At 45.8% G+C, this 233137-nt stretch overlaps 15 protein-coding genes, 1 long non-coding RNA gene and 11 other non-coding genes across 35 annotated transcripts; 14 read left to right on the top strand and 13 right to left on the bottom strand.

The window, feature by feature from the left end:
- Positions 1-2904: 2904 nt before the first annotated feature.
- Positions 2905-2975, bottom strand: TRNAG-GCC (transfer RNA glycine (anticodon GCC)). Its single transcript has one exon. It is a non-coding gene; the product is annotated as a tRNA-Gly (tRNA).
- Positions 2976-4080: 1105 nt separating this feature from the next.
- TRNAL-CAG (transfer RNA leucine (anticodon CAG)) lies at positions 4081-4163 on the bottom strand. Its single transcript has one exon. It is a non-coding gene; the product is annotated as a tRNA-Leu (tRNA).
- A 572-nt stretch (positions 4164-4735) lies between these two features.
- On the top strand, positions 4736-4807 carry TRNAD-GUC (transfer RNA aspartic acid (anticodon GUC)). The gene has a single exon. It is a non-coding gene; the product is annotated as a tRNA-Asp (tRNA).
- An 847-nt stretch (positions 4808-5654) lies between these two features.
- On the top strand, positions 5655-5726 carry TRNAG-UCC (transfer RNA glycine (anticodon UCC)). The gene has a single exon. It is a non-coding gene; the product is annotated as a tRNA-Gly (tRNA).
- A 278-nt stretch (positions 5727-6004) lies between these two features.
- Positions 6005-6076, top strand: TRNAE-CUC (transfer RNA glutamic acid (anticodon CUC)). The gene has a single exon. It is a non-coding gene; the product is annotated as a tRNA-Glu (tRNA).
- Positions 6077-10124: 4048 nt separating this feature from the next.
- On the bottom strand, positions 10125-10195 carry TRNAG-GCC (transfer RNA glycine (anticodon GCC)). The gene has a single exon. It is a non-coding gene; the product is annotated as a tRNA-Gly (tRNA).
- A 1105-nt stretch (positions 10196-11300) lies between these two features.
- On the bottom strand, positions 11301-11383 carry TRNAL-CAG (transfer RNA leucine (anticodon CAG)). The gene has a single exon. It is a non-coding gene; the product is annotated as a tRNA-Leu (tRNA).
- A 572-nt stretch (positions 11384-11955) lies between these two features.
- TRNAD-GUC (transfer RNA aspartic acid (anticodon GUC)) lies at positions 11956-12027 on the top strand. Its single transcript has one exon. It is a non-coding gene; the product is annotated as a tRNA-Asp (tRNA).
- An 846-nt stretch (positions 12028-12873) lies between these two features.
- Positions 12874-12945, top strand: TRNAG-UCC (transfer RNA glycine (anticodon UCC)). The gene has a single exon. It is a non-coding gene; the product is annotated as a tRNA-Gly (tRNA).
- Positions 12946-13223: 278 nt separating this feature from the next.
- Positions 13224-13295, top strand: TRNAE-CUC (transfer RNA glutamic acid (anticodon CUC)). Its single transcript has one exon. It is a non-coding gene; the product is annotated as a tRNA-Glu (tRNA).
- A 26197-nt stretch (positions 13296-39492) lies between these two features.
- Positions 39493-39565, top strand: TRNAV-CAC (transfer RNA valine (anticodon CAC)). The gene has a single exon. It is a non-coding gene; the product is annotated as a tRNA-Val (tRNA).
- Positions 39566-46545: 6980 nt separating this feature from the next.
- CFAP126 (cilia and flagella associated protein 126) lies at positions 46546-75589 on the top strand (the record flags this gene model as incomplete). The annotated part of the gene is made up of 5 exons (XM_060014163.1): positions 46546-46687; positions 72328-72395; positions 72601-72681; positions 73190-73366; positions 73756-75589. Coding segments are annotated over 5 exons (744 nt in total), but the record flags the coding sequence as incomplete, so codon positions are not given.
- Positions 75590-75710: 121 nt separating this feature from the next.
- SDHC (succinate dehydrogenase complex subunit C) lies at positions 75711-103809 on the bottom strand. Its single transcript, XM_060033070.2, has 6 exons — positions 103676-103809; positions 98377-98433; positions 96048-96149; positions 85965-86026; positions 79476-79639; positions 75711-76574 (listed from the first exon to the last, which is right to left on the bottom strand). Exons 1-6 carry the CDS (start codon positions 103693-103695, stop codon positions 76470-76472), a joined length of 510 nt encoding a protein of 169 aa, XP_059889053.1. The 5' UTR covers positions 103696-103809; the 3' UTR covers positions 75711-76469.
- MPZ (myelin protein zero) lies at positions 103787-111908 on the top strand. Its single transcript, XM_060033059.1, is given in 7 exon segments — positions 103787-103901; positions 106952-107047; positions 109377-109543; positions 109752-109965; positions 110208-110343; positions 110502-110562; positions 110664-111908. Coding segments are annotated over 6 exon segments (939 nt in total). The 5' UTR covers positions 103787-103901; positions 106952-106980; the 3' UTR covers positions 110958-111908.
- Positions 111909-121058: 9150 nt separating this feature from the next.
- On the bottom strand, positions 121059-143681 carry PCP4L1 (Purkinje cell protein 4 like 1). Its single transcript, XM_060008939.1, has 3 exons — positions 143460-143681; positions 123234-123288; positions 121059-122616 (listed from the first exon to the last, which is right to left on the bottom strand). The coding sequence occupies exons 1-3, from the start codon at positions 143466-143468 to the stop codon at positions 122474-122476; spliced, it is 207 nt and encodes a 68-aa protein (XP_059864922.1). The 5' UTR covers positions 143469-143681; the 3' UTR covers positions 121059-122473.
- A 9418-nt stretch (positions 143682-153099) lies between these two features.
- On the bottom strand, positions 153100-160950 carry LOC132438777 (uncharacterized). Its single transcript, XR_009522223.1, has 3 exons — positions 160931-160950; positions 160251-160393; positions 153100-153620 (listed from the first exon to the last, which is right to left on the bottom strand). It is a non-coding gene; the product is annotated as an uncharacterized lncRNA (long non-coding RNA).
- On the top strand, positions 155534-157457 carry LOC132438743 (casein kinase II subunit alpha). Its single transcript, XM_060033017.1, has one exon. It carries the CDS (start codon positions 156177-156179, stop codon positions 157350-157352), a length of 1176 nt encoding a protein of 391 aa, XP_059889000.1. The 5' UTR covers positions 155534-156176; the 3' UTR covers positions 157353-157457.
- Positions 158677-164143, top strand: NR1I3 (nuclear receptor subfamily 1 group I member 3). Its single transcript, XM_060033046.1, is given in 16 exon segments — positions 158677-158779; positions 158782-158854; positions 160297-160358; positions 160361-160411; positions 161583-161663; positions 161666-161750; positions 161974-162002; positions 162005-162115; positions 162331-162388; positions 162390-162474; positions 162715-162760; positions 162763-162812; positions 162814-162853; positions 163033-163153; positions 164013-164097; positions 164099-164143. Coding segments are annotated over 16 exon segments (1053 nt in total). The 5' UTR covers positions 158677-158748.
- A 55-nt stretch (positions 164144-164198) lies between these two features.
- TOMM40L (translocase of outer mitochondrial membrane 40 like) lies at positions 164199-168028 on the bottom strand. Of its 2 annotated transcripts, XM_060033027.1 has the most exons (10): positions 167842-168028; positions 167372-167621; positions 167013-167080; positions 166619-166711; positions 166247-166348; positions 165994-166099; positions 165682-165804; positions 165442-165518; positions 165147-165249; positions 164199-165007 (listed from the first exon to the last, which is right to left on the bottom strand). In XM_060033027.1, exons 2-10 carry the CDS (start codon positions 167484-167486, stop codon positions 164868-164870), a joined length of 927 nt encoding a protein of 308 aa, XP_059889010.1. In that variant the 5' UTR covers positions 167487-167621; positions 167842-168028; the 3' UTR covers positions 164199-164867. The 2 variants fall into 2 exon arrangements, with proteins under 2 accessions (XP_059889010.1, XP_059889019.1); XM_060033036.1 differs by lacking the exon at positions 165682-165804.
- A 1731-nt stretch (positions 168029-169759) lies between these two features.
- APOA2 (apolipoprotein A2) lies at positions 169760-171081 on the top strand. The gene is made up of 4 exons (XM_060032994.1): positions 169760-169837; positions 169993-170068; positions 170334-170466; positions 170851-171081. The coding sequence occupies exons 2-4, from the start codon at positions 170017-170019 to the stop codon at positions 170975-170977; spliced, it is 312 nt and encodes a 103-aa protein (XP_059888977.1). The 5' UTR covers positions 169760-169837; positions 169993-170016; the 3' UTR covers positions 170978-171081.
- Positions 171082-173294: 2213 nt separating this feature from the next.
- On the bottom strand, positions 173295-176559 carry FCER1G (Fc epsilon receptor Ig). Its single transcript, XM_060033006.1, has 5 exons — positions 176431-176559; positions 174483-174574; positions 174287-174322; positions 173833-173853; positions 173295-173678 (listed from the first exon to the last, which is right to left on the bottom strand). Exons 1-5 carry the CDS (start codon positions 176477-176479, stop codon positions 173616-173618), a joined length of 261 nt encoding a protein of 86 aa, XP_059888989.1. The 5' UTR covers positions 176480-176559; the 3' UTR covers positions 173295-173615.
- Positions 176560-177133: 574 nt separating this feature from the next.
- NDUFS2 (NADH:ubiquinone oxidoreductase core subunit S2) lies at positions 177134-186639 on the bottom strand. Its single transcript, XM_060032983.1, has 14 exons — positions 186524-186639; positions 185614-185720; positions 182290-182480; positions 180642-180762; positions 180351-180463; positions 180022-180096; positions 179774-179851; positions 179549-179634; positions 179225-179344; positions 178382-178511; positions 178007-178102; positions 177744-177827; positions 177543-177600; positions 177134-177351 (listed from the first exon to the last, which is right to left on the bottom strand). The coding sequence occupies exons 1-14, from the start codon at positions 186616-186618 to the stop codon at positions 177314-177316; spliced, it is 1392 nt and encodes a 463-aa protein (XP_059888966.1). The 5' UTR covers positions 186619-186639; the 3' UTR covers positions 177134-177313.
- Positions 186640-189195: 2556 nt separating this feature from the next.
- ADAMTS4 (ADAM metallopeptidase with thrombospondin type 1 motif 4) lies at positions 189196-198084 on the top strand. Its single transcript, XM_060032975.1, has 9 exons — positions 189196-191026; positions 192134-192457; positions 192709-192841; positions 193393-193563; positions 194274-194560; positions 194668-194854; positions 195108-195283; positions 196209-196384; positions 196879-198084. Exons 1-9 carry the CDS (start codon positions 190403-190405, stop codon positions 197303-197305), a joined length of 2505 nt encoding a protein of 834 aa, XP_059888958.1. The 5' UTR covers positions 189196-190402; the 3' UTR covers positions 197306-198084.
- Positions 198085-205671: 7587 nt separating this feature from the next.
- B4GALT3 (beta-1,4-galactosyltransferase 3) lies at positions 205672-211698 on the top strand. Of its 2 annotated transcripts, XM_060032956.1 has the most exons (9): positions 205680-205762; positions 206187-206330; positions 206588-206733; positions 207081-207355; positions 207887-208122; positions 209089-209279; positions 209388-209510; positions 210695-210799; positions 210933-211698. In XM_060032956.1, the coding sequence occupies exons 4-9, from the start codon at positions 207094-207096 to the stop codon at positions 211204-211206; spliced, it is 1191 nt and encodes a 396-aa protein (XP_059888939.1). In that variant the 5' UTR covers positions 205680-205762; positions 206187-206330; positions 206588-206733; positions 207081-207093; the 3' UTR covers positions 211207-211698. The 2 variants fall into 2 exon arrangements, with proteins under 2 accessions (XP_059888948.1, XP_059888939.1); XM_060032965.1 differs by lacking the exon at positions 206187-206330 and having other exon boundaries at positions 205672-205762.
- Positions 211699-211792: 94 nt separating this feature from the next.
- PPOX (protoporphyrinogen oxidase) lies at positions 211793-215784 on the bottom strand. Of its 7 annotated transcripts, XM_060032909.1 has the most exons (13): positions 215558-215779; positions 215291-215385; positions 214997-215131; positions 214748-214863; positions 214436-214568; positions 213991-214135; positions 213691-213881; positions 212971-213031; positions 212669-212787; positions 212481-212591; positions 212232-212381; positions 212095-212137; positions 211793-212011 (listed from the first exon to the last, which is right to left on the bottom strand). In XM_060032909.1, exons 2-13 carry the CDS (start codon positions 215375-215377, stop codon positions 211869-211871), a joined length of 1434 nt encoding a protein of 477 aa, XP_059888892.1. In that variant the 5' UTR covers positions 215378-215385; positions 215558-215779; the 3' UTR covers positions 211793-211868. The 7 variants fall into 7 exon arrangements, with proteins under 7 accessions (XP_059888892.1, XP_059888879.1, XP_059888900.1 ...); XM_060032896.1 differs by having other exon boundaries at positions 213991-214568; positions 215558-215784; XM_060032917.1 differs by lacking the exon at positions 214748-214863 and having other exon boundaries at positions 214997-215385; positions 215558-215773.
- An 851-nt stretch (positions 215785-216635) lies between these two features.
- USP21 (ubiquitin specific peptidase 21) lies at positions 216636-222912 on the bottom strand. The gene is made up of 13 exons (XM_060008928.1): positions 222580-222912; positions 221147-221767; positions 220297-220356; positions 220018-220138; positions 219684-219795; positions 219361-219516; positions 218790-218854; positions 218430-218533; positions 218161-218247; positions 217797-217875; positions 217459-217566; positions 217238-217352; positions 216636-216998 (listed from the first exon to the last, which is right to left on the bottom strand). The coding sequence occupies exons 2-13, from the start codon at positions 221744-221746 to the stop codon at positions 216908-216910; spliced, it is 1698 nt and encodes a 565-aa protein (XP_059864911.1). The 5' UTR covers positions 221747-221767; positions 222580-222912; the 3' UTR covers positions 216636-216907.
- Positions 222913-223395: 483 nt separating this feature from the next.
- UFC1 (ubiquitin-fold modifier conjugating enzyme 1) lies at positions 223396-227127 on the bottom strand. Its single transcript, XM_060032877.1, has 6 exons — positions 226756-227127; positions 225057-225124; positions 224756-224819; positions 224386-224462; positions 224043-224133; positions 223396-223840 (listed from the first exon to the last, which is right to left on the bottom strand). The coding sequence occupies exons 1-6, from the start codon at positions 226876-226878 to the stop codon at positions 223760-223762; spliced, it is 504 nt and encodes a 167-aa protein (XP_059888860.1). The 5' UTR covers positions 226879-227127; the 3' UTR covers positions 223396-223759.
- Positions 227128-233137: the final 6010 nt, after the last annotated feature.

The raw sequence follows: 233137 nt of genomic DNA, 5'->3' as shown, positions 1-233137 counted from the left end.
GGGTGGGGGCATTCTACTGCCCCAGAGACACACATCACCTCTCATCGGGAGAAACCATCCAGCCTCAGGTGTGTGTGGTGGCGGGGGTCGGGGGAGGAGGGGTTGCGGTTGAAAGAGGCCAAGGGAGAGGTCCCGTCTGATCCAGCAATCCGACTCCTGGGTACGTACCCGGAAATGGCGAAACAAGAGTTCAGAAAGGCCCAGGCACCTCCATGTTCACAGCGGCACTATTTGCACTAGCCAAGACGTGGAAAAAACCCAAGTGCCCGTCAACGGGTGGCCAGTACAAGAAGAGGTCGTATCTATGTAGTACGAGCTATCACTCAGCCATCAATAAAAAAGAATGAACTATTGCCATTTGCTGCCACAAGACTGCTCCCCAAGAATATTACGCTTCGTGAAGTATGTCCGACAGAGAAACACAAAGATACGTGGAATCTCAAAAGTACTACCGCTGAATCTGTGTGCGAAACAGAAACAGGCTCACAGACCTGGAAAACACAGTGATGGTTACCTGAGGGAAAAAGGAGGGGTGGAGGGATAAATTAGGAGCTCGAGGAACCGATACACCGTACTTCATATAAAGGAGATAAGCAGCAAGGATTTACAGAATAACACAGGGAATGATATTCAATATCCTGCAATAACCTATACTGGAAATCAATCTGACACAACATTAGACATGGAAAACAGTATCCCCTTTGCTGTACACCTGAAACTAACTCAATGTGGTTAATCAACTCTTCTTCCTAAACCACAAGTACTAGTCCTTAAAAGTAAGTAAGTAAATAAATAAATATATAAATAAATAAATAGGAGGAACTGAGCCATCAGATGATCCAGCAATCCCCGTCGTGGGTACACAGCCGCCAAAGAGAAAAACTGTTGTTTGGAGAGATCCCCGCACCCCCGTGTTTGTAGCTGCGCTACGTGCCACAGCCAAGACACAGAAAAAACCCATGTGCCCATCAGCAGTCGGCTGAGAGAAAAGGATGTGGTATATATGTACTGGGGAGTATTACTCAGCCATTTCAGAAAATGAAATATTGCCATTTGCCACAATAAGGATGGTCCTAGAGATTATTACACTTGGTGAAGTAAGTCTGACAGAGAAGCACAAAGATACGTGGAATCTAAAACGTAATAGAAAAGAATGTATGTGCAAAAGAGAAACAGACTCCCAGACAGAGAAAACACACTGATGGTTACCCGAGGAGAAAGGCAGGGGTGGAGACATAAATTAGGAGCTGCGATGAACAGATACACCGTACTTCATATAAAAGACATAAGCAGGGGGCTTCCCTGGTGGCGCAGTGGTTGAGAGTCCGCCTGCCGATGCAGGGGACACGGGTTCGTGCCCCGGTCCGGGAAGATCCCACATGCCGCGGAGCGGCTGGGCCCGTGAGCCATGGCCGCTGAGCCTGCGCGTCCGGAGCCTGTGCTCCGCAACGGGAGAGGCCACAGCAGTGAGAGGCCCGCGTACTGCAAAAAAAAAAAAAAAAAAAAAAGACATAAGCAACAAGGATTTCCAGTATAACACAGGGAATGATATTCAATATCGTGTAGTAAGCTATCATGGAAAGCAATCTGAAACGTTATTAGACATGGGAAACAGTATCTGCTTTGCTGTGCAATATTACTTTGCTGTGGAATATTACTCAGCCATACAAAAGAGTGAGATACTGCCATTTGCACCAAGAAGGAGGGACCTAGAGTATATTACACTTAGCGACGTAAGTCAGGCAGAGAAGCACAAAGATACGGGGACTCTAAAGCGTACTACAAACGAACGTATGTGCCAAAGAGAGACAGACACACAGACATAGAAAACACACTGTTCGTTACCCAAGGGGAAAGTGTAGGGCAGGGGAAATTCCGGAGCTGTGATTAACAGAGAGGAAATACTATACATAAAGCACACAAGCAACAAGGATTTACCGTACAGCACAGGGAACTGTATTCATGTGTCGTGATAACGTATAACGGAAAATAACCTGGAAAAGGACATATAACTGAATCACTTTGCTGTACACCAGAAAGTAACACAATGTTTAAACCAACCATACTGCTACGAAAAGGAGAAGACGACGAAGGGGAAAACAAGAGGGCAACGGGACAGAGGCAAGGGCAGGATCCTTGACAACGTAGGATTTGGAAAGGATCGGGGGGAAAAGTGGCGACATAGGAGGGGGGAGGGGCGTGTTTGTGGGAATAGGCAGGAGGCTGAGGTGGTGGTGCTGGGGGTGCTGTCCCGAGGGCTGATGCTGTTGGTGGGAGCCGAGGTTCAGGGGAGGGGTTGGTGTTTGTCGTGCTGATGGCGCTGGTGGCAGTAGCGGTGGAGGAGCGGGCCGGTGTTGGAAACGTGTTTCTGTTGAGGGTCAAAACGTGAATCTAGAGTGTGGTCTGCGATGATAGTGTGGACTTCTTTGGAACTCCTCGTGCAAGTGAGCGCTTTTGGGACTCTCTAGGAAACTGGGATGTATCGCTCCCAGAGGTGGCGACTTGCTTGCTGCTGGTTGTGCAAAGATAGTATAATTTTCGGAGTGGGGGCAGAGTGAGGCAGAGAGCTTGGACACGTGGCGAAAGGTGAAGAGGTTGGGCTGTGCGGGTGCCAGTGTGGGGTGTTCCTTACGGTGACAAGCGGGACACAAGCGGGGTCGGGGTCAGGAAGAGAACAAGGACAAGGAAGGGGTCTGGGCGAAAGAGTGGCTGAGCCCGCGAGGTGTCAGGTCCTGGAGGCCTGGCTCCCGGGTGTGTGTGGGGTGGGGGCGTCTGCGTGGGAAGGACAGGGGCCGGGAAGGTACGGTGGTGAGCGAGCTGTTGCAGGACCGGTGCCTTGAGTGTGGCAGCTGGGAAACCCAGCTCCGCTTTGGGGCTGCGGGCACCAAAAGGGGACGCTGCGTCTGCATGGGCCGGGAATCGAACCCGGGCCTCCCGCGTGGCAGGCGAGAATTCTACCACTGAACCACCCATGCACCGATGGCCGCCGGCGCCCGCCGCTGCCCCAGCGGCGCCCAACGCTGCCCCAGCGGCGCTCGCCGCCAACCGCCGGACCCTGGTCACTGCTCGCCGCGTGGGCATGGGCTCCATTTGAGCAGGAGGCCGACGGGCCACCTGAATGAGAGGCTCCGGGCACTCTGGCGACCCCAGGGCGCGAGGCGGTCGGAAGCACCGATGGATGGAGGGACGCAGGCGGGCTCGGCCTGTCCTGCGCTTTCTCTGCCGTCCACGGAGCCGCGAGACTGCCGGTGTCGCCAGAGGAAGCCAGGAGGCGAACCGGCCTGGCCCGCGCCCGAATCCCAGTCAGGGCAGGCGAGGCGTGGCCGCTGCGGCTGAGCAGCGACGTTCCTCTCAGCCCCCGCCCGGCTCCGACGCAGGCAGGCAGGCAGGCAGGCAGGTGTGGTCCGGCCAGGGTCCCAAGGCGAAAAAGCACCGAGGGCACGCACCACAAGGCAGTCAGGACGCTGTCGGCGGCCACCTCGCTGTGGCTGTGGAGGGAATGGAATGGGCAGGCAGGCCGTTGGGTCTGGCGGGAAGGACAGGATGTTGGAAAGAGGGAGAGCTGCTGCTGGCGGAAGTGGAAGGAAGGCTGTGAGAACGAGTCCGCTGTTCACCGGGCAGAAGTCGGAGGGCGGGCGAGGCGTGGAGGGCTTTCCACACGCGGCCGTTCTGCGTGTGGCGGTGGGGGCGGGGTGGGGCGGGGGAGAGGCCGTGGGGGGGAGGGGCGAAGGCAGGCAGGCAGGCAGGCAGGCAGGAAGACCAGCAGCAGCAGCCGCCAGCAGGTGAGGAAAGATGTGCTGCGAAGGACTGAAGGGCTTCCTGGTGTGGGTGCAGGTAGGAGGGGGCGTAGGAGCTGGCGGGGAGGGCGTTTTTCCGGAAAGCCCGTGGCCGGAGGGTTCGTAGCGGGCCGTTTCTGCCAGGCCCGCGGCCGTGGCTGAGAAGGTCCCGCGTCTGAGAGGCGTGGATGTCCGGGCCGCAGTTTGGAGAGGCGGCAAGAGTGCAAGGCGCGAACGGACTGGAAGGCAGTAAAGCGCTGCCCTAGGGCCGGGTGCGTTTGTCGGGCGGGCCAAAAGGCTGGCTTGTCAGGAGTGGGATTCGAACCCACGCCTCCAGGGGAGACTGCGACCTGAACGCAGCGCCTTAGACCGCTCGGCCATCCTGACGGCGGGCCTGGGCGTGCGCGTGGCCGCTCGGCTGGCTGGGACCCGACGCGACGCGCAGCCCGGTGCCCTTGGCAGGACGCGGTGCTCCGCGCCAGGCGCGCGGCCGAGTGGGTGAGCGATGGAGCGGGCGCGCGGCGGCCGACGGGGAGCAAGGCCAGACGACGCGCCTGGCTCCGCCGCGCTGGCGCCCTCGCCCAGCCCTGGCCCCGGACGGAGCCGGGCCGCGTCTTGCCAGCCCCTGCCGCCGGCCCCCACCCGCGCCTCTCCTCGCCGGCCACGGCCAGGCGCGCGCCCACCCCCTCCTCGCAGCCTTGCTTTCGGTCTCAGGCCCCCTCGTCCCGGCGCGATCCCCGCGTCGGAGGCAATAAGCAGCGCGCACTGGGAGCTTTCAGCGCCACTCGGGTCCGGGTCCCTGTCGGGTCGGCGGCCGCTGCTTTGGAGGACGCGGTTGGTGTGGCGTTGGGTCGGGTCGGGCACGTGCCGGGCGCCCGTGGTGGGCAGGGGTCCGGAGGACAGGGGGAGGCGTCGGCCGGCAGCCCGAGAGCGTCCGGGCGCGGGGGCGGTGGCCGCCGTCCTCGTTAGTATAGTGGTGAGTATCCCCGCCTGTCACGCGGGAGACCGGGGTTCGATTCCCCGACGGGGAGGCAACACGCCCCCTTTTGGTGGCTGGCGCCGCTCTCTGTCCCGCCGCCTATCTCCCAAGGACCCTGCTTCTCCGCCCTGTGTTCTCCGTCCTCCAGCGAGGCGCAGGGCCCCAGCGCGTGCCCAGCCTGCCCACCCTCGACCCCCTCCAGCCCTCCAGCCCTCCAGCCCTTCCTCGTCGCCGGGCACTCGGTCGCCACGGCCGAGCGACGGCCTCCTCTGGACACCACAAGCTCTCGATGACGTTGCGGCCCGCCCAAAGTGGCTGTCTCCGTGGGCTCTTGCGTCGCGACGCAAGGCTGCGCAGCTATGCACAGCTGCATAGGTGCCCAGCTGCCGGGACGGGTGGGAGGCGGATGAGTGCCGTCCCCTGTCGGTGCGGGAAGTGGCCTGGCCAGGCGCCGGGTGGAGAAGGGCTTTGGCGAGCCGGGTGCTGGAAGATGCGTGCGCCGTGGGCGGGGGCGCGCCGCGGCGTGGAGCCGAGGGACCTGGAGCGGCAAGGCAGCGAGAGCGCCACCCTGAGGCGATCGGGCGGGTGGTCTAGGGCAGCTTCGTGGGGCTGGCGCGGGTGGGGCGCCGGGGGGCCTTGGTGGCGTCTGTGACGTCACAGAGCTGCCGGCCGGCGTGGCGTCGGGGCAGGGCTGCTCCAAGCGGCGGCGGCGGCGGCTGAGGAGGAGGAGGAGGACGAGGAAGAGAAAGGGGAGCAGGAGGAGGAAGAGAAGGAGGAGGAGTCGGAAGAGAAGGAGTCGGAGGAGGAGGAGGAGGAGGAGGAGGGGGAGGAGGAAGCGGCGACGAGAGTGCGCTCGGGCGAGCCCGGTGCCGGCGTCTCGGGGCGGCCCGGGCTGTGCAGCGTTGGTGGTATAGTGGTGAGCATAGCTGCCTTCCAAGCAGTTGACCCGGGTTCGATTCCCGGCCAACGCAGCGGGCTGACCTTTTGCCGCGCTGCGCGGGCGGCCGGCCGGCCGGGGACCCGTGAGGGAGAGCTGGGAGCAGGGAGCTCGGTGGCCCTAGCGGCTCTTCTTGTGTGTGCGAGAAGCAGGCGCGCAGTGTTCTGAGGGTGCTGCGAGCAGGAAGGACGGGAGGACACGTGGATTGCCAGGGGCGGCGTGTGGCTGCACTTGGAAAGGCCGGGTCTTGGCGCCAAGGTGGCGCCGAGCGGCTGCTATGGGTCGAGCAGGAGCCGTGGTAGAGCCCGACGCTCCCTGGTGGTCTAGTGGTTAGGATTCGGCGCTCTCACCGCCGCGGCCCGGGTTCGATTCCCGGTCAGGGAAGCCTTTCTTCTTCCTCTCTACCTCACACCGTCCACATCCCACTTTTAGGCCACGCTTGCTCCGCGGCCTCGGCGTCGCGCCCTGCCCGACAACAACCGCCCGGTGCCCTGCACCTGCAGCCCAAGCCCTGCCAGGCAACCTCCACCCTCCCTGCCCGGCCAGACCTTTTGGCCGCACTGGCGCGCGCCCACTCGAGGCCTTCGACGTCCCGTGTCTTCGTTTTCACACGCTTGCCTCAGCCCCAAACACGAATGGCCGGGGCGGCGCCTCTCCCCGCCGAGGCTGTGTCCACGAGCAAACGCCCCCGCCTGTGTTTGGACTCTCCAGCAGCACTGCTTCTCCCCCACGGCGACAGCGGCGGCGGCACCGACGGCGCTGTCACACGCGGTGCCTTCTGACAGCGCCGGATCCCCTGTGGAAAGGAGCACCGGTGGGCAGACGGGTGCTTCGCAACACCGCAGCAGGTTTCCTGAACGCCCTTGCCGGTGCCTTGGGGGTGGCTGACAGTGTGGGATGAAGGTGTCTGTGGCCGTGGTCGGTGGCCACCCCACGCGGGCTAGGGAACGGAGCAGAACGAGCCCATGGAGAGAGGGCGGCGGTGGGCCGCGTGCTGGGAGGTGCGAGGAAGGACCTGGGGTGTCTGGCTGGAGCGCGGGCAGGAGCGGGAGGTGTTGGGCTGGCAGGGACCTGGCCCGGGAGAGCGGCTGGCCGCTCAGGCAGGGGCTCAGCAGAAGCTTGGTGTGGTGGGGGCACCTGGCCCGGCACGTGTGTGCGGGTGGGTCAGATCAGGGGGCGGGGTGGGCCTGGAGTAGGAGTGAGTCTGAGGAGCGCTGGCAGAAGTGAGACTTCCGGGCAGGACATTTGACAGTCGGGCCTGGGATACAAGGGGCAGGTGGCCGGGAGAGGGGTCCGAGCCTCCAGGCTGGGGGGAAGGGCGGGGTGTGTGAACGGGCTGTGGGGCGTGGAAGATGGTGGGAGAGGACCCCTTCGCGGTGGGGTGGCGGGTGAGCGCCCCAGACTGGTGTGCTGTGCGGCAAGGTGGTCAGGCCAAGCAATGGGTTGTTACTGGGGGCGGTGGGTAGGAGGCGGGCAAGAGAACAACAGAAACGGAGAGCGCCACAGGGGCTAGGCGGGGTCCGAATCGGGTGGGGGCATTCTACTGCCCCAGAGACACACATCACCTCTCATCGGGAGAAACCATCCAGCCTCAGGTGTGTGTGGTGGCGGGGGTCGGGGGAGGAGGGGTTGAGGTTGAAAGAGGCCAAGGGAGAGGTCCCGTCTGATCCAGCAATCCCACTCCTGGGTGCGTAGCCAGAAATGACTAAACAAGAGTTCAGAAAGGCCCAAGCACCTCCATGTTCACAGCGGCACTATTTGCACTAGCCAAGACGTGGAAAAAACCCAAGTGCCCGTCAACGGGTGGCCAGTACAAGAAGAGGTCGTATCTATGTAGTACGAGCTATCACTCAGCCATCAATAAAAAAGAATGAACTATTGCCATTTGCTGCCACAAGACTGCTCCCCGAGAATATTACGCTTCGTGAAGTATGTCCGACAGAGAAACACAAAGATACGTGGAATCTCAAAGGTACTACCGCTGAATCTATGTGCGAAACAGAAACAGGCTCACAGACCTGGAAAACACAGTGATGGTTACCCGAGGGAAAAAGGAGGGGTGGAGGGATAAATTAGGAGCTCGATGAACCGATACACCGTACTTCATATAAAGGAGATAAGCAGCAAGGATTTACAGAATAACACAGGGAATGATATTCAATATCCTGCAATAACCTATACTGGAAATCAATCTGACACAACATTAGACATGGAAAACAGTATCCCCTTTGCTGTACACCTGAAACTAACTCAATGTGGTTAATCAACTCTTCTTCCTAAACCACAAGTACTAGTCCTTAAAAGTAAGTAAGTAAATAAATAAATATATAAATAAATAAATAGGAGGAACTGAGCCATCAGATGATCCAGCAATCCCCGTCGTGGGTACACAGCCGCCAAAGAGAAAAACTGTTGTTTGGAGAGATCCCCGCACCCCCGTGTTTGTAGCTGCGCTACGTGCCACAGCCAAGACACAGAAAAAACCCATGTGCCCATCAGCAGTCGGCTGAGAGAAAAAGATGTGGTATATATGTACTGTGGAGTATTACTCAGCCATTTCAGAAAATGAAATATTGCCATTTGCCACAATAAGGGTGGTCCTAGAGATTATTACACTTGGTGAAGTAAGTCTGACAGAGAAGCACAAAGATACGTGGAATCTAAAACGTAATAGAAAAGAATGTATGTGCAAAAGAGAAACAGACTCCCAGACAGACAAAACACACTGATGGTTACCCGAGGAGAAAGGGAGGGGTGGAGACATAAATTAGGAGCTGCGATGAACAGATACACCGTACTTCATATAAAAGACATAAGCAGGGGGCTTCCCTGGTGGCGCAGTGGTTGAGAGTCCGCCTGCCGATGCAGGGGACACGGGTTCGTGCCCCGGTCCGGGAAGATCCCACATGCCGCGGAGCGGCTGGGCCCGTGAGCCATGGCCGCTGAGCCTGCGCGTCCGGAGCCTGTGCTCCGCAACGGGAGAGGCCACAGCGGTGAGAGGCCCGCGTACTGCAAAAAAAAAAAAAAAAAAAAAAGACATAAGCAACAAGGATTTCCAGTATAACACAGGGAATGATATTCAATATCGTGTAGTAAGCTATCATGGAAAGCAATCTGAAACGTTATTAGACATGGGAAACAGTATCTGCTTTGCTGTGCAATATTACTTTGCTGTGGAATATTACTCAGCCATACAAAAGAGTGAGATACTGCCATTTGCACCAAGAAGGAGGGACCTAGAGTATATTACACTTAGCGACGTAAGTCAGGCAGAGAAGCACAAAGATACGGGGACTCTAAAGCGTACTACAAACGAACGTATGTGCCAAAGAGAGACAGACACACAGACATAGAAAACACACTGTTCGTTACCCAAGGGGAAAGTGTAGGGCAGGGGAAATTCCGGAGCTGTGATTAACAGAGAGGAAATACTATACATAAAGCACACAAGCAACAAGGATTTACCGTACAGCACAGGGAACTGTATTCATGTGTCGTGATAACGTATAACGGAAAATAACCTGGAAAAGGACATATAACTGAATCACTTTGCTGTACACCAGAAAGTAACACAATGTTTAAACCAACCATACTGCTACGAAAAGGAGAAGACGACGAAGGGGAAAACAAGAGGGCAACGGGACAGAGGCAAGGGCAGGATCCTTGACAACGTAGGATTTGGAAAGGATCGGGGGGGAAAAGTGGCGACATAGGAGGGGGGAGGGGCGTGTTTGTGGGAATAGGCAGGAGGCTGAGGTGGTGGTGCTGGGGGTGCTGTCCCGAGGGCTGATGCTGTTGGTGGGAGCAGAGGTTCAGGGGAGGGGTTGGTGTTTGTCGTGCTGATGGCGCTGGTGGCAGTAGCGGTGGAGGAGCGGGCCGGTGTTGGAAACGTGTTTCTGTTGAGGGTCAAAACGTGAATCTAGAGTGTGGTCTGCGATGATAGTGTGGACTTCTTTGGAACTCCTCGTGCAAGTGAGCGCTTTTGGGACTCTCTAGGAAACTGGGATGTATCGCTCCCAGAGGTGGCGACTTGCTTGCTGCTGGTTGTGCAAAGATAGTATAATTTTCGGAGTGGGGGCAGAGTGAGGCAGAGAGCTTGGACACGTGGCGAAAGGTGAAGAGGTTGGGCTGTGCGGGTGCCAGTGTGGGGTGTTCCTTACGGTGACAAGCGGGACACAAGCGGGGTCGGGGTCAGGAAGAGAACAAGGACAAGGAAGGGGTCTGGGCGAAAGAGTGGCTGAGCCCGCGAGGTGTCAGGTCCTGGAGGCCTGGCTCCCGGGTGTGTGTGGGGTGGGGGCGTCTGCGTGGGAAGGACAGGGGCCGGGAAGGTACGGTGGTGAGCGAGCTGTTGCAGGACCGGTGCCTTGAGTGTGGCAGCTGGGAAACCCAGCTCCGCTTTGGGGCTGCGGGCACCAAAAGGGGACGCTGCGTCTGCATGGGCCGGGAATCGAACCCGGGCCTCCCGCGTGGCAGGCGAGAATTCTACCACTGAACCACCCATGCACCGATGGCCGCCGGCGCCCGCCGCTGCCCCAGCGGCGCCCAACGCTGCCCCAGCGGCGCTCGCCGCCAACCGCCGGACCCTGGTCACTGCTCGCCGCGTGGGCATGGGCTCCATTTGAGCAGGAGGCCGACGGGCCACCTGAATGAGAGGCTCCGGGCACTCTGGCGACCCCAGGGCGCGAGGCGGTCGGAAGCACCGATGGATGGAGGGACGCAGGCGGGCTCGGCCTGTCCTGCGCTTTCTCTGCCGTCCACGGAGCCGCGAGACTGCCGGTGTCGCCAGAGGAAGCCAGGAGGCGAACCGGCCTGGCCCGCGCCCGAATCCCAGTCAGGGCAGGCGAGGCGTGGCCGCTGCGGCTGAGCAGCGACGTTCCTCTCAGCCCCCGCCCGGCTCCGACGCAGGCAGGCAGGCAGGCAGGCAGGTGTGGTCCGGCCAGGGTCCCAAGGCGAAAAAGCACCGAGGGCACGCACCACAAGGCAGTCAGGACGCTGTCGGCGGCCACCTCGCTGTGGCTGTGGAGGGAATGGAATGGGCAGGCAGGCCGTTGGGTCTGGCGGGAAGGACAGGATGTTGGAAAGAGGGAGAGCTGCTGCTGGCGGAAGTGGAAGGAAGGCTGTGAGAACGAGTCCGCTGTTCACCGGGCAGAAGTCGGAGGGCGGGCGAGGCGTGGAGGGCTTTCCACACGCGGCCGTTCTGCGTGTGGCGGTGGGGGCGGGGTGGGGCGGGGGAGAGGCCGTGGCGGGGAGGGGCGAAGGCAGGCAGGCAGGCAGGCAGGCAGGAAGACCAGCAGCAGCAGCCGCCAGCAGGTGAGGAAAGATGTGCTGCGAAGGACTGAAGGGCTTCCTGGTGTGGGTGCAGGTAGGAGGGGGCGTAGGAGCTGGCGGGGAGGGCGTTTTTCCGGAAAGCCCGTGGCCGGAGGGTTCGTAGCGGGCCGTTTCTGCCAGGCCCGCGGCCGTGGCTGAGAAGGTCCCGCGTCTGAGAGGCGTGGATGTCCGGGCCGCAGTTTGGAGAGGCGGCAAGAGTGCAAGGCGCGAACGGACTGGAAGGCAGTAAAGCGCTGCCCTAGGGCCGGGTGCGTTTGTCGGGCGGGCCAAAAGGCTGGCTTGTCAGGAGTGGGATTCGAACCCACGCCTCCAGGGGAGACTGCGACCTGAACGCAGCGCCTTAGACCGCTCGGCCATCCTGACGGCGGGCCTGGGCGTGCGCGTGGCCGCTCGGCTGGCTGGGACCCGACGCGACGCGCAGCCCGGTGCCCTTGGCGGGACGCGGTGCTCCGCGCCAGGCGCGCGGCCGAGTGGGTGAGCGATGGAGCGGGCGCGCGGCGGCCGACGGGGAGCAAGGCCAGACGACGCGCCTGGCTCCGCCGCGCTGGCGCCCTCGCCCAGCCCTGGCCCCGGACGGAGCCGGGCCGCGTCTTGCCAGCCCCTGCCGCCGGCCCCCACCCGCGCCTCTCCTCGCCGGCCACGGCCAGGCGCGCGCCCACCCCCTCCTCGCAGCCTTGCTTTCGGTCTCAGGCCCCCTCGTCCCGGCGCGATCCCCGCGTCGGAGGCAATAAGCAGCGCGCACTGGGAGCTTTCAGCGCCACTCGGGTCCGGGTCCCTGTCGGGTCGGCGGCCGCTGCTTTGGAGGACGCGGTTGGTGTGGCGTTGGGTCGGGTCGGGCACGTGCCGGGCGCCCGTGGTGGGCAGGGGTCCGGAGGACAGGGGGAGGCGTCGGCCGGCAGCCCGAGAGCGTCCGGGCGCGGGGGCGGTGGCCGCCGTCCTCGTTAGTATAGTGGTGAGTATCCCCGCCTGTCACGCGGGAGACCGGGGTTCGATTCCCCGACGGGGAGGCAACACGCCCTCTTTTGGTGGCTGGCGCCGCTCTCTGTCCAGTCGCCTATCTCCCAAGGGCCCTGCTTCTCCGCCCTCTGTCCTCCGTCCTCCATGGAGGCCCAGGGCGCCAGCGCATGCCCAGTCTGCCCACCCTCGACCCCCTCCAGCCCTCCAGCCCTTCCTCGTCGCCGGGCACTCAGTCGCCACGGCCGAGCGACGGCCTCCTCTGGACACCACAAGCTCTCGATGACGTTGCGGCCCGCCCAAAGTGGCTGTCTCCGTGGGCTCCTTGCGTCGCGACGCAGGGCTGCGCAGCTATGCACAGCTGCATAGGTGCCCAGCTGCCGGGACGGGTGGGAGGCGGATGAGTGCCGTCCCCTGTCGGTGCGGGAAGTGGTCTGCCAGGCACCCGGTGGAGAAGGGCTTTGGCGAGCCGGGGTGCTGGAAGATGCGTGCGCCGGGGGCGGGGGCGGGCCGCGGCGTGGAGCCGAGGGACCTGGAGCAGCAAGGCAGCGAGAGCACCACCCTGAGGCGGTCGGGCGGGTGGCCGAGGGCAGCTTCGTAGGGCTGGCGCGGGTGGGGCGCCGGGGGGCCTTGGTGGCGCCTGTGACATCACTGAGCTGCCGGCCGGCGTGGCGTCGGGGCAGGGCTGCTCCAAGCGGCGGCTGTGGCGGCGGCGGCGGCGGCTGAGGAGGTGGACGACGACGAGGAAGAGAAAGGGGAGCAGGAGGAGGAAGAGAAGGAGGAGGAGTCGGAAGAGAAGGAGTCGGAGGAGGAGGAGGAGGAGGGGGAGGAGGAAGCGGCGACGAGAGTGCGCTCGGGCGAGCCCGGTGCCGGCGTCTCGGGGCGGCTCGGGCTGTGCAGTGTTGGTGGTATAGTGGTGAGCATAGCTGCCTTCCAAGCAGTTGACCCGGGTTCGATTCCCGGCCAACGCAGCAGGCTGACCTTTTGCCGCGCTCCGCGGGCGGCCGGCCGGCCGGGGGCCTGTGAGGGAGAGCTGGGAACAGGGAGCTCGGTGGCCCTAGCGGCTCTTCTTGTGTGTGCGAGAAGCAGGCGCGCAGTGTTCTGAGGGTGCTGCGAGCAGGAAGGACGGGAGGACACGTGGATTGCCAGGGGCGGCGCGTGGCTGCACTTGGAAAGGCCGGGTCTTGGCGCCAAGGTGGCGCCGAGCGGCTGCTATGGGTCGAGCAGGAGCCGTGATAGAGCCCGACGCTCCCTGGTGGTCTAGTGGTTAGGATTCGGCGCTCTCACCGCCGCGGCCCGGGTTCGATTCCCGGTCAGGGAAGCCTTTCTTCTTCCTCTCTACCTCACACCGTCCACATCCCACTTTTAGGCCACGCTTGTTCCGCGGCCTCGGCGCCTCGCCCTGCACCTGCAGCCCAAGCCGTGCCAGGCAACCTCCACCCTCCCTCCGCTGCCAAACCTTTTGGCCGTCCTGACGCGCGCCCACTCGAGGCCTTCGACGTCCCGTGTCTTCGTTTTCGGACGCTTGCCTCAGCCCCAAACACGAGTGGCCGGGGCGGCGCCTCTCCCCGCCGAGACTGTGGCCACGAGCAAACGCCCCCGCCTGTGTTTGGACTCTCTAGCACCACTGCCTCCCCCACGACGCCCCTCACGTCTGACCACCCACCCCTTCTTTCCTCGTGAGGTGCTGGTGCTGTTGGTGCTGTCTGTGGTAAAGGTGGGGGTGGTGGGCCGGGGGTGGCCGTGTTGAGTGCCCGCAGCGGCGGCGCCCGCGAGCGGGAGAAGGATCTATCTACATCTCCAAGTCGGCCCAGTTGCAGGGACTCGCCTCCCTTATCTGTCTCTTACGCCAGTAACCGCTCCGGGCAGCTTCCCCGTTGCGTGCCAGCTCCTGGGCTGCCTGTGAGTCCCGTTTGCCGGTGGTGTGCTCCTAGGGCGTCCTGGTCTTGTGCGGGGCCCGGGAGCAGAGAGGCGGACTAATCACCCGGGGAGCAGAGATGTGAAAATGAATCTGGACACGTGCCAGTAGTTACACCACCGGGCAGCGGAAGTGAGAGAGCAGGCAGGTACCGCAGGCCAAACTTAGCCAAGCAGGTGGGAGGCTGTGGAGGCAGATGCCTGACAGGGTGGACTACCAGCCATCATCTTGTTCCAGTTGCATGACTGGAATAAGTCATGCTTATTCCTATTCAATGCTCTCAATCCTATCACAGGGAGGCAGAATATTACCGAGAATACCTCCCTCCCCCACCCCCCAACCAAACACACATATGCCTCTCACGTAGATATGACTTATAATAATTTCCCATTCCGCCTTACCATCTGTGTACCCAGAATGCACCATCCTTCTCTCCACCCCTGCACCTGTCTTCTGATGATGCTCTCATAGTAAATCGCAGACCTCATTTTTTTTAGGCCAGATGGCTGCACCATTGCAGTAATTTCATTTGTTAAGGATACGTTCGCATAACCTCCTTTTACACTCTGGCCTTGACTTTTGTTCTCCTCTTTTCCACCCGGCCTCTCTTTCCAGCACAGCTCCCCACCTTTTTCACACCACTCTGTCTTTTCTTTGTCACCATCCTTCCTTACCAGGAAATGGCATTCTCCTTGGTGCTGAGATTTATCTATTTATCAGTTTCCAGCTCCTGTCATTTCTGTTTAATATTTTCCTTGACAGTTACCTTTCTATGCAGGTGGAAGTTTCTGCGTTCAGTTCTCCTTCTAGACTCTTCTAGCTGCTATTTTTTTTTCCTTTTTTTTTAAAATAGGACTTTGATCATCTGACTCTTCTTAAAAATTTTTAAGAAAAAAAAAAAGGAAGCCTCTCCACTCTGTGGACCCAGACTTTCTCTATGCCTCTTGCACTTCTAGCAAATCTTGTCTATGGAATTTTTACAAAAGCCTTTTGAATCAAATCAACTTTTTCCCTGGAGGAAGTGACGTCTTCCATTTGTATCTGCTTTACCTCCTAGCTAGGAAATGACATCGTATTATTTTTCATTTTATGAATATCATTTCTGATCTGGTTTTACACATAGCAGAATCAACATGTTTTTCTAGAAAAACTGACCATATGATTATATAGGTAAATTAACACCCAATTAATAATTAATTGATATTAATATAAATTAATTACATTAATAGTAATATATTAAGTGCTTTTTTCGTTATGTAATTAATTATGATAAATGTGATAATACTAATACGTTAATATTATAACACTAACGATTATTAAGTAATTAATAATCAATAAGTAGGCTTTTTCAGACCTTAAGTAAGTGTAATTGACACTCTGGTTTTCTCAACTGAGGAACTTCTGGATGGCAGGAGCCACCAGTAGAAATGCCAGAGCGTCTGGTAAAATTGCCCAGTCTGCGCAGAACTCTGAATGGTTAACTGCTTTTAGAATTCCAAAGAATCCGGGGTAACTACGTTCATTACTAAAACTGATTTTCTTGATTCAACGTAACTTGCAGGTGGGTTTCATGTTTCAGAATAAAAAATTATAGTGATACTCATTAAAAACTAGTGATTCTCTATGGCGAGCCATGGCCCATCAGCAATATTTTTGTATCACTACGTGTTAATAGGAGTAGCATTGGCGGGGAGTATTCAACCTACAGTCTCTCAGGTCCCCAGATGTTGCTCTGCCTCCAGTTGGTGTATTTGGTACTCCTTGAGAATCATTCAGGGAGAGCTTTGGAGCTCACTGCCATATTGAACTTATGTCTTTGAATAAACCCAGCATCTGGGTTTAAAATTCAGAATGAGGCAATGAAACTGGGCTTCAAAGACGTTTACTGAAATTCGGACATCAGGCTGACTTCCCAAGCAGGGATCATTAGTTCAAATTAGCAGCGAACTATTTGCCCAAAACCCACCCCCGCTCCATTCTCCGTTCCCTCAAGCCATTCTCACTTCCATCAAGTAGTGAATTGTTTTACTCGTGTCTCTGTCTCAACTTTGGGAGAAAAAGGCAGTCGCTTCCTGCTGGAATTGGGAAGAAAGGAAGTAAGGATCCTAGTGTCACATGCAGGGATGATTTCTTGTTTTAGTTTTTAGAATCACACAAGTCAGACCTACTTGCAATGTGAAAGTGAAGAAGTGGAAATCTTAGCAGAGGGACGTGGTGTTTGGTTAAAGATCTGTGAATATAACCTGCAAGGATGAATATGCTGCCTTGGCTTCTGCGGTGCAAGTGGTTAGTGTGTTAGGCTATTAGGTGTAAAGGTCATCGGTTCTAATCCCACTCCTGGACGTTTGTAACTTTTTAAATTTTTTGAGGTAACGTTGGTTTCTGGGAGGAGAGAGTATTAGGGAATAATTGCTTAACGGATATGGCGTTTTATTTTGGATGATGAAAATGTTTTGGACTAGATAGGGGTGGTGGTTGTGTAACCTTGAGAATGTATTGAATGCCACTGAATTGTTCACTTTAAAATGGTTAATTTTATGTTATGTGAATTTCACTTAAAAAAAATTCAATGTGGTCCCTGATGTCCAATGCTCAGCAGGTTTAACTGTAAATCAATATATTGTTGGTTCAAGCGCTCCCAGGGAAGTGTGTTTTAGCCTACTGTTGCCCAGCCCTGCTGTTTCTCTGCCAGAAGGGACTTTTTCTTTCTTAATTCATCCCTCTTATGCAACCAGATGAAAGCATCTTTGCACTATATCCAGGTAGGGCAGAAGCAAAAATGCTCTGAAAAAGCAGTTATCCTAAACTAAAGCCCAACCAAAGCAATTCTCTCTGTGTGTGCTCAGTATAATTGTGTCACCATCTGATGGTTACTTTTATGTGTCAACTTGACTGAGCCATGGGTTGCCCAGATATTTGGTCAAATGTTATTTCAAGTGTTTCTGTGACGATGCTTTTGCATGGGATTAACGTTTCAATCAGAAGACTGAGTAAAGCAGACTGCTCTCCCTAATGTGGGTGGGCCTCATCCAATCTGCTGGATGACCGAATAGAACAAAAAGACTGTCCTCCCCCTAGTAAGAAAGAACTCATCCTGCCTAACTGCGTTCAAACTGGGAATTGGGGTTTTCCTGCCTTCAGACTTGGACTGGAACATCAGCTCTTCCTTGGTCTGGAGCCTGCTGGCCTTGAATCAGCTCTCCTGGTTCTCAGGCCTTCAGACTCCACCTAGAACCAAACCATCAGCTTTCCTGGGTGTCTAGCTTGCCAACTCACACTGCAGATCCATAACCACATGAGCTAATTCTTTATAATCTCTCTCTCTAGATATAGATAGATAGAGATAGAGATATAAATATAGATGTTATAGATATAGATAGATACAGATCCCCTAATGGTTCTGTTTCTAGGAGATCCTGAATAACACACCATCCATCCAGTCTAACATCCAAGAAACTTTACAGGCCCCCTTTTCTCCCTCCTAACTTCTAGTAGGCAATCTGAGTGTTCCTCAAGTTAAAGGAATCTTTTTTAAAAATTGGAAACATGATACTGAATACAATTTTGTGTGTGTGTGTGTGTGTGTGTGTGTGTGTGTGTGACATGCGGGCCTCTCACTGTTGTGGCCTCTCCCGTTGCGGAGCACAGGTCCCGGACGCGCAGGCTCAGCAGCCATGGCTCACAGGCCCAGCCACTCCGCAGCATGTGGGATCTTCCCGGACCGGGGCACGAACCCGTGTCCCCTGCATCGGCAGGCAGACTCTCAACCACTGCGCCACCAGGGAAGCCCTGAATACAATTTTAAGAGGGAAATGCACACCCATTAGCCCTGTACCTTCAAACTACCTGGCAACTGCTTGAGCTACTGAGGTGAAAACACTCCCCAAAGAACTTGACATTGTCCTCACTGGAGGGGAAGCCACAGAGGATGAAACAGAAAGGACTTGATGCTTAATGGATACAGTGGGTAGGAAAGGTTCTGAGCTTATTTCCAAGGGTGCTGTGATTCACTAGGGGTGGGACCCGGGAAAAGGTTCCTGGTGGGGGGAGTGGAGAAAGATGACTCAATTTAGGAAAGAAGGACCTTAGATCCAAGTGGTCAGGGCAAGGAGCTGATAGCTTGTTACATGGGTGGGCCTGGAGAGCCACAGAAGTCAGTGTGCCCTAATATCTGCAGCTGTGGGAATGAGTACAAATGGAGGCCCACATACCACATGTTTAAATATTTTAAACTTATAAATTAAGTTAATAAAGAGTAAAATAAAATAAGATCTTTCTTCCTACCTTGACAAAAATACCTTCTGAAGGATCTGTGAGGCCAGTTTTACATTTAGAATTATGGGACTCCCCACACTTCTGTGCCTAAGCATGGTGGCACAGGGAGGACCCTCTAGCAACTCTAGCTCCTTTCTGCACTGAAAGGGCACCTCACCTCCCTTGTCCAAGTTCTGTTCAAACCCCTGCAAACAGCCTTCCTTTGGCCACCTGTGGATCCTTGCCTGTATGCACTGGAGGCCTAATCCACCTCAGCAGTACTGATGGGAGAAGAAGCCTAATCAGAATTCAGGCATTTGTGCAGGTCATTCCCAGGTCACAAATAACAGCACAGCCAAGAAGAAGGGTGCAGCTCCAGGTGGGCATTTCCCATTGACCCTGAATGTTTCTCCCTCTGCACTGGGGAGAGGTAAATCTGGAGAAGATCGGGAATATTGTCCTTTTAGGGGAAGGGAGGGCAAAAAGGGACATGTTTTCCTCAGTCAAACATAGGGAAACTACAGAAGGGAGAGAGGCACACAAATTTTAGGAATGGAAGGAAGGAAGGTAGTATGGGAGGGAGGGATGGAAGAAGGAAGAAAGAAAGTAGGAAGGAAAGAAGAGAAACCCTTGTGGTCAGAGAGTCAGTGACAAAAATGCTGTAGGAAAAATTATCCTCTTCCTGCCTGGCTTGACTTGTCACAATCTTTCTTCCAACTTTTCTGCCACTAAAGTCCCCTTCCACCCTTTGACCCAGGTGGCAATCACTGCACCACCACCACACACACCACTTCAAAACATTCTTCAGACATCCCTGAAAGTTTTCTCATACATATCTGAATCATTCCTAAGATATTTTCCCACAAGGTGCTGACTGCAGCCTCCTGACCCTGTTTCCTGGTAGTCTAGTTGCTAGGATTTGACCGCCGCAGCCCAAGTTCGATTTCCAGCCAGGGAACGGCTGTTTTTTCTTTCTGGTCACCTATAGTCTATTGCTGTTGAGACTCCCACCGCCTCTGCCACAGCAAAGCCTTGCTTGCGTGCAATCTTTGAGATACGCAAGTGACCGCGTGGCTCCTGATTTTTGCCCACCAGTGCAAACTTGGAGATCCTCAGATTAAGGGGCGGCACACGAAGTCTTCATGCCTCTCAAACGTCTCCAGGTTATCCTGAAGTCAACTTTGAGAATTGCGGGACGACGTCTCTTGAGAGCCAAGGAAGGACTGTCGTCATGTAACTTGCCATTTTAATAATATCATCCTTGATCTTTTTTTTTTAAATTTATTTTTGGCTGCGTTGGGTCTTGGTTGCTGCGTGCGGGCTTTCTCTAGTTGCGGTGAGCGGGGGCTACTCCTTATTGCGGTGTGCGGGCTTCTCACTGCGGTGGCTTCTCTTGTTGCGGAGCACGGGCTCTAGGCGCGTGGGCTTCAGTAGTTGTGGCTCAGTAGTTGTGGCTTGCGGGCTCTAGAGCACAGGCTCAGTAGTTGTGGCGCACGGGCTTAGTTGCTCTGCGGCATGTGGGATCTTCCCGGACCAGGGCTTGAACCCGTGTCCCCTGCATTGGCAGGCGGATTCTTCCGCTGCGCTACCAGGGAAGCCCATCCTTGATCTTTTTATTACAGTTCCTGCCTTACAGGTAAAGTTAACTAACCGATTATTATGTAGAAATGTGTTCTTATTGTTACAAAATATCAAATGGATGAAGTGTGGTTTTCTATGACTAAAACACGTAAAGAAGCATAATAGATGTTTTCAACTAACTAATGGGGCAACTGGGAATATCCGGCTGCAGCCACCAGCAGAAACAGCAGTGGATCTGGTAAAATTACCTGGGCTGTCTACATTTCTGAATGTAACTGCTCTTAGGGTTTCAATGAACTGGCTGCGGGGGGGGTGCGGGGGGATTACATCCATTACTAAAACTGTGCCTATGCCAATCAAGCCTTAATAGATTTATAAACCATTTGCAATAACTCATTTCAAGTAGAAATTACTTATATTGCACGGTTAGGGTGGGTGACGACAAGCCACAGAAATCAGTAAGTCCTAGTGTGGTGAGGCACATGTAAGCAAGTTCGAATCTGCACAGAGGAATTTTTCATTTTTCACAGTCACCTTGTTCCCTTCGTAAATATAAACCTCAAGACCGGATGACTTGGGGTGCAGGCAAGCAAGCCTTGGTAAAGGCTCAGGCATTGAAGCCGCAGCAGCCATAGCAACAATAGAATGTGGGTGATCAGAAACAGAACTAGCTTTCCTGACCGGGAATCGAGTCCGGGCTGTGGCGGTAAAAGTGCCAAGTCCTAACCACTAGACCACCAGGGAAGGGCACTAAAAAGGACAGACAGCACCTTCTAGAAAAAGATCTTGGGAATGATTCAAACAACCGTTAGAAACTTTTGGGGAGGCCTGAAACATGTCCCTGAAATTTTAAATAATTTTATCTTTGACCGAGCGTTTTGTAACTGGAGAGTCCGATGGAACAATGGAGCCTACTGGATAAGCAGATACCGGCAACATTCTTACCTGCCTTCCTTGTCACCCATTGGTATATAGCACTTGCTATGCTTGATGAACACAGAATTCCGGATGGACCCACTATGCAGTGGGTCCTAAGATGAGTAGTATAAGGTAAGTACATCGCCTCTTACTAAGAGGTTACTCATCCTAAGATGAGTAAACCTAAGATGAGTAGAATAAGGTAAGTACATCGCCTCTATGACTGAATAGGCTGACCTGCTTGCCTCAGAGGCCGCACTTTCCCTTCAAAGCAGAACTTGCTTCAGACGCAAAAAGGGAGTGACATTCTAAGAAAAACAAACGATCAGGGAATCCTATCATATCACTTCCCTGAATTAGCCAACCACTTATGCTGAAAACGATGACATAGAAGGAAAGAGAAAGACAGAACAACCCATAGTTCCTTCTCCTTTCAGTCCTTACTTATCAGCAAGCCCAAGATAGAAAATGTTGGTAGTATGTGTGTATCAAGAAGTAAAGTAAAAGCAGCTGAGTTAGTCCTGTGCAGCATTTCCACTGTTCTGGTAGGGACAAAAATTCATGTGCCCATAGGAGCTATGAAATACGGATTGTGTCGTTTCAGTGATTCAGCATATGAATTAAATGCTTTTATATTTTCATTGTCAAATAAAAACAAATCTAGACTTAGATAATGAAAGACTTTTCAAAAAAACCATTGCGATAAGGAGAATGTTCCAATCTCAGAAATCTGCAAGCATCTCAAAATCAAACAGAAAAAGGTGTTTCTTTCAGAGGGAGGGGTAAGCAGAGCTTCCCAGAAACTTTTAAGGGGAAGTTGAGGAATCAATGGAGAGTGAATAGATGGCATGATCAGAGCAGTTTCCCGGGAAATGTGTCTCCCTTTGGCCAGCTGATTCTCAGGATAAGCTGCTGAAAGGGACATATTCTGCATGTTAGTGCTTGTTCAATCTCAGGGGCAATCCAAAGTTTAAGGGCCTGTGGGGAGTAGAGAAGCCTGACTAAAGTTAGGTCAAGATAAAGCAGAGGATAAGAAATGGGCAATAGTGAGAACTTGGTCAACATTTAAAACTGGCATTGCACAATACAAAGATAACAAGTAAAATTCATGCTATTTAAATTCTTAACTTTTCTTTACATAGAATGACATTAAATAGCAAATAAAAAACACCAGAACAAGTCAAGAGAGAGACCACAGAAAAAAAAGGAAAAAGTGTTATATTTCACTACCTTGAACAGCACTTTTCTTGCTGTTTTCTGAACAGGGGACTCACATTTTCATTTTACACTGGGCCCCATAATTTTGATCCTGGTACCAGAAGGTAAGATGGGTTTCCTGGTATACATTTGTATTTTAGTTATTAAGACTTTATTCCTCAAACTTCCCAGCTGGAGTTTGTCTTGCTTTTGTTATCCATTTTGTTTCCTCCTTAATACTAAGCTTCTGATACTGTGACATCAACATTTCCATTGTTCTGGGCCTCGATCAAAGCAGCCAAAGAACGCCCACGCTGCGCCTCCCGTTCAAGCATCCAGCTGGCCCCTGTGCCCAATGGATTGCTTTTTGATTTTCTTTGCATTTCGGGTAGAAGTCCACGGCTTCTTCCTAGTCCGTTCTTTGCGATCACCTCATTCCCCTTTGCTCAGGCAGGAGCTGAACAGGGCGTGCATCTCGCCAGAGCACGTGGTTGGATTTTCCCTGACCCGTTGCTTCCACTAGGCCACACCTAGCCTCTGCTCCTCCCAGACCACAGCAGTGCAGCCTCCTCATTCTATGACCACCTACCACAACCCTGCGGGGAGCAAATGGGTTTGGGTGGGGGAGGGGTGGAGAGCCGACAGTGTTTCTGGCATTTCCACCATGTGCCACTTCTATGTTGGTCTCTCACTCTCTCCTTTCTGGAGGGGACTGGATGCTGCTGGTAGCCTGGGAGCTAACTGGACCAGAGCAATCAATGTCTGTAGCTAGCTGGACCCAGGGTAGACCCAGGCAGTTGAAGGAGATAACCAACTTTGATGAAACGCCCCATATCCTTCCTCATTAGTATAGTAGTGATTATTATCATCTGTCATGGAGATTAGGATTTGATTTCCCAAATATTTAATTAATTTTGTGACCACATCACATTTGTTTATTCATTTTATTTCCTGGCCTACAAGTAAAATTAACCAGTTAGTTACTATACAGAAATACATTCTTATTTTACAAGAAATACAAATGGATGACATCCCTGATTTTGCAAGCTCAGGAAGTGTATTGAGTGGCTCTGGATTTCCCTATGAGGCACCTGGTGACAGCCACCAGTGGAAAGACCAAAAAGGTAAAATTACTGGGCTTCCTAGAACTCTAATTTTAACTATTTTTAGTATTTCAAAGTGGGAGAAAGTGTCATCATTATTAATGTTGTGCCTATGCTAATATAACCTTTCAAGATTTAGAAGATATCTGAAATATTGTGCATGTTTCAGTGTGAAAATTAATTTTTTAAAGTATAAATCAGGGAATTCCCTGGTGGTCCAGTGGTTAGGACTCAGCGCTTTCACTGCTGGGGCTGGATTCCATCCCTGGTCTGGGAACTAAGATCCTGCAAGCTGCGAGGCAATAAATAAATAAATACGTGATTCTCAATGGGGGTGGGCATTTTGGAATTACCTGAAGGACATCTTCAACCTTCACAGCCTCCACTCAGGTGCTGATCAGCCTAGCAACTGGGTGTTCGACACTGCCCTTTGTTTCTCTTGAGAATTATGGCTGTGTGGGCCTGTTCTCCTCCCTTCCTCCAAAAGTGGGAGAAGGGGCTGGTGTCTGTCTGGCTTAATAATTAGTGCCAGGACTCGTAAAATAATGATGCCCAGTGTTGTTATGCCACGTGTCTGAGAGACCCCCATATAGGTACTGTGATATTTTGTTATAATAAGAAATATATATATAAGAAATATATATAATATAAATAAATATATATTTATTAATATATAATATAAATAAATAAATATAATTATATACGTAATATAAATAAATATATATGTATATAAATAAATATATAAATATATTCATATATATATTATATATATTTTATATATATAATATATATATTATATATATATATATATTATATATATATATGTCTTTATTCCAGGCTCCTGGCCAGAGCTCCTAAAACCTTTGTAAGTTCCTGAGAGATAAAAGTACTAGGAGCATCTTTTGTTCTAATTTGGTCTTTGACCTGGTTCTTGTCACAGAGCTCCCAAATCCCTTGGAATTTCCTGGATGATAGGAGCATCTTATGTTCTATTGAGGGAAATTTTGGCGGGCTCCTGGATAGCTTCAGAATGGGGCCTGGTCACCAGAAAGAACGTTATGATTAGAAGCTTGAAAATTTCAGCCCCCCCAACTACTCCCCTACTTTCATCCTTTGGAGAAGTGCTGGAGATTGAGTTAATAACCAAGCATGCCTAACTATTTACAATAGCCAATACATGGAAGCAACCTAAACATCCATCAACGGATGAATGAATAAAGAAGATGCGGTGTATATACACAATGGAACACTTCTCAGCCATTAGAAAGAGTGAAACAATGCCATATGCAGCAACATGGATGAACCTAGAGATTATCGTACTAAGTGAAGTAAGTCAGAAAGAGGTGAGTACCATATGATATCACTTATATATGGAATCTAAAATATGACACAAATGAACTTATTTATGGAACAGAAACAGACTCACAGACACAGAGGACAAACTTTTGGCTACCAAAGGGGAAATGGGGTGGAGGAGGGATAAATTAGGAGTTTGGGATTAGCAGATACAAACTACTATATATAAAATAAACAACAAGCTCCTACTGTATAGCACAGGGAACTATATTCAATATCCTGTAATAAATCTTAATGGAAAAGAGTATGAAAAAGAATATGTACATATATGTATAAATGAATTACTTTGCTATACACCAGAAACCAACACAACAGAAACTATAGTAAATCAACTATACTTCAATTAAAAAAAATAACCAAGCATGCCTATTAGATGAGGCCTCCATAAAAATCCCTTAACTAGGGGGTTCAGAGAGCTTTCAAGCTGGTGAACACATGGAGGTGCTAGGAAGGTGGTCCACCTGGAGAGGACATCAAAGCTCTGAGCTCCTCCCCACATACCTTGCCCTATGCATCTCTTCCATCTGGCTGTTTCTGAGTTGCATCCTTTTATAATAAACTGATAATCTAGTAAGTAACCTGTTTTCCTGAATTCAGGGAGTCATTCTAGCAAATTATCAAACCTGAGAAGGGAGTTATGGGAGCCTCCAATTTATAACTGGTTGATCAGACGCACAAGTGACAACCTGAACTTGCAATAGGTATCTGAAATGGGGGGGTGGCAGTCTTGTGGGACTGAGCCCTTAACCTGTGGAGTCTGTGCTAACCACAGGTAGATAGTATCAGAATTCAATTGAATTTAGGACACCCAGCTGGTATCAGAGAACTGGTCAGTGGGGAAAAACCCACACATCTCTGTGTAGAGGAATAGAGGTTGTTGTGTTCAAATACTTTTATCCCAGCAGCTCAGAAACCATCCTTGCACATTTTAAAAATTGATTACCAACTTGAATAACATATTGCCTTTTGTTCTAGGGTATTTCAATGTCCCATCCTGTAGACTTGCCATCCTGGATTAATTGATTATATAGTGCCAGACAAGATATTTCATTTCAGTTACAGTCAAACTAAAGTAATCTACAAACAGGTGTAGTTCCCATTTTATTCAGCCCTTTGGGTCTGTGAAAGATATGAGTTATCAAAACAAACAAATTAAAAAGACAAACGTTGCATTGTATTAGGGCTTTAGAGAAAACAAACTATTATGAATCATTCTATTTCTATTGTAGATGAAAGATAAATCTTAAATCATTCATATACATACTAAGGTTAACCAGCCTTTTAAATGGGTTGAGTAAAGTCTGCCTGTTAAAAGCTTACAGGAGATCCTTTACCATTATGTGATACAATTGTTTCAAACATCCCACTCTTGCAGAGGGACTGCTACCTGTTCAGACTTCCCCAGACAGTGGCTTAAAAGATCATGGTTGCACACCCTGCAGATTTTGTGGCTTCACACAAAAGGAGTCAGGGGCCATGATAAGAAGTGAGGGATAATGAGAACCAACTAGGAATAGGAAAAGCCTAAAAACCCCTATTCACCTAATGTCTATACTCCTCCTTTTATACAAATGATATTATACTATATATATTTTTCTATACCTGCCTTATTCATTTAAATGACCTTCCTCATTCCTTTTTGTGGCTGTATAGTATTCCACTGTGTAGCTGTTCATAATTTATTTCACCAATCCTCTATTGATGGACATTTAGGTTGTTTCCAATCTTTTACTATTACAAAGAATGCTGCTTGAATAACCTGTATATGTATCATTTTGAAAATGTGCAGCTATGTCTGGAGAATAAATTCATAGAATTGCTAAGTGAAAAGAAATTGCATTTGTAATTTTTTTTTTTTTTTTTTTTTTACGTGGGCCTCTCACTGTTGTGGCCTCTCCTGTTGCGGAGCACAGGCTCCAGACGCACAGGCTCAGTGGCCATGGCTCACGGGCCCAGCCACTCCGCAGCATGTGGGATCTTCCCGGATCGGGGCACAAACCCGTGTCCTCTGCATCAGCAGGCGGACTGTCAACCACTGCGCCACCAGGGAAGCCCTGTAATTTTTTTTTTAATTTATTTATTTTTGCTGCGCCGGGTCTTAGTTGTGGCATGCGGACTCTTAGTTGCGGCATGTGGACTCTTAGTTGCGGCATGCATGTGGGATCTAATTCCCTGACCAGGGATTGAACTCAGGCCCCCTGCATTGGGAGCATGGAGTCTTACCCACTGGACCAGCAGGGAAGTCCCACATTTGTAATTTTTAAGGAATTGTATTTTGTTCATTTTTCCTTTTTACTGAGATTTAAAGTGCACTAACATTAAACTTACAGTTTGATGAGTTTTTACATATGTATACACCCGTGCAATCACCACTCAAGTTAAGGTATAGTACATTTCCAGCATCCTAGGTGCTTCTCTCCTACTCCTTCTCAATCTGTTCTCCCCACCAGAGGGAGCCACTATTCTGACATTTATCACAATTCTTGAAATTTCATATACATGAAAACACAGGGTAAGTTCTCTTTTGGATATAGTTTCTTTCACTCACATAATGATTATTAAATACATTCATATTGTTGAAGATATCTGTATATAGTTATTTTGCTGCTGTGAGTATTCCATTATATAAATATATCACAATTTATTTACCCAGTCTCCCAATAATGGACATTTGGGTATTTTTCCCAGTTTTAGATGATATTGGCACACCAGCCTTCTTTTGGTTAATGTCTGCATGGTATATTATTTTCTGTCCTTTTGCTTTCAACCAATCTGTGTTTTAATATTTAAAGTGTATTTTGTGTATTGTAAACAGCACACAGTTGCATTGTAGGTTTGTTTATTTATCCAGTCTAACAATCTTTGTTTTCTAACTGGACTATATAGTCTATTTACATTTAACGTGATTACTCATATAGTTAAGTTTATCTTACTTTTTGCTTTCTCCATATGTTCTTTATTTCCTTATTATTCTCTCCTGTCTTCTCTTGTGTTAATTGTATGTTTTGTTATTCAACTTTATTTCCTCTATTAACTTTGTAATTATATCTTTTTGTATTATTCTTTTAGTGGTTATCCTAGAGATTACAAGAGGCACCCTTGATTTCTCTTAGCCTAACTTAAATTAGTATATTTACAACTTCATGAGCAATGCAGGAGCCTTTCAACAGTTCAATTCTATTTACCTTCCTGCCATTTCTGTTATTGTTGTCATATATTTCACTTCCTCATAGGTTATAACCCCCATAAAACATGGTTATCATTGTTACTTAAAACAGGCAATATTATTTCATATTTACATGCATTAGTTTGCCAGTGCTCTTCATTTTTTCTTATATATACATGTTTCTATGTGGAGACATTTTCCTTCATCCTGAAAAACTCCCCTCAGTCAGCTGGAAATATATTGTTCAGCTTTTGTTTGTCTGAAAATGTCTTTATTTTGCTTTCATATTCAGGATATTTTCACTGTTTATATAATTCTAGTATGGTAGGTGTTTCTTCTATTTTTCAGCATTTTAAACATGCTATTACATGCCTTCCACGGTTTCTGTTGGAAAAATCAGACATCATTGATATGGTATCCTTTTAAAAATAATATCTTTTTTTTCCCTATCTACTTTTATGATTTTTAACTTTTATTTTTAGTAATTTAACTTTGATTTTTTTAGAAATTTAGTAATTTAACTAAAGAAAAAACCAAGATGTGGTTTTCTTTGTATTTGTCCTGCTTGGGATTCGCTGAATTCCCTGAATCTGGAGATCAGGTCATTCATCAGTTTTGGAAAGTTCTCAGTCTCTATCTCTACAAATATCACTTCTGTCCATTATCTTTCTTCTCTCCTTCTGGAACCAATTAAATGTTTCTGGTATAGTCTCTTCTTTCCCATGTTTTGCATGGTGTGTGCTTCAGTTTGGATATTTTCTACTGACCCGTCTTTGAGTTCAATAATCTCATCTTCTGTTGTGTTGTGTCCAATTTGATGTTAAAGCCATCCAGAGAGTTCAGTTCTAGAAATCCATTTGCATCTCTGTATGGATTCTTACATCTCTATTGAAATTCTCCATCTTTTCATCTAATTTTTCATCTTTCCCTCTATTTTCTTTAAATAATAACCATAATTATTTTAAAGTTCTTATCTATAACCTTAAGCAATTGGCTTATCTTTTTTTTTTTTTTTTTTTTTTTGCGGTACGTGGGCCTCTCACTGTTGCGGCCTCTCCCGTTGTGGAGCACAGGTTTTTCCAAATTATAGTTGGTGTCAGTGAAGTGGGATTTGCTAGAACCACCCTGACTCGTGGAAACATGTGGTTTGGGAAGAGAAAGGATGAGAGGGTGGTGTATGAGGAACCTTTGATCCCTGGATGGCTACCTAGTCACCCATGGTATTAAACTGCAGCCGCACTTCAATCATTTACTAAAGGTAAAAGTTGCCAATGGAATTTAGAGATGGGGATGATCTGACTCCTGAAGAGCTGACTCATTGAGTAAGCAAGGAAATGCATAATACTAAGAAGCACAGTAAACATACAATCCCTTGGTCACTGTTATCTGTAAAAGCTAAAATAAAGAAAGTGCTGGGTCAAAACTTGCTGCTTATCCAAACTCGGAGTTGGGTTGGTCTGAACTTCAGCCACTAACCTCAAAGCTGCCCACAACGGGAAAAATTATGCCAGGACAACATAAAGTACCTCCAAAGCCTCTGGTTAACAAGAAGGTAGTCAATGTTGGGGGAGGGCAAAACAAGAAATTACTGAAACCAGAGGGTATAGTGTGAATGGGGCTGTCTCTTATCAGTATCATCAGCTTCCTGAGGAAGCTTTATTAAAATGGGTGGTGAGAAGGGTTAATTTAGGGGCTGTGTCTTTGGTTTTGAATGCTGCAGAGTGGAAGAGCATGTTTACATTGATACAGGACCCACAGTTCACTACTGAACAATCACAGATGGCGTTACATGAGCCAGACACACAGGAGATTATTCCTGAGGGAACAGCAAGCCTAATGGACTGGATAAAAGCCACTGTAAAGTGTGTTTGTCCTGAGAAGGGAGACTGCCCAATTCCCCCTGTAAATGCCAAATGGAGCACCCCAGATGAAGCAGTTGATATGCTTTGCATGTAAGCCATATGCGATTGGTTTTATGTTTACGGGATATTCACCTGCTGAATATGCCTGTTTATGCAAGTTACGGTAAGTGCTGTAACTAAGGGTGCCCCTGTTGCATGGACACCCCATGTGACATTACTCTTACAAAACTTAATAAGAATCCAAGAAGCCTTATCAGATTTGCTGTCTCAGCTTCCTCGTGTGGGTCTTACTGAAACCAAGGGCATTAAAATAATTAAAAAGAAAATGGAGAAAGACAGTGAGGAGAGTCAAAGAACTCTCCAGCTCTCTCCAACAGGGTGGAAATCTTTAGACGGCTATTAAGAAATGGGATGAATATGGTAGACATTGATGGTGTTGAAACAGAAGTGCTGATGCAGCACTATAGAAGGTTGGGTGGATCAAGGGAACCCCTTGCTGGTTCCCCAACATCAAAAGGCCCCAAACAACTCTGCTCCATTTACCCCAGTTTAGAGGAATTATTAAAGCCAGAAGGCAAAGATTTTGATGAGAAACCCCACTCAGAATCGCCTGGGTCTGTGATCAAGCAGAATAATCAAGTTAAAAACTGACAAAAAGGGCCAGGGTCCCTTGGCTCAACCCTTCACTGGGGACCCAAAGCCTTTTGCACAAGAGTGGGTAAAATGGTCAAGGGGTGGAAAAGAGACGTTTCCAGGACCCCTTGATATAGGATCCCCACACACTATGGTACCAAAATCTATTAGTGAAACCCTGATATGGTCTACAGTTAGACTGAGAGAACATAAAAACGTGAGTGCTGATAAGATTATAAAAGTGGAAATGTTTAAATAAGATTCATGTAAAGTTGTGTCTCCTTTACGTGACTGTTTCCTGGAAATGGATATTATGTCTGGCTGGGGAACACTTCCTCTACCTAGTATTGTAAGACCAAAACCTGTTGATGAACTCCTCCTGGAGGCTACAGTTAGGAGTGTAGGGGTTAATGGAATTGCAGGAAAAGTTTGTAGGAGAATTGGTATGTTTGAACAGGTTTTATGTGAAGCGGTTGTGTGTCTTCTACCTGATTGTACTATGGGCGTGGACACTGTATCTGACTGGGAAACATTTTCCCTACCTAATATTATAAAACAGAAGGCATGTAAATCTGGGCTTCAAGCAATGTTAATTAGACACACTAACTGGGAGTCGGAGTGTGCTTACACTCAAAATGAGAGGCACTAAAGGAGTGTCCCCACTAGATAGATTTCTCTGTTTTACTGGTGGATCTGGGGGATGGGGGTGGGGAAGGATGGAGTATTCTTTCTTTCCCACATCATCTCAACTTTTTTGTCCCCCCTACCTGATGCAGTGGTCACAGGACCAGGGCTACAACTAGGGCTGAAAATAGGGATGATTCCTAAGCAAAAAGTGCAACTGTGTTTCTGATCTTTATGTCATAATTCCTAAGGGCCTGATGGGGCAGAATGTGCCTTCATACCATATGATAAAATTGGGGCTAACAGTGAATGCAGCTATATTGCCTGGTGGTTAAGATAGCCCACTAGCTCTGCACCTATGTAACCTTACCTTATCTGAATAGAAGTGGACTGATGGGGAGGCACATGCTAGACTATTATTACTGCCTGCAATATAGACCAGCACAGTGGCTGAACCTAATCCCTTCCAAAGGTAAAAGAATTTGGGTATAAATGGAGAGAAGGAGGAATAGTAGTAGTAACAGTAAAGTTATGAGTAAATGAATTATGTAATGAGGCAAAAATCCAATATTATGTTAACACCTTGAAAGAGGCTCAGAGCAAGAAATGATATCACCTCAGCTCAATTATATCAGATGCCTGAAAGGGTGAAGCCACATGTTTGCTGAGACCACGCCTGTTTTTGGAACTTGACAAGATGGAATGAAAGCCTGCAAACTGAGTGGGCTTGTCCCAGCAGACATTCTCCTACAATATGATGATGGACAGGAATGATTATTAATGACTGCTGGGGATTCTAGTAATGTGTCAGTACCTTTGAACTTGTGTTTCATTTTGCTGGGAGGGGTCTGTGGCCAGAGACCAGGAGTGGTGGGCTGTGAGAGAAGAGAAAATAGAAAAAAAAAAAAAATATATATATATATATATATTGGTCTCTGCCCCGACTCCTGACACAGAATTCCTAAAACCCTTGTAATTTCCTAAGTGATAAGGGCAGTAGGAGAACCTTTTGTTCTAAGGAGGCAATTCTGGGTGGGCTCCTGCATGACTACTAAATGGGGGCTGGTCACAAGAAAGACTAGCCATGATTAAAATCTTGGAATTTTCAGCCCCATCCATCAGAGGGAACAGAACTGAAATGGAGTTAATGATTGATCATGCCTATGTGATGAACCCTCCATAACATTCCAAACGCATGGGAGTCTGGAGAGCTTCCAGGTTGGTGAATATATCCACACCGAGAGGTTGATGCACCCCAACTCTACAGAGACAGAAGCTCCTGCACTAGGTGAACCTCCCAGACCTTGCCTATGTATTTCTTTATCTGGCTGTCCATCTGTATCCTTTATCATATCCTTTAATAAATTGATGCAACTGATGCAAGTAAGTGTTTCCTGAGTTCTGTGAGCTACTCTAGCAAATTAATCCAACCTGATGAGGGGATCATTGGAACCCCCAATCTATAACTCGTGGGTCAGAAGACATGACACCACAAAACTCCTAGAAAGAACATAGCAAAATATTCTCTGACATAAATCGTAGCAATATTTTCTTAGGTCAGAATCCCAAAACAATAGAAATAAATGCAAAAATAAACAAATTGGACCTAATCAAACTTATAAACATTTGCACAGCAAAGGAAACCATAAACAAAATGAAAGAACCTATGGGCTGGGAGAAAATATTTGCAAACAGTGCGAACGACAAGGGCTTAATTTCCAAAATATACTAACAACTCATACAACTCAATAACAGCAACAAGAAAAAGTAAAAAAAATGGGCAGAAGACCTAAATAGACATTTTTCCAAAGAAAACATACAGATGGCCAATAGGTACATGAAAAGATGCTCATCATCACTAATTATTAGAGAAATGCAAATCAAAACTACAATGAGGTATCACCTCACACCGGTCAGAATGGCCATCATCAAAAAGTCTATAAATAATAAATGCTGGGGAGGGTGTGGAGAAAAGGGAACCCTCCTACACTGTTGGTGGGAATGTAAATTGGTGCAGCCACTATGAAAACAGTATGGAGGTTCCTTAAAAAATGAAAAATAGAGTTACCATATGATCCAGCAATCTCATTCCTGGGCATATACTGGGAAAAGATGAAAGCTCTAATTCAAAAAGATACATGCACCTCCATGTTCATAGCAGCACTATTTGCAATAGCCAAGATGTGGAAAAAACCCAAGTGTCCCTTGACAGAGGATTGACTTAAGATGTGGTATGTATGTACCATAGAATATTACTCAGCCATACAGAATGAAATAATGCTATTTGCAGCAACATGGATAGACCTAGAGATTATCATAGTAAGTCAGAGAAAGACAAATATTATATGATATCACTTATATGTGAAATTTTAAAAATAGTACAAATGAACTTATTTACAAAACAGAAACAAACTCACAGACATTGAAAACAAACTTATGGTTACCAAAGGGGAAGGGGGTGGATATATTAGGAGTATGGGATTAACAGATGCACACTACCATATATAAAATAGATAAACAACTAGGATTTACCGTATAGCATAAGGACTATATTCAATATCTTGTAATGGAAAAGACTCAGAAAAAAAAAGAATATAGGTATATACATATATATGTAGAATCATATGTAGAATAGCTTTGCTGTACACCTGAAATTAACACAATATTGTAAATCGACTATAATTTAAAGAGAGAGAGAGAGAGAGGGCAGACAGCAGAAGCAAGAAGAACTACAATCCTGTGGCCTGTGGAACAAAAACCACATTCACAGAAAGATAGACAAAATGAAAGGCAGAGGACTATGTACCAGAAGAAGGAAAACGATAAAACCCCAGAAAAACAACTAAATGAAGTGGAGATAGGCAACCTTCCAGAAAAAGAATTCAGAATAATGACAGTGAAGATGATCCAAGACCTCAGAAAAAGAAGGGAGGCAAAGATCGAGAAGATACAAGAAATGTTTAACAAAAACCTAGAAGAATTAAAGAACAAACACCTAGAAGAGTTAAAGAACAAACAAACAGACGAACAATACAATAACTGAAATAAAAAATACACTAGAAGGAGTCAGTAGCAGAATAACTGAGGCAGAAGAACAGATAAGTGACCTGGAAGACAGAATGGTGGAATTCACTGCCATGGAACAGAGTAAAGAAGAAAGAATGAGGGCTTCCCTGGTGGCACAGTGGTTAAGAATACTCCTGCCAATGCAGGGGACATGAGTTTGAGCCCTGGTCAGGGAAGATCCCACATGCCGCAGAGCAAGTAAGCCCATGCGCCACAACTGCAGAGCCTGCACTCTAGAGCCTGTGAGCCACAACTACTGGGCCTGCGTTCTAGAGCCCCCGAGCCACAACTACTGAAGCCCGCGTGCCTAGAGCCTGTGCTCCGCAACAAGAGAAGCCACTGAGGTGAGAAGCCCATAAACCACAATGAAGAGTAGCCTCTGCTCGACGCAACTGAAGAAAGCCCACGTGCAGCAACAAAGACCCAACGCAACCAAAGTAAATAAATAAATAAATAAATTTATTTATTTAAAGAATGAAAAGAAGTGGAGACAGCCTAAGAGATCTCTGGGACAACATTAAACACACCAACATTCTCATTATAGGGGTCCCAGAAGGAGAGGAGAGAGAGAAAGGACCAGAGAAAATATTTGAAGAGATTATAGTTGAAAACTTCCCTAACATGGGAAAGGAAATAGCCACCCAAGTCCAGGAAGCGCAGAGAGTCCCAGGCAGGATAAACCCAAGGAGAAACATGCTGAGACACATAGTAATCAAGTTGACAAAAATTAAAGACAAAGAAAAATTATTAAAAGCAACAAGGAAAAAACGACAAATAACATACAAGGGAACTTCCGTAAGGTTAACAGCTGATTTCTCAGTAGAAACTCTGCAAGCCAGAAAGGAGTGGCACGATATATTTAAAGTGATGAAAGGAAAGAACCTACAACCAAGATTACTCTAGCCGGCAAGGATCTCATTCCGAGTCGATAGAGAAATCAAAAGCTTTACAAACAAGCAAAAGCTCAGAGAATTCAGCACCACCAAACCAGCTCTACAAAAAATGCTAAAGGAACTTCCCTAAGAGGGAAAAACGAGAAGAAAAGGACCTACAAAAACAAATGCAAAACAATTAAGAAAATGGTAATAGGAACATACATATTGATAATACCTTAAATGTGAATGGATTAAATGCTCCAGCCAAAAGACACAGGCTCACTGAATGTATACAAAAACAAGACCCATATATATGCTGTCTACAAGAGACCCACTTCAGACCTAGGGACACATACAGACTGAAAGTGAGGGGATGGAAAAAGATATTCCATGCAAATGGAAATCAAAAGAAAGCTGGAGTAGCAATACTCATAGCAGATAAAATGGACTTTAAAATAAAGAATGTTACAAGAGACAAGGAAGGACACTACATAATGATCAAAGGATCAATCCAAGAAGAAGATATAACAATTATAAATATATATGCACCCAACATAAGAACACCTCAATACATAAGGCAAATGCTAACAGCTATAAAAGAGGAAATCAACAGTAACACAATAATAGTGCGAGACTTTAACACCTCACTTACACCAATGGACAGATCATCCAGAAAGAAAATTAATAAGGGAACACAAGCTTTAAATGACACAACAGACCAGATAGATTTAATTGATATTTATAGGACATTTCATCTGAAAACTGCAGATTACACTTTCTTCTCAAGTGCACACGGAACACTCTCCTGGATAGATCAAATCTTGGGTCACAGATTAAGCCTTGGTAAATTTAAGAAAATTGAAATCATATCAAGCATCTTTTCCGACTCAATGCCATGACATTAGAAATAAATTACAGGGGAAAAAAACGTAAAAAACACAAACACATGGAGGCTAAAGAATATGTTACTAACTAACCAAGAGATCATTGAAGAAATCAAAGATGAAATCAAAAAATACCTAGAGATAAATGACAATGAAAACATGACGATCCAAAACCTATGGGAAGCAGCAAAAGCAGTTCTAAGAGGGACGTTTATAGCAGTATGAGCCTACATCAAGACACATCTCAAATAAACAATCTAACCTTAAACCTAAAGGAACTAGAGAAAGAAGAGCAAATAAAACCATAATTAGTAGAAGGAAAGATATCATAAAGATCAGTGCAGAAATAAATGAAACAGGAACAAAGAAAACAATAGCAAAGATCAATAAAACTAAAAGCTGGTTCTTTGAGAAGATAAACAAAATTGATAAACCTTTAGCCAGACTCATCAGGAAAAAGGGAGAGGACTCAAATCAATAAAATTAGAAATGAAAAAGGAGAAGTTACAATGGACACTGCAGAAATACAAAGCATCCTAAGAGACTACTACCATCAAATCTATGCCAATAAAATGGACAACCTGGAAGAAATGGACAATTCTTACAAAGGTATAATCTTCCAAGACTGAACCAGGAAGAAATAGAAAATATGAACAGACCAATCACAAGTAATGAAGTTGAAACTGTGATAAAAAATCTTCCAACAAACAAAAATCCAGAACCAGATGGCTTCACAGGTGAATTCTATCAAACATTTAGAGAAGAGCTAACACCCATCCTTCTCAAACTCTTCCAAAAAATTGCAGAGGAAGGAACACTCCCAAACTCATTCTACAAGGCTATCACCCTGATACCAAAACCAGACAAAGACACAAAAAAAAGAAAATTACAGACCCATATCACTGATGAATATAGATGCAAAAATCCTCAACAAAATACTAGCAAACAGAATCCAGCAACACGTTAAAAGGATCACACACCACGATCAAGTGGGATTTATCCCAGGGATGCAAGGATTCTTCAATATACACAAATCAATCAATGTGATACACCATATTAACAAATTGAAGGAAAAAAACCATATGATCATCTCAATAGATGCAGAAAAAGCTTTTGACAAAATTCAATACCCATTTATGATAAAAACTCTCCAGAAAGTGGGCATAGAGGAAACCTACCTCAACATAATAAAGGCCATATATGACAAACCCACAGCAAACATCACTATCAAGGGTGAAAACTGAAAGCATTTCCTCTAAGATCAGGAACAAGACAAGGATGTCCACTCTCACCACTATTATTCAACGTAGTTTTGCAAGTCCTAGCCACGGCAGTCAGAGAAGAAAAAGAAATAAAAGGAATCCAAATTGTAAAAGAAGAAGTAAAACTGTCACTCTTTGCAGGTGACATGATACTACATATAGATAATCCTAAAGATGCCACCAGAAAACTACTAGAGCTAATTAATGAATCTGGTAAAGTTGCAGGATACAAGATTAATGCACAGAAATCTCTTGCATTCCTATACACTAACAACAAAAGATCAGAAAGAGAAATCAAGGAAACAATCCCATTCACCACTGTAAAAAAAAAAAAAGAATAAAATACCTAGGAATAAACCTACCTAAGGAGGTAAAAGACCTGTACTCAGAAAACTATGACACTAATGAAAGAAATCAAAGATGACACAAACTGATGGAAAGATATACCACGTTCTTGGATTAGAAGAATCAATATTGTGAAAATGACTATTCTACCCAAAGCAATCTACAGATTCAATGCAATCCCTATCAAATTACCAATGGCATTTTTTACAGAGCTAGAACAAAAAGTCTTAAAATTTGTACGGAGACAAAAAAGACCCCGAATAACCAAAGCAATCTTGAGGGGAAAAAAAATGGAGCTGGAGAAATCAGACTCCCTGACTTCAGACTATACTACAAAGTTACAGTAATCAAGACAGTATGGTACTGGCACAAAAACAGAAATATAGATCAATGGAACAGGATAGAAAGCCCAGAGATAAACCCACGCACTTATGGTCAACTACGCTATGACAAAGGAGGCAAGGATATACAATCGAGAAAAGACAGGCTCTTCAATAAGTGGTGCTGGGAACACTGGACAGCTACATGTAAAAAATGAAATTGGAACATTCCCCAACACCATACACAAAAATAAACTCAAAATGGATTAAAGACCTAAATGTAAGACTGGACACTATTAAACTCTTAGAGGAAAACATAGGAAGAACACTCTTTGACATAAATCACAGCAAGATCTTTTTTGACCAGTCTCCTAGAGTAAAAACAAAAATAAACAAATGAAAAAATAAACAAGTGGGACCTAATGAAACTTAAAAGCTTTTGCACAGCAAAGGAAACTATAAACAAGATGAAAAGACAACCCTCAGAATGGGAGAAAATCTCCAAAATATATAAACAGCTCATGCAGCTCAATATTAAAAAACAAACAACCCAATCAAAAAATGGGCAGAAGACCTAAATAGACATTTGTCCAAAGAAGACATACAGATGGCCAAGAGGCACATGAAAAGCTGCTCAATTATTAGAGAAATGCAAATCAAATTACAATGAGGTATCACCTCACACCAGTTAGAATGGGCATCATCAGAAAATCTACAAATAACAAATGCTGGAGAGGGTGTGGAGAAAAGGGAACCCTCTTGCACTGTTGGTGGGAATGTAAATTGATACAGCCACTATGGAGAACAGTATGGAGGTTCCTTACAAAACTAGAAATAGAATTACCATATGACCCAGCAAACCCACTACTGGGCATATACCCAGAGAAAACCGTAATTCAAAAAGACACATGCACCCCAATGTTCATTGCAGCACTATTTACAATAGCCAGATCATGGAAGCAACCTAAATGCCCATTGACAGACGAATGGATAAAGAAGATGTGGTACATATATAGAATGGAATATTACTCAGCAATAAAAAGGAATGGAATTGAGTCATTTGTAGAGACGTGGATGGACCTACAGACTGTTATACAGAGTGAAGTAAGTCAGAAAGAGAAAAACAAATATCGTATATTAACGCATATGTGTGGAATCTAGAAATATGGTACAGATGAACCAGTTTGCAAGGCAGAAATAAAGACACATGTAGAGAACAAATGTATGGACACCGAGCCGGGGGGGGGGGGAGCGGTGTGTGTGTGATGAATTGGGAGATTGGCATTGACATATATACTAATATGTATAAAATAGATAATAAGAACCTGCTGTAAATAAAATAAAATTCAAAAAAAAAAGTTCAGGTGATAACTTGGGCTTGAGACTGGCATATGAAGAGGGTGAGGGCACTCTTGTACGACTGAGCCTTTAATCTAATCTCCAAGTAGATAGTGTCAGAATTCAGTTAAACTGTGGAACACCTAGGTGGTGTCAGAGACAGAGAATTGCTTGGTGTGGGGCAAAAACCTCCACACACTTGGTGACCAGAAGTGAAGTGCTGGTGTGAGTAGTAAAGGGAAGAAAGACGTAGGAAGGAGAAAACAGTTTTTCCATCACAATTTCTTTCTAAAGTACGTACTGGGCAAACTTAAGGTGTATATTTGTTTCACATATGAGCTGGTTTTCCTTATCTTGGCCGAGTCTGTCACCTAAGTCTCTTCCTACCTGTAGTTACCGCACCATTTTTCTCCAGTCTCGGAACAGGGGACACGCACTAAGTGCCAGAGGGTGACCTTACCCCAGGGTGCTCCGGCTCCCCGCCAAGCGTTCCTCCGGGACCTACAGGATCCGGAAAACTGCACGACGAGCCTTTGAGGAAGTCTGGAGCTTTGGCCCACAGACTCAGGCTTTCAACAGCAACGACACTGGCTGGAGCTCCACTTGTGCTGGAAGCTTCCTGATGAGGCACCATCGAGCTCACCTGGTGCTGTAACCATGATACCGGGCGCGCCTCCGGGCCTTGCCTGCCACTTTCCAGGCCTCTGGGTGAGCCTAAGCTGTGGTCGACCCGCCCCAGCGCTTTTCTCACCGGCGGGGACACAGTGACGAGCTGCTACATTTCAAGACTAGTTTTTGAAGGAGCAGCTATCGGTTGTTTCCGTAGTGTAGTGGTTATCACGTTCGCCTCACACGCGAAAGGTCCCCGGTTCGAAACCGGGCGGAAACAAGGCATGTACTCTTTTTTTTTTTTTTTTTTCGCTGGTTGAGCACTGACCCCCGCGGCGGTCCTCCAGTTTTTCTCTTATCTTTTCTGACACCAGAAACGTAAAGCACGTTTGGTCACTCGAATGAAGTCATCGGCTCCGATCCGGATCCCCAGAACCAAGTTCTGGTTCAGGGCGGTGCCCTGAAACTCAGGCTGGTCCCTTATTCAAACTCTGCTCAGGCTCCTTCTTCTTCAGCTGGGTCTGCAGGGGGCTGTCTCCTCCAGAGAATTTGCAAACCTGTTATCAAGACCCAGCTGTGTGCCTAGCATTATCTCGCTTTAAGCTGAAGGGCGGGTATCTTTACCCTGCAGTCCAGAGGAATGAATGGAACAGTTCCAGAGCCAGTATTACAAGTCGCTCTGCTCTCCAGCCCCAACAAACCTGCCTATTTCTTTTTTCGATTTAAGCTGTCCCCATGCTTTCAGTTCTAAGTTCCCAGTCATGGAGATTCTTTCTCCCTCCCTCCTCTGAGTCTTTCCCCACAGGGAATCCTAAGGCCCTAAGCCCTTGGTTCTGAATCAGGTGGAAACAATGTATATTTTCTTTTAATTAAGTTATTTACACACACACACACACACACACACACACACACACACACACACAGCAGTTTGCACAGACACTTCTCCAAGGAAGATAGACGGAAAGCAAATAATCATATCTAAAGATGTTCTACATCATTAATCATTAGGGAAATGCAAAATTAAAACACGAGATATCATATACATGTATTAGAATGCCTATCATACCAGGTGTCCAGGATGTGGAAGAACTGGAACACTCATACACTGATGGGGGGTGGGGGGATGTAAAATGCTACATCCACTTTGGAAAACAGTTTAACAGTTTCTTTGAAAGTTAAACTACTACTATGGACTCAGCCATTCTAATCCTAGGTACTTCCAAGAGAAAATTAAGTGTATGCTCATAGAAAGACTTGTACACGAATACTCATAGTAGCTTTATTTGTAACAGCCCAAAGCTGGAAACAACCCAAACGTCACCCAACAGGTGAAGATAAATTATGGTTACATCCATACAATGGAATGCTGCTCAGCAAAAAAAAAAAAAAAAAAAAAAAAAAAAAAATATATATATATATATATATATATATATATATAATTACTATTATGCTGGGTGAAAGAAGCCCAGTCAAAAAGAGTGTTATATGATTCCACTTATATAAAATTGTAGAAAATGAAAACTATAATGACAGAAAGCAGATCAGTGATTGCTTGGTAAGTGGAAGGAGAATGGCAGGCAATAAGGATTAGAAAGGGAAAATTGGGGGGACAATGGATATGTTCACTATCTTAATTGTGACAGGGCTGCATATGACTTTCATTGGCCCTAGACACTTTGACCTTCCTGGGACTCTTCATAAAAAATAATGTTTAAATGTTAAAAATCTTTTCTTTAATTTAAAATGTATATGTATTAATATAGTTCATTTATATGTAACATATAATATATAACAGAATATAATATACTATTATATATAATATGACTTAAATATATAATTTATTATATTTTACAGCTGCATTGGTATGAAGATGAAGGTATTAATATTATATAAAATCATTTGTAAAATTTCATTATTTTGAATTTAAATGACTTTTTTAATAAAATTAAGGCATTTTGGATTTAAAATAAGTTGAAATCTTTTTGTAGGTGTATGCCTACTGTGCCTAATGGGCAAGTTGGCTCCCCATTGTGAGGATGATTTCATAGAGTGATACATTTGCCAAAACTTAACCTGTACATTTTCAATATGTCCAATTTACTGTATGTCAGTTATGCCCTAATACAGATGTTAACATTTGTTTTAATATTTCTCAGAAAAAAATAAACATGTATTTGAAGTCTGTTCTGGATACTCATACAAATACATATTTTTAAGTTTCTTATTAAAATTTTTGTATGAAACTAAAATGTGTATTCACAACATTCAATAATTTGGGGATGGACCTCAGGTACAGTGTTAATCTCAATTCATTGCCCTCGATCCACATGGATGGGTGCAAGACTCTTCTCTTGCTTCATTTATTTTTGTCTTAATTTATTACTTTCTTTTATCCCTATTCCCTACTTTCACCCCCTCTCTAATGTGTTTGATATGTATTTTGAATTTGTATGTATGCTTGTAGACTGTGTAGTTGTTTTGTGTGTAATTGTTTCCTAATTTTGCGTATGTTCTTCACTCAGCATTGTGACTTTGGGTTCTACCCAAGTTTCTGTGTGTACATTTACTCCTTTGCTTCTGACTGCTGTAAATAATTTCATAGTGGGCACCCACCCATTTTACTTTTCTTTCCCCCATTATAGATGCTAGGTTGTTACCCACCAAGATATGACAAACAATGCCATCATACATTTTATTAAACAAATATTTATAGAGTACCTACTAAGTTCCAGGTACTGTTCTAACCTCCAAGGATTCATTAACTACAAAAAAAGACTGAACCAAATCCCTGCCCACATGTAGTTTACATTCTAGTGGGTGAGGCAAATGATAACAAGATAAAATATATGATAAGTTTGGTTGGTTTTTTTTTTTGCGGTACGCGGGCCTCTCACTGTTGCGGCCTCTCTCGCTGCGGAGCACAGGCTCCGGACGCGCAAGCTCCGCGGCCATGGCTCACGGGCCCAGTCGTTCCGCGGCATGTGGGGTCTTCCCAGACCGCAGCACGAACTCGTGTCCCCCGTATCGGCAGGCGGACTCTCAACCACTGTGCCACCAGGGAAGCCCTCTTTTTCTTTTTTTTTATAATCTTTATCAGAGTATAATTGCTTCACAATACTGTGTTAGTTTCTGTTGTACAACAAAGTGAATCAGCCATATGCATACATATATCCACATATCCCCTCCCTCTTGAGCCTCCCTCCCACCCTCCCTATCCCACCTCTCTAGGTCATCACAAAGCACCGAGCTGATCTCCCTGTGCTATGCTGCTGCCTCCCACTAGCTATCTATTTTATATTTAGTATATACGTCGATGCTACTCTCACTTCGCCCCAGCTTCCCCCTCCCCCGCCCCCCATGTCCTCAAGTCCATTCTCTATGTCTACGTCTTTATTCCTGCCCTGCCACTAGGTTCATCAGTACCACTTTTTTCCTTTTTTACCTTCCATATATATGTGTTAGCATACGGTATTTGTTTCTCTCTTTCTGACTTACTTCACTCTGTATGACAGACTCTAGGTCCATCCACCTCACTACAAATAACTCAACTTCGTTTCTTTTTATGGCTGAGTAACATTCCATTGTATATATGTGTCACATCTTCTTTATCCATTCATCTGTCGATGGACATTTAGGTTGCTTCCATGTCCTGGCTATTGTAAATAGAGCTGCAATTAACATTGTGGTACATGACTCTTTTTGAATTATGGTATTCTCAGGGTGTATGCCCAGTAGTGGGATTGCTGGGTCATATGATAGTTCTATTTTTAGTTTTTTAAGGAACCACCATACTGTTCTCCATAGTGGTTGTATCAATTTACAGTGCAGGAGGGTCCCCTTTTTACCACACCCTTTCCAGCATTTATTGTTTCTAGATTTTTTTGATAATGGCCATTTTGATTGGTGTGAGGTGATACCTCATTGGAGTTTCGAATTGCATTTCTCTAATAACTAGTGATGTTGAGCATCTTTTCATGTGCCTCTTGGCATCTGTATGTCTTCTTTGGTGAAATGTCTATTTAGGTCTTCCATCCATTTTTTAATTGGGCTTTTTTTTTTTTTTGATATTGAGCTCAATGAGCTGTTTGTATATTTTGGAGATTAATCCTTTGTCTGTTGTTTCATTTGCAAATATTTTCTCCCATTCTGAGGGTTGTCTTCTTGTCTTGTTTATAGTTTCCTTTGCTGTGCAAAAGCTTTTAAGTTTCATTAGGTCCCATTTTTGTTTTTATTTTCACTACTCTAGGGGGCTGGTCAAAAAGATCTTGCTGTGATTTATGTCATAGAGTGTTCTTCCTATGTTTCCTTCTAAGAGCTTTAGAGTGTCTGGTTTTACATTTAGGTCTTTAATCCATTTGGAGTTTATTTTTATGTTAGGTAGTGTTCTAATTTCATTCTTTTACATGTAGCTGTCCAGTTTTCCCAGCACCACTTATTAAAGAGGCTGTTTTTTCTCCATTGTTCTTGCCTCCTTTGTCATAAATTAAGACCACATGTTTCTTTGAGGACCAGGCAAAACTGTTACAGCTTGGCTGGGAAGTTCTGATTCATGCGCCATATTCACCAGACACTGCACCTTTGGATGTCCATTTATTTCAGTCCTTACAAAATTCTTTTAATAGGGCTTCCCTGGTGGCGCAGTGGTTGAGAGTCCGCCTGCCGATGCAGGAGACACGGGTTCGTGCCCCAGTCTGGGAAGATCCCACTGGGCCCGTGAGCCATGGCCAATGAGCCTGCGTGTCCGGAGCCTGTACTCCGCAACGGGAAAGGCCACAACAGTGAGAGGCCCGCGTACCGCAAAAATTAAAAAAAAATTCTTTTAATAGAAAAAATTTCAATTCCCTGGAAGACTGTAAAAGGCACTTGGAACAGTTCTTTGCTCAAAAAGATAAAAAATTTGGCGAGGATGGAATTATGAAGTTGCCTGAAAAATGGCAGAAGGTAGTGGAACAAAATGGTGTATACATTGATCAATAAAGTTCTTGGTGAAAATAAAAACTTTTTGGCCAACCCAGTACTTTGTCAAAAGTTCAGAAACAGCAGAAGTAAAACCAATGAATCACTGAAGTAGTAAAAGTTTATTGTGCACACAACAAAAAGAAAGTTCACAAACCAGGCGCACTCACTCCAAACGTGGAGGAAAACTCAGGGGTATAGAGTCGTCCCTCCATATCTGTGGGGGATTGGTTCCACGACCTCTACTCATACACCAAAATCCTTGAACGCTGAAGTCCCTTATATAAAATGGTGTAGTATTTGCCTCTAACCTACTAAGGTCCTCCCATTTACTTTAATTAATCTCTAGATTACTTATGATAACTAATACAATGTAAATGCTATGTAAATAGCTGTAAATACAATATAAATTCCATGTAAATAGTTGCTGGCTTGCGAGAAATTCAAGTTTTGCTTTTTAGAACTTTCTGAAATTTTTTTCCCAAATATTTTTGATTCTTGGTTGGTTGAGCCCAAGAATGTGGAAGCCAGGAATAGGAAGGGCCAACTGTATTGTTACAAAGCAGCTTGTATTAGTCAGGAGGCAGTGACTGCTTATTATTCACAGTGATTGGTTACAATATTAGAATTTTCTTAAGTGATAGGGAATTGGTTAGTGGTTACCTCATATCAATTTTGGCGAAGAGTTTAAGTTGTGCCTATGACTTCCAGAGGCATGAGCAAGAAGTGACCAAGGTCAAATTAGTCTCCCTTGCTTTGCAAAATAAGCTAAATTAAGGTTTGCTGTATGACTAAACTGGTTTTGTCTGCTCAGGGAATTTTCAAAGCCAGTCTTCATTTGTTTTTTGTTTTAATGATTTTTCTCCCCTTCCAGTTTTATTGAGATATAATTGACATACAGCACAGTGTAAGTTTAAGGTGTACAACATAATGATTTGACTTATATACATCATGAAATGATTACCGTAATTAGTTTAGTGAACATCCATTACCTCATATAGATACAAAATAAGATAACATTAAAAAAATTTTTTCCCTTGTGATGAGAACTCTTAGAATTTACTCTTAAATAAGTTTGATATATAACATACAGCAGTGTTAATTACATTTATCATATTGTACATTATGTCCCTAGTACTTATTTAACTAATAACTGGAAGTTTGTACCTTTTGACCACCTTCATCCAATTCTGCTTCTCCCCAGACCTTGCCTCTGGTAACCATAAATCTGATCTCTTTTTCTATTAGTATGTTTGTTTGTTTTTGAGGTATATTTGATCTATACAAAACTATGTTAGTTCCTGATGCACAGCATAGTGATTCGATATTTCTATACATTTCAAAATGATTACCATCTATCACCATACAAAGATATTACATTATTATTGGCTATATTCCCCACACAGTATATTTCATACTCCTAACTCATTTACTTTGTAACTGGAAGTTTGCACCACTTAACTTCCCTCACCTATTTCTCTCCTCTCCCACCCCTCCCCTCTGGCAACCACCTGTTTGTTCTCTGTATTAACTTTCTTAGTGTGTGGATTTATTTTTATTACTTTTATATATCACCTATTCAAAAACTATCAAATGTTTTTAAGATGAAAAAAAATACCATTAAGACTAAATAGAAACGAGAAGTGTATGTGACCTAACTTTAAGTGAAAATGTCAGTGGACATTTTTCTGGAGGGGGCAGACGAATTCAAACATGGTAAAAAAAAAAAAGACGTAATATGAGAAAAGAGCAATCTAGTTAGGCAAAGACGAGATTATAAGTTTTCATTACAAAAACAAAGAAGATATGGACACATTAACTAAACAATAAAAACGCGAATATCTCCAAAAATTAATTCGTCGCGTGATTTCGCCTTCTTACTCCTGGGGGCGTCCAGGCTGCACCTAACCCCTCCTTCCTCGTTTTCCGCAGACTCCGAGCGCCAACAATTGGGCAGCGCGCGAGTCAACCGAGACGCCCAGGGGTCCCCAGACACACCTGAAATCCGGGCTCCTGAGAGACCGTCTCCGGGTCACGAACCCTACACAAAGGCCACCTTCGGCTTAACTGTACAACCCGAGAAACCTGTTTCAAGGCCGGAAATCTGAGGCCTAGAGAAAAGGCGCGCCAGGCTTTCCCGGAAGTCTGAGAAGGCCGATTGGCCGCAGCCCTCGGACGTCCCCGCCCCCTGCCCGCCGTCACGCCCGCGGACGGCCCCGCCCCCGCTCCTCCCAGTGCAACCGCAGCGGGGAGCCTTCCCGCAAGTCAGGCCTGAGTCAGGACCGGAAACCTGGGAAGTGTTGATCGGTTCCCGACAATGGGAGCAACGTGACACGATACCGGCCACACATCGGTGGGAGGGAAGTGGAGCACAGCGCAGGCAGCCTCCTGTTGGCGTCCCCACTTCGGCCCCAGGAGCTGGAAATGACCGGGCCTTGTCACTGCTCCGAGGAGAGTGGCGATCCCATAGATCTGAACACTTCATAGTCATGTGCGTGTTCCAGCCGGGTGTGTTCCCGTTCTCCCCAGCCCCTCCATCTCCACCTAATCCCAATTATAGGTGTGCTATTTAAAAGTGTTCCTGTGGACGTATTAACCAGGAAAATTCTGGTTCAACAGAGTTCAGCAGTTCTCTAATTAAATAGCTTTCGGAGTTTTTAACGTGCTAATATACACTTTCTAATCATAATGACTAACATTTGTTTTACATTTACTTTGTATCACGGTAGTTTACAATGTCAATCATTTTAACAATCTTATGAGATAATCATCAAAATGTTACAGATGAGGAAATAAAGTTGTAAAGACATATGCCTGAGTTCCCATTCTAGTGATGGATTTTGACGCAAACCCAGGTCATTTGTACTGATTGTCCACAAATCCCTTTTTAAATCAGAGCATCACTTGAGACCAGGCCTATAAAGAGTGTACTTTGTCTTGGAGTCCTTGGAGGGAGCAGCTGTGAGGTCCAAGTCAAACAAGAGAATGTGAGCCCCAGCCCTACCATGGAAGAGGTGAATTGCCTGGTTTCTGACAACAAGGTGAGGCAGTGGGGAAACTGCAGGAAACTGAGGTTGGGGTGCCAGCAGTACTTCTTGCTACCTTAAACACAGCTGCTCCTGCCTACACCCCTTGCAGAACACTCCCAAATATTCTAATGAAACCCTGAAGGTGGGGCTAGTGCTGGAAGGGACTCTGAGACTCCCACTCCCGAGGAATGGATTAAAAAAACAAAATAAAACAAACAAAAAACCCCTAAGAGTAGAAGGTGAGAACTTGACCCACCATCTGGTCTAATACAGTCACACTGGGAGTCGCTGGTGGGGGGTGGAGGAGAGAGGAATATATTCTGAATAGATTTAACTCCCATCTCCTTCCAAGGGAAGACACCTAGACTAGAACAAATGTCTTTTGTAGAAGTCTGGGAATGAGACAAAACAGCTTGCTGGGCAGAGACTTTGCAGCTACAGGCAAATGAATGGGATGGGTCAATGGACTTGAGCAATTAATGTCAGGATTGCAAAAGGCCCAACAGAAATAGCTGCAACTTAGCACATGGCACCCAGGGACAAGGCCAGCCCAACACATCTGAGAGCAGTAAGGTGCCAGCTGCCAGCCACAGGGTTGCCTCCCTTTTCTGCTACCTCTAGGTCATGGTAGGTCCACCTTCACCTAGATGCCACCTTGAGGAGAATAAGAGAGTGTTCTCGTTATCTACTGCTGTGTAACAAACGACTCCAGAGTCAAGAATTTGGAAAGGGTATGTTGGGGACAGTTTGTTTCTGCTTAAAATCTCTGGGACTTCAGCTGGGAAGACTTGGAGGGCAGAGGTGACTTGACGGCTGGGGGCTGGAATCATCTGGAGCTGCTCATTCAAATGTCTGGATGTTATGCTGGCTGTCGGCTGGGATCTCAGCTGAGGCTGTCAGCAGCAGCACCTACAAGTGGACTCTCCATGAGGTCTCTCTGCTTCCTCAGATCCAAGGTGGCTGGACTCCAAGATGTGGCATCCCAAGAGGACCAAGCAGAAGCTGTCACCTTTGGCTCTGTGTCACTTCCACCTTAGTCATAGGCCCACCCAAATTCAAGAGGAGAGAATACAGACTCCTCAGTGGAAGTGTCAGCATCACGTTTAAGAGCATGTGGTATGGAATATCTAGCTGCAACCCTGTTGAAAAATTAAGAGGAATGATGAAAGACCAAGCATCTTCCTATAGGGACTGAGTTAACCCCCAAATACCATGTTTTGTTATCTATTTCTGTAAAACCGCCTCAAAATTTAGTGCCTTAAAATAACAATTTATTATTTCTATGGTTCTGTCGGTTGGCAGGGGCTCAGATGGGAATTTGGCTGGAACTAGAATGATCAAGATAGCCTTAGGCCTTTCTCCACATGGCCTTTGTCTCTGACAAAGTAACTGGTCTTCTTACATGGCACAGACTAGCAAGAGGGAATGTTCCCAACCAAGGCGGGCAGAAGCTACAGATCTGTTAAGTCTCCACCCTGGAACTTACATATCAGCAGTTCCCAGATTCGTAGAGAGCGGAAATAGACTCTACCTCTTGTAGGGTAATTGTCCAGGTCACATTTCAAAACAGCTTACAGGGTGGGACATATTGTTGTCATCTTTGGAAACACAATCACCACCACAACTTAAACAAGAAAAAACTTAGAGATCTTTAACTGGGCAGTTAAATTTCCCCCCATTTCTCCACATCCTGTAGGATAGAGGCTTAAGAACAGGTTAGATCAATTATAAAATAGGCTACATTTTTTCCCATGCATATCTGAATGTAATGAGTAAACTGTGAGCCACTACTTATGTCAAAATATTGGTCTGCACTAGAAAGAGTCTTAGTCTTAAGACGTAAAACTGGAGAACAAATGTGAATCGGAATGGGAAATAGGAAGATTAATTTTGGTTTTGGACCTACATCTGTCCATCATTTGAGTGCATGCTGTGACTTAACAAACACCCAAGATGGGCCAAATGATCACCTGAGACTTTTAAGGCTAGCTCACTTGTTCTACATTTTCCTTTGCTCTCACCCTGGTTCAATCTACCATCACCCCTCACCTAAACAACTGCAGAAGGCTCCTAATCAGTTTCAGTGCATCCATAGTTGTCATCTTCCAATCCATTCTCCATTTATGTATCTTCAAGATACATATTTAAACACTTAATACTAAGAATATCCTTTAATACCAAAAAATTACATAATTTTATTGTTAGGGATTTTGCTACAATATCTTTAGATCCTTAAAGCTGGAAAGAAACTTAGAGACCAACACTTTCATTTTAAGGATGAGGAAACTGAATCCCATAGAAGCTAAACAAGTTGCGCAAAGGCATACTCGTTAGTAATTGGCGTAAGATGGAACATGACTTCCTAATCTAGTGATCTCTTTACTCATCACATTACCTTTCAAGTAAAGAGGGAAAACATATAATAATAATAATACCTTATATTTTTATAACCCATATTTATACTTTTAAAAAACCTGATTTATCTTTACAACAATCCTGTGAAGTGGCAGGGTAGATGCTATTACCTTTAATTTGTAAAATGAAGACAATGAAATAGCAACTTGGTGACTTGTCCAAGGCCATATCTAGTTGGTAATAGAATTGGACCTAAGAATAAAAGTCTTCAGGCTACTCTTTCAAGGTTTTAAACTTCTTTTCCTTTTTTAAAAAATATTTTTATTACAAAAGAAATACGTGCTTATTATAACCAATCAACACATAAATGTACAATGAAAACTTCTTAAGCAAGAATAACCAAACAAATGGAGAAGCCATACAGGAAAAGACATATTTAACTATCTTTTAAAGGAAATTAAAACAAAAGACACCCTAAATAAAGTAAAAAAAAAAAAAAACTAGAAACATGCTCTGAGAAATAATTCCAACACATATGACTGAAAAAGTGTATCTCTAACACACACAAAGAGTGCCTACAAATTGATAAGAAAAAGAAACAAACTAATAGAAAAGTGAGTAAAGGATATGAATAGGCAATTCATAAAAAAGAAATTCAGTGTAGCCAATAAACATATGAAAAGGTGCTGGTAGTCAAAAAACCAAAAATTAAACGAATAATATATCATTTTCACTCATCAGATTGATAAAAAGAAAAAGAGTAATAATATTCAGGGACTAAAAGGATGGGAGGAAACAGCACTTTTGTATCTTGCTGGTGGGAATATAAATCACTGTGTTTTTTAAAAAGCAACCTGGCAATATATACTAAAAATAAGAATACATGTTCACTTTTGTCCAGCAACTCTACTTTTAAGAATCTAGCCTACTGAAATAAAACCATCAGTATAGAAGGCCAAATGTATAAAGATGTTTATTACAATATCATGGTAGCAAAAAGTGGAAATATCTTGAATGCCCATTAACAGGGGAATGACTGAATAAATGTCTCCACTATGGAATATTAGGCAACTGTTTAAGAAAATGAGATAAATTTATATATACTTTGTGGTTCTATTTTATTGATTCCTTTTGACTATTGAGCCGCTGAACCTGCTTCCTATGTTTGGGGGATCCCCACCCAACCACCGCTGCCTCTGCCTTGTAAGATACAGCTTTCCTCCCACCATAAAATGCCAGCTATTCACTTTTCTAGCCTCCATTGCAGCTAGAAAATCTGCAGATTAGACCACCAGTCCCACATCTTGAATTGGAAACAGGTGAGGGGAAGAAGCAGGGAAGGCAGTGAATGAAGCCTGGTGAGGGGAATGGCAACAGGGGCAGCTTCAGCCAGTTTCTAGAGGTGGTAGTCATCACAGTGACTCAAATAGTAGCACCCAATGTCCAGAACGTAGGACTGGCTACATGATTTGTGGGAGCCAGTGCAAAATAAAAATGTGGGGCCGCTTGTTCAAAAATTATTAAGAATTTCAAGACAGGAACAACAGACAAACCCAGGTCACAGCCTTTCTCAGTGCAGGGCCCTATGGGACTGCATAGGTCGTATGCCCATGGAGCCAGGGCAGAGGGCAGAGTAAGTCAGATATGCAAGCCGCAGTGTTCCTGCCCAGTGGCAGTGGCAGCTCAGGGTACTAATTCATCAGGACTAACAGGAATAACTTAAAATCCAAGTCTAATTCTCTATCTCCCTAGAAATCATATGAACTACCCAATGTCCTTTAATAAGTTATTTTTCCACTGAATTAGCCAGAGTTGATTTGTATTTCTTTTAGCTGAGGACTCTGATACCTCAGTGATACATTAAATGAAAAAGGCCAGTTGCAGAGTAATGTGTATAGTACAAGAAAACAATATGAAAGGATGCATAACAAGTGCTGACGATTATTTAGTTTCAGAAACAGTTCCCTGACATAATTTCTCCCACTTCTTCTAGTAATGTAATTTTTAGTTGGGCATATAACCTCTCAGAATAAAAACTGTATTTTTCCTAGCCTGCTATATTTGCAGCGAGCTATGGTCAGTGACTAAGTTCAGGCCAATGAGATGAAAATGGAAATATCTTTGTGTGACAGCTTCAAGTATCATTCCTTAAAAGACAGCTGCTGAGCTTCCCTAGTGGCGCAGTGGTTGAGAGTCCGCCTGCCGATGCAGGGGACACGTGTTCGTGCCCCGGTCCGGGTGAGCTCATGGCCGCTGAGCCTGCGCGTCCGGAGCCTGTGCTCAGCAACGGGAGAGGCCACAACAGCGAGAGGCCCACGTACCGCAAAATAAATAAATAAATAAATAAAAGACAGCTGCTGCGTGCCCTTTGGAACTACTGCCATCTTGGATTACGAGAATCAGGGTTCCACCCTTGGGATGGAGCTGGAAGGAATATAAGACCCTGAGGTCCTCAAGCAGCAGAGCTCCTCTAACAACCCAGGACTGCATACCTCTGGACATTTTCATGGGAGCAAAATAAACCTCTCTATATTTTTAAGGTACTTATTTTAAATTTTCTGCCACTTGCAGCCAAATCTACTTTAACTAGAATAGTTTTTTCCCCAAGGAAGATGAGGTTGGAATGCTGGGGGGTGGCGGAGGGGGAGTCTTTGCATATCTCTGTTTGATTTTCTACAATGTGAATATATTCCTTCTATAATTAAAAAAAAAAAATCCCTGAAATTGTGGCCAGAAGACCTAGAGTCTAATTACAGCTCCAGTATTAACTGGTTATGGCCTTAGGCAAATCATTAAGTTTCTCAATTTAAAAATTTTTCCAAATGAGAGAAAGTAATTCAAATATTCTCTTAAAATAGTTGAAAAAGACAAAAGCAATATTCTGTATTACATGTAAAGTTTTGCAAAATTTCAGCTAAGAAAATTCCTTGAGATGCTCCATGAAAAATCAGTCCAGTGGTCAAATAAGTTGAGGAAATGGTGTATATTATATCCCCTTTCCACTATAGAAGAGTTTTAATGTACACTTGGAAGTTAAACATCTGAGACTTCCCACAGGAGAAACTTGTTTTGTTTCACTTATCCAATCAGATTAAATGAGGGCTCAAGATTTCAGATTTTAGGGTCTGGACTTTCAGGAACAGGTCAGTTTGGGAGTTTGAAAACTGGTTCTGCAACTTACTGGCTGTGCATCTTGGACAAATTCTTTAACCTTCCTATGTTTTAGTTTTCTCATATATAAAATGTACTAATATTATTCTCATTTTACAAGGGGCTATTGCAAAAATAAGTTTAAAAACTTTGGCTTTACTTTAATTGCTCAAAAAATTTTGATAATTGTGAGAATAAAAACTCTGATCTAGACTTTTTAGGAAATTACTGACTCTGTGCCTTATTTCTGACAAACAAAGAAGAAGAGGGTAAAATTTGGGAGTGGTCTGAGGCAATATGTTCTCAGAGTAGAGATGTGAATGATGATTGAGTGATTTCTGTATGTAACAAGGAGGGACACAGAACTCTGGAGAGCTCTGGTGTTCCTCTTGGTACTTGTTAAAATGAGACATGAGATCTTATCCTAGCATCGTTCATCGGTACCTATTTTCATTACTTGGCAGTCTTCAGTGAAGTTCACATTACACAACACTTAAAAAAATTTTTTTTTCTTACTGTGGTAAAATACATATAAAATTTACCATCTTAACCCTTTTTAAGTGTACAGTTCAGTCATATTAAGTACATTCATATTGTTATATGACCAACACCCTTATCTATTTCCAGAATTTTTTTCATCTTGCAAAACTGAAACTCTGTACCTATTAAACAATAACTCCCCATCTCCCCTGCCACCCCCAGTAGAATTCTACTTTCTGCCTCTATGATGTTTGATCACTCTAAGTACAGGTACCTCATATAAATAAATCATTCAGTATTTGTCTTTTTGTAACAGGCTTATTTCATTTAGCATAATGTCTTCAAGGTTCATCCAAATGTTGTAACATGTCAGAATTTCATGCTTTTTTAAGGCTGATAATATTTCATTGTATAACGTTCACATTACTTCTTGTTATATTAAGAACTTTGGCCTTTAGCAACATGTTTCTTACATTTTGCCCACAGGAAGTGTCACCACACCTAGTTAGGACAATTTTTTCCATCTAGGATTTCAATTCACCTTTTAAAGGGAGGAAGTGAAGGCAGAACAAAGAAAGGTGTGGGAATTGGCTGAAATAGTCATTCAAATGAGTAATTTCCTGGACAGTATTCTTAGGCTAGATATGTAGAAGAGCAGGCCCCCAGAACTGAATTAAGGAGTTAGATCTGGTGGGGGTGGGGGTGGGGGACATTTACTTATTTATTTATTTGGTAACAGATTTATTGAGATATAATTTATAGACCATACAATTCACTCATTTCAAGGGCACACTTCATTGACTTTTAGTATATTCACAGAGTTGTGCAAATATCACCACAACCTTAGAAAATTTTCCTCGTCCCTGAAAGAAATCCTGTAGCAAGTTGCCATCACCCTCAGGTCCCTCCTCAGCCTTATGCAACCACTAATGTGGGCCAGTCTCTGACTCTCCTCTCCCTACCAGGAACTGAAGAGACCGTGCTAGTACCTTTCCCCATGATCAGTTTCCAAGGAAGCAAAGCTTTCATGCATCTGACCTCAAGGGTCAGTGGGACTCTGGGCGAGTCCTGAGGGATGGGAGAGATGCCTGGAATTGACTCCCATCACTCTTTATCTACTCACCACTATTTCTCACCCAGGTTTCTCCCTAAAGCAATGCCTTAGGGGGAGCTATTTCCCTGAGTACACAGCGACACTGACATATTAATCAAATCTTTCTGCGCAGAGGTGGTGGCAATCCTCCAACAACAGGAAGTTGGAGTTCCTTCCCCATTCTGGGTTGAACAACCAAATTTTCTTGGCTCTTAGAGTCTCTCCTCCCCCCCACTTCTTTTTAAAACTTGACTCTGTCCCTGACTCTTTGCTATCCCATTGCTCAATATCTTCCACCACATCCTCCTCCTCATGACTCTAACACTTATGTAATTTAAGGATTTGGTGGCAGGAGACAATGGGCAAAAGATTTCTTCCTTTGTAGTGTAGGGGGTAGGGGACTGGTTGTAAAACTAATCTCCACTAGAGGGAGACTTAGTCTTAAGAAAGAAAACTGGTTATGAAATTTGTGACGTTTAGTAGTAGAGGTATTAACTCATTTATATAGCTGTTTAGTATAGCTGTTTAGGTATTAACTCATTTATATAGCTGTTGTATTTAGCCAATTATCTCTGTAAAAAGAAAACTGTTCTGAAAATAATGAGAATTCATTTGTTTTTTATTTTAGGAATTACCTTTTTTTAATCTTAATTTTATAATTATATTATAATTTTATAATTATATTTATAATTATAATATAATTATAATTATAATTTTATAATTATATTTACATGGTTCTAAAATCAACTCTGCAAAACAAGGTATATTCAAAGAAGTTTATCTTCTACCCCTATCTTTTCTGCATTATTTCTCCTCTCTACCTAAAGGTAATCACTAATCATACCACTTATTTTTCCATCATTTTTCTATTAGAAACACATATAATTTATATCTCCTTTTTAATATAAACAGTAGCACACTATTCACATGTCCTACACCTTGCTTTATTCACTTTAAAGTATTTCCTGGAGATCATTCCACAGCAGCATCTTCCTCACTGCTTTTCACAGCTGTGTAGTACTCCACTGTGTGGAGATACCATATTACCGACAGTTGAGTTGTTTCCAGTCTGTAGCTATTACAAATAATGCTGCATATAACAGTTGACACTTTTCATATTTTTGCTAGAGTATCTTTGGGATAGATTTCTAAAAATGGAATTGCTTAATCAAAAGGCATTGATAACTGTGCTAGCTAGATACTGCCAAAGTCTCCATCGTGGAGGTTGTACCATTTTACATTTCCATACTCAACATATTAGAATGCCTGTTTCCTCATAGACTGACCAACAGAGTACGTTATCAAACTTTTAGATTTATGCAGTCTCGTGGGTAAAATGTGGTATCTCCATGCAGTTTTAATTTCAATATTTCTAAAATTATGAGCAATACTGAACAATTTTCATATGGTTAACAGCAATTTGTATGTCTTTCTCTGTGACATGCCCCATTATAACCAGTTTTCTATAGGGTTACTAGTCTTTTTCTTCTGTATTTTTAGAAGTTTTGTTGTTGTTTGTTTTAACATTTCTTTCTTTCTTTCTTTCTTTATTTTGGCTGTGCCGGGTCTTAGTTGTGGCATGCAGGATCTTCGTTGCAGTGTTTGGGCTTCTTAGTTCTGGCATGTGGACTCTTAGTTGTGGCATGTGGGATCTAGTTGCCTGACCAGGGATCGAACCTGGGCCCCCTGCATTGGCAGCGTGGAGTCTTACCTACTGGACCACCAGGGAAGTCCCTGTTGTTTTTATCAAGGATGCTAACTCTTTGCCTGTGGTATAACTTTTTCCCCCAGTTGTCTTTTTACTTTTTGGTGGTGGTGTTATGTATTAAAATTTATCAATGCATCTGTGGAGATGAGCATTTTTTTACCTTGGATCAATTAATATGATAAACTATATTAATGTACTTCCTTTGACTCTCCATCTTTGCATCCATAGAGTATTATCCACTTGGTCATGATACAATTTTCTTAACATACTATTGGATTCTGCTTACTAATATTTTATATAAGATTTTTGTATCAATATTAATAAGTGAAGTTGATCTAGAGTGCTTTTTGTTTAGTCTTTGTCATGGTTCCAAAATTCAAGTTTGGGAATCAACGTTACACCCACTTCATAAAGTGAATTTGCGAATTTTCCTTCTTTTGCCATGCTCTAAAATAGCTTAGAAAGTTAAGGATTTATTTTTTAAAATTTGATAATATATTCTATGAAACTATCTGGATCTGTTTTGTTTTGTGGGGTAACTCTAACCATTTTCTCTAATTCTTTTATATTAAATGATATGTTTTTACTCTGTCTCCACAGGGGTCAATTCTGTTAAATTGGGGTTTTATACAACATTATACATTTAATGTAGATTTTCAAACATATTTACATAGAATAGATAAAAATTTTTCTTTTCTGTGTCTCTTTCTTTCTAACATTATCTATTTGTACTGTCTTCCCCGCCCCCCTTTATTTTGAGTAGTTTAGTTAAGAAGTTATCAATTTAATTTTTTCAAAGAAACAGTTTTGGATTTATTTATTTTAAAAGAGAATTTTAATTTCCAGTTTTAAAAGTTCTACTTTTTGTTGTTGTAGTTTTCAAACCCATTAACACTGCCTTTCTTTTACTAATTTCTTTCCTTTCCTGACATTGGTTTGCCTTTTTTTTTATTTAAAAAAAACACTTTATTATGAAAATTTTCAAACATACATAAAAGTTGAATAGTGTAAATGAATTTGTATATATCCCTGTCCAGATTGAATATTTATCAATATATTGCCACAGTTGCTTCATCTATCCTTTTAAAAAAAATTTTCCTGAAGTACTTTAAAGCAAACCTCAGACATCACAATCCTAAACTCTTCACGGTACATCTCTAAAAATAAGATCATTATCCACCTGTATCATCCATCATTATCCATCAGTACCATCCAATAGCCACTCCATATTCAGATTTCTCTAAATGTCTTTATACATTTAATTAGAATCAGGATCCAGCAATATTCATACTGTGGTTAGTTCTTATATCTCTTTTAATTAAAAACAGTCCTCCTTTTTTTCCCCATGTCATTGTCTTGCTGAAGATACAATCATTTCTCTGTTATTCTCTAGTTCCTTCCTTTGGCCATGTTCAGTTTGATATGACTGATGTCTCTTTTTTTTTTTTTTTTACATCTTTATTGGAGGATAATTGCTTTACAATGGTGTGTTAGTTTGCCTTGTTCTTTTTTCTCCCTAGTTTTTTGAGTCATAATGTTCATTTATATTTGCTTTTTAACTTCTATTCATTTAATATTAAATCTCTGATAGCTGTTTTAACTATTTCCCATAGATTCTTATTTTCATTATTAACATTTTCGATTGGTTTTGCATTTCTCCTTTGACCCAGAAGTGGTTAACAGCAAGTTTTTAAATTTCCCATTTGGAAATTCAAATTGGAATTTATTGAGATTTTTTCTGTGGCCTAAGTTGTGAATGTGCCACATTTTTGTGATATTTGTGAATCCTATGCATTTGGGGGGGAGGAAAGCCATACTCTCTATTATCAAGGTTCAGAGTTTAATATATATTAAATCTATCTTATTTATTATGTTGTTTAGGTTGTCTGTATCTGTACTAATTTCTTGTTCACTTTATCTCTCTAGATCTGATTTCTTAAAGTCTCCTATTATTAATGTGCTTCTATTTCTTCCATATTAAGTGTAATTCTTTCTCTTTTTTTAATCGTGGTAAAAATTTCTTTATCTCGAATCCTGCAGCCTGTGGAACAAAAACCACATTCACAGAAAGATAAACAAGATGAAAAAGCAGAGAGGGCTGTGTACCAGATGAAGGAACAAGATAAAACCCCAGAAAAACAACTAAATGAAGTGGAGATAGGCAACCTTCAAGAAAAAGAATTCAGAATAATGATAGTGAGGATGATCCAGGACCTTGGAAAAAGAATGGAGGCAAAGATAGAGAAGATGCAAGAAATGTTTAACAAAGACCTAGAAGAATTAAATAACAAACAGACAAAAATGAACAATACAATAACTGAAATGAAAAATACACTAGAAGTAATCAATAGCAGAATAACTGAGGCAGAAGAACGGATAAGTGACCTGGAAGACAGAACGGTGGAATTCACTGCTGTGGAACAGAATAAAGAAAAAAGAATGAAAAGAAATGAAGACAGCCTAAGAGACCTCTGGGACAACATTAAACACAACAACATTCACATTATGGGCTCCCAGAAGGAGAAGAGAGAGAAAAAGTACCCGAGAAAATATTTGAAGAGATTATAGTCAAAAACTTCCCTAACATGAGAAAGGAAATAGCCACCCAAGTTCAGGAAGCACAGAGAGTCCCATACAGGCTAAACCAAAGGAGAAACATGCTGAGACACATAGTAATCAAAATGGCAAAAATTAAAGACAAAGAAAAAATATTGAATGCAGTGAGGAAAAAACGACAAATAACATACAAGTGAACTCCCATAAGGTTAACAGCTGATTTCTCAGCAGAAACTCTACAAGCCAGAAGGGAGTGGCATGATATATTTAAAGTGATGAAAGGGAAGAACCTACAACCAAGATTACTCTGCCCAGCAAGGATCTCATTCAGATTCGATGGAGAAATCAAAAGCTTTACAGACAAGCAAAAACTCAGAGAATTCAGCACCACCAAATCAGCTCTACAACAAATGCTAAAGGAACTCTTCTAAGTGGGAAACACAAGAGAAGAAAAGGGCCTACAAAAACAAACCCATAACAATTAAGAAAATGGTAATAGTAACATACATATCGATAATTACCTTAAACATGAATGGATTAAATGCTCCAACCAAAAGACACAGGCTCACTGAATGTATACAAAAACAAGACCCATATATATGCTGTCTACAAGAGACCCACTTCAGACTTAGGGACACACACAGACTGAAAGTGAGGGGATGGAAAAAGATATTCCATGCAAATGGAAATCAAAAGAAAGCTGGAGTAGCAATACTCACAGCAGATAAAATGGACTTTAAAATAAAGAATGTTACAAGAGACAAGAAAGGACACTACATAATGATCAAGGGATCAATCCAAGAAGAAGATATAACAATTATAAATATATATGCACCCAACATAGGAGCACCGCAAAACATAAGGCAACTGCTAACAGCTATAAAAGAGGAAATCGACAATAACACAATAATAGTGGGAGACTTTAACACCTCACTTACACTAATGGGCAAATCATCCAAACAGAAAATTATAAAGGAAACACAAGCTTTAAATGACACAATAGACCAGATAGAGTTAATTGATACTTATAGGACATTCCATCCAAAAACAGCAGATTACACTTTCTTCTCAAGTGCGCACGGAACATTCTCCAGGATGGATCATATCTTGGGTCACAAATCAAGTCTCAGTAAATTTAAGAAAACTGAAATCATATCAAGCATCTTTTCTCACCACAATGCTATAAGATTAGAAATCAATTACAGGGAAAAGACTGTAAAAAACACAAACACATGGAGGCTAAACAATACGTTACTAAATAACCAAGAGATCACTGAAGAAATCAGAGGAAATTAAAAAATACCTAGAGACAAATGACAATGAAAACATGACGATCCAAAACCTATGGGATGCAGCAAAAGCAGTTCCAAGAGGGAAGTTTATAGCCATACAAGCCTACCTCAAGAAACAAGAAAAGTCTCAAATAAACAATCTAACCTTACACCTAAAGGGACTAGAGAAAGAAGAACAAACAAAACCCAAAGTTAGCAGAAGGAAAGAAATCATAAGGATCAGAGCAAAGGGCTTCACTGGTGGCGCAGTGGTTGGGAGTCCGCCTGCCAGTGCAGGGGATGTAGGTTCGAGCCTTGGTCCGGGAGGATCACACATGCTGCGGAGCAACAAGGACTGTGCACCATGGCTGCTGGGCCTACTCTGGAGCCTGCAGTCCACAACTACTGAGCCTGCATGCCACAACTGCTGAAGTCTGGGAGCCTGGAGCCCATGCTCTGCAGTTGGAGGAGCCACTACAGTGAGAAGCCCGTGCACCACCACAAAGAGTGGCCCCTGCTCAGCGCAGCTAGAGAGGGCCCGCCTGCAGCAATGAAGACCTAACACAGCCATAAATAAATAAATTAATTAATTTAAAAAAAAAAAAGGTCAGAGCAGAAATAAATGAAATAGAAACAAAGAAAACCATAACAAATATCAATAAAACTAAAAGCTGGTTCTTTGAGAAAATAAACAAAATTGATAAACCATTAGCTAGACGCATCAAGAAAAAGAGGGAGAGGACTCAAATCAATAAAATTAGAAATGAAAAAGGAGAAGTTACAACAGACACTGCAGAAATTCAAAGCATCTTAAGAGACTACTACAAGCAACTCTATGCCAAAAAAATGGACAACCTGGAAGAAATGGACAAATTCTTAGAAAGGTATAACCTTCCAAGACTGAACCAGGAAGAAACAGAAAATATGAACAGACCAATCACAAGTAATGAAATTGAAACTGTGATTAAAAATCTTCCAACAAACAAAAGTCCAGGACCAGATGGATTCACAGTGAATTCTATCAAACATTTAGAGAAGAGCTAACACCCATCCTTCTCAAACTCTTCCAAAAAATTGCAGAGGAAGGAACACTCCCAAACTCATTCTATGAGGCCACCATCACCCTGATACCAAAACCAGACAAAGATACTACAAAAAAAGAAAATTACAGACCCATATCACTGATGAACATAGATGCAAAAATCCTCAACAAAATACTAGCAAACAGAATCCAACAACATATTAAAGGATCATACACCATGATCAAGTGGGATTTATCCCAGGGATGCAAGGATTCTTCAATATATGCAAATCAATCAATGTGATACACCATATTAACAAATTGAAGGAAAAAAACATATGATCATCTCAATAGATGCATAAAAAGCTTTTGACAAAATTCAACATGTGTTTATGATAAAAACTCTCCAGAAAGTGGGCATAGAGGAAACCTACCTCAACATAATAAAGGCCATATATGACAAACCCACAGCAAACATCACTCTCAAGGGTGAAAACTGAAAGCATTTCCTCTAAGATCAGGAACAAGACAAGGATGTCCACTCTCACCACTATTATTCAACGTAGTTTTGCAAGTCCTAGCCACGGCAGTCAGAGAAGAAAAAGAAATAAAAGGATTACAAATTGGAAAAGAAGAAGTAAAACTGTCACTCTTTGCAGATGACATGATACTATACATAGAGAATCCTAAAGATGCCACCAGAAAACCACTAGAGCTAATCAGTGAATCTGGTAAAGTTGCAGGATACAAAATTAATGCACAGAAATCTCTTGCATTCCTATACACTAATGATGAAAAATCTGAAAGAAAAATTAAGGAAACACTCCCATTTACCACTGCAACAAAAAGAATAAAATACCTAGGGATAAACCTACCTAGGGAGACAAAAGACCTGTATGCAGAATACTGTAAGACACTGATGAAAGACATTAAAGATGATACAAACAGATGGAGAGATATACCATGTTCTTGGATTGGAAGAATCAATATTGTGAAAATGACTATACTACCCAAAGCAATCTACACATTCAGTGCAATCCCTATCAAATTACCAACGGCATTTTTTACAGAACTAGAACAAAAAGTCTTAAAATTTGTATGGAAACACAAAAGACCCTGAATAGCCAAAGCAGTTTTGAGGGAAAATAAATGGAGCTGGAGCAATCAGACTCCCTGACTTCAGACTATACTACAAATCTATAGTAATCAAGACAATATGGTACTGGCACAAAAACAGAAATATAGATCAATGGAACAGGATAGAAAGCCCAGAGATAAACCCATGCACTTATGGTCAACTAATCTATGACAAAGGAGCCAAGGATATACAATGGAGAAAAGACCATCTCTTCAATAAGTGGTGCTGGGAAAACTGGACAGCTACATGTAAAAGAATGAAATTAGAACATTCCCTAACACCATACACAAAAATAAACTCAAAATGGATTAGAGGGCTTCCCTGGTGGCGCAGTGGTTGAGAGTCCGCCTGCCGATCCAGGGGACACAGGTTCGTGCCCCGGCCCGGGAGGATCCCACATGCCGCGGAGCGGCTGGGCCCGTGGGCCATGGCTGCTGGGCCTGAGCGTCCGGAGCCTGTGCTCTGCAGGGGGTGAGGCCACAGCAGTGAGAGGCCCGCGTACCGCAAAAAAAAAAAAAAAAAAAAAAAAAAAATGGATTAGAGACCTAAATGTAAGACTGGACACTATAGAACTCTTGGAGGAAAATATAGGAAGAACACTCTGACATAAATCACAGCAAGATCTTTTCTGACCAGCCTCCTAGAGTAAAAACAAAAATAAATAAGTGAAAAAATAAAAATAAACAAGTGGGACCTAATGAAACTTAAAAGCTTTTGCACAGCAAAAGAAACTATAAACAAGATGCAAAGACAACCCTCAGAATGGGAGAAAATATTTGCAAATGAATCAACGGACAAAGGATTAATCTCCAAAATATATAAACAGCTCATGCAGCTCAATATTAAAAAACAAACAACGACATACAGATGGCCAACAAGCACATGAAAAGCTGCTCAACATCACTAATTATTACAGAAATGCAAATCAAAACTACAATGAGGTATCACCTCACACCGGTTAGAATGGGCTTCATCAGAAAATCCATAAACAACAAATGCTGGAGAGGGTGTGGAGAAAAGGGAACCCTCTTGCACTGTTGGTGGGAATGTAAATTGATACAGCCACTATGGAGAATAGTATGGAGGTTCCTTAAAAAACTAAAAATAGAATTACCATATGATCCAGCAATCCCACTACTGGGCATATACCCAGAGAAAACCATAATTCAAAAAGACACATGCACCCCAATGTTCATTGCAGCACTATTTACAAAGCTAGGACACGGAAGCAACCTAAATGCCCATTGACAGACGAATGGATAGAGAAGATGTGGTACAACAGAGTACTACTCACTCATAAAAAGGAACAAAATTGGGTCATGTGTAGAGACGTGGATTAATCTAGAGACTGTCATACAGAGTGAAGTAAGTCAGAAAGAGAAAAACAAATATCATATATTAACGCATATATGTGCAATCTAGAAAAATCGTACAGATGAACGGGTTTGCCGGGCAGAAATTGAGACACAGACGTAGAGAACAAACATATGGACACCAAGGGGGCAAGAGGCCAGGGGGAGGGGTTGGTGGAATGAATTGGGAGATCGGGATTGACATATATACACTGATGTTTAAAATGGATAACTAATAAGAACTTTCTGTATAAATAAATTAATTTAAAAAATTCTTTATCTCTTTTAAACCATTTTAGTCAGAATTCTACTTTCTTGGATAATTACAATTGCAACCCCTGCTTTAATTTAAGAAAATAATTCTGGTACTTTTTTAGTCATTTATTTTTAGGCTTCCTGAATCTCTTCAATTTAGATATATTTCTTTTATACAGCATAGTGTTGGAATTTGCTTTTGTAGTCAATGTGAAAATCATTTTAACAGGTGTGGTAAGCCCATTTATATATTTGTTGATTCAATCAATATTTCTGGACTTACAGCTGCCTTACTGATTTAAGTTACATATTTTTTTTATATATGTAGGTCTCTCACCATGGGATCTATTTCATATGCTTCCTCCTCTCCCCACCCCAACTTTTTTTTTAACATACCTTCTGGTATTTAAAAGAGTTTGTATTTTTGTTCTAATGGTTAACTTTATCCTAATACTTTTATACAATACATAAGTTCTGTCTCTTTTTTGCTATTGTCTATATGAGCACGTGAGATGATAGAAAATACATATATTGGTCTCTGCCCCTTGTTCATGGCACAGAGCTCCTGAAACCCTTGTAAATACCTAAGTGATAAAAGCACTAGGAACATCTTTTGTGCTAACATTTGGTCTTTGACCCTGGTTACTGACACAGTGCTTGGAATTTCCTGGGTAATAGGGGTGTGTGTGTCTTTTGTTCTAATGAGGTGATTATTGGTGGGCTCCTGGATGGAAGCTAGTCACCAGAAAGACCAAGTCATGATTAGAAGCTTAGACTTCAACTCCATCCCCCATTCTCTGGAGAGGGGAGAGGGGCTAGAAATGGAATTAACGATTGATCAGGCCTATGTGATGAAGCCTCCAGAAAAATCCCAATAAGATAGGGTTTGGAGAGTGTCCAGGGAGAGTGGCAGACCCAGAGAGGACATGGGAGCTCCACGCCCCTTCCCACATACCTTCCCTAAACATCGCTTCTATCTGTATGTTCATCAGTATTCTTTATCATAGCCTCACAGATATCCTCAAGTATTTTGTTGAGTTCTGTGAGCCATTCTAGCAAATTAAGTAAACTCAAGGAGGGGGTCATGGGAACCTCTGACTTACAGCTGATTGATCAGAAGCACAAGTAACAACCTGGACATGCAATTGGCATCTGAAGGGTAGGGGGGCAGGCAGTCTTGTGGGACTGAGCCCTTAACCTGTGGGATCTGATCCTATCTCCAGGTAGATAGCATTAGAATTGAGCTAAATTATAGAACACCCAGCTGGTGTCATGGAATTACTTGATGTGGGGAAAAACCCCTTGTCTGGTGTCAGAAGTGTTGTTAATGAGATAGTAGTGTGAGAGTAAAGGAGAAACACAGGAGGACTGGAGTTTTTCCTAATATAGAGCAACACTGAAACTATCTAGGAATCTCTTAATCAGTCACTCCCCCCACCAGCCCCCATTGCTTTCCCCTAGCACCTAACTTGAGGCAAATCCTTTATTTTTAGTTAATATCTGTATATGGTAATCAGGGCTTATTCTATTGATACTTCTCACATACTACCTAATCTACCTCACATATCTAATCTCTCATTGTTATCTGTACTATATTTACAGGGTTGCCAAGAAATCTGGAAACATAAATGAATACATATTAATGGTTTGTTGGTATTATATTTCAATACAGAACAAAATAGTATCTTTTCCCAGACTTTATGGCCACTGTGTATATCGTCAAAGCACATAGCTATCACATAACTACACTCTTTCCATTAGAACCATCGTTTATTCTTGGTTATTCAAGTAAACATAAATTTAATTCTCTCCACTAGTGAGAGATACTGATGTCTCCTCAGTCACTGTGGTCGTCTACAGCTTGTTCTCTAGATTCCTCAGGAAGTGTTCTTATCAACAATATTCTTTTATGGGGTATGGGAGGGGAGACATAATAGCAGTCTCCAATAGAGGGAGCCTTAGGTTCCTCCAAGGAAAGAAAATAGGATAAAAAAATTTGTAATATATAGAGAAATTTTGAAATAGTGTCTATATATGCAGCCATCCATTTCTTCAGTGCTTACTGTGTACAGAACTGTCTTCGGTTCCTATAAAGGAATATAGAAAACAGGGGGGTGTAAATAGTTCAAAGTTGGTCCAGTAGCTTGGTTGGATAAGATCCTGTTAACTCAGGAAAACAGGCAAAAGCCAGGTCTCCAATCCAAGACCCACTACCACCTGCCCCAGTGAACTAGCATGCAGGGTACTTTGGAACTATCTGGAAGAAAACGTGGAGAGCTGTTGGTCAAACTATGTAATAGATGAGATGCTCAAGTTTTTACTAATGAGGTTACTAATGATTTTTCTGGTTTTAAAATTGCCATGGGGGGGAATTCTCTGGCGGTCAAGGGGTTAGGACTCTGCGCTTTCACTGCCGAGGGCCTGGGTTCATTCCCTGGTTGGGGAACTAAGATCCTGTAAGCTGCATGGTGAAAAAGAAAAAAAAAATTGCCATGGGAAGAAAAATACATTGAAAGTTCAGGTTGCTAACTTTTGGCTATTATAAATTAGAAATCACTAAATGGGGTAGTTTACCTAACAATGCAGATTTTTGAGGGAGAAGTTGCTGTGAATCTCTTTAATGTCTGGGAAGAGATGTGGGATAAAAGCAAACTTGGAGATCTCATCAATCTATCAAGGCTTCAAGTTCTGCCAGAGAACTCTTGATATGTGGCTGGAGGGGATATAACCTCTAGAAGGCAATATGGCAGTATCTATCAAACTGCACATATCCTTTGACTTCACAATTTCATTTCTATAAATTTGTCTTACAAATATACTCACACAATGCAAAACAACACATGCAGAAGGTTATCCATTGCTGCACTGTGACAGCAAAAGTTTAAAAACAAACTAAATGTTCAACAATAGGGAACTGATTATAATACATCATTAATGTATACTATGCAGCTATAAAAAAAGCAAGGAAGCTCTTTATGCACTAATATTTAATGATATTCAAAATATATTTTTTAATCTTAAAATGAAAGTAGTATGTTATGCTACAATTTGTGTAAAATGTAATGGTGATGAATAAAATATATATTTCTATTTATTATATCTATTCTTGAATATGCACAAAACCTTGGAAAACTACAGAAAAAACTGATAACTGAATGTGGGAAAGTTATTACCTATTTTTTAAAAGAAGATCCACTGGTTCAAAGCAAAAGCTTTACCTTCTATGGTCTCTTTCCACTTAAACTGACCAGCATTCTTTTTGTTCTTCCCATTCCCTCCTATTGTATTAGTAAGACTCTTACTAGGTTGCAAGAAAGGTACAAGTCCAAGTAATCTCAGGATGGTGGCTGTCAATGAGGAAGCAATCATACTGGCTGACTTGCAGAGAAATAAGAACAAGGCATTGCAGAGAACAATGAGATGGAGAAAAAAAAAATCCCTCTTCTTGATCATGTTCTGTCTTCCAGATTCTAGTACCCTTTAAGGCCCAAACTATACTTCCTACTTTTGGAATCTGTTATAAATATCCCATAACTTTATAATAAATTCCCCCCCTTTCTGTTTCAGGTAACCTGAATAGGTACTTCTTTTTACTGGGCAGTCTCGAGCTAATACTAATGCTAAAATTATTGAACACTCACTATGCATCACGTACCCTACTAGGCATGTTACATATGTTTAACTCTCAAAACTCAGATTATCCTCGTTTCACACCATAAGGGTTCTCAGACCCAGAAAGACCAAGTAACTTGTCCAAGGTCACACATTTAGGCAGAACCAGAATTTAATCCAGGCAATCTGACTCCAGTGCTCAGGTTGGTAGTTGCCCTCAATTAGGTAGTTTATACACTTCCTATAGACACAAAGTAAACTTGTAGTCCAATGGCAGATGATCTCAACCCAAATAAAAGATTTCCTAATGGTCTAATTTCAGGCATCAGAGAACTGAATCAAATGATGAAAATATCGTGAGGCATATTTTTTGAGTGGGGCCTTTATGAGCCCTTCCAACTTTGAAAGAGTTAAATCTGGTTCGATGAAAGAACAACAGCTGTACCTAAAGTCAACCAGTCAATCTGAAGAAAGGCTAATATTCAATACAATTTTGTTAGAAGCTCGAAATTGCCTGTTACTATTTATATCACAATTTCCTAGTGTCTGTGAAATTCTAATTGGAGAATTCACACAGGACCCAGCCAGGATTGAACCATGGATTTTAAAGACACAAATAACCTAAAATGGTCACCTCTCCCTGCAGAACAATGGGTTAGAGGATCCAGAAACAGACCCAAATATATTAGGGAATACAATAAAGGTGGCAATTCAAATCAGTAGGGAAAAGATGGCTTATTCAATAAATGATGCCAAGACAACTAGTTAGGTTTCTGGAGATTGACTTCAGTTTAGTCACCAAAATAAATTCCAACAGAATAAAAATTTATATATAAAAACTGAAACCAGGGGTGAATTATTTTTTAAATATTGGAATTTACAAAAAGCCTTCAAAGTATAAGATCCAGAAGTACAGAAAAAAAGGGTGATAAGTTTGACTACATAAATTTAAATGACAAACTGAGGGAAAATGTTTGCAACATAACTGACAAAAGGGCTGATTTCCTTAATACATAAAGTTCAAATAGATTAATAAAAGTGATCAACAGCTCAATAACAAATGGCAAAAAACATGAAAGGCTATTTTCAGGGGGAAAAAAAAAGAAAGAAAACATAAAGAAAAAACCTTGTAATTAAAGAAAGTTTAAAACAAGGATACACCATGTTTCACCTACAGCTTAAGAAGCAATACAGTGTAATGGTTAAAACTGATCACTCAAAAAAAAAAAAAAAACTGATCACTCTAGAGTCAGAATACTTGGGATTAAATCCTGGTTCTACCCCTTACTGTGCATGCCCCAGTTTCCTAGGCTGGGGTTCTTGTGAGAATCAAATGAGAAAATATAATAAAAAGCAATTAGGACTGCGCCTGGCATATAGTAACTACATTAGTTTTTATTATTAGATTGACAAAAACAGGAAAAACATTGGTAAGGGAGTGGAGAACTAAGCACTCTCATACACCGTTGGCAGATGTATAAACTGGTACAATGTCTTTGAGTGGCAATTTGACACTGTCTACTAATGTTCTAAATTCATAAACCCTTTGACTTTACACTTCACTTTTAGAAATTTATCCTACTAATCACATATGTTCCTAAAGATATATACACATATTTCTCTCTATATATCTTTATATTCATAAAGATATATATGTAGATATAGATTTTCATTGCAGCAATGTATGTAACAGCAAAAGTCTGGAAATAACCTCAATGGTCATCCAAATGAGACTAAATAAATACATGATGGTACACCCTAAAATGAAATAATATACTATCATGAAAAAAAAAATCCCCAAGACAGTCAAAAAAGCAAATCACAAAACGGCTTGCTCCCATTAATCTTAGAATGTATAGAGTATTTCTGGAAGGAGACACAAGAAAATAATAAAGAGTAGTTGCCTCTGAGGAGCAAGACTGGGAGTTGAAGTCAAATGGAGATTTGCTTTTCAGTAAATACCTTTCCGTAAACGTGAAATTTTTTTCCCGTGTATACTTTTTTCAATTAAACAAAAACTAATTAAAAAAAATAAAATTGAAGCCATCATATAACATTACATCTCTATCAGAAAAGCATACCAGCTAAAGACAGAAGTTCCAAGAGATATGATGCTTACTTAAATATCACTGTGGCTTTAGGAACCAAAATGTTATCACTCTAGAGACTAATGAGAACCACAGGGACTAAGCACATGAGTCCCCTTTCCAGACCTCACATAAGCACATCTGTTAACTGCCAGAGTCTGTAAAACAAGAGCTGGTTTTTACCTCCATCTCTAGAAGTGTAGGAGTGTTCTTGTACTTGGTGTGTTGGCTGGGATGAGGACTTTGGAAGAAGGAAGGGAGAAGGGATTGACAATCATCCATTAAAATGCTCTCCTGGTTCTCAATGATCTATTTCTTTGGACAACTTATTTCTTAGTTTTTTCCTTTCATTTTAATGCCTTATGTATAAACTTTATAATTCAGAAAACACAATTCCACTTTCTCCCTAACAACCCAGTAGATGGTTCTGATAATACCATTTTAGATTAGTCTCAGAGAGGTTTCCTAGTCCAACAAATATTAGGTTTGTGTCATAGCACCACCACTTAATTTTCTAAATCTGATGTTTTCCACACTACAGCTTTCTTTCATCATCCCTGCTCAATCTCCTGGCACCAGCTCCTGATTCCACCTCATCCCAGCCAACATCAAGCACCTTTGTTTTTAGGCTCTGTGATTCTAGAGAGTGATGGAAGAGACAGGAGTCATTTAAGGACTAAGGATATGTTTTTCTTTCTGGGGACAAATCTGAATCAGCTGCTTTTAAAAACATCATTCCTGGATTTCCCTAGTGGCGCAGTGGTTAAGAATCCGCCTGCCAATGCAGGGGACACGGGTTCGAGCCCTGGTTCTGGGAAGATCCCACATGCCACAGAGCAAGTAAGCCCGTGCGCCACAACTACTGAGCCTGCGCTCTAAGAGAGCCCGTGAGCCACAACTACTAAATCCCACACGCCTAGAGCCCATGCTCTGCAACAAGAGAAGCCATCACAGTGAGAAGCCCGCACACCACAACGAAGAGTAGCCCCCGCTCGCCGCAACTAGAGAAAGCCCGCACACAGCAACAAAGACCCAATGCAGCCAAAATTAATAAATAAATTTATTTTTAAAATAAATAAATAAATAAATAAAAACATCATTCCTTTGTTATTCTGAGAAAATGAAGTAGTGGACCCCGTAAACAGGGTCTTGGCAGTACTGAGTACCTACCATGGTATGACATTATCTAGATACTTTATTCACCTCACCTCATTTACCCTGTAGTTGTTCTATTATTTCCACAATACAAATGACTATAGAAATTCAGTGAAGGGACATCAGTTATTTAATGCCATACAGCTATGTTCCTGTGTTTAGTAAGGACTCAGACCCCAGTGTCTGGCTCTAAAGTCTATGATACATTACACCACACTGCCCAATGAACACAGCTCTTGGGGCTCCATGGTTTGTTATGGTGGTTAAAGACCCCAGTCAAAGACAACCTGGAAGTTCTTAAGCAGGGGAAGTTATGCTAGAAAAAAGTCTGGGCCACTATTCAACCAATTTTCTCACATTTATTTACTCTGTCCCTCACATCTCTAAAATGAAAATGAACCTAAGTTTCAAGGGGAAAGATCGGGGGCACTGTCAGCCAAGAAAGTGATTAACAAGAAGGAAAAGGCAGCCCCTGCTAATTGGGAGGTAGTCGAGAAGGTCTGCCTTCTTGCAGTTGCCAGGCAACACAGGTAAACAGAGGAAGTGGCAGGATCATGGCCACTAACTACAGCGCCAACCAAGTAAGTACTCTTTTCCATTTCTTTCTGTAACGTTAAATTTTGCCTTCCAGATTCCACCTTTGGTCTGACCCCTCCCGTAGGATTCTGATGACTGAATATATAGCTGAGAGTGGGTTGAGACAATATTTTTCTACCTCCTCAGCTCCTCAGGGGAGGGAGGGCCCAAGGACAAGAAATAGGTATCTCTGGGTTAAGTCTGTAGGCCCTAACCCAGAGGTCAGCAAACTTTTTCTGAAAAGGGCCAGAGAGTAAATATTTTAGGCTTTGTGAGTCGAGTGACAAAATCAGAGATATTATATAGGTATGAGAGAAAACACTTTTCCATAAAATTTTGACAAAATTCAAAATACAATAACTGAGTGCAATTTTTTGTAATGTTAATGAAAAGCATGAAATTCTTATAGGATGAGAAAATATTTCGGTTAATTGGGGTACAAAGTTAGTGTTCCCCTTTATCAAATCAAGTGCAAATGTTCATCTATAAAAACAATTCTTAGCTTTCTCAGGCCATCCCAAAACAGACAGGAGGATGGATTTGGCCCAGGCCAGAGTTTGCTGACCGCTGGTCTAGACCAGCACTGCAATAAAAAGATAATGTGAGTCACAAATGTAACTTTAAATTTTCTAGTAGCTACGTGAAAAAAATTAAAAAGAAATAAAGTAAATTTTAATAATTTAGCCCCAAATATTATTTCCAACACTTAATCAATATTTTAAGTTATAATCAGATGTTTCATTCGTTTTTGTACTAAGTCTTCAAAATCCATTGTATTTTATATAGTTGACCCTTGAACAAGGCAGGGATTAGGGTACAGATTCCCACACAGTTGAAAATCTACAAATAACTTTAGAGTCGGCCCTCCATAACCAGGGTTCCACATCCACAGATTCAACCAACTATTGATCATGTAGTACTGTAATACATATTTATTGAAAAGTACATATTTATTTATTGTAAGTTAACGTGCACAGTTCAAACCCATGTTGTTCAAGGGTCAACTGTACTTACAAAGCACCTCAATTTGGACTAGTCACATTTCCAATGCTCAACAGCCACATGGGGCTAGTGGCTCCATGTTGGACAGCACACAGATGAAACAAATCACATCCTCTCTAAAGCAAGTTAAAGCTTACTTAGCATGGTTGTTCACGCTTTTGGTCTTCAAATCTGAAGAACTGTGCCTAGCTATCATTTCCTGGGCTTGGGGCCTTTGAGTCTCATAGGGCTTCTCATCTTTTTCTCCACAGTATGAAAAAGCTTTCTCACCCAAGTATCTGCAGAACTGGTCTCTCGCCAAGCCAACAAAAGAGGTATTCCACATTCAGCACACCACAATGCCAGTTTCTGGTTCTTTATGTCACACTCTATGTAATTCACTGGTACCTAACTTCTTTCAGCCTTCTTGGAATTCCCATATCCTCCTCTCCCTCAATCCTTAATTAAAGCCCTTCAGATACTTTCTTCCACTTTTCCACTCCATGTTCACAAGCACTTCTGTCCCCACCTCTACCCCAGAGGATTTCTTCCCATGAAGGCTACACTCAGATTATCGCCAATGATCGTGGCCATCTGTTGCCTTCAGTGCCCCGTTCCAAGGTGAGATACTCATCTCCATTCTCATCTTGAAAGGTAAAGAACTGAGGCACAGAACTGGAGTAAGGGGGCAGGGAGACTTGCAATCTCCTGCAGCTACTATTTGGAAAATTAAGGTGCAATCTAATTCACATTGTAACACGAGTGCCCCCAAACTTCCAGCCAGCTTATCCAACAGAACAGGGTCGTGTTTAACACCCAGAATTCCTTAAGCGGATGAATCATCTGTATAAAATGAACACCTTCAGGTGATAACATTTATGCAGTGGGTACGCTGCCAAACTTAACCTAAGGATGTGGAATTTAAGCCAGCAGAGACAAGCGGATGAAAAAATTAGGGTAGCCTAAATGAGAGAGGGGGAAAAGGAAGAGTGGGGAAATTATGCTTTCATTCTTGTTTCATGACGATGCATTCCCAAAGGTAAAGGATGGAAATAAGACAAACAGCCCACCAATAGGTCAGTTACTGGGAGTGAGAAGCCCTGTTGAGGAATCCCATTTTTCCTTTTAGGCAAGTCCTTGGGGTTCCTTCATGGGCACCTGGCAAATGCCTCTGAAGATACCCCCTGCTCGGGTGACCCTGACCTCCCGTACAGCTGCTGGTGCTGCCTCCCTTACCAAATGGATACAGAAATATCCTGATTTACTCAAGGCCTCCAATGGGCTACATCCTGAAATCTTAGGCAAGGTATCTGTTCCTCCCATCTAACCTCAGTCCTGTTGTCTTCACTTCTTTTCAACCTCAAAAATGCCTAATGTTATACTACCACAATCCCAGCAGGGGGAACCTCTAACCAATTCTGTCTTACCCTATCCAGTCCTTAAACAACCTCTGAGGCCTGAAGGGATAAGCTAAGGGCATCTTATCCACACCCTCCCATTCACACCCCGTCCACACAGTACAGCATGAGCTGATCTCAAGGGGAAGTTAACAGTATCAAATTTAACTCTTCTTATTTGAAACCTGACCTTTTGTTCATGGAATGGGGAGAAAGGGATCTAGAATTCTGAGATGGATTGGGAATGATCTAGGCCTAACCTGAAACATAACTGTCTCTTCTATTCCACCCCTGACAGCCCCATGATCCAGACAGTCAGAAGAAACCTGGGGAGTCTATCACAAAGACTGTACGGCAAGCAGCACCAAGTGCAACCATAATCCCAAGCTCCCCAGCATCAAATCTCAATTCCCCAGATCAGCTCCAAAGGTCACACCCCTCTGAAGGTCACACTCCAGGTCCCCAAAGCCCACCCAACTCTCCAAAGAGTCCACCTGGAAGCCCATGTATGCTAGAACACTGTGCAGGTCCTAATTTAGCTGAGGTCCAGAAATGCAAACCTGGAACTCCATAAGGGACTAAGGGACCACACTGAGAAAACCTGTCTAGAGATTGAGTGATGTAAGCAAGAGCTCCCAGTCAGGGAAATTATGGATGGGAATAAAGGCAAATTTGGAAAATAAACATTGTTTGTTGACTCTTTTACTGATTTGGATTTTTCCCTCCTGCTATGTCTGCCTCTTTTAACCCATAACTAGGAGAAGGGTTGGAGGAAATAGAGCAGGGAAAAGAACATGACAGTAGCTTGGGGGTAGAACACATTTTTACAAGGATTGAGTCATTTCCAGAAATGACCAGGAGGAAGTTGGTCTGAATCACAGCAAAAGAAACCTCAAATAACCAGTCTGTCACCCCTACTCGCTCACTTTTCATCCTGAGCATGAACTACAACTTCAAAGTCAGAAGTACAATCATTTAGAGTGTGTGTATGTGCATTTGGAGAAGGTGGGGAAGAAAAGGTACAGGAAGCCAGAGTAGAAGACACAATCCTTGTCTAACACTTCATTATCTGATGACAGAACACACAGGGAAAACAAATTAGAAACAGTTATAAAAGCAAAACTCAAGCAAAAATACAAATACAATTTGAAAACTGAAGATAAAGAAGTGATTAGAAGACAGAGAAGAGAAATAAAGGGAGACAACAAGTAGAAATTTAGGACAGAATAACATACATGATGACCACACTGCCACTCCCCTCACCCCAATCACCTGAATAAGAAGCCACCAAAAAAGTCCCTTATCTATTTCCCAGCCTCCAATTTCTGTTTATCATTATCCCCATTCTGCATCTTCCTGGCACTGGCTGTTAAATTTAATGCCCTTGCCAAACCTTTCCCAGTTCCATTGCCCAATTGTTCCCTCATGAACACGTATGCCTAACTCCAAGGACAAGTACAGAGGACATATGTATACGCTGGAGGAAGGCTACAAAGACTTCCCAGGGCCAGCGTAGCAAAAAGGGAGAAGTGATCATCACTTAAAGTCAAAGACTACTTGGGAGCTGGGATGAAGACTGTTGAGGCAACTAAGTAAGGTCTTCCTCTCTAACTGACACCAATTACAGCCACTGTTACTTCTCTCCAACCCACAGCTTTAACTGGTTGGCTAAAAACTCAGAGTGACAGACAAGATAGACCTGTCACCCCAGAGTTTCCAAAGGCTATCAAAACAGCACTCCTGTCAAGGCAGTTAGGGACCCAAAAGCCTGGCCTACATGGATTATAAAAAGTAGCAAGTTTTCTCACTAAACTATAAATGTTTGCCAGGTTTCCAACAATCTCTCCTTTCTTACCTCTACTCTCCTTTCTCCCCAAATGGACATACTTAGTTCATATTCATAGTCCCTTGGCTGTCCCCTCCATTGTTCCACTGGATCATAATTTGCTGAACTGTACCTTAAGGCTTGTAATAATCACTTCTCAGTGGGATTTTGGAGCCTGTAATAAACAAAAAGCTCAACTTCCTCTCTTTTGCTCCTTCCTTCTCTGAGGTTTCGGCAAGATGTTAGATCCATGGCTACTTGCATTTGATTCCCTGAAAATTTTTCCAGTGGTCACTTGTAGGACAAACTGTTTCCCTCCTGAGAAAGGTCAGATTGGGGGATGTAATCGCCTGAGACCAGAGGGAGGGGGAGGAAATTGGCTCCTCCCCAACCACCACTGTCTTGGTTTCTCAAGATATCAAGGAGAGTCAAAGACAAAATAATAATTTTAATTGTTTCAGAAAAAGCTGTCACATGAATTTGGATTAGAAAACATGACAATAAGAGGTTTGGTTTTTCTGGAAATGCAAGGAAGAGAAATAATCCTTAATAGGTTCAGTGATAGTTTTCTGGATCTTCCTCTTGCATCAAAAGCTATATATCTTCTTCTCCCCAAAGCATGTGCTCCAAGAGCCAACTTACTCTCTTCATCTCCCTCTAGCCAGGACAGGCTAATTCCCCTCCCCCCCCACCCCTCTTCTTTCAGTCACACTGTGTGGGTGTTAAAGACCCTGGGCTCTGACCAATTAACAGAATTGTCCTTTAAGCCAGCAACCCACAGGCAGTGGCAACCCAAGCCCCACTCCCAGTCCCCATGGCAGAGGCCACAGAGTGGCATTGTTTCCACTGTCTTAGGAAGAAGCCAAAAGCTGACCCTCAGCACAAATCAAGGCCTAATATGGAGAGAGAATGAGGGCTCCCAGGCCCAGAGTAGGCTGCAAGCTGGGGGCAGGAAAAGGGAGTTTTTATAGTCATTCCATCTTTAGAAATAAGGGGAAAACTGGATCCTTTTCCACTACTCTAGTTCTATAAGGTACTCTTACTGCTGAGCTCCAAGGGGATCTGCAAGCACAAAAGGGTCTGAACAAATCAAGATAACTTTGCCCTGGCTTAAGATAAGAGTAACAAACAGGAAGATGGGTCAATGCAATAACGGGTAGGAAGATGATGCTGGGAACGTCGGCTCTTCACATGGCTGCCAGCCCTACAGAGGACAACACGGTAAGAACCAAGACAATCACTCCAGACTGGTATAGCTGGGAAATCGTCAGGCCTTTTCCTAGGTCCCACATCTGTGGAAATAAGAAAAAAAAAATTTTTTTCAGCAATCAGGGTCCTGGTCACTCTCACAGCTCCTTTCTCAGAAAGGAACTCCACCTAGGAACAGGCAATTTCTCTCAGCATGATTCTAGAGAAAAGCTCTTCTCCCCTTATTCCTGACCTTCACTTTCCTCAAAACTCACAATACAGTAACGACCACCTACTTATCCCAATGACAGTAAAGGGATCCATCCTCAGCCCATAAGATCTTCCAGAATGAATAAAAACTTTCTCTCGTGACAAAAAAAACTGATCAATGTTTCCCAAAGTGTGTTTCTCCAAAATCTAGTTCCTCAGGATGTTAAAAGGCATTACATGGGGGAAAAAAGTTCTGTAGTCAAATTAATTTGGTAAAAGTTTAACTACAAGACTTCTCAAACAATTTATTAATACACACTGTTAATCTCCAAAATGGGGATATAATATACATGATTTCCTAGGTATAGCCAACCACAGAATCCCCTTTGAGAAGGAACATTTGTCCATCAGAGGACTAGTTTTTTTTTTTTAAATAAATTTATTTATTTATTTTTGGCTGCATTGGGTCTTCATTGCTGCGCACAGGCTTTTCTCTAGTTGCAGCAAGTGGGGGTTTCTCTTGTTGTGGAGCATGGGCTCTAGGCACGCAGGCTTCAGTAGCTGCGGCACAAGGGCTCAGTAGTTGTAGCTCATGGGCTCTAGAGTGCAGGCTCAGTAGTTGTGGCGCTTGGGCTTAGGTGCTCTGCGGCACGTGGGATCTTCCCAGACCAGGGTTCGAACCTGTGTCTCCTGCATTGGCAGGCGGATTCTTAACCGCTGTGCCACCAGGGAAGTTCAGGACTAATAATTTTTAAAAATACTCTTTGGGGTCTACAACACCATTTCTCAATTTTGTTTTGACTGTGACCCACACCCCCAACTAAGAAATACCTTTTAATTAGTATCCAGTGTGTGTGTGCGTGTGTGTGTGTATAAAATATATAATATATAAAAGTTCATGAAACAATAAGCAATATTTATCATTACCATGTGTGTTATATTCTATATGTTGTATTCTATTTAAATTTCTTTTTTTTGTTGGTAGCAACCCACTGTATTGATTTTCTACCCATTGAGTCAAAAAAACACAATTTAAAAAATACTGATCTAGACTCTCTTGTGCCCTAGGGACATTAACATATTGTACTCTAAAAGATCCCCTAGGGCAAAAGTAGAGTCTTCAGGTTTCACACTTTCCACATATGACTGTCTCAACACACACATATACCTATACCCTGAATGTAAAACTGAATAAATTAGGATTGCTTCAGAGAAAAATTAGAGAGCCCCCAAAATAATCAAGATAAGAAGATGCTCCACCTCAGCTGCCAAAGAGCTTCTACCTAGATAAGATTAGGAGTCAAACAGATTCCACAAAAAGCTGTTTTGCTTATAAAGGCACAGTGTTTTACCAAAAAATCGAGTCCTACTGGGTGGTGGTGATGGGGGAATATTCTCTAGCATACCAGAGACCTTGTCACTTCCTACTCTCTTAATATCAATTCCACCCTCCACTCCCCCACTAGATCTTCTGGCAAGGCAATTATCAAGCTGAGAGTGCAAGAACTATGGACTGTCACAGAGAACAGATAAAAATCCTGTCCCACACTCAGAGCCAGGACTTGCTAAAAGAACAAACAAAAGCAGATTTAAGGGATTAAGAAAAGCCTTGACTTAGTTCTGACATTTTATAAAATCTCTTCCCCTTCCCTCCCCCCATACTGAGACAAAAGCAAATATATGGCAAGTCCCTGCCTGAGCCAGGATGCCAACAAAGGAAGCTGATCAGCTGATTCCATTGGAAAGCTTTGTTCTGTGGAATAAGAAGTCATTAATGGAAATGCCGTCCCTCTCCATCCCCTCCTCCTGAGGGAAGTGAAGTCATTTTGAATCAAACTGAACACTGCCCCAGGGACCAGTTGATAGATACACTTAATTTAATAGATCATTTAGTCTCTCACTCTTCTGATTCCATTAAACTGTCTATTGGACCAGAATACAATTCAGAAAGTGCTTATCTCTAGGCTCTGATGTGGAAGTTATGAAAGGTCAAATTAAGGCAAGAGCATCCAACTGACAGAGGCTTAGGTTGAGAAATTATGGAAAACCAGAAAGAATAAAGCTGTAATTATCTTCCTGGGAAAGGAAGCAAGATTAGGGGTAGGGAGACCACAAAATATAAATCTTAAGATGCTGTAGGAGAGATTCATCTCTGACCTGGGGCAGGTTTGATTAAGCTTTAATTCCTTAATAAAGAGGAGACACCAGTTTGAACTGACCCCAAGGTCATGTAGGAGGCAACATGGTCAGATTTCAGGCTCTCAAAAGATTCCTAAACTCAATATTGGGATCCTAGCACCCAGTTGCTTGTTAAAGTTGGCCCCATTCTCTCTAATAGTTCAAAACAAACAAAAAGCAAAAGCAGTTAACACAAGCCAACATCAAGATAATAAACGTCAGAATATTTGACTCCAGCCAAATTTGTCACTCTGTGTTGACAGGAAGTTTAGACTGAAAGCAGTAACTAGTATTTGTCTGATAAATATGCCTTCTATGCCAGATGTATGGTCTGGCTTCATGGCTCTCTTTTGGTAACATCCCTCTTGAAACTAAAAGAGTTCACTGAGACCCTGCAAGTATCTGCCAGGCCTACATCCAGTCTCAGCTACATCACCAGCTGGGCTACCTGGCAATGCACAGGGCATCTAGTTTAGCTTTCCCCAAGAGGCCCCTGAACAAAGGTCCAGCACAACTAACTTTAAGAACAGCACTAAACCCAGACCAGGAAAGAGAAAATCCTTCCAGGCTCTCCATTCCTTTCACCCAGAAAACGTACAAGTCTACAATTAACTTACCAAGTGTCGTATCCCATTCCAGGTGTGATACGTGAGAGGGAAGACGAGTGCAAATTTGGCTGTGTGGATCAGCGCTGGCCCCAAATACAGGGACTTTACAAGTTCCAAATGAGACTCAAAGCTCCCAGGGACCAAGAGGGCTGACAAGCCAAAAAGAGAGACCCCTGCGGAGAAACAAAGTAAGCCCGTCACAGCTACACACCAGCTACAACCAATGTAACACATAAAACTGGGTTCTATGACAGCCCCTAGGACTTCACACAATTCTAAACCATTTTAAAATGGGGAAGATTTAAACTAATGTTCACATTCTCAGTGGAAGATACGTTACTTGGAATCTGACCCTAATCTCTTAAATTTGCCATATTGCTACTTCTTTCAACATCTCTCTATAAAAACTTCACCCATCATTTTAGAAGGCACCTCTGGCTACATCTATATCATCATCTCAGTAAGAAAAAATAAGAACAGTACATTCAATCCAAGGAAAAGAATAAGAAAAAAATTTACATCTCTACCATACAAAAATTTAACTCAATATGGATCAGAGACCTAAATGTAAGAACTAAAACCATAAAACCAAGAAAACACAGGAGTAAATCTTTATGACCTTGGATTAGCAGTGGTTTCTTAGATATGACAGCAAACCAGAAGCAACAAAATAATAAATTGGACTTCATCAAAATTAAAAACTTTTGGGTGCCGTCCATTTCTCCATCAGTCTGGAAGAATGCTGGTGCTGAGAATAACTACCATGGCTTGCAGCTCTTTGACGAAACCTCAGATGCGTCAGAATTTTATAGCATTCATAGGAGAAGCAAAGGCTGAAGGAAGACATGCTGTTCACACCCTAGGATGAGGCAGCCACGTCAGAGTCTAGCCTCCTAGAGGTTAGTGTTGCTGAGTGGCTATTCCTAGGACTCAGTTAGTAGACTGCTGTCACACTTGGTGCACAGATCAAAGCTGAGCCTGGTATCTGAGGCATATGTGTGGCTGTTGGGGTTTCAGAACTTCAGGTTTGCACTGAAATTCAGAGGATAGTGGGGAGCTCCTGTGATCGTCTAGCTTCCTATCTACCCAGGCTGTCAAAGATCCTTGAACGCTCTTGGGTCATATCTTCCTCCCAAACCTTCTCAAACTATCTCAGTTCCATGGTACCTCAGTGTTTTCAGGAATTTTTTTCATGATGCCCCCAAGCCAAAAGAAAAACCTAACAGTTCTGTTTATTAAGTAGTTAGATTCAAACAACTCAAATATTTATGTCCTAACAATTTAGTAGCTATGTGAAAAAAATTATCCTTGTAAATGGAAAGAAAAAACTTTTATTCTTAAATAACCAGAGTTACTTGCTAATATGTTGTTGGATATTGTACATCTCAAACCTCAGAAATTAAATTGGACATTACCATGCTCATTTCCTGTTCCACACTGACATTCACACAAGTCGGATTAGAGAATCAGACCTTCAGTGAGAGACCAGGCAAACCTAGTGCTCAGGCAGTCAGCTTCGTTTCTAGAAAAGCCAAAGGACTTACAGATTTATAAAGTAATTAACGGAACTCTGAAATTACTGTTTTATTCTCTTGGGCTTTCTGTGAGATGGGACATGAATTATTGATTCTCAAATGTGATATGTCATATGTTAGGAATCCCAGTCATTCCAGACAGAGGCAGTGTAGAGAGAGTGAGAAGTGCACAAACTTTGGTTAAGACAGATCTGAGTTCAGTTCTGTCACTAACTAGCTACTATATCATCACTTCCTTCTCTGCTTATAATAATGCCTAGTTAGGACTGTGAGAATTAAATTAAATACATATATATAAAGTTCCTAATACAGGCCTGGTAGTGATTATTATTTACATTAATAGTTGGAATATTTAATCTTTTACCTCTCAGAAAATGTCTGATCATTTGTAGCTAAAAATCTCATTCTCAGCCCTTCCTACTCCATGTCTTAGTCCCTGAATTGTCAAGAGGGGATGACCTGGAAAAACTGATTGTCACCAGAAGAGAAAATGCTTCTCAAAAATGCTTTGTTTTCCCTCAATGCATGAATACTCCTGCCCGCCTCGTGCTCCCCCCCACACAAGGCTGCAGGGAAGCAGACAGGCAGAATATATGATGAGATTAGTTTGACAACACTTTAGTTAGGACAGCAATCACGTACTGCCAACCTGAGTTTTAATCATCATTTGGACAGGTCCACCAAGTCCCTTTTAGATGTTTTCATTTTCTTTGGCAGTGACATCTGCAGACGCTTGCTGGGAAGAAGTGTCTGAAAGAACTTATGATGGCTTCTGGAAGTGGCAACAGGACTTACTGACGATCCGCACAGCTCTGTATGTAGCACTTAACTGCAGAGGAGCAGGCTGAAGTTGGTCTTGGCAGCCAAGTGGAAGCACCATTTAATTTTTCTTAGTGATTAGATGGGACAGCTTCAGTGGCTTTGTTTTCATAATTTAAATTGTTTGGCTGTTAGAGGAGTCCCTCCTCAGGCACTCAGGTTCTAGGAGGAGAGGCTATTTCCTGCCTTCCAGTACACTAGACATCAGAGGAGGATTTAGGAAATTTCATATTTAATTTCTTCTCATATACTTTTCATTTATAAAGAGGAAAGCTTTGGCCAAAATCGCTTCTGATTAACTTACTGGTACTGATATTCCTTGTTTGAAGATGTGATACAATAAGAAATATGTATTTGGTCTTTTTCCCCCAATTCCTGGCACACAGCTCCTAAAACCCTTGTAATCCCTGGAGTGAAAGGAAAGGTTTTTTGTATGCTAATGAGATAATTAGTAGCTGGGGGGGAGGGGGGGCAGGAGGCTAGACAGCTTCAAGATGGGGTCTAAGATGCCAGAAAGACCAAGGCATGATTTGAGGATTGGGACTTTTAGTCCCATACCTCCCTCCCCCAACCCCACCACACCTGGGAGTGGCTGGTGATTGAGCTAATCACCAATGGCCAATGATTTAATCAACCTTGCCTAGGTAATGAAGCCACCATAAAACCCCCTAAACTACAGGACTTGGACAGCTTCCAGGTCACTGAACACAAAGATGTACTGGGAGAGTGGTGTGCCCAGAGAGGGCATGGAAGCTCCATACATACTCCCATCTCTGCTCCCCCATACCTTGCCCTGTGTAACTCCTCCGTTTGGTTTTTTTTGCGGTACGCGGGCCTCTCACTGTTGTGGCCTCTCCCGTTGCGGAGCACAGGCTCCAGACGCGCAGGCTCAGCGGCCATGGCTCACAGGCCTAGCCGCTCCGCAGCATGTGGGATCTTCCCAGACTGGGGCCCGAACCCGTGTCCCCTGCGTCGGCAGGCGGACTCTCAACCACTGCGCCACCAGGGAAGCCCCGTTTAGTTTTTTAAATAAAGGAGTTGAGGACTTCCCTGGTGGCGCAGTGGTTAAGAATCCCCCTGCCAATGCAGGGGACACGGGTTCAAGCCCTGGTCCAGGAAGATCCCACATGCCACGGAGCAACTAAGCCCGTGCACCACAACTACTGAGCCTGCGCTCCTAGAGCCCGAGCTCCGCAACAAGAAAAGCCACTGCGATGAGAAGCACGTGCACTGCAACGAAGATCAGCCCCCGCTCGCCACAACTAGAGAAAGCCTGAGTGCAGCAACGAAGACCCAATGCAGCCAAAAAAAAAAGTTCTGAAGCAAGTTTAAAAAAAATAATAAAATAAAGAAGTTGATGCTTTATTTTAAAAACCAGTATGTCTTGGGACTTCACTGGCGGTCCAGTGGTTAGGACTCCACACTTCCAATGCAGCGGGCACAGATTCAATCCCTGGTCACGGAACTAAGGTCCCACAAGCCACATGGCAAAAAAAAAAAAAAAAAAAAAAAAGAAACAAAACAGTATGTCTAAATAAAGTGTCTTCCTGAGTTATGGTGAGCTCTTCTAGCAAATTATCAAACCTGAGGAAGGGGTCATGGGAACCCTGATTTACAGCTCGAATTTTATATACTTAATTCTCACAGTCCTAACTAGGTATTATTATAACCAGAAAAGGAAGTGATGATACAGTAGCTAGTTAGTGACAGAGCTGGAATTGAACTCAGATCTAACTCCAAAGTTTATGCTCTTTTCTCTTTCTCTAAACTGCCTCAGTCAGGAATGACGAGGGTATAACACATCACATTGGAGAATCAATAACGCCAGTCCCATCTCATGAAAAGTCCAGATGAAAAAAAGTCATTTCAGAGTTCCATTAGTTACTTTATATATCTATAAGTCCTTTGGCTTCTCTAGAAAAGAAACGACTGCCTGAGCAATAGGTTTGCCTATACAGTCAAGTGACCTTTCACTGAAGTTCTGATTCTCCAATCTAACCTGTTTTTAAAGACTATCCAAAACACTCAGGACCATTCTTCTACCCATTCAAGTTAATTGTACAATTTATTTATAGTTGTATTCCTCTAAAATATCTGTGGTTTGGCACTCATATTTTCTTTTTTGAATCTCATTCTTTTTATTGTTGTATGTTGCATCTTGATTACCCTTTCCCAGGCTCATTCACATTGCAGCTTCAGGTACCTGTCATTCTCAAGCAATTTACCTAATTTCACCTAGATTTTTATACTGTCTGTCACTATGAAAAATCACGAGTATTTTAATCCCTACAGAATCTAAGCAATGAAAGAGTGTTACTAGCCTTCTCTCTCCATCTTTTAAAGGACTGCTTGTAAAGGTCTTCCTCAATAAATTCTATATAAAGTCAAACTAGTGTCATCATGCTTTTCTAGTTCAACATGCTTTTCAGAATTTATATAGTGGCCACAAAATCTCTACAGTCTGAATAAATACCTAATCATGGATTTGTCTAGGCCAAACAAATGAGAACATGAACCTTTATGACTTCCCATGGTCAATGGGATCAAGTTCCAACTTCTCAGCACAGCAGTCAAAGTCCTTTACAGTCTGGCGCACTTTCCAGCCTTATCTTTTGCTGCTTCTCCCATAACACAACTCTTAAACAAGCAGATCTAGTTATCATTATCCAGGGCTCTGGATGCTTTCCAAACCCTGTGCCTTTGTATAAGGTAGTCTGTCCATTGGAAAGTCCTCCTCTACCTCCTTTTCATGAGTTCTCCTACTCATCCTTCTTTCAAGTTCTCCAATTCCGGAAGAGTTGTCCTCTCCTCTGGGATCTCATATCTCTATTAAAAAGTTATCACAGTGCATTATAAATATTTATTTGTCTTACTCCTTAGACTCTTTCACCCTTGAGGGTAGAGGCTATTATTATCACTAACCAATTTCTAATGCATAACAGGAGATTAATTAGAAGTTAGAAGGAACGAACATATCTGAAATGACCACTATGAGCAAAGTGATTTACATGGTTGTACTCATTTAGTAAATAAAGATTAACTAAGCACCTACTGAGTGCTAGAGGATATGAAAGGTAAATAAGATAGATGCAGTTCCTACTCTATGAAGAGTTTACAGCCTAATAAAAGAGACAGAGTTATAAAAACTAAGCAAATAATTACAAGTTATATAATAACCTAAGGAATGGTAACATAGGAATGATAACATCGTATCTTAAATAGGAATTCCTATCTTTACTTGCTTACCAACAAAACTAATCTAATTGTGAATAGCAGAGACTTAGTTTTGGATAATTTCTCCAATGTCTCAGCAGCTGCTCCCTAAATACAGGATCCCTATATTTGAGCCACTAGTTGTGCTGATGACCACTTCAGTGAAAACACACTCTACAGAAGCCTAGGAGGGGCCCCCAAAGGATATTATGAAAAACAAAAATATGTCCACGTCTCCAGCGCTAGCCAGAGAAAACTTTTAAAATACAGCTGATCCTCTTATAAAGTACCTCCCTACTGTGGAAAGATCCATCAGACTCCAGAAACCTGACTATAATCTGTACATAGTAATAAACCTTACTACCTGAAAAGGATGCACTAAGACCAGCATATGACTCACTCTGCAGCTGTATTTCATATCACATAAATAAATAAACAGACATTCTGATTTGTAACCAAGAATTTTTGAGATTGGAGAATGAGTTAATGTTTTTGCACCTGATCAATTCTAGGTGATGAAAACTGGGTGCTAAAACTGAGTTTCTGAAAGAATAAGGTTGATGGTTAATCTTGGACTGTGTCTGGTCAGTCAGCCAATCTATCTCCATTATATTTCTATATCTGTTCTCCGTAATGACAATAAACATACTATCAGGACATGCTAGGGATGATTTAAAAATTGGCTAAGAAAAGATAAGAAAAAGAATTAAAAAAAGAAAAAAATTGGCTAAGAAAAGAACCTAAGCATTGTGTGAACTCATAATTAATTGTTAAAGAAATGAACAAACAATAAGCTTAAATGACTTATCATTTTCTCTAAATCAAGTTTCTGAGGAGGCATTGCCAAGAGCCAAAGAAACAGCAAAGTTTTTCAAAGCAGTATGTGTGTGTGTCTGTGTGTTCACGTGCACATAAAAACATACATACATACCTGCACTCAAGGCAATACCAGTGCCACGGTGGCAAATGGACATCACCATGGGAAGAGACCATCTGAAAAGAAACACACAAAAGCAATTTAAAAGAAGGAATAGGACTTCCCTGGTGGCGCAGTGGTTGAGAGTCCGCCTGCCGATGCAGGGGACACGGGTTTGTGCCCCGGTCCGGGAAGATCCCACACGCCGCGGAGCGGCTGCGCCCTTGAGCCATGGCCGCTGAGCCTGCGCGTCCAGAGCCTGTGCTCCACAACAGGAGAGGCCACAACAGTGAGAGGCCCGCGTTCCGCAAAAAAAAAAAAGAGGAATAGATGACACCATAGTAGAGAGTCCGTCTTGGCAAAGAGAATATAAACCACTTCGGAAATAGGCAACCATTTATCACAAAATAAAAACAAACAGCTTTCACATTCCTGTGTTTCCACTCTCTAATTTGAAAATAAGAACAATGATTTATTTAAAGAGATGCATTACTCCCTTTTCCAGACTGCATCACTAACAGAGCTGAGAGGAGGAATCAATTAAAACTCAAACTCCTCCTTTCATAAGAAGAAGGAACATGGGTCAAAAACATCAATAAAAGTTGCATACAGTTAGAAAATAAACACTAGATTACAACCACCTGCGTCCTTCCATTTCTCCAGTCATAAGACAGAAGTAGAAGAAAACCTGAGTTTTATTTATCCGCTGTTTCATATAACACAGTCATCCGTGATCTTTCTTATTATATACCCCAAAATATCCAAATTGAGCATATCAGTCATTCCCTAATAAATTACCTATCCCAAATTTAAAATCCCATTTTGCTGGATTTAGTATATGTTCTTAATCCACAGTAGTTTTAAAATACTTTGTCATCAAACCACTTTTTAAAGCATGTTCTGGGACTTCCCTGGTGGCGCAGTGGTTAAGAATCCTCCTGCAATGCAGGGGACACGGGTTCAATCCCTGGTCCAGGAAGATTCCCACATACCGCAGAGCAACTAAGCCCATGGGCCACAGCTACTGAGCCTGCGCTCTAGAGCCTGCGAGCCACAGCTACTGAACCTGTGCACCCAAAGCCCGTGCTCCACAACAAGAGAAGCCACCACAATGAGAAGCCCGCGCACCACAACGAAAAGTAGTTCCCACTCGCCGCAGCTACAGAAAGCCCGCGTGCAGCAAAGAGGACCCAACACAGTCAAAAATAAATAAATTAATTAATTAATATAAATAAATAAATCATGTTCTGATTTGTCTGTCTGCCAAAGCATTTCCATTGAAGGACAACCAACACTGCTACATTCTGGACCTAGTGCTCATGCTCAAGAGGGAACTGGTTAGTGAAATGGAAAGAACAGGCATCTTTGAATAAAGTTAACATTCATCCTGGAAAGTCAGCTTAGATAGAGAATGCTGAGCATAATCAGACCACGTACTCCATACTCTAAGGGAAGCAACTCAAGTAGGTTGAAAGGACCGCAAAAGGAAATTCTATGTATTAAAAATGGTCACAGTAAGAAAGGAGTAATGTCTAAAGAAACCAAAAAAACTGGCTAGACACCACTCTCATTAACTCAGACTAACAAGATAAATATAAAAGGCAGAAGAAGAGCCTCATAACAAAGGACAAGCGGAGAACAATGGCATAATTTGATTAGAAGAATCAGGAGACTAAAACCCAGAATGAGCTGAGGCTTGCAAAAATGTCAAGGACAACAAGGGGCTTTTAAAATTGTATTCAGGGAAAGACAGCCTCCTAACTGGGGTTGACAATTTTATGTTAATGGATGACAGAGTGCAAAGCAGATTGCTCAACTATTTTATTTGTCAAAGAGAATGATTATCAGACTCAAAAAGACAGAACAAATATTGATTTGAAAGAAAAAAAAAAAAGTCGGGAAATTATAAGACATTGCTTAGCATTCCAAGTGCACTTAGGGCTCCTGGCAAGATCAATTAAATCCCAAGAGCTAACACATGGAATATATGCACTGTTCTAGTAATCTTTTAGACATATTGAAATGGAAAATGGGAGTGATAAAGTCAAATGTTACCCTAATTAAAAAAAAATGGTTAGGCTTCCCTGGTGGCGCAGTGGTTAGGAATCCGCCTGCCAGTGCAGGGGACACGGGTTCGAGCCCTGGTCCGGGAAGATCCCACATGCCGTGGAGCAACTAAGCCCGTGTGCCACAACTACTGAAGCCCGTGCGCCTAGAGCCCGTGCTCCGCAACAAGAGAAGCCACCACAATGAGCAGCCTGCGCACCACAAAGAAGAGTAGCCCCCACTCGCTGCAACTAGAGAAAGCCAGCACGCAACAATGAAGATCCAATGCAGCCAAAAATAAATTAATTAATTTAAAAAAATTTTTTTAATTAAAAAAAATGGTTAAAACCATAGCCTGGTTAGCCTAGTACTGAGTAGGTAAGGGAGATTTTATTTTCCAAACAACCATGATATTATTTCCAGTCTCACATGATCTTCCAGAATCTTGTCACTCCTTATCAGGCACTATTTATATTTAGCGCCTTGACTCTGGGCAGGACTTCATGACTGACTGCCTCAAGGTATAGAATGCAGCAGAACTGACACTGCACGAGTTCCAAATCACTTGCCCTCCTTCTATCCCTCCATCCCTTCGTCCATCCCTCTCTTATGCAATACGGAAGCCCAAAATAGCCTCAGCAGAGAGATCATGTAACAAGACCCATGCAGAGAGAAAAACGAAGTCCCCTCTAAGAGCCAGAATCAACCCAAAACATGTGAGTAAACGGATCTTCAAATTATTTCAGTTCCAGCCTTGTGTTCTCTAGTTGAGGCCTCAGATATCATGGAGCAGAGACAGATCATCCCCACTATTTCCTTTCAAACATTAGATAAGAGTCAAGCACAGAAAATCAAGATTGTTTAAATTCACTTACAGAAAAGATGATCACTAGGAGCCAGTATGATTTCCCTTTGGAAAATTTTTTTTCAGGAAATACTGAGATCCTTTTGAACACAGATTATATGTTATTCATCTTTGTATTTCCAACTCCTAAAAAAGTACCAAGCACACTGTGAGCAATTAACAAATATCTACTGATTTAAAGTGTGTTGAATTTTTTTCTTTTTGACTGTTAGTAGAATGTTAATCAAGGAAAAGCTGAGACATAAGATATATGATTTTCAGCAAGTGACCTAACATCACGCTGCAAACAATACCACCAAAAAAGTAAAAAGCAAAGAAGATATATAAATGGCCAGTAAGTATATGAAAAGATGCTCAGCATCACTAATCATTAGAGAAATGCAAATCAAAACCGTAATGAAATACCTCTTCACATCCATTAGGATGGCTATTAAAACAACAACAACAAAAACAGCAAATCACAAATGTTGGCAAGGATGTGGAGAAACTGGAACCCTTGTGCACTGCTGGTGGAAATGTAAACAGTGCAGCCCTTGTGGAAAACAGTACGTTGCTTCCTCAAAAAATTAAATATAGGGACTTCCCTGGTGGTGCAGTGGTTAAAAATCTGCCTGCCAACACAGGCGACACAGGTTTGAGCCCTGGTCTGGGAAGATCCCACGTGCTGCGGAGCAACTAAGCCCACGCGCCACATCTACTGAGCCTGTGCTCTAGAGCCCACAAGCCACAACTACTGAGCCCACGCACCTAGAGCCCATGCTCTGCAACAAGAGAAGCCACCACAATGAGAAGCTATGCACCGCAACGAAGAGTAGCCCCCGCTCGCCTCAACTAGAGAAAGCCCGCGCACAGCAAAGAAGACCCAACACAGCCAAAAATAAAGAAATAAAATAAATTTATATTAAAAAAATTAAATATAGAATTACCATATGACCTGGCAATTCCACTTCGAGGATATACCCAAAAGAATTGAAATCAGAGATTCAAAGAGATATTCGTACACCCACGTTCATAGCAGCATTATTCACAAGAGCCAAAAGATAGAAACAACACAAAAATCCATGGACGAATTAATGGATAAGCAAAATGTGGTACATATGTAAAATGGGATATTATTCAGCTTTAAAAAGGAATTAAGGGCTTCCCTGGTGGCGCAGTGCTTGAGAGTCCGCCTGCCGATGCAGGGGACACGGGTTCGTGCCCCGGTCCGGGAAGATCCCACATGCCGCGGAGCGCCTGGGCCCGTGAGCCATGGCCACTGAGCCTGCGCGTCCGGAGCCTGTGCTCCGCAACGGGAGAGGCCACAACAGTGAGAGGCTCGCGTACTGCAAAAAACAAAAAAAAAAACAAAAAAAAAAACAAAACAAAAAAAAAAACAAAACAAAAAAAAAGGAATTAAATTCTGACACATTCTTCAACATGGATGAACCTTGAAGACGTTATGCCAGATGAAATAAGCCAGATACAAAAGGACAAACATTATATGATTCTACCTTATGAGGTACCTAGAGTAGTCAAATTTATAGAGACAGAAACTTGAATGGTGGCTGCCAGGTGCCGGGGGCAGAGGGGAATGGTGATTATTGTATAGTTTCAGTTTGGGAAGATGAGAGGATTCTGGAGATGAACAGTGGTGATGGTTGTACAACAATGTGAATGTACTTAATGCCACTGAACTATACACTTAAAAATGGCTAAACTGGCAAATTTTATGTTATATACATTTTACCACAATTTAAAAAAAGTAAAAAGACAACCCAACTTAAAAATGAGCATATGGGCCTCCCTGGTGGCGCAGTGGTTGGGAGTCCGCCTGCCGATGCAGGGGATACGGGTTCGTGCCCCGGTCTGGGAGGATCCCACGTGCCACGGAGCGGCTGGGCCATGGCCGCTGAGCCATGGCCGCTGGGCCTGCGCGTCCGGAGCCTGTGCTCCATGGCGGGAGAGGCCACAGCAGTGAGAGGCCTGCGTACCGCAAAAAAAAAAAAAAAAAAAGAGCATAGGACTTGAATATACATTTCTCCAAAGAAGATATACAAATGGCCAATAAACACATTAAAAAGATACTCAACGTCAATAAAGCCTGTCAAAAAAAAAAATGGACTTAGATCTATTTTATATGGTTCAAGGTAGAACTAGAACCACTGTACAGAAGATATAAGTTGTAGTAAGTTCAATAAAATGAGGGTCTTTCTGATAATAAGAGAAATTCCCAAATTGGAAAAGGGTGATAGTTCCTTTTCTCTGGAGGTGTGCAAGCATAGGTAGACATCCATTTATAAAAATACTGCAGAGGAAATTCACTCATTAGGTACAACAGTGGCTTTTAAACATTTTTATTTTTATTTTTTTATTATTATTATTTTTTTGAGCAGCACTCTTTCTTCAAATGCAAAATCCTTAAAGTCACGTTGCTTTGGTTATCCAGGACTAAGGGCCTACAGTGCAATCTGCATGTCGGCCAGCCCCACACGACTATCCGCAGAAGCTTAATGGAATATCCAAAGCCCCAAGTAGCAGTCTTAAAACCAATGAGGTTGAAGAATAAATTAAAATTTAAGAACGTTTCTAACTCTAAGTTTTTAAACTATTTTCTAACGTCCTTTAGAATGACTTGTTTTCCCAATAATGTAATCCCTATATACACTTTTGCTTTGATAAACTGACTTAATTTATTAAGAGATAAAGAGTACTTCAGGGACTTCCCTGGTGGCACAGTGGTTAAGAATCCGCCTGCCAATGCAGGGGACATGGGTTCGAGCCCTGGTCCCGGAAGATCCCACATGCCGCAGCGCAACTAAGCCCGTGTGCCACAACTACTGAGCCTGCGCTTTAGAGCCCATGAGCCACAACTACTGAAGCCCGCATGCCTAGAGCCCGTGCTCCACAATGAAGAGTAGCCCCTGCTCACCACAACTAGAGAAAGCCTGTGTGCAGCAACGAAGCCCCAACGCAGCCAAAAATAGATAATAAATAATTTATTTTTTAAAAAATTTTTAAAAAAGAGTATTTCAGAAAGGGCTAACTTAACCATATACTTCCGTGCTACCTCCAAAAATCTATGAAAGTTAGCAACAGAAAATATATGATTCCAGATATCTCAGAAATCTTTCCCAGACATTTCACCTTGGAAACAGCTCTATGTTTCCTGTCTAGAGTTTCATAACCAAAGAGCAAACAAGGTAGTTTAAGTCTCATCTCATCAGCTTATTACTGTTTGTTATATGAGCTGTGAAAAAAGGCCAGGGCTTTAAATATAGACTCAAAATAATTTGAGAAGTTCTTCATCATTATAATCCTCCCCCACATCCTTCAGCTCTTAAAAATAAGTTTTACCATAAAGTAGCAAGGATTGAGATCACTTATTAATCTTCTGTTTTAGTAGAATGTCCAATTTCTACTGTTCAATCAGAATTATTTCTGGAATCTGGCTTGGAAAAAATCTGAAGGGTTGTGGTATTTGTGGAGGTGGTTAAAATATGATCAGCCTCCCTGGCAGGAACCCAAGTAAAGACGGTAGCTCAGCTCAAGATGATTTGCTGAGTTAGCTAGAAAGGAGCAGATCTATAGGGGTTTTTGGGGAAGACACCAGCATAACAGCCATCAATGCTACTTCTGAAGACAACAAATTAACAGAAATAGATGTACGTATGCATATGTATATACTCACATATACACATGTACATGTGTGTATTCATACATATGTCTCATAGATCTATCTACTGAAACAGCCTAGAAGCAATGATATCCTGGTAGCAGTGAGCACATCTAGCACCCAGATCCTGATTTCACAGGAGCCATCTTGAAAGAACTCCCACTAGCTAAGTCTGGGACAATCTGAACAACAAAATAAATCAGAGTAACAGTGTAACTCTTTGGGCAAAATAGGAATTGTGCAATAATAGGAAAAAAATATATATATACATATTTTTTAAATTAATTAATTAATTTTTGGTTTTGTTGGGTCCTCGGTGCTGCTCACGGGCTTTCTCCAGTTGCGGCAAGTGGGGGCTACTCTTCATTGTGGTGCGCGGGCTTCTCATTGTGGTGGCTTCTCTTGTTGCGGAGCACGGGCTCTAGGAGCGTGGGCTTCAGTAGCTGTGGCTCATGGGCTCTAGAGCGCAGGCTCAGTAGTCGTGGTTAATGGGCTTAGTTGCTCCGCGGCACGTGGGATCTTGCCGGACCAGGGCTCGAACCTGTATCCCCTGCATTGGCAGGCACCACCAGGGAAGCCCATATATACATAAATATATATATATATATATATATATATATATATAAAAATATCTGTTCCTAGTTTCTGACACAGTGCTCCTAAAACCCTTATTAATCTCCTGAGTGATAGGGGTGCTAGGAGTATCTTTTTATTTGGTCTTTGACTCTGGTTCCTGACACACAGTTCCTAAATCCCTTGGAATTTCCTGGGTGGTAAGAGCGATCTTTGTTCTAATGAGGTGACTCTGGATGGGGGTTGGTCCCCAGAAAGACCAAACCATGACCAGAAGCTTGGAACTTTCAGCCCCACCCCCACCTCCTTCCGGGAAGGGAAGGGCTAGAGATTAAGTTAATAATTGATCATGCCTACGTGTTGAAGCCTCCATAAAAATCCCCAAAGTACAGGGTTTGGGAAGTTTTCAGGCTGGTAAATACATCCATGACGGGAAGGGAGTGCACCACCAACTCCATGGGGACAGAAGCTCCTGTGCTCAGGATCCTTCCAGACATAGAACTAACTAAAAGGGCACCTGGCTATCCATCTGTATCATTTGTAATATCCTTTATAATAAGCTAGTAAATTTAAGAAAATGTTTCTGAGTTCTTTGAGCCATTCTAACAAATTATTGAATCCACAGAGGGTGTTATGAAAACTCTTGATTTATAGTTGATTAGTCAGAAGTACAGGTGACAACCTGGGACTTGCGATTGGCATCCAAAGTGGCAGGCAGTCTTGTGGGACTGAGCGCCTAACCTGGGGGGGTCTGTGCTAACTCCAAGTAGTAAGTGTCATAACTGAATTGTTGGACACCCAGTTGGTGCTGGAGAGTTGAAAAATTGGTTGATGTGGGAAAACCCGTACACATTTGGTATCAGAAGTATCGAGAGTAGAGAGGAAACATTAGTGTCTTTCCTTTAGTTGGTGTCGTAAGAGTAGAGGAGAAGAGTTTTTCCTGTTAGAAATACTGGAGAAAGAAAGAAAGAGAGAGAAAGGGGGAGAGAGAGAGAGAGAGAGAGAGAGAGAAAGCAAGCTTTACCTTATAGTAATAAACAAGGTATGATGGAATTAGAAAAATCACAATTTGCCAACCATCACAGTAATAACTGATTCAGGCAACTACCATCGAAAGATGCTAATGGATAAACTTCTGATGAGAAGTAGAATATTATACTCTCCAGTACCTCTCCACAAAATAAGAATTAATAAATACAACATCATTTTTCATTAACTTTACAGTGGAGAAACCTAGCAGACACACCTTAACCAGTGATAAAAAGTTACATCACCAACCAGGGACTTCCCTGGTGGTCAAGTGGTAAAGAATCCACCTTACAATGCAGGGGACGTGGGTTCGATCCCTGGTCAGAGAACTAAGATCCCACATGCTGTGGGGCGACTAAGCCCCCACACCACAACTACTGAGCTCGAGTGCCTCAACTAGAGCCTGTGTGCCACAAACTAAAGAGCCCATGTGCTTTGGAAGCCATGCATCACAACTGCAGAGCCCATGCACCCTGGAGTCTGTGCGCCACAACTAGAGAAGAGAAAACTCGCACGCCACAACTAGAGAGCAGCCCGTGCACCACAACGAAGATCCCATGTGCTGCAACTAAAACCCGATGCAGCCAAAGATAAATAAATTAAATAAATAAATAATAAATAAATCTTTAAAAAAAAAGTTACATCACCACCAATGGGATAAATCATCATCCTGTGTCACCCTCGGATAGGATGCACTAAGAAGAACATGGCATCACTTCAGAGGTATTCCTGCCAAAACCGCATAAACACAAGAAAACATCAGATATACCCCAAACTGGGAAACATCCTAAAAATGTCAAGATCATAAAAGATACAGAAAGGCTAAAAAACTGTTCCATACTGAAGGAGATTAAAGAGACAACTAAATGTAATACATGATCCTGAGTTGGCTCTTGGACCTATAAAGGACATTACTGGGACAACTGGCAAAATCTGAATGGGATCTGAGGATTAGTTGGTAACACTGGATCAATGTTAATTTTGACTGTGATGGTTGTAGTATGGAGAGTTTCCTTGAATTTAGGAAATATACACTCAAGTATTAAGCGATTGTGGTAGGCAGAAAGATGTCCACATTCTAATCCCTGAAACCTGTGAGTATTTACCTTAAATGGCGAAGGGGAATTAAGGTTGCATGTGAAGTTAAGGTTGCTATAAGCTCACTTTAAGATAAGGAGACTATCTTGGATTAGCTGGATGGGCCCAATATAATCCTTTTAAAGTCCTTAAAAGTGGAAGGGTCTGGCAGAAGGAGGCAGTTAGAGGAGAAATGTGACAATGAAGCAGGTTCAAAGTGACAGGATGGGAGAACTTGACCCACCATTGCTGGTTTTGAAGATGGAGGAAGACCACAAACCAAAGAATTCGGAACAGCCTTCAGAAGCTGGAAAAGGCAAGGAAACAGATTCTCCCCTAGAGTCTCCAGAAACGAATGCAGCCCTGCTAACACCTTAATTTTAGCCCTGTAAGACATGAGCCAGAGTTTGACCTACAGGACTGTAAGATAATAAATGTGCTGTTTTAAGCTACCAAGTTTGTAGTTAACTTGTGACAGCAGCAATAGAAAACTAATACAGGAATAATGGGGTATCATCATCACTGCACTTGTTCTTAAATCATTCAGACATGTTATAACACACTGGGAATCTGCAAAAGGTATAGAGGAACACAGTGCACTACTTCTGCAACATTTATGGAAATTTGAAATTGTTTCAAAATAAATTTTTTTAATTAATAGGAATTACATTTTGACTTACCAGAATTTTCCAAATAGTAGTTTTGCAGGCTAGATTACCCTTCTAAGGCCAGAAGAGAGAATTTAGTCATCTTGTTATAAAAAAGGCCTAAGGGAAATAATCAGGGAGGCTATGGGCCAACCTCCAGAACTTTTATCCACTACTACTAAATTCCCTGGTTCCAGAGCCCTTACCTGTAGATAGTGACATGGGGAGACAAAGGACGGTTTGAACCAGTGTTCTTATTCCAGAACCTCTCCATCTCTTCTTTGGCTGTGGTTCCCAAAGGAACAGCACTAAAATAAAACCAAAAGGTTTTAAAATGATTAAAAGTAAACTTGGTTTAAATTTTCACATAACAAAAAGTTAACATATAAAAAGGTAAGCTGGGCTAGATAAACCTATGTATTAGGAAAACATGTTTGTCCACTCACCTTATCTTTCTGCCAAGGTTGACTCATTTATTAATAACCTCAATCACCCAATGAGGTCATATCAGAGGATAACTCTTCTTTCCAATCCCCCAACACACAGGTCCAGTAACGGAGGCTAAACTTCTTTCTTGTTGGGCGGCAGGGCAAATATAATATTTCAAAACCATTTACATAAATGGATTACCCTTTTCCCAGGCCATGAGTGATATCTCATACATTACCACCTGCTCTCATCTGGCTCTTCAAGAATCCTTTTTAGGTTCTCAAAAATCAAGAACTGGATTCAGCTCAGTACCTCTGAATAGCTTCTTGGTTTTCCTTGTCACTGGGCTAGGCTGAAGCCAACTGTTTTATTCTTTTTCTTTTCTTTTTACTTTTTTTTTTTTTTTGGCCGCACTGTGGGGCATATGGGATCTTAGTTCCCCCATCAGGATCAAACCTGTGCCCCCTGCAGTGGAAGTGCAGAGTCTTAACCACTGGACCGCCAGGGAAGTCCCTGAAGCCAATTGTTAAACAGCTGTGTTCAACAATTTAACTTTCTAGGTGCCTATATTAAACATGATCTATCCCCCTCAAGAAAATATTTCCCCATAGATTACTTATTAATTGCAGAAGTTAAAAACAGTAACTCCACACTGGGAAAAAACTTAGCAGACATTTCTGTATTCAAGTGATCAAAGTTAAAATCACTAATGGGACAAATGACATCGATCATGCCCCTGATGTGATGTACTGAGGATACAACATCATTTATGTATTACACTTGCCAAAAATGGATAACCTGAATCTAGTCATTAGAAAACAATCAGACAAACCTAACTTAAGAGACACTCTACAAAATAACTGACCTGTATTCTTCAAAAATGTCAATGTCATAAAAGACACAGGAAGGCTAAGAAATAGTTCCAGGTTAAAGGATACTACAGAAATATGACAACTAAATATAATATGTGAGCCTAATTAGATCCTGGATGGGGGACAGGTGGACTGTATTTCTATAAAGTACATTATTTGGGACAAATGGAAAATCTGAAAAACAACTGTATATCAGATAAGATTACATCAATGTTAAATTTGCCAAATTTGATAATTGCATTTGTATAATTTTACTGTGCTTTATAACATAATGCTCTTGTTCTTAGAAGAAGTTGTGTTTTTTTTTGGCCACATCACACGGCATGTAGGATCTTAGCTCCCTAACCAGGAATAGAACTGGTAGCCCCTGCAGTAGAAGCTCGGAGTCCCAACCACTGGATCGCCAGGGAATTCCCTTAGGAGAAGTTTTTAGAAGTAAAAGGTCATGATGTCTGCAACTTAATCTCAAAGAATTCAGAGAAAATAATCACAATAATTAAATTGTGCTGAATCACACTAAATTGTCAATACTAGGCCAGTTTTGACCCACAAAAATGGCAATTTCATATAGCACAACCTAAAATATATAGAGTGATAGGTAAACACAGCAAAATGTTAACAACTGATGAATGTAGGTGAAAGGTATACAGAACCTCCTTGTACTATTCTTGCAACTTTTCTGAAAGTACAAATTATCAAAATATTTCTACTATCTCTCTTTTTTTTTTTCCCCGGCAGTACCACACAGCTTGCGGGACCTCAGTTCCCCGACCAGGGATTGAGCCCGGGCCGCGGCAGTGAAAGCACTGAATCCTAACCATTGGACCACTAGGGAACTCCCTGGAAGTACAAAATATTTCTAAAATTAAACGTTAAAAAAAAAAAGAACCACAAAGAGACAATTGTTGAAGTCAGTAGACTAGAAATGAATATAGCAGAAAGAAAGAGAGATAAAGACTAAGGCCTGGGAGCTGCCCAAAATGCAAATCAATAAAGTTATATATAGCAGAAAAGCTTAAAGTGAGGAAAATTGAGAAAAAAAACAAAGATATATTCTTATTCTTCCTTCTTCTACTACCAGCTGAGAAAAATAAGGACCACAATCACTAAATTTTCAGCCAACCATCTACAATTACCTGCTTTCGTACATATCCCCAAAATATCAGTCAACCTACTGCTTTTCCCTGATGAAAAAAAGGTTAAATAATAATAATCTCCATATTTGGAAACTTACTTTCTGATACAGAGCAGAGGACTAAGGTGGGCACGGAGGCAGTGATGGCCAGCACGTCTGAAAGATAAGAGAACCAACAGTCAATACACATTTAGAGATGTACTTCAGTATATCAACTTCTCTATTTTTGTACTGTATTAGACTCTGGGTGGAGGGGAAAATTAGGAATAAGATAAAAACAATGACAGTATCAGGATCTTTGAGATATTTTCTAGTTGGAAAGCTGCAACTTTAAATATCTTGAGAATAATCACAAATATTACTCACAAATGCAAAATAAGGTTTTAGCTGAACACAAATAATACAAGGTAAAAGAATAACCAGAGCTGGTAATGTTCAACAAAGAAACACAGAAAGCAAATTTTTTCAAGCTAGATCTTAAAGGAGGTGATGTTTAAAAGACAGGGGTTTAACGAAAAGAGAGGGGGACTTCCTTGGCAGTCCAGTGGTTAGCACTCCTCACTTGCACTGCAGGGGGCAAGCGTTCAATCCCTGGTCAGGGAACTAAGATCCTGCATGCCATGAGGCATGGCCAAAAATAAAATAAAAAATAAAATAAAATAAAATTTTAAAAGGGGGGTGGGTACAGAATAAGCCAGTGGCAACACCGAGTACTATACAACTTAGCCAAAGCAGACACCTGATGCAAATGGATGAATTTAAAAGGTTTAAAGAACAAGGGGTTTGAGGAGGCAGGGTCCTCAGTATTAAGCTGTCATTCTAGGAACTACCAACAAGTTCCAGACAACCTGGATGAACTTTAAGTGAAAAAGGCTGTCATATAATAGTGCAAAAAATATGAGAATGTAGATTTCTTTACTACCCACATGAAAAGGTACTTGAAGTAGGTAACACAAGTTTTCTACTAAAAAGTTGCTATTTTTGAAACGTATATATCAATACCGGAACTGCTTTTCAAGTCTGAGACTAAAATGTACCCAGGCATTCTATCTAAAGAGAATTTAACTGATCCAGCATTTACATGGTATTATGAAAAACACATGATCGCTACACCCCTTTAACTCATGTTATATCGAATCTTTCCAAAGGTATTTGAGAAAGTTATCAGAGTGAAGCTCTGGGACCAAATACATTGAGATTCTACAAAAGTTTATTGTATATACACTATGTGCAAGACACTGTGGGGATACAAGATCACATTAAGATCCAATGATCTTCTAAAAAAGCTCATGATGTCCCTCATACCATTGATATTAGATGCATAAATATTTCAAGAACCTTACACTCTACACTAGAACACTAGAAGGGCCCACTATTTGAAGGAAAAATAATCCAACCAACACTTCCTTCAGCTCTTCCCTCTTTCCAGCTTTGGAGGCAAGAGATGAATACAGACATTGTGTACCCAAGGCTCCCAGAAAGAAAGAAGTGGGAACAAATCTCTTTAAATCAATTGTGACTCTGAAGTTGCAGGGCATGCATTCCTCACACCAGGCTACGTCCAGTCACTCAGCTACCCAGCAAGTTTGCAGATGTGGGTTGGAATCTACAGCACTCTCTGTCTAGTGCTATTGTCTCCCAGACAAATACCAATGTAAACTTTCCACAAGGCCCTAACAGAAACTAGTTGCACAACTGCATAACCTTATTTGAAATATGACAAGAGTAGATATCTAATCTATCCTTGCCTTTCATGTGAAACCAGGAACCCTGAAAAGATTTCTTTTTCCACCCAGGAAGAGTTATATGTTATATGTTATAGCTAGAAAGTAACAGTACTTTATTTTATTTTTAATTAACAAGCCAGAACTGATTTCTAGTTAGGGCCTGTCCCTTTCTAAATGCATTATACATGTCTCCCCCAAAATGTAATCATGGCTTAAATTGTTTTTGAAACTCTTCTCTGTACTGAGGCAACAACAGTAATGTAACAAGAACACTGGACAAAGTAAAACAGCCAGACTGGAGGTCTAGATCTGCATAAGTTGTGTAACTTAGTGAGTCACTGAGCTTCAGCTTTTTCATTTATAAAATAGGATTGATAATACCTACATTATTGGTTGTTGGGAGGACTGCAAGAGAAAATGTATAGGAAAGCACTCTCTAAACTGCAATATACCCCATACATGTAATTTAGTAATATTTCACTGGTCTCCCAAAGGTCTTTAGAATTCATATCACATTCTTTTTAAAACTCTGCAGTGTAAAAATATTCATCTGCTGAAAATGGATTTGACTTTTGGAAAAAAACAAAAGTTATTCAAAGCCAAGTCTATGTGATCAAATTGAATAAGATCCACTTTTGGTCCAAAACAAGATGTGACTATAATATAATGAATTTCTCTTGTATGCCCTCTAAACTTGATCTGATGGCATGTCAAAATTTAGTTTCATAAATGAGGTAACAGGAACATTAAAGTATTTACATAACCTTGAAGGACACAATGAAGAGCAATCATTTATATATAGCATTTCTGATTAATTGTATGAGCACCCAACTAACTCCAAAGATACAATGTTAAGTCATTCTTGATTTCTTTTCTCTTACATCCCCCCATATATATGCAAGGCATCACCCAATCTTACCAATACTATCTAGAAAACTTCAGTCCATTGTTTTAGTCTGTATTCTCTTCATTTCTCACTAGGACTGTAACAGGAGCTCCTGAATTGATCTCCTAGCACCAATCTCTTCCCTATCATTCAATATTAGCAGCGTTAAATTACTGAAAAATAAAGCTGACTTCATCAATCATCTGCCTGCAAGTCTTTAACAGTTCCCCACTACTTATAAGGTTCACACTGCAGTCAGACAAGGCCCTTCTCAACATGACCTGATCCAATTCTCCAGAGCTATTCTCCCACAAGCTCCCTTCAGCCCTCTATACTTCCACCACACTGAATGTTACATTGCCCCCAGACAGAGCATAGTTTCTTTTGACCACATGCCTTTGCTCAGGCTATTCTCTGCGTGGACCTCCCTAGCAGCCTGATAAACTCATCCTTCAAGATCCAACAACTCCCAAATGGCAACTTCACCACTCCTTTAGCCCTACCTGCTGCACCTGTCATGCTCCCACATCACTTGTTCATATCTCTAAATCAACATTATGTTGCTTATTAATTAATCCATTTATCTCCTTTGCTAAATTTTGAGCTCCTCAAGAATAGAACTGGAATACTTTGCATCTATAGCACCTATAACAATATGACAGAAGAGGCTCAAAAAAATGATTTGTGAATTAGTATGCTTATTTTAAAAGGCAGTCTTAAGAATTTAGACTTTAAATAAATTAAACCTTGTTTTAGGAGGTGCTCCACATGTAGCATTTAATATGATGAGCAACATTCGGAGGGTTAATGACTTGGTGGCTTTGTGCTTAAACTGCATGAACATTACTAGATAGAAGCCTAGCTGTTCTTAGCTTAGTTCTCTATCTCAGTCTTGGCTTTGGCAAGTCATTCCCTGACTGACTGCCAATGGAGTCTGTGCTACTTAGCTGGTTATTCCTCCCTAGCTAGCCCATGAACTTTAGGGAGTCTACAAAATATAGAGCACTATTCAAAAGCCATGACATACAATACTGTGATAACTAATAATTTTTAGTTAACCAAGCATTAAAAATGTTTAGCCAATATTTCTCTTAAGTGAGTTCAAGTTATCACTATTTTCATTCACAAGTGAAGAAACCACAATCATGCAATCAATGACCTTGACTTGTCCCAAATAAATGGAATTAGTGACACTACTAGAACTAGAAACTAGCTCCTAGAATTTAAGGTGCCCTTTCCATAAGAGTTTTGTACTACCACTAATGAATCCTAGTGATGACAGTCCTACACAGCTCAAAATGATACAGACTGGACATACTCAATGTGTACAGTGATCCTTGGTTTCTAAGCACTAATCATGAAACTCCTAAAATGAACTGTTTAGACCCAATATGATCATTACAAGCTAAACGTTAATTCCACCAAAAAGCCTGTGACATCTTCTAAAATATGATATATCAAAGAATTCAAAAGCATTCAATTATGGTCAAACTACTTGTAATAAAGAAGGCAATCTGGCAAGACTAGCCCTGACACGCTTTAGAAAAAAAGACACAATTGTAAATAAGAGTCAGGGAGAAAAACGAAGGATTAAGATAAACCATTCCTGATCTCAGCTCCAAGAGGAATCATTCTGTCACAGAGAAAAACTAAATAAAGTCCGTCTATTTTTACACTGGGTGATTGAAGTGGAAAGAGAAATGAGAAGACATTTGGGGAAATCAGGAATTAAATCTCAACTGCATTAAAACTAACTTTCCATAACAAATAGTTTCCAAAAATAGTGCTGGCACGAAACTATGCTGGGATTTGTACCAACAGCGTCAAAAATCGCTATGGCTAGAAAGGCTCTGAGCAGAGAACGAGGCCTTGTCGACAATGGACAGTTCATAATGGAAGACAGTCTAGGGTATTTCTCAGGACAAGGAGTTGACACTATAGAGAAAAACTGGGGCATCTATTCCCCTCACCCACCAAGTAAAAAAATAAACAAACTGAAGTTCCTGGCTGCTCTGAGGCAGCAGAGCAACCACTATGGGCGCTATTGCTAACCGTCACCCCGATAGGGGTCTAGGCCTCCTGCACTCTCTACGAGGGGCCCGTTAGGAACTGGGACAGTGCCCACTCATTGCCAGCAGCTGGTGTTTGCAGGAGTAAAACGCAAAGGTAAAGTACACCAAGATCCTTCTCCTCGAGGCCCAAGCCCTAAATAAGAGAAGTTAGACCTACTTATTTTCTTGGAGCTCGGCTCTCGCTGCAGCCACAAGAGCAATCTGGGGAAGAACTATTTTAGAAGTGGGGAAAAACTATTTTAAAAGTGGGAAAGCTGGGCTTCCCTGGTGGCGCAGTGGTTGAGAGTCCACCTGCCGATGCAGGGGACACAGGTTTGTGCCCCGGTCCGGGAAGATCCCACATGCCGCGGAGCGGCTGGGCCCGTGAGCCATGGCCGCTGAGCCTGCGCTCCGCAACGGGAGAGGCCACAGCAGTGAGAGGCCCGCGTACCGCAAAAAAAAAAAAGTGGGAAAACAGAAGCGGCGAGAGCCCCGCGACCCATCCGCAAGGAGTAAGGAAAAGATAATCGGCCAGGGACCCCCGAAGCCCTACATGGTGCACAGGAGACGCTAGGGGAGGGGAAGGGTCTCTAGGTTTCCAAAGCGCGTGGCCTCCACCCACAGGTCCTTTCCCTGCCGAGGCACGGGGTAAACAGCTGTTAGCAAGACGTGAGGGGCCAGTGCAGCTCTCCCGAGAGCCGCCGGCACCGACTCCCACCCCACACTAAAGTCACCTCAAACAGATCGCAGCCATCTTGGGTTCCGGCCTGGACGGAAGTGACGCCGACGGCCCCACCACCTCTGGGCGAGGGGAGGGGCGGGGCTTCTGTCACGTGACGACACCAGCTCTTTCTGAGGATTGGGAGGCTCTCCGGATCAGCCCTAGTTCCGACTCTTCGCATATCTTCCGTGCGCAGTTAGTCTCTGACCCCTCCTCTCTCAGCTGACTTCTGAAAAGTGGTAAGTTTTCCGCAGAACTGCCGCTGGGTCAAATTCTGCAGTCTACGTTTTACCTTTTTGTTTTCAGAGGTGCTTCACAGGTAGCACTTCTAAAAACACTCATTTTGTTTAGCACCACAAAGCAGAGGGCTTGCCCAGATTCTTCACTGAGGACTTCTCAGTCTAGTTTCACGCCTTCCCCCTCCCAGGTGGGACTAAAAAGTATTATAGGGTGACTGAGACATGCAGGGAAAAAGATACTTTCGGCTTGCAGCAACATGGATGAACCAAAAGATTATCATACTAAAGTAAGTCAGAAAGAAAAAGACAAATAACATATCACATATATGTGGACTCTAAAATATGGTACAACTGAATTTATTTACAGAACAGAAACAGACATAGAAAACAAACAAACATAGTTAGCAAAGGGGAAAGGAGGAGGGATAAATTAGGAGTTTGGGATTAGCAGATACAAACTACTATGTATAAAACAGGTAACCAACAAGGTCCTACTGTATGGCACGGGGAACTATATTCAGTCTCCTGTAATGAACCATAATGGAAAAGAATATGAAAAAGAATATATATATGACTGAATCACTTTGCTGTACACCAGAAATTAACACAACTTCGTAAATCAACTATACTTCAATTAAAAAAAATTTTTTTTGTAAAGATACTTTGGGCTCCTTCCCATTCTTATGTGAACCGTCTTCACCAGTACAGAGATAGTGCACAAGTTGAGATCCGTGGGGGAGAGAACCTCTCAGAGCACCATCCGAGGATGGGGAGCGTCCTCTAACCACCTCGATTAGCTTTATGTCTCACAATTCCTGGGCTTGAGCCGCTGCATGAGCTAGATGCCCACTAACCAAAGACAATGCTCCCTTGTTCCTTGTTTCAGGGCTATGTGGGTGACACCCACTGCCAGAAGAACCTGGGGTACGGGTGGGGGAGAACTTGCTTTGATTTATATACATAAAAACAGTTTTGAGCAATCACTTCCAGAGCACTTATAAGGGAGAAAACAAGCAAGTGGAAAGGAACGGAAAAGCGCAAAAGTTCCTGAGCCTCTTTTGAGGAGGAAGGGTGAGGAGAAGTGAAGCAGACAGCCAAAGCAACTCCTGTTCAGCAATAAAAACATATTCGTTGCATTAATATTCAGATCTTATTTATATTTAGCGCTTATGTACTTTTCCTTTCAGGACTTAAATAGCACAGATTCATTTATTTCTACATCAAATGAATATACTATTTTGCATTTCTATAATGCTGGCAAAGAAAGCACTATAATAAACTTCTGGACTGGAAGGGACCTTACAGGCTCTCCAGCCCGATTTTCTCTCCAGTGTAGGAATCTCCTCTGTAGCGCTGCTGACAGCTGATTTTCAAGAGTGTGTTCTAACACATTCGCTAATGGGTACCTCAAAAAACAAGTTTCATTTAGTAAACAATTTAGTCATTAGGAAGTTGTTACATTAAAATACAGTTTTCTGCGATTGATCTTCCAGTCATTGATCTTGCTTTGGCCCTCGGAAGCTTCACATTAACAAATCCAATGAATGCCTCTTTCACTTAGTTCTTCCAATGTTTCATGTAACGTGTTTGTCTTAAAACTCAGCTCTGACCATGTAGACACTCCCATTCCTAACCCCAAATACCATCCCAAAACCATCAGCAGAATTCTTATGATGTACAGGATTAAATCCACCCCCTTTGCTCTGTCATTTAAGGCCATCCACAAACTGGCTTCAACTTTCCTGTACAGACTCCTTTCCTCTGATGCCTGTTCAAGATCCCCCAAATTGAGTAAAAATGGAGGACACCAGATCTGCCCTGAATATTCCCAAAACTTCACAAACCTACCCACCCCCCCCCACGCACACACACACACATACACACTTTCTTATCTCTTTGTCTTTGCTTTTGTTGTTCTATCTGCCTAGATACCCTCACTGCCAATTTCTCCTTTTCAAAATGGCATATATCCTTAAAGGTTGGTCCACATCTAATACTGCCTTCTAGACATGACTCCCTCTTCCTCTGAACTTCATTTATTAAATGAAAGTTATTGATATTTTTGTGTTTAATCTCTGTTACATAACTTAATTTTCCTAATGTAGCTCTATGTGCCCTCACTTATACTCTCAGCACTTTGTTCATCAGTCTGCTGCATCATGGTTTATTATATTTCATTGTTAACGGGTTTGTCCTCTGATTCTCCCCTCTGCCTCCCCAAACTAAATTTTGAACTCCTTGAAGGAAGATCTTAATTTTTATTCCTCTTTCTATTACTCACATACCCACATATTCACATACTCATATATGTAGCTGGCTGGCACTCAATATAATTTTGTTGCCTTGCTTTTAACTGAAATGGACTTAAACTGCAGCGTGAGGCAGTGAAGGACTTCCTGAAAAAAAGGGAAAGATCAAGGGATTCTTCCCTGGGTATTTTCCCACGGAAAAAAAGTTTTTTATCTGGAAAGAATCACCCAAGATGCAGAGAGATAAGAAAAAAAAAAAAAAAAGACACCCAAAGGACTTAGTCATCTCAAGAAGCCTGTAATGTAGCCCACAGTAGTGAAGATAGCAGGGATATCCTGTTTTGAAAGTTCTCTGGGGGAAACCCACCTCTAACTCCTAGAGCCCTAGGGGAGCCACTCTCAGGCATGGAGGCTAGGGAGGAATCCCTTTTCATAGCCTTAGGATTCAGGTTCCTCCACCCATCTGTCCCTCAGAGAAATGTGTTTGTGTCCCTTTTTCTGTCCCTCTCCCTCACCCCCCCCCCCGACATTCCAGCCTGGGGCAGGGGGAGGCCAGCAGACACAAAGCCCTCAGTGTATGGGGTGGTATGTGTCCCCCCCCACCCCTCTACCCAGAGGACACAATGCCCCTTCTGCTCCCTGTGCTCTGCCCCCCTCCTCACCACCTCTCAACTGCACATGCCAGGCTGCAATTGGCTACTGGCTCAGGACAGCCCCCTCATACCGGGACCCTGGGGGATTTTAAGCGGGTTCCAGGAACCCCCGCTCAGTTCCTTGTCCCCCACTCTCCCAACCCCGCAGACGCTCCGGGCCCTAGCCCTGCCCCAGCTATGGCTCCTGGGGCTCCCTCTTCCAACCCCAGTCCTATCCTGGCTGCGCTACTCTTCTCCTCTTTGGGTAAGTTGAGCCACCCCAGTCTGGGGGCCCCGGGGCTCAGGTTGTCTCTCAGCAACCTTCCCCCTGCCTTCGCTGCGCTCCTCACTGCAATCAAAGAAAGAGGCAGCAACAGCAGGAAGATGCTATTCTATGCAGAGAAAAAATATATATATAGTTTGGAGGGAGGCTGTAAAGGTAAAGGTATTCTGTGAAGGGAAAAGGGAAAAGAGTGTAGAGAGCTTCCCTGAGGTGGACCTGACCGGACCCGGGTTGGAAACCAGTAACATGCCCCCAAAGCAGTGGTGAAGGCCTAGTAGGAAGCAGTGTTAGAGCTTGGTAAGGAACATGTTCAGACATCTGGGTTCTGGTCCCTACTCATTCCCTAGTCGTGCAGAAGGTACCTTAACCTTAGTTTCCCTGAAGAGAAAAGTCAGGGAATGTGATCTAAGGAAGGAGCCCAAGGTTTGTGGTCCCAACTCCTCCGATCCTTTGTCTCTTGGTGCCTCAGTTTCTCTTTGTGGATCTGTTGTCCATTATGTGGGTGAACAGAGTAGAAGGGAGGTTCTGTGAGATTCTAGGGTCTTGTCTCATCTAAAGCTATCTTCCACATAAGTTGACCCGCCCCTTCCTTGCCCCACGGCAGATGTTGGGTGAGGAAGAGAAGTTCAAAGCAGGGTTATCTGAATGGATTGTTCCCTTCTCCAAACTGCCCTGAAGCCTAGTGCAGTGGGTGAGAAGTAGGGCAAATGAGGGGAGGGGAGGGAGGGCTGGTTAGAATGTCTGAGATTCTCTGTGGTCAGCTCCTTGAGTCCTAAACCTAGCAGCTAGACTCTTCTGGACTGTACTGGACTATTCAGAGGTATCCTGAGAAAATGTTAAGGATAGGGAGTTGGAGAAGGGCGTGGTGAGGGAAATGGGGAGAGGGGATCTTGGAGTATAAGAGGGAGATAAAGTTCTGTCCCACTCATAGCACCATTGAACAGAGCTGAAGGGCAGTGGTTGATATTTGAACAGGAGGAATAGAAGTTAGATCCAATGAATAACCTTCCTTGTTACATTTGGGATACCCAAGAAGGCTCGAAGGCTGAGTCCCCGGAGGTGAGTCATTGGTATTGCATGCTGAGGTGGGAGATTTGGGACTATGGACCACGGGCAGGGGTGCAGGGGGCAGTGAGGGGAGGGGAGGCATGAGCCCCCAACACTGGTCAGTGGTCAGACAATGGGTCTCTATTTATTTGATTGCTTCCTCCCTCTCCCATAGAACAAAAGGGTCTACAGTTGCCCCCAGCCAGGGCCAGCCCACACACATAATCTCCCTGGAATGGCCTTGTGTGGGTGAGTCTTGGGAGTGACACTGGGCCAAAAGGGCCAAGAGGAGGGTGAGGAGGGTCAAAGCAGAACCACAAGGGGCTCAAATGCAGAGTCATCTGAGCTTTGGGCTTGGGGGTCCTGCTCTGAATCAAGCTTCCCCTGAGAGGGATATGAGGTCCTTCCCTCCGTGCCCCCCCAGTCAAGAGCAGCTGTATGGCAATCAGGGATTCAGCACTGAAGACAGCTGGGTCAGGGAAGAAGACTTACATTCTCTAGTTATCTTCAATTCTTCTGCAAGACATTTGAATTTGTTGTACTGTGAAATACTATGTAGCTGTTAAAAATAATGTTGATCTGTACGCATCAAAGTGGAACACTCCCAACAGATACATATATTCTTTTTATACATATATTCTTAAGCCAAAAAAAAAGACTATAATGCAATGTATGTTAAAAAAGAAAAGAAAGCTCCACAGAAAGAAACTATTTCTTACAAGTATATGTGTATCTTTAGTTTATGTTGAGTCTGACACATAGAAAATGGTTACACATTAAACTGATAACGTTGGTAATATCTGGGAGGGGACTACAGGAAAGGAATTGGTCAAGAGAGACTTTAGCTCTCTTTATCTCTATTGCTTGAATAGTTATAAGAAGAATGCACTATGTGTTACCTGTATAATTTATAATAAGTTTTAAAAATTGTAAAGCCTGCATCTAAGGGATAGCTTAAGAATTAGATACTGATCCAAAGGGAAAGTTAGACTTGGAGACAGAATTCAACTTCTGGAAGTCCTCAGGGGAATTCTGGTACTGCAGATTTCATTTCCTCTATGAACATGCCGAAGAGCTTGAACCAACACAGCATTTCCACTCATCTATTCAATTAGGCGAGAGAGACCTGGACCGCAGAATTCGTCATTTCTGTCCCAGTCTTCGCTTTGGCCTCTGACTCAGGCTTGACTTCCTATTGCTCTCACTCCCTCTATATCCCTTTTTGGGCCCACATGTGCATCTGATTCCCCCTCTATGTTTGCAGTGCTCTCCCCAGCCCAGGCCATTGTGGTTTACACGGACAAGGAGGTCCACGGTGCTGTGGGCTCCCGGGTGACCCTGCACTGCTCCTTCTGGTCCAGTGAGTGGGTCTCAGATGACATTTCCTTCACCTGGCGCTACCAGCCAGAAGGAGGCCGTGATGCCATCTCGGTGAGTGCCTGGGGGGAATCCTGAGTTTGCGTAACAGAAAGGGTGCTTCAAAGAAGCACAGAAAAGAGAACTTGGGCTAAGGAAGGGGAGTAAGTGGCAATCTTTGTCACACTGACTAGGGCTGAACCCCCTCCCCAGCATTACCCTCACCAGCCCAGAATCCCTCACCCTGAAGCTAGAAATACATGCTTCCCCTCATTCCTCATAGATCTTCCACTATGCCAAGGGACAGCCCTACATCGATGAGGTGGGGACCTTCAAAGAGCGCATTCAGTGGGTAGGGGACCCTCTCTGGAAGGATGGCTCCATTGTCATACACAACCTGGACTATAGTGACAACGGCACTTTCACCTGTGACGTCAAAAACCCACCAGACATAGTGGGCAAGACCTCTCAGGTCACGCTCTATGTCTTTGAAAAAGGTGTGAGAGGAGGTGGGATGTGGGTATGGGAGGGAGTTCAGAGAGGGGATCGGGCCTCCCTGAGAGGCTGGGGGAAGGGGCAAAATGCCGGGGCTAATGCCCCTCAGGCTCTGGGAGAGTGGGCAGAAGACAGCCTTGGTTGGGATGTCTTACAACCCAAACCGCAGGGAATAAGTGTGGGGCTAGGAATCAAAGATACTTGTCCCTGCTCATTCCGCCACTTCTTTTCCTTCCCCTTTTAGTGCCTACTAGGTACGGGGTGGTGCTGGGAGCCGTGATCGGGGGTGTTTTGGGGGGTGTTCTATTGCTGCTGCTGCTTTTCTACCTGATTCGGTACTGCTGGCTACGCAGGCAGGCGGCCCTGCAGAGGAGACTCAGGTAAGGCGCGGAGCCGACTCCCCTTCCCCAACCCACTACTCCCCATGTGGGCGGAGACTAACCCAATGGGTGGGAGGGCCAAAAGGAAAAGGAAGCCTTGACCCCCTCCTTGAGGGGCTCCAACAGGGCCAAATCCATAGCACCCCCTTTCCCTGCAGTGCCATGGAGAAGGGGAAATTGCACAAGTCTGTGAAGGACTCGTCGAAGCGCGGCCGGCAGGTTAGTGGGACTTGGGGTGCCTCCAGGCAGCAGTCGGGGGCAGGATGGGAACAGTCAAGCCCCACCAGACCAGTGACTGATGCGTGCACTCCTCCCCACAGACGCCAGTGCTGTATGCCATGCTGGACCACAGCAGAAGCACCAAAGCTGCCAGTGAGAAGAAGACTAAAGGGTTGGGGGAGTCTCGCAAGGATAAGAAATAGCGGTTAGCGGGCCGGGCGGGGGGTAAGGGGTCAGGGGCGGAGGCTACCAAAGGCTCTCAGATGGTGGTCATAGAGATGGAGCTACGAAAGGATGAGCAGAGCTCGGAGCTCCGGCCTGCTGTCAAGTCCCCCAGCAGAACCAGCCTCAAGAACGCCCTCAAGAACATGATGGGCCTGGACTCAGAAAAGTGATCACCCCCTCCCCCCACCAAGGCCCTGCCAGAAAAGGGGGACCTAGGCTCCTCTATCCCCCGTCTAGGTGCTTTCCTCCTTAGCTCCCCAGCCCTTGCCCTGCCCTCACTTCCCTTTGAGATGTAAGTTTCATTCCAAAATTCATTCCCCAAGCACTTCATATTCTCCCCCACCTTCACCCCCTGGCTTTCTGGAAGCCCAGGGCTCCATCCTACACTTCACCTGCCCCAGGGACTGTGTGTTTGGTGCCCGTTCCTCTGGCGCTGAAAAGAAAGGGACCTTGCTACCCCCTGCCTCAACTCCAGGCCACCTGATATTCCCATCCCCTGCACCACCTAGCCTGTCCCTCTGACCCTCTTCTCTCTGACCCTCCCTCCCCTCCATCAGGTGGCCCAGCTGCAGACTCTGCCCTCCCAGCTAATACCCAGGTCACCCAGATCAGATTCTCCTTCAGGTTTTATTTAGGTTGTTAGTTATTTTTTATTTTTTAATCCATTCTTGTTTGTTTGTTTATCTGATCTGTGCCCATGCTCTACCCTCCCCCCATGACTGAGTACCAATGACGTCATGTGGCTTTGGCAATTCCCCACCCCCCATTAAATCCTTAATGGAGAGCCAGCCCAAGCAGAGGGGCCCCCGATCCTCAAACCTCAGCTACAGGAATGGTGCCCCCTGACCACTTTGGAGCACTGTTCTGGGACTCAAGGTCACAGGAAAGGAGAGGGAGAGACAAAGGATCTTCATAGGTGAGGGGGCTGAGGAGGGGACAAATGAGCCTTAAGAAATAGCTTTTAAATAACCAAAGAAAAAGCAGGAAAAACAAATGGGAAACGGGGGAAACGGGAGAGGCTGCACTCCTAGCCACAGGGGATTCTTAGGATTTTTCTACATTCTGTATATTTCTTCTCAAACCCCCAAATCTCCTTAAATGTTTAATAAACACTGACATTTCCAGAAGCTGTTGCCTCCATCTCCAGTTTCCTCATTCTTCTGGGAATAATCCCTGCCCCTTATCCCATCCCCAACCTCCCACCTTCCCCAAACCCTCTCCTCCCCAACTCCTTCTTCTCCCCAACCGGTTTCAGTTGTTAAGAATTTGATTTCATGGCATGGGTTACATAGTATTATGGAAAGAACTCTGAAATAGGCTCATAAGACACATTCATACATTCAACAAATATTCAGTGAGTTTGTACTACAGTACACAGGGTTCGTACTATGTGCTAAACTGTGTGTCAGGCTCTGCGTTTACATGGGTTATAACAGATTCCCTCTTCACCAAGAGCTATGTTTTTAAAATACCCCAGCCACTCACAAGCTGACCCAGGGCTAGTCACTTGGCTTAGGTAAGCCTGTTTCTGCATTTGTAAACAACTGAGATAATGATACCTGCCCTACTGAATTCCCAGGATTCTTGTAAGAATCACATGATTCCATCCTGTGTATGGAAACCTTTGTAAACTATAAATTGATATACAACTAAGATATTGAGGATCAGTCCTTTAAAGATGTTTCTCAATCTTGCCTAAAGGATTACACTTTACAAACTAGCACTAATCTCATTCACCCCTACAAACTCATGCACACACAACTTTGTTTTGTTGGTGCATTTTAGGGATAATATTAATAGCTCATTAGCTGGTTTGTTGGTATGCTAATGGTACACCATTAATATCCTGGAATCCTTAAATAATTATGGAAAAACATATATATCTTTTTCCCTTGGCGGTTACTGATAGCAAAAAACCCAAGATTCTCACAAGTCAATTCTTCACCTTGTTAAGAGGTTAAAGATAAGATTTTTAACAGCAGCTTTGCCAAAACCCAGAGTGCTTCCATTTATTTCAAGGGCTGTCTTCCACTTCTCTGAAAAGAAAAATTAACCCAAATTCATGTTAATAGAAAAGCTAATAGATTCCATTAGGTAAATACAAATGAAAACTACAATGAGATACCACCTCATCATACCCATTAGGATAGCTACTATCAAAAACAAAACAAAGTGTTGACAAGGGTGTGGAGAAGTTGGAACCCTTGTGCACTGTTGGTGGGAAGGTAAAATGGTACAGCCCCTGTGGAAAGTATGGAGGTTCCTCAAAAAAATTAAATACAAAATTACCATATGGTACAGCAGTTCCATTTCTGGGAATATATCCCAAAAAAATTAAAATCAGGGTCTTGAAAATATATTAGTACACTCATGTTCATAGCAGCATTATTCACAATAGCTGATATGTGGAAGCAACCCAAAGGTCCCTGGACAATTGATGACTGGATAAGAAAATGTGGTATATCTATACATACAATGGTGTATTATTCAGCTGTAAAAAGAAAGAAAATTGTAACATGTGCTACAACATGAATGAACTGAGAACATTACGCTAAGTGAAATAAGCCAGGCATAAAAAGACAAATACTTTGATTCCACTTATATGAGGTACTTAGAGTAGTTACAATCATAGAGACAGAATGTAGAATGGTGGTTGCCAGCCGCTGGGGAAATGGGAGAATGGGCAGTTATTGTTTAATTGGGATAGAGTCTCAGTTTTACAAGATGAAGAGTTACGGAGATGGATAATGGTGATGTTGCAAAACATTATGAATGTACTTAATACCACTGAACTATACATTTAAAAATGGTTGAGAGGTAAATTTTATGTTAATTGTATTTTACCACATTTTTTTAAATTGGAAAATAGAAGCTAATAGAGTCTATATAGCTTTTTCAGGGTGGGAGAGGAAGCTGAGTCACAACTCAATGAAGTTGGGAATATCTAAGCTAAAGAGTCTTTATCAGTAGACCAGAATACGGAGCCCAGAAATGCAAATAAGTGTGGGAACATATTTTATTATAAAAATAACATTCTAGTTCAGTGGTAAATTAATGGATTATTTAACAAAAGGTATTGGTGCAATTGACATATGTATAGAAGAAAACAAGGTAAGATCTTTATCTCATGCCATATATAAAAATAAAATCTAAATATTAAGAAATAAAATACAAGTATCTGAAGGAAATAAGCATATTCATTTAATCCTCAAATGGAAAAGGCCTTTAAACAAGACAGGAAGTCCAGAAATCTTAAAGGAAGTACATAAAATCTTGAACCTCTTTAATGGCAGAATATATTATAAATGAAACCAAAAGACACTTGGTAATTGTGGAGAAAAATACAACACAAATGAAATATCTTCCTACACATAACAATTAAATATCTCCCTTATTCGCATCTTCAACTACTGTCCCAGTTCTCTGCTCCCCTCTATAGCAAAACTTCTTGAACAAGTCTAGGGCACTATCTCCTACCTCCCATTCTCCCTTCAACACACTGTCCCCATCCCTCTACTGAAACTGCTCCTGTCCAAGGGCATTAATGATGTCCATTTCGCCAGATTCGATGGTCATTTTTCAGTCCTCCTCACCCTTTCAGCAGCATTTAACATTAATGGCCACTTCCTCTTTCTGATAACACTTTATCTCTTGGCTTCCTTGAAACACGCTAATGGTTTTTCTCCCACGTATTTGAAAACTGCATGACTTTTTTTTTTTTTTGAGGTACGCGGGCCTCTCACTGTTGTGGCCTCTCCCGTTGCGGAGCACAGGCTCCGGACGCGCAGGCTCAGCGGCCACGGCTCACGGGCCCAGCCGTTCCGTGGCATGTGGGACCTTCCCGGACCGGGGCACGAACCCGTGTCCCCTGCATCGGCAGGCGGACTCTCAACCACTGCGCCACCAGGGAAGCTGTGCATGACTTTTTTAAAGTAGAGATTGAAATAACCAGGAAGACATCTTTTGTTCGTCCCACACGAAGCGTGTTTGTTTATTTAAATTAAGGCTACATTTGAGCGTCACAGGGCAACAATCATCTTGAACTGAATATAGTTTTTTCCCTCTAGATAGGGCCTGAATTCTCACTACTCTCATTTCCTTACCTGCCCAACCACCCTTAACATGAATTTGCTGCTCTGCCTTAAAACATCTAAGAAATTGGACAAATATTTATGTGTGGGAGTGAAGTTGGAGAAGGGAGGTAAAGTCAGACTACAACACAGAGCTTTTCACATTTCCTCAAACAGGCCACCAGTCGTCATGTCCATCTCTGGCTATATTAGCTACTTCTTAAACCCAGAGTTCCACTGAATTTTTTGTTACCTAAAGATTAAATTGTGAAGTTCACTTCCAACAACTAGTATAATAACATAAAAATGGGAAGAAAGGGAGAGATGAATAAAATGGTTAACTTAGACAAATACATATCTAAAACAAGCAAACAGAAAATATGCCAAGTTACCACAGTCCTCATTTCTGTAATTGGTCAAGAAGCCATAATTAATATCTATGAACTGCTTCAACTACTCATTCCATATTTCCTATGTCTTCAGCCAGGACTTCAGATAGTCAGGGTTCTTTACCTGGTAGAGTGATCCAAACTTCCATTTCTGACTCAAGGTCTGTCCTGTCTTTTTTTTTTTTTTTTTTGGTTGCTATGTTAACATTTACTCTTAGGCAAGGAAGTACTAAGTGATGCCCCAGAGAATCTCCTGGGTTCCAGAAATAGCTCTCCTTGCTCCCATTGTGTAGCAGCATCCCAACTTCCCCTAGGTCATCAGGATATATCACACCAGCCAGCCAAGTAATCATTTTTTTTTTGTCTCTTCGTTCAGTGATGTATAGAGCCCAAAATGACCAGGTGGCAGTCTCCTCTTCTAATTCAATGGAACCATTGTGTCTAATGGTAGAAGCATTCTCCTTTTGGAGACTAAGTCCTCCAAACCAGTAGAGCTCAAAGTTGCCAGGAGAAACAAAACTTCTGTGAGTTGGTTATTAGGTGTCATAGTGAAAAAGCCACCCGCACTTTTACCCCTTGACTCTGGAACCCTTGTATTCAGGTCATAGAGGAGAAAACGCCATGTAATGGTCTCTGATTCAAAGCATATATTGCATCCTGTAAGCCAGAACTTCATTCTTTCAGGGTACTGTCTCCCAATTGCTGCTGTGAATCTTCAGTAAACCATTCCACGTTTCAAATAAGCTTCTGTTTTCAGATGATGGGGTACATGGTAAGACCACTTAATTCCATGAGCACAAGCCCGTTACTAAACTTCCTTTGCTATGAAATAAGCTCCTTGATTAGACATAGTACTATGGGGAATGCCATAACTATGAATAGGCATTCTGTGAATTCCCCCAGTGTTGGTGCTGGCAGGAGCATTATGAGCAAAGAAGGCAAATTCATGTCCAAAACGTCTATTCCAGTGAAGACAAATCTATGCCCCCTCCATGATGAAAGAAATCCAATGTAATTAACTTGACATCAAGTGTCTGGCTGGTCCCCCCAGGGAGTAGTACATATTAGGGACTCAGTGTTGGTCTCTGCTGTTGACATATTAGGCACTCAGCTATGGAGTCATCTAGAAGATTCGTTTGTTTGTTTGTTTGTTTAAAGCATTTTAAAATTTTATTTATTTATTTATGGCTGCGTTGGGTCTTCGTTGCTGAGCGCAGGCTTTCTCTAGTTGCGGCGAGCGGGGGCTACTCTTCCTTGTGGTGCGCGGGTTTCTCATTGCGGTGGCTTCTCTTGTTGCGGAGCACGGGCTCTAGGCGCGCGGGCTCAGTAGTTGTGGCACTCGGGCTTAGTTGCTCCGCAGCACGTGGGCTCTTCCCGGACCAGGGCTCAAACCCGTGTCCCCTGCACTGGCAGGTGGATTCTTAACCACTGCGCCACCAGGGAAGTCCCTCTTTGCTTATTCCAAAAGAACGAAAAATTAGGAATGGTCTAAAGAAGGAACTCACCCCTGTTTTTGGCAACCTAAAACACGGATCAAACCAGTCCTGCTTTAATTCCTGTTGAAGCTCTCTGTGACCTGGGACAAATCACGTGACTGTGGAAGCTTGAGTTTTGTTAAGTTGATATCTATCCTACGGTGCACTTAAAAGAAGAAATTGAGAATATATGTGAACCATGTCACTAAGTACTTGGCATAGAGTAGAAGCTCCATCCACGTTAGTTCCTAGTCATACTCTTCCTCCCTTTTTTTCCTCTGTTCAGTTGAAGCAAGTGGGGAACCTCTCCCCCAATACATATTCAGGCAGGAGGGCCTAACTTGCCCACAGGTCAGATCTCCATCTACTACTGTCTGCTTCACAATTCAGACATCATCACAACACAGACATGACCCTTTTGTCTTGCAAAGGCTTTTCTTTGTAGGCATTAAGTGTGGCTTCCAGCTGAGTCCCCATTGTTTATCCTGTGGTCCCTCTCTGAGTGTCCAGCTCATGGTAAAGACTTACAGCTTGGCAGTAAGGTTTGGGGGCCTCTTTTAGAGAAAAAAGGGGTGGAGGCAGGGGAAAGATGAATTCCTGAATCTTCAGGCTAGTGCTGGGCATGGCTTTCCAAAAGCTTAGAGCAACAGTTCCCAAAGCCCTCAGACACAGTGCCCGTTTTACTATCCAGGAATGATATTCATATGTAATATAAACTATAAACATAATTTCAAAAAGTAAATATAATACTCTAACCATATATTATAAAGGTGAAATAAAAGATTAATTTATAATAAAATTGTCTGTATTTTAATATGTAATGTTCAGGCATAACTACACTGGAAGCATAAAACATAGTAGAGACTTGAACCTACACGTAGAATCACTGTAAATACAACAGCAACAAATGCAAACTGATAGGGGCATACGTATCAGTGACTCAAATACCATAAGCAGTATTGTCATCGATGACGTGGATTTCTGAAACGGTAAGCAACTCATGATAAAGTTCTGAACAAAACACATTATAAGTTCCTTCAATCTACATGTTAGTTGCATTTCTGAAAATCCAGTGTTTAAAATGGTGCAAAAAGTACTTTGTGTTCGTATGTAAAATGAAGTTGGGTTCCAGGTACCCTCAGATTATAACAGGTTTTTCACATTAATACACAATGGTATTTTTAAAAGACATGAGGGATGTGGGACAATTTTATTTTGTGCAGCACTATTCTGGTCATTGCAGTATGGTTAGCATCTTTCACCCCTGAATGCTCAATACCAGGAAACCCTCCCTCATTCCCACCCCACCCCCTACATATCATGACAACCAAAAAAATACCCCCATGGACTTCCAAAACATCCCCTAGAGGGCAGTACATCCTCCTGTTGAGAACTGGCTTGGGGAATCAGTGAGACCTGGAGCCCTCCCAGGAGTTAGAGAAGAGTTTGGTTTCATTTCCTGATGCCCGCATCTCTTCACCTTTATACCCTAATGTGAGTCTGTTGACCCTTCTTCCTTTTCTGGGCATGCGTATCAGCCCTACCCCGCCAAGTTCTGTGCCCCATTTCTCTAGCCATTTCACTTCAAACCACCTTTAATTCCAGAGGGCCTGCCCCTAGGTTCCTTGGAGCGCCAGGGGAGGCAGCTGGATGCGATCAAGCCACTGATAGAATTCTGGGAGGAGTCTAGCGGTACAATCAGGTAAAGCCAGAGCTGGTGGTCCCCTAGAAATATGGGGGACCACAGAGGGTCTAGGTCTTACTTGTGTGGGCCATGAGGGACCAAGTAGATATGCCTGGGCTCAGCTAAGGGAAGCTTGGCCCTCTCTGCCCTCTAAACTAGGCTGAACGACGTCCTCGACAACAAAGCTCTCTACTCTTCAGTCATCCAGTCCCTTATCAAGGTGGTACAAAGAGCACAGATGCTGGAGGCAGACTACCTGAGCTCTGATACTAACTCACCTATTCACTTGCTTTGGGAAGGTTATTTAATCTCTCTGTGTCTCAGTTTCTTCATATGTAAAATGGAAATAATATGTCGTAGGGTTGTAAGAATTAAATGAGTTTACATATGTAAAACTGCTTGGAACGTGGCCTGGCACACAGTACTTTACAAATCTAGATATTACCATTGTCATCACCATTCATGCGCTGCAGGTAGCATAAGCCTAGGGAGTTACCCCAACTTGGGAGATGAACATGATGAAATCTATGTCAACAGAACATTATGTACAGGTAATACTCAAGTGATCTAGGGGATATGACCCTCTTGCTTTATTCTTGAAGATCTAGGTGATTAGGGAATAAGAAAGGCCTATTAGTAGTAGCAGTAGTGTTATACCAAGGGGAGACTAGAATCCTGAGAGCAGGAGGGAGAGCGGTCAATGCCACCCTAACCCAATGGCTGGAGGAGGGAAGAAGTCAGGGAGGGAATGAAGAAGCCTCTGCTGAAGCCTTGGGAACAGGCTGACTTTCTGAACATCCGTGGATTGTGAGTTTCTGCCTTTGCAGATCTGGACTCAGGGCTACCAGCCAAACAACCAGAACAGTAGGCACCAGTGATGTCCGTCTTAACAAACCACCGGACCCACAAAGCCTCAGTTTTCAGAGGCACAGACAGCAGAGGATTAAAAGTGGAAGACAGCAGCTCACTGGAGAGTGATTCCAGTGAGAACTTGTTCTCAGGGATGAGTACGGCCCCTGCTCAAAGAAGCTGCCAGGAGTCACTCCCACTGAAAACAACTCCAGAAATAAGGGAAACACAGCAAGGGTAGACAGAGAGAGGCAGAGGTGGACAGGAAGGGAAGCTCCCAAAAAGGACATTAGGACAGGGGTTAAGTGTAAGAGTAAAAGATGGAAGAGATCAAAGTGGAAAAAGATGGCTCTATATTGGGGCAAGTTCAAGGAGAGGTCAAGAGCCCTACCCAGCAATGACACCAAGTCCCTGAAAGTAGGTTGTCCAGGGAAGCAGGATCCTTGTCCTTTTAGCCGCCTGAATTTCTCCCAAGACTTTCACCTCCAAGTTTGGGCTTTGGGAACATATTTCAAAGTATCTCCCGCTCAGATCTCCAGACCTCTTTCACTTTTGACGAGACTCTACTCCCAGCTCTGCCACTCCTACACAGAGAAAAAAGTACCAAAAGAGTTATCAGTGATATAGATGTGACAACTGCATTTGCTTTCTTCCTCGACTGTTTCTAATGCGTGTGTCTTCTGCTAAACCACTTATTATGAGAGTATTCACCGATCCCTCAAAGACCTGTGGTTTTTGCTCCACAGAACAAAGCACTCGGGAATAATTTCTCAGTGATCAGTACTCAAGGATCGTGTCTCTGGCAGAGAGACAGAATGCTAGGGCCCCAAGGAGGAGTTACAGATAGGCCAGAGAGGAAAGGCTCAATCTGAGTGCCCTATGGTAGAAGTAAGTAGCCTGGGCAGAGAGAAACCAGCTTTCAGAACTTTTACTGAGAACTACTACTGGTCCAGCAAAAGATGCCTAAACCTTTCTTTCCAGTTCAAACTATCTTTCCCAAAGCAACAGACTATGTTTTTGCTACCATGCACTTTCTTTAAAATACACATGAGAACAAGAATAATAGCCTGGAGCTAGTAGTAGTGAAGGGGAAAAAAATCATGCTCCAGACCAGTGTGGCAAAAAACAAATCAGCAGGTATCCTCCAAGCAGCAGAGTCTATAGGAGACGGCTGGTGACAGAGAATGCCACTATTGCCCTAGCACCAGCCAACTCTCAGAAGCTCATATCACCAGGAATAGGAAGTACCTGTTTTACTTTAGTGTTAATAGGGGCAGACCAAGGTGCAGTACAGTTAATCCCCATCTTGTGTCCACAGAACCAGAGAACAGGGAATCCTCCTTTTCTACCAGGACATACTGGACACACACCTAGTGTGGCAATGAGGTTATCCTGTTATTTGCCCCTGAGTCCAGGACTAAAAGCCACCATCATTACTATACTGCACTCAGAACAGATTTCAAATGTAAAATTTCCTTCTCGTCTCTGGCAACAGGAGAAGAGGGCCTTCCCATGAATTACTGTTTAATCCTCCTGATAGTCTATAGCCATGGCTTGTTAGGCATGGACGAACTTTGTAATATAGGTTGCTTCCAGGGATATAGTTCCTTGCTTCCTATTCAGAGCTGCTGCATGGTTCCAGCTTCTGTATTCTTAAATCAGTACTAAGAAGTGAGGAGAATGGGGGAGAGAGAGCGTTCCTTGTTCGACCTTCAAGCATTTGGCTTCTGGTTTCAATGTATAGAAATCATTTCTCAGCAATGTAAGCCATCATTTTATTCATGGTTTAAAATCTTCAGCGTGACAGTGGTGCTCTCTATTGACCCAGAGTCATCTGCTTCTTCTCCTGTTTGATAAAACAGTGGGAGGGGAGGAGGGTCGTGGGAGGAAGACAAAGCAGGAGGGACAGCTAACACAGGTCATTCGGGGAGAGAGAGGAAGGGAAGATGGGGTTTGTTTTCAGAGGCAGATCCACCAAGCATGTACTCGCTGGAAGGGGAAAGGGAAGGAGATGAGCACCCTTGTAGGGGAGCATTGGGGGTGGAAATAGCAGCAGGTAGAGACAATGTGGGTGGTGAATCAAGGTGAGGACAAGGTCAGGGAAGGAAGGTAGGAGAGGGCTTCGGTCTGTGTTAGTTTCCTGAGCCATCATGTAATCCGCGCAGTTGCTCTACCACCCTCCCTGAGGCCAGCTCAGGCTTATATTCATATTCCTCCCAAGAAAAAACAGAAGGAGAGGTCAAAAGGCCCCACTTGAGGATTTTGTTTATTGTTTTCATAATTATTAAACATGCTAAAATCACATAGAGTGGCTGTTCCACTTCTGCTCTGACTCCACCGTGGGGCAGGTGGGAACTACAAGGGTCACTTGGTTTTTGTGGCCTCTGGGGGTGGCTAGGCATGAGGGGTTAGAGGTAGGCAGGTTAACAAAGCCCCAGGAATCCTTCATATGGTACACCTTTACCAGCAGTAACTTGTGTCCTTAGAGATCTCCTCCTCCTTCACTTTTCTTTTCTTCCCAAATCAACTGGCGATTTCCTTCCCAAATCTTCCCATTTCCCTGCCTGCGGCCCCTTGAACCTCTTCCACTTCTGCCCCTTACGGTTCTAGACTAGACGATGAAGGAAACTTGCCCTTGTCTCTACCAGTCCCAGTCGGCCTTCCTTGGAACTAATCTACTGAGCATGCACTAACATGGGAGCAGTTTGATTTAGGTCTGCCCAGGGGAAAGGGAGGCTCCAGTCCCCACTGTGGCTTAGCTCATAGGAGGGAAGTTGAGGTCCTGATGAGAAGGATGTGAAGGTAAAAAATGCTACCTGAAGTGTGAATGCTGTAACCAGTGGAACATATGCCCCACCCTCGGGCACCCTACTCTGAAGGCTTTTCCCTCCCTCCCACATCGTCAGGGGTCCCTCTCTCAACCTCAAATCCTCTTGCTCTTCAGCCTCATAGAGCAGGCACAGGTACTGGTCAAGAAGCTGTATCCCAAGGAGAAAACGTTTCACCCTTAAGCAAGTGGCTGCCTGTTGAATTCTTCATCTTCCCTGTGTTCCTTGTGCCTCTGCGGCTGCGATGGCTTGAGAGGCCAGAGAAAATAATGTATAAGTGTTGAACTTGCCTCAACGAGAAGCTTGAGGGACAAGGAGACAAAGATACATGGGAGTCAGAGCTGTGGAGAAGGGGAGGGAAGGGAGCAAGGTGAAGGGTAAGGCTGGTTATTCAGGAACTGGAATCCTTTTTCTTTTTCTGGAATCGCCGGAACTTGCCCTGAATAGCAAGGGCAGCCTTCTCTGTTTCTGGTGCCGTCAGATCAATGTCAATCTCCTCCTCCTCCTCAGCCTTCTTGGCATTGCCAGCTCTCCCTGCAGATAGTTGAGAGATTCATTAATGAGTAAACCTGAATTGCCCCAGCCCCTTTCCCAGGCCCCAAATGCAGTGGTTAAAGTCCACTTTCTACTGGACTCTGTGAGGTCCCCCAATCTTTGCTAGGACCCGGAATGCCTGATGACTCTCCCAGAAGCTTGAGTCAGGGTACCTAGGCTGAGAATTAGTTATAGTAGGTACTCAGAAGCTTTGCAACTCTTGAACCAAGATGACAAATGTCTTCTATCACCACTTATTCCTAAATCCTACAGTTCAGAGTCCCACGGCACACTCACTTTCCCCTGTTTTCCCTAAAGTTCTGATTGAGACAGGGGCTGGGATCATTTGATGAGTTTCTTCCTATCACTGTACCTGTTTCCAAGCATTCCAGAGCCAGTTTCTAAAATCAAAGCGTAAATTCTAGTAGGTTTACTTCTTAGGAAAAAGTGGAAGGAAGTTTATAGATATAGTAGTCCTAACCTAGTGCTTTGTTTCACTTATCACATTCTTATTCCTGTTACATCTGACTTTGGGAGCTTCCAGGCTTCCAGCCCTACTTGTCTTCATGTCCCTATATTTACCTGCCCTACAAACTGCTTAGCCCACCCCCACTCACCCTTTTCCTCTGGGCCAGCTGCCTGGTTGGTTGCTGGGGATGTTTTGGTGTTAAGCTGGAAAAGAAAAATCAGAATATTAGATATTCACAGAAGTATTAAGGTGCCATCCCCGTAGACTCACCATCACCATTTTCAAGCCCTCCTACTACCAGGTCCATCCCTTAGTCTTTTTTTTTTTTTTTCGGTATGCGGGCCTCTCACTGCTGTGACCTCTCCTGTTGCGGAGCACAGGCTCCGGACGCACAGGCTCAGTGGCCATGGCTCACGGGCCCAGCTGCTCCGCGGCATGTGGGATCTTCCCGGACCGGGGCACAAACCCGCGTCCCCTGCATCGGCAGGCGGACTCTCAACCACTGCGCCACCAGGGAAGCCCCATCCCTTAGTCTTTTGAAGAAGTGGGTCTTGAGATCAGAGAGAGGGAGAAGAGTCATCAAAATTTGTTCAACAAGTATTGATTGGTGCTAGGGAAATTGTAGAGGACAAAAACAGAAAAAACCCTGCCCTCATGGAGTTTACATTCTAGGATATAGATAGACAAATGAATAAAAAAATTATTATTATGTTAAGTGGTGATAAGTGCTATAGAGAAAAGACAGGGAAGGGAGGTAGTGACTGCCAGGTGGGAATGGAGAAATACAGTTTTATACAGAGTGGTCAGGAAAAGCCTCTCTGAAAGGTGGTATCTGAGCCAAGAGCTGAAGGAGATAAGGGAGTAAGGGCTGTAGGTGGTGGGCAAGAGCTCTCAAGGGTCCTGGGGTGGAAGTGTGACTAGCGTGTTTGAGCAATAGCATGAGTCCAACGTAGCTGGAGTGAACGACAGTTGGAGATGAGATCAGAGATAACTGGGAGTTGGGGCAGACTCCATCGGACCTTGGGAGTCTTTTTAAGCCTTGGGAGTCTTTTTAAGGAGCTTGACTTTTATCGTAAGGGTGATGAGAAGCCATTAGAGACCTTCAATTGGCACATAAGGGGCATTAGGGAGGAAGCTGAAAAATCTGTTAGGCAATTATTGCAGAAAACTAGACAGGAGATAATGGTTGCTTGGATCAAAAAGGTGTCAGTGGAGGTGGTGAGAAGTGATCTGATTCTAGGTATACAATTGTCCCTCAGATTCCGCAGGAGATTTGTTCCAGGACCCACAAGGATACCAAAATCCACAGAAGCTCAAATACCTTATATAAAATGGCATTTATTTGTATATTGGCAAGTATTTGCATATAACCTATGCACATCCTCCCACATACTTCAAATCTCTAGATTACTTATAATGCCTAATACGATGTAAAGGCTATGTAAATAGTTGTCAATACAATGTAAATGCTATGCAAATAGTTGCTGGCTTGCAGCAAATTCAAGTTTTGCTTTTTGAAACTGTCTGAAATTTAAAAAATTATATACTTTCAATCTTTGGTTCGTTGAATCCACGGATGCAGAACCCTCAGACACAGAGGGCCAACTGTATTTTCAAGCTACGACTATTGGTTAAATGGCATAGTGACACAACTCAAGGATAGCTCCAAAGTTTTGGGGCTGAGGAAATGAAAAAAAAATGAATTGCCATTTCCTGAAATGAAGAAGACAGCAGGAGCAGCAGGTATTAGGGAAAGGATCAGAAGCTTGTTTTTGGACAAGTTTGAGATTGCCTACCTAGTTATCCAGGAGGAGTTTTTTTTTTTTTTTTTTTTTTTTTACATCTTTATTGGAGTATAATTGCTTTACAATGTTGTGTTAGTTTCTGCTGTATAACAAAGTGAACCAGCTCTACGTATACATATATCCCCATATCCCCTCCCTCTTGAGCCTCCTGCCCACCCTCCCTATCCCACCCCTTCTAGGAGGTCACAAAGCACTTGATCTCCTTGTGATATGCAGCTGCTTCCTACTAGCTATTTTACATTTGGTAGTGTATATATGTCAATGCTACTCTCTCATTTTGTCTCAGCCTCCCCACCCCGTACCCCCTGGCCCCCGGCCCCCCACCATCCTCAAGTCCACTGTCTACCAGGAGGAGATGTTGTTATAAGCTGTTGGATATTCAAGATGAGTTAAAGAGAAGACTCTTGCCTAGAGATATAAATTAGACAGTTATTAAGATGTGGTTGGCATTTAAGCCATGAGACTGGGTGAGATCACCAAGGGAGTGAGTTCAGATAAAGAGGAGAAAAGGGGCAAATCCTGGGGCATTCCGGTGATTAGAGGTTGTAGAAATGCGGAGAAATCAATAAGAGAAGTTGAGAAGAAGCCAGGAGAAAAGTCAAGAGATTATAGTACTTTAGAAGCCATATGAAGAAACTATTTCAAGGAGACAAGAGTGATTAATTGTGTCAAATTCTGCAGGTAAGGGACTTCCCTGGTGGTCCAGTGGTTAACAATCCGGCTTGCAATGCAGGGGATGCCCGTTTGATCCCTGGTCAGGGAACTAAGATCTCACATGCCATGGGGCAACTAAGCCCGCGCACCACAACCGCTGAGCCCGCGCGCCACAACTACTGAAGCCCGCACGCCCAGAGCCCATGCTCCGCAACAAGAGAAGCCACTGCAGTGAGAAGCCCGAGCACCACAACAAAGAGTAGCCCCCACTCACCGCAACTAGAGAAAGCCAGCCTGCAACAACGAAGACCCAACGCAGCCAAAAATTTAAAAAAAAAATAAAGTAAAACCAGTCAAGATATTGTCCCTATCTTCCAGGCTGAGTGAGGAGACAAGACAAGTATCCAAATAATACTTCCTGAGCATTTATTATGGCCAAACCGTATCCCATTTAATCCTCTGAAATCTCTGAGATGTCATCCTATTTTATAGTTGAGGAAACAGGCTTAGAGATGTTAAAGATCTTGCCCAAGGGCTTCCCTGGTGGCGCAGTGGTTGAGAGTCCGCCTGCCGATGCAGAGGACACGGGTTCGTGCCCCGGTCCGGGAAGATCCCACATGCCGCGGAGCGGCTGGGCCCATGAGCCATGGCCGCTGAGCCTGCACGTCCGGAGCCTGTGCTCTGCAACGGGAGAGGCCACAGCGGTGAGAGGCCCGCGTACCGCAAAAAAAAAAAAAAAAAAAAAAAGGATCTTGCCCAAGGTCAAGCCACACTACTAGAAAACAGTGGAACTGGCTTTGGGACCGAGGCAGACCAACTCCACACTCTTAGCCACTGTGCTATGTCCACAAGATCGAATACTGTCGCATTTTGACACAAATATGCTAATATAGTCACAATTACTGAATCTAGCTGGAAAAGATATGGATGTGCATTGAACAACTCTTTCAACTCTGATAAATTTTTCTAACAGAAAGTTAGGGGGAAATAAGAAGAAAATAATAATTTAAAGTAAAATAAAAATTATTAAGATAAAAAACGCTGGGGGCTTCCCTGGTGGTGCAGTGGTTGGGAATACGCCTGCCAATACAGGGGACACGGGTTCGATCCCTGGTCCAGGAAGATCCCACATGCCACGGAGCAACTAAGCCCGTGCGCCACAACTACTCAGCCTATGCTCTAGAGTCTGCGAGCCACAACTACTGAAGCCTGCACACCTTAGAGCCCGTGCTCCACAACAAGAGAAGCCAGGGCAATGAGAAGCCTGTGCACCGCAATGAAGAGTAGCCCCCGCTCACCACAACTAGAGAAAGCCCATGCGCAGCAACGAAGACCCAGTGCAGCCAAAAATAATTAAATTTACAAATAAAAGTTGATATGGTCCAATTTTTGTAAAATATATTGATTGCTTATGTATGTATATGTACATTTTTATTTAAAAATCTGAAAGAACATGCACAAGGGTGTTCCCCAAACCCTATGGAATTCCTGCTAGTCTCCCTTTGACCAAAAAAAAAAAAGTTTCCATTAGAGGAAGGGTTGTTCCTGAGACTCTTGGGAGACGGGCCACTCATTACTCTTTCTTTTCCCACGATCTTCCTGTAGTCTATATATATATATTTGGCACATGATCAATGTAATGACCCAGTAGTTAGCTAGGTGACGCTTTCCACACTGGCACGCTGTCATCACCAGAGGTCTGTCCACACTGCAAAAGCATGAGATACATGGGGTGTTTAGTAATAGGATAATAGTCAATAGTCCTGACAAGAGGGTCACGGGTCAAGAGGCAAATTCTATAGTCCTATGATCTCTGACTTCAAACCCTCCTTTTTTTATTGCCAGCAAATCCCTGAATCTGATCCTTGCTTTAACCATTATCCCTCTCTCTCTCTAAGCCTCTTCCCTTAATCCACCAATTCTTTTCTTTCATCCCTCCCCTTTGGAGGAAAATCTGGACCCCAGTTCTAAAAATCTCCCCTCGAGTAACTGCCCCTTCCTCTGCCTTCCTTCTCATATCAGCTAACCTTGAGAATCCTCGAAGCAGGAATATTTGCCAGGGCTGAACCACACCCGCCACTCCTTTCCCTCCGCCCTGCCAGCTGTCACCTTCCTGAGTCTCTCCTGAGATCACTGACCCTGGAATGGAGCCATGGCTCAGCTGCTGTCTAGCCACCCAGGGGTTCTCAGCTCCGTTTGGCTGAACTTTATGAGAGGTCACTATGGAGACTAGAAAAGGGTTCTGTAAAGGAGAAGAAAACCCCTATTACTCACAATGCCCCTTGAAATCTCTCTCACACCCTCTGCTAAAAAGTAATATGCTGGGGCTTCAACCTGCCCCTCCTCCCTGTACCCTCTCCAGCCAGTTCTCAAATAGCTACTCTGAACACTATGGATTTCTGGATTTAGTGGTTAGTGATTTGCTGAGGTGGGAGGTGGGGGCAGTTAGATCACAGGTTGTTAGCTCCCACCCTCTACGTCATACTCAGCCCTTTCCTGGTCCCTGGTCTCTGCCCCAAGCCTCCTGTGTATCTTCCAGAAACTCAGCAATTTTAGATGAATCAAGGTCCTCTGGGGCATCCATCTGACAGCCATCAGATTAACCATATTTCTGGTAAACCAAGGAGGCATGGAGGTCCACTCTGGATGAACCAGAAACCACATGTGCTGTAAGAGTGTCTCTTACAAAAATTCACAACTCCAGAGGATCAGTGCTCACCCACAAGAGCTGTGACAGGTGAGCATTTCTCAGCCGCTCTCTCAGCCTCTCATTCTAGCCAGGTATGGATTACTGGAAACTCTCAGGTGCTCTTCTACTTCTTTCAATACTGAGTTCTTCTGACCAGAAATAACAACAGTGAAATGGTTTAGCAAATCCTTCCTTTTCCTTATGGGACCCATCTAGGGGAACTGGAAGAAATCAAGGACTTTAGAATGCCACCCCACCTCATCTTATTAATAATCATATATATTGATATAATATTTACTTTGTGCCAGTCACTGTTCTAAGTACTTTAACATGTTTAATTCTTACAACAGCCCTATAAGATAGGTATTGTTACTAGTCTCACTTTACAGATAAGAAAACTAAGGGCCAGAAGAGGTTAATTAACTTGCCTAAGGTCATATAGCTAAGAAGTAGCAAAGCCAGGATTTGAACCAACGTGGTCTGACTCCAGAGTCCACCCTCTTGAACATTATGCTATGCTGTATCCGTCTCCAGCCAAAGGTGTAAGCATGTGTATGCATGTGGTACATATATACCACATGAGAAGGATGTCCAGTGTGAAACTGATTTAAATAGACAAGTGCTCCCACACAGCAGAGCAATCCCTAGGTAAGAAGGAAAGTCCTAGAGATCGTGATTTCCTTCCATTCCCACAGTTAGGCAGCTGTATTCAAGGACCAGTCTCTCAATCCATAGTCCCCAACACTTGCTTGATATATACTCTAGAGGGTCCTGTCCTCCCAATATGGGGAAAGCTTACTTGTACTTTGAGAACCTGATCCCAGACCTTGCCTACTGACTCAGATTCCTGCTCTGCTAGTTGAGCTAGCCATGCTGATTCTGGCTTTCATCTTGATGTTTGCCCAGTGGGCCTCCTGACACATACCGGGCTGACCCCTGGGGGTTAGCCATAGCCTGTATGTGTGTTTTTCACTCCCAGGGCCAGATGCTAGCCTTTCAGATTCTGAGAATTCCATGTGCAGGATCATCCTATTGGTTTCCATTTCAAATGACTCTCTTGCTTACATTTAAGCCTGTTATTCCAAGTTTCTAGTGAGTTGAAGATTGGTTCAGTTCAGCCTCACTGTCTACACAGGACTAAATGTTTCTTACTTCTCAACATGTAATTAGCAACTATGAGGCCCATCAACTCTTGCCTTTCCCTAGAGGGCCCTAGTTTCTTTCCCTGCCTACATTCCTGTATTCCTTTTCTCCTCACCTCTGGGCCTGATGTGCTCCAATGTTCCATTCCATCATCTTGGCAGTAGCTGTCAATTCCCCATGAGTATATTTTTGTTTCCTCTGCAGTTCAAAGTTGTGGACTCTCCCTTCCAGTGTGGATGGAGGAAAAGGAGAGGTCTGCTGGCTTAGGGGTCTTCTGTCTTCAAACTTTAAGAGACTGCAGAGAGGGATATGACACAGCAATATCCTCCCTTTCCTGACCCCATACCTCCTTCCAGGGCATTTATCAGCATTCAGATGATGTCTTTTCCTTCCATTTGAGCTTTAGATCCCATTCCCCTTTTCTCCTCCTCAGGAATCTTCACAATCAATTCTCTTTACTTGCTTATAAATAAAACCTCTTCCTTTCTTTAAAACCGAAAAAACAAGAAAAAGCCTTCCTCAATCTGAATTCCTTCTTCAACCACAACTAGAGTGAAAAGAAGCGGGTCTAGGACCAAGCCTTGAGGAACCCCAATATTAAAAGGTTAGGGTGAACAGATGGAGAAATATACTATGTTCTGGAAGAATCAATATTGTGAAAATGACTACTACCCAAAGCAATCTACAGATTCAATGCAATCCCTATCAAACTACCAATGGCATTCTTCACAGAATTAGAACAAAAAATTTTACAATTCGTATGGAAACACAAAAAACCCAGAATAGTCAAAGCAATCTTGAGAAAGAAAAACGGAGCTGGAGGAATCAGGCTCCACAACTTCAAACTATACTACAAAGCTATGATAATCAAGACAGTGTGGTACTGGCACAAAAACAGAAATACAGATAAATGGTACAGGATAGAAAGCCCAGAGATAGACCCACGTGCATATGGTCACCTAATTTATGACAAAAGAGGCAAGAACATACAATGGAGAAAAGACAGCCTCTTCAATAAGTGGTGCTGGGAAAACTGGACAGCTACATGTAAAATAATATTAGAACACTCCCTAACACCATACACAAAAATAAACTCCAAATGGATTAAAGACCTAAATGTAAGATCAGACACTATAAAACTCTTAGAGGAAAACATAGGAAGAACACTCTTTGACGTAAATCACAGCAAGATCTTTTTTGACCCACCTCCTAGAGTAATGAAAATAAAAACAGAAAAAACCAAATGGGATCTAATTAAACTTAAGATCTTTTACACAGCAAAGGAAACCATAAATAAGACAAAAAGACAACCCTCAGAATGGGAGAAAATATTTGCAAATGAAACAACAGACAAAGGATTAATCTCCAAAATATACAAACAGCTCATGGAGCTCAATATCAAAAAACAAACAATCCAATTAAAAAATGGGTGGAAGACCTAAATAGACATTTCACCAAAGTAGACATACAGATGGCCAAGAGGCACATGAAAAGATGCTCAACCTCACTAATTATTAGAGAAATGGAAATCAAAACTACAATGAGGTATCACATCACACCTGTCAGAATGGCCATTATCAAAAAATCTACAAACAGTAAATGCTGGAAAGGGTGTGGTGAAAAGGGGACCCTCCTGCACTATTGGTGGGAATATACATTGATACAATCACTATGGAGAACAGTATGGAGGTTCCTTAAAAACCTAAAATAGAACTACCATACGACACAGCAATCTCACTACTGCGCAGGTACCCTGAGAAAACCATAATTCAAAAAGAGACATGTACCACAATGTTCATTGCAGCACTATTTACAATAGCCAGGACATGGAAGCAACCTAAATGTCCACTGACAGATGAATGGATAAAGGTGTGGCACATATATACAATGGAATATTACTCAGCCATAAAGAGAAATGAAATTGAGTTATTTGTAGTGAGGTGGATGGACCTAGAGTCTGTCATACAGACTGAAGTAAGTCAGAAAGACAAAAACAAATACTGTATGTTAATGCATATATTATGGAATCTGAAAAAAAAAATGGTACTGATGAACCTAGTGGCAGGGCAGGAATAAAGACGTAGACATAGAGAATGGACTTGAGGACATGGGGGGAGACGGAGGGGGAAGCTGGGGCGAAGTGAGAGTAGCATCGACGTATATACACTACTAAATGTAAAAATAGATAGCTAGTGGGAGGCAGCAGCATAGCACAGGGAGATCAGCCCGGTGCTTTGCGATGACCTAGAGGGGTGGGTTAGGGAGGGTGGAAGGGAGGCTCATGAGGGAGGGGACATGGGGATATATGTATGCATATGGCTGATTCACTTTGTTGTACAACAGAAACTAACACAGTATTGTGAAGCAATTATACTCCAATAAAGATCTATAAAAATAAATAAATAAATAAAACGTTAGGGTGGTCCTTTCAAAATAGTGCTGGAACAATTGGATAGTCAAGTGCAAAGAAACCTCAATCTATGTCTTGCACCCTATACAGAAATTAACTTGAAATGGATATAAAACCTAAAACTATAAAACTTCTAGAAGAAAATCCAGGGAAAAAATATCTTTGCAACCTTGGGGTAGGCAAAGATTTCTTAGATACACCAAAAGCATAATCCATAAAAGAAAAAAATTATAAATTGGACTTCATCAAAATTAAAAACTGCTCTTTGAAAGACACTCCTAAGAGAATGAAGAGACAAACTACAGACTGGAAGAAAATATTTGCAAATCACAAATCTCATAAAGGACTTGTATCCAGTATATATAAAGAACTTTCAAATCTCAATAGTATGAATATAGTTTGTAAAAAGGAGCAAGATATTTGGACACTTCACCAAAGAAGATACATGGATGGCAAATAAGCACATGAAAAAATATATATCATTAGTCATTTGGGAAATTTGAACTAAAACCACAATTAGATATCATTATACACCTATTAGAATGTTTTGTTGTTGTTGTTTTGGGGTGTGTGTGTGTGTGTGTGTGTGTGTGTGTGTGTGTGTGTGTGCCTGTGCACGCATGCACGCATGCATGCACACACGTGTTTTTGTTGGTTTTTTTTTAATGACTATACGATGTGCTGGCAAAGATACAGAGTATCTGGAGCTCTCAGACATTGCTGGTGGGAAGGTAAGATGGAACAGCTAGTGTGGAAGTTTCTTAAGTGTCCATTTTTCATACAACCCAGCAATCCTACTCCTAGGTATTTACTCAAGTGAAATTAAAACGTACGTCTACATGTAAACTTGCAGGTGAATGTTTATAACGGCTTTACCTGCAATCACCAAAAACTGGAAACAACCAAATGTCCCTCAACTGAGGAATGGGTAAACAAATTGTAATACATCCATAAAATGTAATACTACTCAACAATTAAAGAAGGAATGAACTACTGATACATACAACAACATGGGTGAACTTCAAAGGCATTATACTAAGTGAAAGAAGCCAGACCCGTAAGGATACACGTATACTGTATGATTCCAATTATATGACATTTCTTGTAAAGGCAAAACTATAGGTACAGCAGACAGATCAGTGGCTGCTAAGGGCTGAGGTCATGGGAGGGGTGAGTATAAAGGAAAATGCGGGAATTGGGGGATGATGGAACTGCTGTATATCTTGATTGTGGTGGCAGTTACATGATGTATATGTTTGTCAGAATTCACAGAACTATATCCGGATAAAAGTACATTTTACTGCATGTAAGTTATACCTTATTAAGTTATACAAGTAACGTAATAAGTTATTAAATAATAAGTTATTTTTTTACGGGGAAAGAAGGTTAAGAGAGCTAGAAAAGACTGAGAAGGACCAGTTAGAAAGGTAGAGTAGATAGGTGACTGGGGAAGGGGTGGGGGCCAGGGTCTCTCACATCTCTTTTCTTTTCATAGCTGGACTTCTCAGAACACTTACTATCTCCATTTCCTCACCTCCCACACACTCTCCCACCCACTTCAACCTAGCTTCTACTCCTACTCCACTGAAATGCCTCTTTAGAAAACCAATGTGCTCTATGATAAGAAATCAAATGCAAAAGTTTCAGCTCCACTTGGCTTGACCTCTTGAAGCGTTCAGTACTCTTAATCATTTCACCTTTCCTGACACACATTCTTTCCTTGGCTCCTGGGACATCACAGTTTTTCCTGGTTTTTCTCCTATCTTTCTGGACACTTCTGTCAACATTTAAGTATTGGGGGCTCTCGAGGTTTAAGGCTAGGCTCCCTTCTGTTCTCTTTTCCTAGATGATCTTATCTGCACCTATGACTTCAGTTATCATTTATACAGCACCATCCAATAGAACAGTGGTCAGCTATCTACTGCGCACCGCCAAATCTGGTCTACGGCCTGTTTTCCTAAATTAAATTTTACTGGAACACAGCCATGCCCATTGTTTGCATATTGTCTGTGGCTGCTTTTGCACCACAGTAGCAGAGTTGAGTAATTGCAGCAGAGGCCACAGGGCCCACAAAGCCAAAAATACTTGCTACCCGGCCCATTACAGAAAAAGTTTGCAGACCCCTGCAAAAGAACTTTTTGCAATGATGGAAATGTTTTATATCTGTGCTGCCCAATATATGGCATCCCCTAGGCACATGGGGCTATTGAGCATTTTGAAATGGGGCTAGTGCAACTGAGGAATAAAATTTATAAATTTATTTAATAAGTTAATAATTTATTAATAACTAATAAGTTAAATAACTACACGTGGTTAGTGGCTACCATATTGAACCGCACAGAATGCCATTGATGGCTCAAATGTACAGCTTTCCCTTGGTATCCAAGAGGGATTGGTTTTAGGATCCCCAGGGATACCAAAATCCACAGATGCTCAAGTCCCTTACATAAAATGGCACAGTACAGTCTGCCCTCCAGTACCCATGGGTTCTGCATCCTCAGATTCAGAAATTCAATCCGCTGTTGGTGGAACCCGTGGATGCAGAGGGCAGACTGCATACCTCTATCCCAGAAATCTCCTCTGAGCTTTTAAACATCTCCACTTGGGCTTCCCTGGTGGCGCAGTGGTTGAGAGTCCGCCTGCCGATGCAGGGGACACGGGTTCGTGCCCCGGTCCAGGAAGATCCCACATGCCGCGGAGCGGCTGGGCCCGTGAGCCATGGCCGCTGAGTCTGCGCATCCAGACCCTGTGCTCCGCAACAGGAGAAGCCACGACAGTGAGAGGCCTGCGTACCGCAAAAAAATAAATAAATAAAATAAAAATTAAAAAAAATAAATAAATAAAACATCTCCACTTGGATGTTCTATGGGAACTCCAAACTCTTTGTGTCTCAAACTAAATTCATAATCCTACCTACCCAACCTAGTCCTCTGCAAGGTATTCCCCATTTCATCCAGTTGTACAAGCCACAAACCTAGAAATTGTTCTTGACACCTTTCTTTCCTTCACATTGCATATCCAATTCAATATTAACTCCTATTAACTTTATCTCCCAAATATCTCTTAATCCATTCACTTCCACCATCCTAACACAGTTGTTTCTTATGTGGACCACGGTAATAGCCCAAGTGGTTACTGATGCTCTTAGGATAAAGAAGAAAATTCTTTTTTTTTTAGAAGAAAATCTTTAACACAGTCTAAAAGGCCTTACATTATGCAACCTCTGATTACCTCGGTAACCTCATCTCTGTTGCTTCTCACCTCAGGACCTTGGCACATGGTTCCCTTACCCCTGCTCCCCTTTTACCTACTTAGTTCCTATTTATCCTTCAGAGCTCTACTTAAGGGTTCCTTCTTCCAGGAAGCCCTTCTTAGCTCCCCAGACTAGGCTAGGACCGCCATAAGTTTTCACAGCACCTGGTATTTCTCCTTAGTAGTACTTGTTACTAATGTAATTAAATAATAATTTATTAATTAGTTATTTAATGTCTGTCTCCTCCATTTCTGTGCAAGTTCCTATGAGGAACTCGCTATGAGGGCAGGGGCAGTGTCTATCTTACTCACTCCAGGGTCTAGCATGATACACACTCAGTATATGTTGAACAAATGAAGGGAGCTCCTACTCTGCTGTATTTGCCACCTCACCACGATTTCTGAAGTTTAATTTGCTTTCAGATAGCTGAGGGCCTCACTCTGTAGCTGGCTCAGAGATTGTGAAGCCAGGTCATTGCTTTTCCTCACTTCAGTAGATGTGCCTGAAAAACAGCTGAGGATGAAGGGGAAGAACTTCTCTAGGAGTGTATTTCATGTTACCTGTATTATAGTTATTGTGTATTTGTCTTACCTCCCCTTCCCCAACTTCACCACCCCACCAGAGTCCATTTCCTTGAAAGCACGGTCCATTTATTTGTGTATCACTTGTAGTAACTGCAACCTATGTCTTGCACATAGTAGATACTCAGTAGATATTTGTTTATGTGAATTAAAATTTTCTCAAGCCTCAAATTCCTGGTGGAAGCAATATGTCATCTTAGGTAGAGGTAGACAGATCCGAGTTCATATCCTGGATCTGCATTGACTATCCCGGCTCTCCCATTCCTAGCTGTGTGACATTGGATAAATCAGTTAGCCTTGCTGTGCTCAGACATCTCATCTGCAGAAGAGAAAACATATCTATCCTAAAAGGTGAAAAGAACTAGAAAAAATATACCTAGCATATATCAAAATAAATTGTTATTATTTTGAAGTAATGTAACTGTGGATTGAATATAAGAATAGGACAAGTTACTGGGGTGTTGCCTGGCTCAAGACCTGGAATCAAAAAGTAGAGCTGCCACAGAGTATATCTTCACTAAGTGGGACTGAAGGAGGAAGAGAATACCTGGGATGGCTCTAAGGGCCCTTGAGGCTTATTCTGCTACCAAAGGAGTTTCATAACTGTTCTCTTTTTATTCTAAACCAACCCTGGAAATCACAATCTCCCTGTATTCCCAATGTCTGTCCCCAAAAATGCTGACAATAGCTCTAAACCTTTGGTAAAGGGCCCAACAATAGTCTGCTTGGGCAGAAATTGTATTCTGTATAGCAGCTGCCCATGTCTGTAGCCCTGGAGCCTCCTGGAGCTACTCCCAGGTCATAGGTGTACCAGAGGGGACCTCCAATACAGCACCTCCATTAATGTTCATGTTTCATTGCAAAGAACCCTTAGACACAAACATACCCTATTTTTTTTTTTTTTTTTTTTGTAGACCACAGGGAGAAGATGATTAGTCCTCAGGAGCAAATAGACCATATCTCCTCAATCAATCCTTTGTATCAGAAAGATGACTGTGTAAAGCCATTCCTTGCCTCAGAAGGATAGTTTGTTAGTATTGGCAAAGCACCTGAAAATAGTCAAAGTGGTAGCGACTTAGGTGCTTTTTCCCTATAGCTGTCACTATTGGGGAATAGGTACCCTATAACTCTAGGCCCTACTCGCCCTGCCCCCTTCTTGGGCTGCATTTCTTCCTTTCTTTGTCTCTTACATCTTTAATGGTGTTGCCACAGCAACCATTGTCACGCGAAGAGGCAAGATAGTGTCACCCCCTCTGTTCCGAGCAGCAATTTAGAACTAACCATGGGAAAGGTAAACTACCCAGATTTCCCCCTACGCCTCATCCCACTGGGGTCTTTAAAGAGGTATCACAGGTTGTTAACAGCAGCAACAGACAGGAACAAAGGAGCACCTCATTGCATCTGGATCACATATACTCTGCTTTTGCATGATATATCTTGGATGCTGGGCAAATGAAAACACATCATATACACATTATAGTACTGTTAGGATCACTTAGCTCAGATGAATAAGCACAAGGATTCAGAATCCTGTCCTATAGTCCAGGGCAGGGAAATCTAAAAAGGGCCTGAATCCTAAAAATCCTAAATATGAGCCCCAAAGACCCCTTTCTTGCCTTAGTATTGAAATAAATCCTAGGCCTTGTAAGCTCCCTGCTTGCTTTAGAGATGCAGAAAGTGAAGGGAGACAGGAGTTAGTGCATCTGCTTTCAAGTAGTGACAAAGAGGCTTCAGCCCCCCAGGGACCCTTTTATCCCTGCTGACATGTTCTCCCCCAGTGATAAATGAAGTTCACTGCTAAAGACCCTTAGAGAGGCCTTTGGGATCCCCTGGTGCCCCTGAAAGACCCTGGACTGCTGTTTTTGGAGCACTGCTGGAACTGTTTCAATTCTTTCAGGACAGCAACCAGCTGCAGTCCTCAAACAGCTTCAGAAAGACTTGCTCAAGGTCACCCTCAAGATAATAACAGAAAAAGAGCTAGGAATCCTTACTCCAGGTTCTACAGACACACATTCTTTTCCTAATGTTTCCTAAGGCATGGAATATAACCCAAATACCTTAGAGACAGGAATACAACCTAAGCAGTCCGAGCTCCCAAGCCCCCTGGTCTGTCCTTCCCCGCTCAGCCATCCCACCCCTGTTTCCTGAAATAGCAGTACCCCTCACTGGAGTCAGGCAGAATTCTTTGGCTATGCCAGCTCATGGTATGCAGTGAGTCAACAGCCCCCGCCCGTTTCCCCCCAGCATGGGCTGCCACAATTTAATAAGTAGTTATTTGCGGTGCTCTGCACACAGCTTGGAGCTGTGCCTTCACCCCATACTGGGGGTAGGGGGTGGGGGAGAGAGAGTAGTGCCAAAGCATCATGTATTACTGGAATCTTCAGTGTGCATCCCACCCATGACGTTATTGTCCCAGAATAAACGTATTAATCCCACCACAGCCTACAAGGCAAATGCTCAGCTGGAGGGCTTTGTGGGGGAGGGAGGCAGCACCAAGGACAACAGAAGGGTAAATGGCACCTCTTTTCCCTGGATGGGGGGGTTGGGAAACCTAGGTGGGCCCGCCTTCTGGCATCAGCCTGGACTTAAACAATAATCAGGCTTCAGGGAGGAGAACGTGATAAGATCCAGGCACCCGCAGGGGTGCAGATTTCTTAGAAAAAGTGGTTTGGGATCTGCTTCTGACTTGGCTTACTCTTGCAGGTCAAATAATTCTGGAGCAAGTCACTTTGAGCAGTAGGTCTGGATTACGGATTTAGAAAATCATGCACTTAGCATTCATCACTTACTTTGCCAGCCTAACGTGTTCTTCTTTCCCTCTTCTAGATTTCTCCTCCCAAAGCCTTGGTACTCTCTTTGGAAGTCAAGTGGCCAAATGAAGGAGGAGTAAATGTTCAGCGTCTGTTTGATTATCAGGTACCGCAATTTTACTTAGATACCTGTTTTCTGCACTGGATCCTCCAAGTCAAATACTTTAGAGTTAAGAGAATTGCTCATTCCTTTCTTTTCTGAAAGAAAACCTCTCCTTCTGGTCCTTGTTTCTTTACAGTGATGATAATCAGTGATGGACACCAGAAACTAAGAAGGCATGAAAAGAGGACCTCCAGACTTCCGCCTTCCTACACTCCTATTAACTTACCTACTCCACTTCAGCATATTCATTGCACTCACTTTTAAGGTGACTAGGCATCTTGCATAAGGAAGAATAGTGCTTACCCTGTCTAGTATTCTACCAAAATTTACCCCGTTGGTACATATCATCCTACGTTGGTCTCTCCTCTCCCTCTATCCTCTTGCTCAGGATTTATTAAATCACACTGCTTAGATCTCCTATAGAAAGTATTTGTAATATATTCCTTCAAAGTTGCATGTAAATTAAACCATTCTATCACTGGAGTCACATCTTAAAAGAGTCTTAGGGAAAGTTCTTTGGGGATAAGAAGGCAGCAGTTCTATGCCCCAGTGTTGGTTCTAATACTGTGTAAACTTAGATAAGGTTTGGGCCGCAGTTTCCTCATCTGTAAAATGAGGAGATTGGACCAGATGATCTTTTTTTTTTTTTTTTTTTGCGGTACGCGGGCCTCTCACTGTTGTGACCTCTCCCGTTGCGGAGCACAGGCTCCAGACGCACAGGCTCAGTAGCCATGGCTCACGGGCCCAGCCGCTCCGCGGCATGTGGGATCTTCCCGTACCGGGGCACGAACCCATGTGCCCTGCATCGGCAGGCAGACTCTCAACCACTGCGCCACCAGGGAAGCCCTGGACCGGATGATCTTTAGGGTTCCTTGACAAATCTGAAATTATATCGCTAAAATGTTTTGATATATTATTTGAGATTTTTTTGGTAAAAAAAAAATATCTGTATTTCTTCTAGATAGAAGGATTTTTGCAAAACTAAGCTTATTTTTTCCATGATAACATAGACTCATGAAAGACAATTTGGAACTACAGAAAAACAGAAAGAAAACAGGGGGAAGCATTCATAGAACCACTACCTTGAAAAGACAAGCTAGTGACTTGTCTTGATCGACCTGATCCTACTTCCTCCTCTGTCTTTGCAGCCCTATCTCCATCACTGTCATCAGTTAAGATTCTCCATGGACAGACATGAAAGACACATCAGGTTTGCATATTCGGACTCCAGCCACAATACTTACGGTGCCTGTCCCTATAGAGACTTGACATTCTAAGGTGTTACTGATAACAGCTGCAGCTGAGGGAGAAGACTATATTCCCAGGTCACAGGATGACAAAGTCATCCACTTTTATCAGCCAGTCTCCTGCTCAAGCAGCTAAAGCCAACAACCTGGACTGGTGACTGAGAAAGGGATGAGCAAGCTCTGGAACCAAATTCTGGTTTCTCTTACTTCAGAAGCCAGATATTTCTAGAGGTGGAAGGCTCTCCAGTATCTAGCTCTTCTGTTTTATACGTCCCACATAATCATCATCATAATGAAATACCAATGAGAGAGAAAGAGAGAAACTTGGATTTCCTCCAAGTCCCTACCAGGTTCCCTAACAAATGGTTCGCAGAAGACATAACAGAATGATGTCACCCTGACCAAACTTCCATTGTGGAGGAGGTTGTAGATTCAGGCAGATATGCACAGGAGGGAGAATGGGATCCCCAAAGTGCGATATCCCATTCCTATTACCTAGGAGGACAGCAAGCAGAATAATAAAGGAGGGAGTACTGGGTCTAGTGAGGTTTCTAGTTGATCTGTCCCTTGCTCCATCCCCTGCCAGCTTGAGGACAGACACTATGGGGCAGACACCATGTTACCAGTTATACATAAGTTACCAGTCATACATAAGCCCCATTTACCAGTCATACATAAGCTACCAGTTACCAGTCATACATAAGCCCCATTTCAGCAGAATGACGGCTGGACCAAGGGATTCCTCCAGCTGGGCTTTTTACAGTTGAGAAGGGCAACAGGATCACAGAAGAACTTGCAAGTGTGCTTTAAGCCGCCAGCTACACCATATGACAAGGGATTATAGGAAAGAGCCCTCGTGGACTGAATGCATCTCCCATTCCCATTCTTCACCGAAACTAGCAAAAAGTTATTAAACTATAAGAGATAGACTGTGATTCACAGCAATCAAGTCCTGCCTGCAGCTGTGAATGCAGACAAGCTGGAGACGAGCCCCTGCAGCTCCTCTGCACACGAACACACACACTCACAGGGGAATGCTCTGCTGCAGTACTGAGTGACAGCAGAGCCAGGAAGGGAAAGTATAACCAGAGACCCTCCCCAGCAGCGTCACCAGGATCCTACACTTTTCCTCTAGGTCTGGAGACCCCCTCCCCAATTTTTGTTCTTCATTTGAAATGGAAATCTCTTAAAGAGATCCCAAATTCTCTCATTTCATGCAGTTTCACTAAAGCAAGACAATAAGCAGGTGGGGGAGGTGAAGCTTACATAAGATTCAGAGTGCACAGGGCTTTCCTGGGCTAGAGCTCCAGCCTGAAAGAGGAGACCCCTGGGGCTGGGCTGAGAGAAAGAAGTTTGGAGTCTCCCTAGAGCTTCAGAGCTCTGGCAACACTTCCACTTTTCTTCATAGCTTTTACAAGAGGAAGAAAACAGGCTGGGTCTTGGCCTCTAGGGAAGCAGAGGCCCTTTGGGTATCTGGTTCAGGGACAGCTGATCTCTGTGTAAGCCCAGGTGCCTGCTTCTGGATTTTATAAATACTCATCCCTGAAGCCAGGCTCAGCTTTGTATTAGGAGGCAGCTTCGACGACTAAACTGCTAGTTAGGACCAGTTCACTCTGACAGCCTGGGAGGTCAGGCAGCCCTGCAGACACTGTCAGTTACTTCCCATCCAAGGATTCCACTCTCTTCATTCTACTGAGTTCCTGATCGAGGCTAGTCAAGTACAGCTGCTAAGTCAAGACTTGACTTTCCCCTCAAACACCAAATTATTTTTCTTGACACTGCTTTGTGACAGCTTTGTCACTCTACCAAATATCACCCTAGATCCCAGCCCCTGTAGTGTATCCTACAGAGAAGCTGTGCACTTCCCCTAAAGAGCACAGGCTAACCACACATCTTCATGTTGGCATAGACTTCAGATCACAAACCTCCAGGGGATGGCTTGAATTGCAACTTTCAGATTTAGAAACACTAGGGGGGCGTTGAACTCTAGACCTCAGTGAAAAGAGGGTAAAGAGGGCCTCCCTGGTGGCGCAGTGGTTGAGAGTCCGCCTGCCGATGCAGGGGACACGGGTTTGTGCCCCGGTCCGGGAAGATCTCACATGCCGCAGAGCGGCTGGGCCCGTGAGCCATGGCCGCTGAGCCTGCGCATCCGGAGCCTGTGCTCTGCAACGGGAGAGGGCAAAGAAAACCTCTCTTCTCACATTAGGGCTGAAAGAAGCAAAAGGAAAGAAGATTGAATCTTTTTTTCCTTTTCTTTCTTTCTGAAAGGCTGCTGTGGTCACAGTCACAACTATCTGAGGGACAGGAAACCACTTTAGTTCATCTGCAGCCCCCAGAGTAGCTGAATTTTCCAGGATAAACTTAGTGGACATGGCAACCAAAACATAGTAGTTGGCACTAATTGGCTCCCTGGGTGAGAGCTTTTGGTAGGAGCCAGCAGAGCTCCTACTAAAGATGAAGATCTAAACTGAGACCTACAGGGTCCTACCCCTTCACTAACCTTGTATCCTTGACACTTCTCATGCTAGTTTTCTGAAATACTCTAAAATAATTTTTTTTAATTTTAGAAGTGAGATGGAGATAATAACAATATCTAACATACAATGAGTGCCTACTCTCTGCCAGGTACTGTTCTCAGTACTTGGCATATATTATCTCATTTAATCATTAGAACGACCAGTATTACCCCCATTTTGCAGATAAAACACTGAAGCAGAGAAAGGCTTAGTAAACTTGCTTAAGGCCACATAGCTAGTAAGCAGTAGAGCTGGGATCTGGCATATAGCTGAGATGTTGGATTTAACACAAGATCCTGGGTACTAGGAAAGGGAGTGCAGAGAGCAAGCTTGTGATGTCACTGCCCGTACTGACTTCACTTAGAAAGGAAGATCCTTGTCTCTGGATGCCTTAAAATGCAGTCAAACAATGAAAGAGGTCTTTCCCAGTCTCTGCTTTGACCCCCACGGATGGACAGTGTTCTTTGAATAGAGGAAATCACAGTTAATGGACTGGGTCTGGTTCGGATGACCGCGGACCCTGTGGAGACTCAGGGTGTAACAAGCACTGCAGAAGGAGGTCTACTCTTGAAGGGGACATCTCCCCAGCAGCCAGACAGGCCCCCACTACAAGTCTTCTGAATATCAGAATGGTCCCTCCAACGGTTGGTTCTTGATTGAATGAGTGGAGGGTAGGATGCCACTTTCCTAATAGGGGCGAAGTGGCCACCCCAGGGGGCGAGGGCTGGAGTTCTCCGTTGAATGCTACATAAGGAGTGTAAAAGCAATACAGCCCTAGGAGAGGGAAGACAGAAGCTAATGTTTTTCTCAGAAGTCTGGGGAGTGAAGGGAAGCCCGAGTAACCTTGGAGCAGTAAGACCTATGCAGAGGGCAGTATCCTGAGGATAAAACTTACGACCTGAGACCTCAGCCCTCCCATTCTACAATCGATTCCAGTCCCCCCAAATCTCCACCGACAGTCAGGGAACTTAAAGCCTCCCTCTTCCAATCGCTCCCCAGCACTCCAAGGTGGGAGCTTTCCCAGAGAGGCAGGGGGCGTCCCAGGAGGATTCTCAGCGGCTCTGGGCTGCAGCACCCTCCCTCGCAGCCCTGGGACCCCGAGCCGCGGCCTCCCCGCGCCGCAGCCCTAGTCCGCAGCGGCGGGACCGGGCAGCGCCTCTCACCTCGCTCATCGCGGCGGCCAGACGGGGCGCGCGGGGCGCGACACGTGCAGGGGAGACAAGGGGCACTCAGGCTGCACGGGCGACGGCCGCAAGTTGCCGGGCTCTGAGGCAGGGACCCCGCTGACGAGGCGAGGAGAGTTAGTGCGGAGAGCCGCTGCTCCAGTTCCCGCACCCCAGCTCCAGGCGCTCAGCTCCCTGCCAGGAGTCCCCTTCCGACCCTGTCCTGTCAGAGCCGCTCCGCGAGCCTCCGCCGGCCCCACCTTTTATAGTCAGCTCCCTACCCGCCTCCAGCCCGCCCAATAGGAGCTCTTCCTGCCGCAGAGTGACAGCCCCTGGCATCCAATGGTGGCAGGCTCAGAGGTCTGCTGCATTTCCAAACTAGGGTAAGACAGAGAGCGGGAAGGAGGGGGAGACCGTCGGGGGATGAGAAGATGGAAAATGAAGCAGGGGGAGCAAAGGAGGAAGGAGAGGAAGGAGTAGTACACGAAGGAAAGAGAGAGAGAGGCAGGGAAGGAGTGTGTGAGTTTAAGAAAGTGAAGAAAGAAGAGCTGGAAGGATATCAAGAGGGTGCATGTGAAGCAGGAAACTGAGTGAAAGGGTAAAAGCCAAGAGATTTTACAGATTAAGATTTAGTAATAGGATGGCAGTCTGAATAAGAGAAGGGCAGAAAGGAGGAAGGGAAGGAGAGGGAGAGATAGAGACAGAGAGGGACAGAGAGAGCAAAAGAGAGACAGAGAGATGCAAGGGGACGGTATTCTGTGGCAAAGAACAGGGGAATTTTGAAGTGCCTGTTTGATTTGGAAGATCATAGATCTAAGGAGTTGAAAGACATTTTAGGATTAATCAATTCTACCTCCCACATAATGCGAAAAACCCTTCTCCAACAAAACGATGGTCCCCTAGCGTCTACTTGAATAGGTAATGAGCTCCCCCAAAAAGTTAATTTACGACTGTTTACTCATTCAATCTCAGTCTGACAATGTGCCCTCCACTATGCTCCACTGTGGTGGTGAAGCTATTAAAAAAATGAGAGAGAGAGAGAGAGAGAGAGACACACACACACACACACACACACACACATTATGACCTTGCACCTATTGTTGCCATTAAAATAGATTTCAATATGCAAGTCCTAACTCTTAGAGTCTAGATTTTTTCTTCCTGCAATTCAGGTAGGAACCCATTTGGTGGTATATGTTTGAGTACCAAAACTAGCAAGTGGATTCTGCCCAGATGTAGGGAGCAGATGTGAAAGATGAAGCCCGCAGTCCAATCTATATAGATTATTTTTCAGTAAGATGGAACTTTACTAAATAATCACTATGTTGTATAAGTTTTAAGAAAAAAATATGATTAGAGCAAGATGAAAAGAAATAGAACACCTAGGTAAAAGTCAGGAACTTTCTGATAACTTCATCTGCTATTCCTAAATATCTAGCTTCCATTTCTACTTTAAAGAAATCCTTTAAATGCTCTTGCCTGTGATACTTCTAGGCATTGTAAAACCTTTTAGCCTACTTAAAGCTTCAGTCAGCCAAAGCCAAACACTTTCAGCGTTAGCCGTTACACCCTTTTGATAGTTTCTATCATGGCCTGTAATAACTAAGTCATTAATAGCTGAGCTTCTCTCAGCCAGCAACCACTGATCCCTTCTCAACAACCAGATTCAGATAAGACCTCAAATACCCTTTCTCTAGCGAGACCCTCTGTGTGTTTACATTTTCTCTGCCACTTCGGAAACAGAGAAGATGGAAAAGAAGATCACATCTTTTCCCCCATCTACCTGGGATCTTCTGACTCTCACTTTCCAATGGGAATCTGGTTGCCTAAGTTACTAAATTCTAAGTAGGCTAGCACCTACTTTATGCAGCCTACCCTCTGGCTTCCCCCACCTGTCTAAGGAACAGCTAATTAGCCTTGAAATGATTGTCTTTAGTGAAGCAGACCTCTCCAAAGTTCTTGAACAGTGATGCAAAGATTATACAGAGAATCCAAGATCCTGGATCAGAGGTTAGCAAGCTTTTTCTGTAACAGCCAGAGAGTAAATATTTTAGGCTTTGTAGGCCCTATAGTTAAACTACTTGAGCCTCCCATTATAGCTTGAAAGCAGTCATAGACGATATCTAAACAAAATAGGTGTGGCTATATTCTAATAAAACTTTATTGTGGACACTAACATGTGCATTTCATATCATTTTCATGTGCTGTGAAATATTCTTTTTCTTCTTTTACATTTTTAATGTAAAAACCATTCTTAGTTCACAGACTGTGCAAAAACAGGCAGCAGGCCAGATTTGGCTTACAGGCCATAAACTGCCAATCCCTGCCATAGATGATTAAATGCCCAAGTATGCTACAACAGTAAGTTGTATAACAGTAAATAGTATAGGTCTAAGAAGAAAGACATTGTCTAGGACTGAAAGAGTCGAAAGCTTCCTGGAGAAAATGGGATTTGGGCTGGATAAAGGAAGGCTAAAATTTAGACAAATGCTAGAAGGAAGGGGGGAAGGAGGAAAAGGTGTTGATCTGACATCTGGGTGATAACAAGAAAGAAATGGTGAAAGAAGACTGAGGTTTATGGTAGGGAAGTGGCAGGAGATGTGTGAGGGCCTTGAATGTCAGAATAAGGAATTTAAACCTTACCCTGGTACAAATGGCATTTTTAGATTATACTTGCAAGGAAAACATAGGACTGATTTGACAAGAGAAAGACCAAGAGCAGGGAGAAAAAGATGGGGATGTCATAATTGTACAAAGTGCAACAGTCTGGGTGACTATAGTGACAGTAACAGAAGAAAAGGGACAACATCAAGAAACCTAAGGCATAAGGAATCAATAACAAGATTTAGGAGAGGATTCGAAGTGACTCTTGGAATCGGGACCAGAAAATTGGGAGTTATTCAATTATTCACTGGCTATTAAACACACATTATGGCCAGGACTTATGCTAGGTGTTGGGAAAAGAAGACCCACATGACATAGAGCCTACAGTCTAGAAGGGGAGAGATGGTCATGTGAACGCGAAGGTGCAATATCATTATGGGTGCTGTGGTGGAAGTCTGGGCAAGTGCAGTGAGAGTCCAGAAGAAAGAATAGAATGAGAATAACAATCTGAACAGGCATCATAAGGAGCTACTAAGAATAGCAAGATCCCATGCATGGAACCGGAGTTAATTTGTGAAGACATTCACATACTAGAATGAGGATAAATGAAATCAGGTATGTAAAGGCATTCTGTAAACTGTGATGCTAAAATGTGAGCTATTTTTACATTTTAACAGAGCCTTGTGTTATCTATATTAGGGAAGAACATAGAAGAAGAAAGGTGAGGAGGTTGAAATTGAGACTAAGAGAAAAACCCATAGTTTTCCATAACCAATAGCCTTAGGAAAAATGAGAAACCAACAGAGGAGAAAGAAAAAAGAGCTACTAGAAGCACAGGTTGAGAATCAGGAGCACATAACATCATAGAGGCTATAGGGAGAAAAGACATTTCATTTTTTTTTTTTTTTTTTTTTGGCGGTACGCGGGCCTCTCACTGCTGTGGCCTCTCCCGTTGCGGAGCACAGGCTCCGGACGCGCAGGCTCAACGGCCATGGCTCACGGGCCCAGCCACTCCGCGGCATGTGGGATCTTCCCGGACCAGGGCATGAACCCGCGTCCCCTGCATCAGTAGGCGGACTCTTGTCAGGGAGTCAAAGCAATGGGGAGGTTGATTGGGAGAAACATAAGAGAAAGCCCATTGAATTCAACAGGTCACCGGAGATCTTTGGTGAATTTAAAGATCAAAACCAGATTACAGGAAACAAAGGAAAGGAGGTAGCCTGAACCCTTCCTATTCAAAGAAGTGTTTGTGCCAAAACTTGGGAGGCCGAATAGGATAAAGCAGGCCGACTGGAAACTTGGCTCAGTGGACACCTGAGTGAGGTTGACCACATGTCAACTGCAAACACGGCAGGTAAGAACAGCAGGCAGCAATTGTTCAGAAGTCAGAAACGAGTCAGGAATCAGACTAAAAGACGAATGAGTATCCTGTCAGAAACTCAGAACAGCAAAAGATAATCAGCTATGAAAGACAGCAGCGAAGAGGGAAACAGGAAATGGACCCAGATGACATGGGATGTACCTTACTAAAAAATGCCTGGAAAAATAGATACCCATTAAGTATTTGTTTAATGAATGAATTCATTCTCAAATAATAACATGATGCCACATAGAATGGGCGTGAGTTTGGAATCAGACCTTAATTCATATCCCAGCCCATTTACTCACTCTGTAAACATTTATTATCTGCGCTTGGAGTACTCAAGACCCTAAGGATCCAAAGATAAAAGATGCAGCTCTTGACTTCAACTCACAGTTGATTGACAGTCAGAAAGTGACAGTTGCTCTGCAGTGTGATACGTGCTGTGACAAATGTGTGAGCAGACGTGTAGCTCTAACCCACAGGCTCCCAGAGGTGACCTGCTGTGCTCAGGCCCGAAGGGCCAAAAGGATCAAGGGAACCTGGTGGGGGGGGGTGGTGTGTGGTGGTTTGGAAGTGGGGTGTGTGCGGCAGTTCCAATCAGGCTGAATAATAAGGGCAGATGTTCAGGGGTGGTGAGCATATCTTGTTCAGGGAACTCTGAGCGCTTAAGCACAAAGTATGATGTGTTAGGTCAGGGGAGGGAAGTGGGATAGATGAAGGCAGAGTGATAAATAGGGACCAGATCACAAAGCACTTCGTGTGGCATGCCAAAGAGATTGGATTTTATCCCAAAGGTGATGAGAAGCAAATGAAGAATTTTAAGCAGGGGAGAGACATGATCAAATTTGCATTTTAGAAATAGCAACAGCATGGAGGATGGGTTGGAAATAGATGAAGCTGGTCTTAGGGAGAATAATTTAATTCCACTACTTGCAGTGATAAGTGGAAAATGATGAGGGCCTGAACTCAGCTAAGAGGTAGTGGGCATGTAGAGGCCAGGAGACAGGAATGACAGGGCATGGAATCTGATCTTTTTTAGGGAGGGAGAGAAAAGGGGCTAGGTGACTCTCCGGCTTCTGGCTTGACATCAGGGAGAGGGCAGCAGTGGAAAAGAAGGAAAGGAAGAGTGTAAGAGAATGAATATTTATTGAATTCTTTCCATGTTCCAAGCACTGTGTAAGGAAGTTTACATATATCACTTTATTTAATCTTCACAACAAACCCAGCTAGTGGGTGTCATTAAACCCTTTTTTCCAGATAAGAAAACCAAAGTTCAGAGAGTTTAACCTACCAGGCTACAACCAACACGGTTGTTTTTCAGAGCCCGGCCTAGGACAGGTATGTTGGAAGAGGGTAAGGACATCAGTTAACCCTGAAAGCCTGTTCATCATGAATGCCAGGGGCACCCTGCAGCACATCCCCCAGTCTCAGTCTGCTCAGTGGGAGAGACCATGAAGCCTGGGGAGCATTTCTGTACATAAGAAGAGCAAGGTCAGAGAGGTGTGTTCCTAAGACAGCCCCATCTCAAAGAACTGCAAGGTGGACTTCTCCAAGAACAGGAAGGCTCAGGGCCAGGGAATTCCCTGGAAGTCCAGCGTTTAGGTCTCTGCACTTTCACTGCCGAGGGCACAGGTTCAATCCCTGGTCAGGAAACAACAACAAAAAAAGAAGGCTCAGGGCAATCCCTGGGCCCCAGGTGAAGGGGCAGCCCTGGGCCAGAGCATCTCTCCTCTAGCCTGAACTTCTCCCTAATTCAGCACTGAGCTAGGAAAAGGAAGTCAGCCTCCCTTCCCCAGTCTGGGAATGGCCCAGCCTGATGATATCTGACTCCCATGGAGCTGGGTCTCAGTGACTTCAAATAATTAGGAAAGGAACCAAAAAAAAGTGATTCAGCTAGCAAGAGCCGGAGTCAAAATTTGAACTTAAGTCTGTATGACTCCAAGCCACATGCTCTTTCTATTGGCTTGGCCAAAAAGTTCATTCGGGTTTTTCCATAACATCTTACAGGAAAACCCAAACGAACTCTTTGGCCAACGCAATACTTCCTCATGTTGGGATAGTCACCAAGTTAGGTTGTGTAGGAGAAATTAGTTTGTGGGAGGTGACAGTGATTTCCATTTTGTTTTACTGAGGTACGATTGACATGTAACATTGCGTAAGTTTAAGGTGTACATCATAATGACTTAATATGTATATACTGTCAAATGATTCACCTCACAGCTACAATTTTTTTCCCTGTAATGAGAACTTTTAAGATCTGCTCTCTTAGCAACCTTCAAATATACAATATAGTATTGTTAACTATAGTCATCATGTTGTATACTACAACCTCAGAATTTATTTACATCATCACTAGGAGTTTGTGCCTTTCGACCAGCTTCACCTCTCCCCCCACCTCTGGCAACCACCAATCTGATTTAATCTGATCTTTATCTCTATGAGTTTGGGTTTGTTTTTTTTTCTTGGCCGCCCTGCGTGGTATGCGGGATCTTAGTTCCCCCAGGGTTCAAACCGGTGCCCCCTGCAGTGGAAGGGCGGAGTCTTAACCACTGGACCGCCAGGGAAGTCCCCGAGTTTGGCTTTTTTTTTTAGATTCCACATATAAGTGAGATCACACAGTATGTGTCTTTCTCTTATTCCCTTAGCGTAATTCCCTCAAGGTCCATCCATGTTGTCACAAATGGTAGCGTTTCCTTCTTTTTTATGGCTGAATTAAATATATATCATATATTAAATAGATATTATATATATATCATCTTCTTTATCCATTTATCTATTGATGGTCACTTAGGTTGTTTCCATGTCTTGGTTATTATAAAGAATTCTGCAAAGACCATGGAGATACAGATATCCCTTTGGGACAGTGATTTTCTTTCCTTCAGATAGGTACCCAGAAGCGGAATTACTGGATCATATGGTCGTTCTATTTTTAATTTTTTGAGGAACTTCCATACTCTTTTCCACAGTGACTGTACCAATTTACTTTCCCACCAACAGTGCACACAGTTTCCCTTTTCTTCACATCCTCACAAACAATTGTTATTTCTTTTCTTTTTTCGCGTGCGCGCGCGTGTGTGTGTGTTTATTGAGGTATAGTTGATGAACAGTATTACATAAGTTTCAGATGTACAACATAGTGACTCACAATTTTTATATTTCTCGTCTTTTTGATGATTGTCATTCTAACAGTTGTGAGGTGATATCTCGTTGTGGTTTTGATTTGCATTTCCATAAATATTAGTGATGTTGAGCACATTTTCATGTACCTGTTGGCCACCTGAATATCTCCTTTGGAAAAATGTCTACTCAGGTCCTTTGCCCATTTTAAAGTTGGATTATTTGGGTTTTTTGCTATTGAGTTGTATGAGTTCCTTATTTATTTTGGATATTAACCCCTTTACAGATGTGTGGATTGCAAATATTTTCTCCCATTCTGTAAGTGGCCTTTTCATTTTGTTGATCATTTCTTTTGCTATGCAGAAGTTTTTTAGTTTGATGCAGTACCACTTATTTTTTTATTGTGTTGCTTGTGCTTTAGGGATCATAAAGCTTCACTGTAGACATACTGAATTTGAGATGCCTGTGTGACATCCAGGTGAAGTCATCTAATAAACTATTGGGTATAGTAATCCTTGTACAAGTTACTTCAACTCTCTGGCCTCAGTTTTCTCATCTGTAAAGTGGTGATATTACTTATGTTTCAGGGTTAACACTGGTAAGGATTCTTACACAGCACACTGCTCATAATAAGAACAAATCAATGAAGCAATTAATACCTATGATATGATACATGATCTTTACCACACAATTTAGAGTTTGATTATATATTTCCTGGTAAGATCTAGGAGTTCCATTTACTTATGCAATCTCCATAATCAGACAGTAAATTCCTTGATAATAGGAACCCTCTCTTTTATCCCTTTCCATAGTGCCTCACCACAGAGTGGGTACTTAATACCTTATTGCTAGAGTAAATCTGCAACTGTGGAAAAGGATAGGGGCCCAAGTAGGGAGGGCCGTATACTCCTCCTGTAGTCTCTCTCCCATTTGGTGGTACCACCATCCACTCAATCACCCATGCTAGGAACCTGGAGTCATCTTTACCTCTTCCTCTTTCTCAACGTAGACATTCTAGTACTCACCAAGTTCCAATTATTTCACCTCCCAGGTATTTTTCAAAATCCTCTCCTCCACTATATCCTACCACTATCCTAGATCAGGCTTAATCCCTCACCTACTTTATGGCAAGAGTAGCTAACTGGTTTCTTTGCCTCCAGTCCTGCCCCCTCAAATCTATCTCCCAAACAGCCATGACCATGACCACGTCCATGTCCATGACCATGTCATTTCCCATCTTACCCTTTAAAACCTTCCTGATGGACTCAAGCTGCTTTCTCTGGCACACGAGGTCTCCCATGAACTGGCCCTGCCTACATCTCAGCCTCATACCCCATCTCTCTAGACTTTTCTCTTCCCACTCCAGCCTGAAATGTTATGCTCCAGCAAGAAAGACCTGTTCGTGGTTCTACCGTATTTACTTTTTTGTATCTGGCTAACTCCTTCTTATCCTTTAAAAATCAACTCAGCTGTCACTCCTCCAGGAAGACTTTCCTGCCTCCTCCTCAACACCTCTTTGCCAAAGCAGGATTAGGCGCCCCTCTTCTGTAGTCTCAGAATGCTCTGTGCATAGCGTCATCACTGATAGGATTATATTTCTTTTCTTTCTTTTTTTTTGGCCGTGCCGCCCGGCATGCTGAATCTTAGTTCACCAACCAGGGATCGAACCTGCACCCCCTGCAGTGGAAGTGCTGAGTCTTAACCCCTGGACCACCAGGGCAGTTCCTGATTATATTTCTTTATAGCTATTTAAAGGTCTGTCTCTCCGCTAGCACCTTTAAACTCCATGAGGGCAGGAAAGCATCTTATTCACCTTTTTTATCCTTAGTGTCTGATACATAGTAGGTTCTCAGTCAGTATTTGTTGATTGAATGAGTTAGTGTGAATTCTCACACAGTCTCACTCAAGCAAAGATACCAACAGATGCATATGCATAAATATGCTCACCGACTCCCAAGGACCAGGTGCAAGCACCTGTGTTCTCTGGAGCTCAGCTTACTTCAAATGCAGTAAATTATACATAGTTGGATGTTACACCTACTTGAGATGAAGGGGACCTAAGCAAGGCTCTTTTTAACCCAATCTCTCCTCTCTGTCTCTGTCTCTCTAAATGTATTTTTATGGCTCTAGCCTCCACTTGGGCTTTTAACTCACTGTTAGAGCATCACTAATTATAATTTAACCCTTAACTGAAGAAGCAGATGATATGCCAAAAAGAAAAAAGAAAAAAATGCTGTATTCTAGTGGGAGAAGACTATATTAGTGCAGAAACAGCAAACACTCAGGGAGATGTACAGTGAGAAAGACCTTTCAAAGTGAAAGACTGAGATTTGGACCTTATGCCAGTGTGTGTGGGATCGGAGTTATCCAACATAGATGTATCCAACATGTTACCCATCCCCAAAACATCCAAATAGCTTTTGAAATTACTTCTTCTGTTCATAAACATTGGGAGAGACAGTGCATGCGTATGTGTATACACACATACCCACTTTTTCTTTTAGAAATTCCCACCTTTTAAATTTTTTAAAATTTTTATTTTATGTTGGACTATAGTTGATTTACAATGTTGCGTTGGTTTCAGGTGTACAGCAAAGTGATTCAGTTATACATATACATATATCAATTCTTTTACAAATTCTTTTCCCATTTAGCTGATTACAGAATACCGAGCAGAGTTCCCTGTGCTATACAGTAGGTCCTTGTTGGTTATTTATTTCAAATATAGTAGAGTGTACCTGTCAATCCCAAACTCCCAATTTATCCTTCCCTCCCATCTTTCCCCTTTGGTAACCGTAAGTTTTCTGTCTGTGAGTCTGTTTCTGTTTTGTAAATAAGTTCATTTGCGTCATTTTTTGGATTCCATGTGGAAGCGATATCATATTTGTCTTTCTCTGTCTGACTTACTTCACTCAGTATGATAATCTCCAGGTCCATCCATGTTGCTGCAAATGGCATTATTTCATTCTTTTTAATGGCTGAGTAATATTCCATTGTATATATGTACCACATCTTTATCCATTCATCTGTCGATGGACATTTAGGTTGCTTCCATGCCTTGGCTATTGTAAACAGTGCTGCAATAAATAATGGGGTGCATGTATCATTCCAAACTATGGTTTTCTCCAGATATATGCCCAGGAGTTGGATTGCTAGATCATACCGTAGCTCTAGTTTTAGTTTTTTAAAGGAACCTCCATACTGTTCTCCATAGTGGCTGCACAAATTTACATTCCAACCAACAGTGTAGTAGGGTTCCCTTTTCTCCACACCCTCTCCATCATTTATTGTTTGTAGACTTTTTGATGATGGCCATTCTGACTGGTGTGAGGTGATATCTCATGACAGTTTTGATTTGCATTTCTCTAATAATTAGCAATGTTGAGCATATTTTCAACTGCCTCTTGGCCATCTGGACACATACACACTCTTTACACTTGCAAAAATATTCTTCAGTGTCTATTGAGCACTAGACAACCCCAGTGAAGGCTCCTACTTCTGATTCTTAAACTTATTAATTAGATGTCCTTCATCTTGGCTCTATACAAACCAGGTACATAATTTGCAGGGCCCACTGAAAAATGAAAATGCAAAGCTCCTTGTTCAAACATCATTAAGAATTTCAAGGAGAGAGATGGGGCAGAAGGGGAAATCAGAATCGAATCATGAGAGGGACTCCATTTGCTGTTGCTAGAGGGGGCCACATGGAAAGCATGAGAAGGAATGCGGGGAGCCTCTAGTAGCAAAGACCAGCCCTGGCTGACAGCCAGCAAGGAAATGGAGACCTCAGTCCTACAACCACGAGGAACTGAATTTGGCCAACAACCTGAATGAGCTTGAAAGTGGATTCTTCCCCAGTTTCCCGCAAGGATAACACCTTGATTTTGGCCTTGTGAGACCCTAAGCAGAAGACCTAGCCAAGCCCACCCAACTTCTGAACTACAGAAACTGTGAGACAATAAATTTCTATTGTTTTAAAGCCACTACGTTTGTGGTTTTGTTATGGCAGCGATAGAACACTAGTGTAGATTTTGGTGCCAAGAGTGGGGTACTGTTACCTAAAAATGTGAAAGCGGCAGTAGAAGAGGCCAGCAAATTTTTGAGGAGCATAATAGAAAAGACCTAGAACAGATCATTAGTAGAAGTAGTGAGGGCTGAGGTGGAAGTGAGGTGTGCATTGGAAACTGGAGGAAAGAGGATCTTTGTTACATAGTGGCAAATAAGCTTAGAATTGTGACCTGTGGTCAGGTGGAAAAGAATACTTATAAGTGATGAACTTGGATATTTAGCTGAGATTTCCAAGCAAAGTATTGAAGGTACAGCCTGGTTTATTTGTGGGGTGTGAGTCTCAGTGAGCTCATGTGAAATTCATGTGAAGCCCACTAGGTTCTTGAGCGTTTTATACTAGCAAAAACAGTGCCAGCTTGGATTGAAAAACACAAAGTAGTAAATTAAAGAGCGCTCTCAACCCACCCCCCCAACCCCCACCCCCAGTTATACTGGTAGGAAGCAGGCTGGTAAAAAAAACTACTTAGATGTGAATGTGCTCCTTTTCATTAAAAAAGAAGAATGACTCAGAGGGTGGAACCAAGAGCCCGAAGAGGTGGAGTCGAAGGCTGCAGAAGAGTTTACCCTGGCTTTGAAATGGAATGGAGTTTGCCCACATTTTGAAACTGCTTTGGACCGATGGATCTGCTTTTTCTTATATTTTCCCTACTTTCTTTTATATTTTTCCTGTTTGAACTAGAATGTCTATAAGTTGCCTTATGCTGGTCTCACCGTCGTATGTTGGGAACAGATAACTTTTTTTTTTTTTCCCCTAGGAATTGTGCTCCAGGGGTTGCACTTAATGTATTACAACCAGAGCTTCATCCACATTTGATTTAGATGGTGAGATTTGGGAGTTTTGAATTGATGAGCTTTAGATGAGATTTTTGGACTTTGAGTTGGACTTTAATGGAATGAGACCTTAGGATAGAATGGATATATTTGCATTTGGGAGAGATATGAGTCGTTGGAGCCCATAGGGTGGACTGTGTTAGGTAGAATGATCCCCCAAAGATATATGTGCCCTAACCTCTGGAATCTGAATTTGTTACTGTTTTGTGGCAAAAGGGACTTTGCAGATGTAACTGTGGTTTAAGGATCCTAAGATAGGAATATTATCCTGGATTTTCTGGGTAGGTCCAGTCTATGCACATGAAAGCAGAGAACTTTATCCAACTGGAGTTAGATTTGAAGCAGGAGAGGGTCTCACCCTGCCATTACTGGAGGGGACCACGTGGAAAGCACAAGAAGGAGTGCTGGCAGCCCCAGCTGACAGCCGGCAAGGAAATGGGAATCTCAGCCGTACATCCGCAAGGAACCACATTCAGCCAACAATCTGAATGAGCTTGAAAGCAGATTCTCCACCCCGGAATTTCCACAAAGGAACACAGCCCTATGGACACCTTGATTTTTGGCCTTGCAGGACCATAAGTAGAGGATCCAGCCAAGCCTACCTCACTTCTAGCCTATAGAAACTTTTGAAGAAAACAGTTCTGAAACGAGGTCTTACCCCCAGCTGCCTCTCAATACAGTGATTGCCATCTCTCCAAACGTCAAGTCCAGCTTTGTCCGCCAACCTGTCTGACATGTCGGGACCCGTGCCAAGCAGGGCCAGAGTTTACACAGATGTTAATACACACAGACCCCGAGAGTACTGGGATTACGAGTCACATGTGGTGGAATGGGGAAATCAAGATGACTACCAGCTGGTTAGAAAATTAGGCCGGGGTAAATACAGTGAAGTATTTGAAGCCATCAACATCACAAATAATGAAAAAGTTGTTGTTAAAATTCTCAAGCCAGTAAAGAAGAAGAAAATCAAGCGTGAAATAAAGATTTTGGAGAATTTGCGAGGCGGTCCCAACATCATCACACTGGCAGACATTGTAAAAGACCCTGTGTCACGAACTCCCGCCTTGGTTTTTGAACACGTAAACAACACAGACTTCAAGCAATTGTACCAGACGTTAACAGACTATGATATTCGATTTTACATGTATGAGATTCTGAAGGCCCTGGATTATTGTCACAGCATGGGGATTATGCACAGAGATGTAAAGCCCCATAATGTCATGATTGATCATGAGCACAGAAAGCTACGGCTAATAGACTGGGGTTTGGCTGAGTTTTACCATCCTGGACAAGAATATAACGTCCGAGTTGCTTCCCGATATTTCAAAGGTCCTGAGCTACTTGTAGACTATCAGATGTATGATTATAGTTTGGATATGTGGAGCTTGGGTTGTATGCTGGCAAGTATGATCTTCCAGAAGGAGCCATTTTTCCATGGACATGACAATTATGATCAGTTGGTGAGGATAGCCAAGGTTCTGGGGACAGAAGATTTATATGACTATATTGACAAATACAACATTGAATTAGATCCACGTTTTAACGATATCTTGGGCAGACATTCCCGTAAGCGATGGGAACGCTTTGTCCACAGTGAAAACCAGCACCTTGTCAGCCCTGAGGCCTTGGATTTCCTGGACAAGCTGCTGCGGTACGACCACCAGTCACGGCTCACCGCAAGAGAGGCCATGGAGCACCCCTATTTCTACACTGTTGTGAAGGACCAGGCTCGAATGGGCTCATCTAGCATGCCAGGGGGCAGTACGCCTGTCAGCAGCGCCAATATGATGTCAGAGATTTCTTCAGTGCCAACCCCTTCACCCCTTGGACCTCTGGCAGGCTCACCAGTGATTGCTGCTGCCAACCCCCTCGGGATGCCTGTTCCAGCTGCCGCTGGCGCTCAGCAGTAATGGCCCTTCTGTCTCCTGATGCCTGAGCAGAGGCTGGGGAGTCACTCACTCCCTCGATGCAGCTTGCACCTGCGGGGGGGCGGGGGTGAAAGACTTCAGAAGCACCGTGTCTGAACCGTTGCTTGTGGATTTATAGTAGTTCAGTCATAAAAAAAAAAAAAAATTAAAAAAAAAAAAAAAAAAAAGAATTTCAAGACAGGACCTCCCTGATGGCACAGTAGTTAAGAATCCACCTGCCAATGCAGGGAACACGGGTTCGAGCCCTGGTCCGGGAAGATCCCACATGCCGCGGAGAAACTAAGCCCGTGTGCCACAACTACTGAGCCCGAGTACCACAACTACTGAAGCCCGAGCGCGTAGAGCCCATGCTCCGCAACAAGAGAAGCCACCGCAATGAGAAGCCCACGCACCATGACTAGAGAAAGCCCGTGCACAGCAACGAAGACCCAACACAGCCAAAAATAGATAAATAAATTTATTTAAAAAAAAAGAATTTCAAGACAGTGGCAATATCAGAGCATTAAACCAAGCCCAAGATTCCTCTGAGCACAGAGCCTGTGTGACTGCGCAAGGCACACTCCCATGATGCCAGCTCTGGTGCAAGAGGCCCCAGATCAATCCCATATATCTAATGTTTTAGAGGCTATTCTGATTTAATTCTCAGCCCTCCCTTCTCGGGAAGTGGGACCTCTTCTAGCTCTTTACATAAGCCCTTAATTAGCCCCCAGTCTCTTTTGAAGAACTTTCCTTTTGGGAGCTTTGTACAATTGTAATGCCTAGTCTGTTTTTCTGTTTTTTTGTGTTTTTTTTTGCGGTAAGTGGGCCTCTCGCTGTTGTGGCCTCTCCTGTTGCAGAGCACAGGCTCCGGACGCGCAGGCTTAGCGGCCATGGCTCACGGGCCCAGCCGCTCCACGGCATGTGGAATCTTCCCGGACCGGGGCACAAACCCGTGTCCCCTGCATCGGCAGGCGGACTCTCAACCACTGTGCCACCAGGGAAGCCCATGCCTATTCTTTTACTGTTGACATACGTCATGTGAAAAAGCTTGCTCTCTCCCTCTCTCCTCAGCAATAGGGAACATCTACATGGATCTGATAAGGAGCAGTTTCTATCCTTGTTTTCCAGATACTGAGGGCCGTAATCCCTAACTCTAAACACTAGCAGCTCTTGAGCTCAAGGGGAAAGCAGGGTCAGAGTGGGAAGAGAAGCAGGTAGGAAAACTTTCGGGGTCCAGAGACTAAAAGCAATTAAGTGCAGATAATGCAGGGGGTCAGGCCGAGGGCAGGTTTGGGAAGAGGCTCTGCAGAAGGGGAAGAAGGTCAAGGGTGGTCCAGAGCCGACTGATAACCCCTCTGACATTCAGGGGCCTGTGACAGCCACTGCAACACCTGAAGCCATGGTCCGTGAGGAGGATGAGCAGAGGAATTGTGTGTGTGCAGGAACTGAGCCACAGGCCATCCCTTCCAGGCCCTGACTTCTGAGGACTGCAAGGGTTTCTTCAGGTGAGAACCTCCTCCCCAGCGGAAATGCCCTCCCAAACTGCCTGCCAGGCAGCCTTTAAGCCCTGGCACATGCCCAAGCTTGTCCAGTTACATCACTCCTGCATCTTGAAGCCTGACTACCCTGTGGCTAGCACGCTGCAAACTGCCAACCTCAACACTTGTATAAACATGAGGCAAAATAACAGAGGGAAGGCTGAGTGCTTGTTCTATGGACACAACCCCTTGGTCAAGGGTACTCACTACCTGCAAAGCACCAAACTAGTACAGCACCAACTAGGCTCTCCTGACTGATTCTGTGCCCCCCTGGAAATGCTTGAGATGCGTTGTATCCTCTCTACCCCTAGGGACCTCTGGGCACAGCTCAGAGTAGCCCATGTCACCACAGATTCTTTTTTTTTTTTTTTTTTTTGGGCCACTTGCCTTGCGGGATCTTAGTTCCCCAACCAGGGATTGAACCCCAGGCCCTCGGCGGTGAAAGCGCATAGTCCTAACTGAAACGGTGCACCTCAGATTGGGACTCGAACCCAGCCTAGACCCAGATCGGGACTTGAACCCTCTCGGCCAGGACTCGAACCCGGCCAAAACCTACGGTCTTCCAACTGAGATCACATACCTGGTTTCAGGACTTAATGACGCTCAGGTTCTTGATGTCTCATCACAGAAAGAATTCAGTGAGAGACAAAGCGATAGGTAAGAAATGGATTTATTTAGAGAGAAACGCACTCCCCACACAGAGTGTGGGCCACCTCAGAAGGTGAGAAAAGGCACCAGGGTCTGGGGTTGTCAGTTTTTATAGCGGTGGGTATTTTCATATGCTAATGAGTGGGAGGAGTATTCCAGCTATTTCAGGAAGGGGCGGGGATTTCCAGGAATTGGGCCACCGCCCACTTTTTGATCCCAGGTGGGCCTGGGAACTGTCATGGCCCTGTGGGTGTGTCATTTAGCTTGCTGATGTGTTACAGTGAGCGTATACTGAGGCTCAAGGTCTAGTGGAACTCGACTTGTCTGCCATCTTGGACCCATTTGGTTCTAATCAGTTTATGTCATGTCCTTGGGCTACGTCATTCTTTCAAAGGTTGTGCCCTGCCCCCTTCCCTCCTGTTTCATAACCACTGGACTGCCAGGGAATTCTCACCATAGTTTTTTTTTTTTTTTTTTTTTTGCGGTACGCGGGCCTCTCACTGTTGTGGCCTCTCCCGTTGCGGAGCACAGGCTCCAGACGCGCAGGCTCAGCGGCCATGGCTCACGGGCCCAGCCGCTCCGCGGCATGTGGGACCCGGACTGGGGCACGAACCCGTGTCCCCTGCATCGGCAGGCGGACTCTCAACCACTGCGCCACCAGGGAAGCCCCATAGTTTCTTTTTGACCATTTCATTTCAGCCCCTCACATACCTACCTGCTCGCTGCCATCCCCAACCCTCACAATGTCTCTGTCCTCTCAGGCGAACAGTCAGCAAAAGCACCGGTCTCACGTGCCCCTTTGCTGGAAGCTGGAAGGTCAACAAGGCCCAGCCTGCAGGTTGCAGAAGTGCCTAGATGCTGGCATGAAGAAGGACAGTGAGTTGGCCCCTTTCCATCCTGAGAATCCACTACGTCCCTCCACTGACTATGCTTTGCCCTTGTTCCCACAGCGTATTCTCCACAGGGCAGGCAGAGTAAGCTTTGTGAAACAAGTCAGACGATGTCACTATTCTGCTCAAAACCTCCAAGGGCTCCTCCTCTCTCTTATGGTCCATGATCTCATGGGCCAGCTCCTCCATACCACCTCTCAGATTTCACTTCCTACTCTTCCCCTTGCTCAACCCATCCCAGCCACACTGACGTCAATGCCATTCTCAAACACACCAAGCACACTCTTCTCAAGACTGTTGTAACTTATACTTGCACTCGCCATTGCCTCTACCTGGAATGCTCTTCCCCTAGATATTTATATGGCTTGATTTTACTCTTCCATCTCTCAAATAGAGTGCCTGTCACTTAGTAGGTACTTGATAATTGTTGAATTATTTAATGTTTTTTTCTCTGTGCCAGGTAATAAGGCTCTGCCCCCAAAAGATAATGTATCTCATACTCAACTTAAAGTAACAGAAATCAACTTGTCCAAGTCCACTCGGCTGAAAAGTTGTAGAGTCAGTATTCACCAGACCCTTGCTTTCTCCATGACGTCACACTGCTTTTCAATATGGAGCAGTGGAAAGGAAACTGTAGAAGTCAAAAAATCTTGAATTCAGTCTACATCACGTTAAGTATTTTGTGACCTTGGACCTGTCACTGGGATGTCAGTCTGTTTCTGAAAAATATGGATAATAACACCTGCCCTCTCCACCCACAGGATTGTTTCATTCAGTGAGACTTAACCTCAGAAGCTTTGACATTATAAAGCTATGCAAACATAGGGTGATGTTTTTGGTATCACAAGCCCTCCCTCTTCAGTGCTCCCCCAGAAGTCAAACATCTCCTTATACTATTCCCACTTTATTGTCCATCCTTTTTTTCCTTCCCACAGTGCATTGTTTTCTGCTGCAGTGCCTCACAGGGCGGGGAAAGTGTACAGGAATCCCCTACCACCTGGAGCCCCTGGGACTTCAGCCAAGCCCAAGGAGGCCTCAAGAACTCTCCTCCCTCCCCGCGTCCTTCATTACGCAGTGTCCGAGGGCCCCAGACCAGGGGCTGACAGAGGAAGGTGCTCTCTGCTAGTCTCAATAGTTTTGTCACATCCCTTCCCCAGGCACAATGATCGCATCGGCAGAAGCCCGGGCGTTGCGGTAAGCAAGACAGGCCCAGCGGCGGGCACAGCAAGCATCGATGCAGCTGAGGAGAAAGAGCTAGTCCAGACACTGCTGGGGGCCCAAACTCGCCACGTGGGCGCCATGTTTGACCAGTTTGTGCAGTTCAGGGAGAGCATTTCCAGGATTCAAGCTGAAATATGACCAAAAGAGTGCCCAAGGAGGCTGGCCTGAGGGAGGGGGCCGTGTGCCACGCACCAATAGAGGACAGGACTTCTCCAGAACCCCAGCCGAGGCAGACTCCTTAGCCCGGAACCCTTCCAAGATAAAGCTGGAGAGGCCTAAAAGAGATCCCTGGGACCGGGGCCTCTCACCCAGGCTCTGACCTCTGCAGCCTCCAGCTCATCTGTTCCTCCATCACCAGCGCTGTCCACCCAGTTCCCTGCACTGCCTCTGCTCACACATTTCGCAGACATCAACACTTTCATGGTACAGCAAATCATCAGGCTCACCAAGGACCTGCCCCTTTCGGTATGTGACCTCCCCTTTCCTTTCAGGAAGAAAACACTCCGGTAAATTATAATCCCACCCTCGCCACCACCCCCGCCCCCAAAAAAGGTCACTAACCAAACTAACCCATCCCTCAGCCTTTTCAAGTAGCAGGTCTTGAATTCCCAGCTTTTAAGTGTCTCAATCAGAACTGGGAGTTCCTCTCCCTCTCTGAAGTTCAGGCTAGAGTCTAAAGAGCAGGTTTCCTGCTCTGGCCCATGGAGGACCAGATCTCCCTTCTCAAGGAAGCAGTTGTAGAAATGTCACATTGCACTCAATGCCACTTTCTGTCTCCAAACACAAAACTTCCTCTGCGGGCTTCTTTGCTACACAGTAGAAGATGGAGTGCATGGTGAGATGGTGCTAGAACAGTAGAGGACATGCATCCCTTCGGTATGGTATGTGGCGAGGTGACCTGAAGGCTCCTAAGCCTGGTGGTGCAGTGGTTAGGAATCCGCCTGCCAATGCAGGGGACACGGGTTCGAGCCCTGGTCCGGGAAGATCCCACATGCCGCGGAGCAACTCAGCCCGTGCGCCACAACTACTGAGCCTGTGCTCTAGAGCCCGAGAGCCACAACTACGAAGCCCGTGTCCCCGGAACCCACCGTGGGGTTCCAGGAAGAGTTTTTGGAGTTCTCTTCGGCTTCCATAGGACACTGTGCCAACTGCAGCTCCAGGAGCCTGGAGTATGTGTTCGTGGCTGCCATGGCCCTCTTCTCTCCCGGGAAGCATCCCTCAAAGCCCAGAAGCTTTTGTTCCACCACCTTTGCCCAAACTCCCAGCTCCTTGAATCCATCCATCCAGGCCTTTCAGTCTTCAAACTTGTGGAATGGGTCTATCCCAGTCTTGGCTCCCCGGGGCACCATGCAGGCCACCCGCAACCTCCCACCTTGTCCTTCCCCACTCCCTATCTTACAGACCGGCCTGGGATAACCCAGAGAGAGGGGACTGATCAGTTGCAAGAGGAGATAGCGCTGACTCTGCAGAGCTATATCAAAGGCCAGCAGCAAAATCCCCGGGACCGGTACAGTGGGACTGGACACGTGGAGGCTGCGCCAGGGTGGGAAGGAGTTAGGGAGACACTGAACTCAGGATGAGTGCTTTTACTGTCCTTTCCTTTGGGAAACCAGGGCCCCTGGGGGTCTAGTCCTTCCCTCCCATCTCATAGAGTTCCGGCATTCAAATTGCTCCTACTGCTGTTTCATCTCACTTTTCCCAGATTTTTTTATTCAGGAGAGATGCAAAGTAGTAGCTCACAGGCTCGGTATAATAGCATTCCTGAGATTGATGACATCCATCACCTCACCAATCCAACTCCTCCAGCCTAAAACAGACTTTCAAGAATCTTGTTCACTCTCTTTCCTTGGCCCTTCCCCTCCTTCTCCATTGGTCCAATTCCTTTTTCATTCCCCTTGAAGTTATGGTCATTCAGTTTCATGGCCAACGCCAGCCCCTGGTTCAACAGTCCATGATCTAACCAGGCTCTGAAGTGCACTCCACTTCTGTCTTGCTTATTCCTCAATGTGCCAGTTTGGCCAGAAGAGGGTTGCTTTATACCATAGAACACACCCACCTTCTAGAACCTGCTCTAGAAGGCCAGATCCTCGGATTCCACACAGCTGAATATCTGGCAAAGTCTGGGGCTTCCTTCACACTCGGCCCTCTGAGCTCTGGGTTCAAGAAAAACGGCATGGTGAGAGAAGTCAGTGTCAGACAGAGGCCCCACTGGGGACCTTTGGAGCTTCTGATACATTTGTCACATCAGAGCGTATTTTCCCTAATGTTCAGACCTAGCTTCACAGAGAGGCAGTTTAGGGGGTCAGGGCCTCAGGACAAGACTCTCAGCTGCCTCTCTCTCTTCTCCTTCCCTGGTGACCCCAAAGGTTTCTATATGCGAAGCTGCTGGGCCGGTTGGCTGATCTCCGAAGCATTAACAATGCATGTTGGTACCAAATCGAGAACATCCAGGGGACTGTCCACCATGGTGCCACTGCTCCAGGAGACCTGCAGCTGAGGCCCAGTCCGCCTCCTTCCCCAGACCACCTGGACACGCCGGACTGGAAAGGGGAAAATGCTCGGACCAGAGGCTGGAGCCAGTAAACAGGGAGCCCACTGGTTGCAGTGAAAGATCAAAGCAATGTCTGCCTCTTCATGCGGTAATGGGGAGAATGAGGGGTGGCCACGGGGACAAAGTTGTTCTCTGGAAGCACAGAAGATGGGGAAGGAGGAAGCCTCAGGGCTAAGAGGTAAAGAAGCTCCGTCTGGGAATAGGTGGACCCCACTTTCTGGGGTCAAAGATTTAGCCCTTCAGCCCTTCTTTCCCAGCCTTGGGAAACTCTGGGATGGAAAACAGGATGGGAGCTAATGCCATGCAGATTTTTCTGCTCTGAAGAGGAAGAGGCTAGGAGCTATAATCCATAAGGAAATGAAGGAGGTGGGAGTGAGGGGAGAAAATGCAGCCAGACAGACCCGTTAATTCTTCTCCCTTAGTCCAGAGCCATAAGAGTATGGGAAGATGAAACTGGGGCTGATGGCAGAGATGGGAGCCTCAAACCACTGCGCCAGCAGCTGCCTCTGTGGCAGCTCCAGTTCTGAGGAAGGCATGTATTGTCCCCACTCTGCTCCTGGGACCTAGAGGTCACCCAGCAAGGTGGGCTCTTGAGAGGGGCCTAGTTCCTGGCCCCAGGGCACCTGACTGAGAGGTTCCAGCTGTTATGGGGGCTGGCTCTGGGACAACCTCAGCCCACAGTGACGCTGAAGCCACAGTGGAATCTGTTGCGCCAGTGATTAAGGAAGGCTCCGAGGGCGAGGGTGACGGGCAGCGGGGGCATCTTCTTCTCCAGCACAGCACCCACACACCAGTTACTATCCACCAAGCCTGTTGGGGAAGAGAATATACACTAGGTTATCTAACAGGGCTCGGAGAAAGGGGCCAGCAGAGGAAGGCGGAGCTTCCCTCCCGCTGTCCCCCACCCCGATCCCTCAGCACCTCCGAATGTCATCTGAATAACCCTCACCTCTAAATACCATGTTGGCCTGGGGCAGAGTCAGGTGGTAACCAAAGGAGAAAGTTGTGTCTTGTAGCCTCGTATTTGCCTCAAACTCCACTCCAACCTGAACCTGAGAACCATGGGCAAGGATGGGAGAGGGATCTGTCTCAGTGACGACTAGAGGAGTCCTGACAGGGGATCAGCAGAATGGAGGGGCGCATGAAACGTATATGTAGCGAGGGTAGGAAGAATAGTGGGTCAGCAGGGCCTGTGGAGGTTGGGAGGGACTCGTTGCGGCAGGGAATGGGATCAGTAGACTCACCTGTTCATTTGCCTTGTGGTAATAACTTGCATGGGCCCCACCTGATCCCACATTCAAGGTAGCTACCCAGTGTACAGCTGTCAAAACCAAAGTACAACAAAAACACACACACACACACACACACAAAAATAAAAAAACAAAGTACAAGTGAAAAGGAGCGTTACTGTAATAGAACACAGGCCAGGACCCCAGCCAAGTCCAGAATTTCCCTCCCTGTCACTATTCCTCCTCACCCCATACCCGAGTACTTCCCAGCCAGTGTCAAAATGGCCCCCTCTTCGCCTGGCCGCCGGTGATAAACTAGCTCTCCTCCCAACACCAGCCGATGAGTGAGGCTCTGCAGGAAGTGAGCAACCATGATCACTGTGGGGTGGGGAGACATGGAGTCACTCACAGAGACAGGCCCTCTACCTCACCCCCAGCAGCCCCCCACCCCAGCCTGCCCCAGAAAGTTTCTTTTCTAATCCCTGAACTGTACAGACCATGAAGAGGCATAGCCAGCATTAGCAAGTGGGCAGCCAAGACAAAAAGAACCTTGTACCAATTCCTCACCCGATTCCCCAATCAGGTCAGGATTTCCTAGGGTCAGAGTGGCTGTGTAGTCATCTCCCCGATACTCGCCATCAAACTGCCACGTCAGGAACTTGGCCTGCTGCGTCTGGGTAGGGAGAGGGAGAAGTAAAATCTCCCTCCCTCTTTATGATCACTGTTGCCTCTGCTCCTCTCCCTGAGCCCCCAGAGCAGGACACTCATGGGGCAGAAAGAGGAAATGCTTCAGTAGATGAAGGCAGGAACCATGGGTCACCTGGAAGACAGCCTTGGCTCGGAGCCGCTCTGCCAAGAGGAGCAGGACCTGGGCGTTGAGGCTGCCACTGCTGTCCATGTCCCCGACCACAGTGGGGAACACCTGTTGAAGAGTGTCCAGAGTAAGACTGAGCTGGGTGGCACCACTCACTCTAATCCAAATGTAGGATTTCTTTAACGGTACCCGGCGCCCCCTAGTGGAGCCACAAGGACAAACTCCCAGCTCATCACAAATGCTTCCCCACCCTCTCCCAAGAAACACAGAGGAGGTGCCCTGCCCATTCTTCCTCATAACACACACATTTCCTCCTCCTCTACACCTGGGTCCTAGCTGGGCTTTTAGGGAGATAACCCAGGTGTGTGGAGCCCTCACCTCAGTTGGGCTAAGTTGCCAGTCCCCTGCATAGGCCGCATGGAGGTGATAGCCCGGCAAGCCCAGAGCACTCATGTGCACAGTGTGAGCCACCTAAGGAAAGAGAGGTTGATGGAGGAGAGAGCATCTCTGCTCTATTTCAATCCCCCATCCCACCCTTCATCCTGTCCCCATCCAGCAGGTCTTTTAAGAAACCCAAACATTACAACATATACAGAGGGTCACCAGATTAAAAGCAACAAATCCCACAGGCAAAGGAAGTAAAGAGAGCCCCCATATTCTCTCTCTTTTGTCCCATATAGCCTGGCTAAGGCTGGAGCACAAAGGAAAGGCGAAGAGGATCCAGAGACAGGCAGGGAGGAATTGAAAGGAGGGGCCAGAAAAGTGGGAGCACCTGGAAATGGCTGCTCAGAACCTTGTTGACAACGAGCTTCACTCCCTCCATCTGTGCTGGGAATACATCTGAAGTGGGTGGAGGGGAGGGGAAGGGAAGGAATAAGCACAGGCAAGGAACCCCTACCCCATGAAGTAGTCTCCCCTTTCAATCCCATAGAAACTGCTTTGGAGGAATTGACCTCCTTTCAAGTCCTGTAACAGGAAGTGCTCCGCTGCACTGAGCACCTGATCCTCCCTGAGGCTGCCCGCCCCAGCTGTGATCTCCCCTTTTCTGCTCCCATCACTGGACACCCGCCATTCAAGACCCTCCCCTTCTCTGCCCCTTCAACTTGAGACACCTAGATGCCAAGTTCTCACCTTTGCATAGCCGGTGCAGCTCATCGAAGCTCCCAGGGTTGGGGAGAGGTTCCTCTCGACGGGGGCTCCGGCGGGGCAAAGCCCCCATCGGTGCCAGGCCCAATGTGTTCCCCATTTCAGTCCAGAGGTCGGGGAGGGGCCGGGGTTCGCCTGGGAAAGGACGCTATTGCTCCCTCTACCCCGCACGGGCCCCACCCCCCATTATCCGGCTCCCCAGTCCCAGAAACTTCCACATGGTCCGACGCTAGACCTGGAACAGGAAAAGTGGGGGGAGAGGGCACCGGTGGGGAGCTTGAACCCCAGGCACACTCCCACCCCATCTTTAATCCCTCACCCCCACCTGTCACCCCTGTACCCTCCCCCACTCTCTAATCCTAGCCTCCACCACAGACCTCACCCAGCTTCCTAGCCTTTCTGCTCTTCATTCCTATGCCTCAAGGTGAGGTTTGCAATGGAGCAATAACCTTTACCGTCTCATACCATCATGCTGCCCCTTTCCCCCAGGCACACCCCGGTCATCTTGATGGGGGCAGCCATCTTGAATGATGGCAGAACTGCGGCTTCACGTTGCATTCCCAGCGTAGTCATGAACACCATCTTGGAACCGGGCGAAAAAAAAAGGTTTCAGAGACCCAACCCTCCCTTGATTGGGCTCCGCCCAATCGATTAAAAAAAAAAAAAAAAAAAAAGGCTGCCTGGCCGCTGAGCATGGGCCAGTGAGAGAGGAGGACGCAAAGGAGTGGCAGACCTCTCATCATGAGAGCTCCAACCCGGCACTGCAGAGACAGACGGGACTTGCTGGTAGCTGCTTAGACTTACTCAAGTAGATGGCCTTAGATCGCCCTGCCTTTCCAAGGTCGGGAAGAACCTTTGAGCGTGCAAGACACTAGAGGGAGCATCTTGGAGCTTGAGCCACTGAAGTTCCCTCCACCATATAGCCTGGAGACGCGTTTTGTGAAGGGTGGCGGAGGGAACGACTGTGAAAACTTCTTTAGAACACCGCTTCGGAACACCCCTAGGCGCCCCCCACCCTCCCAGGCCCTGGGGACTCCCCCTCACAGTCCTGAACAGTACACAGTACACCTCCAAATGAGTTCGACGCACAGGTACAGCTCTCCGTAGGCAAATGGACCTACACTTCCCTCCTGGAGGTCTGCACCTCTCAAAGTTGGCGCTCTTGTCCTCTTGGTAGAATGGGAATGGGTGTGAGAATTTGGGGTAGAGGAACAGGGGCTGCAGCCTTAATTCTAGCAGAACTATTCCCTGAAACAATTGACCCCTGAAGTTAATCCTTCCTTCCCTGGTTCCTTAGGCAGAGTTGGCAAATAAAATCGAGGAATATGGACTCCTGCCCTCAATGCGCTCCACTCCAAAGCTACAGACAAGTCAATGGAGTGCCCTTCAAGAACCAAGTGCTCCACAGGGGAATAGCTGAAGATAGAATAAGATATCTTAGGCTCTCCCCACTAGCTCTCACATCACCACTCCCATCTCCCAGGAATGCTCTCCGTATACTTTGAGGGCAAAAGGATGAAAGATACAGATACTTCTGATATCTATTTAGCTGGTTTCACCCAGATACCTTGGGCCTGGGGAATGCACCTCTGCCTTCCCTCACAGTCAGGGCTGGGACAAGGGTCAGGGCCTTGGTCAGAGGGCTGCTTTGGCTCCTGCTGACTCATATTGGCTGACCACTGCCTGGAACCGGTAAGGTGATCAAAAGCCCAGAGACCTTCAACCTTTATCCTTGGTAGAAGCCTCTCATTCACCTCTTTTCCCGCCAGAGCGCTCCAATTCAGGGGGAGGGCACCGGCTGCTTTCTGAATTTGTTTTATTGGGGGTGGGCTGTGCTCACTGATCGGCTCCAGTGTTTTCTCTCCCATCTCATTCGTTACACATTAACTCAAAAAGGTACAGAGTCAATCACACCTGGCCTCTGGCCCTAACCTTTATTGTCCTAACCTGCATTCCCCTCACCCCGTCTCTGATTTTATGTCCTTTCTTCTGTTCCCCGGTACCTCGCTGCCAAGTTGCAGTGATGGGGGATAGGGTTGGGAGATGAAATATCCCCATAATGGGACAAAGATACCAGGGGCTGAGGGCTTGATATGTCAGAGCTTTCCAGAGAAAAAAAACCTAGGAATCCTGCTTCCTGAAGCATTCAAATCCAAGGACTACTGGGCCCAGGCCCCAAAGGAATGGATCCTGAATAAGCCTAAAGTATACCCCTTGACATCCATTAAGGCCTGCACCCCCTGCCTCCTACCCCGTCACCATGAGTCCCCCACGTGCTGTCCTCTCCTCCCCCCATTTCTCTAACTTGTTTACTCCAGTATAGCTCCTGCCCCCCTGGACTCCTCCAAAGTACTTGTCACCTGACAGGGGGGTGGGGAAGCATACAGATATATAGCCCCTGCCTCCCTAGCCAGGCCAGGCACAGACGGCAAGGACAGCAACGCTGACTAGGTAAAGTAAGGGAGTAAGAGGTGTGGGCAGCATCCAAAGATTTAACTGTAGAAAGGGAGGGAACCAGGTTGGCGTGGACATGTAGGTAGGGGTCTCTGGGGAGGGGCTGAAGCCCATTCGCTTCAGTGACCTTCCCTGCCCTCACCTGTTCGCAGGCCAATTTCCCTTCCATTAACACCATGAAGCTGCTTCCAATGACTGTGTTGCTCCTTACCATCTGTAGCCTTGAAGGTGGGTGTGTTATGAAGAGGGGTCCCAAGGAGGAAAAGGTGCTTGGGTCCTAGCTGCCCATCTGTCTGTTCTCCTAGGCCCAGGTCTGGCAACCAGAGAGCTTAAAAGAAAAATCATTCCCTCTCTAAAGTCCAGAAAAGTGCATCCAAAGACCTGGAGCTGGATACCTGTTTGGGGAGAGAGCTGAGAGCTGAGGCTGAATACTGGCAGAGATGTGGGACTCATTGTTGGGGACTCAGCTGAGGATGTGTGTGTGTGTGTGCAGGGGCTTTGGTTCGGAGACAGGCAGAGCTGCCGAATCTGCAGAGCCTGTTCTATCAGTACTTCCAGACTGCGACCGACTACGGCAAAGACCTGCTGGAGAAGGCCAAGGGCTCAGAGCTTCCAAACCAGGCCAAGTAAGTCTCAACAAAGGGGGTTCATGGACCAGGGGGCTATGGAGAGAAAGAGGGGAAGCTGGGAGGTCCTACAGAAGACTGAGCTAAGGGGTGGGGGTTAGGGAGGATGAGGTTGAAATTGTAGAGAAAATTCCTTCATCACCCCACAGATCCCATGGACCTCTTGGACAGACAGGGGTAGCGGGAACTGGGCTTTGAATTTCTATCTGTATGGTCTGTTCTATCTCTATCTCTGCCCAGCGGAGGGCTTGCCTCTCCTCCTAGGAGCTTTGCCATGCCAGGATAGACCAGGCACTAGGGTTTGGGGACTTGGGTCTCATCTCCCACTACCAAGAAGGCCCCTACCAGTCCCTCATCCTGACTTCTAATCCCTCACATATCCAGGGCCTACTTTGAGAAGGCACAGGAGCAGCTGATGCCCCTCGTCAAGAAGGCTGGAACTGATCTGATTAACTTCTTGGACAGTACTTTGGACCTCAAAACACCGCCTGTTGCCAAGTGCGTTGCCTAGACTGTTGTCTTCCATCCCCAGCTGGCCCCTGGAACACCCACTGGCCAGGCCTAGAGCTCCTCTTCCTACCTACTCCTTGTTTTCTACGATAAATATTGAAGGAATCAAGTTGTGAGCCTGGTATGTTTTGGGGACTGGGAAAAGTAGGGGTAGTGGAGGAAGAGGAGGAGGGAGAACAAAGAGAAATCTGCTTCTTACAGGAGAGGGGTTTTGGTGTGAAGGAGTGGAGAAAGGGTTGAAGAGACCAGTGATGGAAATGACAGAGTAGGGGTGCCTGTGACTCTTCTCCAAACCCCAGGGATTTTTCTACAGGCCTGGGAATGGCCCTGCAGGAGAAACTAAAGAGACTTTGCCGTGGACATGGTACCTTGAAAGGCATGAAAAGATTCATGAACTGAATCCCTAGACTCCTGAAGGTCACGGGAAATGAGAGCACCCTTCAGAATTTCCTCTGTCATACTATGAAGAGGAGAAATCTTCCCCAAAATGAAAGGTGTCACCCAAGACCCCTCCCTCCCCTTCTGAGCCAGGGGAACACTGTGCTTTCCCCCATCCTTCAATAAAAGACTCCTCTCCCTGAAGGCGCTCTAATCCTTCCATTTGAAACCTCTCACCTAGACCCCCTGTCTGGGAACACCCATTCCAAGCCTGTCCCCCACTATTACCTGGGTGCTATTCATGGAACTGGCCCAAGTTGTGGTAGCCGTCTTAGAGCCTGGAGCTAGTAGACGTGGTAGCCAGTTAAAGGCCTAACAGGTCTCCAACTTGATGGACATGTGGGACTTGAGAAATTTTGGTAGCTGTGATACCTGGATTAAATCAAAATGGAATGGAGGTCAGGCTGGACTGATGCAGGAGACTCACAATCCCAAAATGGGAAAATGGGCATTTTCCAATAAAAGTTTACTTCCACTTTATATTTAAAATAGTTACTTCTCTACCCTGACTCATTCATCATATCTCATCTGAAATCACCTTTTCCCCAGACACCAGAGATAGCTCCAATTTCTTCTGTATATATATATATATTTTTTTAAATTTTTATTTTATATTGGAGTTTTGTTGATTAACAGTGTTGTGTTTCAGGTGTACAGCAGAGCGATTCAGTTATACATATACATGTATCTGTTCTATTTCAAATTTTTTCCCATTTAGGTTATTACAGAGTATTGAACAGAGCTCCCTGTGCTATACAGTAGGTCCTTGTTGGTTATCTATTTTAACTATAGCAGTGTGTACATGTCAATCCCAAACTCCCAGTCTATCCCTCCCCCGCTCATCTGTATGCTGAGCAACCTCTTCAGTCTGGGCTTTAAGACCCTTACCACTCGTGACTACTTTCTTCCCCTTTCTTTCTCAGTATCTATTTATTTTTTCCTCACGTGGCAAAACGTGCAGGGACACAGATCTGTCTGTCACTTGCAAGACGACATTGGACAGGTTAATTAACTTCAAAGAGCCTGAATTTCCTCACAGTGTTAATGAGTGGATCAAATGGTACGACAGGATGGAAAACACATTGAAAAGTGTAAGTCACCATGCAGTACAAAGTATTGCCCAGCATAGGGGGTTGCTAGGGGTAAGCCTGGAGACTCTGGACCCATTTGGACAGGGCTGGGATGGGATTCAGATACTACCAGGGAATCCTGCCTCGAAACAGGACAGGCACTGAGAAGGGGGATTCCTTCACCACTCACCCATGCAGTTGGAGGACCTGGCCTCCCATCTGGACCTGACTTGTTCCCCTTTGCCTTACCCTCCTCCAACCCAGACCTGGCTCCCTCAGGTCCCTCTTGCCCCAGAATCCACTGAAAACACGGTTCCCATAAAACCTTCCATTGGGAGCATCACACAAGCTTTAGTCGCACCATCCCTCCTGCATGTTTGGCTTCTCAGCTATGCTAATGCCCATATGCATGTATATTGCGAGCTGCACTCACACTACTCCCTGAAGCCCACTCTGATCTGGACTGGTGACTATTTGGGGTTGGATAGCCAGGCTTCTCCGCAACCCAACCTCGTTTCCGTTGTCAGACACAGAGGGCCAAGCTGGGTGCGGAAGTCACTTGTTGGGTTCAAATGTCTCTGAATGTGCCTAGACCCCCAACACATTACTCCCTGCTCCAGCACCCTGCTAGAGAGCCTGGGGATCAAGGGTCTCATCCTTCCCCCAGACACAGTCAGCATTCATCCCTCAATCAAGCAGAACAGCTCTGGTCTATTAGACTATGAGTTATGGAAGGTCAGGAACTAAATTTGCCTTGTGATATTTTCAGTATCCAGCCTAGGCTAGTGGAGGCTGAGTAAATGTATGTTAAATGAATGAATGAATAGAGTCCAGTCTGCGGTAACTTTATTGATGTTAATGCCTTCCGTTTCCATCGTTTAGTGGGAGTTGGGGACGGGGAAGCGGAGAAGGGTGGCATAAAGAGGTGAGACTAGAATATAAACATTAATGAAGAGCATCTGAGGTCTTTGACAGGGAGGAGGAACCACTGGTGTCTATTAATGGGGGGCATAGCGTCATTACAGGGATAGGGTCAGCTGGCATTAACGGCGGGGAGGCATATGTGATGCCAGCTACGAGGGCTGGGAGGAGAGTGGAAGAAGGAAGTGACCAAGGGCATCTGTTCTAAAGTTATTGTGGCGGTTTCTCATGCTTCAGGGTCTCATAAGTCTCCTGGTTGCGGGTGCTCAGGCCCTGGAGGTAGAAGTCAGAGGACAGTCAGGAGCTTGAGCCCATCACAGGGCCTCCTACCCACCCCCAGAGGCCCTACCCCTTCCAAAGTTCACTCAAAAGCCCACCCTCTTCTGCTGACTTCCTGGGACTGGGGTTGGGAGGCAGGTTCACTCACCGTGTAAATGCCATCTGATTTCTGCAGAGGTAAAAGGGCAAGGCATTAGAGACCCACATCTCCAGGGCCCCTCAGCATCTTCTTCCCTACCCCAGGAGGTATTTGTCCAGGGGTGGCTGGCCCCCTTGGGCTAGAGGGCACTCCCACGGGTACTCGGGGGCATGAATGCACATTTGCCCATATGGCTACCAACACACATATACACACAACATACAACACTCTCACGTACGCCTTGTCACTCTACACTTGACTCTTCCTCATCACCTGTTGAATATTTTGTGATTTGGCTAGGTGGCAGGGTGGGTAGGATGAGGTAGGAGGGGGACCTCTGAAGCTTACAGAGATCAGCACCTGAGTCCCATGCCCCCCAGAGACCGCAGATCCCAAGGCTAAAGCCCCAGAGGGGCTGAGAGACTGAAAAATTGTTGATACCCAGTTGAGGAAGGGTCCATACCTCATAGCTGGCTGTAGCTGCCTTTCGCACCTGCAGCTGGAGTAGGGGAAAGGCCATCAGTAAAGGTGGAGTTAGTGGCCCAACCCCACCTCCAAACGTTGTAGGGGAACCCCTTTTATTCCCTCTCTTTGGAGCCATGTTGCCACCACCCTCCCACTTCTCCTTCCAGCCCTCATCCCACGCTGCCCAGCCCTACCTTGAGTCGACAGTAGAGCAGGGTGAGGATAATACCATATAAAAACAGGATCGCATCCAGGATATAGCAGAGCTGAGGTTCTCCCAGGGCCGCTGAGGGGACAGAGGGTACCCATGGGGTCAGGGGCAGCAGGAAAGATCTGGTGCTCAGAGGAGAGAAAGAAAGGGCTCTGGAGGTAGGACGGGACTTGGAGGGGCACCGTCCCAGGGAAGAAACTTCATCTTCCTCTCTAGATTCCTATTTCTCTCACCTCTCCCTCTTCTTCCTCACCCTAGGCTAGGGGTAGGACAGGAAGTGTGAACTGTTCTGTTGTGATGGAACTTATAGGTTCTGAGAGTTGAGAGCTTCCCCCTCAGCCCCCAACCCTCTCTTTTTAGCACTGTGGGTTCCTCAGGCACCACTGAGCATTCCATAGCCCTCAAGGGACCCATTTGAGTTCACTGAGCCAAGACCAAAACCTCGGCCCAGGGGGGTCAAGTGAGTGGAGGCAGTGACAAATTTCAGCAAAGAAACCACAGGGGTGTCTCTGCTAAGTCCTGTGACCTGTTGCTAAGGGCTGGACAGGAAGGATGTGAGCTGAGGAAAGGAGGAAGGCAATCACTCTATTATGGGTCATCTAGCCTCAGCCACATCGCTTTCTGTCCCCCCCCCCCCCATCCAACTAAGACACTTAAATATGTAAAAACAAGGTGCCTGCTTTCCTTGGCCTTATAGATACCGATGGCTCTGCACATAAGGCTGAGCGAGTGTCTTAGCCCAGGCTCAAGGGAATGACCACAAGCTGTATGGATTCCGGCTCCGGGTACTCTGCCCTGTTACTCACCCTGGGCCACTGAGAGAGGAAGTTTCGTGCAAGGAAAAAAATCAAATAAAGTCTGAGCTCCAGCCTCTATCTGCTCTGACCCCTATCAGAGGGCTCATGGGCATGTGACATATGGGTGAAGTACGTTTTATTCTGTGACACTCTTTCACACACGGTATTACATAAGTCTCAAAACTACCCCGTGACGGAAACATCATCGCCATTTTGTAGGTGACGAAACCAAGGCTCAGAAAAGCTAAGTAATTCATTTAGGGTCACAGTGTGAAGTACCAGAGCTGGAATTGAAATTCAGGTTTTCTGCGTTCCAGGTTCGTGCCCTCTCTCTTATGCCTCAGTGTCCCTGCTCCCTCATCCCATGGCAGCAGACTGGCCGCTCACTCAGTCCTTCCATCTTCACAGCTGGGCTGGTGGAACTCCATCCCAGTCCATCCAACTTCCCCATTTTCCCTTAAGTTTCACTAACCTCTTCCTACCCGAACCCCAGCTGTAACTATCCCTCTTCAAAACACAGACGACCCAGACAGAGCGAGGAGAGTTTAGAGAACGCCTGGAGCCTCAGAGCTGCAGAGGACTTCCCATTTCTGCCTCCATTTCTCAGCTGACGTTTAGCTCTCTGGAACTGGGCATTGTACACTGCCCCCACCCTCACATCAACTGTGCCTTAGTGATGACCCACAGAAGCCGCAATCACGTATCTGACTACCGTTGCCTCACTCCTAAACACAAGGACAGGCCCCTGCCTTCCTGAAGGGGGCTTTATATTATTTAACCAGCTAGAGGTCAGCTCCCAATGGAGAAGACCAAAGGCACCCCACAGAAAATGCTGATCATGAGAAACAGAATTTTCCCCCAGACCAGCTTTTCATGTCATACACCCACTCCCTTCCTCTGCCAAACTGAAGACTTACGTGTGTATCAGTCCTGAAAAAGTAAGAAGGGGACAAGAAAGGAGGGAACTACAAGCCCTGCGCCCTGACAGAGACTGGGCAGGACCAGCCGCAGGGTCTCTGTGCCCATCCTCCCAGTGCCAGCCTCCCTCTGTCTGTCCCTGCCTCAGCCCTCAGACACATGCCCTTGATTCCAACCCTGGAGCCCAGCTCACTGTCCCTCACCAAACCCTCTTACCTGCTTGTTCAACCAAAAGGATTAAGAGCAAGACCACTGCTGGAAACATCTTGGGCAGGGGCTGAGGGGCCGCGAGCTGGGGATCCGACGCTCTGACGGCACCGTGCAGCTGTGCTCTGCGAGCAGCTCCCGAGCGGCTCCCTGACCACAGCGTTGCCCCCTTCCTGCCACGCCTTCCTCTGAGCTCTGGCCCCTTCCCCTTCCTGCACTAGAGACCGGGCGGCTCCCGGAAGGGCCAACCAAGGGAGCTAGGAGATCCGGTCTCCTATGTCTCCGTCCTTCAGTGACCAAGCCCCTGCTACCGTGGAAAGAGGCAACACCCATGCTTGGGAAAGGCTATCTAAACCCGCCATCTCACTCTAGCCCTGTTCAGAGACAGAGCTCTGATAACTTGCCCCTCAAAATTCCCTAAGACCCCATGATAGCCCCTTTCTCTCCCCCCTGGAACTCTGTACCCAGTCTTCATTTGAGGAGTTTACCAATTGGTGTGGGCAGCAATGTTTGGGCAGGGAGGAAGTAAGGGAAAAAGAGGAAATGGGCAATGGAGAAGTGGAAAGGACAAGGGTCACAAAAGAGGCAGAGATGCACAGGAAAAACTGCTAAGCACTGAGTCTAACAGAGAAGTACAGGGTTAACACTCATGAGTTTCCCATCAAACTGAAAGACAGTAAGATACTGAGAAAGACATACCCACAAGTTTGGGCTTGGGGCCAGAAGGCGGCTAATTTATTATAATTTCTCCTTTTCCAGTACATGCACAGAAAGCCTGACAGCTAAGCATTCATGTACGTGTACACACACACACACACAGTCCCATTCCCAACGATGGACAGGCTCCGCAGACGAAGCAGGTAGGCAGGGAGGTCCAATGCTGTTCCTGTGCTCACCGATCTACTTCTCCAAACACAATATCTTGGGTACCTAGGAGGTCAGGGGGAGGAGAAGAAAAGTGATGTTACCAAGAATCTAGAACTCATTACTGTGCTCAGGAAACTGAGGATTTCAGTCTATGCCCATAGTCTATGTTGAACAGAAGTGTTCAGTTTCTGTCCCCAATCAGAGTCTCAAACTCCCTTGCCTAGAACACCTCTACTACACAACAGGCCTTGTACCTATGATGGCAACGACGTCCGCCAACATGTGTCCCTTAGACATCTTGTCCAAACCAGCCTGCAGAGATTAAGACAGCAATAGTGTTAGGCAAGATTAACAGGGTAGAAGGAGGAGGAGTGAAAGTGCATAAAAATCTCAACCAAGGCCATTAATTACTGGCTTTGTGTATTAGCGTTAGAATCTCTGGGGTTGGTTCTTACCAGGTGGGCAAAACCAGGAGCCTTGATCTTGCATCGATAAGGGCGGCTGCTGCCATCAGACACCAGGTACACCCCAAACTCTCCCTGTCCAAGGAAGAAGGTTGGCTGCCTCCATTAACAGGAAGAACCCTTTCCTCTGCCAACAAAAACCTCTCTATTCACCCTCACGTCCTCTCTCTCACTGATGAACAAGCATTTATCTGAACATCCATCGCCAGTCACCCACTCCACGTACTGTCCTTTCCTTCCCCTTCTTGCCTCACCTTAGGAGCCTCGATGGCAGTGTATGTGGCACCTGGAGGAACTTGGTAGCCCTCAGTATACAACTTAAAGTGATGAATCAGTGACTCCATAGAAGTCTGGAGAGAGGAAAAACGGAGCGTCAACAGGCCAGACCCAAACTGTATGGCAGGTGTACCCACACACAGAAAATAATGCTATCCCCAGGGAGTCTAAAATCCCACATGTAAGCCAATGGGCACAGAAGGTATAGAAAAAGAGAGGAGGCTACGGGAGGTTAAGAATCTTATACAGTGAATTCTTTGAAAAAGGAAAACTGAAAAGTAGGAATTTAATCCCAAGATCCTCCTCCCCAGCCGCTGCCCCCTTTCCCCCTTTTCCCTCCCCCTATAGCTAACCTTCATCTCCGCTCGTTTTGGTGGAGACACTTTGGCATCGTCAACCTTGATCTCCCCGGGAGGCATCTTGTTCAGACACTGTAAGATGATTCGAAGGGACTGGCGCATCTCCTCCACCCGACACAGGTACCTGAAGTAGATGAGACAGACTCAGATCAAGAGAAGAGCAGCCAGAGGATGAGATGTGAGGCTGGGAGGATGGATGCCCTTGGCCGAACTGAACAGTGCTAGGTAACTTTCCTCATCCTTTCCTCCTAGTACAGCATCTCTGCTTGGCCTGGCCACCCATAGAAAACCTACAGTCTTCTGATTCAAGCACTGAGCCCTCTCCTAGTTTTCTCAGACCAAATCCTCTTCTAGTTTTCTCAGACCATGTCCTGTAGTAGTTCCCTCTTTAATTACCCTCTTAAACATTTTTTGGAGTATAGAACAGGTGAGAGTCAAAGTGACTCAAAAAGAAAACAGTAGCAAATTTTTCTTGGGGTCAGTGAAGAGGAATGGAATTTGAAGCTTAGAATCTAGTGGAAACAGCACTGGATAAGGAGGATTCTAGTCTCAAGCACTACTAACAGAATCATACCCCAGGCTAATCTCTAACTTTTGTGCTTCAGCTTTCTCAGCTATAAGATGCAGCCCAAACTAGTCCCATCTAAGACATAAGAAGAATGTAAGGGTAAAATAAAATGTCCCATATGTGCAAGTACTTTGAAGAGCAACCTAGTTTAACACACACAAGAGCTCCAATAGATACTGGAAAGGATGAGAAAGAAGAAAGCAGTGAAGAGAAAAGTTAGACAGGGGAAACTAGCTGGAAAATGAGCTAAGAAGGGATCTGGGCCTCACCTATCATAGCAGTCCCCTCGAGAGCCAATAGGAACATCAAACTCCACCTGGTCATAAACATCATAGGGCTGGGTCTTCCGCAGGTCCCACTGGATGCCCGAGCCCCGGAGCATTACCCCGCTGTAGAGAGTACAATGGGACCAAGGGTCACTTTCCACAAACCAAGAAAAGAGGCATGCTCTCTTCCCTAGTCTCCCCTCTCCCTCCCGCACGCTCTGGGCATTGGATACAAAGACAGCATGGCAAGGAAGGCGCCACACCTGAAGCCAAGAGATTAAGCTGGAACCCACCCGCCCCTGAGGAGAGAAGTCTTATTCCTCACACCTAAAGCCATAGTTAAGTGCGTCTTCTGCTGTTACAACCCCAATGTCGACTGTCCGATTCCGCCAGATCCTATTGTTGGTCAGCATCTGTTGAGCAAGAGAGCTGGTGTGTGAACACTCTTCATGACACTCTTCAAATACCTCTGTATTTCTTTATAATTGGGGAATAATCCCACAGATCCTCTTGGGGTAAAAGAGGGATTTTTCCCACGGACTCCTATCTTACCTCCTCCAGCTCATCAATGCGAAGAGAGAAGTTCTTAGAAAACTCATAAATGTCATCCATAAGCCCAAGGGGTAGGTCCTAGAAGACAAACGGAGAATCGATAGGGAGTGCAGGGTCTCCACTGAGGAGAGCCAGCCCTGCCTCAGGGATACAGGGTTAGCGCTTCCATCAGCCAGGGCTGCCCTCCAGTGGCCACAGAGGATACAAGCAAGGACTGGACCTTAAGAGAGGCAGGGGAGCCTGCTCACCTGGTGCACACCTCCTGGCCGGACATAGGCAGCATGCATCCGAGCCCCAGACACTCGCTCGTAGAACTCAAACATCTTGAGAGGACACACTGGGAATTAGTGACAAAGTCCTGGGCCCCTAAGTCCAACACCAGGATGGTCTACTCCCCCGCCCTCAGCCTTCTGGTGCCCAACCAACCCCTCATGACACAGAGCTCCTCAAGATATAACCCAGGTTAAATATACCTTCTCCCCCTAAATGTTCTCTCTCCTTTTACTCCCGTCTCCTTCGTACCTTCTCTACCTCTGGCACCTCCTTCCCTTTTCCTATTCTTTCCTCCTTCTCATACCTTCTCCCTTTCTTCAAACAACCAGAAGAAAGGGGTCATGGCCCCAATGTCCAGGGCATGTGTGGTCACAGCCATGATGTGGTTCAAAAGCCGAGTGATTTCTCCAAACAGCACTGTAGAGAGGTGAAGACAAGAGAAGGATATAGGAGCCAAGGATCCAGGCTGACAGAGCAGCTCTGGGCAGAGCCTGGGGTCTGCCTACTAAGCTCTGGTTCGGCACTCCTAAGATGCGGGGCAGAGGCACCATGCTGTACTCTCAGTGGGCCACAGGAAGAAGGGGATGGGGCATACCTCGGATCCACTGTGCCCTAGGAGGAGGTTGGATGTTGAGCAACTTCTCTACAGCCAGTGAATAGGCCTGTTCGTTACACATCATGGACACATAGTCTAGCCGGTCAAAGTATGGAAGGGCCTGGGAAGAGGGAGGAATCAGGATCACATCTAACAGGCCAAGGAACCCTCAGTCTGGCTGCTAGAAGCACTGCTCTCAGTGGGCATCAGAGGTCAGTGCTACATAAACCTTCCCAATCTCAGGAGCCTCAGAAAGGCAGGATGAAACACACTGAAGGGGTGAAGGTGGGGAGACCCCGATTTGTCATGTTTGCCCATTTCCATGGTGAAAATACTCCTACGATGTCCCACTTTAAACTACCAACATTATGTAACTGACCACAGACAGCGCTGGGCCGAGTAGCACACCATTACACAGTATTTCCACGATACAGATACAATGGAAGTAACTACCTAAGGAGCACAGCGTAGAAAAATGTAGTAAAATAATGAAGGCATGGATTTTGATACTTCTTACCTTGATTTTTAATATATTAAATCACAAGCTAGTATAATCTGATTTTTAATAACAGCTGTGTTTAACAACTGGCTCACAAAATTCCTGAAAATTTAACAGTGTTCTTGTGAGCCACTGAGTTAGCTCCAGCACACCACTGCCAACCAAGTCTTCTGGGCCAAGTGACGCCTCTGTCAAAGACGATCGCCTCTCTGAGATACTGCAGGAGAAAGGTAATCTCAGGAGGAAATTAAGAACACCAAGAAGAATGGGATTTGTTTCTGTAGGAAGAGTCAGGTAGAAATGGTTCTTCCCCAGAATACCAAGAAAGCTAAGTCCTAGCTGTATGCTGAACCAGCTTCAGCTTCCAGGAAGGAGGCGGAGCTAAGAAGCTTCTCCTTGGAACAGCCAGTTCTTGCCCTGATGTCACTGTGACGTGGGATAAAGCTACAGGGTTTAACTCCATGGACTCTGGGACCAGAAACCATCATTGCCTGGACTCTTTGGGGGAATCACATTCTAGTCAGCTGGTTCTAAATCCTAACTCCATCGTCCTCTGTTATCAAGAGCTTTCTTCATGATAGTAAGAAAAAAACTTCAGATCCCTATCCCAGATCCAGTTTCTTCAAATCTGACCCTACCCTCATTATTTGGGTCACAGAGTTCTCCTAAAAACAGCAAACTCTGTTACAAACTCCCTCCCGGTCACTCTGACTCACTGAGTATTTCGAAAACAAACTTAGAACGCTGGAAGATACAAGAATCAGCTGTTAAACCTGGGGAGTTGACGTCTCTCTCCTCTTTCCCTGACCCCAGGGACACCAGCTCTGACGTACTAGTATGACACAAGAACAGGGAAACTGAGGCACTAGAGTAAGGATAAAGGGGTCAGCCAAAAGTCAGCCAGAGAAGAGCTAGGAGTGTAGCTCCAGCTCCAAAGTACTTCTGCTGGATAAACCAAATCCACATGATTCAAGTCAAGCATCCCCTGCCACATCCCTCCATCCTCCCAGTCAAAACTGTCCTAATAAACTCAACGGGCTACTCCTCTCAACACCCCCCTCCCCTGGGGTTTTGGGGCAGTGAACTGGCAAAGTCCGAGGCTAAAGCATCCCCAGGTCCTGGCAACAGGTCCCCGTTCACCCCCCACACCTGCAGATAGGTCTTGTATTCAATGAGCTTCTCCGTGCCTCGGTGCAGCAGCCCGATGTGAGGGTCACACTTGCGCACCATCTCCCCACTCAATTCCATCACTAGCCGCAGGACTCCATGGGCTGCTGGGTGCTGGGGCCCAAAGTTCAGGGTCAGGTTCGACACCAACGTGTCCTTTGGAGGGTCCTCATCTGAGAAGTGGGAAATAGTTGAGCCAAATGGTAATTCCTTTGAGAACCCCCAAAAGACAGCAAGGAGTTAATATCTCCCTGGAGACTTTCCATCTCACCATTCCATACCGTGCTGATTTCCTAACCTTTATCATAACCAGGAGGAAGACCATTAGATGGGAAAAAGGGAAGGGAGACTAAACTTTCTGATGAGAGGGACCATGAGCCTCACTCTTTCCATGTCTCTCAGGATACCTTTAAAAAACTAATAACGAGGGGCTTCCCTGGTGGCGCAGTGGCTGAGAGTCCGCCTGCCGATGCAGGGGACGTGGGTTCGTGCCCCGGTCCGGGAAGATCCTACACGCCACGGAGCGGCTGGGCCCATGAGCCATGGCCGCTGAGCCTGCGCGTCCGGAGCCTGTGCTCCGCAACGGGAGAGGCCACGACAGTGAGAGGCCTGCGTACCAGGAAAAAAAAAAACAAAAAAACTAATAATGATAGATAACACTTATACAGTCCTTATTATGTGCCAGGCACTACTCTAAGCACTTTACTTATTTTAATTAATTTAATTATTTCAACAACCATATAAGTAGTTGATACTATCATTATCCTCATCTCATTGGAGAAGTTGAGGCCAGAAAGACTAAATGAATTGGCAGAGTCAGTAAGTGGCAGAGTCAGGATTTAACTCAGCCTGGTCAGCTCCAGACGCCACACTCTTAACCACGAAGATACACTGCTCTCCAGATGTATCTGCTGAATGGACAACTAATTGGGAAATGTATACTTAATTCTTACTATTACTAATCGACAGTTTTTACCCTCAAGAGGCTTACAATTTAATTCGGGAGATAAGTACATGTGAGAAACTAGTAACACAGGTCAAATTTACAAGTTGCCAAGTAAGTTGCTTAGCCGTTAAATATTTAAAGAAAGGAAAGAACACTGTGAAGACCTCGTGGAGGCAAGATATGAGCTGGTTCTTAAACACAGGGAATGATTCAAATAGGTAGAGAGAAGAGGCATCCCATGCTATGGAATGAACACATGTCAAATCTCAGAAACAAGAAAGTAAATATCTATGGAACTCTTGTTTGCCAAGAGACAGATTAAGTGTTGGCAGGCAGTAGGGGGTAGTGGTTCAATTATCAGTATTATTTATTTATTTAAAATTTATTTATTTTATTTATTTATTTTGGGCTGCACTGGGTCTTCATTGGTGCACACGGGCTTTCTCTAGTTGTGGCGAGCAGGGGCTACTCTTCGTTGCGGTGCGTGGGCTTCTCATTGCGGTGGCTTCTCTTGTTGCAGAGCACGGACTCTAGGCGCACGGGCTTCAGTAGTTGTGGCTCGCAGGCTCAGTAGTTGTGGCTCACGGGCTTAGTTGCTCCGCGGCATGTGGGATCTTCCCGGATCAGGGCTTGAACCCATGTCCTCTGCATTGGCAGGCAGATTCTTAACCACTGCACCACCAGGGGAGCCCCAATTATCAGTATTATTAGTAACACTTAGGAAGGACTTAGCATGAGCCAATCACTACATTACGTGGTTTACGTTACTTGTATCTCATTTAATGCTTACAATAACGCTATGAAGTAGGTACTTTATTCACTGGCAAATGGAGAGTTGAGATCTGAAACCAGAGTCTACCTATGCAACCAAAATTCTTCACCATGGGCTTTGGAGTCAGACAGACCCACCTACAAATCCACCTGTGTCCTCGACCACTTTTTAATCTCTCCACACCACAATTTCCTCAAAATTGGGATAATATTAGTATCACTCTCATAGGTCTGTTGTAACAACTAAGTGAAATAATGCATACAAAAACACTCAGCACATGGCAAGCACTCAGCTGTTGTTGCTGTTAAATTTTTGAAAGGTTAACTGGAAGTTCCTTTGAAGGTTTTCGATCAAAAGAATGAATGACATGCTAAAATGATGTTTGGGGAAGATAAAGGCATAGACACTGTATAGGATAGCTGGAGGGAAACTATATCAGTGGCAATAACCCGTCAAAGAGACTTCCGAAATAATCAAGGTCTAATACAAAATAAATCGAAACAACAAAGGGAGAAATGACCAGATGTGAAACATTATTAAAGAATCTGCATGTTATTGAACATAGACATGGAGGGCAAGAGAGAAAAAAGAGCCAAAAATGACTAAAAATCTTCAATCCTGAGGGATTAGGAGAATGAGGGAGTCACTGATCAAAATTAAAAATCACGGGCTTCCCTGGTGGCGCAGTGGTTGAGAGTCCGCCTGCCGATGCAGGGGACATGGGTTCGTGCCCCGGTCCGGGAAGATCCCACATGCCGCGGAGCGGCTGGGACCATGAGCCATGGCCGCTGAGCCTGCGCGTCCGGAGCCTGTGCTCCGCAATGGGAGAGGCCACAACAGTGAGAGGCCCGCGTACCGCAAATAAATAAAATAAAATAAAAATTAAAAGTCACAAGGAAGAGCTAGTTTTGATGGGGGGGGAAAAAGGTTTCGTATTCAGAAAGGTTTCATTTGGGTACCAGTGGGAAAAACCACCTTGTCAAGAGAGGGAGATAGAAATATACTGAATCGGGCTTCCCTGGTGGCGCAGTGGTTGAGAGTCTGCCTGCCAATGCAGGGGACACGGGTTCGAGCCCTGGTCTGGGAAAGTCCCACATGCCGCGGAGCGACTAGGCCCGTGAGCCGCAACTACTGAGCCTGCGCGTCTGGAGCTTGTGCTCCGCAACAAGAGAGGCCGTGACAGTCAGAGGCCCGTGCACCGCGATGAAGAGTGGCCCCCGCTCGCCGCAACTAGAGAAAGCCCACGCACAGAAAAGACCCAGCACAGCCAAAAATAAATAAATAAATGAAATTTTAAATATATATATATATATATATACTGAATCTCTGGAAAAAGCTGAAGCTAAAGATATAAATTTGGTAGGGATCTCGAGGGTTGACTGGGACCTTCTCTTTCTTTTCTCTTGGAATATTCTACTTGACAAATACCTCCTATTATCACTACAGTCACGTTTGTTGAGTTGCAAGGTTAAAGCAGCAAAAAGAGTTGGCGGCTAAAATTTGCCTCACACGGAGAGCTCAAGAGCACTTAGAAATCAGCTTGGGGCATGGAGGGGTGTAGGTTGGGACAGTGGCACTGGGCACTCACCATTCCAAGGTGGAGGCTTCCAGTGGGCTGTTTCCTTGGTGGGGTACATGACAGCGCCCCCAAACTGCTCTGCCCATTCCACATCTGGCTGCCATTGCCGAGCACCTCTGGGGAGGTAATGACAGATCCTACACAAAGGGCCTGAACAGTGCTTGGTTCCTCTGTTCCCATTCACTTTCAGGCGGGCCCAGGGAAGGGTGTCTTGGATTCTTCAACGTCAAGTCACTGACACAGAGTTGCGTCGCTTTGGCAGAACAAACCGGATCTCTAGAGGTTCCATCCTTACTAACAACTTATTCCTGAAATCACTTCACCTATCACCCGTACACATGCAAAGCCGGGGATCCCAGCTCCTTTAAATTCTGGTCATATTCATATTCCCATCCTGGTGGATATAAACTCAAAAAGGTGTTTATTCAAGGTCAACCCAAGAGTAAGAAAAGAAAGGGGGGTGGGGCATGCTGGCTCCTTGGCTCTGCTCAAGTACGGCCAGAACAATGCACTGAGGCCAACCGGGGATTCTTGGTTTATGTTCCTCCTTTAAGTCTATCGGGGTTGCTCTCCTTTTCTTCCACAGCGTTTAAGGAGACTTTTCACCAGTCGCGCCCCACCCGTGAAGGGGTTTGGGAAAAGCAGCAGGACATAAAGGGAGGGTGACATTATCACTAACACTGAGGCGCGGAGTCTCCCTCCAACTGATTTCACCTCTGGCAGATAGAGCTCAAACCCTCTTTCCTCCCTCGGCCAAGGCAGGCACCACTGGACCCTGGAACTCAATAGAGCAGGCCTGGACGAGGGGTCACGGGCCTGGGTCATTCTTTCCTAGGGGGGTCACAGGGCCCGTGGAGTCCCCGGACTCGAGAAACCCTAGCCCTGAGGACAGCGCATCGAGGGCTGCGCTTGGTCTCACCTGGTGGGCTGAATCGGCAGTCGGGCCCCAACCCCGGGCCGCAGCACCAGGGCCGCGACGCCCCGGAGGCCGCACAGAGCCCTGAGCGTCGCCATCTTGCCCCGCCACAGACTGCGGGAAGCAGAACCGGGCGGAAGTGCCTCTTGCGCGCCTCCTGTGGGCTTCTCGCCTATTGGCACCACTCAGCCGCCCTCTTGGAAGCTGGCGGGGTCGCCGAGCGCGAACCTGACAACATCCGGGTTCTGCACCCCGGCTTCACTTTCGCTTAAATACCGGAGGCTGAGGACCTTGCTTCCCACCGCCCCTGGTGGGCTCTTCTAAGGCTGAGCAGGAGAAACTTGCAGTTCCTGCTGCGGGTAGCGGCGCCCTCGTGCACCATCGCCGAGCTGCCTGCGCGCCTTAGAAAGTGCCCTGCCGCCCGGAGCCAGGCGGACACTCACATGGGGGCCCTTCCCCACTCCTCGCGTGAGCTCACCGCTGCTGTAGCCCTGCTCTCTGGTTGTGTCTGAGCCCTGCCCTTCTGGGGTAGACCCGGGCTTTGCCAATTACCTCCTTATCCCCGAATCCAAAAGATTCGGAGCCGGGAGAGCTAGCTAATTTCCAGACGGCCTAAATGGGTTAGGGAAAAGGGGCCCAAGTGGGGCTGGGCGGGTCTGAGAGCTCCTGTCAAAGTAAAATGAAAAAAGAGTAGGATGCGAAGGCCACCAGCATTGGAACGGGCTGCTGCGGTGTGTAGGAGCCACCTCTTGAGGATAGGAGGTCCCCTATGGGTGACCCTTATATCTGCCAGGCTTCCAGAGCCCACAGAATTACAGACCCAGGAAGTGCCCTTAGCGATGCCTCGCACCCCACTTCCACCCTGGGTCAGTCTCTTTCACCTCATATCTTTCTGACCCGGCCTCTGTACTGGCCAACGGCATAGAACTGTAGCACCATCAGGAGTCTGATCCTAATCCTGTGTGGAGGAGACAAAGAGGAGTTCCAGCCTTGGAGCTAGTTGCTGTTCTCTCTGCCTCCAAGCCCAGCTCCAGCTGGGCCACCCGTTAACTTTGCACATCCCTCCCACTTGGGGCCTGGAAAGAGGCCTTCCCCAGATCTCCTCCAGACAGGGTGCCTGGGCCACAGCTCACCAGCAGGACAGCAGGGTGGGGCAGACAGACCAGGAGAGTGGCAGAGACAGAGAATTCTTAGCTGCAAAGAAAGAGGGGAAAGCCTGACTTCTAGCCTGGGAGTTGACCTAATGGGAAATGTACCAAAGGGTGAGGCCATATCCCTGACTGGGGGAACTGACTGGGACACCTGGGTGGGCTCGGCAGCCCTCACAGAGCCAGGCAGAGGCTGTGCCTCCCTGCTCCCCTCATTCCCCACCGTCTCCCTGGGCCTCCTCTCCCGGTATAGCTGAAACACACAGTGAATGTGGTGATAGTGAGGGAGGACGATGTAGGGACTGCATTTATTTGCCCTAATCCAGCCTAGGAGAAGACAGGATGGACTCCGGGCTGCTTGGCCCTAGGGGCAACTTGAGCTGGAGCTAGGGTGAGGGATACTGGGGGGCTGCCTAGGACACTGCATCTTTTGTGCCTTCTCCAGGCTGCCAACGCTCCCCACACACACTGCTGCTGCTGTTACTCTAAGGCCTTTTGTCTCTCACTGCTTACTCGCCCCCTTTGTCCTCGTCTCAGATGCGGGTGCAGAGGGGCAGTAAGAGTCCTCTGGTGACAGCTCCTCTTGCTCCTGCCCCTTCTGGTCTCCCATCCTTTGTCTGACTCCTGCAGCACCAACCCCCTCCCCTTAGGACCAGGGTCAGGGCATGTGGTGGGTCAAGAGGTGGGTCCTGCAGTCCGAAGGGGGTGGGTGATACAGGAAGTGATGGTCACCAGGGCAGGTATCTGCAACCTGAGCAGGAAGGGAGGGGAAAAGGAAGTATTCTGGCGGATGGGTTGTGGAGGACAGGAGGTGACTAGGCTGAGAGTGAATAGAGGAGTGGGGGCAGGGGCAGGTGGTCTGCCTCTGGGAAAGGAAAGTGCTGACGGTACTCTCCTTCCTGGGGATATCCTGGGGAAAGGAGTGGCCATAGCATGGGGTGAGCAGAAATTGCCCCTACTTCTGAGCCCTTTCCTTCCTTGTCTTGAGAATCCACCCCCAAGACTTCTTTGCTGAGTTCTCTCCAGTCCCAAACCAAGGAAATCATTCTGCTTCCTTGCCCTAACATTACCTCTTCCTCCCCAAGCACTCTCTCCATCCCAGGCACTGGGTTCCTGTTTCTCTCAGTTCCCTAATTTTCCTGTACCCACAGTGCTACAACCACCCTCTCCCTGTCCCATGTGGAATGAGAAATAAAAGATTACTAGATATTCCAGGAACCACTGGGTTCTTAGGAAAAGGTGGGGCTGAAAAGGGGAACCAGGTGGGGATTCCCTCTGATGGACTGACATAGGGTACTTCTGGGTTCCTGAGAGAGCACTTCTTTCTTGTGCTGGGGGCTGGCTGACTTGAGGCTGGGGGAGGGTTTAGGGCAGTTGGGAGTGGGTAGGAGCAGGGCCAAGAGCCTGGGGGAAGCTACTGGGAGCTGGGCCAGGGAAATGGGGAGTCAGGAAGTGGGGAGGGGGAGTTCTGGGGGGAATGGAGGCTGGAGGCAGAATGGCTGTCTGGGCTTCTGAGGGGGCGGGGAATGGTAATTCAGGAAAGGGGATCCTGAGGGAGAGAAGGTGCCACCCTAGAGCTCCCTTCTGTAGAAGGAAGAGTCGTTAACCCCTCCTGCCTTGTCCTCTCCCGGCTCCGTGTGCCCATTCTAAGCAGACTCATCCTGCCTTTGGGCAGTACACTCCCTGATCACTGTCTCCTTGCCTGCCCCTTCTCCCTGCCTCCTGTACCCTCTCCAGCTTCTTGGTCCCATCCTGAGCAGTGTCAAGCCACCTCCTTCCTTTGTTCGGCCGTCTTGATGCTTCCTTACCTGTTCCCCACCCTCTTTCCCTGGCAGCTCACTCAGTTCCCTCGGCCCTGGAAACCAGCCTCTAGGGGCAGAGGGCATCATGAGGGATCCCTGAGAAAAGGGAGGATGTGCCAGGTTAGACAGTGGGAGCTAGAATTCTCCTGGGACCGTGGTCCCTTCTCCGCGTGTGGTCCAGGCCCTTTCCCTGACTTCCTACCCCTCCTGGGGCTCTGTCCCACCAAAAAGGGAAAGAGACAGCTGAGAGCTGACTGTGGGGTTTGGGAAAAGACTATGTCATCAGCTGGCCCAGTGCCTATGATCCATCCGGCTGCTAGAGATTCCCCTCCCCTGGGCAAGTCCCATTTTTTTTTTTTTAAAGGAAAACAAAAACTAGATTTTTGGGAAGCAATGAAACACCCATCTGAGTCCTACCACCAGAGCTCCTGGCTGAATGGCTTATAGCTCAGCCAATCGTAGTGGCTCAGGATGCTTAAAAGAGCTGGCGCGGAGAAAGGCTGGGAAGAACTCACAGGGAGACCCACAGACTCATAGACACGGGAGAGAGAGGAGGAGAAAGAAACAAAGGCACGGCGGAAGGAGGCAGAGAGAGGACAGGCACAGAAGCGAAGCCAGACAGAGTCTGAGGGAGTGCAAAAGGAGAGGCCAGAGAAGCTGCAGAAGACACAGGCAGGGAGAAACAAAGATCCAGGAGAGGAGGGTGTGGGAGGAGAGTTTGGAGGAACCAGACCACTAAGGCACCTCTCCTAAGCCTAAGGGCCAAGTTTTCTCCATCTCCTCTGAAGGTCCCCAGACCCTCTGAAAATTCTGCCTCTGACCCTGGCTGGGGTCCGAGCCCCGAGGCTGCAGAGAGGAGTTTTCCAAAGCCAGGGCAGGGAGGACTTGGTGCCCAGACGGCCTCAGTCCCTCCCAGCTTCAGCACCAGTGCCATGTCCCGGACGGACTCACATCCCGGGAGGGGCTTGGCGGAGTGCTGCCTGTGGGGAATCCAACCCCGCCTGCTGCTCCCCAGCGTGCCCGTCTCCGAGCTGCTTCTGCTGCTGCTGGCCTCCCTCCTGCCCTCAGCCTGGCCAGCCAGCCCCCTCCCCCGGGAGGAGGAGATCGTGTTTCCAGAGAAGCTCAACGACAGCGTCCTGCCTGGTTTGGGCACCCCTGCCAGGCTATCCTACCGCTTGCCAGCCTTTGGGGAGACGCTGCTACTAGAGCTGGAGCAGGACCCCGGCGTGCGGGTGGAGGGGCTGACGGTGCAATACCTGGGCCGGGCGCCTGAGCTCCTGGGCGGGGCAGAGCCGGGCACCTACTTCACTGGCACCATCAACGGAGATCCAGAGTCGGTGGCATCTCTGCACTGGGATGGGGGAGCCCTGTTAGGGGTGCTGCAGTATCGAGGGACCGAACTCCACATCCAGCCCCTGGAAGGAGGCACCCCTAACTCTGCTGGTGGGCCTGGGGCTCACATCCTACGCCGGAAGAGTCCAGCCAGCGGCCAGGGACCCATTTGCAACGTCCAGGCTCCTCCCGGGAGCCCTAGTTCCAGCCCACGAAGAGCCAAGGTAGGCAGCCCTGGAGTCTGTGTCCTGCAGTGTCCTCCTGCCATGTCTGTCCTACTGACCCCTATTCACCTTCTCTCCACCCACTTCCACTTCTGGCCAGCCTGCTGCTTCCCTCCCTTCTGTCTGCCTTTTCTCTTTCCACTGGCCTCCTTTCCTGGGAAGGCTCTGGTTTTTCCCTGCCCCAACCCTTCTCCTAGCCAGACCGCTGATCCCAAGGGGGTTCCCAGGGTTGGGTCAGAGACGCTATGCTGGGAATGACCGCTCTCTCTCTCCACCCCGACCCTGCCTGGCCATGGCATCCTACTGGCACAGTCCCCAACAAGGAGGCCCTCCTGATAGCCCCTTGGCCTTGACTCTTTTCTGGGCCCCAAATTTGATTTTCACCACCAGCTAAAGGAGTGAGGTTTGAGGCCCAAGAGTCTGGCCTCTGGCTTCTGATGCTGTCTTCAGAATTGTTCTGGCAAACTGCAAACTAGGGCAGGAGTGGACCGGGGAGGAAAGGCATCCTGAACCCCCTTCTGGTCCGTCCCCTTCCCACATTGTGGACTGACTGCAAGGCTGCCTGAGGCTCCATCCTTTCCTCCCTCCCACTCCCAGTCTCCCCGCTTCTTCCCGTCCTTCCTCCCTCCCTCTCTAGCTTTAATCCAGACCAGACGCTCCCTCCACACCCGCCACGCTGAAATCTGGCCCTGGCCCTAGCTGCTGACTGAATTGTTCCTCCAACCACACAGGGAAGACACGTTGCAGCCCAGCCCTCTAGCCCCATTCCTGCAGCCCCAGACACACTCAGGCATGGGGGACCCCAAAGTCCCTCCCAGAGGCAGTCCCAGCTGCTTTTCACCTCTTGGGCCCACATAGCCCTGGGACGTGGCATCCCCATCCCCTCCCCTTCTCAGAACCAGCAGATGATTTCTCAGCGTTACCACAAAAGCCCTGGGATTTGGAGTTGGGGGGGAGGCCCCACCGAGACCCATCAGGAATCCCGTGGGATGTATGTGGCCCAGCTGGCTCTGCTGAGTTCCAGACCCAGGAAGTAAGGGAGGGGAGAAGCGATCCATGGGTCTGGGAGGCTATTTCAGGATCCTCCTCCCCTTTTTTCCTCTCCAGCGCTTTGCTTCAGTGAGTAGATTTGTGGAGACCCTGGTGGTGGCAGATGACAAGATGGCGGCGTTTCACGGTGCTGGGCTAAAGCGCTACCTGCTGACGGTCATGGCAGCGGCGGCCAAGGCCTTCAAGCACCCAAGCATCCGCAACCCTGTCAGCTTGGTGGTGACTCGGCTGGTGATTCTGGGGCCAGGTGAGGAAGGGCCCCAAGTAGGGCCCAGTGCCGCCCAGACCCTGCGCAGCTTCTGTGCCTGGCAGCGAGGACTCAACACCCCCGAGGACTCGGACCCTGACCACTTTGACACGGCCATTCTGTTTACCCGTCAGGTGAGGCCCCGATCAGCACCTCAGGCCATGCACTGCACAACTCCAAGAAGCACCACTGCACAGACCGTGATGTCAGTGGTGCCCCTGGAGTTGTTCAACATGGTGCCTGGCCCCAGCCACACTGCCAGTGCTATCTGGGCCCTGACAGTGCTGGATACGCAGTGCCCAGGTCTCCACTAATCTGGATCTCAGCTCAGTGGATGCTGGTGTCTTGGTTCCTCATGTATTGTCTCTGATCTCCCTCTCCACAGGACCTGTGTGGGGTCTCTACTTGTGACACTCTAGGCATGGCTGATGTGGGCACTGTGTGTGACCCAGCTCGGAGCTGTGCTATTGTGGAGGATGACGGGCTCCAGTCAGCCTTCACTGCTGCCCATGAACTGGGTAAGTTAGGGGTGGGGTCGTGGGGCACCTGTGATGAGTGAGAGAGCTATCAGGGGTGAGGTGAGGGGACAGTGAGCTCACCAGGGTACAAATGCAAGTCACAAGGTGTTTCTTCCTTTTCCCCAGGCCTAGGTCCAGGGCCATTACCCTTCTCTGCTCCAGATGTTGACAAGCATTTAGATTTTTCTATTAAATGAGATAGTGTGTAGAAATCTACTGTGAACTGTGTTTGGAGGGGAGGTGGCACAGTACTGAGAGAGATTATTCACAAGAGTCAGTGATAGAGTGGATGGAATCAGGGTTGGGAATGTAGGCTATAAGGAAAAGTGGGTAGGGAGGGGCCCTGAGTGTATCATGGGGAGAGGGGAGACAGAGCAAGGGGGGCTACATATTGAGAAGCCCTTAGAGCACCAGAAAGACACTGGGGGCAGGTTGGGATGGGGAATGGATCTGACCATCCATACCTGCAACCAGGCTTATGATGGGCCTGCAACCCCCTGAGGGCACAGGGATGAGACCCTTGGACCCTAACAGGGCCTCTGCTCCCACAGGCCATGTCTTCAACATGCTCCATGACAACTCAAAGCCATGTGCTGGTCTGAATGGGCCTGGGAGTACCTCCCGCCATGTCATGGCTCCTGTGATGGCTCACGTGGACCCCGAGGAGCCCTGGTCCCCCTGCAGTGCCCGCTTCATCACTGACTTCCTGGACAATGGCTATGGTAAGCAGATGGCCCTCCCCTTTCCCTGTGCAGGACCCAGTTCCTGCCCCCCGCTGTACTTTCTCTTCTGCCGCATTTCACATGGGCCAAACTGACTCCTTCCAACGTGCCTCCTCTGCAGTGTGGGATGGAGTGAGAAATGCTGCTGCCTTTGTGTGGTTCCCACTTCCTCTCAAAATAAATAGCACAGCTACAGGAGGCAAGTTTTGGCTCAATAGAATTAGAACTGACCTTCTAAGGGCCACAGCTGTCCAACACTGCAAGGGGCTAGTTGTGAAAGAGGTGACTGCCTTGTCACTTGAGGTGTGCGTGCCTAGCAGTGTGACTATGGTTGGGCAGTGCTGTTGAGGAGAAGCAGACTCAAGAATTCTGTAGCTGGTTGGAATAGGTAGGAAGGTCTAGTGCTTTGAGTTCCTATCCTGATCCTGTTCTTTAGATGTGTGTAGACGTGTGACTGTAAGTTACCATCTGTAAGATACGCATAATAACGGTAACCACCTCATAGGCTTTGGCCATGATTAAACACGATACCGTTGGTCAAGCATCTAGCCGATGTTCATCACATAATAAGCATTGAATACATTTAGCTGCTACTTAAAGCTTCTTCCAGCCCTAGAATTTGGATCTTAGGATCTGTCAGGCCCTGGGGAGCCCAAGGCTGGCACCCCTTCAACCTATTGGTGACGTCCTACCCCTGCCTCTTTTCCCAGGGCACTGTCTCTTAGACAAGCCAGAGGCTCCCCTGCATCTGCCTGTGACTTTCCCCGGCAAGGACTACGATGCTGACCGCCAGTGCCAGCTGACCTTTGGGCCTGACTCACGCCATTGTCCGCAGCTGCCGCCGCCCTGTGCTGCCCTCTGGTGCTCTGGCCATCTCAATGGCCACTCCATGTGCCAGACCAAGCATTCACCCTGGGCTGATGGTACCCCCTGTGGGCCCGCACAGGCCTGTATGGGTGGCCGCTGCCTCCATGTGGACCAGCTCCAGGACTTCAATGTGAGATCCCAAGGGCAGGGGAGGGGCAGAGGGCCTGGGGGAGGAGGGAGTAGCCCTGAGCCCAAGAGAGTGTATTCATCCCACTCTTCCATTCTGTCCTTCTGCAGATCCCACAGGCTGGTGGCTGGGGCCCCTGGGGATCGTGGGGTGACTGCTCTCGGAGCTGTGGAGGTGGTGTCCAGTTCTCTTCCCGGGACTGCACACGGCCCATCCCCCGAAATGGTGGCAAGTACTGTGAGGGCCGCCATACCCGCTTTCGTTCCTGCAATACCCAGGACTGCCCAACTGGCTCAGGTGAGGAGTGGGGGGGATGGGAGCCTTGGGAGGGATGGCTAGGATGGAAAGGACTGTCCCTTGAGTTCAGGGACCAAGGAGGTGTTGACTGTCCCTGCTGTTGGGGGGAGTGGCTTTACCCTTCAGGAAAGTGACAGGTAGTCTGTGGGGGAGAGAGCTGCCGTACTGTCTGGAGGTCTGAGAGGCTCGGTGGAGGGGCTGGTGGGGCAGCGTGAGGAGAGAGGGGCTCTGACTGTCCATTTTAACCCTACAGCACTGACCTTCCGTGAAGAGCAGTGTGCTGCCTACAACCACCGCACTGACCTCTTCAAGAACTTCCCAGGGCCCATGGACTGGGTTCCTCGCTACACAGGTGTGGCGCCCCGGGACCAGTGCAAACTCACCTGCCAGGCCCGGGCACTGGGCTACTACTATGTGCTGGAGCCACGGGTGAGAACCAGGATGCCCCAGGGCCCCGTCTAAGCTCACACACTACCCAACCCGCCCTCTACTTTCTGGTGGCAGAGATCCCAAACAGCACTACTGCTGGCGTTCCCACAGCCATGCCCGGGGCCCACTCAGACTTCTCTGGCCAGGGGTATTTAGAAAAGTAGCCCTGGACTCTGGATAAGTTGCCAGTCAGGCAGCTCTAGCCTGTCCCATTTCCCTTGGTTTCTTTCCCTCTCCCTCCCCCTTCTTCCAGTGCTCCGTTTTGTGAGAATGGAAGTGTGTGGACTTTTGGGCCCTTCTCTGACCCCCTTCCCATGGGCTCCTCTGGCAAATTACAGTGGTGGCCTCACTGAGCTCATGGATGGCCAGTCCCTCACTGGACAGGCCTCCTGGAGACAGCAATGTCCCCGCACCCCCCCTCTGTGATAGGGCCCTGGGTTGAGGCTGAAGAAAGAACAAGCCTAGCAGGTTTGCATCCTTCACCCCTGTTCTGGGGAGAAAGCCTGCGCGTTGACTGCCCTCTAGTGTCCAGCTGGGACGGTACCACCAAGATTTAGGGCTTGGGGTTGGGACTCAGACCTGCAATTCCCGTGTTGGCTTCTCTGCTTGCCAGCTGTGTAACCTTTGGGCAAGCTCCTAATCTTTCTAAACCTCAGTGTTCCATCTCTACAAACCTCAAATAGTGGTTTTGAGATTTATATAGCCCTTAGCACCGTGCCTAATTCATAGTGAGTGCTCTGAAAATGATGGCTTTTATGATTATCATCCCTTACAGTGGCTGGGGTTCCCTCCACACTCCATCCACATCCCCTCCCTGACCCAACTTTTCTGGCATCCCCTCCCTGATGGGATATGGGTCTTGTTCGACTTACCAACCCGTTTTGACTAAGGAAGACCCTTTCATCACTCCCTCTCTTCTCCTCAGGTGGTAGATGGGACCCCCTGTTCTCCAGACAGCTCCTCAGTCTGTGTCCAGGGTCGCTGCATCCATGCCGGCTGTGACCGCGTCATTGGCTCCAAAAAGAAATTTGACAAGTGCATGGTGTGCGGTGGGGATGGTTCCAGCTGCAGCAAGCAGTCTGGCTCCTTCAGAAAATTCAGGTTCGTTCACTATTTATTTCCTCCTCCCACCTTCCTGGATGCTGTCCTGGGCCCTGGGGATACAAAGGTGAACTCAACACTGCTTCTCCTTTCAAAGAGCTGACGTACAGTCTAGTAGTGGAGACAGACGAGTTCACAGTTACAGCGCAGTGTCCCACCTGCTCAAAGGTGTCAGCCTGGGCTGCTGTGAGGGCACTTGTGGGCATCAGGGAAGGCTTCCCAGGAGGTGACCTCCCTTCTGGAGGAAGAATAGGAATTGGACAGGCACCAAGGAGGCGGGGCTTAGATGGGCACCTCAGTAAGGGGGCAGCAGGTGTAAAGGCCCAGAGAGGAGGAAGGAGGGCACATTTGCATGTAGCTCAGATCTAGGCTGGACAGCTCACGTAGGTCTGGGGAGACAACCTTCTATACACATACAATCATAACAAACACAGCTCAGAAAGGCTGAGAGGATTCAGGGAGATGCTGAGTTCTCCTCTACTCCTTGCACACAGGTACGGATACAACGATGTGGTCACCATCCCCGCAGGGGCCACCCACATCCTGGTCCGGCAGCAGGGTACCCCTGGTGTCCGGAGCCTCTACCTGGCCCTGAAGCTCCCCGATGGCTCCTATGCCCTCAATGGTGAATACACGCTGATACCCTCCCCCACAGACGTGGTCCTGCCCGGGGCAGTCAGCTTGCGCTACAGCGGGGCCACTGCAGCCTCGGAGACACTGTCCGGCCACGGGCCCCTGGCTCAGCCTTTGACGCTGCAGGTCCTGGTGGCTGGCAACCCCCAGAACGTACGCCTCCGCTACAGCTTCTTCGTGCCCTGGCCAACCCCTTCAACGCCACGCCCCCCTCCCCAGGACTGGGTGCACCGCAAGGCACAGATTCTGGAGATCCTCCGGCGGCGCTCCTGGGCGGGCAGGAAATAACCTCACCGTCCCGGCTGCCCTTTCTGGGCACCGGGGCCTCGGACTTGGCTGGGAGAATGAGGGGGCTCGGCAGCTGCCTCGCACCGAGACACAGTTGGGGAGGGGCTGTGAGGTGAGCCCGCCCCTCCTCTCTGCCTTACCGAGCAGGCTGGCCCTGCCCGGGTTTCCTGCCCTGGATGGCTGGTGGATGGAAGGGGCTGGGAGATAGTCCCCTATCTAAACTGCCCCCTCTGCCCTGCTGGTCACAGGAGGGAGGGGGAAGGCAGGGTAGACCCCGGTTGTATTTATTTAGTATTTATTCACTTTTATTTAGCACCAGGGAAGGGGATGAGGGCTAGGGTCCTGGGGAAACTGACCCCCTGCCCTCGTAGCCCTCACCCTGTCTAGGAAATCCAGGGTGGTGGTGATAGGTGTAAGTGATCTGTGTGTGTGTGTGTGTGTGAGAAGATGTGTGTGTGTGTGTGTGTGTGCGTGTGTGTGTGTGTGTGTGTGAGGTTCCTCCTGCCTAGCTTTCCTCTCCCTGAATTTTCTTTTCTGGGAGAGGAAGAGTCAAGGGTAGGATAGGCCTTCAGGGAGTAAGGGATTATCATATTTTTAAATATAAATTGAATTCTGCTATTTATGTGCTCCTTTTGGAGTCAGACAGATGTGGGTTGCACCCTGGCTCCACATCTCTGAACACTAGTTTCCTCATTTGACGATAATAATACCTCCCTTGGAAATTTGTTGTAAGGATTAATGTAAATAAAGAACTAGCATCATGCCTAGCACTTGGTAAGTGCCCAACAAATGTCAGCTGCCGTCAGTTATTATTATCACCACCTTACCGTCCTCGGCTCCACTGTCCATGGAGTCCGCGATGCATTTGAGGGTGGCAAGGATCTGCGTCAGCGGTGCCTGCCCTTGTCCCCCAGGCCCAATTCCTTTGGTTGGCAGAACCCTAGCCTGGATTTTGAAGGACTGTCAGAGAAAGGACAATTCTGTCCCTGATCTCTGGAGGCTCCCAACCACATGGAGGCGTAATAAACACTCGGCTACCAGCACAATTGACAAGAACACGAATGTGAAAGATAACTAGAACACTGCCGTCAAAACAAACAAGCGCTTAGTAATGAGAGTGCTAGTTGAGGGCGTTGGGGGAAGCTGTTATAGAAAGAGCACTGGAGCGGGAACCGATAGGTCTGAATCTCAGCTGGGGTTCAGCATCTTCCTAGCTGGTAGTGGTGGGTAAGTCACAGATGCTTAGCCTTAGGTTGCTCATGTGTGTAATGGGGCTAAAACATACCTGTTCCCACAGGGTTGTTCTGAACAAATGTTACAATATTTTCAAAAGAGTGAAGGCTGTACCCGTGTGAGAAAATAGTGAAGGATGCACCCATGTGAGAGGTTATCCTTATGACTACTGAGTGACTGGTACAGGGTCCCCAGAATCAACCAGTGTAAACCCAGCAGACTTCTTTGAAGATGTGATGTTAGAATGGAATTTAATAAGAGGAGTAGGGGATAGTCTGGAGGGCAAAAAAAAAAAAAAAGCACGGAGAGGGAGCTGAGGCGAGGGGGAGCCAGGTGTTCAGTGGTGGCGGAAATCAGTTCTACTTTTCCGTCTGAGCAGGTGACTCTGCTTAAGGGAACAGGGTTGGGAAAGGGCGGCAGGTGGACCCTGCAAGAATTTAGAGTCTTGACTGGTAGTAGCAGGACTGCTAGGGATTGGAGAGGGGCTGAATGTGGAGGTGAAGGAGGAGCTATAGGTAAAGAAGACCCTGAGGAGGGAGTGGAAGAGGGGGAAATGGGGGAACTAGGGGTGCTTCACTCTGCCGTAGTAGCTCTTAGCTGGGCTGCCCAGCACTGCTCGGGATATAGTGCTGGGACTAGGGGATTAAGGCAAGCTGTGGAGAGTGTAGCAGTTGTGTACACTCTGCTCACTGGGGCTGGGCTTCGCTGCTCAACTTCTGTACGAGGCAGCGCCTTACACGGTGCCCTGGACTTTGTACCACCAAGTATGGCATTTACTCCCTTGGCAGCACTGGGAACAGGGCAGCCCCCTACTCTGCTCGGCCTCCTTTCTTCCGTATGCATGGCCCCCACTGCTGTGCTTGGGCCCAGGCCCTTCCTCCTGTCCTCCTACCAACCAGGCTAGAGGAGGGAGAAACAGGAGAGTGGGACAAGGCCAGAGCGATCTTCAACTATTTCATCTGATTAGCAGAATTGGACCACCAATAACATGTTTGTAGACAGACCTTAATACTAGGAGCTGATGGTACAATGAGCAGAGTTCTGTGCTAAGTAGATGTAAAGTACAAACGCCAACAACACACACATAAAGATGCTCGCTGCAGTCTGGGGGAAGGTTCTGTACTATGCCTCCACAAAGAGAAATATTGGATGGTACAAAGAGCTGTATGATAAGGGCAAATGGAACCGTACAGACATTGATGCCTGGTCTTAATGGGCTATGAGCGTTAAGGAGGGTGAGTCTTGGGCTGGACCTTGAGGAACAGGTAACCATGGTAGCCCTTCTTACATTTCTTTAGTGCCTACGGTAATAAATCACTTATATAAATTATTTTAAGAGAAAGCCCTTTACTCACTGAGTAAGCTTCTGACTGCCATGAAGCCGTTTTTCCCAGAAAGTTACTGAGTTTAGGGGACACCTGTGTGATTGGATGGGTGGGGGGCGGGGGGAGGCATACAGTGAAAGAGAAGAGAAGACAGAGCTGCTCCTCAAAGAGAATTGATGGGTATCCTGGCCCTAAATCCCTAGCAAGGCCTCACCCCTTCCTGGAATGTTCTCGCCCATACCACCCTTCCCAGACCCAGGCTGTAGACTGCCTAATATCCCGATGTCAGGGGTCCAACAAGTTCTTGCTATGGATGTGGGGAGGGCATTATTGCCTTCATGGGTCTGAGCTGGGCTGTGGGTGTACAAGCAGGAGGAGAAACAGGAATAACAGGAAGGAAGAAGGCATGGAGACAGTTCAAGTATCTGGTCCTTAAGGGAAAAAGAATGGTGATGAGCTGGAGGAAGAAGAGTCAGTGACTGCTGAGAGAACCCCGTCCCTGCAGAAGTTCAAGGAGAGATGGACAACTATTTTATGGGATGGCAAGTGTGCCTGTGTGTTCAAGGTGGGGGAAGAGGTCGAAGCAGTAACTGTGTGTTGGGCCAATTTCTCTAAGTCCTTTCTGTCCCTGAGATTCTCGACTTCAGTGATTAGAGCGGAGGAAATCTGGGCATTTGTCCAACCCCTATCTGTGTGGTGGGGGTGAGAGAGCCAGCATTCCTGAGGGGTGCCGTGGGACCAGCTACTCGGTTACATTTCTACTCCATCTCTGGCTCCACTTGTTTAATCTCCATACAGTATTACAGTGTTTGGTTTTCTGAAATACCAGATTGATAGTAATTGACAAAACCAGCATCCCATTGGTCAGGACTTGTGGGGGAGGAAGGGGGAAGAAAGTAGAACTTAATGTAGTAACATTTTATTGGCTCAGACGATGCCTCTGAACAAGTTGAACACCTTCCCCGTTGACTGTCGCTGGGGGCAAGCTAAAATCATTGGCAGCAAGAGTAACCAGCTGACAGCTGCAGGAAACCACCACTTCTAAAAATGCTCAGAAAGAGGCAGATGAGGGGAGGAGGGGAACAACAATTCCGAACAACTTCCTCAGATAGGACCTTATATGGGGACAGGCCCAGAGTACTTAAGTAGCTTTAGGAAGGAAAGGGAGGGGAGGAAGTATAGATTGAAGGCATCCCTCACAGTCTTTGAGCAACCAATAACAGGCCCTACAAACCCAGTAATAGACAAATACACAAACAGTGACACACATTGACATACACATGTCCAACTCCATAGAGATACGTTAGCACATTCTCTTGATAATGTAGATGCAAATAAGCATTGAGAAGCTGAAAATGTGAGAACTGGGGCCTGAAAACGGGTCAGAGGAAATATATTAACTGACCTAATTCCCCAGTGAGAATGAATTGTTCATCCCACTTATTTGTTCAATAAATAAGCCATTTTGTTATAAACTAGAATCAAATCATTCTCTCACAGTGTCTGGAAAGGACACAGATTTTTGGAGTCAGACTGAATCTAAGCTTTGCAAGAGCCAGGATGTAATGGCATGATCTTAAATTACTTGATCTCTGTGAGCCTCAGTTTCTTTATCTGTAAAATGGGTATATTACCACCTGTGTTATGGAGAGGTTGTCAGAACTTAAGAACATAATGATGTAAATGCTTGGCCCTGTGTGTGGCTTCTAGTAAGTGTCAATACATGCTGATTCTCTTCCCCTCAAATCTCTTCCGTTCCCTGTTCCCTTCCCACTCCTGCATTGGCCTGAGAAAATAAGTATACCAAGGAACTTTCTAGGTCAGATCTAAAATGGGCTATTTTGTAGAATTTGTGCCAAAAGTTGTAGGTTACTTTCAGGGGATAATAAAGAGGAAGACATGGTCTCTGTCCTCAGAGAGTTCATAGTCTGGTGGCTAAGACAGTCAGGTAAGACAAAGATTCCAGACCTGTGTGATAGGTGCCATGATAGAAGAGGCGCATAGAATATGGGGTCAAGGAAGTGTTCCTGGAGGAGGTGTCTGTCTCCCCTTCTAGAAGTAAGCTATAAGGGCTTTTGGAGAGTAGGGTAGTGGTGGAAGGTGTGCTTGCTAGTTCAGCTCCCAGGCTCTGCTCTGCTCTGCAAAATGAAAGTAAAGTGAACAGACTTGAAGCTGGTGGATAATACTGTAAAGCAACTGAGTCGAGTTGGAAGGGGTAGTTTTGGGGAGAAGCTACCATCTCGGTAGAAAATGTTAAGTGGGGGAGAGAGGATTTTAAAGACATTGAGCTGTGTATTAAAATGTGCTCCTGCTTCACTCTCCCCTCCCCCATCCTCTGATGTTTCCTTGAGAAACTAAGTAAAGATTTAAATTATGTTAAATTAGTTTTTTTTATTACTAGACTGCGTTTCTTCTGTTATGTTGTGTGTCATGACTGGGCCTCTAGAGGCCCCAGGATTTATTCAGAATACAGAAAGATCGGATGTTGTGGTGGAAACCAGCATACCAGAATTTAAGGTTTCAGAAACTAGCAATTCTAGGGGATGACTAAGCCCAGGATGCGGCCAGGGTGAAAAAGAGTAGAGATGAAGGTTCTTGAAAACAGGGAGCTTGCAAATGAATGTAGAGGAGTTATCAGAAGATGGTAGATAGGAGGGATAAGAAGGTGAAGTCAGTTTTACAAGAGTAGAACACCGTGGAGGAGCAGAGGCTGAGGAAGGGTCCTCTAGAAGAACTACATTTCAAGTTTCTGTATGTGTGTCTTTTCCACTACACAGTGAGATCTTTAAAAAAAAATAAAAAACAGGGGCTTCCCTGGTGGCGCAGTGGTTGGGAGTCCACCTGCCGATGCAGGGGACACGGGTTCGTGCCCCGGTCCGGGAAGATCCCCCATGCCCTGGAGCGGCTGGGCCTGTGAGCCATGGCCGCTGAGCCTGTGCGTCCGGGGCCTGTGCTCCGCAGTGGGAGAGGCCGCAGCGGTGAGAGGCCCGCGTACCACAAAAAAAAAAAAAAAAAAAAATGAGGGCTTTTACTTGGCTCTTACTTTGTGCTCAAAATCAGATGTATTGAATATCTGCTGTCTGCTGGCCCTTTTCCATAATTCTCACTAATTATCACAAAACCACTTAAGATGGGTTCACTGTGTGATTGAAACCCAGAGAGTGTATTGCTCAACATCACACAGCCAGTGGGTTTCAAAGCTGCCATTGTATTCAAATCCAGTATTATCTAATTCTGAGCCTCCATAGGCACTCAAACTCATGAGGTCCAAAGTTGAACTTGTCATCTCTACTGTTTCCCCCAAATGTGCCTCTTCTAAGTTTTTTTTTTTTGCAGTACGCAGGCCTCTCACTGTTGTGGCCTCTCCGGTTGCGGAGCACAGGCTCCGGACGCGCAGGCTCAGCGGCCATGGCTCACGGGCCCAGCCGCTCCGCGGCATGTGGGATCTTCCCGGACCGGGGCACAAACCCGTGCCCCCTGCATCAGCAGGCGGACTCCCAACCACTGCGCCACCAGGGAAGCCCACCTCTTCTAAGTTTTGTTTCTCATTAAATGTCGCCACCATCCACCCAGTGATCCACATTAGAAATCTGGGAGTCGAGACCTCCCTGGTGGTCCAATGGTTAAGACTCTGTGGTCGCAATGCAGGGGGCCCAGGTTCTATCCCTGGTCAGGGAACTAGATCCCACATGCCACAACTAAGACCAGGCACAGCCAAATAAATTACTTACTTACTTAATTCATTAATTAAAAAAAAGAAATCTGGGAGTCCTCTTGGAGTCTTCTAACTCCCTGACTTGACACATCCAGCCAATCACCAAGTCCTATTTGCCTCCTAAAAGTTCTCAAAGGTGTCCTCTTCCTTCCAGTCCCACTGATATTACCTTGTTTTGCATGAGTTTCATCTCACTGCTGGATTGCTGCAGTAACCTCCTTGATAGGTCTCTGCTTCCAGTCTTGACCACTCCAATCATGCTCCTCGTTTCCACCGGAGTAAAATTCCTAGTTCTGATCGTAGCACCCTCTGTTTAGAGCACTTTAAGGCCTTCTTCTTGCCCACAGGATAAAACTCAATCTCTTTCAATGTGGTTTATGGAGTCTTTCATTATCTGTCACCTATTTACCTCTTCAGTTTCATCTTTCACCATTCCCCTGACTCTATCGTTTAGCCTATTGATCCATTTTTTAATTTCCCCAGCTCCCTAATTTCTTCCTCATTTCCAGACTTTTGCACTGTGGTTTCCTGTGTCTAGAATGCTATTCACCTGTTAAAAGATAATTTTCAGAAAAGGGTAAAATTATGACTCTCACACTGTTAAAGAAAAAATTATTCTGACACTTGTTAAAATGGTAAGAAAGACTTTATTCAGGACTATTGCAGTAGGTGCCAAGGCTATCCCAATCAGAGAGAGATTGGGTTCAACCCTGAATACAGTTAAGGACAGATGGATAGTTATAGCCAATGAGCAGAATGAGTCAGTAGACGGAAAATTACATCAAGAGTAGGGAGACTCTTGCTCAACCAACTTAGAATTCTTGCTAAAGGCAGGCCAGGGTGATCAGAAATTAAGGGTGAGGGGATTCTTGCTAAAGTGACTTAGCAGGATTCTTGATAAAAATGGCTATAGGCCCAAGGATGAGGTCTATTAGAAAAGAGGGCTCAGGGGAGCCTGTCTAAAATTTGGTCAAGGAGAGAGTTTTTGTCAATACACGTATAAAAATGAACACCTGTTAAAGATTTTATTTAACTCATAAGGAAACCAGCAGATGTTATAACTCGTTAAAAAAAAAATCTAAAGAACAGACACATTTACAGATCAGAAATAAAGAAATATGAAAATGGAGGCAAAATTGTTTTGTTTTGTTTTGTTTTTCCCACAATGCGGGGGGGCGGGGTGAGGAGGGGAGTAGGGGGTTAATTGAACCTCTCTCAGACAGGACAGAATTTGCATGTGGATCAGTTAACCTACACAGAATTGTAAAATAGCTCCATGGAGACTGAATCTTATAAAACAGAAGGACATGCTATGGACAAGTCCTTCAGGTTTCCCATTAGTCATCATTTCTTCTGGGAAACCTTTTCCAAACTTCAACTTGTGAATGAGGTGCAATTTTTAGGCTATCATATTTATCACACTATATTGTGTACAACTACCCTGACCCCCTTCACCCCCATCCCGACCCCGCACAAAAGAACATGAGCTTTTTGAGGCAGACACTGCGAGTTATTTAAGTTTCCTCAGTGTGATGATCTGCTTCTAAGTAGAAGCCACAAGATAAAACATATTGCATATTAACGAAGCGTCCATCTGCCCTTCCCTCCACACTCAACGTTTCCTTGTTTTATTAACCGTTTCTATTTCAAGGCCTGCGGGATACCTTGGGGATACAAAAATGCGCCAGAGGAGTCTGCAACGATGTACCCTGAGCAAGAAATAATTTTGATAATAAGTGGCACTAGATTAAAGGGGGCGCCGCTGACACACTGGGAAAGGGGCTCAGGTCAACTTCGGGCGATAGTGAGGTCTTCCGATGCACCGGCCTCTCAGTACGTCTTGGCCCCGAGAAAGGTCCTGGTTTGACTTGATGTTTTCACAAGTCTGAGGGGTGAGGGGTGAGGGGTGGGTGGTGGAATCCCGTTGGAAGTCGGTCCGGTGGGGATGAGCCCCCGCGCCTTCTCCCGAGGGATCGAGCCCCGAGAAGCCCGCACGATACCTTCAACCGTGCCCCACAGGCCGCGCGGGGCTCAGACCTCGCGCTTCGCGGGCCGGGGCGGCTCCACCCTAGGCCCCGCCCCGTGACGCGAGGCCCCGCCCCCGAAGCTCCCGCTTCCAAGATGGCGGCAGCGGTTTCTTTCCGGCTGTCGGGGTGATGGTGAAGACTGGCTGCAGAAGGTCAGGTGTGTGGTCTGGGGCTGGTGGGGTGAGAGGCACGGGAGAAAGGTTCGGGAAATTGGGAAGGTGACAAGTTTTGGGTAAAGGCTGGAGACAGCCTTGAGCAGGGAGGGGGACGTAAGTGCAAGTATGGACAGAGGCCGGTGGGCTCACATTGCAAGGCAGAGCAAACGCAGGAGGAGATTGGGGTGGGATGAGGGTGCTCCGAAACAACTGGGCTGTAAGCCCCTGCAGAGCACTGACCACGCCCCTCTAGGTGAGCTAGCCCAGGTACCTCTGACAGGTTCTGCCCAGCCCTCCATCTCCCTATCTCATTTCACCAATAACCCCTGATCCCCACCTCCGATAGGACCGGGGAAAGGTAGAAAAAGGTAGGGGATGCTACCCCCATCCTATTCCCCGCCGCGCTGCAAGGTTGTTTGCATGCAGCTCCCAGGTGGTCACGCTCCCTGCACCTGCAGAGCTAGCTCCCAGAAACGTGAAGAACGGAAAGGAGCCAGTTTCTTCCGCCTCCCTGGGTTCTCTTGAGGCCACTCCACAGTCCTGTTAAGACTGCCTCACCCCCTGGCGAAAGTAAGATCTCCGATAGCTTCCCTTTCCCCACTCTCCAAACAGGTTGGTCCTGCTGGGGTGGAGGATGGTTAAATACAGAGTGAATCTGACACGCTAGAGGGTTACGGGGGAGAGGCAGGGACCTACCATCTACTGCTGCACCCCTTTTCTCTCCAACCACTTTCCCTCCCTTCCCCAACTGGGAAACCGGCTTCACCCTGATCCTCGTGTCTGCCCCTCTGCGGGTGGCTGGCTATCCTTGACCACTTCTGTTTCAGCTGGTCCTAAGATTGCTGTTGGAGTGCTGGATGGAGCCTTTCTCTGTCCTCTGTGACATTTCCAATTTTATATAATGCCTCACATCTCTGCTCCCCCGGGACCCCGTGGAGTCCCCGTGACCCTGAAGAAGACAGCTTGAACCTAGGTGAGTCTATCTCTACCCCCTCTAAAATTGGAAGGGAGGTTCTCCAGAGAATGCTCTGAAATGGCCTTGGGACGTGAATGATGTAAGCATTCTTGGGGACTGATAGTAGGTGATAGGAGTGGTTTGAGGGAGGGGTGGAGGAGAGTGAAACTTGGGCTGGAAGTGACAGGTGGTAGGTCTGATAGTGGTAGCATTCTATTTCTTTCCATACATCTGTGTGCTCCCTTCTGTGACTTTGTTCTTTTCCTCTTTACCCCTGGCACCGCCTTCATCCATGCCCAATGATCTCTTTCTGCTGGCTTGCTCTCTTCCTGCCTGCCCCAGCACTCTCCTCTCTCCCTCTCCAGACTACACCCCAGGATGCTGCGGAGGCTGCTGGAGCGACCCTGCACTCTGGCCCTGCTTGTGGGCTCCCAGCTGGCTGTCATGATGTACCTGTCGCTGGGGGGTTTCCGAAGCCTCAGCGCTCTATTTGGGCGAGAGCAGGAGCCGACATTTGACTACTCTCATCCCCATGATGTCTACAGTAACCTCAGTCACCTGCCTGGGGCCCCTGTTGCCCCAGGGGGCCCCCCAGCTCCTCAAGGTCTGCCCTACTGTCCAGAACGATCTCCTCTCTTAGGTGAGTGCAGAAGGAAGGCAGAAGTGAAGGCGAGGCCAAGGTGTGGGGACAGGGAGGCTTGGACAGGCATAGGATGGCAGGAGTGGGTCTTAGAACAGGAGGCTCACGTAACTGGAAGGGAGGCTGAGGTTGAGATAGAATGGACTCTAAATTTGGAGTTTTGACTGGGCTCTTGGGTTGAGCCACAGCCCACTTAAGGGCTCTTCTTGCCTTGGGCTAGGACTTGCTTCTTTTGTAGATCACTCCTAGTTTAGTGAGTTAGTTGGAAGTCCATCTGTTCTCTCCATCCCCTAACTGTAAGCTTCTAACCTTGTGAGGCAGGGGGAAGTTATGGAACCCTCAAATAAGAAGGTAGTCTAGGTAAGGAGCCTTCACCTTCCAGACTTTGCAAAGCTGTCCCAGTGATGGGGAACTCAAGGTCTTGTGAGGTGTCTGAGCAAGCCCTTGGGGGAGCTGAGCCCCAGAATAAGACTGCCAGGGACAGTTCTTCTTGCCCTTCTAATCCCTGACCTTGCCATTCCCTCCCAACAGTGGGTCCCGTGTCCGTGTCCTTTAGCCCAGTGCCGTCACTGGCAGAGATTGTGGAGAGGAATCCCCGGGTGGAACCGGGGGGCCGGTACCGCCCTGCAGGGTGTGAGCCCCGGTCCCGAACAGCCATCATTGTGCCCCATCGTGCCCGGGAGCACCACCTGCGCCTGCTGCTCTACCACCTGCACCCGTTCCTGCAACGTCAACAGCTTGCTTATGGCATCTATGTCATCCACCAGGTACCCCCAATTCCCATACCCTTCTGATTTTCTTTCTTATAAGGAAGCCTCAAACAAATTCCACTCCACTCTCATATAATGGATCCCTGAAATAATTTTAAGAGGGGCAGACAAAAAAAAAAAAAAGAGGGTCAGACTGTTGAATGTGAGAAAGCAGGGGGCTTCCCTGGTGGGGCAGTGGTTAAGAATCCACCTGCCGATGCAGGGGACACAGGTTCAAGCCCTGTCCGGGAAGATCCCACATGCCACAGAGCAGCTAAGTCCGTGCACCACAACTACTGAGCCTGCACTCTAGAGCCCATGAGCCACAACTACTGAGCCCGCGCGCCTAGAGCCCATGCTCCGCAACAACAGAAGCCACCGCGACAAAGAGTAGCCCCCGCTCACCGCAACTAGAGAAAGCCTGCGTGCAGCAACAAAGACCCAATGCAGCCCTAAAAAAAAAAAAAAAAAAAATACATACACAGACACACACACACACACACACACACACACACACACACACATATAAAAAGAAAGCAGCAGCTGGCACTGCTCTGCCAACGTGTTAGTCGCATACTTCTCCTTAAGGATATTCCCACTGTCCTATAATCTTCCATGATTTTTCCGTTCTTGAATTTGGAAGTGGATAGATTTGGGCTAAAATTCTGGGTTCTGCCACTTGTTCCATATGTCACCTTGAGCAGGATCCCCAACCTGCTAAAATGAGGCAAAGAGTGATAACTAATGTACCACCTGTTCCACATGGCTGGTTTGTTGTCGGGATTAAATGCTAAATAGCAGCATGTAAGTGTCAGGCACATACTGATGCTCAAAAAATTTTTTGTTGAATGAAAAAACAAAGACTTTGTCTTTCTCTTCATTCTCCTTGTCCCATATCCCACTTTGATTTCCCTCTTTTCACTTTTATGCTTCTTTTCCATGCTACCTATAGACCTAGTTTGGTCCTCCGCCATTATCTTCCAGGCTGGAAATGGAACATTTAACAGGGCAAAGCTGCTGAATGTTGGGGTGCGGGAGGCCCTGCGTGATGAAGAATGGGACTGCTTGTTCTTGCATGATGTGGACCTCTTGCCAGAGAACGACCACAATCTGTATGTGTGTGACCCCCGAGGACCCCGGCATGTTGCTGTTGCCATGAACAAGTTTGGATACAGGTAGAGGGCATGAGAGGGTACTGGAAGCAGGAATTCCACCACCCAGTGGAAGAAGGGGAGATGGCCCCCCAGAAGACTTGTGGAATCCAAGGATGTTTCTCTCCCCAGCCTCCCGTACCCCCAGTACTTTGGAGGGGTCTCGGCGCTCACTCCTGACCAGTATCTGAAGATGAATGGCTTCCCCAATGAATACTGGGGCTGGGGTGGTGAGGATGATGACATTGCTACCAGGTCAGACTCCTGCCACCACCTCCCTCCCTAACCCCAGCCTGGATCACTGTCCTGTGAGACCACCCCTAGCCATAGTCCTTTACCACTAACTTTTAGCTCCCTGGTGCTGCACTGTGCCCATTCCTCTCCCTTAGTCTTTTCAGTCTACCCAGGTCAGGCTTTGCATGCTGCTCCCCATTCTTTTATCCTTCAGTCTCTTAGATCTGGTTAGTAATGTCCCTGGGAGAGATCAGATCAGTAGACTATAGTATCATGGGATTCCAGAGCTGGAAAGGGGCCTAGAGACAGTTTAGTCCTGCCTCTGCTAGGGTTGCAGCCAAACCACACTTCCTTTCAGGGCTGGGAGAGGAGAGGCTCAGCTCCACATAGCCCAGAACCACTTTTTTTTAAAAAAAAAAAAAAGGCCTGGGCCATTGGCATGATGCCAACTTATTTTTAGCATGTGAAACATTTTGACCTTCAGCCTCAGCTGACCCAATTTCCTGTCATTTGACTATTTGACCTTGATATGCTGGACCCACTGCTTCTCCTCCCCCTTTGTCCTCGGGCATGACATCTCTATGAATTCTTGTCTTCTGTATGTGTGTAAAGCACCCAGCAATTTCTAAATGTATGTATTCTTTCAGTACCTTCCCAGGCTATCTTCACTTCTTGCTTCTGTGGGTCAGAGTGGGAGTTTGTTTCTTTCCAGGTCCTGATTACTTGGTTCCACTCTTTTCTTAACGTGAGTGGGGGGTAGGGGATGTGGCAGAGTACTCGTCTAAATAAGAATCGCTGAGCTTGGGTCTGTGACTCCCAGTCTTGCCCTCCCTTTCTGAGAAAATGGCTCCTCTCCCGGTCCTTGCCAGACTGCAGGGGCAGCTCCTGGGAGCCATTTAGGAAGCAAAGGTGGGAGGTGCAAATCTACCTCTGCCAATTGTTTAAAGGCCCCAGGGTGCCTGGCAGTAGGCCCTGAGGATCTGGATACATCCAGGCTTTTACATTCTCTTCAGCCATTTCTTTCTTTGTGTTTGACTTTCTCTCCCCTTCCAGTACTTGGCACTTCTTCTGCCTAGTTAGCAATAGCTGTTCTTTGTGTAAAGAAACGTGCAATTCCGTCCTTGCTAGCCTTAGCTCTTCTTGCTCACCTGTCAGCAGCTTTCTTCTGCTCTGGGTCCTCCAAGTTGCCCTCACTTTTCCCACAGGGTACGCCTGGCTGGGATGAAGATCTCTCGGCCCCCCACATCTGTGGGACACTATAAGATGGTGAAGCACCGAGGAGATAAGGGCAACGAGGAAAATCCCCACAGGTAGGATGGGAGGGCTGCCTGGGAATTATTACTGGATCCTCAGGATTCTGCACCCTAGCCAGGCAGTTCCTGAAGGTTCCTAGATTCCTGGCTGTTCCTTTCCAGGTCTTAGTCTCCAATCTCTAATCCTCAGATTTGACCTCCTGGTCCGAACCCGGAATTCCTGGACGCAAGATGGGATGAACTCACTGACATACCGATTGCTGGCTCGAGAGCTGGGCCCTCTCTATACCAACATCACAGCAGACATTGGAACTGACCCTCGGGGTCCTCAGACTCCCTCTGGTCCCCGTTACCCACCTGGTTCCTCCCAGGCCTTCCGTCAGGAGATGCTGCAGCGCCGGCCCCCAGCCAGGCCCGACCCTCTGCCTGCTGCCAACCACACAGCTCCCCATGGTTCACACTGACTCCTCCTTAATCATGAAACTGAATCAGAAGAGTTGTGTTCTCCCCACCCTCAGCTCCTCACTGCTCTTAGAGGGGATGTGGGGGAAATGAACTCTACTGCCGTGCTGGGGGCAGGGGCCTCTCCTCACTGCTGGACTGGAGCTGGGCTCCTCTAGCCCTGGGGGTCCCTCTTTCTAGGGTCGCCAGCCAGGGCTTATGACTGTGAATCCTTGATGTCATGATTTTCTGTGATGACTCCTAGGAGTCCCCTGCCCAGGGGGTAAGAGCAGGGCTGGACCCCAAATCCCTTCCTCTTCCATGGAGAGAAGAGTGTTCTGACTTCTCCCGGGACCTCTGTGAATATTTATTCTATTTATGGTTCCCAGGAAGTGTGTTTGAAGGAAGCCCCTCCCAGGGTACTTTCTGCCAGTGCTGGAGTAGCTCCCTCTTCTGGACCTTGCTCAGGGGGCTGGGATTTTGATATATTTTCTAATAAAAGACTTTGTCTTGCCTCTGCTCCTGCTTTCTGTATCCTAAGCACCCTTTACCTACCTTTGCTCACCCACCCCACCCACGCCCACAGGAGACAGAACAGCCAGACCAAGCCACGCTCCAGCATCTTTTATTTTCATGGGTGAGAGAACCCCTGTGAGCAGGGGCAGGAAGAAGTGGGGTTTGAGGATCAACTGTTAGGTTCTGTGCCCAGGACACGGGCTGCTGCCTGGCGCCCACTCTCTATACAATCATTGACAGCAACCCCCTCATACGAGGCTCCGGCCAGAGTCAAAGGCAGCTTCTGAGCAGCCAGGAATTGGGTAGCTGACTCTGGGAGGAAAAGATAAAAGGAATGTTACAGCTGGGGGTCTATTTTCACAGCTCTTCTCAGCCCAGCTGCTTTCCCAACTTACCCAGTTTTTGCCAGTGGCCTAAAGTATACTGGGGGATACAGTTCTGGGGAGAGAAGAGGGGATACAGGGAAAGATTATCACTGATGTCCCAGGCCTGGGTAGACAATGCCTCCAGTGGGTAGCTGAGGAGTGTTTACCTTGTGTAGATGGACCAAGCAGTGACTTGGTGGCTCCTTCAGTCCTAACTGAGTGGCAGCTGCTTTCTCTGCCTCCTTTTGGAACAGCTCCTGAGATAAGACACTGCCCCTGGCTTCTAATGTCCGTAACCAGGAACCTCCCAACATCACCTAAAGAGGGAATACGGCACTGACCAGCCTGGCCTTACTACGCTGGGGCACAGAGGAGCTCTTGGGAAACTCCCACTAAGCAAAGCTGCCTTCTCTCACAGTCACTCTGAGGCCAGGGGGACTCCCATCCTGCTCAGGGAAAGCAACTGAGTCATACACGATTCCCAGGATGCCTGGGTCTTCTGAGGATGGCACCAAATGTCCAAATCCCTAGAGAAAAGGAAGAGACTGGGTCAGGAGGGAAGAGTTCCAGTTGAGCCCACATCTCCCCTTCCTCTGTGTCACACCTGGACAGGCAGACGAGCTCCTCGGTACTGCAGATTCACCACAGCCACAGACACAGCAGTGATGGTACTCAGAGCGCGAGCCAGCGGTGCCGCCTCAGCAGGGAGCAGCTTGCTGAGCACTGGAGGAGAGCAGGCAGAGGCCTGCCTCAGGAGGCATTCACGCTTCAATTTTACCAACCCTCCTTGGGATTAGACTCCCACAGGGTTGACCAGTTCAGGGGCATGGCATGGTCCTGCTGGCCCAGAAAGAAGCTACGTTGCCTCAACCTGGTTGGAGAAGGGGAGGGTGACCACCACATTACCTGAAGCTGGAATGGCACTAATAATGTGGTCAGCCTCCAGGTTGCTGTCCCCTAGAGACACCTGAGAGGAAGAAAACATTTAAAAGACACAGAGGGCTTCCCTGGCGGCACAGTGGTTGGGAGTCTGCCTGCTGATGCGGGGGACACGGGTTCGTGCCCCCGTCCGGGAGGATCCCGCGTGCCGCGGAGCGGCTGGGCCCATGAGCCATGGCCACTGAGCCTGCGCGTCCGGAGCCTGTGCTCCGCAGCAGGAGAGGCCACAACAGTGAGAGGCCCGCGTACCGCAAAAAAAATAAATAAATAAAATAAAATAAAAGACACAGAGATCATGGGAATTTTGCCTTAGTTTCCCAGGCAGGAGAGAGACTGGGTGCTGACTCAGGATGAACAGACTAAGCAGTCAGCACAAAAATCATCCCCCCATTACTCCAGGAAGTGGGCCAGACAAAAGCCCGTGGGCTACTCTGAAATGTTTAGTGGAGCTCAGTGGTTCTTGCCCCTAGCTGGGAGCCACTTATATATATTCTATCCACAGGTTTGGATCAAACAGGTCTTGGAGGAAGTTCCACAAATAAGGCCTAGGAATGTGGAGTAGCCCATATTTAAATAGCTTCTAGGACAGGAGAACAAGGAGAAACTCCAGTCCTGCCGGCTAAAGCATTTAGACAAAGTTGGAAACTCTAACAGACAGGTTCATTACACTCCAGGGGGCTCTCCTACCTTCCAGCACCCTTCTGCTTCGAGGCTGAGCCCACAGACTGGCTGGCCTCTGAGAACACTGACACCCCTACTAGTCAGGTGGGTGTTAAGGGCCTGAGGCAATGTCTCCAGCCCTCCACGGAGTGACCACTGGCTCCAGCGCTCAGCCCGAGCCTGGCGAATAAGTGCTGAGTCTGGCTGTGGGCCCCGCCCTGCAGAGGAGGAAGTAGAGAAGAATCATTAAAATAACACACCTTGCTTCCAGTCCCTCACTCTGGCAGTCCTTAATATCTTCAACCCTTGAACCAACTCCCCCCTCACCTGCCCCCAGCAGCAGCCCCAATAATATGGATCGATGGGTTTGCTCAGCTTGGAAGAGACTGGGAAAGCAGGACCTGATGCTGAGCTCACGGCTGTTGCCTGCAAACACTCCACGGCAAAGACTGTCCATGGCTAGAGACGCCACCTTAAGGGTGAGACTGGGATTGAGAGGCCAAGGAATAAGTTGCACTAATTTCCACTGTCCCTGCTTGGCAGAGAATAGGGGTGGGGTGGGGTTTGGTTGGAAAGCAGTCCCACTATTACAGAAAGATGGAAAGGAAATGAAGGCATTCACCCCCAACACTGAGTTTGGGGGGGCTACTGGGTATGAAGAGAAGAGGGTGTTTTCAGATGATACAGAAGAGGCCCTAGTGGAAGGTTTCAGTATGGGGATCTGCAGCTGGTTTAGGAGGGGAGGGATTTGGGGGCTTCTGGGCGGTGTTACCTCAGGACCAAGGCGGCGCTGGGCGAAACTGTGCACAGTCTCATCAGGGTCTTTGCCCCGGGGCGTAGTCAACTCCTTCAGCCCAGCCCAAAACAGAGGTTTGGAGAAGGGAGGTGAAGGGCGGAGTAGCCCCCTGCATGGAGGAAGGCACAGTGAAGAGGGAGCTCTGATTTAACCCCCCAGCTCCAGGGGGTCATTTCCATTCATTTGGCCCCTTTTGCTGGGAGGGCTGACAAACTGGAAGATGAGGAAATGGAAAGGATGTGAGGATGGAAGCGGAGAAGGATGGCAGTAAAGAGGTGATAGCATTACCTGATGCCAGAGGGCAGGGCGTGCAGGGTGCCACCTACATACAGAAACCTATTCTGGGCAGCTGCATGGTCTCCACGGACAGGCAACACTTCTGAGTCCAAGCCAAGCTCGGAAACCTGCTCCACACGTCCTCAGAAAGAGCATAAACTAAGGAAAGGACTGACCACCAAATCTACTTGCTCCCCTTCACTGTATTCTCCAGTGAAGGTCCCTCCGTAACCTCTCCTAGGCATTCCACAAGCCGCTCACCATGAGCAGGGTCCGGGCTCCCAGGACTCCCGCCGGCCGAATTCCTCGAGGTCCAAGTTCAAAGACAGCACCATCTGGCCCTCGTACCGAGCGGATCCAGCCTCCCAGGCGCTCGCTGCCCTCCACCAATACCACCTGGGGACAAGAGGGAGACACTGCGGCCTATAGCCGCGGCCGCGGCCGCGGCGGCGTAAAGGGTCAGGAGGGGAATGGGGCGGCGCATTCCCTCTTGCTGGAAATGGGACAGGAGTATTAAAGGAGGCTCCCTCTGGCACGGAGGGGGGGGGCACTCACCTTGGGGGGACAAGGGGCCCGGCTCAGGTGGTAACTAGCGGCCAAGCCGCTGATCCCTCCGCCCAGCACGACCACGGTCCGGCCCATGGTGAAGCCTGCGGGTGTGGAGGCGATACGGACAGGCTGACCAGAAGCACCCTGCTCTCCAGAAGACCTGCGGGTTCCGCGTTCCACCCCCGGCCATTCGCTGCTTTAGGGGAAACTAAGGCCGAGCCCGCGGATGGGGTGGTGGAACTGTGAGGTCCCCGCCCAGGGCCTAGGACTCACCCACGAGAGGAACGAGAAAAATGAGGGGAAAGGAGGAGACAGAGGTCTCAACACATCATGCCGCCGGCGTCCCAGGGGCGGGGGCTGGGAGGTGGATAAGGGCCACACCCACGCTATCTGCTAGCGCAGGGCTCTGGGCTCCGACCTGCCGCCAGTCTTCTGAAGCGCTTTCCGTCCCGCCCGCCCCCACTAGGCCTAGAGTTTCAGTCCGCTGCCTCCACCGCCCGCCCCCCTCCCAGTTTTTCGGTCTCTCCGACTCTCCGTCCACTCTATTCTCGCGGCACACTCCCGACCTTACCTTCCTGCTCCTGGATTGGTGGGTCCTGGAAGGCCCCGATCACACTCACCAATGAAAACACTGAACCGGCAGCGGCTCCTCCTCCCGCAAAGGCGGAGAGTTGGCCCCTGTAGAAGGTTGCTCTGTGGAGCTGGAGGTTAGTTAACTGTTTCGATGCCAGGTTGGAGAGAGTAGCCGTATCCATCACTGACTTCCCCTCAAGGCTGGAGCGGCGAGAGCTGCGTGCTGGTTAGCATTCCCCAGCTCGAGCTTCCCAGGCCCAGCTAGGCTGAGAACCCTGGAGGGAAGGCCTCATGAGCTTTGGTTGTAGGGAGAGTAGATAGGGACACGGGAGGCTGGTCCGTGGGGAGGTGGCTCCATAAACAGCTCCTTGATGGTAGCAACAGCCTGGACCTACGGGAGTTAGGGCGGCCCGGCAACGTACCGTGTTTATCAACAGGGGCCCTTGGGCACCTCGCTCTCGAGGGGGCAGCCCCCTACGCCGGCAAAGCCCGTCTACCCAGTGCCTGCGCTCTAGCTCCAGGCTTCCCTACAGCTTCACGAGTCTCAGACTCGCCTTCCCTTTTCCTCCCAATGTAAACCTTCACTGCGTGGTCAAACCTTGGCATCAACGGGTCCTGGTCCGGCACCTCTATCCCCACTCCCACCCCCACGGCTTTGAGCGCGCCCCCATCTGTTCAGAAAGGGAACTGAGTCCCAGGAAGACTCCAATTCGGCCTAGTTCTGTATCTCCACCCCCTTTAAGCACAAATACAAATAAGGACATCATTTTTTCTTAATAAATTTATTCACAAAAAAAAGTGAGACTGTAGAGGGTCTGGGGGCTGTACACGGGCAGGGGCCTGGGGAGCTCTGTACATGGGGCTGGGAGACAGGGGAGCCTCCAGGTAGAAGGGTATTTTTTAATAAAAAAAATAATGGGAGGTACAACCACCCCCTCCCCCCTCCCCGATTAAAAAGACACAAAAATAGACGTCTCTGAGGTAAATGGGGAGCCTGGGGGCTTGAGGGTGTTGAAAGGGTTTCACAGGTGCCAGGGCTTAAAGGGGACGTCACAGGCACCGGGGTGGCTCCTGCATCAGTTGGTAGAACAGCACGTAGCCCTCACTGGATGCCACCTGGTTTTCACTGACAGGGGAGACACTAGGAAGAAGGGAGATGGGGAAGGAGGTGTGATCATTCCTGCATATTCCCCCCTCCCCACATGATCAACCTCACAGCATCCCGGTAGTGATGAGGAAAGACGCCCCCATACCCCCACACACACCCACCCACCGCCCGCCTTTTACCAGGCACTGTGCTCTCCTGGGGCTCCGTATTAGGGAAAGGTGTCAGGGCTGCAGCGGGAATGGGGCAGGAGTTGAATAGGAGGCTATTCTCACCGAGAGTCATTGTAGACATGCCAACCAGTCTGGCACCGGCACAGGGCTGTGTAGTGGCCATAGTGGACACTGCCCGAGTGGTTGCAAAGGGCATACAGCTGATATACGGGGCTTCCTTCGGGGTTAGAGATGACCAAATTCTATAGTCAGAGCTGTGCCCCACTCCCACTCTCTCCCTCCCCTTCACGGGAGCTCCTCAGGACCTTCCCTACAAGACTCACCGGCTTTGTCACTGGCAAAGTCCCCTAGGCTCAGTCGCTGCAGCGGGAAGTCTACACCTACTGAACTTTTCTTGATGGAGCCCCGGGAGGCGGAAAATCGATTAAGATCTAAGCTCTTGTTAAGGAGAATTTGGGAGGCAGAGGGCCTCTGAGGGGGGCTGAGGAATTGAATGTTGTCCACTCCCCTCCCTGAACACACATGGGGAGCTTGGTAGGGAAAGGTGGAGTGGCAGGCTTTTCCTAAGGAAAACTGAATTCCCAAATGTCCAACCTCTGCAAACATGGGGAATGAGGAAAAAGAATGAATGGGAGAAATAAGAATTTGAAGATTAGGATACGGAGCACGAGGATTCGGGGGAATCTTTGTACTGTCAACTTTTTGGTACTTCGTGTTTTCTGCCGACATTGGTCACACACCTGAGTAAATGTCAAATAATATAAGGTTAACGTGCTCCTCACCTCCGTTGGCTTTTCTGACACCCTGACTCACATACAAATTTACTATGCTCCCTATTACTTCTGTATCCTCTGGGCCACTGCCCTCTGCCCTGGGAATCCCAGGACATATCTGAAACTCCTACACAAACCCAGACATATATAAGTGTTATTCTTCATACTAAGGCATCATGCAACCCCTTTTACCCTTATGGAGCCCCCCCAGGTCTCCCACCCTTACTATATCCCTCGTGAACCCACACATACTGGGGCATTCTCCGATTCTAGCTCTTCTTCCTTGGTGAAAAGGCTGAAACAATCCCGCAGAGACACCTTGCCCCCAGCAAATCCTTTCTGGGGGGAAAGGAGAGTGAAGGGTCAGCATGTTCTGAATTTCCTTTTCCAACTCTTCTCAATTAATCCAAGCTTCATTTCTGCTCCAGAGACCCACAGGGTTCCCTCCCACACTGGGGGTGGGTAGGGTTGGGTCACAGAACCCATGTCCCATCCACCCCTGGAATCTTCTGGAATCCCACCTTGGGGATGGGCAGGGACAGGTCACAAAAAACCTCGAAGGTCGTGGAGCGATACCCACAGGACTGGCACTTGAGACAACTTTTCAACTGGCCCACAAACAGGTCTAGATAGAAGCAAAGGGGCAGGAGAAACAGTCATTGTGGGATGCCTGAGATGCTTCCTTGGATTCCCATCTCTTCCCACCCGTTTGCCTGACGCTTCCTTTCCCACCACCGACACTCCTCACAAACCCCTCACAACTTCTCCACATTTTTGTCATCCAGTCTTATTCCCACACCCCTGGATAGGATTGATTTTTTTCTGCCAAGCCCGCATCCCCCACACACTAACTTTCCCCATCACTTTGTCTCGTTCCATACCCACAATCTTGCTGTCCTCTCGCTCCAGGTAACGCTTCCACATTAGGTTGGCTCGGTCGTCATCGCTAGGACAGATCAAGGGAAGTGGGGAGCACCCATGAGACAGCAGGAACACCGGGCACCCCCAACACCACTGAAATGATCCACAGAGCCCTGTACCCCACCCATACCCCAGCTCCTTCTCTAAATTTCAAGAAACAGACAAAGGAGTAATGCTTCAGAAGACTTTCCGGGGAAATCCAAGGTGAGAGGAAAAGAAAGGAATGTCGACAAGGGACGAACATGCCGTCTTCCTCCACCTGGCTTCAGACCCCTTAGGTACCTTGTAAATTAATTATCCCCTCCTCCGTCAATATGGTGACAGCCATAGCACTGTCTTCTGCCTCCATCTGTGCCCCTCAGCCTCCCTCCTCCTCCTGCCTTCTTCCTACTTCTGCACTGCTTCTCAAACCATTTTCTGAGCTAAGTATTTCCTTGGACACTACATCCTCAATCTTGACTAGCTTACTTCTGTGAAGGATGAATGCTGCTGATAAACTACTGCGGAGGAGAAGGAGGGGAGCAACCTTACCTTAACTCAGGTTCTTCTAGCAGAGCCCCTCCACGGCGGGGTTGGGAGGGAGCTGGACTATTGGCCAGGACTGGCGGAGCCCGGCGGTCTCGTCGGTTGATTTCGAGGTGCAGCCGCTCCATGAGGAGCTTCAGAAACTCTTGGGCATCCTGCTGGCTGCAGTCAGACAAAGAACATGGGCAACCGACCCCTGCCTAGTCCACAGTCACTAACCCCTGTCCACACTTCCTGGATGAATAGCGTCTCAAGGCTCAGAATGATGCTGCTTGGCCCTACCCCCAGACAAGGTCAGAGAGAAATCCCATACCCTCCAGCTCTCCCACCTGTATCCAGAGAAGGAGGGAACGTATTTCTGGAAGACAGCTCGGAATCGAGTAGGATTCACAGCTTCACAGGAGTCAGGGTGCCACAGGGCACCAATCACATCTGCAAAGGCTATTAGGGTGGGAGTGGGGAAGGGAAACAGTGGTTAATGACTAGAAGAGGGAAGCAAGAGGAGGCTTAGAAGGTGGAAAACAACCTCTAGGAAATCAGGCACTGGGAAAAACAGATACACCTGCCAGCTTTCAGGGTTGGGCCACTGGCACTGGCAGATGGACCTACAAGGGTTTGGGGAAAAGAGGACTTGAAAGAAGGGAGCAGGAGTTGTCGCCCCACCTTCAGTGAGCTCTTGGGCTCGGCCCCCTCCAGGCACCTCTTGCCGGAAGTCCCTTCGCAGACAGAAGTCCCGAAGAGGCCGAGTGCTGCTCAAACACTGTAGCACAGCATTCAGGAAGCACTGGGGAGCAGTAAAGACAGTGCCATTACCTCCCCAGACCAGTGCCTAGGAAGCCTTAGGAGAACTTCAGTGCTGTCCTTCCCCAAGTTTCCCTCCCCATGCCTGCCTCCAACACCAGTTCACATTCCTGTTAGGAAAGACAGGAGAATGGCTCTCACCGTGTTCCCCAGGTTTCGGAGGCCAACATGACCAGAGCCCAGAAGCAGTGTGTGATGAGCCTGGAAGGTCAGAGTACAGTCAGCACGTTCCCATATATCCCACCTGGCGCTTTAACCTTTCAACAGCATGCTGCCCACTGCCTTCCCCACCCCATCCTTCACCCCCAAACTCTACACTTTTTCCGTCACTGGGTATTAGGGTCTCCCTACCTCAATGACCATGAGCAGTAAGCCTAACACAGCTGAGTGTACCACGGACTCAGCCATGGCTGTCCCACCTATTCCCCACTTACTCCTCTGCCCAGCTAGCCGGCGATGCAGCTCCTGGGGCAACTCCCCAAGCACTGTCATGGTTGCCCAGCTGCTCCCCACCCCCACCTTGCTACCCCCAAGGCCCCCTCCTGCACCCGTGGCCCCTTCCTGCACCCTCTCCTGATGGCTCCAATTGCAATCAGCCTAGCTCACTTAGCTCGGGAAATGGGCAACCGCACGAGCTCAGATGTTCTGAGCCTGCCCCTCTTCAGCTCCAGAGATTAATTAGGCCTAGGCAGCATCCTAGGAGACAAGGTACAGCAAGGGAAGGTAAGGGCCTGGGGACCCAAAGAATTCCAAATGGTTTATTCCTTGGGGACTGAAATGGCACACCATTCTGGGGAGTCACAGACAACCCTGGAAAGGGTCTATGAGGCTTAAAGTTACTTAAATAAGGGAGAGGAGAGTCCAAACTACTGAAATGAAGGGAGTGAAAAAGGAACTTGGCAAAAAGGGGAAAGGAAAGCCATATGATGGCAAGAAAGCTGGAGGCATGGAGGAACATGAGCATGGAAGGCGTGTGCTGGCAAGTCCTCACCATCTTGTCATCGGCGTAGAAAGGTTCAGAGGGCCGGGCAGATATCACGTGGAAGGAGCCATGGGAAGTAGGGGGCTCTGTCCGTATGCTGAACAAGGTGGGTGGCCCAGAAAAGCCCCCAAGGCGGCGGAGAGAGGTGCTACGTCTCAAAGTGGGTGGCTCAGGCCGGAGAGCCAAGCGGCTCAGTGCAGCCCCTAGCTCTCCAGTGCCGCGGTGCCCTCCCAAGGCAATCCCCATTGGACGCAAGTCCCCACTGCTCACAGACTTGGAACGGGCTAGGTTGGTCCTTGATGGGAGAGGCAGAGCCACAGTTGGGGGTGGTGAGCCAGGCAGGGGAACTCCATGATCTGCCCGAAGCGGGCCTCTGGGACGAGGGCCTGAGGTCCGTCCCCGTCCCAGCTCCAGTTTCTTGAGCCGTTCCTCAGGGGGACCTGGCCTAGGAGGCAGAGGTCGTAACACAGGGTTCGGCCCAGGGCCTGGGTTTCGGCGCTCCTTGCTCCGGGCCCTGGGAGCAAATGGTAGCTTGGATCCCACTCGGGGCTGGACATTAAGAGGTGGCTCTCGGGTCCGTCCCAGGCGGTGCTCAGAAGCCTGGGGCATTGTGGACACCACAGGCTGGACCTGAGAGGAGAAGAGACGATCAGCGTTTGAATATGGAGGGAGGCGGGAACCTAGGCTGCCATACTAGCTACATGCATGGAGGGCAGGAACCATGTCTAGTGTATCAATCATTGTATCCCCTGTGTCTAGTATAGTGTTTGGTACAAAGTAAACACTTAGTATCCATTGAGTAAATGAATGAATGAATGATAGCAGGCAGGGCTTTGACTCTTTCTACATTCCTCACGCCCTTCCTGCAGAATATTGCTTTACTGGAGAGCCAATGATAAAGAGTTCCTATCTTGGCTGTCTTTATAATCTAGGTGCTCATGAAGGTTCCCCCATACCTGCCTAGTCAAGTGGGATGTGCTCTGGGTCACTTGGGACCTCTGGTCAAATAGCGGTGTGGATGCAAGTATAACAGCCCCAAGGACAGCATTCCATTCTCAAACCCCTGCCCCTCCTGGCTGCAAATGAAGCACACTAAAAAGGTTACTCCCTCCCCCACCTCTGAGCTCCAAAGTGGTGTTGGGGCTCAGGGGCTGTGGCGGGGAGGGAGGACGAACTAACTCCCTGACCCCTAATCTCTGCACATCTCCCACCACAGGAGGTTTCAACCGGGTCCGCCCCCCTCGAGGGCAGAAAGGCCGAGGCTGCTGATTGGCTACGGGGTCCAGCGGCATATTCTACACGATCCATGGATGCTGGTCCCTCCAGCCCAGTTCTCGCAGGCCTGCCGGGCCCCCAGCACCTCTGCTTTTGGGGTGGGCGATCTCTCGGGTCTGGAACAGTCTTCCCTCGGCACCCCCACACCATAACGCCCCGGACCGTACCTGTCCCCGGGTGAGGCGGCGGGGTAGGCCAGCCGGGGCCAGGCCCCAGCTCAGGGCCACCCCCTACTACCCTCGTGCAGCGCCCCCGCGGGCCCGGCTGCAGCTTTAGCCGCAGCTAGTGCCCAGATCTCTCCCACCGCAGGGGCCGCCGCCATCTTTGTTGGTCCCGCCCGGCCACCGGCCGCCGGCTTCACTGTCTCTCAGAGCGCCTGCGCACCCACACTCAGACTCCGCCCACCGGCTTCCTCGGCGCTTGCGTGAACCCGCCCCCTAGGCTCCGCTGCCGACACCATGGAAACACAGCCAACTTTAGGACCGCCAGTTCCCAGCTTTGGCAAGAATTGTCTTTAAACCGTCGCTCCAAAGCAAGTCCCTAAAGTAGAGTCCCATCGCCCCACCCCGTGGCTCTAAAGGATATAGATCTGACAATCGTAGTATGGCCCCCCGGCTTGCAGCACAGATCCTTCCCAGGGAGCAGGGGTACGAATGCAGGGCCTGGGTCCAGCCCACAGACCAGTGAAGTATCCACATAGGGTTGGGAAGATCCCTGGAGAGCAGGGAATACTGGCCCTGCAAAACCAGTTGTCAAGCATCTTGCAGGCTAAAGCGGTAGGCTCCCTGCTAAAGGACAAAAGCAGATCTCAGCAGCAGGGAGAACAGTCAGGATTTCCTTTCATTCCCCAGCTCCAGAACAGAGCATCCTCCATTTCCCCTTCCCTCCCGAACTAGTATAGTTGTACATGTGCCTTGGGTCTTAGCCTGCTGACCCTAAGCCTGCTCACCCTCTATTAAGAGCCACCAATGAGAACCACAAGCCACAGGAGGAAGCAGCTTTTATTGATGAGTTATCTCCAGAAACCAAAAAGACTATGCACCCACTTTCAGTCACCCCCTATCCCTCCAGGACCTCACACTGCTCCACCTGGACAAGGGATATAAATTGCCTTTTGGTTTTTCAAGGCCCTAGTCTTTCTTCCTCCTGTGTAGCCCAACTTAGAAATTCAGCAGCAATACCGTTGTTTTTTTCAGCAGTGTCTGCTGCAACTGTTGGTACTTAGTAACAATTATGGGTGAAGGGGTGTGGGGGGAAGTGGTTAGATGAGTAAAAAGAATGATGCAGAGGAAAACAGGAACGTAGCCTATGGAAGGTCCCTCTGTCCTGCCTCAGTGGATTGATCCTTCATTGGCTGCATTTCTCTTTATGCTGAATCACTCCCTTCTGAATCAGATCGGGGATTTCCACTGCCAGCCACGGACCCAGCTGCAATACAAGGGAGACCCTGTGAGATTACTACCACCCAATCAATGCCTCTTATTCCATCAGAAGCTCCTTGCTAGAGATATTCTAGGAGAGCACGCCCAAAGGAAAACACTGTTATTCCTTGTTTACTCTCAGTTACTTTTCTTATACCACTCAGGACCTAACCCCTTCTCCCCTTATATACCAAATACTCCAAACTTACCCCCAGAGCCATGAGATGAGCTAGTCCAAACTTAGGCACATTCCTGGCCCACAAAGGCTTAAAGTGATCAGTCAGGCATATTTTGCCACCCCTGTGAGAGGGACAAGATGATCAGAAGGTGTTGACATGCAAGGTATACCATAAAGCACAGCAGGCTCTTGAGAGCACAGGAAGACTACTGGTGATCGGAATTGAGAACAAGGTCAGCTAAGTGCTTCGCCCAGGCTTGGCAGAGGGAGACCTGGAGTCTCTCTAGGCCTGCAGACTCTGGGAAAACTCCTGCCTCAGAGAGTTCTTCCCCAAGGCCTTCTTTGACCTCTTCCCATCTCCTATTCAGTCCTACCTGTACATCTTTGCTGTTTTTCCATCCAGTTCAGGGACTGCGATTTCTGGAGCAGTAGTGGGATATGTGATAGGAATCTGGAAGAATTATAAAGCTTTAATAAAACAGAATCAGAACAGAAAGGAAATAATCTAATCAGATATACACACTTCTTGGTTGAACTGAAATCTTCCATAAACTCATCAAGCAGCAGTCACACACCAGGATTCTGGACATGGAGATGAATAACTATAACCTACGCTTGTTTCAAACCTCAGCTTTTCCCTCCCATTTAAAAAGTTATCTTTGGTCCCTCCTGGTTAGCTTGCTAACAATCACCTAATCCCTCCTGTTCTACTAACCTCCATAATTCCCACTCCATCATACTCACGTCAAACTCGATGTCAAACTCATATTTGAGGAGGTCATGGATGTACCAGCATTTTCCAAACCACCTGTAACACAGACCAAACCTCAGTGCAATTTTCCCATTCTTCTAATACTCAGATGACATCTTCTTGGCTTAGGTCACCAGCCTGGGAGACTCGTGGGTTGGGAATTGGGGAACTCTGGAGTTGTGGGAGTGGAGACCAGAAAGGGGCAGGAAAGGCCTAGCAGTGGGCTCTGGGACACCAAAATGCTCAAGCTATGTGGCATCCCCACCCTCACACCTCCCAAGAGGGTCTGCCTACCGAGTCCCTTCCTTGTTGGACTCCAGTCGGAACCAATCATTGTCTGCATTCTTGTTGTTCTCCACGTACTAAAAGTAAGAGAGTGAGGTCATTGAGGGGAGTGTTGAGGTCAAGGGCAGTCCCCCTTCCCTCAAAAGAAAAGTGTGTGATTACTTCCTCTCTTAAGCACCCATATGCTGATGACTTTTAAATCTTTATCTTTAATCTAGAGCTTTTCTCAAAGCTTCAACTCCATTATCCAACTGTGTATTGAAATTTCTACCTTCATTCCACAGGTACCTCAAACTTGGCAGTCCGTTTCCCTCTAGTCTTTCAGACTTGTTTCTCCACTGCACCAATCTCAGTTGGCAGTATTAGCATTCAGTCACCCAAGCCAAAGACCTGGGAATCATCCTTGACCCTCCTTCTCCTTTACTCTACAAACCAATCTTTTACAACGTCCTGCTGATTTTACCTTCTGAATATTCTTTAAATCTACCTCTCCTATCTTCACCATAACTCCCAAGTTTAGAGATCATCATCTTTCTTTTGCCTAGATTAATGACAGCCTCCTAACTTCAATCTTATCCCTGTCAATTCTATTTTCCTCTCTACTGCCAGTGACTGATCTAAACCCAAATCTCATCGTGTTACTCCTCCGCTTAACATCCTTTAAAGGTATCCCAATGCCTCCAAGATAAAATTCAAGTGCTCAAATCTATTTGTCAAGCCTTATCTACCACTCCCTGCCACACTTTGATGCTCTAACAACTCTGATCTACTTGTGTTTCTTCATATATGTCATGGTGTTTCTAGCTTCTATGACTGCTCATGCTGTTCCTTTTGCCTTGAATGTTCTTCTCTTACCTTCATGTTTTATCAGGCCAACTTATGTTCACCCTTTAAGCCTCAGCTCAAGCATTGCCTCTTCTAGGAAACCTTCCCTGACCAGACCCAAGCTGGATTTCGGTATCTCACTTCCTGCTTCAAAACATCTTAGCAATTTCTCAGACTCCTTCTCCCTGTTTCTCCACATAATGTATTATCATGATATGTTTCTGTCCACCTCCGTAGGCTCAATTTTATTCGGCTTTGGATGCCCTTCCTAGGTACTTGGTGTACAATAAATGTTTTTTAGTGAATGAATACACGCATCAGGAAAGCTGCTAGCCTTTGAAACAGAGACCACCGCAAGAAAGTCAAATTTTCTTCTCCTTCCACAGAAGGGAGATTAGCTCAGAAGATGGCTCGTTCCTAACCCTGAGCTCAGCTCCTTGTCTCTCTGCAACTAATATCTACCTGAATTTTTAGCTCTAACGTGGATTCCTCCCTCAGAACAAGTGAAAGAGGGAGCGGAGAGACGCGGACCGGGACTTAGGGCTCCAGGAATTCCTTTTGACCACCTCCCCTACATCCAGGAGAGCAATCACCTGGGGCCAGGAGGACACGTCATTCTCCGGGGCGGCATATCCCCCAAATAACTGCTGCTTTCAGTCAGAAAGTCTGGCGCCACCGTGGCTCCTAACCTGAGTCTCTTGGGAGGCACCTCCTCCCCACCGCGCTTCCCTAAGTCTCCCAGCCCCGCAGTCGTCCAATATCTATGAATTCGTAAAGTTAAACTTTAAAACCGGAAGCGGCTTCCACACGGAGCCTATTCCTAAGGACACCAGATTACCCGCAACCCTTTTGCGACGCGGTTGGCAGTAGAACCACAACTGACCCGGATAAGAGACTGATATTCCTCCTTGAGTCTCTGCACCCACAACTCCCGATCTCGAGGTCCGGCATTGGTCTTCAGCACCGGGATCTCAGACACGACACGCCGGGTGGCCTCATCCGCCATCTTGGACCAGGGCGCAAGAGAAACACGGAAGTGGTATTACCTGCAGTTTACATTCAGGGCGCCTCCATCTTTACTACTGGACGATAGGGAGTTGGGCTGCCTTGAAACTTCTTTGAATACGATCTTTATTTTATAGTAACGAAGAGAAATTTGTCACCTGATCACTTGCTTATGGGTGCAACGAGAAGAAAAGAATGGAAACGAATGTCTCTGTCCTGAATATAATTAAACCGCAGATTGCTCAAAGGGTGACTTCCGCTCATGCTCAGAGACGTAATCTCAGAAAACGCTTCCGGACACTTGAAGAGTTGTTACAATTTCAGGCAGTTCTAGGCTCTCTTCCGGACGCTGTCATCCTAAAACGCGCGATTCACATGTTTCGGCTTCGAATAAACTTCTTTAACTTATTGTAGTTCAGCTGAGATAGCGGGGGGCCAATGCAGTGATCCATTAGGAGGGTAGTAAACTCCTGAGAATTGTTGGGAACCGTGGAGAATCAAAGTATATACAGTCTCAGCCCTGAACCGTTAACACAATTGAATTAGAAAATTCTTAATAAATGCCAAAGGAGTTTAGAGGTCACGGGAAGACTTGCCTTAGTGTAGCTTAGGTATTTGGGTCTGGAATGAACTCATCTAGGAAGGAATCATGTCTCTTTAGTGCATGGCACACAGTAGGTACCCAGTAATCCTTTTGCGAAATTTGTATCTTCCAGTTGATTTTTAAACCTAAGCACATTATTTTTGGCCTTAACTTACATATCTTGTTGCAGTGTTAATCGTTCCAACCCATGGCAGTAATTTTGGATCAAATCCCATTAATCATCAATTCTATAGTCTATCTACAACTTTAATTTCTAATGGCTGAAAACTCCAGTACAGTGTTGAGATGAGACAACCTTGTCTTGTTCTGATTTTAGAAGGGAAAGCATTGTCTCTTCCTTAAGTATGATGTTACCTGTAGGCTTTTCGTGGATGCCCTTTATCAAGTTAAGGAAGTTCCCTTCTCTTCCTAGTGTTGAAAGTTTTTATCATGAATGGATATGGATTTTTTTCCCAAACTCTTTTTCTTTATTCACTGAGATGATGATGTGGTTTTTGTCTTTTATTTGCATGCTATATATTTCTTTCTTTGAAATATTGGATATTGGATAAGGGTAAGGCAAAGCTTGTAATATCTCACTAGAGTTCTTTCTCCTAGAGAAATAAAGATTTATTCCATTTAGGGTGTAGGCTCTGTGGTGTGGTAGAGTGCAGAGATTCGGAATGAGGCTTGCAATTTAATTGTCATAAGACTTTAGAGACGGGGGAGAGAGAAATGGGGAAACGTAGGTCAAAGGATACGAACTCTCAGTTATAAAAAGAATAAATTCTGAGGATTTAATATACAGCATGGTGACTATAATTAATAAAATGGTATCGTATGTTTGAAAGTTGCTGAGAGTAGATCTTAAGCATTCTTAACCACACATGTGTAAACTATGTGAAGTGATGGATGTGGATATTGATCTTGGTAATCATTCCTATATATATATATATATATATATATATAAAACTATCACATGTATATGATTTATATGTATATCAAACCATCACTTTATACAATTATATTTGTCAACTATTCCTCAGTAAAACTGCGGGGGGGAAAAGACTTTGGAGAGTTACTCTGTGAACTGCATTTTCTCCCCTATAAAAGGAGGATAGTAATGCTTATAGGGTGATTGTAACTATATATGCAGTGTCTCTTCATTCATTCACATAATAGATTTTCAGAATGAAATTCATATTAAATATATGGCAGGGCTTCCCTGGTGGCTAAGTGGTTAAGAATCCGCCTGCCAATGCAGGGGACACGGGTTCAAGCCCTGGTCCGGGAAGGTCCCACATGCCGCAGAGCAACTAAGCCCGTGAGCCACAACTATTGAGCCCATGTGCCACAACTACTGAGCCTGCGCTCTAGAGCCCGTGAGCCACAACTACTGAGCCTGCATGCCACAACTACTGAAGCCTGCGTGCCTAGAGCCCGTGCTCCGCAACAAGAGAAGCCACTGCAATTAGATGCCCACGCACTGCAACGAAGAGTAGGCCCTGCTCACCGCAACCAGAGAAAGCCTGTGCACAGCAACAAAGACCCAATGCAGTCACAAATAAATAAGTAAAAATAAATAAATTTATATATATATATGTATGTGTATATATATACATATATATATATATGGCAGTAATTTTCAAACTTTTTGTAATATTGGAGCCAGGTTAACAACAACAACAAAAAATCTCACTTGGAATCTCAAAATATAAAAATGATCAGTGCAGAGCTGCTCTTGTTCAAGTGCAGGCAGAAGACCTCTAGCCTTAGAATACTTCCCCTATGGTAACAACACATCACACTTTATTGTTTAATTGTCTTGAAAGACTGTAAGCTCACAGTAGAGACTGTATGTCAGTCTTGTTCATACAATAATACTGTAATGCCTGGCACAAAGTAAGTGATCAATCAATATTTTTAAAATAAAGGAATATCTTGATGAGTTAGGTAAGCATCAGACAAGCTGTCACCTTAAATCTGCATCTTACCTTTTTTTTTTGAAAATCACCTTATTAGACCACTTTGTAAAGCAGAGTTCATAACGCACGACAGCTGTCTCTATTGTAAGCATAGTTGCATCTCTGGAGAGAGAAACTTCTTTAGAGAAGTTTCTTTTTAAATTATCAATTTAGCTGATTCTTGCTTTAAGTAATTCTCACAAGAGATCAGAAGCTAAGGTTGAGAAGACTGAAAGAAGAGTGTGTAGGCCTGAGCTTCATCTTTTTTCAAAGGAAGGGCTCATTCATACACAATTCATGTGTTTATGGAGTTCTTACTACATTCAGGCATTGGAAATACAGTAGTGCACAAGGCAGGCAGAGTCCTTGACCTCATGGAAATTGTCCTAAAACAGCTATAAAAAGGAACCTGACAGAATTGATCGGAAAACTCAATTCTGGGAAACACACTAACGTCAGACCATGGTTTTGATGGGATAGTACTGTTGAGTACATGAAGGAGCCTCTGAAAGTAGTTGAAAATCCCATTGTCAGTCATCATGGAGAAAGGTAGCTCCTGGGACAAAAGGAGAAATAAATATTGTATTAGGAAAATAAACCTTGGATTAGGAAATGAATTAAAAATTTTCCTCCTTCTGGTCTTTAAGGGGTTAGTCTGGACTCTGATATTCTGGAATATTACTCAGAATGGTGAGGGAAATACTGGTTCTCCTACAGGGAGGGAGCCACCCTATAGAGCAGGGGTCCCTAAGCCCCTGGGGCCGTGGACCGGTACCGGTCCGCAGCCTGTTAGGAACCGGGCCGCACAGCAGGAGATGAGCAGCGAGTGAGCAAAGCTTCATCTGCCGCTCCCCGTCGCTCGCACTACCGCCTGAACCCCTCCCCACCCCACCCCGCACCGGTCCGTAGAAAAATCGTCTTCCATGAAACCGGTCCCTGGTGCCAAAAAGGTTGGGGACTGCTGCTATAGAGGATCAGTGTAGATGAGTGGCCACTTCTGTAAAATTTTCTCCTTTATGATTGCCTTTAATTATTCTGGAGACTTCAGCAAAGAATTCTTGTAAACTGTAACCTGATCTCTGTTATGACGTGGGGAATTAGTTTCACACTTAGAGAACTTGGTAAAATGAATGATAAAAACTAACATTTAAACAATGCTTACTGTGTGCTAGGCACTGTCCTAAACGTTTTTAAAAATTAGATCCTTTAATTCTGGCAACAACCTTAAGATAATTACTTCCATTAGCCTCATTTACATTTGAGGAAACTGAGGAACAGTCAGGTTCAATGAAAGAAAGCCCTATATCACACAGACACTAAATGGTAGAATTGGAATTCAAGCCCAAGCACAGTCTGGCTCTAGAAATCACATCCTTAACCAGCTTTCTACCATTTCCAGGCCAATGTGAAATTAGCACCAGTGATCTGAGGGGATGGAGGTGGTGGCAGGGGCTATTCACGGCCCTAAAAGGGAAGACAGCTATCAGTAATGAACCAGTGTTTCTGAAAACACCAAGAGAGACTGCAGGAACAAACAGTAGGGCTGCAGGGACATAAATGAGATAACAAACCCCCTCCCTGGAATGGGCTGATGTGTGCACAGGACCCTCTGAGGTGTTGGTATCATCCCTAGAGATTTTGCAACTATGGACTTTAACTGCAACCTACTAGCTAGTAAGATCTTGGCAAGGGTTGGGAGTGTCAGAGGATTTGGTTAACAAAGATGAAAAGACGTATTCTTTGGGGAGGAAAAACTAATAAGCAGTCAATTACCATAAAATAAAAAATCTCTATTCTGGAGGTATACAAAGTACTGTCTGAGTAAGTATTCCTGAGAATCAGGTAAGGCTGTTAGTATTTGAACTGGAACTGTTAGGATGAGCACATTGAATGTGCGGGCAAGGAGAGAGCAGGGCAAGTATGGCATTCTAAGCAGAAAGAAGAACATGTGTAAGGCAGGAAGGCATGAGGGAATATAGTATTATATTAATGACACAAAATATCTAGATCATTATTTATAACAGAAGAGGGAAGAAAGCTCCTAGAAACTGTTAATGTTATATTAACTATATGGAATATGCTATAGAGAAATATTTATAAAATAAGTGTAAAATCAGAACACAAAATTGTACATAGATATGGTTTTAAAATATTTACTTTTGAATAGGTAATACATACACCTGCTCAAAATTCAAAAGATACAAAAGGATATAGAGTGAAACGTTGTCTCCCTCTTATCTCATTCCTTGGCTAGTTCCCTTCCCCAGGGGCCTCTCCCCTCCAACTAGTTTTTTGTATATCCTTCCAGATATACTCTATGCACTTACCAATATGTACACACACACATTCTTTTAAAACATTTTATAAAAATCATAGCATACTATTCACATTTCTGCACATTGCTTTTTTCACTGAATAATATATCTTGGAGGCTGTTCTATATTAATACATACAAAACTACCTCATTCTTCCCCCCCTCCCCCTCTTTCTTCTTTTGTAGATGCATCCCATTGTATGGATCTACCATAATTTATTCAACAAGACCCTCAGGATGTTTATTTAGGTTGTCTTTTGCTGTTACGAACAGTGCTGCAGTTAATAGCCTTGCCTACTCATCATTTTGTACATATGTAATAAATACTTAGATATGGAACTGTTGCCTCAAAAGATTTGTGTATTTTAAATTTTGTTAAATATTGCCAATTTGCCTCTAGAAAGATTAAACCAATTTGTATTACTATTAGCAATATATAAAATGACAAGTTTCCCCACCGCTCGCCCTCAAAAAATCAGAGTTGTTTTTGCCAATTTCATGATTGAAATGGAATCTCAAGACAATTTTAATGTCCATTTCTCTTATTATGAGTAAGGCTGAATATCTTTTCATATGTTTAGGATCCATTTGTATTTCCTTTTCTGTAAATTCTTATATCCTTTGCTCCTTTTTAATTGTCATTCATTTTTTCTTACTGATTTGTATGAGTTTAAAAAATATATATATTAAAGAGGTTAGCCGTTTGTGATGAGTTGTAAATATTTTTCCCAGTTAGTCATCTGTCTTTGCTTTTGTTCAAAGTATTTTTAACCATGTGGAAAATTTTCATACATGAGGTCAAGTCTACCAGTCTTTTTTGCTTATAACTTCTGGTGTTGAGTCACCACAACAGTTTATATTATTTTAAAAAAATATCCCATGTTTTCCTCTAGTACTTTTTCTCTTAAAATGAAAATGACTTTGTTCCAGCTTATTTAAACAATACGGAAAAATAAAATTAATTCAAAATCCTACCCCAAGAGACAAAAACTTCTATCATTTTAAGTATACATCCTTCCAGGCATCTCTATGTGCACATTTTCTTTCTTCTGCTTTCTTTGGGTTTAATTTACTGTTATATAGGTTCTTTTTTTTAAATTAATTTTTACTGGAGTATAGTTGCTTTGTGTTATATAGGTTCTTGAAATGGATGCAAAGCTTATGAACTTTCAGCTTTTCTTTTTTCCTAATATGTGCACTTAAGACTATACATTTTCCTGTAAGCACAGCTTTAGTTACATCTAAGTTTTGGTATGTAATATTTTTATTATCATTCAGTTCAAATTATTTTCTAACTCCAATTGTGATTTTTTGGGGGGTTACTTAGAAGTAGTGTATTTCACAACTTCTAGTTACTTTTTTGTTACTGATTTGTAGCTTAACTACAAATCAAGAAACA

Source organism: Delphinus delphis, chromosome 1, assembly GCF_949987515.2.
Source record: "Delphinus delphis chromosome 1, mDelDel1.2, whole genome shotgun sequence".
NCBI lineage: Eukaryota > Metazoa > Chordata > Mammalia > Artiodactyla > Delphinidae > Delphinus > Delphinus delphis.
The sequence above is the reverse complement of the archived record's forward strand: the minus strand, read 5'-3'. Positions and strand labels throughout refer to the sequence as shown.

Bases quoted from the DNA above. Each gene is read 5' to 3' on its own strand.
- UFC1 (XM_060032877.1), bottom strand. From the start codon at position 226,878: ATGGCGGATGAGGCCACCCGGCGTGTCGTGTCTGAGATCCCGGTGCTG. The intron at 225,125-226,755 runs GTCAGTTGTGGT...TCTTACTTTTAG, and splicing joins AATATCAGTCTCTTATCCGG to TACGTGGAGAACAACAAGAA. The intron at 224,463-224,755 runs GTGAGTATGATG...TAATTCTTCCAG, and splicing joins AGTTTGACATCGAGTTTGAC to ATTCCTATCACATATCCCAC.
- USP21 (XM_060008928.1), bottom strand. From the start codon at position 221,746: ATGCCCCAGGCTTCTGAGCACCGCCTGGGACGGACCCGAGAGCCACCT. The intron at 220,139-220,296 runs GTGAGAGCCATT...ACTGCTCCCCAG, and splicing joins TCCGAAACCTGGGGAACACG to TGCTTCCTGAATGCTGTGCT. The intron at 219,796-220,017 runs GTGGGGCGACAA...CCACCCTAATAG, and splicing joins AGCCCAAGAGCTCACTGAAG to CCTTTGCAGATGTGATTGGT.
- SDHC (XM_060033070.2), bottom strand. From the start codon at position 103,695: ATGGCTGCGATCTGTTTGAG. The intron at 98,434-103,675 runs GTGACTTTAGTG...CTTATCTTTCAG, and splicing joins ATGGCTGCGATCTGTTTGAG to ACGTGCTGGCCATCACTGCC. The intron at 76,575-79,475 runs GTAAGTTAATTG...TTATTTCCACAG, and splicing joins GGAATGGGATACGACACTTG to ATGTGGGACCTAGGAAAAGG.
- ADAMTS4 (XM_060032975.1), top strand. From the start codon at position 190,403: ATGTCCCGGACGGACTCACATCCCGGGAGGGGCTTGGCGGAGTGCTGC. The intron at 192,458-192,708 runs GTGAGGCCCCGA...CCCTCTCCACAG, and splicing joins CCATTCTGTTTACCCGTCAG to GACCTGTGTGGGGTCTCTAC. The intron at 193,564-194,273 runs GTAAGCAGATGG...CTCTTTTCCCAG, and splicing joins CTTCCTGGACAATGGCTATG to GGCACTGTCTCTTAGACAAG.
- B4GALT3 (XM_060032965.1), top strand. From the start codon at position 207,094: ATGCTGCGGAGGCTGCTGGAGCGACCCTGCACTCTGGCCCTGCTTGTG. The intron at 207,356-207,886 runs GTGAGTGCAGAA...CCCTCCCAACAG, and splicing joins AGAACGATCTCCTCTCTTAG to TGGGTCCCGTGTCCGTGTCC. The intron at 209,511-210,694 runs GTCAGACTCCTG...CTTTTCCCACAG, and splicing joins GATGATGACATTGCTACCAG to GGTACGCCTGGCTGGGATGA.
- FCER1G (XM_060033006.1), bottom strand. From the start codon at position 176,479: ATGTTTCCAGCAGTGGTCTTGCTCTTAATCCTTTTGGTTGAACAAGCA. The intron at 174,323-174,482 runs GTAGGGCTGGGC...CCCCTACTCCAG, and splicing joins TGCTCTACTGTCGACTCAAG to CTGCAGGTGCGAAAGGCAGC. The intron at 173,679-173,832 runs GTGAGTGAACCT...TTCTACCTCCAG, and splicing joins AATCAGATGGCATTTACACG to GGCCTGAGCACCCGCAACCA.
- LOC132438743 (XM_060033017.1), top strand. From the start codon at position 156,177: ATGTCGGGACCCGTGCCAAGCAGGGCCAGAGTTTACACAGATGTTAAT.
- PCP4L1 (XM_060008939.1), bottom strand. The intron at 122,617-123,233 runs GTGAGTGGGGGT...AACTATCTGCAG, and splicing joins AGCTGGCCCAGAGGAAAAGG to GGAGAGCTGGCAATGCCAAG.
- TOMM40L (XM_060033027.1), bottom strand. From the start codon at position 167,486: ATGGGGAACACATTGGGCCTGGCACCGATGGGGGCTTTGCCCCGCCGG. The intron at 165,805-165,993 runs GTGAGGAATTGG...CCCACCCCACAG, and splicing joins TGACCTGATTGGGGAATCGG to TGATCATGGTTGCTCACTTC. The intron at 165,008-165,146 runs GTGAGGGTTATT...CTTCCCCAACAG, and splicing joins GGCCAACATGGTATTTAGAG to GCTTGGTGGATAGTAACTGG.
- PPOX (XM_060032896.1), bottom strand. From the start codon at position 215,377: ATGGGCCGGACCGTGGTCGTGCTGGGCGGAGGGATCAGCGGCTTGGCC. The intron at 212,382-212,480 runs GTGAGAGAAGGC...TTCCCTCTTTAG, and splicing joins CCCCTGGCCTCAGAGTGACT to GTGATGTTGGGAGGTTCCTG. The intron at 212,012-212,094 runs GTAAGTTGGGAA...TTTTCCTCCCAG, and splicing joins AGGCCACTGGCAAAAACTGG to AGTCAGCTACCCAATTCCTG.
- APOA2 (XM_060032994.1), top strand. From the start codon at position 170,017: ATGAAGCTGCTTCCAATGACTGTGTTGCTCCTTACCATCTGTAGCCTT. The intron at 170,069-170,333 runs GTGGGTGTGTTA...GTGTGTGTGCAG, and splicing joins TACCATCTGTAGCCTTGAAG to GGGCTTTGGTTCGGAGACAG. The intron at 170,467-170,850 runs GTAAGTCTCAAC...TCACATATCCAG, and splicing joins GAGCTTCCAAACCAGGCCAA to GGCCTACTTTGAGAAGGCAC.
- NDUFS2 (XM_060032983.1), bottom strand. From the start codon at position 186,618: ATGGCGACGCTCAGGGCTCTGTGCGGCCTCCGGGGCGTCGCGGCCCTG. The intron at 180,097-180,350 runs GTATGAGAAGGA...TGTCCTCTCAAG, and splicing joins TGTTTGAAGAAAGGGAGAAG to ATGTTTGAGTTCTACGAGCG. The intron at 177,352-177,542 runs GTACAAGGCCTG...CTGACCTCCTAG, and splicing joins GGACGTCGTTGCCATCATAG to GTACCCAAGATATTGTGTTT.